The sequence below is a fragment of the Triturus cristatus genome, chromosome 8, assembly GCF_964204655.1.
Source record: "Triturus cristatus chromosome 8, aTriCri1.1, whole genome shotgun sequence".
Taxonomy (NCBI): Eukaryota; Metazoa; Chordata; class Amphibia; order Caudata; family Salamandridae; genus Triturus; species Triturus cristatus.
This window is the reverse complement of record NC_140591.1, coordinates 469,928,612-470,216,969: the sequence shown is the minus strand read 5'-3', so window position 1 is coordinate 470,216,969 and position 288,358 is coordinate 469,928,612. Positions and strand designations below refer to the sequence as shown.

The window sequence follows — 288,358 nt, the reverse complement described above, 5'->3', positions numbered from 1 at the left end:
TGAATTGTAAATTTAATGTGTTCACCGAGAGACCATGGATGAAATTATTCAGAGCACTTTGTGGACCATCCCATGTTAGAAATGGGGTTTCTGGTTGGCTAGGGCATGCGCCAAAGCCAGGCAGAAACCACCACTCTAGTCAGGGCAAGGAAGTTACACGCCAAAGATAACCCCTGCTCACCCCCTTGGTAGCTTGGCACGAGCAGTCAGGCTTATCCCTGAGGCGATGTGTAAAGCGTTTGCGCGCGCACCCAGCAACAACACCCAAGGCCCACCACAAAGGAAACTCCACACAAGGTATTATATAAAAATAAACTTTGTATTATATCAAAACACATTAGATAAAAACACACACTTTACAATGTGCCAACAGGCACGGGCAGAATTTACAAGGGATTATATATACAGGGGACAGGGCCATATGGACCACTGTCAGGAATTAGCACTTAGAATATAGCACAAATCACCAATAGTAAATGTAAAACATAACACAAAGTAACTGTAGAGCACAACCAGTAACTACTGGCGCAATAATGACCTCAGCGTCATCACACTAGCATCAGGTATAAAACCTATCCTGCATCTATCACAGGGGCATAAATCACATTATGCAATTCTCATTAGTCTAACGCATTAGACCTAACCACCTAAGTATACCTACACTAGGGGCGTATATCGCACAGGGAAGTACATTCTCCCCACCATCAACCTAAGCAGGTAAAACAACCTCCTAGGCAGAACTAACCACATTTAGAGGTATAAGACACAGGGTGCGCAAAACATGCTATATACAGTACATTTCCTAGCACCAAAATCACATCAGAGTCCAGGTTGCGCCAGAACCTAAACGTAGCAGCTGCCCACTACTTGCTGGGCAGCTGGGGACAAGCACAGGGCCTAAACGGTGCAGCTGGCACTAAGTGCTGCGCAGCTGTGGTAGGCAAATCAGGCATGGGCTCTCAATGGCCCTTCAAATGATGTCACAGACGTTGGAGCCACCTAGGCTCTAGAACAACATGTCCCCCTAGCGTTGGAGCCACCTAGGCTCAAAGAACAAACTGGCACCCGTGCTAGAGCCACTCAGGGCTCTGACTAACAATATTGGCCGGCGTTGGAGTCCCCTATGGACTCAAAATACAGAATGCCCGCCTCGTTGGAGCCATCTGGCTCTAGAAACAATCGTGCCCACAACTACAGTGGCCCGCTACGGCGGCGCCACTGGCAACACTGGGCCCCCTCTGGGGCTCTAAGCATACTGATGCCCAGGTCGTTGTAGCGGCCCGCTGCACACACGGGGCCGTTCTGACTCGGTGCCTTGCACCAACACCAAGCTTGCTCCCTTGGGGGAGCGCGAGCACTGTGCAGCCCTGTCCCCTGCCCAGCCCTTACTTACCGGGCTCCGGCGCAGGGGACTCTTCTTCTTGTGGGCGGCAGCACTTCTCCGGCAGCGCGGGCCTTCCCTCGCAGACGGGAGCCTCGCGCTGCTCTCCTACTTCACTCGGGGTTCCTCTCCCGAAAGTGGCGGCACTTCTCCTTCCGTCCCGCAGCCCTGCCCACAACCAGGTTGGCCGCGGGCTGGGGGATGATTTTTAAATGCAGCTCGGGCCGCGGCGGTGATTTTCTTTTGTAAGAGGGGTAGGCTCCCTCCAAATTCAAGATACAAGGCGGGGTGGCACCCGCCGGACACGGCCAATCGTGGGATGGACTCCCGCCGCACATAGCAGATCGCGGGGTGGGCACCCGCCATTCCCAAATAAAGATGAAGTGAGGTGGGCTCTCGCTAGGAGCACAATCGCGGGGTGGGCACCCGCCATTTAGAAACCAGATGAAGCGGGGTGGGCTCCCGCTCGACAAGGCAAATGCGGGGGAATCCCTACGCTGGGGATTCCCTCCCTCTAAGGTGACGTGCAGCCCAGTGCTGCGACGATCCAGCGCTCCTCAAAGAAATAAAGCACCATAGCGCTCCCAGGGCGCAAAAACGGCTGCATGAAGTCTCTGTAAAGGCACAAAGAAATGGAGCAAAAAGCTCCCAGCAAAGAGGTCTTTAGAAAGTAAGGGGCAATAGCAAAAAGAATAGTCCCAGAAGTCCTTCAGCGTCCAGGGCATCCAGGGGCTGGGCAGGGCCCAGGGAGGCAAGCCTTCCCCTGGGCCCCAGCAGCAGCACGCCCCTGGTAGATTCGAGTTAGAACAAGAACATTTTGTAAGGGGACACAGCCCCTTTTTATACACCAAATCCCTTTGTTCTGGGTTCAGGGTGGGAGGGAAAACCAGTCGCAGCTGGCTGGGGAGCACCCTTGATGTGCTCAGCCCCTCACTCTATTCACTGGCAGGGCTAGGGTCGTCAGTCGCACCACAGGGGGCGGCGCCAGCATTGTGTGGGGAAAACCCTGCCCTATTCAGGACCCAGGTGTACTCCTCCCACCCATCTAGCTGCTGATCTCCCCATTCACCACTGGGTGACTCATCCTGACTCTGGGGAATCCCTAGCCCGTCACATGACCTCAACCAGCCAATCATGCGACAAGGCACACATTTTACACTGCACACCGAAGTGCCCACTTCTAGAAGTGCCACTTCCATACTAGGTACATGCACGCCGCACACATCATCGCGCAGCATTCAATCACACGAGTCCGCACATACCAAACTCGGGCCTGTACACCCCACGCATCAGGAACTACTAGGGACACATACATTCCCCATGCATTCCTATGGGAGGGCAGGCCTATCTCACCACAGGATCTCAGAGCGCGCACGCACTTTACCCTGGGACACAGGGAAAGTGCGCAGAAACCAAAAATCACCACACCAAGTCACCAATAAAAAGCAAAAAGTTCAGGGGTGAACCTGCCAGAAGGGCCAAGTCCAACACAACCCCCTTCCAGCCAAAACGCAGGGCAGACCAATCACCACCGTGATAGACTTCCCTGCTTGGGGCGATAGAACACGGACGCAGGCCCGCACTGCAGGGACACTCTCCGGTTCTACGCCATTCTCAATCAACATGGTTCCATCTGAAAAAAAAACAACCGAAAAGAACTCAGGCCCAACTAGGCTACCCCACTGGTACTACCTAGTTGTCCACGGCCAGGACCAGGCCCTAGGCCACCCAGATACCACTGGTCCTTGCCAAACCCAGAGTGGGGGGTAGTAACCCCTGGCGTACAAGCCATTCTCCACTCTCCCTCTCAGTGTAGTTCCCAACTATCACTGATCCTTCAACCTAGGGTCCGCACCCTCAGGCTGACCAGAGGTCACGGGCAAGAATGCCCCACCCTACCTCTACTTCTGGGGTTCCGCACCCTCCCAGGGAAGCACCCACCAGAACACAACTCTCCCACCAGTTCAGGACCTCTCTCCACCAACTGGTCTACCACCTGGGATCCAAGTTCGCCGGCTGCACCGGGGTCAGAGGCTAGGCCGCCCTCCCTCTGCACCCCCTTCCAGAGTTCCGCACCCTCCCAACTGGAGTGGTACCCCTAGAAGGCAAACCGGCCAGGACACTGACTACAGTCGTCCTTACGTCCAGATCCGGAAACACCGGCTATTGGCTCCCCAACTGAGGGACGTACCCTTTGGTCAGATGCCTGGCGGACCAGGACTTCCTAAGGGTGACACATACCTAGCGTGTCGTGTGACAGTCTGCCTGGCGCAGAGCTCACGACCTCCTGTCCCTCTGACAGTGCGTGAAGATGCCCCAGCAACCTGGCGCAGAGCTCACGACCTCCTGTCCCTCTGACAGTGCGTGAAGATGCCACAGCAACCTGGCGCAGAGCTCACGACCTCCTGTCCCTCCGACAGTGCGTGAAGATGCCCCAGGACAGAAGTGGCGTCACCATGGTCACTCATTGGTGGCTCAGCCCATCTGGCCGGCCCCCTGACCCACTGGTTCCCACTGGGGACCTCTCCTCCTCTCACCCCTCACAACTGTTCCCCACCTGCTATCAGGGGGGTATCACCTCACAATTGCCCGGAGAACCAGGACTTCCTGGGAGTACATATACCCTCCCGAGGGTGACACATACCTAGCGTGTCGTGTGACAGTCTGCCTGGCGCAGAGCACACGACCTCCTGTCCCTCTGACAGTGCGTGAAGATGCCCCAGGACAGAAGTGGCGACACCACGGTCACTCAGTGGCGACTCAGCCCTCTTGGCTGGTCCCTGACCTACTGGTTCCCATTGGGGAATCCCTCCCCCTCTCACCCCTCACTCTGGACTTCCGCACCCTCCCAACTGGAGCGGTACCGCCAGACACCAGGACTACTGGAGCTCTGATTACAGATGCTCCACGTCCTCTAGACACTGGGAGATCCTCCTCAAATGACCTATTGGTACAGCCTAGGCACCCGACCTGATGTTCCCTAAAGAAACCATCCAGGCCCTGACACTGGGTTTCGGGCACCTGGAGACACGCAGTCCCACCCACTCCTTCTCCACAGAGACAGGCCGTGAGCCCCTACACAGAGACCTAGCTGGGCTACTCTGAACCTCTTCCACCACGCTGGGCTGGAAGACACCTCAGCCACTACTTTTGGAATCACTCCCCAATGCAAGTTCCCTATCCCAGAGAACTCACACCCAATCAACCAGCAAGCTCCTTATTTCAGAGAACTCACACCATTCATCCACATACACACACCCCCCAGACTAGTAAGACAGTTTCTACCGCCCCTGATTTCTCAACCTGACCACCACGTGACACAGGTACTATCACTCTGGGAACTGGGAATGGGACATTCACATTCATCCAGCGCATTACACATTCATCCCCAAACCCCTCCCAAGACTGGTAAGACAGTTTCTACCGCCCCTGATTTCTCAACCTGACCACCACGTGACACAGGTACCACTACCCCGGGAACTGGGAATGGGAATACATGCACAGGACACACATCTGCTGCCACCACTGGATCCCACCCTCTGGTGAATCCAGAAAACACAATGCACTAAGGGGGATGATCTACCCTCCCGAGCTAGGGACACCTAACTCACAGTGCACAAGAACACATTTCCAAAGAAATGACAATTAAAAACAAACTTAGAACAATAATCCCTATACCATGTGATTTATCTAAATGCAGAGTTTTGTGGTGCAGCCAGTTGCCGCTGCGGTACAGCGCAAACGCAAGTCCAAATCCCACCGCTGATCACCAATGTTAGAAATGGGGTTTCTGGTTGGCTAGGGCTTGCGCCAAAGCCAGGCAGAAACCACCACTCTAGTCAGGGCAAGGAAGTTACACGCCAAAGATAACCCCTGCTCACCCCCTTGGTAGCTTGGCACGAGCAGTCAGGCTTATCCCTGAGGCGATGTGTAAAGCGTTTGCGCGTGCACCCAGCAACAACACCCAAGGCCCACCACAAAGGAAACTCCACACAAGGTATTATATAAAAATAACCTTTGTATTATATCAAAACACATTAGATAAAACCACACACTTTACAATGTGCCAACAGGCACGGGCAGAATTTACAAGGGATTATATATACAGGGGACAGGGCCATATGGACCACTGTCAGGAATTAGCACTTAGAATATAGCACAAATCACCAATAGTAAATGTAGAGCACAACCAGTAACTACTGGCGCAATAATGACCTCAGCGTCATCACACTAGCATCAGGTATAAAACCTATCCTGCATCTATCACAGGGGCATAAATCACATTATGCAATTCTCATTAGTCTAACGCATTAGACCTAACCACCTAAGTATACCTACACTAGGGGCGTATATCGCACAGGGAAGTACATTCTCCCCACCATCAACCTAAGCAGGTAAAACAACCTCCTAGGCAGAACTAACCACATTTAGAGGTATAAGACACAGGGTGCGCAAAACACGCTATATACAGTACATTTCCTAGCACCAAAATCACATCAGAGTCCAGGTTGCGCCAGAATCTAAACGTAGCAGCTGCCCACTACTTGCTGGGCAGCTGGGGACAAGCACAGGGCCTAAACGGTGCAGCTGGCACTAAGTGCTGCGCAGCTGTGGTAGGCAAATCAGGCATGGGCTCTCAATGGCCCTTCAAATGATGTCACAGACGTTGGAGCCACCTAGGCTCTAGAACAACATGTCCCCCTAGCGTTGGAGCCACCTAGGCTCAAAGAACAAACTGGCACCCGTGCTAGAGCCACTCAGGGCTCTGACTAACAATATTGGCCGGCGTTGGAGTCCCCTATGGACTCTAAATACAGAATGCCTGCCTCGTTGGAGCCATCTGGCTCTAGAAACAATCGTGCCCACAACTACAGTGGCCCGCTACGGCGGCGCCACTGGCAACACTGGCCCCCCTCTGGGGCTCTAAGCATACTGATGCCCAGGTCGTTGGAGCGGCCCGCTGCACACACGGGGCCGCTCTGACTCGGTGCCTTGCACCAACACCAAGCTTGCTCCCTTGGGGGAGCGCGAGCACTGTGCAGCCCTGTCCCCTGCCCAGCCCTTACTTACCGGGCTCCGGCGCAGGGGACTCTTCTTCTTGTGGGCGGCAGCACTTCTCCGGCGGCGCGGGCCTTCCCTCACAGACGGGAGCCTCGCGCTGCTCTCCTACTTTACCCGGGCTTCCTCTCCCGGAAGTGGCGGCACTTCTCCTTCCGTCCCGCAGCCCCGCCCACAACCAGGCGGGCCGCGGGATGATTTTTAAATGCAGCTCGGGCCGCGGCGGTGATTTTCTTTTGTAAGAGGGGTAGGCTCCCTCCAAATTCAAGATACAAGGCGGGGTGGCACCCGCCGGACACGGCCAATCGCGGGGTGGACTCCCGCCGCACATAGCAGATCGCGGGGTGGGCACCCGCCATTCCCAAATAAAGATGAAGCGAGGTGGGCTCTCGCTAGGAGCACAATCGCGGGGTGGGCACCCGCCATTTAGAAACCAGATGAAGCGGGGTGGGCTCCCGCTCGACAAGGCAAATGCGGGGGAATCCCTACGCTGGGGATTCCCTCCCTCTAAGGTGACGTGCAGCCCAGTGCTGCGACGATCCAGCGCTCCTCAAAGAAATAAAGCACCATAGCGCTCCCAGGGCGCAAAAACGGCTGCATGAAGTCTCTGTAAAGGCACAAAGAAATGGAGCAAAAAGCTCCCAGCAAAGAGGTCTTTAGAAAGTAAGGGGCAATAGCAAAAAGAATAGTCCCAGAAGTCCTCCAGCGTCCAGGGCATCCAGGGGCTGGGCAGGGCCCAGGGAGGCAAGCCTTCCCCTGGGCCCCAGCAGCAGCACGCCCCTGGTAGATTCGAGTTAGAACAAGAACATTTTGTAAGGGGACACAGCCCCTTTTTATACACCAAATCCCTTTGTTCTGGGTGAGGGGTGAGGGGGAAAACCAGTCGCAGCTGGCTGGGGAGCACCCTTGATGTGCTCAGCCCCTCACTCTATTCACTGGCAGGGCTAGGGTCGTCAGTCGCACCACAGGGGGCGGCGCCAGCATTGTGTGGGGAAAACCCTGCCCTATTCAGGACCCAGGTGTACTCCTCCCACCCATCTAGCTGCTGATCTCCCCATTCACCACTGGGTGACTCATCCTGACTCTGGGGAATCCCTAGCCCGTCACATGACCTCAACCAGCCAATCATGCGACAAGGCACACATTTTACACTGCACAACGAAGTGCCCACTTCTAGAAGTGGCACTTCCATACTAGGTACATGCACGCCGCACACATCATCGCGCAGCATTCAATCACACGTGTCCGCACATACCAAACTCGGGCCTGCACACCCCACGCATCAGGAACTACTAGGGACACATACATTCCCCATGCATTCCTATGGGAGGGCAGGCCTATCTCACCACAGGCACTCAGAGCGCGCACGCACTTTACCCTGGGACACAGGGAAAGTGCGCAGAAACCAAAAATCACCACACCAAGTCTCCAATAAAAAGCAAAAAGTTCAGGGGTGAACCTGCCAGAAGGGCCAAGTCCAACATCCCATATTAGAAAAATGTCATCTATGTATCGGGTCCACATCATGATGTTATGCATATACTGTATGTTACCATCGTGCCACAGGTGTTCCGCCTCCCACCACCCCATGAAAAGACAGTCGTACGATGGAGCGAAGCAACTCCCCATCGCAGTACCAGTGTATTGCTCATACCAATCATCCTCAAATAAAAAACAATTGTTATACAAGCAAAATTGTAACATGCGCAACAAAATTCCAGTATGATCGTACATAGTGGTCGGCCTGTCTCTGAAATGATATTTACACGCTTGTATGCCCAAGTCATGTTCAATGCATGTATATAATGCAACCACATCAATTGTTATTATGTTAGGTGTTAATTGTGTTAATTGTAACATGCTTTTTAATTCTGAAGAACATTATATTTATTGGTTGGTCTAATCATGGAAATATAATATTGTGTTTTTATTGTGCTATTATTATTTGTTTTAATTTAAAATGCTTATTAAGCATTTTAATTCAATTGTAATATTTTTCATTACAAAACCCGATTCACAGAACTAACTTAAGATAAAATCCTAAACTTACTACCATTTTGGTATTCACAGAAGGCACTTACTCATTTCGGTATTCACAGAAGTTAGGAGTCCTAACTTTAGGACTCCTAAATGCCTTCTGTGAATACCGAAAGTCTTAAAATTAGGATTTTTCTCAGTTTAGTAGTAGTATAGTTAGGACTCCTAACTTTAGGACTCCTAAATGCCTTCTGTGAATACCGAAAGTCTTAAAATTAGGATTTTTCTCAATTTAGTTGTCCTAAATTTAGGACTCCTAACTTTAGGACTCCTAAATGCCTTCTGTGAATACCGAAAGCCTTAAAATTAGGATTTTTCTCAGTTTAGTAGTAGTATAGTTAGGACTCCTAACTTTAGGACTCCTAAATGCCTTCTGTGAATACCAAAAGTCTTAAAATTAGGATTTTTCTCAATTTAGTAGTCCTAAGTTTAGACTTTCGGTATTCACAGAAGGCATTTAGGAGTCCTAAAGTTAGGACTCCTAACTTCTGTGAATACCGAAATGAGTAAGTGCCTTCTGTGAATACCACAATGAGTAAGTGCCTTCTGTGAATACCAAAATGGTAGTAAGTTTAGGATTTTGTCTTAAGTTAGTTCTGTGAATCGGGCCCCTGGGATTTAAATATTTATATCTGTTGTTATTTATTGTAGATCTTAAAATATTGCATTTGTTTTAAATGAACTACTCTCTCTTACTGTTGCACAGACTGGAGTGGAAAAAGTACATTTGTATCCTCCCCTATCCAACGCTTTCTCTACTGTTGCATTGACTGGAGTGGGACATTTTTACCCCAATGCGATCCAACACTTTCCCTACTGTGCATTTAACATTATATTATTTTTATTTACTAACAGCACATTTGTAGTGAGATATTTTTTAAATTGTATTTACTTGTTTATGTGTAATTAAATTGGTTTTCTTTAGAATGTTTTACAGTTTATTTGTTACAGTTTGAAATGTGTTGTATACATATATATATATATATATATATATATATATGTATATATATATATATATATATATATATATATAGCCTCTACACGAGCATTGCCCATGAAGATGGGTTAAGAGCAATGAGACACTTCCTCAATTCGAGACCGATCAACCTCTACCAGCATACCAATATGTTGTTGGAGATGTGTAGATTGTGTCTCAATAATAATCATTTTCTATTCGGAGGAGACACCTTCAAACAGTTGAAGGGCACAGCTATGGGCACCTGTTTCGCCCCCAGCTATGCTAATTTTCATATGGGCTGGTGGGAGGAACAGGTGCTCAGAGTTGAATATAGTAGTGAATGGAGGGATCATGTCGTCAAATGGATCCGATTCATTGATGATTTATTCATCATATGGAATGGATCCAGAGAATCAGCCCAACACTTCATTGACCGTATCAATGTAAACAACCTAAATTTGAAATTCACAGAACAAATAAGTACAGAGAGTGTGACTTACCTCGATTTGGAAGTATATATCGCACAACAATCAATCCAAACATGCACATACAGAAAAACTACCGCCGGCAATTCAATTTTGCACGCGGCTAGTTTTCATCCCACCAAACTAAAGATGAGTATCCCGTATGCGGAGAACCTAAGAATGAAACGCAATTGTAGTGAAGAGAATGCCCTGAGCAAAGCACAGGGGGCACTCACGCAAAGGTTCTTACAAAGAGGATACAAATTGGAAACACTAAATCAAGCAAAAGCAAAAGTAGATGGTTTGGAGAGAGTTGCGTTATTAAAACCTGATAAAAAGAAAATCGAAGAAAAAAAGAAACACACCCAGAGTGAAATCCGCATGATAACAGGATTCAGTGCATACCAGACTCGGGTGAGAGACAGTCTAAGTAGACACTGGTACCTGGTCAAACAGGATCCGATTCTACAGGGGACGATATCCAGAAGGCCCTTAATGACATTTAATCGGGCCAAGTCTATGAGAGATGATTTATTCAAGACTAATCTGGAGGTTAAGAGAGGAGGTGGGTGGCTGAAAGTAAGTCCGGGCTTTCACAAATGTTTTAAATGTAAGGCCTGTAAACACGGAAAAAATACGCAACAGGTAGCCTCACCTCTCCTAAACAGCCCCTGGAAATTGAGGAAACCTTTGAACTGTAAAAGTGAGTTTGTTGTTTACATTCTTAAATGTTCTTGCCCTAAGATGTATGTGGGAAGTACTATTCACATGGTTCATGTACGTATCCTACAACATCTTAGGGCAATTGGAAATAATGATAAAAACTATGTGGTAGCACGTCATATGAATGAATTCCACAAAGGTAACACCAGTGAACTAGTGTACTTTGCTATTGATCAGATCCCCATGGAACAAAGAGGAGGAGATAGAGAAAGAAAATTGCGGAAATTGGAGTCTAAATATATACTGATGTTTAATACGAAAAGTCCAAATGGTTTGAATGTTGAAGAGGATCTCCATGTACATTTGATTTAGCAGTATCCATCAAGAGTGAGTGCAGCTCCTCTTTTTAGTTTAAATTTTATAGATTTTAAATTGTCATAGGGTCACAGACGAATAAGACAAATTCCTTTAAAAACATCATTTAAAACTAGCTGGTGGTATTAGGATAATTTTTTCGTATGTAGTAATGATAAGAAAGGACATACCCAACAAGTGATTTATAGACTGTTTTAAGGTTGAGTACTGTAATGCATTTGCACTTTATTAGAGTTGCACTTTACTGGAATTGCGGTTTTGTACACAGTAGGCATTAGCACTTTACTTGAAACGAATATGCACTAGTATTTTTTAATAAATTTTAATATTTATATTACTTATTGTTAAGAAGACAGTTCAATGTAAATAAGGGTATGTACTATGAAATGATCATCCTACATTATTTCTTTTTTTCTTTTGTCTTTCTGATTTTTGTTCACAATAAGGTTTGAACAGTGGATTGACAGAAAATAGTTACTACGCTATACCCAATGAATACAACAATTGATGATCAACTGATGATAATGATGGGGCACTTGCCCAGGAATTTTGCATCAAGTTTTAAAATTACCACTGTTCCCTTGAAATATATGATTTTTAAATATATTACTGTGTAATGCTATACAAACTTGTTTAAGGCTTTTATGCTTGAGAATCACTTACTCCCGGTATCCTCTATGAGAACAATTGTTTTTTTTAATATAACTGTAATATTTTTATATTATGGGTTTTGAAATCCTTAAATGACAAAGAATTTTGGGATTTTAATATATTAAGAGAGGAGGGAGTGTGGCACTATGCTACGATCAATAACACTGTGTTAAAAAGTATTGTGTTAAAAGCCACAGCATTACGAGAAAAGTAACGTGAGTCTGTTTTCAGTGGTTATTTTGGAAGTGGCCATGTGACTCTGTGACGTGTATTTAAATGAAATTGTTTCGTAATGTTAATTTGTGTGAGCAAGGCAGTTGTGCCGAAACGCGTTGCTAAAAGAAGAATAAACCATAGCCGGATGGCTAACAGCAACTCCTGTGTCGGTGTCCGATTTTATGAAGATCGGGTTTGGTTGTGATATATATATATATATATATATATATATATATATATATATATATATATATATATATATTCACTGAAAAAACCATGGGTTTCACACACGTTATAGTTAGGAATTAGCATTTAAAAAACCTTGCAAATTCACTGAAAAAACCATAGGTTTCACACACGTTATAGTTAGCTGGACATTTCACTAGTAAAAAACCCTAGAAATTGCCCCGTTATAGTTAGTTCAGCTAACTATAACTCGCGCGCCCGCAATGCACTACTGATGACGTCACATATTACATCACTCATGACATGGTCAGTGACATCACTCATGACATCACTGATGACATCTCAAATGACATCACTGATGACATCATCCAGTGAATGTGTGTTTTTCTGAAAATTAAATATGTTTAATATATGTATATCTCAAGGTCGATGGAAGAATAAATGAGTATATAAGTGTCTAAATTGATGATTTGTTTTTGAAAAATTGATTGTATTACTGACTGATTAAGTGTATCTTTTTGAATACATGGCTAAGTGAGTAATGTTTAAATGTGTAAATACCTGTATCAGTCTCTCACTTTGTGTATAAGTGGCTGCATGGGTTGGTGAGTAGCTACATGAGTGTCTATATAGGTTATTAGTTGGTTTTTTGAGTATCAGTATGAGTGTCTGAGTGTCTTCATGGTGCGGTGGGGGGTATTACGTAGTGCATAGATGCATGAATGAGTGACTCACTGTTTGTATGTGTTGAAGACAGCATGTGTGCAGGACTGTATGTGTGGATGAGTGTGTGCATGGGTGTGTTAGTGAGTGAATGACTGTCTCAATAGTGTCTTCATAAGTAACTACATATGTTTTAAACTAGTATATGTGACTATTGGTGTTTATAAGTGAGTATATGTGAGAGTGAGAGATTGGAAGAGTTCCTGTATGAATAAGTATGTGTTTCTATAAGTGATTGTTTAAAAGACTAAGTATGTGTAAGTTTCTGTAAAAGTAAGTGTGGTGGTGTGTGTATAACTGTATATGCAAGTAAATGGATGTTTGATTCTTTATTAGCATGAGTGACTATGTGTGACTAACTCTATGGATGAGTGGCATTGTGTTACAGGATGTTTAGGTGTATGAGTACATATGATGTGTGAGTACATGTATGAGTGACTGTATAGGACTGTTGGTGGATGAGTGGATGTGTATGCGGATCTTAGAATTACTGAATAGGTTGTTGTAACTGGTATTGGTATGTCCATTTTTTTGAAAATTTCAGTCTCTTTTTTTGAATGTTTGTATCAAAGGTTATATTAGGGTGAGAGGAGGTCTACCACTCTGTCATAAGGATAATGTCATCAGTGATGTCATTTGAGATGTCATCAGTGATGTCATGAGTGATGTCACTGACCATGTCATGAGTGATGTAATATGTGACGTCATCAGTAGTGCATTGCGGGCGCGCGAGTTATAGTTAGCTGAACTAACTATAACGGGGCAATTTCTAGGGTTTTTTACGAGTGAAATGTCCAGCTAACTATAACGTGTGTGAAACCTATGGTTTTTTCAGTGAATTTGCAAGGTTTTTTAAATGCTAATTCCTAACTATAACGTGTGTGAAACCCATGGTTTTTTCAGTGAATTTGCAAGGTTTTTTAAATGCTAATTCCTAACTATAACGTGTGTGAAACCCATGGTTTTTTCAGTGAATTTGCAAGGTTTTTTAAATGCAAATTTTTTTTTTTTTCTTCTTTTTTTTTTAACATATTTTTATTTTAATTTTCTATCCTTTTTTAAAGACTATGGTTAAATTTTTAAAATTCTATAATATGTTTTTTTTAATATATTTTATAAAATAAACATGTAAAATTTATTTGCAATACATTTTTTCCTTTTTTTTATTTTTTTTTTAGTACGCGTACCGTAAGCTCACGGTAAGCGTACGGTTTACGCAACGTCCGTAATTTATCTACGCTGTTTGCGTATATTTACGCAATTTGCGTACTCTGCTTGGGACGTGTACGCGTGTACGCTACACGCGCACGTTACGCGGAAGTGTCGGGGAGTGACTGTTAAGCGCATGCGCGCAAGCGCGTGTCTTTTTTACGCGCATGCGTACTTTTTCCGTAAGCGTACCGTAAGCGTACCGTAAGCGTACGGTAGGTCATGTGATCATGAAACACAACTTTTGATTGGTTGAAACTACTTTCAGTTCTAGAACTCTCCTACACCAAACCCATTCCCCTCATTTCTGCTTGTGATCCCTTAGGAGAAGGAGCTGGGTTGTCTTTGTGATACGATGGCAGAACAGCAGAGCCCTTCTGAGAGTGAGGCTAGCACTAGCAGCACTACCTTGAGGCAGAGAGCGAGGAAACAAAAGACCTCTTATGTATGGGAATATTTTACTTTTCCTGAAGGCCAGCAAAAGGTAAATGCACCCTTAGTAACTTGTAAGCTGTGTAAGCGTGTACTTTCAAGAGGTAATCCTGACAGGAAGTATTCCTTTGGGAATCATACCATGATGAGACACCTCAAGGATGTACACAGAAGGACACATGCTCGACTTACTGGAGGTAACCCTTCAGTAAGTCAACCAAGCACATCCACAGCAGCTCAGCCTGGACCATCATCTGCAGGGCCGAGTCCTTCTTCTGCAGGTCAGGTGAGCCCTTCATCTGTGGGGGGAGCATCTCCTTTTGCTGGCCCTCTGGAAATTAACCCTCGATTTCTGAGGGTTGATATTCGATGCGCCTCTTGTCATGATCTAATTTGTCATAGGGAGACCAGTGTTTCCCTAGTGAACAACAAAATAGATCAGCACACTTGTCGCAGAGACTAATTTTCCCAATCTTTCTTTCCTCTGTCCCTGCATGAACACAACGGCTCTTTTAAGAGCCAACCTTATCTTTCATCTTTTTTTTATATATGTTTTTAAAAACTTTTTTACATTTTTTTTTTACCGTACGCGTACGGTGCGCGTAATTTTTTTTTTTTTTTTTAAAAACACTAAAAATCAATTATCACATTACAAGGCCCTTGAGAGACTACAATTAAAAACTGAAAATGTGATTGTAGAGAAGTAGAAAAAAAGGAACCATGATACTATTGACTTACCATACCCGCTCAAAAAAATATTTATTCATTTGTTTTTTTTAAAAATTGCTTTAAAAATGGTTCTAGGTTTTGAAAATTTTCATTATCAATCTGAAAAAAAAGAAAAAAGTATTAATATTTTTTAAAACATTTTATAATACAGTACACATATTTACATATTTATCAAAAAATAATTTTTGCCTTATTTTTGCTGTTTTCAGAATATATTGCATTTCACTATAAATTGTGAAAGCAATTGCATTCATCATTTAACAGCGGGCAAAAAAAAAATAACAATCTCAAAGATTGTATTAAAAAAGCCCAGAATCTCTTTTAACTTAAACTTAACAATATAGAAATGCATAATATTCTAAAAAATATCATCTAATATCAATACTTATTTCTTTAAAATACCGTCTGATATTTTTGTTTCAGAAGTATAATCACAATATTATATCTCAAATAACTCCACAATACATCTGGTTCCATTTTCTTTAGGCCAAATAGTAATTTTAAAATTCTTTTTTGATTAAATTTCCAATGGTAATCTAATAAAATTCTAAAGTTTTATTTGTACAGATCTCACCGATTCTCTGTAACATATTGGTTCCTGAAAGATTTATTAATAATTTATTAAGTCCACAATAGAATTGGTTACCTTTCCGCATGGCCAAATAGTAATTTAAAAAATCTTTTTTGAAAAAATTTCCAATGGCACTCCAATAACATTCCAAAATTTAAATTGTGCAGATGTTACCGATTTTCTCTAAATGTTTGGTTTTCGAAAGTTTCATTAAAAATTAAAAAAGTCCACATTACAATTGGTTATCTTTCCATTAGGCCAAATGATAATTTAAAAAATCTTTATTTTTGAAAATTCCAATGATAATCCAATAAAATAGTAAAATTGTTTCGTCCAGATCTTGCCAAGTCTCTCTAAAATTTAGGTTTCACGAAGATTAGATAGGAATTTGCTAAATCAAAAGGCAAACGTTGCTTAAAAACCAATTGGGAATCATTACACAGTGTCCAGCCTTTTTCACATTTAAGATAAACTGTGTAATGTCCAGAAGTAACAGTAGGTCCTTCATGGAAAATTATTGCAACAGTTACAAAGGTTTTTCCTGAAATTGATAATTGCTGTCCTGTAAACTTCTTTATTAAAGTATCCAATTTTGAACCATCAGCTCTACATCGTTGCATCATTAAAATTACATACTGTCCGTATTCCTTTAAAATTAACGTTGAAAACATGTCAGATTGACACTCACCGCATTGCATGCTATGATTAGCATCTTTAACTAATTTAGCAAAAGTGACTGTTTTACTCTCTGGCAATGTCAAATAAATAAACCTTTCATTATCAACATTAGAGCCACATATATTATAACAGTTTTCACAACTATGTTCCCATTTATAAGAGAGACCAAATAAATTATCAATTGCAACTTCTTCTTCTTCCAGTACCTGAAGAAAAAACATCAAAAATTCGTGTGCGTCTTGCTGTTCATTTTGAGAAAACTGTGTTCGTCCTGAACATACATCTAAAAGTTTTCTAATTTCAGTAGCACTTTCTATTTTAGTTTTATCAATACTCAGCTTTTCAAAAAGGAGACTCAGCTCAGAACAGAATCTTTTTCCCTGATTTACTATTATCTGCTCTTGCAAACTTTCCAGATAAAATGCAACATTCAGCACTACATTAGCGTAGCAGTTGACACCAGAGCTATTTTCAAAATGACATCCTACAACCTGTTCTTCTTTTTCCTTACTCTTTTTGCTTGCAATTACATCACTCCTCCTTTTTTTCCTCCTCTCTACATCTTCATTACAGATATTCTCATTTCTCCTTTTACGAGAAACTACACGTTTCTCCAACACAGGATACTGACCTAAATGAGGAGCATAGGTTCTTCTTAATCTATTATACTCCTTTACACAATTTGTATCAGCACTAACTTTTGAGTCATCAAAGTCTATCATGAATAAACCTGATAATGTTTTCACTCGTGACAAAGCAACATATGCCATACCTTCTTTGAACACAGTTGAACCAATGTTCACAAATGCACAATCTACAGTCAATCCTTGAGACTTGTGAATAGTTACAGCATATGCTAGCGAAAACGGAAACTGCTTCCTACGTACATATAAGTCTTTCACAAGCATGAAACGAACTGTACAACGACAAATGTCTTTAACTTCTTCTATCTGATCAAATTTTATTTTTAAACATTCAATTCTATCTTTTTTCTGATAATTAATAAAACCCACAACTCTTCCCATAGCTCCATTAACTAAACCCTTTTCAACATCCAAATTTCTCCTTAAAAATACTCTACAGTTCATGCAAACATATAGATTTTTTTCTAATCCAGCTGTTTTTGAAATGTTCTTCTCTAGTGAATCCAATTGATTTTTTAGTGTGCCTGTTAATGTGACAGTAATTCTTCCATCCTCAATTTTGTCCACTGCTTCCAATTTCCTGATCTCTTCCTTTTCCAATTTCAAAAGCTCCTCATTGAATATTGAGCATTCACGTAGAGTTGGCATTAAGCAGATGACACTTTTGTTTTCTGCAATGTTCTTGTATATCTTCTCTGCAACTATTTCTTCCTTTGGAAATAAATTATGTAGCAGCCGACTCTGTAATGCTTTTTTGCCAACTTCAGTGAGTAGTCCAATTCTGATATCTTTCAGAATACTTCCATATTCTTCATCGCTTGCTTGCCTCATATTAGTAGTAAGTTCCTTGTACTCAAAGAAGGACCAAATATTTGTATTTCCGATGCTTCCCAATGACTTCTTCGTGTCTTCATGTGTGACAGTATTAAACACTGGTTGTCCTTTAACTGGAGTAAGTTGCAAAAGATCTCCAAAAACTATGACGTGTTTTCCACCAAATAACATGTCATAGTCTGTCTTCAGAATTTGCTGCATTCTTAAATGCACAAAGGCAAGCATTAAGTTTGAAACCATGCTCACCTCATCAATAATGAGAACTTGCATCTTCTTCAATACTCTTGAAACTTCCAAGGATGCTTCTCCAGTTAGCTTGTTGTATTGTATTTTGTTCTCATGCTCCACTGGTAACATTAGCAAACGATGTAAAGTGATTCCTTTTATGTTATATGCTGCTAACCCAGTTGGAGCAGTAACCACACAAGACAAAGTAGAATCCGTTTTTTGCTGTAGGTAGCTTCTGATGACTTTAATTAGGAAACTTTTTCCAGTTCCAGCTTGTCCGCTTACATACATCCTGATTGGATGAAATGATGTGCATGAGCACTCTTTTTTTTCATGTAGAAATCCGTGATCAATTTTGTTTCTGATCTCTTCATAAATTTGTTGCTGCTCTTCGTTCAGTTGTCTTTCCAAATTTTGTAAGTCTATAAATTCTTCTTGAGCTTGATTCATAGCCGTTTCCACTTCATTCATGGCTATTGATGCTTCATTTTCAACGATTGGTTGTCCTAGGGGATCTTGACTGAGTGTTTCTGAACTTTGGCTGTCCTGAGAACTGTCTCTAGCTATTTCTGCTGCAATTGTAGTTTCCTGTTCAATTTCTTCATTTAACATTTGCAGATAACTTGAGAATGTACTGCATTGTATGCTGTCTTTGCAAGCATTAAAAGAATCTTCATAGCTTTGAAATTCTCCCAGTAGTTCATCCTCTGTACGCCATGGTTTAAACAGCTGTAAAAGAGCCAAGTAGTAAAATTCCTTCTTGTCAGTAGTGTCGCAACTCAGCTTCCTGTGATTTATCAAACTTCCTTTTGTTTGCTTCACCAAACATCCTTCCTCACCAATGACTTTATATTTTCCATTGTTGATGTCTTCTGCGGCTTTCCGTGAATAAATGTAGTTCTGCAGCACTTCATAGAGACACATGTTCTCCAGATGTTGACTTCTCTTGGGATAATATGTGTCCAACATGTTTGATTTCAAAATATCTGTACTTTCTGGGTCATTCTCGGCCAAATATTCAATTTCTCCAACAGATTTCAGTACCCGATTTCTCATTGCTGCAAGGCCTAAACTTGCCCAAATTATTCTTCTTGATTTCGAGTAGAGACTTGCAGAAGATAACCTATCTGAACATTCGTAGGATCCAATTTCTCGATGCGATAACATCTTCAAACTGAAACTGTACAGCTTCTTACTGACAGTCTTCTCGTGAGAAATCTCTTCCCACATTTCCTTCAATTCTGTTTTTTCTGATTTCGTAATGTAAGACGTTACATATCGAGCAACAGCAATGGAATTGTCAGCTACATACTGTATATCCATGTTAGCGTTCCACATGGATAAAATGACTGGGTTGTAGTCATTTATATTTTTTGATTCTTCTTTTCTTTTTAGGTTGTAGGTATTCTTAGGTGATTTTCTTGTGATAGTATGTCTCACAGCTGACATAAAACTGTTTACTCTTCCATTTGAAAGAACAGGTTTAGGAAATCCAAATCGACATTTAGTGTAGTATTTATCTTTGCTCTTGTATTTCCGTCGACAGTATTTTCCACACCGATGACTTTGGAAACGTAAAACTTGCTCCTTTAACTTTTTCTCTTCTGTGCTTTTTGGTATAGCACATGTTGCATATTCTTCAATGAAAGATAACACTGCTTCATCAGTATCTGTTCCAAACTTTGGGGCATCCTTGATCCACAACAGCATATGAATATGAGGAGCACCTCTTGCCTGGTACTCTTTTCTCCAAAAGAAATCTACTACTTCTCCAAGAGGTGGATTTTTTATTGCAGATGAAGGACATCATAGCCTCAAATCTATGATTGAAATATCTGCAAACATTAACCGGATCCAATGAGCACAGTTCTCCAGCTGTCTTGTATTCGATGTTTTTAATGTTTGAATTTGCCTCTCGTAGAAAATCCAGTAAATCATCCCAAGCGTACTCAGCACAGCTTAGGGTAACGAACCATGTTGGTGTTCCTAAATTCCGTAACATGCATTTTAATTCACCATGGCGTCGGTACCAATATTCATTTGTCCCACGCTGACAAGCCATCAGATTGATCAGTTGTGTTTCCAAATGATCATCTCGGTGCTGCACTTTCTCCATAAAATCCTTAGCAGACACATTTTGTAAATGTACTCCACTTTTTAAAATGTGATTTACTGCATAAGACAGTGCAGACAAATCACTTTCAAATAAAAGATGGAACAAATAAGGAATACTTTGTCGAAATCTGGGATCTTCAGCATATAGTCTTGTAGTCCGATATTCAGAAGCTGGAATCTGTTCCGGACGTTCATCGTATCGTCCTCCTTTTCCTTTAGGAAACAGCTGGGGAAAACATCGAGCTTCCAAGCTCTCCTCCCATACACTCACGGGAGTTCCTTTTGCTTTCTTCATCTGAAGGAGATCAATATTGTCTCCCATAACTTCTTTTGAATGAAGAGGATGTACGCTAAAATGTTCATAAATTTCTTCTTCCTTTGACTTGTCCACTTTTTCAATTTGTCCAGTTGGCGTTTCTGTGTCTTCTTGTAAATCTTCTTCTTCTTCTTCTTCTATATAAATTGATTCATACCATTTGTTATTCCTTTTCAAATACAAATTTGCTCTTTGTACTTTCCGCACATCTACCAGCTCCTGCCAAATCTTCTTATTCTTTGTAGGTACACCATTAACCAGAATAATTAATGGTTCAGTTTCCAAAGTATCCACATCAATAGTTTCCATATTTTTTTTCAAATCCAAGGGCAAATACACCACTCTACCTTTTAAACCTCTCAGTAAATCTGAAGGAGGTAATTTACCAGTTTTGGGCTCCATACGTACTATGGTCTGGAACGGATGAACACATTGAATGAGTATAGACTCATATGTATTTAATTCAGAAAGTTCAGCAGGAATAGCATCCAATTCTAAATTATTATGTACAGCTCTGGTCGGCATTCTATTTTCCTCTAACTTGTTGTAACAGTATTTACAAATACGCTGATCTTCACCCAAATCAAAACAATTTTCAAGAAATATATATGTGGCAAAATCCTTCCACTTATAATTATCTTCATTTTCACTCTTTCTGTAGAGATCAACATTCCTAGTTTGTTTTCTATAATGAGTTCTGCGGCAACAAATACAAGTAAAATTTGGTCTTTCATTAGAGATTATTGCAAATTTTGTTATGTGATCATTAAATGTGTTACTTACAGAGGGTTCTACATTCTCTTCCACTTCTTCCTCATTTACTGTGTCCTTCTCTGCACTGTTTTGTTCAGGACCAAAGTAACAAAACTGAATTTCATCAACAACCTTCTCTACATCTGATACCGTTCCTCAGAACAGAGCCCTATTCAATTCATTTAACTTTATTGCTGGACTTTTAGCAAAATACAACCGTCTCACAAACTTTCTCATTTCAGTATGATGAACAGCCAGCATCCTAAAATGATGGAAAACACTATTACACACTTTTCTAGATAGACAAGCCAGAGAATGACCCTGCAAGCCAGTATTCTCTCTCACTCTGCATGGATCCAGACTTTGAAGCACCTTAATCTTCTGTTTTATACTTTTTTTTACTATATTCTCTTAGAAACTCACGAAATTTGTCAATAGATTCCTGACGCACAGTGCAAATACTACTACAATTCCAAGTGTACACTGGGGCTTTAGGACGTCTCCCCATAGCCTCATCCGCCATCACTTGTACCTCATCTCTTGGAACCATTATCTCTTTCTCCATTATGCAACCATTTTTCACTTCGTAAGCACGACCTCTGGTGTCAACTGCATGCAGCAAACTTTTACTTTGAAAATAGCTCTCTTCATTAGAAAAAGGTTCACTACTTGAACTATGCATCCACTTTCCTAAAAACACTTTACAAAAGTTTGTTCTGTTCACTACTCTTTTCCTTTTGCTATGTGATTTCAGTACATTAACCATTTTGTCTAATGTACGCATCCTATTCAAAATTAAAATGAATAGTTTCCTTTTTAATTCTAATGCCTTTGCTGCAATGGCTTCAATTTCTTTTTTTCTTTTATAAAACTTAGCCTTTTGCTTATATTTCTTCACATCCTTTATCAAATTGGACATAACTCTTCTCTGAAACATTTTTCTACGTATCTCTTTAAACGCTGTTTTTCTGTTTATGTAAATCTTTTCAGTTGCAGAAGGTATATTTGCATTAACTAAATTCTCAATTTTTTCCTGTCCTTTTCTTTTCAAAACATTCTTTCCAGTACAGACATTTTGTACATTTTTCCTTTTTTTGAATATGTTTTTTAGAAATTGTTTTGTCTGCTTACCAGAAGATTTTTTCTTTTTCCCAACATGAGCATCTTCTACTAACTTTGGTCCTCCAGTTGTCTTCAAATATAGGTTTTTTTTGTGGGTTTTTTTAACTCTGGATTTTGTAGGCATCTTAAATTTTGTTCACTGCTCTTCAGCAATACCTGAAAAAAACTAAAAAAAAAATCCTTTATTTTATTTAAATATATTACTACATTTCTTTTCACAATAGTCACAAAACGAAATTTCTTTGCCAATTTGAAAACACACTTACTGCTCTTTTTTTTTGGCAAGTGATAATCACTTTTACAGACTGACACATTATGAATCCACTTTTCAGATTTTTTAAAAAGCCCATGTCCAGACTGCTTTTTCAGACCACCACCATGTGTATCCTGGGTGACTGCCTACACTCCAGCAAGGGCAACCAGCCTTAGTGATGCTGAATGTATTTCCATTACAGACTGAAACCTCAAACCCTACTCGCTTGTAAATACTGTGCATGATTATACATGGAAAGCAGCTGGGTGTGTGCTAAGAGTCTGCTTCTGCACCAAAAAATGGCTCCCCCTTTTTCCTACTAATGCAACTGTGAAATCACCAGAGCAAAACGCAATAAATCTCTGCCTGTAATTCCTATTTGCACACAGAGTCATGTTTTCACATTAGTCACAAAACGAAATTTCTTTGCCAATTTGAAAGCACACTTACTGCTCTTTTTTTTGGCAAGTGATAATCACTTTTACAGACTGACACATTATGAATCCACTTTTCAGATTTTTTAAAAAGCCCATGTCCAGACTGCTTTTTCAGACCACCACCATGTGTATCCTGGGTGACTGCCTACACTCCAGCAAGGGCAACCAGCCTTAGTGATGCTGAATGTATTTCCATTACAGACTGAAACCTCAAACCCCACTCGCTTGTAAATACTGTGCATGATTATACATGGAAAGCAGCTGGGTGTGTGCTAAGAGTCTGCTTCTGCACCAAAAAATCGCTCCCCCTTTTTCCTACTAATGCAACTGTGAAATCACCAGAGCAAAACGCAATAAATCTCTGCCTGTAATTCCTATTTGCACACAGAGTCATGTTTTCACATTAGTCACAAAACGAAATTTCTTTGCCAATTTGAAAGCACACTTACTGCTCTTTTTTTTTGGCAAGTGATAATCACTTTTACAGACTGACACATTATGAATCCACTTTTCAGATTTTTTAAAAAGCCCATGTCCAGACTGCTTTTTCAGACCACCACCATGTGTATCCTGGGTGACTGCCTACACTCCAGCAAGGGCAACCAGCCTTAGTGATGCTGAATGTATTTGCATTACAGACTGAAACCTCAAACCCCACTCGCTTGTAAATACTGTGCATGATTATACATGGAAAGCAGCTGGGTGTGTGCTAAGAGTCTGCTTCTGCACCAAAAAATGGCTCCCCCTTTTTCCTACTAATGCAACTGTGAAATCACCAGAGCAAAACGCAATAAATCTCTGCCTGTAATTCCTATTTGCACACAGAGTCATGTTTTCACATTAGTCACAAAACGAAATTTCTTTGCCAATTTGAAAGCACACTTACTGCTCTTTTTTTTTGGCAAGTGATAATCACTTTTACAGACTGACACATTATGAATCCACTTTTCAGATTTTTTAAAAAGCCCATGTCCAGACTGCTTTTTCAGACCACCACCATGTGTATCCTGGGTGACTGCCTACACTCCAGCAAGGGCAACCAGCCTTAGTGATGCTGAATGTATTTCCATTACAGACTGAAACCTCAAACCCCACTCGCTTGTAAATACTGTGCATGATTATACATGGAAAGCAGCTGGGTGTGTGCTAAGAGTCTGCTTCTGCACCAAAAAATGGCTCCCCCTTTTTCCTACTAATGCAACTGTGAAATCACCAGAGCAAAACGCAATAAATCTCTGCCTGTAATTCCTATTTGCACACAGAGTCATGTTTTCACATTAGTCACAAAACGAAATTTCTTTGCCAATTTGAAAGCACACTTACTGCTCTTTTTTTTTGGCAAGTGATAATCACTTTTACAGACTGACACATTATGAATCCACTTTTCAGATTTTTTAAAAAGCCCATGTCCAGACTGCTTTTTCAGACCACCACCATGTGTATCCTGGGTGACTGCCTACACTCCAGCAAGGGCAACCAGCCTTAGTGATGCTGAATGTATTTCCATTACAGACTGAAACCTCAAACCCCACTCGCTTGTAAATACTGTGCATGATTATACATGGAAAGCAGCTGGGTGTGTGCTAAGAGTCTGCTTCTGCACCAAAAAATCGCTCCCCCTTTTTCCTACTAATGCAACTGTGAAATCACCAGAGCAAAACACAATAAATCTCTGCCTGTAATTCCTATTTGCACACAGAGTCATGTTTTCACATTAGTCACAAAACGAAATTTCTTTGCCAATTTGAAAGCACACTTACTGCTCTTATTTTTTGGCAAGTGATAATCACTTTTACAGACTGACACATTATGAATCCACTTTTCTGATTTTTTAAAAAGCCCATGTCCAGACTGCTTTTTCAGACCACCACCATGTGTATCCTGGGTGACTGCCTACACTCCAGCAAGGGCAACCAGCCTTAGTGATGCTGAATGTATTTCCATTACAGACTGAAACCTCAAACCCCACTCGCTTGTAAATACTGTGCATGATTATACATGGAAAGCAGCTGGGTGTGTGCTAAGAGTCTGCTTCTGCACCAAAAAATCGCTCCCCCTTTTTCCAACTAATGCAACTGTGAAATCACCAGAGCAAAACACAATAAATCTCTGCCTGTAATTCCTATTTGCACACAGAGTCATGTTTTCACATTAGTCACAAAACGAAATTTCTTTGCCAATTTGAAAGCACACTTACTGCTCTTTTTTTTTGGCAAGTGATAATCACTTTTACAGACTGACACATTATGAATCCACTTTTCTGATTTTTTAAAAAGCCCATGTCCAGACTGCTTTTTCAGACCACCACCATGTGTATCCTGGGTGACTGCCTACACTCCAGCAAGGGCAACCAGCCTTAGTGATGCTGAATGTATTTGCATTACAGACTGAAACCTCAAACCCCACTCGCTTGTAAATACTGTGCATGGTTATACATGGAAAGCAGCTGGGTGTGTGCTAAGAGTCTGCTTCTGCACCAAAAAATGGCTCCCCTTTTTTCCTACTAATGCAACTGTGAAATCACCAGAGCAAAACGCAATAAATCTGTGCCTGTAATTCCTATTTGCACACAGAGTCATGTTTTCACATTAGTCACAAAACAACATTTCTTTGCCAATTTGAAAGCACACTTACTGCTCTTTTTTTTTGGCAAGTGATAATCACTTTTACAGACTGACACATTATGAATCCACTTTTCAGATTTTTTAAAAAGCCCATGTCCAGACTGCTTTTTCAGACCACCACCATGTGTATCCTGGGTGACTGCCTACACTCCAGCAAGGGCAACCAGCCTTAGTGATGCTGAATGTATTTGCATTACAGACTGAAACCTCAAACCCCACTCGCTTGTAAATACTGTGCATGATTCTACATGGAAAGCAGCTGGGTGTGTGCTAAGAGTCTGCTTCTGCACCAAAAAATCGCTCCCCCTTTTTCCTACTAATGCAACTGTGAAATCACCAGAGCAAAACGCAATAAATCTCTGCCTGTAATTCCTATTTGCACACAGAGTCATGTTTTCACATTAGTCACAAAACGAAATTTCTTTGCCAATTTGAAAGCACACTTACTGCTCTTTTTTATTGGCAAGTGATAATCACTTTTACAGACTGACACATTATGAATCCACTTTTCAGATTTTTTAAAAAGCCCATGTCCAGACTGCTTTTTCAGACCACCACCATGTGTATCCTGGGTGACTGCCTACACTCCAGCAAGGGCAACCAGCCTTAGTGATGCTGAATGTATTTCCATTACAGACTGAAACCTCAAACCCCACTCGCTTGTAAATACTGTGCATGATTATTCATGGAAAGCAGCTGGGTGTGTGCTAAGAGTCTGCTTCTGCACCAAAAAATCGCTCCCCCTTTTTCCTACTAATGCAACTGTGAAATCACCAGAGCAAAACGCAATAAATCTCTGCCTGTAATTCCTATTTGCACACAGAGTCATGTTTTCACATTAGTCACAAAACGAAATTTCTTTGCCAATTTGAAAGCACACTTACTGCTCTTTTTTTTTTGGCAAGTGATAATCACTTTTACAGACTGACACATTATGAATCCACTTTTCAGATTTTTTAAAAAGCCCATGTCCAGACTGCTTTTTCAGACCACCACCATGTGTATCCTGGGTGACTGCCTACACTCCAGCAAGGGCAACCAGCCTTAGTGATGCTGAATGTATTTGCATTACAGACTGAAACCTCAAACCCCACTCGCTTGTAAATACTGTGCATGATTATACATGGAAAGCAGCTGGGTGTGTGCTAAGAGTCTGCTTCTGCACCAAAAAATGGCTCCCCCTTTTTCCTACTAATGCAACTGTGAAATCACCAGAGCAAAACGCAATAAATCTCTGCCTGTAATTCCTATTTGCACACAGTCATGTTTTCACATTAGTCAAAAAACGAAATTTCTTTGCCAATTTGAAAGCACACTTACTGCTCTTTTTTTTTGGCAAGTGATAACCACTTTTACAGACTGACACATTATGAATCCACTTTTCAGATTTTTTAAAAAGCCCATGTCCAGACTGCTTTTTCAGACCACCACCATGTGTATCCTGGGTGACTGCCTACACTCCAGCAAGGGCAACCAGCCTTAGTGATGCTGAATGTATTTCCATTACAGACTGAAACCTCAAACCCCACTCGCTTGTAAATACTGTGCATGATTATACATGGAAGGCAGCTGGGTGTGTGCTAAGAGTCTGCTTCTGCACCAAAAAATGGCTCCCCCTTTTTCCTACTAATGCAACTGTGAAATCACCAGAGCAAAACGCAATAAATCTCTGCCTGTAATTCCTATTTGCACACAGAGTCATGTTTTCACATTAGTCACAAAACGAAATTTCTTTGCCAATTTGAAAGCACACTTACTGCTCTTTTTTTTTGGCAAGTGATAATCACTTTTACAGACTGACACATTATGAATCCACTTTTCAGATTTTTTAAAAAGCCCATGTCCAGACTGCTTTTTCAGACCACCACCATGTGTATCCTGGGTGACTGCCTACACTCCAGCAAGGGCAACCAGCCTTAGTGATGCTGAATGTATTTCCATTACAGACTGAAACCTCAAACCCCACTCGCTTGTAAATACTGTGCATGATTATACATGGAAAGCAGCTGGGTGTGTGCTAAGAGTCTGCTTCTGCACCAAAAAATCGCTCCCCCTTTTTCCTACTAATGCAACTGTGAAATCACCAGAGCAAAACACAATAAATCTCTGCCTGTAATTCCTATTTGCACACAGAGTCATGTTTTCACATTAGTCACAAAACGAAATTTCTTTGCCAATTTGAAAGCACACTTACTGCTCTTATTTTTTGGCAAGTGATAATCACTTTTACAGACTGACACATTATGAATCCACTTTTCTGATTTTTTAAAAAGCCCATGTCCAGACTGCTTTTTCAGACCACCACCATGTGTATCCTGGGTGACTGCCTACACTCCAGCAAGGGCAACCAGCCTTAGTGATGCTGAATGTATTTGCATTACAGACTGAAACCTCAAACCCCACTCGCTTGTAAATACTGTGCATGATTATACATGGAAAGCAGCTGGGTGTTTGCTAAGAGTCTGCTTCTGCACCAAAAAATGGCTCCCCTTTTTTCCTACTAATGCAACTGTGAAATCACCAGAGCAAAACGCAATAAATCTGTGCCTGTAATTCCTATTTGCACACAGAGTCATGTTTTCACATTAGTCACAAAACAAAATTTCTTTGCCAATTTGAAAGCACACTTACTGCTCTTTTTTTTGGCAAGTGATAATCACTTTTACAGACTGACACATTATGAATCCACTTTTCAGATTTTTTAAAAAGCCCATGTCCAGACTGCTTTTTCAGACCACCACCATGTGTATCCTGGGTGACTGCCTACACTCCAGCAAGGGCAACCAGCCTTAGTGATGCTGAATGTATTTGCATTACAGACTGAAACCTCAAACCCCACTCGCTTGTAAATACTGTGCATGATTATACATGGAAAGCAGCTGGGTGTGTGCTAAGAGTCTGCTTCTGCACCAAAAAATCGCTCCCCCTTTTTTCTACTAATGCAAGTGTGAAATCACCAGAGCAATACGCAATAAATCTCTGCCTGTAATTCCTATTTGCACACAGAGTCATGTTTTCACATTAGTCACAAAACGAAATTTATTTGCCAATTTGAAAGCACACTTACTGCTCTTTTTTTTTGGCAAGTGATAATCACTTTTACAGACTGACACATTATGAATCCACTTTTCAGATTTTTTAAAAAGCCCATGTCCAGACTGCTTTTTCAGACCACCACCATGTGTATCCTGGGTGACTGCCTACACTCCAGCAAGGGCACACGACCTTAGTGATGCTGAATGTATTTGCATTACAGACTGAAACCTCAAACCCCACTCGCTTGTAAATACTCTGCATGATTATACATGGGAAGCAGCTGGGTGTGTGCTAAGAGTCTGCTTCTGCACCAAAAAATGGCTCCCTTTTTTTCCTACTAATGCAACTGTGAAATCACCAGAGCAAAACGCAATAAATCTCTGCCTATATTTCCCAACATGTGTAACCTGGGTGACTGCCTACATTCCAGCAAGGGCAACCAGCCTTAGTGATGCTGAATGTATTTGCATTACTGAGTCCAACCTCAAACCCTTAAACTATTCTTTTTTTATACCAATACACCTTAATTTATCGTGAAAACATAGTCCATATTATTTTACATGTTCCTCACATTTAAATTTCTCCCAAAACCGAAAATAATAAACACAACTTCAACAAAAAGAATTACATTTCTATTATTCATTTCTTAATTTACCATATACATCTCCTCTCAAACTCTAAACTCACCTTTAAAATTAGTTAGTTGTGAAAGAAATGTGGCACTCAAACAGCAGATTATCAGAGCCAGGATCTCTGTTCTCTACACCTCTCTCCTCTCAGCAGAACCAGATAATGGCAAAGTTTCCCTCTATTTTTCCACACATATACATGTAAGTTTCAAATCTCAGTGCTTCCCCCTTTTTTTCAAATGTAATCACACATTTCTATTGGTTGAAAACCAACCCTTTTCCAAAAGTACCCTTCCCCCAACTTGACTTCTGCCTAGTACCCTTCCCCCAACTTGACTTCTGCCTGCTACCATAGCAACAGCTCATGGAACACTGCTGTGTGGAGTTAGGTCAGAAGTTCGCCAAACAATGTTTCAATTCCACAGAGCAAGAGTGCTTGACTTTTCAAACCTTACAGCAAATCCATAGTACTGTTCTTTGGTAACACATTTTTCTGTACCAATACAAAACATGCTTCTATAAATTTACACATACAGCCTAGTTTTTAGTGTAGAATGGTATGAAACAGCCAATCAGTTCTTTTTTTTATAAAAAAATATGTATGCCTCCATTTCCAAACTGTCTTTCATTTCTTTTTACCATTCTACTGAATTACACCTCCTGAGTGCATCCAGATCTCCTTTGAAGATGTTCACAGTGTGGATTGTAGGACACAGCTATGTCTTCTGGAGTGAAAAGTTTGCAGAGAAAACAGGTATGGTGAGAGACCTTGCTTTGCCAAATGTAGACATTAAATGGATTGGTCAGAGAGGGTTAAAGTGGCACCAATTGATGCCATTGGTGAAATCCTTCATGCAAATCCAACACCCTGACCTCATAATAGTGCACTGTGGTGGCAATGACCTAGGCACTTTGACTGGGGTAGGTCTGGAAATGCTTATGAAGGACACCTTTGCATAACTGTTTTCACTTTTCCCTAAAACTGCCTTTGTGTTTTCCAACATATGCCAAAGGCAAAAATGGAACTGGTCCAATCATTTTTGTCCGCAGATTGACAAAGCAAGAAAGCACGTCAACAAATCTGTTTCTGCTTTCCTCCGTGACTATGGTATGGGTTCCATTTACCACAACAACTTGCGTTACGACATGCAAGACATTTATAGAGGAGATGGTGTGCACTTCAATGATGAAGGGAACAGAGTCTTCCTCTTGAACCTTAGACTCTGCATCGGTACTTACTTGTAGGTACCACTAAAAAATAACTTCATAAACACAACGGCTCTTTTTAGAGCCCCCTAATATCTAAACTCTTAAATCTGCATTTCATTTCTTTTATTTATTTATTTTTGTTACCGTACGCTTACCGTACGCGTACCCCGTGATTTTTTTTAAAATCAATAAATGTTTTCTTTGTACTTTTCTGTCCTTCTTTGACCCCCTCACAAATGTAAGGGGGTCTGTAACTCTCCTCCTTGCCCCCTTTTCTTGTTATCACTCTTTTTTTTCTGAGTGAAACACACGAAATGGCGGCCGCCGCTTCCTGGTTTCGACCGATTCGAATGTTTACTAAGATCTAAGAGCCAATCAGAATCGCGCTCGCGCACGCCACCGTACGCGTACGGTAAGCGTACCGTAAGCGTACCGTAAGCTGGCTCAGATATATATATTGATTTAAAGGCTATTTTCTCAAAATCTACTGAACAGATTTACACCAAACCTACAAAAGGCACTTCCTTGACCTGAGGACTACCTCTCTGCCAAATTTCTAGTAATTCTGTTCAGCCGTTCGGGCTGTAGCCCTGTCTAAAGGTCCTATGGAAAAATGCATGGGAAAAACGCGTTTTGGGACCCCCCTTTTATCTCAGCCCCCTCTTGACGAATCCCCCCGAGACTTTCAGGGTAGGAGCGGAGCGTAGCGCCCCACCTATTTTGAGAAATTCGCGAGGATTCGTCGACCGGCGCCAAAGTTATTCAAAATAGAATGTTGCGGATTTCCTATGGAAACGTGGTCCTAACTATAACTACCTACTGGCGACGTCCAGTAGGTAATATATATATATATATATATATATATATAGCAGTCAACCTTTCCTCAAACGATCCGCTCAATCCTGGATCAAGAAGGGGACGGACTCCGATAAGTTGTACCCAATTTAGTTTATTTTTTGTTTGTGCGCTCTGCCGCCATGACGCGTTTCGGGCTCAGCAGCCCTTGATCACATGACGAACCCCTTGTGTGAATCCCTTTTAAAGTGACAGTGCTTAATTTTTTGCCGTTGACATAGAAGAAAGATTTTACCATGATGTAGATGCTTTTAACATGATAGCTCTAGTCACATGTAATTGTGAAATACAATAATACATTTGTTCCTCATTGCTATATAATTTATACAGTAATGTAGTATGCTGTAATCTAATGTGAGGCTTGAGCTGTTGGCTCATATACCACTCAGTCTATTCGTGAATGTATAAATACATAAATAAATAAATAAACTGCACATATAAAAACAGAGCAATACAAATGGTAAAAAACATGTTAAAAGCAAAGTTTGTTAAAACCAAATTTCATTTTAAGCAATTGCTAAGCAGCATGGTAATATTCTAAGTGTGCAAAATGGCAAGTAAAGTGCAAAGTTGTGCAAAATAGTGCAATGGAATCAACTGTGCATTTATTCAATTGTTTTTGGAGAATTTTTTTTCCCTTTCTGTAAAACGTGATTCGTAGAGATAAAATGTAGGTCAAGGGAAAAGATAAAAACGGGGAAAAGAGGAGAAGAGAGAAATGTGGCGGAAGGGAAATTACAAATATATTTAAAAATATCTGTATTGTGTGTGGATAACATTATCTTTCAGTGGAGAGCCCTGGACCTTGAAATCTAATTGGTTCAAGTTATTTTTATTGTTTCTCAGTTAACTATAGATTTCTTACAGCCACGTATAGAGATCTTCCGTGGTGTTGAGCCCGTGTGGGCTTTTACTGTCCAGTTCCAATATGTATTTGGTCTCCAATTTTCTGAGGAGAGCCTCACGATCACCGCCTCTTCTAAGAGGTAGGACGCAGTCAATTGCAAAATATTTAAGGAATTGTATGTTGCTTGCGTGACAATCCCTGAAATGTCGGGCCACCGGATATGAGGTGTCTATATTGGTAATTGCACGTAGGTGTTGGAGAATTCTCTTGTGGACCTGCAGCTTTGTGGATCCCACATACTGCAGTCCACATGAGCACTCCAACACATAAATGGCAAATTCCGTTTTGCAAGACATGTTTTTGGTGATCATGTGTGGTTTTTCCTCAAAAGGAGTGATGAATGATGATTTGTTTATTGCGTGTTTACAAGCTTTACAGGTTGGGCACTTAAAAAAACCCTTACGTTTAGTTAGCCAGTTTGTTATGGATTTAGTTTCTGGACTGCTATTAACCAAGAAATCACTAGTGGATGGTGCCCTTCTGAAAGTGATGGTTGGGTTGGAAGGGATAATCTCAGTCAATTGTGCATCTAGGTGTAGCAAATACCAGTTGTTTCTAATGATTTTGCTGAGGCTGTCTTTTTGTTTGTTATATGTTAGGATTAGTCTTATCTCATCTGTTTTGTTCATGTCAGTCTGACTGCTCATGGATTTAGTTTTACTGTTGGAAGGTTTGAATAGTAAATCCTCCCTGCTCATGGACCTAGTCTTTTGTATAGCCTCCTCAATAGTTTTTTTGCTATATCCTCTTTGTATGAATCTGTTTTTGCTTTCTTGTTGAGCAATTGCTAGGTCATTTTCGGTGCTGCAGATTCTTCTAATCCTAAGCATCTCACCATATGGGATGCTGTGAATAGTGTGTTTGGGGTGAAAGCTTGAGGAATGTAGCGTGGTGTTACCTGCAGTGGGTTTGCGGTACAGTTTTGTTTGAAGCTGGTTATTGGCTACATATACCTTCACATCTAAAAAACAAACCTCTGTAGTGTCAATTGTACTAGTAAAATGCAAATTGAGATTATTATCATTGATGTCATCTATAAACCTCAGAGCTTCACTTTCACTCCCAACCCAAATTATAAAAAGATCATCAATGTAACGCATCCATTTTATCACATGATTAGTCATTGTTGTAGCATGTGTCGTTTTTAAAAACAGTCTCTTCCCAATAGCCCATGTGGAGGCAAGCATAACTTGGTGAAAAGCTAGCCCCCATGGCTACTCCTCGTAGTTGCTCGTAGATTTGTTGATTAAACATGAAAAAGTTATTGTTTAAACAAAAATGGATAAGGCTGATCAACATTTTGTTGTGCTGATGGAATTGGATCAGTCTATTTGATAAGAAATATTCCACCGCTCTCAGTCCATCTTTATGATTGATAGAAGTGTAGAGGTTAGCGACGTCCAGAGTTATTAGAAGATAATTGTCATTCCACTGGAAATTGTATATTTGCCTGAGGAAATCAGAGGTATCCTGGACGTATGATGGTAGTGCTTGGACTAGATGGAATGAGTCTATGTAGATGGATACGTTTTCAAGTAGACTTTGCTTGGCCGATATTATAGGCCGTCCTGGTGGATTTTGGATGTCTTTATGTATTTTTGGTATGAAATAGATTACCGGCATAATGGGATGATCTTTTTTCATAAATTTGTATTCGTCTTGGTTGAGAAGGCCAATACTTTTCCACGCTAAAAATTGTGTGAAGAGTTCATTTTGCGCCTGTGTTGTTGCTTGTTTATTGCTAATCCTGTAACATAATCTGTCGTTTAATTGATTCATAGCTTCATCAGTGTATTGTTGCAGGGGCCATAGTACCACGTTTCCACCCTTGTCTGAGTTGCGGATGACCACTTTGTCTTGTTCCTTCAATTTTTTGATTAATTGATTGTATTTTTGTTGTTGAAAGGAATATTTATTTTTTGTACATGCCGTCTTGTACTTCAGTTTTTTTATTTCCGCAACCACTGTTTCACTGAATGTATCAATGTTGTCTCTAGGTAGGATTGGCACAAACTTGGATTTAGGTTTGAAGTTGGTTTTGGGCCTCTGATCTGTATTCAAGTGTTGTTGTGCCAAGATAGATTGGGAGGAGGGGGACAGGGTGCACTCTGGTACGTTGTTTTCTAAGTCCTGTAATACACCTAGAGTGTGAACATCGGATATGGCTAATTGGATGGTTTCCCCAGGTTGGTTTGTTTTCATGGAGATATCCGGTTCTTTACTCGGCTTGAGAGCATGAAATCTGCGGAGCTTGAGCTTCCGTATGAAATGATAGATATCAGCTCTGGTTTGTGCATAGTCGAAATTAGTTTCGGGACAGAAGGAAAGTCCTAATGCAAGGAGTTGTTCTTCTGCTTTGTCTAGATTGACATTAGCTAGATTGATGATGGTATTTGGTGCTTGGAATTGAAGATCAGTTACCGCCGCCAATTCCTTTTCTGGGTTTTGTTGAATCTCCCTTTGTTTTTTCCTTCTTCGTTTCCTTCTTTCATTTCTTTTGGAATTTCTTTTTTGGTTCCTGTCGTTTGGTTTCTTGGGCGCAGGGTTTGGCGCCGCTCGTCCCGTAAAAAATGGAGTTCATCGACTAGCGTATGTTTGGAGTTGGTTGTGCCTCCTGTCGCTCCCCTGTTGGATTCGATATCAGATTCGCTGTCGATCGCTGAGCTGAGGTCTGAGACTGAAGACGTTGTCTGGATATGGCTAGGTCCCGCCATGTCAGACGGGATAGGCGGCTTGTTATTTTTTGATGAGGCTTTGATTGCATCATACTTGCGTGCGAAGGTGAAAATCTGTCCACGCTCATAGTCTTGTTTGTCCCTTTGGAATTTGAAGCTCTTTCTTTGTATAATTATGTCTTCCTCTTTTTTTAATCTGCTCATCATTTCGTCGCGCCATTTGTTTTTAGTTTCTCCAGTTTCCATGGCTGCAATTTGTATATTCAATTGTTCTATTTCTGATACCAACTCCAGTCTGTCTATATGGGCATATTTGATTAGTACTTTCATTAGCTCACTTGATGCTGCCAGATTGCACTCGGCCCACTCCTTGAGCATGGCTGGATTGGGCTTCTCGTAACTGGGAGCCAAGAAGATCCGGAGCCCACGTGGGACTCTGTTAACTTCCAGGTAACTTGTGAGGGATTTGTGCTCCCACCATTTGGCTTGTTCAGCTTTCATCTTTTTTTCTAGTATTTTATATAAATCTTTGAGATTATTTTTACTTTTGCTTGTTTCTTTGTTATCATTCCTTTTCGGGGATTGTGTGGACGCTCTTTCCACAAAAATACCTTCCGCGATTTCCTCTCTTCCTCTTAAGACGTCGGCCGACATCGTTAGCGCTGTACTCATGAGTGCGTGTTTTGAAAACAGATAATCTGTATACGCTTGGGTTATGCCTCCCACCCGTCAATAAAGGCCGCTCGTACCTTGTGGATATGCCGCAGTCGCTCACCTCGCCCTCCGACTCGGGAGTTCACCGTTGCAGTCCACGTTTGGTTTCAGCTTCCGTGCCTGTTGTGACCGGGGGTAACTTCAACACTCTCCTCCAGGAGAATCAATCACTTCCGGGCCGAGACCCGGAACTCAGCTTCAAGTCAAAGTACCACAACCGGGAGGGGGTCCGTCGGTAACCAGGGAAGCCGTTTCCTGGTAAATACAGCAGTCAACCTTTCCTCAAACGATCCGCTCAATCCTGGATCAAGAAGGGGACGGACTCCGATAAGTTGTACCCAATTTAGTTTATTTTTTGTTTGTGCGCTCTGCCGCCATGACGCGTTTCGGGCTCAGCAGCCCTTGATCACATGACGAACCCCTCGTGTGAATCCCTTTTAAAGTGACAGTGCTTAATTTTTTGCCGTTGACATAGAAGAAAGATTTTACCATGATGTAGATGCTTTTAACATGATAGCTCTAGTCACATGTAATTGTGAAATACAATAATACATTTGTTCCTCATTGCTATATAATTTATACAGTAATGTAGTATGCTGTAATCTAATGTGAGGCTTGAGCTGTTGGCTCATATACCACTCAGTCTATTTGTGAATGTATAAATACATAAATAAATAAATAAACTGCACATATAAAAACAGAGCAATACAAATGGTAAAAAACATGTTAAGAGCAAAGTTTGTTAAAAACAAATTTCATTTTAAGCAATTGCTAAGCAGCATGGTAATATTCTAAGTGTGCAAAATGGCAAGTAAAGTGCAAAGTTGTGCAAAATAGTGCAATGGAATCACCTGTGCATTTATTCAATTGTTTTTGGAGAATTTTTATATATATATATATATTATCTACTGGCGGTCGCCAGTAGATAGTTATAGTTAGGACCTATTTTCCATAGGAAATCCGCAACATTCTATTTGGAATAACATTGACGCCGATTGAAGAATCTTCGTCAAATTTTCCAAACTTTTGTCCAGCTCCGCTCCGCTCTTACCCTGAAAGTTTTGCGGTGATTTGTCAAGCGGGGGCTGAGAAAAAAGGGGGGTCCCAAAACGTGTTTTCCCCATGCAATTTCCCGTAGGACCTGTTGTCGCAGCTACAGCCCGAACTGCTGAACGGAATTACACCAAATTTGGCAAAGAGGTAGTCCTCATTTCAGGCTCGTGCCTTTTGCTTAAATGGTGTAAATCCGTTCAGTAGTTCCTGAGAAAATTACAGTTAAATGTACATATATATCTATGGCCGAGGAGGATCCGCGGACCCTCCCCGCACCCAGCGCGCACCCTGCCGTGCACGAGCTGAATGCTAATTGGCTGTCAACACTCCAGATCAGGAAGTGTTGGCAGCCATCTTGTGCCTCAGTAGAACCGAGGCACAAGAAACCTAAAAAAAACATCGGCGAGATTCGCGCACCCAGCGCGAATTTTGGCCGAAAATAAAATAAAAATTCAGCGCGGTGCCAAATCCCAGGGGAATAATGTTAAAAAAAAGTGTGGGGGGGACCCTCGGGGGGGACCCTCCCACACTGCCCCGGGGACCGCCAGCACCCGGGGCTCCAAGATTGAATATGCAGGGGGCTCACTGCCCCCCCGCAGCCCTGGGGACGGCCACCCCTGGGGCTTCATTATAAATGGGTGAGGGGGCTCAAAGGCCCTCCCAAGCCCTGGGGACCGCCACCCCCGGGGCTTTAATTTAATGTATGCGGGGGGCTCATGTGCCCCGCAGCCCCGGGGACCGTTACCCCCCGGGGCATGTTTGTTTAGAAAAAAAAAAAAGTGTGGGGGGGCTCGAGCCCCCCCCACATGCCCCGGGGACCGCTACCTCCCCGGGGCACTAATTATTTAAAATAGGGGGTCCGTTACGGACTGCCACCCCCCGGGGCTTCATTATAAATGGGTGAGGGGGCTCAAATGCCCCCCAAGCCCCGGGGACCGCCACCCCCGGGGCTTTAATTTAATGTATGCGGGGGGCTCATGGCGCCCCGCAGCCCCGGGGACCGCCACCCCGGGGCTTAAAATTAAGTGGGAGGGGGGCCGCACGGCCCCCCTCCTGGAGCCAAAGATGGCCCTGGGGACCACCACCCCCCCAGGGCCGGCTCCTGCAGTGTCCTGGGGTGCCCACCCCCGCGACACTGCTGTTTGCCATTGCAAACTGCTTTGCTTCATTGAAGCGAGAGCAGGGAAACCTGCTCTCGCTTCAATGAAGCAAAGACGATTGCTTTTCCACATGGGGAGCATGTGGAAAAGCAATGCCGGCTCCCGCAGGAAGCGGGCAGCCGGCTGGGACCGTGGGGGGATTGGGACCCCCCCATGGTCCCCAACGAGATGGCCAGGCCCCGGGGGATGGGGTCCCCGGGCCAGTAGTGGCCCAGGAGGGGGGCCATGCGGCCCCCCTCCTAAAAATAAATAATTTAAAAAATGACCCCATCCCCCGGGGCCAAAAGGGGACACAGGAGGGGGGCAAGGCAGCCCCCCTCCAAAAAAAAAAAAAAAGCCCATGCCCCGGGGGATGGGGTCCCCGGGGCAAATTATGGCCTCGGGAGGGGGGCCACGTGGCCCCCTTCCTGATTTTTTTTTATTTTAATAAAAAAATACAAAATGGGGGCAGGCCCTGGGGGATGGGGTCCCCAGGGCCAAAAAATAAGAAAAAGAAGCATTACTAAAAAAACGGGATCGGGGAGGAGGCCATGCCCCCTCCTTTCATCACTCTGCAAACGCGCCTCCTGGCGCGTTTGCAGAGGGGGAACGTATTCCCCTTCAATACTGGGGGTCCCTGGAGGCCAACTAGCCAACCAGGAACCTCCAGTATGCACCAGGGGGCTGTGTTGCAGAGAGGTGTAATGAGGCCACGCCCCTTTTTACACCTCTCTGCAACGCAGCTCCCTGGTGCTTACTGGAGGTACCTGATGGGCTAGGGGACCTCAGGATTCAAGGAGACTTAATCTCCCAATTTAAAACGTGCCACGGGGCGCGTTTGCACAGTGGTGAACGTAGGGGGCGGGGCCTGAGGTGATACTGTGCAAACACGCCCTGTGGCGCGTTTTAAGTTGGGGAATTCATTCCTCTTCAATCCAGAGGTCACCTAGGGCACAACTAGCCCACCAGGTACCTCCACTAAGCGCCACGGAGCTGCGTTGCAGAGTGCTGTATAAAGGGGTGTGGCCTTGAGTAAAAAAGTTTTTACTCAACGGTTTACAGGAGATGTCCAAGGACTGAATCTAGGATCCAGTCCTGTGGTTAGAAAAGTAATCCATAAAGTAACTAATTGCATTTAACTAGAAATTCACATTGAGCTTAATGTTGCTTTGTGTTTGAAATTGTGTTGCCCATTGCAACAACTGTAATTACTGTACTTAAAAGTCTGTTGCCTATTTGCCAAGTATTTAACCTAAAGTAATTCATTCTGAGAAAGTATGTTTTGTATTGTAATGTATAATGTAATTAAAAAAATATCTAAAAATAAATAGTTAAAAAAATGGAGTAAATCAGTATAAAAAAATCAGTATAACAATTAATACATTAAAAATTGTCATTTACAAAACCTTTGAAATTCACTGAAAAAAACATAGGTTTCAGGCCTGATATAGTTAGGAATTTGCATTTAAAAAACCTTTGAAATTCACTGAAAATAACAAAGGTTTCAGGGGCGTTATAGTTAAGAATTGGCATTTAAAAAACCTTAGAAATTCACTGAAAAAAACATAGGTTTCAGGGGCGTTATAGTTAACTGGACATTTCCCTCGTACAAAACCCTAGAAATTCCCCGGTTATAGTTAGTTCAGCTAACTATGACTCGCGCCCCCGCAATGCACTGCTGATGATGTCACATATTACATCACTCATGACATGGTCAGTGACATCACTGATGACATCACTGATTGAAGCTAGCCTGGCTGATGAGAGGTGATACCCCGAAACCAGGATGCTTGGTTCTGGTCCAGGGAGGACGTAGCCTGGCAGTTCAGGCTTAACTGTTTCCATGAGGAGCATGGTGTAGATTGATTTGCATATAGCTGGGTCCAATCTGGGGTGGCATAGTGAGAAAAAGACCAATGGATTAAACCCAGATCTCCTGAACATGGGTGAGCGGTTGAAATGATTCAGCACTCTGTCCAACATCTGTTGTGTTTGGTACGTTCATCATAAGTGGCCAAGGGTATGCCCAGAAGTGGGTCCCCTGCTCGCTGGGCCACTGGAGTCAAGCTAGTCTGGCTGATGAGCAGTTATACCCCGAAACTGGTCCCAGGATGCTTGTTACTGGCCTTGGGAGGACCTGGCCTGCCAGTTAGGGCTGGACTGTTCCCATGAGGAGCAGGGTCAAGACTGATTTGCATATGGCTGGGTCCAAACTGGGGTGGCACAGTGAGCAAAAGAATCATGGATTAAACCCAGATCTCCCGACTGGAGGTGAATGGTTGAAAAGTGTCTGCACTCTGTCCATGATCTTGATTTGGTTGAACTATATTCCAAAGATAAATCATCTCACCTGGATAAGTGCTACACCATCACAGTGGGGATGAGCTGGCTAAACAGAAGAAGGCACCACAACAAAGCAAAATCATTGTGGAGATTTTATACGGCATAAAACATGCTGTAGAGGTTTTGTTAATGGAGAAGAAGATGGTGTTACAGCCTGAGCTGAAGGCACCTGAGGCGATGCGGCATGTCTGTAGAAATTTGTGAGCCCAAACAGCCTCATAAAATGGATGACTTCTGAGATGAAAGATGGCAAAGGCAAGCAAGAGCACCTGTCATCAAGAGGCCAGCAGTACCCAAAGGAAGACATGAAGGCAAAGCATCAATAGCCATTGACATCTGGAGGTTAGATGCAATAATTAGAGGCCATGTGGGACACAGCTGGATGACGTCAGTGACATGCATATCAGTATAACCTGGTGCCCTAGAATTTATGTGCCACCTTCTTTGGAGCAGCAGCATGCATCTGACTCATTGGTATTTGAGTGCCGTCATCTTTGAGAAGTTGAAGGGAAATAGAAAATTAATTGCTTGCATCCCATGAGTGGGTGGAGAGAGACTAAGGGCCTTATTACGAGTCTGGCGATCCAGTCTGATGGCATATTATGAGTTGGACAGATTGGCTGTGCGATGACCACGGCTGGACTGCCAGACTACAACTGACCGCTGTGGTCGCGGTCGGGGAAAGACAGCCTCCATTGGACGGTACAGATGTAACACACTGCCATCCATATTATGAGTTGACTTCCCAATGAACCGACTGCAGCAGTCGGACCACCGCCTACAGGTCGGCGGAAGCACAAGATTTTGGGTGCATACTCACCCCTTTCCAGTTCTTCCAAACAGGATCTTCTTCACCCCAAGGAATACAACCACGTCCTCGGCGAAATACAGGTAAGTGCTTTGCTAACATGTACCCATTACCGGAACTGCCCATATATGGATCGGACTACTGCAATGGATAAGTGGTATTTTTCCACATATATCTTGCATATGTGTGCATTCCACACACGTGCAGTCAGAATGTACGCACAAGCATTAATATATATGGAAATACATTGTACACCACCACAAGACTGCCACAGCCACACCGCCAGCCCTTTGGGAAACTCATAATAAGTTGCTTGGTAGGCCACAGACGCAGCGTTCTCCCAGCAGACGCGGTCCTCCAGTGGTCGGATCACTGAACTCGTAATAAGGCCTTAAGTATTACATATTCTGTGAGCAGAGAGAAAATAAATAATACACACAGTGAAGCAAGTTGAGAGTAGGCTTGAGGAAAATGTTTATTACGCCAGCATAATTTATGCAATTTGAAGAATTCTATATTGTGCTTGATCCTTGAAATTCTTACAATTATGCCACAATGGCTTTTCATGTAATTAAGCGCCATCTGCAGTAAAGATTTACCGCACACAAACCACAGAATACAAGGAGCTGTTTTTCATGATGCTTTTGCTTTTTGCAGTATTTTTTGTAGCTTGAAGCACATCCTTGAGTCAATAATAGGCGGAAAGATGCATTTTGCACTAAAATATAGCGCTAAATGATGAATTCGCATTTCACACAATTTCACATAATTTCGCTGAAATTCCTTATAGTTACACAAAAGAAAATCACACAAATTTTGCACACTCCTATTTGAGAGTCATACTTTGTGACAGACAAACCTTATTTTAAGCCTGTTTCATATAATGTGTTCAGTAACAAGCACATATATGATAACATTGTGGGTCATGTAAGAAGTTGTTCAGTGTAACATGCCTATATTTGTTGCCCAGTATGTTGAATGAATACATTCTCTCATTATCATAAAAACAATCATAAAAGAAAAGCACATCAACTTCTGCATACAATCCATGATACATAAATACACCAAAGTAGGTAAAAACCGTTAAAAAGATAATTATAAGATAGATGATTATAAAAAGTTGACTAAAACCAGTAAGCGGCGGCCTGGGAGGTGCCAGTGCTGGTTGGTAAGGCCTGCTGGGCTGTTTGGGGGGAGACTGCCTCCTCTTAACTCCGGTGGTAGTGCAAGGACTGGCCCTCCTGGGGACGCGGCATGGAGGACTGTACGGCCAGGGGCCCTTTGCGATGCGTGGGCCAATGCCTGTCTCTGGCTGTCACTCTTACCCGCCTGAGCCCTCCACCTACGTTTGGGCATTCTACCTGATTGCTCATTTGAGGCCAGCTGGCCCGTTGCAGGACTGTGTGGGGAGAACAGAGGCAGCTAGAAAGTGGAGGATCGCTCACTTCACAGCTGCACTGGTGCCAGGTGTGGGCCTGCACTGCCTCCCCGTGGTGCTACCCACATGTGCAGACTGGGACACCACCAGTGAGGTTCTCAAGCTGGTTTGGACTGATGGCACTCAGATTGCAGTATATCTATCCACTGTCTGATACATAAAGCTATTCACTTCAATAGCCCCGTTTACCTGGCAAAAATACTTGAGCTCCAGTTCCAGATGAAACTTAAGAAGCTCCAATACCCTACTACTGAAACCACCTAAATTCAACAACAAAAAAACCTTACAATCGCACCTTCCCAAGGCTGGCTCCAAGAATTTGGAATGCCTTTCCGACAGAGATCAGAGCAAACCCCTTGACTGCTTCATTAAAAAAACAGGTCAAATGGCTACTTTTGGAAGAACTTCATCAGCAATAGCCTCTATTTTTTTTAATACAAACTTTATTGAGGTTTACAGGCTTGTACAGACATACAGTATGTGAAGTTTCGTATTTACCTCTATGTCATTTGCTAGACACTTCCCTCTCGTGCTTGACAATCATTTTTACTTTATGTGTTGAAATGTATGCTTGATAATCATTTTCACTTTGTGTTTTGAAATTTGTGCTTGATAATAATTTTTACTGGGGGTTTGAAATTTATTTTGTCATTCTTTGGACGTAGTGCAATGCTAAAACTGCACAGCCCTGTCTAGGTTTTTTAAATGCCAATTGCTTTTACCTGTTTATTCACTTGCTACTCGTCTTCCCCTAGCACCCACATTTATTTTTCTGTTTCAGGTTCCTCTTATGTTGCCTTAATGTATTGTACTTATACTGTTTCTTCACGTCAATGTTAGTCTTCCTCTTTGTACAGCGCTCTGATACCCGTCTGGGTCTTGTTCGCGATTTATAAAACTTTTCAAATAAATAAATAATCCATGTACACTGGGGGTGAGGCTGTACTAGCTGCCAGGAGATGCAGATACTGAACCACTGTATGTTTCCAGACATTGGAGGAGGTTCTTTATGGTCTGATCTTTAGCCTGCTCCTCTCTCCCCCACTTACACCCTTGCCTTGGGCCCACCTTCCATGGGGTACAGCCTATGTTTTGCCACTGCTGGTGAGGGTCCAAATATGGTAGCACCCACATCTATCTGGTGCATTCCTGGGATGCTGGTGTACCTGGCCCCTGCAGGCCCTTGCGTCTAGACCTATGGGATGTACCCACAGATCCAGTTAGGACCCACTGGGGCCACTCCGCAGGAGGATTCTAACACATCTTCCTTGGTGCAGAGCATGGATACAGCCGGAGGCCTTGCACAGGGGGACAAACTGAATGCCATCCTGGCCATGATCCTATCCTCTGGAGATGCCCTAGAAACCAATATTGATTCTGTGATGGCAGGTCTTGTCCTGCTCCGGGGCACACAGTTGAGGTAAAGGGGGCAGATCTAGTCTCTGTCACCAAGGGGCATGCCTCCGTGATATCTGATATGTATGGACAGATTTGGACTCTGGAGGCCAGAATGGAGGCTAAAGAGGGTAGGGCATGCCACAATCAAGTTTTTGGCCTCCTTGAACTCATTGAAGGGGACTCAGTGATTTGACTGGCTACAGGAGAGGGTCACCACTGAGACCGTGTCAACGTTGTATATGCTGAAGGGAGCCCACATGGTCCTGGTACGGCCTCCCACTCTGGGTGAACTGCCCGACAAGTAGTGGCTTGACTATTTCATTTTCAGATCACGATTATATCCTTCCACAACAGGCCCCTACCACTTTGAAAATACCAGCATCTCCATTTACCCGGATTTTACTGTCACCATCTACTGTCTCATGGCCTCCGGTAGCAGCCAGAAGAAGGTCCGGGGTACCAACGGAGAAAGCGGGGTCTCACGTCCTGAGCTGTCGCCAGGTGAGGTGAGGTATCCACATGTGAAATTTCGGGTGATGACAACAAATCTTGTAGACCTTTCCATAATATGGGATATCACAGGTGTTTGTAGGTGTTCTAATTGTACTATTGTGTATTATTTTTATCACATCATATTTGCAGTAGCAATAGTCATCTAGGTCCTGAAGAAGGCCGTGATCAATGACTGATCATCATGGCCGAAACATGTAGACCCTCTGTATAGACCAGAGTGCTCGATACATTTTTCAGATCGCGCTTGCACTGTTTTTTAATATTGACATCAAGAGATAACTATTATAATATCCTTTTTCTCCTGGCAGCCAATTTTAACTTTACTTTTTCACAATATTTTTTGCACTGCAATCCGCGTCACATATATACGGATTTTAGGAGATCCAACATTCTGATCTATCAAAACATCCCTGAGCTCCTCCCTCACAGTGAGGGGGTTGCAGCCCTTGGTTGCACTAGGATTTGCAACCAAGAGGAGATCCCAGATGATGAAGCATGCCACCTTGCTGGGTGATGGGATTCCGTCCTCTTGAGTAGGACCTCTTCCATTGTTTCAGTAGGAGTGTTTTACTTGTACAGTTAGTGCTTTGGATCTCCTTTTGGAGAGTCTGTCAGACCCGCGGACTTTGTTGTTTGATATATCATTTTTTTGCAATCAAGAAGAGGCTGCGAGACCTTGCTATCCCCTATGTATTGCTCCTACCTGTCAGGCTTCGTGTGGAATCCAACGATCACTCATTATTTTTCAACACTCCGATGGCAGCATGGAAATGGCCCAATGCCTGCAATGCTCTGGTTTGGAGAGCCACTGGGAGGACCCCTTGTACCACAGCATCACAAATGTCCCTGCTCCAGGAGGCAGCAAACAACGTGGCCAACTCAACACCAGGTGCAAGTAGACAGAGACTGGGCCCTGGCTCCTACTGCACTGATGGGCTGCACTGGGAAAACCATAGTGTGTCAAACTCCTCTGGAGATGACACTGGTTATCGTACGGGCATCGTTCCTGGCTCTGACTCCACCACCCCCTACCCTAGGTTGCCCCCAATAGGTGGATGACAGTATCTAGCAGCAGTATTTGTTTCCAGCCCACGCTGCCACAGCAGAATCATTGCTGTGGGGACTGCCTGAAGGAGGCACTTCATTACTTTTGTGACATGCAACTGTTCTGTACAACCCCTTCTTCTTTTCTGCACCCCAGATGCAGGAGCTTGAGAACAGAGTATGGATGATGAAAGGTTTTAACCCCCCTCCGTGACCTTGAGTGCTAATCATTTAAGGTATCACTGGAGGAGCGTATATGCTATGGTTTTTCCTTGTTTGGATGGAGTGCTCTAGCATGACTGTCCTGGGGGGGGAGTTGTTAGAGTTTGTTCTTGTTAATTCTACCCCATTAATGGGAAATTGTTGATAATTACTGCTTAGTTCCTACTGGGGGGGCTGACATGTTCTTTGATCTTGCTGCTCCTTCTGGTGGGGGAGCTGGGTGGGCAACAATGGGAGAGGGATCTCCCACTGACACTCAGACACAGAAAGGTACAAATGTAGCTTAAAAGACTGAAGATATGAATAGCCTTTCTCCAAGAGACGCACATGATGAAAGATGAGTGCCAGGTGTTACAAGAACGCAGGAGGTGGAAAATGTATGCTACAGCATACTCTGCATTCGCTAGAGGGGGGTTGATGTGGATATTGTCCAGTACCCCAGTTCTCACACAGATAGACGTTGTAGATCCTGAGGTCCACTATATGCTATTAGCAGGGAAATTGGATGGTGAGGACATAGCGTTGACAAATATCTATGCCCAAAATACAGGGCAGCCAACCTTTCTGGCCTCCCTGAACCCTCACATTATCCGAATCGATCAGTAGCCGCTATTACTGGGAGGGGACTTCAATTGTGTGGCTGACTCCGGCCTTGATAGATCACTTTCCTGATTGTCCACATATTCGATCCTTAAAATGGCTCATCTGCTTTGTAAATGGCTTCATGATTATTTTTTTTTCTACACTTGGTGGGCTCACAGCCCTAGGAGCAGGGACTATCCCTTTTGCGTGGGCTTTCATGTGGTATTGGTCTGCCTCAACACTTTTCTATGCACCACAGACATCCACGCAAAGACTAGAATGACCAAGTACCTTGCAAAGAAATGCTCATACCATAATCTGTTGCTGATATCCCTTGACTGGGCGATCACCAGGGACTACCTTAACTAGGATTTTCCTAAGTATTTTATAGTCTATGTTCAGTATAGAGAGTGGTCTGTACAATATCGCCAGCTACCCAACCCTATCCTTCTTAAGCAATGGCACTAGCAGGGCCTCTTTCATCTAGGGGGGAGGCACCCCACTTGGGACCAAGGTTTCCGTATATGTTGCACAAAATTCCAGGGGCTGGTTGTCTGTTACCTGTACCCTAGCCATGGCCAAGGCCTTAATCACCCCCTAACCTCCTGCACTGTGATCTTGCCTCCCAGGGAGGTAGCCACCACCGATAGTGGACTTGACTATTATACTTTTCCCTGACCTTCTAAGTCAAAACTGCAGACTATATTTCTGCATCCTACAGGGTTGAATGTGGCACATAACATGATTGTCCAGTGTGGCCGGTTCATTTCACAATGGCTATAAAACTACTGGCCCTGCAGGTTTACACTGGACAGTATTGTCAAGGTTTGTGGATTGATGGTTACCACCTCTATGCATCCCTCTATGCGGACAATTTGTTGATATATCTTAGAGGGAAACACTCAGATGTCGAGGGAACCTGTCGTTCCCTGGAGGACTAGGGTTGTTTATCAGATCTCAGGGTAAACTGGTATAAAACAAATGTAGACACAACTGCCCCACCATCAGAGGTGGGCTCTGCTTTCCGGTGGGAACGACACACCTTTCAGTATTTGAGTGTTCATATTTACCACACAGTGGCTGATTTTCTTGAGGGCAACCTATAGTTAGCATTGACGTCCCTTCACTCCTCTGTCATTATATTGCTGACTCTACCTTTATTTGTGGGGGGCAGGGTTGCGCTATCACAGATGGTTTTTCTTCCCCGTGTCCTATTTTATTTTGCAGCCCTTCTGATTTGGCTTCTGAAATCCATCTTTTGTGAGATGATGACCTCTTACTCCATCTTACATGGGTGTCGTGCCGACTGAGACTTTATTTTCCCTCAGACAGTGTAGGTATGGCAGTTCCAGACCTGAAACTTTACTACCTTGCGGCCCAACTCAAAAGAACAGCCTATTGGAGTCACTGCAGATGAGAGGGCATGTCACCTGGGGCACCATTTATCCCAAGCTGCATCTCTCTATTGTCCATACTGTTTGACCGAAGGGCTTGTGGGCACGACGATTGTCCCAAGTCTTTATTGGATACTCTACTGTTAACTTGGACGAGGACATCCCTACATGAAGGGCCTTTCCTTGACATTGTTCAATGACCTCATTAATGACATCTAAAATGACGTCCTTGATGGCAACACTGATGACATCACTGATGACATAATTTAAGGAGTGTGACAGTTTGCTCTACAGTTCAGAAACTGAAAGGTATTTAGCAAGCTACATCTAGAGCACTCTATCTTTAGCTTTTGTAATGCTAAGAAGTATAACCTTCTTTACAATGCTTGCCCTCCAAAAGAGGCTTGCTTTTAATAAGCGTGGGGGTTCTCCTTATAGAGTTGACCACAGGACAAAATATGTGCATAATACAGCCTTTACTGCGTAACATGGTGTGATAGTCTGTAGGTAATGTTTTTTCAGTGAAGAATTGTGCACAGGGAGACAGTTGCACATAGTAACTACTTGGCGTATTAATATTCCTTGGTTGGCAGGAGGGAGCTGTCTATGAAGAGGTGTGCTTTGAGGGGATGGTATCTCTGCTCCGGGTGAACACAGTACATAGTAGGAATTTGAGCACCTAATGGGGATGGGGCTTAGGTGTCTGAAGGAAGTGAGCTGCCCATGAAGGGTTTAACACAGAGTAAAAGCAGTGTGAAGCAGGAGATTTGGCCACTAATGGGACTTGAGTGTCTGGAGATAGCTGACTCTCTGTGAAAGTTTGGGTACATTGAAATGGGTGTGTGTGATAGGGGCTTGCCTACCTAATGGGGCTTGTGTATCTAGAGGAAGTGTACTACAGTCGCATTATCTGATTTAAGCACATATGGTCATGTAATGTATGCTGCGGTGAACCTTACAGGTGTAAGGGTAGAGACTTGAGCACGCCTCTAGGCAAAATCAATTGCTGCGATGTGACGCGAATAAGTCATCAAAAAGTAGTAAATTAAATATTCTGATTTTTAATTCTGATTTTTGATTAAATTAGTGAGAAGGATCATATTTCATCATATGAATTCAGAATATAATTCAATGAATAATTTCAAATGGTAGCAATGCAATCACAGGTGTCGAAATATATTCCATTCATGATTTCAAAGGAAACACCCCAATGCTTTTCGAGCCATGGGCTCTTCTTCAGGGGGCATGAATCTAAAAAGAAACAGAGATGGAAGTAATGTAACAAGGAGCTCAAAATAGAATGCATCTAGGTCTAGAATAGTTTGCAAGGTGATGGAATGTGACCGTCGAAAGTAAGGAGGCCAGAGGAACTAAGAAAGAGGTCGAAGGAATATGTGCAAAAAATAGAGAAAAGGAAAAGCCAAGAAATCTGTGTAAAAACAGCGCGATGACGAACAGAGACAAAGCGGTGTGGGGACGGATAGAAATGACTTCGGAAAAGCTGTGTAAAAGCCAAAGAACTAATGTGAAACGTGCTAGATAAAGCCACTGTCAAAAGAAAGAACCCCCGAGTGAATGATACTAACGCTCGGCGTAATAAGGAATGTGATGGGTAAAAAAGAGTGCGAAATATGCAAACACATACATACCAAGTGCCAAAACACAGTTGTTATCAAAGATCTGCGTGCGTGCAAATTATCGTTAAAAAAGATGCCAGTTGTGAGCAAAATCGAAAGAAATAAAGGAAGTCTAAGGAGGCTTACCGTGAACGAGATGTAGAAGAACATGGACAAACGCCGTGAAAATCATTGCAGAGAGTAGTGGGTAACCTGGTGAAGCGTGAGCATGCGTAAAATAAACATTTAAAAGAACGTTTAAAAGAAGTAATAGAAAGAGGATTGTAAGTGTTGAAACGTGTAAGTCCACACGTAAATAAAGTTACAAGAAAAGCTACGTGAACGGATGTGGAGAAAACAATAAAGTGAACAAAAAAACTGGTGAAACAAAGTGAAACAGGTACTTTGGAAAAAAGTGCTTTTAAATAGATGTAAAAGAAAGGGAGGTGGAGAATGAAGACCAGGGAGAGAACAAGCACAGGGGTACCTAGCATAGGCTTGAGGGTTCATAGGAAACTACTGTATTCAAGTCTCTAATTGAGTCCCATAGGATGGAGTGAGTTCAACTTGTGCATCCAATATCATTCTCGAAATTTTCTGGGGTCTTTACCTTCAATTCTCTTGACAACCTCCAGTATGAGAAACCGAATTTGACTGACGTTATGGGCTGCATTCACATAGTGAGCCGCTACACATGATTTTAAATTTTTAGTCCGAATGTTACTACGATGTTCCGTTAAACGAACCTTCATTTTCCTCTCAGTTTTCCCCACATAGGGCAAGTGGTGCCCGGCATAATACCGTTACAGTTACCACAGTTATGGCATGGGATTTCATCAGAAAGTCGGTGGTGTCTTGGATGTAGCTAGGCATGCTAGTAACACAATCTTGCAAATGTTTGTCTATGTAAGTGCCAATCGGCTCATGGATAGAGTTGCGGGTGCTCACAATGGGTCTGAATGGGGGCCTGGAAGCATGTTTATGAATTTTTGGGACCATATACAAGTAGGGGATTTGCGGGTAATCTTTGAGAAGGTATGTTTTGTCTCTTTCTGTAATGGTACCCAACTAGACAGCATGGTCAATGAAGGTTTGTAGAACACTTTTGAATTCCTTGGTGGGATCAGTATCGATTTCCATGTAAAGGTTAGGGTCTTGAAGATGAGCGGTCATGCTGTTATTGTAGAAAGTTGTGTCAAGGATGACCAGAGCGCCACCCTTGTCCGCTTTACTAATGGTGATATCCTCATTTGAAGCTAATTGCGCTAGGGCTTGTCTTTCGTGTTTAGACAAATTTGACTTGTGGTGCTGGCGTTTTTGAAAAATGGTGTGGAGGTCCTTTTGGACAAGGACTTCAAAGGTGTCCAGAATTTTGTGACTTACTGGTGCAAGAAAGAAACGTATGGGTCTTAAGTCCATGAGTGTGCCAGAATCTTCTCTAGTTTGTGATTCACATATATTGGTGAAGAAATGCTTGAGCCTCAGGGATCGCATAAATTTGTAAAAACAAACTTGCGTATCTAATTCTTTGCCGATGTAGGTAGGAACGAAGGAGATGCCCTTTTGTAACACTTTGGTTTGAGCGGTGCTGATGTTTGTTTGAGAAAAGTTAATAACTAAGTTCTGTGGCTCCATGTCGATTTTGCCACTGGTTGATGTGAGTCTGTTGAACTTAGTCCTCCTGGATCGCCGATTTGGCCGGTGCCTTGTCCTAAAAAAGGAGCAGACGTAGAAGAGGTAGCTGTGGTTGGATGTGTAAATGCAGATGTACTTGGTTGGCTTTCCGTATATATCGGGGAGGTTGACGCTGGTTTTCCCGTGAGGGCCTGGATCGAGAAGAGTCATCTGATGAAGAGGTTTCCCCCTCTGTGGATCTATTAAAGTGAAGGCGTTGTTGTCTTCTGGCAGCGTAAATTTCGTCCCAATTGTAAACTTCGCCAAGTTTATAATCCACAGTGTCTCTTTTAAACTTTCTGAGTTTTCTTTCGTTGATCTCTTTGTGTATTTGTCAAGTTGGACATTAATATCTTCTAATGTGTTATTCAACTTTTCAATGGTTAGCTTGCCACTTAGTTCTTGCTTTAGTTGGGTGACTTCATGATTCATTTCTTCAAGCATTTTGGAAAGTTCTTCGACGATAAGGAGAATAAGATCGAGGGAACATTTATTTAAAATTCCATACCATTTTTCAGTGAACCTTGAATTGTTTTTCCATAATATAGATTTTAATGGAATGCGCAGTCCCCTAGGAATTCTTTGGACTTTATGGTAACGAATGAGGGTGCTGGGGTGCAGCCGCTGGTGGATCTCTCTCTTGGCTGCAAATAAGAACTGTCGGATGTTTGATTGCACGGATCCTGTGCTAGACGAGATGCATTCGGGTTCTTGAATGAGGGAGTATATGCGATTAGTATCCTCAGTTGTGAATTCAAAGGTATCGGCCTTGTTGCCTGTCAGATTGGCAATGTCAGAGTATGACATGGTGTCTATGTGTGTGCAATGCGGTAAGGGCAGAATGGAACTTAAAACAAAGGGAAAGAGACCGCTGCACTCCGAATTGAACTGTGCAGGTATGCTGGGTAAACAGTTACTCGTGGTTTCACATTAGTTCTTTGGCGTTTACACAGCTTTTCCGAAGTCATTTCTATCCGTCCCCACACCGCTTTGTCTCTGTTCGTCATCGCGCTGTTTTTACACAGATTTCTTGGCCTTTCCTTTTCTCTATTTTTTGCACATATTCCTTCGACCACTTTCTTAGTTCCTCTGGCCTCCATACTTTCGACGGTCACATTCCATCACCTTGCACACTATTCTAGATCTAGATGCATTCTATTTCGGGCTCCTTGTTACATTACTTCCATCTCTGTTTCTTTTTAGATTCATGCCCCCCTGAAGAAGAGCCCATGGCTCGAAATGCATTGGGGTGTTTCCTTTGAAATCATGAATGGAATATATTTCAACACCTGTCATTGCATTGCTACCATTTGAAATTATTCATTGAATGGAATTCTGAATTCATATGATGAAATATGATCCTTCTCACTGATTGAATCAAAAATCAGAATTAAAAATCAGAATATTTAATTTACTACTTTTTGATGACTTATTCGCGTCACATCGCAGCAATTGATTTTGCCTAGAGGCGTGCTCAAGTCACTACCCTTAAACCTGTAAGGTTCACCGCAGCTTATTCGATTTGCGCCTCACTGGACAGGAGGTGATCACCTTGAGCACCCTAACCACGAGTAACTCTTTACCCAGCATACCTACACAGTCCAATTCGGAGTGCAGCGGTCTCTTTCCCTTCATGCAATTTATGCGCCATCTATTACTTATTTAAATATTTCAAAGGCTGTACTGATTTTTTGAGTAAATTGAACAGAAGTATGTTGCTAGGTGTCATCGGTGATATCAACAATGATGTCAATAATTATGTCATTTGAGATGTCATCAGTGATGTCATCAATAATGACATTGAACATGTCATGAGTAATGTAATATGTGGGATGATAAGCAGTGTATAGCGGGGCACAAATTATAGTTAGCTCAGTGAAACGTAACTGGAAAACTCACATTTTTTTTGTTGATCAAAATTGTATGTTTAAACTGACATTTTCGCCTAACTTCCGAAACATTTTTAAAATGAATTTCTAAGGGTTTTTGTAATGAAAAGTAAGATAATCATACCAGATTTCAGTATAAAGTTGTTCTAACTGTTTTTTAAGTTAATTTCTATGTTTTATTTTAATTCATCATAGGAAATTATTACCAGATCTAAACATAATGTTATTTATTTGTACAGTGAACTTCTTATTTTGTTATTACTACAAAGTTAGATATTAAAACCATACCTACCTTTATGTACTAGGGCCTTGGCTGTGTAACAAAGCTTGAGTATGTAGAGAGAGCAGCTTCCCAGCAAAGACCATTGTACAGGGCAAAGTCTGTACTTAGTAAGTTTGGTGAGGCTGTAGCAAGAGTCTCACAGGAGTGTGGCACCCCACCCAAAAATGTGTTTTTCTTACTTTCACCCCTGGTGGGTTCCTTTGTGAACACCCCCCAAAAAAAGGCTACTGTTCAAGGTATCCCTGCCCCCTTCCAAAGGTTTTATCAAAAATTTTCAGGACTTGGCGACCAAGTACCTGAGTTCTGTAATGGTGTACACAACATTTTTCATCACATTGCAGCAACAAATCTGATTAGTCGAGTCCTGTTGGACCAACGAATCAGAAAGCCCATTTTGCTGCTTTTTCACTCAAGAGTCTCACTGGACCCTGTAAGGAGTCCCACAGCAAAATATATCTTTTAATACTCAATCTTAATCTATCACAAATGGTTCAACAGAATTACACCACATCACAAAAACTGACACTGAGTAAAGATCTATATTACTGCCAAATGTAGTGTAATTCTGTTTAGCCGTGTTGCCTGTAACCTTATTAAAAATGAAACATGGAAATTGCATGTTTAAATGCCTTTTTTTCTTGGCCCCCGCTTGACATATCCCCTGGAAACTACCTGGAAGGATCTGTGGTGAATGAATTTTGTTGGGGTGTTTCATGGAGATTTGACAAACAGAGCTAAAGTTACGGACCAAAAAAACTCCAATGGAAAGTCTGACCTAACCATAACTACACAGTTGTCACTGCCTTATATTAAATAAGTATGTAAAGGTCAAGAGAGGTGCCATGCATATGGCTTTTATGGACCTCTCCTCAGCCTTTGATCTAGTGGACCAAGATGAACTGTGGAGATTATTGGTCGAGCTGGGGTTGAGCCCCCCTTTTAATGCTTTTGAGAAGGTTACATCAAGAACATGAGGGTTCGTTTTATACAGGATAGGGATTTGACATCTCCTATTTCAGTTTCTCGTGGGGTCAGACAAGGTTGTAGTCTGGCCCTCTTTTTATTTAGTATTAATTCACTAGATGCATTTTTAAAGTCCCTAACCACTGATACTCCCAAAATGGGCGACAGTTCGGCTCTCGTACTCCTTATACAGATGATGTAGTGCTTTTATCGCACCACTAACGGGCTGTATGTCTTGCTGGATGGGTTGAATACCTTTATGGGTGATCTGAAGCTCAAGGTCAACCATAAGAAATCTTGTTTTCTGATTAGTGGCCCCAAAAACACCCGCTCTAGGAATTCTTTTGTAGGAGGTATGCAATAATGAAAACATCAACTTTTAGCTATCTGGGAAATTTATTTCGAATCTGACCTGGGATAGACTTGTAAATCAGAGGTGACAACTTACTGAAGCAGCTTGCAAGGCACTCTACAGATGTGCTAAAAAATTGGGACATAAACCCCAGAAAGAATTAGTGATGTTATATAAAAGTGTCTGTCAGTGGCTACTCATGGAGCGGGAGTTTGGAGCTATGCCCCAGTGTCGTCTTTACTGACAGTAGAGAACACATTTCTGTCCAAACTTTTAGGACTCCCAAGATCCATTACAAGCCTGATCACAAATATTGAAATTGGACTAGGCTTCTTGGAATATTTGGTGAGGCTAGCTCCTATCATGCTATGGGTCAAAATATGGTTGACTCCGGATTTGAAATTCACACACGATATTGTAGAAGACTGTTTAAAACAGAGCAATGCACACACTATTCCATGCTTAGAATTACCAAGGTGCATATTAAGTTGAAGTTCTTAGAACGCAAGGAAAAGCTAAGAATGGAGAAAGCTATTGACATGATCACAGTCCAACAAACAGTATATAGCGTTTTCCGTGTGCACTGGCATGGAGCCCTAACTTTTGTCTCCAATACAGATTTTACTTTTCACGTTTTCATATGATTATGATTCATCATCATAGGGGCGTTCCTGATTCCAGATTTGTGGTTCACCTCCTTGCTGCCTTGTCATTGTGACAGGATTTCCTGGGAAACTCCAAAGCACTTTATATTATTCTGCCCACTTTACACAGTATATAGATCCCGATTCCTGCAGTCAATCCTCAAAGAAAGGTCTTTTAACACGCATCTTGAAGGCTTGACTTTCTTGCAGGCTTAGCGTCCCCATTGATCTGTTTCGCTGTTTTAAATGTTATTATTCAAGCTCTGAACCTGAGAAAAAGGTACCCATCATGAAGCTAAATTGGCGTCGTGCGGTCACATGATTTGCTTTGATCTGATATTTAATTGTACTTTTTCTGTCCTTTTATTATATATTACTGAGTTGGAGAAACATATGTTTTATCAATTTAAACTGATTATGTGAGATTTTATGATTTTATCTGATATTTCATAGTACATCTTATGTTTTTGTACTCTGCTGTACATAAATTGCCTTTTTTTCCTGAGCTTTTATGGTCGTATATCCGAGCAAATAAAATATTATTATTGATATTGACTGCCACTGTGTTAAATGTATCTATCTATCTATCTATCTATCTATCTATCTATCTATCTATCTATCTATCTATCTATCTATCTATCTATCTATCTATCTATCTATCTATCTATCTATCTATCTATCTATCTATCTATCTATCTATCTATCTATCTATCTATCTATCTATCTATCTATCTATCTATCTATCTATCTATATGTATATATGTATATATATGTGTGTGTTTGTGTGTGCAAAATACTTTAATGAGCAAAAGTTTACATTATGTTACATTAATATTTTTATAATGTAAGCGTTCTCTAGATTTAGGGAATGTCCCTCTGGGCGCGACTTAAGGAGGATCACTTGAAGGTGAATTTCATGTAGGCTGTTACCGATGTGAAGAAAATCTTTGAACCGTTGTAAAGAAAGTTCAATGGATCATTTATTCATTCATATAGCGATGAAATTATATTCATTTCAATCAATTATCAGTTTTCTATTTTTGATTTTCATGTTTGACTATAATTATTTCAAACATCCCAATGCATTTTGGACTCTTACTGAGTCCTTTATCAGGGGACATCTAAACAAAAATGGAAATATATGTATATTTAACGAGGGTCCACAACCTTTAAAGAAACAGGTGTTACACATTGTTAAGTAAAAAAATACATCAACATGAATTGAGTGGTAGATTATTAGGCAAATGCAAAAAGAATCTTGTGTGTTTTGCTGTTCGCCCTATGTGGGAAGGGTATGCCCAGACGTGGGTCCCGTGCTCACTACGCCACTGGAGTCAAGCTATCCTGGCTGAAGAGGGGTGAAACCCCGAAACCGGTCCTAGGATGCTTGATTTTGGTCCAGGGAAGACATGGTTTGGCAGTTCGGGCTGGACTGTTCACATGAGGCACAGGGTCAAGACTGATTTCCATATGGCCATGCCTGAACTGGGGTGGCTTGGTGAGCAAAATGACGATGGATTAAACCCAGATCTGTGACTGGGGGTGAATGTTTTGCCAATGTGCAGCATTCCGTTCATCATCTTGTGTAGATTATTAGGCAAGCAATTTCAAATCTGATTACTTTCATATAATAAACAAGGCGTTTTTTTATGAAAGAGCTATTTCTTACCTCCCGTGCGAACAATATTACACGGAACTGGCGTCCGTCCGGTTGTTAGATTGTGGTTTTTGTCACACGCTAAATGTGAAGTGTACGCTGGGAGTGACGAAGTTACATAAAGTGATATATTGAGTTACCAAATCTTCACATTTAGAGTGTGACAAAAACCACAATCTAACAACCGGACGAACGCCAGTTCCGTGTAATATTGTTCGCACAGGAGGTAAGAAATAGCTCTTTCATAAAAAAACACCTCACACCCGTCGAATCACCTTTTAACTACACGGGGATTGCCACTATGCTTTATCGATAAAATGTTAATACGGAAAACTTTTTTTATGCACCGTTCGATTACGACTTTTAATTAACCACCCACAAGCTTATATTTTCCACACCCCGAGCACAATTTCTTTAATTTAAGCATCGAACCGTCTTCAATACAGCGACGGTCACTATGACTCACAGATTTTAAGTTAAACATAGCGTCTTTCTGCCGCGCAGCCTGATCATGACTTTCCATAAACACTCACAGCCTTGTTTTTAATATTCCTACACCCCGAACACAAATCTTTCCACTAAGCATGGAATCGTCTTTAGCGCTTTTGAACACAACATGTTTGAAGTTACCGCTTTAAATTTTAACACTTAAACGAGGTTCTATCTTGACAGCACTGAACCCGTGCATGTTTATTATAAGATAGTAATCAGATTTGAAATTGCTTGCCTAATAATCTAGCACTCAATTCATGTTGATGTATTTTTTTACTTAACAATGCGTAACACCTGTTTCTTTAAAGGTTGTGGACCCTCGTTAAATATACATATATTTCCATTTTTGTTTAGATCTTACATGATGAAGGACTCAGTAAGAGTCCGAAATGTATTCGGATGTTTGAAATAATTATAGTCAAACATGAAAATCAAGAATAGAAAACTGCGAATTGATTGAAATGAATATAATTTCATCGCTATATGAATGAATAAATGATCAATTGAACTTTATTTACAACGTTTCAAAGATTTTCTTCATATCAGTAACAACCTACGTGAAATTCACCTTCAAGTGATCGTCCTTAAGTCGCACCCAGAGGGACATTCTCTAAATCTAGAGAACGCTTCCATTATAGTCATTTCCTAAACACTCCCTGATCAGAGAGTGAAACCTCCGTGGCACACTACAACTTCTTTCAAACTTTTTAAATAACCACATTGCAGTGCGTGTTCAATCTCCTTCACATTAATATTTTTAACATTGATTAAACAAATGAGGTATGAATCATACCAAATCAGTGGAACCCTCTATGTGCCAGCACCTAGGCTGCTATCCCTTCTATATATCAATCCCTATATTCTTGCTAGGGTTAAGTGTGCACACTGAATCGCACCCACTGAAACAATGCCAGTCCAAACGGACCTAACAAACTTAGTTCAAAAGCACAGGTGCACCACACTTTAAGAAAAAAAAAGGTGGAAGGGAAGGAAATAATGTAATTCATTCCCAACGTGAATATAATTTTGAAAAAGTCATTTTTTATTTACAACACTTATAATTCATCTCTTTCTTTTTTTTAAAAAACACAGTGAAGTGTAAATACAATCTGTTCTTGGAAATACAGCCGACGCGTTTCGTCCTTGAAGCGGACTTCTTCAGGGCTGTTAGGACACAAACATATAAATATACATAAGCATACATAAAAAACAATCTATACAAAATATACAAATATATATATACAACCCACACCTATGTGTGCTACAAACTACTCTGGTGATTATTTTCTGTAACTTTCCGTTATTTAGTTTTTTTCTTCTTTTTTGTTTCTCTAATTGCGAAATCATCAACATATTTCAACTACCATTATGGTATTATTCCCAAACATTCAAAAATACATTCCATGTAGAACACTTTGTCTTATTACAACTTATACAGCGCTGTATTGTTGTATCTAAAAGAGTTGAGACATATGAAAAGATACTGTGATCTGAACATGGACAGGGGGACGGGAGAGGAAATCCAAACTTCACATTTCCCAAACCAACGAGGGAGAGTACAGACAGATAATGTCACAAATCTTATCGTCGATGCCAAAACAACAGGTAAGTAAATAGTCACAGTTGCTAACATGTCCGAATCTTGGATCATATGCAATACCCGATCAATCTTATGCTATATAGCCAAAGGCGTAACGGCATGGACAACCAATACCCACCATATATTAGGTTGAACTGGACCTTAAGTCCTAAACTGCACTGAAAGGAACACTGGTGGTGCAAGGGTAACCGTGGTTGGAATCCCCAAGTTCTTTATTAGAACATCTATTATCTAGAATTAAACAAAAAGATATGATAGAAAGAAACATATATTTCGAGAAACAGTGTATGTCTATAATATTACATATAAATCCCAAAGTTGTATACTTACAAATGGGAAATAAAATTCTTTCTTATACAGTCACTATGTGGTGTGAACGAGGGATGATCGTGTTGTTCTTTCCAGAGTTTGGGATTTATATGTTCCTTTCAGTGCAGTTTAGGACTTAAGGTCCAGTTCAACCTAATATATGGTGGGTATTGGTTGTCCATGCCGTTACGCCTTTGGCTATATAGCATAAGATTGATCGGGTATTGCATATGATCCAAGATTCGGACATGTTAGCAACTGTGACTATTTACTTACCTGTTGTTTTGGCATCGACGATAAGATTTGTGACATTATCTGTCTGTACTCTCCCTCGTTGGTTTGGGAAATGTGAAGTTTGGATTTCCTCTCCCGTCCCCCTGTCCATGTTCAGATCACAGTATCTTTTCATATGTCTCAACTCTTTTAGATACAACAATACAGCGCTGTATAAGTTGTAATAAGACAAAGTGTTCTACATGGAATGTATTTTTGAATGTTTGGGAATAATACCATAATGGTAGTTGAAATATGTTGATGATTTCGCAATTAGAGAAACAAAAAAGAAGAAAAAAACTAAATAACGGAAAGTTACAGAAAATAATCACCAGAGTAGTTTGTAGCACACATAGGTGTGGGTTGTATATATATATTTGTATATTTTGTATAGATTGTTTTTTATGTATGCTTATGTATATTTATATGTTTGTGTCCTAACAGCCCTGAAGAAGTCCGCTTCAAGGACGAAACGCGTCGGCTGTATTTCCAAGAACAGATTGTATTTACACTTCACTGTGTTTTTTAAAAAAAAGAAAGAGATGAATTATAAGTGTTGTAAATAAAAAATGACTTTTTCAAAATTATATTCACGTTGGGAATGAATTACATTATTTCCTTCCCTTCCACCTTTTTTTTTCTTAAAGTGTGGTGCACCTGTGCTTTTGAACTAACTATTTTTAACATTGACTCTATATAGTGATAATTTACAATACCACTAAATAATGTATAATAATTTTAGCAAATAAAATTACTTACCAACTGGACGAGCAACCTTAATATCAAGATGGTGCAGCATTGCTTCCTTTTGTAAAATGACACTGGCCAGCAATGCTGAACCTGCTGCACAATCCAGTCATTTTTGGCCTCTCCTGCAAGGCACAATCAGACAATCTCCCTTTGTTGCTTCCTCTCAACAGATGAATATCAATGCCCCATTCAGGCTCCCACAGCAAGTATTTTAGGAAGGTAGTGCAATGCCAACCATAGCAATCCCCCAATAGCCTTGGCATCCATATTTCCTTTACGAGCAGACATACTTATTACTATTACTATCTAAAATCTATCTATACAATAATTAGACAGACAAAACTAACAAAAAGACACACAATACACCACATTACAAATGAAAACTTACAAAACAAGATCCAAAAGGTAATTTGACAGCTATAAAGACACACAAATACGACAAAAAGACAAATAAAACCATGCTTCCAACACAGCACAAATGTCACTCTCCACAAGCAACTTACAATTACACTAAAGAGAAAGTGAAAGTAACATGGGATAACATGCAGAAACATTTTCTGGTAATATCACACATAACAATAGATATGTGAGAATTTGTTAGAAATTGTTATGCATCTCTACGCAAAAGAGTTTAAAAATTAGGCAAATGTAGTATAGCTCATTTTTTAAATTTATTGTGACAAATTTTAAACTATTAAAAATGTTTACATTACTTTTAAAAATGAAATGTAGCAAATATAGTGAATAAAGGGCACAAAAATTAGTAATTATTTGCAATGTGTCATTATGTGAACTATACATAAAATAATTTTAAATTTAATGAGTGATGGTTTGTGATTTTTAAACAAATGTAATAATCCTTTAAGAAAACCCTATAACTTTAAATGTACATTACATTTTAACTTGAGTATTGTTCAAAAATATAATTTGTTAGAAGATATATAATTATTATTTTAAATAAAATAAATATATACTGTGCATTTTGTTACATGCAATAAAACCCAGAACAAGAGCTAGAGAATACATTGTTTGATCTACAACAGAGTTGATAAAACCAGGGTGATACCACTCCTCCAACAAACCTCAATGCTCAGATTTGTAAACATTTAATGCTTTGTTCAAATGTTATCCTTTTAATACTTTGACTCCGCACAAGGGTAATGTGTCTTTTATCCAACTCTTAGTAGTGTTTTATGCATAGCACAGCACAAAGCTTTAAATCCAATATGTACACTAATTACCTTAAGCAGAATAGACGCAACAGAATGTAAAATAAATGACAATTGCAGTGACTTCATTGTGAAAGAATACAATCTCGACTCAAAATGACTTCACATGGTAATAAACAAAACAATAGCCCTGTGTGGGCTAACTCCGGGAATATGGGTATCTTAAAAAAAAATATAATTAGTTAGCAACAAAGAATGAATATGTGTGTGCATTAGAAGTGTTCATTAGAAGTTATATATTTATAATTTTAAATTAAATAAATATATACTACGCATTATTGAAGCTAGGGTGTTCTAGGAAAATGACATCAATATTGTAATATTTGCATATGCTTAAGAAATGCAAGACAAATTTCCATTTTCAATATAAATATATCAATTACTTATGCAAAATAATATATTAATTACACTATAACACATTTTTAGAACATTGATTTTAAATAAAGAATGAAAAAATTATATTTCATACATTTTATATTTAGTAGAAATGATATAAAAACGCGATATATATTATTTCAAAAAATGACTTTCTGGGTATTAACATATATGTTATACAAATGTATAATTGGTAGTTTGTAACTATTATTCTAAAATAAATCAATTAGGAAGCCTAACAAATAATTAACAAAAATAATGTTACACATTTAGTCAAATGTTCAAACACGAGGGCAGATACCATAGAAGTGCCTGACCTCTCTATATAATTTTTTTTGCATGCAATAAAACCCAGAACAAGATAATACATTTTTGATCTACAAAACAGTTGATAAAAACAGGGTGATACCACTCCTCCAACAAAACTGAGAGCTCAGATTTATAAACATTTAATGCTTTGTTCAAATGTTATTCTTTTTATATGTTGACTACGCAGAAGGGTAATGTGTCTTTCATACAACTCTTATTAGTAAATAGAGAATTATGCATAGCACAGCACAGAGCATTAAATCCTATGTGTACACTAATTCCCCTAAGCAGAATAGACGCAACAGAATGTAAAATAAATGACAATTGCAGTTACTTCATTATGAAAGAGCACTGTCTTGACTCAAAATTACTTCACATGGTAATAAACAGTACACCAGCCCTGAGTGGGCTAGCTCCGGGAATATGGGTATCTTTAAAATATTATAATTAGTCAGCAACAAAGAGTGATTATGTGTGAGCAGTATGAATTTGGTTTTTCTCCCAGTGTGTGGCCTGATTACCGTTGGAGGGACACACGTTCTGCTAGCTTTGTAGTGGTTGAGGACTACTGCTGTTACCGGGTGAGTAGCACAAGTGCATTTGTGGCTCCAGATTGATTTCATACTTAGGGTCTCATTATGTTGTTCGTTGAAGTTGCCTCTGACCTACACCGTTGAGGTCTTGGGAACGGCTGACCTCCGGTCGGCGGTCCCAACACCACATTTACAATGCGACCGCACATGGTGCGGTCACATATTCACATTTGTCTATAGGAGCTTGTGCTGCGGCCGTAAACCGCCCGTAGAACAAGCTCTCATAGACAAATGGGAGGATGCAGGGATTAGCAGAGAGCCTCCTCTCCCCCCAACCAGAGGCTGCAAGGTGAAGGGGGCCCTACTAGAAGCCCCCAATGTCGCTTTCCAACAGGCTGTCCATGTCAGAAAGCCCGACATGGAAAGCCTGGCAGAGACCGACATCATAATCCCTAAGGATTACGGGCTGATCTCTGACTGGCCGACAGTCTTCTTGAGCCAATTAGGATACTGCCAGAATGACCGGCTGGTTTCACTTCTGACCACCTAGATTGTAATCAGGCAGTCGGAAATGAAACCGTAGATGTCGATGGGAAAGCCGCCGACCACCAGTCAGAGGATTTCTTTGTTTTAGGGGGGGAGACATCGCAGGGGTCCGCACATCCGAAGTGCAATGGATGACCCTCCCCCTGGGAGAACCACCTTCATGATCATGGTGTCTCCCTCCCCTGCTAGGTAAGTATCAGTCAGAGGATTTCTAACCAACATCAAAATGGGCCCCTTAGTAGTCAATGAAGATGCCTGTGTCATGTGAATGTTGTCTACTGGACTACTTGTAACAATTTGCACTGCTGTGTGCTCACCTCAGCCTTAGCCTCTATCACGACACATGTATGGTGGATACTACATGAATATTTGAGTGCATGGTGCCAAAATGTGCCTGTGCTCAGGTTTGTACATTATATGAATACCTACACGCATATTTATGTGCAGCAATAAGGATGCATGAGTGTGTGCAAATGCTGCCATGCATAAGGGCCTGCGTTTTCCTTACTCAGGTCTTTAGTTGAGGGACAAATGGAGGTAGATGAGCAGAATAGATTTCTCTATGGCTGCATTCCACAGAAATTGGTTGGCACACACCGTAGGAAAAAAGCGCATAGCTCTTCAACACTCCTCAAAATGAATCTTGGATTATGAAAGGGATGATTTTTCAAAGAATGCTTCAAACATCTCAGGAAGGAGATGTGACTGAAAAGGTAATCATATAGAGTATGAACAGAGTAATTTTTAAAATGTTGATGTACAGCTCAGTGAGACTGACATCCAGGTGTGAGCCTCTAGTCACTCATATGACCTGTGTTATGCTTTGTCTGACTTTGATAGTATCCTGCTGTGACACACTAGTCTCTGGAGTAAAAGTGCAACTGAGGTTTATAGCCTTCAATGTTGGGAAGGAAATTAAAAACATAACAAAAACAGACAAATTTCCAAAAATGTATGTGTTGAAACGGCTTATAACAAGGGGCTGATAGAAATATAAAAATAGTAAATCAAAAGGTATATAAGTGCTTTCAGAAGCTGAAAACAAGTTCAGCATGTTGTGACCATGGCTGGGAGGTAAAGGTGTGACAATCGCACCTGCTTTTTGCAAGGACAGCACACAGGATAATCATGATATCCTGATTGAGGGAGAGGAGTTGGCCTAATGGCTAGGGCGGTTGACCTGGAATCTGGGGAACTGGGTTCAAGTCTCAGCAATGACGCTGAACATCCTGTGATTCTGGACAAATCACTTTATCTTCCCATGCCTAACAAAAATGAATGTGTCCTCATGTAATGCAACTGGTGCTATGTACAGCGCTCTGATAACCGATTTGGGTCAAGTTTGCGCTAGATAAAACTCTGTAAAATAAAAACATTTAAAAAAATTAAAATAAAGAAAATGATAACTTGCATGGCATCTGTTGCAACACCTTATGCATGACCCAATAACAAATAACTATTTCAGGAGAATGAGATTGCCTGGATGAAGCAAAGTCCTATGTGTATTATATCAAGTGGATCCTGGGTGCAGAGTGTTAGATTGAGGTAAATCATGATTACAAAAGCAATTCGACAGTCTGCCCATTTATGTAATCCCAATCACCCTTGCCAGGTGTGTGCCATGTTGCAGAGTTATGGCTGTCAACCTGGTGATTTACTATAACAAAAAGAAGACCCATGACCTGTGCATAGCAGTAACCAGAATAAGTAGTTGCCCTGTGTGTGATTTTACATGCCCCTAAATTTTTGAAGGGGCCTGAGGATTACAGTAAGTGTTGTTAGCTTGAGCCAGTACAGACATGACAAAGGAGTGCAGCCTGTCCAGTGAAGGATGAGCAAATATTCAAGTATCCCAATCCAGGAGTAACCAAGATCTGCTGGCAGAGATCAAGAGAGACTTATTTCATGACCAGAGGAGCACCAGGGGTGCCTGCTGCCTGAACTGCAGCAGCCATACACCTGTTCACTGCTGGGCAGCAGACTCACACACATTAAGTTGAATAGGCAATTGTATTGTGAGCAGACACACACACATCCTCATTAACACTGACTTGTGAATAAGGATTTCATTAAATACATATGAACAACCAGAATGGGATAAGGCTGAAAATGTATTTCTTAAACACAATATTATTTCTTATGTAGATGTGTGATGCATAACTTAGTACACATAGCAAGAAGGAATACATTCAATGTTTAGCATGAGGTGAAAGAAACACCTTCAGGAACATAATGTATACTGAACACAACACAGGGGCTCTTGAACACAGCTCTAGAGTGTCTACATTGGCACTGGAAAACAACAAATGTAGCATTGCATAGACACCATCACTATACACCATATGTTTGTATAGAAGGTCTGTTTCATATCTGTATGTTTGCCACAGATCAAAAAAACACAACAGCTACTGTTTTGGTGGCCTACAGGGCTACATTGGTTTCAAGATATTCTGCCAATCCGCACCAAAATTTAGTAATAGCATATTCCCTTATGAGAAATTCTAACATTACATTAATAATTACAAGTACTGTACACATTATCTTGGTTAAATGAGCACCATTATCATGAGAGACAAATCATAAAAGTAGGTGTTGGTAGGCAAAAATGGTATTTTAGGAGAAATTACTTTGACAATTCCTTGAGAGTGGGAAATGACTCCAGGTCAATGATGTCAAGCATTACATTGCAAATAGCAAACAATAACATTTCGATCACATGTACCGTTTTGCTGTATATTACTGTCATACAACACCAACTTTCCATGTCTACACATATGCACATTGATATTCCATGCATTTCCAATATTGTGAGAAGCATAGGCTCATATATAAACCATTGCCATCAAAAGCATATGTATTCTGTTTTTATTCATCGTGTACATGTAAGACCTATACGGGCCCCATATGTCTTTGGGTCTACACCTTTTTGGGATTAGGGCATTATAAATATCTGATTGTGTGGAGAAAAAGGTCAGGTCTGTATACCATTCAGATAACTTAGGAAGTGGGCCGTGTATCCAGCTCATAGCTATTCTACGTTTCACTAGTAAAAGTTCTATTGCCGCCAGTTTACATCTTGACTTCTGAATTTCCCTATCATAATCCAGGAGTGCGACCAGAGGGGTTTCAGGGATAGGGAGCTCCAACATTTGCGTCAGCGCTATGAATACCTCCTTCCAAAACTCGCGTTTTCTGGTGCACTCCCAGGACAGATGTATGAAATCCGCACCACTGGACCTGCATCTAGGGCATCTGTCATCCCTATTTATGTAGTCGGGAAGGAGAGTAGTATGCTCTGTGAAGATATTTGTAGTGTATTAGCCTGAGGCATCCATTTTGTGATATGGACCAAGTGTTCGCAAAGCAAATTGCCCACTGTGCTTCTGTGATCTCTATTCCTAGCTCTGCTTACCAATCAGCTTGTGATTTATGCAATATAGGGATAGCACTGGCCCTGTTAAAGGTGTAAAGCGCAGTTATCCCATACTTGGGGAAGTTGGCCGTCGTCAGATATGTTAGTGCTTTCATCTCCAATGGTTCTGCCATGTCATCCCCAAATACAGCGCAAAGAGCCCGCCGAGCTCTGTGAAAGTGGTAAGCGTCTAGTGTCGTTGGGTGTGGTGTCTGGACCAGTATGTGCTCCCATGTCTTCACCACCCTACCATGAAAGAGTTTCCCATGCGCTCAATTTTTAGCTTGTGAGGGGATTTTAGCACCCCTTTGTCGTCGCACAGGGGGAACCAGTCACACCTTTCTATTGGCCACATAGGTGAGTATATGAGTGTGAGGCACTGGGATAGCTCTCCAACCACTCCCCGGTGCTTCTCACTTTGTCACTTAGGGGCATCCGACGCGAAGTATTTAATTGCCGTTTCCCGCAATATTCATTATTGGACCCAGTTTTCCATAACGAGCTAGGAGCAGCAATCAACAAGTTTTTCACTACTAATGTAGGCAGTGTCCCCCAGATGAGCACTATATGGGAAACATTTAAGGTCTATATTAGAGGTATGGCTATTGCGAAACAAGCAGGTGCGCTTAAGTCAATCAGAACGCAACTGACAAAGGCGGAAGTTAATCTAAAATCCCTTGAGAGGCAATTTGTAGAAACGAGCGATATAAAAGTACTAGTACAAATTAGGGCACAAGTGGTCAAATTCAACAACTTGGCGGCAGATGAGGTCAAACACTTAGGGAAATGGGCCATAGCAACATCCACCTGATGTCTTTGTAAGTAGGCTACTACTTTACGTATTTTCCTTTGATTATTTAAGCCCCTCACGTTATTATATAGGATATTATCTCTGGTGCTGCGTTCTGCTTGCATTGTATTTGCTTTTTAACAATATTCAGAATATATGCGCTACATGACTTTGTGCTTGAACAGTACATTTCGCACACATTGAAACCTGTTTTGCTTGCTGACGCATTAACGTCTGACGCATTAACGTGGTTCCCACCTACCCCCACCGATGCAACAGCCTGGTTTGTGAAGCCTGGCTAGGCTTAACTTCTTGCATCCCACCCTGCCAACAATAATAAACATTACTCCCCAGTGTGTCTTACACCTTAGGGGCATCGGTTGCCCAACTAACTGTACCCAAAGATGGCCTCTGTCCGCCTTAAGTTTACTGTACAATCCAGATCAACATTTCACTAACTTCTATGATTTCTGTAACTTGTTGCAGTCTTCTAACAATATAAACTTTATCCTTGTACCTTCTTATTATCCCACCTCCATTCCCCATATATTGCCTGTCTGCCATTCTGATACAGATAAAAAATGTATTTATTTGAATTATATCACCAGGTATGTCGCTGCAAATCACACAGATAGTCTGGAAGAGTTCTGCTACAGGCAACTGGTTATTCTGTGGTTTCTTGCACAGCAATGTCCCCCTCGGCTGATTTCTGCGACGGGTTTCTTTTGCATTCCTTATCTAGCTTCTTCAGTTCTTGTTGTAGCACTTGCAGGTCGGAGTAGATCTTATTCTTCCCATTGAAAGTCACTCGTAACTTGGCTGAGTATAACATTGCATAGTCAAGTTGTAGTTATCTGAGTTTCCTTTTCGCAGGTGCAAATTGACTACGTGCCTCTTGCACCTGTGGTGTGAAATCAGGATAAAGGGCCAGCTCGGAGCGTTGATTTTGTTGTACGTGCAACTCCCTGACGCGAGATGTCTGTATCACGTAGGTAGGAGTTGCATTACAGCACATTGTACAAGTACAACTGCATCATTCTACATCATGGGTGTGTTGCTGTCATGTCATGGTGCACTGTATTGTAAATATAGCACATCCATCAGGCAATAAATCAATGTAATGCAGTGCAATGATTTCTAACGCAATGCCACACTGCGTGAGCAATAGTAATCCTAGGTCCAAGTGAGTAGACGTGGGGGCAGACCAATAAAAACTTTCTAAGACAGCACTTCCTGGCAGAATTAATCAATCTTGTGCATTTTTTCCATCTAAATTTCGGACCAAGGCCTATGAGATCAGCTCCTACCGACTGAGAGGAATCCTGATACAACACTTGACTGACGGGGAGGATGACATCATTACCTTGGGCAGCAAGACACTCACTCCTTCTGAGCTGCAGAGCAATGCCATTCACAGATTAATAATGAAGCAGTTGTATTTTTGGAGGGTACATACTATTCCATCTATAGCTGTAGGTCACTGTTTACCTTTGGCAATAGATCTCAATCTCCTGATCCTGAAATTTAACTGTTCAGCACTGCATCAATCACCAATCATTTAAAGGATAAAGAATTCAAAGTAAATTGTATACTAGGACAGGCGATCCTCATTCCTTCCAATTAGAAACTCCCAAGGCATGAGCGCGTCAACAGCCCAAGCTTATCTCACTGGGGTGTCCCTGCCATGCCAAGAACAGTCACTCTGGATGAAAAGTTGGAAGTTTCCATTGTTGTCTTATGTATTCAATTGACAAAGAAAGCAATTGCACAAACAACTTGGCCAGGTCAATCCTTTTAGTGAATGGCCAATACACAAAGTAGGTGGCCACCACCACAAAACGCGTTGGTAATGTGGCCTTTAAACGCATCACCTTCACACAGGAGTTGCTACTCGGAAACAATAGGCTTCTTGGCCCTTTGGGCACTATCATAGGCATTATAGAACTTGCCCACATTGATTATTAAGTTATGGTGAAGAAATAGGTCATACTCTCAAAGAAGGGGAAGATCCCCAGAAAGGAGAACATGGTGGGGTCATTGATAAAACCAAGGCTTTACTGCTCTGCAATTTACCCTTCGAAAAACTCAGCCTGATGTTGAATTCACTGACCATGATAGAGTGGAGTTGCAAATGTTTCTTCCTGAACAGTGGGCAATACATTCTGGTGAGAGGCTTTTTGTGGTCATCATAGCCAGAGGTGGATTTACTATTTATTTTTACAGAGTATTATATAGCGCAAAGCTATTCTTCAGAACTGCAGAATTAGTGATTTCGATTTTAGAGTAGATATTGGTGAACACGAGGAAGTACAGAAAATGGCCTGGCAGTTCAATTGAAGAACCCAGAAATTAGCACAGAAATCTGGGCAGCAAACACATACAGCTGTGTGTTGCACTGAGAAAGTCAACATTGAAGTTGTGGATGATTCTCTGAGCGAGTTTGATTGGCTTTCCTCTTCCCCTACTCTTATGCCAACTCTGCAAAATGCATGTTTCACCCGTTCCATATATTTTATTTTCTCAGTTATATTCAGTTATATTCCAGATGTATAAAGACCCGTTTGTAAAAAGTGGATCCAAATCGTATGCAAACTTTTTCCAAACAGACTGATTTTGTGAAACCCCCTATGTACGAATAGGTGCCGTCTCAAAATCACTTTCTCAGGTGGTTACAGGATAACCTGCATAATTAAAAATAATTAGGTAAATTGCAATTTGCAGCCTCTTTTGATTGTTTCGAAATACAGGGATGGTGACCAGCAAGGGTCAGCAGACCGTCTTCCTTGTGTTTGCATTCCGAAATTGTGTGTTTTATTTTTAAAGCAGCCTGTGTTCCTTAAAGAAACTGGTGTTGCTTTAAAACATAAAAAAAGTTTTCCGTTTAGGAAAACATCAGAAGGGGCAGGCAGGTGTCCCCTGGACCATTGCTTACTCCCTACAAGGCTTTCACTAAAAGTCCCTAAGGTGAAGGGTCCCAAGGGGCACTCTCAACCAGACAACAGCATGGTTCCAGAGGGAGTGGGGTGACACATTTTTTATGTTGCTAACAAACACGATGTATGATGCCATCTACAATTCTACACTGCCTAGAATATTTGATCAATGTGGCTAAATATGTTTGGTCCCTTGTGTCACTGAGGAACGAAGTGGGCTGGGGACGAGAGATGGATGAGGGATGCAGCTACAGCACTGTTGTATTCATTGTACTAGCCGTACCAGAAACAGCTTTTATTGAAAATGTAAAATGTGTCTGTTGATTCTGTGACGATGACTCTGTACTCTTCAGTGAACGAGGTTGCTCATATTTATCTTTAGAAATCTCGTGAAAAAATGGAAAATAAAGTTTTTTTTAAAAAAGGGTCTCAAGGGGCCTCCTTCCATTCTTCCAATCAGTTACTACCTGTTTGAGGTCTCAGTAACTATCCAATAATTTGTAAACGCAATTTAGGTTTCCAAACTTTGATAGGCTGCACACCGAATCGCAATTTAGAAGGAACACCCCTTCCAAATTGCGATTGGGTAGGCGTCACAAAACTCACACAGTGATTTTCAGGCACATGCATCAAGCTAGGATTTTGCGAGTCCTTAATTGCAAATATTAAGGATTCGCAATTAAGGAGTCGCAACATCCTATGCATGTAGGAATCGCTATAATAATAGCGATTCCTACACATACCTTATTTGCGACTCGCAAATAGCGACTCGCAAATAAGGAATAGCTTCCCATTCATTCCTATGGGACTACAGGCCCATAGGAATGAATGGGAAATTACTAGCGCAATTTGCGAGTACCAATTGGTACTCGCAAATTGCTCATTCAATTTCAAGGGTGCAAGGGTGTCAAAAGGACACCCAGTTGCACCCCTGAAATTGATCCGTGCACAAATGTTGCGCACACACATGTCCCAAGGACATGAGTATGTGCAACCTACAACTTTGAAAAATGCACTCTAGTGCATTTTTCAAAGTTTTTGCAAATTACCATGAAGTTCAACTTCATGGTAATTTGCGCCCCCTAGTAGTGAATTCGCTACTTCAAATTGGTTCTTGCATTGCATTTAAGGAATCACAAAATGCGATTCCTTAAATGTAATTGCAATTTGAGAACTTGCAATTAATTGCGGATTCTCATATTGTGAGTGCCTTGACCCTTGATGCATCTCAAAAGCTAATTTTGCGATCGCAAATGGCCGATTTTTGCGAATTGCACCTTTTGCGATCGCAAAAAGCTTTGATGCATATGCCAGTTTATGAATTGCAGGATTTGCCATCGCAAACTCCAGCCTGACTTTGCATGATATTAGTATTTTCTGCAGTTATTGTTAGTATTTAGCAAATTGTCAATTTTATTCATCATCCTTCACATCCGATGGTTTGCTTCAAATATCGTAACACGATTTTGCCATGATCTGTGCTCTGCATCCACAGGACTCACACCGGTGAATGCGCTACATAAAGACTTGATTCGTTAGTGAGATTTTCCAAAACTCTATACTCCGGATGTAATCCTCTAACTCGCTGGTATAGTTAAATAACGTTTATTGATTGACACCTTAAAGCATTCAGCGACAAGCAATTTAATGCAGGAGTGAACATTTCAACAGTGAATTCTTTTGGCGAACCTGCATTTGCAGCAAGACTTGATTCTGTCGTACTCGATTATTAGACTGCTGCAAACGGTCTTTTTATGCAACTGACTGTACATCCTGAAGATGGTCTGACGGACAATTACTCCACAACAGACCGAAACGTCGACTCTCTCATCTGTTTCCTAAACATTCATTGTATTGAAGTAACTGTTTTCTCATTTATGATTTGCAGGTAGATTTGTACATCCTGTTTCATGGTGTTGTGTTATATTAATTATATCTGATTGTACCCTCATGAATTTTATCTATATAAAAAAAGCTTCTATTTCTTTGAAAAAAGATATTCCCTTGTCTTTGATACCATCTTTTCATTCATTGAGTGCTTAAAATTTGAAGTATGTATAGATTGTTCAAGGGTTCAGACCAATAGGAAGTGAACATCCAAGTAATTACGTGTATATTACACCAGCGTAAGAATTTTTTAACACAATCCCTGTAGGCACTTTTTACTTATAATTGCTTTGATTGCCCAAGCCTCCAAGGGTATATTGGGTTTCCCCACTTCCTTATTCTCTTATCATGATCTGTGCCCTGCAAGTAATTTTTCGTGCTCTGCAGTTGTACGAGCATCCAGGGGAAAAAAAGACTGAGGATGCACAGGGAGTGTTGGCACTGCTTGAAGGGAGGCTTTGCATCCTTAAAGGACACATTAGGAAAGTCACCTCTGTACAGTAAAGGAAACTACAGAATACCCAGAACCATCATGAGGTTTGCAAATGCTGTAGCCATTTTTAAATTATTGCGAATAAGTTCCTTGTGGGACAGGGCATCCTTGCAATGCATGTGAGATACAGTGTTGGTGCATCCTGGGTCTTGCTACAAGACTTCAAAGAAACTCTTGAAGATTGTATGCAAACATTGTTGGAAAACAACAGATGTCTGAATTGCAAGCAGAGAAGTTTTGTTAGGACTCTAACTGTATTTGTGGAGAAGGCACACTCTGTTGGTCTATTTCAGAGCTACCCATAAAGGACCATATGAGTATAAATATATTTTCTCTACACAGCTTGTTTACTTACATGACGGTAGGAAGGATCTTCGTTACTATCAAAGACTTTGATATTTTTCTCATGATGCACATATTGTATTGAGTGAGGAATATAGGTTAGTGATGTGATTATTTGGTATCCATTTTAATATTATTACTCCGATTAATGATGTTTATTGCAGTCAGAAAGTGTGTTTGCACAGAAGAAAAGGTACCTACATTATCATTGAAAAAAGTGAGATAATTCTGAACCCTTATAATATTAGTTTCAATGATAATATTTAAGCTTTAGTTTTCAGGAATTTCATAGTTCCAATACAACACAGAGAATCAGAAACAGATATTATGAAATATTAGATGCTGCAACATGTTGATAAGATACTAACGTTTTCTTTACATCCACTATGACCCAGTAGAAGCCCCTGTCCAGATGACTGACAAGTCAGAATGGAAATATCCAGTTTCTCTCTTTCCACTCTTACCCAATTCTCCTTTCTCTGGGTCTGCTGCTATCCAAAATATTCTTCTCATTTGTGGATTTGGAGGTAGGGAAAAAATGTATCGCTACCGTTGGGTCCAGACTGCAAGGTTTGGGCTTTCTGACACATTTAGATGGTTCACGTAGCATATCAATAACTTTACAAACACAGTTTTGCAATGACAATGTGTACATCATGCTTGTTTCAGAATACTTGGCCTAATTCACAAAGATTGGTATATAGATAGATGTGATTAATGTAATGTAATGTAATGAGATTTATAAAGCGCGTTGGCTACCCGTAGGCCTCCCAGCGCTGCGGACAGACAGGCAGAGAGCAGAGGCAAGAGAGAGGCTTAAAACAACCAGGTTTTCAGTAACCTGCGAAAGGATAGAAGATTGGATTCCTTACGTAGTTGGAGTGGGAGGGCATTCCAGCCAATGGCACCATTATATGAAAAGGAGCGGCCACCACATCTGGACCTTCTTATTCTGGGTTGAAAGGCAAGGAAGGATCCGGCTGACCGAAGATCTTTCTCCGGAGGTACCCGTGCCTTACTCATGAAGTCTAGGAGTAAATCAGGAGAACTCCGATCATACTCCTGAAATGCAGGAGTACTACAAGCCTAAGTCACAACAAACTCTTTGTGATTCTGGCCGTCCGTGTCCACCTCCATACTTAAACGTCTATCCTTGAGCCATTCAGCTTTTTTAGATGTTATTTTTAAAGTATTCTTCACTGAACTAATGTCAACAGTGAAACACAAACAAATTAACTAAGACAAAACACAATGGGAAGAAAGTGTAAAGATGTATATAGTGGAAACAGTCATTTCAAAGATTGATAATAATTACTATTCACAAACTCAGTTGACCCTTGATTGGACACTTTATATTCTTGTGACAGAGTCAACCCTGTAGTGATATCCCTATCTGCTAGTCTACAGCACGTTGTCGTCTGTCCTCTCATATTCCTGGACATAGACTATGGCAATTTTATATCATTTTTGGGATGTTGCAAAGCTGCATCCCATGGAAGATGCCCACTGGACTTCTTTTGCAAAATGTAAACATCTAAAGGTTCCTCTGTGTTTGGGTTACCATCTACCTCAAGAGGTAATGAGAAACAATAGAGGGAATGCACAATAGAGAGTGACTGTGATTAAAAGAATGTGTTTTCTCAAGAGGTGGTCATGAAAGAAAGAAGCGCAGAGCTCCTCTAGATGGTCATGGAATTCCTTAGTGACATGCAATATCCCCGTAATGCCTGGCAGGGGCTACTTTATTTTCTATGTGCTGAAGTTTTATTACAAAAGATTACTAATGCCCAGTACTTAAATGCGAGCCTGTGGTTTCTGGTTGGGGCTACCTGCACTTATATTTGGGGATCCGCACTTATTTTTCTGCATTTGACATTACCCTATAGCAAGAATTGGAAATCACACAAAGCGGAAAGACGAAGGAAGAGAAAGATGGGAACATGTCACAAAGGGAGTAAAGATGGAAAAATGTCACAAAGGGAGTAAGCAGGAGCCTGCAAGAGTGAGTGTCTGCTAGGGAATTAACGAGGCCTGAGGCGAATAGAAGAATACACAATGCAGGTTTGGTACCCGGTGAGCCGGCGTTTATTGGCAATGGCCAGAGACATCTGAGATGAGCTTTGGGAACCGGCACTCATTCATTTACAATTTAAGCATTCCTAATGCCCATTTAAGTTCTCAGCGGATGTAAAGTTGCTTTGTTGTCATCAAACACAATGCATCAGTGAGATTATGGGTGAATTAAAATGAATTCACTGCTTCTGACGTAGGATCCAGATTGATCCTTAACAACAAAGCCACTTAGACTTTTGGGTCACCTTCTTTTAGTGGCACCAATGTGACCATTGATCTTTTTCACTGAATAGAGAAGTGACCAGTCATTGCCTTTGTACAAATGCAACATACACAATTTTTCACCAGCTCACCAACTACAATACAACAAAACCGTATAACTTCCTTTCATAATACCCTGGATGTGCATTGCCTATTTCCTGCCCATGTAATGAGGTGTGCATCTGTTAAACAATGATATTGTTTACAAAAAACTCTACACAAAGAAGAGGTTTCAGTCAGATGTTCGAACGAAATTATGAGCTCATATTCCTATTTTTCAAAAGTAGTTGGGCTAGAGTAGCATTATATTTAACTGAAACCTCTAAATTCTGTTTGCTCATGGTTGTTGGCAGGGAACGTCGCTTTTAGCATTTGGCAGCCAAGTTTTATATTGAAGAGTTATAGTTCTCCTTGGATTTACTTGATACACAATCTCCAAGCCCGTGCTGATTCATGGGGCATCTGGACATGTACTTAACGTATGTCATGATTTTATAGATACTGCGCGTTGTTTTGTATGACTGATATTTCAGGCTGAGTAACGAAGCGTTTTTTTGAACAAAAAGAGCCCATTTGGAGTTTTTGTTTCATGTTTAAAAAAGTTCTCATTTAATACGTGTTTTACTTTGCATGCTAAAGGGAGGGCACGAGAATAACTTTTTAGTGCGGCTTTTTAGTGCACCATATTTACAGATTCAGACATGACATAATGTAAAGAAAGCTGCTCACAGAAACCACTGTGATGCGTGCCTCCTCGCAGCAATATGTATCAGATGAAATCTTTAAAACCACAATTCTGCTTCAGAAAAGACTCGCCGTGGTCTACCCTTAGCCATAAAAAGAGATTTTGTGAAAGTTGTCAGAGAACAGTAATCCAGCTGCCCCTCCCCCAACCCACTCGCAAACTTACTCTGAATCAAAACTGCGAAAGTAGCGCATGAATTTTTGCACCAGAATGAGAAAAGGTAATTTAACGCCTTCGTTTGTTAATTGCAGGCCCTAAAAGGCCGTTGAGACACGTGGAAGGTATACATGATGTTCATTTCCGCCACATGTGAACGTTTCAGAACACCAGTGAAATCACGGCCTTCGTCATGCAGAGTAGTCACTCTCAATGTCTGCATAAGGGTTTGTTATGTTATGTTCATATGTATAGCGTACTAATCACCCGAGAGAGTATCCAGGTGCTTGGGCAGGTGTGTAGGTGTGTGGTCCCCAGGTGCTTATATGAAGAGCCAGGTCTTCAGCTTCTTGCGGAACCCATGAGTGAGGCGGGGGCTCTGATGTGTTGAGGGAGGTCCTTCAATGTCTTGGGTGTGGTAGGAGAATGAGTGACTTCCAGTTTTGCTTTGGCGGAGGCCGGGTGTGCGCTGCGGCATTTAAAAAACCAAATGCAAGCTATATCACTCTGCTTCAGTCTGTGCATTGCAAACAATGCATGGCATTGCATTTATGCACTGCAGCTCATTTTGGCGCACTAGACTGCACTCATGTTGCACTGAAGCCACTAAGACTGAGAAGTTATTGTGCAATGGCCACTACTATCATTCCATCATTCTGCAAGCGATCTGCATGATCACGGGGGACATCCTGCGAGTATATCGCAATTTTACTGTTGAAATTCTTGACAGATATATGTTTCAAAAGTCAGCAATTGCTCCACTAAACATGGCGACTTGCAGCTACATGATTAGTATTATTATAAATGAGCATTTATCTTGTAGGAAAAGTATGTGACCCCCATTAACAAAACTTGGTTATGATGACCAGCATCAGACTCAGACCTGCCAGCTCAAGGTGATACTGTGTGGCACAATAATAAGATATCTCAAAAAAGAGTGAGGGTCACAGGGATCTAATTTCAAGACTCGAACAGTTTCACAATCCCCAAATCACAGTATTATAATACAAAACAGAAACTGTGAGTCTATTACTACCTATGACCTAAACACTATTACCAAAAAGATGCTCAGTCGAGTCAGGCTGCTAGTGTATATATATCAGTATATGTATGTATGTATATATGCATATACAGAAAGAGGAGTCCCATCACCCACACAAGGTGGCTCGCTTCATCATCTGGGAACCCAGAACTTGACAGAGAACCGTCCTCTACTTCAATTATGTAGATATTGGTTCAATGTACGTCCCAGATGCATATAAAAATGTGTTGTTTTTATAATGAAGGAGACAAACTTAAGTCATAATTCAGGGTGATGTTTGCAGTGCAAGTGATAAGTGCTAGTGATAAGTGCTATTTAAAATTGACTACCAGGGCACAAAAGTAGTTTATTAGAGCGCTGCCTTGATGCCAAAAGATAAAAACAGTGCTGTAACAGTCTAAACAAATAACTGTCATGGAAAAATGGTCTACATGTTTCAGCTAACGGATATTTCTATCCAAGATCTAGTCAGGACCAAAAAGAAGCTACTGCAAAATTAGTGTTGTTGTGCAAATCTAACAAAGAAAACAGTAACGATACAACCTGAACCCTGCTGTTGGTCCAGGGAGATCTGTAGAGAACAGTTTTGATTGGTTTACCTAAGAAATGAAAGCAGAACAAACTCATAGAAAAAGCAGAGCCAATAGTATAGTGTCATTATTAGGTCACAGCCTGCATATAAATAAATATCTATTATGTGGATACTCTGTACGTATCTTGACACCTCAAAGTATGTCATATCAAATTAGTGTAAAGATTCTGGGCACTTACCCAATTCGTTGTGGGTATGCGCCTCGCCTCACCTGGCAACTGCTCAGGTTAGTGAGGCACCGCTCTGGAATATAATACAAGTGTACAACATTACAAAACCTCAAAGATGGTTAGTGCGATGTCAACCACTTGATTCACAACACGTACATTAAAACCATGGCCAAAACGTTCACTGGAGCCCCCATGGTAAAGAATTTGCAATATGCGAGCTATCTGTATTTTGATCTCGCGATGTAAATACGAGATTAATGAATGTCGCGTTTTAAAAGCCTTGAAAGACAACCTTTAGTCATTAAGGTCAAACTCATGAGAGTCATACCCATAGACTCACATCAAAGAAAGAAGTCCAAAAGTGGTTGCTGATTATATTAAAGCAACACGCATATATAAAATACAGGTTTGAAGCTTATTACTAGTAAAGCGCAACCATGGACATTTGATTTATACCACCTCCTCACGTAAATCACTCAGTTCAACAGAAAAACGGGGAGAAAGAAAGAAAGAAAAGGAACCGCTCTCACCTCTCCGTCGGTACCCCTCTCTGATGCTGAGCTCGAAGGGGAGGTAACCGGCGTCAATGGAGCTCCATAATTAAGTAAGTTACGAAAGCGTAATACTTGAGGTTTTAAGAGGCCGATGTCCATTGATGGGTGTGAAGAGTAAAACACTCCAGGACATTGACAGCAGCCTCAGCAACCTCTTTTTTTGCGGTGGGAGGAGGTCAATGGAGGCAGGGGACTGGGCAAAAGGGCCTCTGACACAGTTCTATTCCCTCTCATCCAAGGCCACAGCCCCTTCTAATGCAGAAAAATTTATTTTTCAAGTTGCCAGGTCTGCACTGGCTTATAGGGCAATCTGGCAGTGCCTGAAGGGCTAGTCTGACAGGTCAGTGTATTGACAGTTGCTTTGGCTGTTTGTGGGGCTGCTTTGTGATCTAGTGGGCAGGAGTTTACTGTTGATTGCTCTGTTATTACCACAAACCTGTGCTTAATTTGAGCCAGTGGTTTCGAGTGTTGGCATCAGCACTTAATTCACGATATTCAGCAATATTGTCAGTCTAGCACATGGTGGCACTGTCTGTCTAATTTCAAAATGAGTACAGCAACATTGTTTAAAAATTAAAATTCCCTCCCACAACATTCTTATAGCTTTGGGTAGCCTGGAATAGTCTGAATTGCCACACTTATAGGGGTGTGACGGTTAGTAGTTGTGTTAGTACTGTTATTGACAGCAGTGACAGGGGCAATGGGTGGTGTAAGTTGCAGTGGCCTGCTTAGAAGGGCTCTGGCACTTATAACAAATCAAGTACTGCAACAATCATTGCATGCGGGAAACACAAATGCATGCAGTTTTGCATATATTACAAAACACATACGCACTTGTTTTTGCACATTTGCAACTTCTGATTCACGTATGTACTACAAGAGCGTTAAGATATCTGGGTATGCAAGGTAGAAGGCTTGTGAATTTTCAAAATATATATAACATCTTTCTTCGTTTAATCTTTTCCATGTGGTCCCTCCCCAATACCACCTCAGCAGTGTATTACCACTAAAACTCAAAACAGAACTAGCAGAGGGTGCCGATGAATGGTTATACAGATATCACAGGCAGTGGGTGACAAAGCTAGACAAGTCTTACAAGCTCCCAGAACAATGCTCATATGACAACACAACATTATATCAATCTAGATGATAAAATGTCTCCATAGGAGTCATGATATTATCACAACAACAACTAAGATTCTTCTGGTACCAAGGAACCAATATTGTCCAAAATTGTAGCATGCATTGATGTTCAAATATGAGCTCTAAATATGTTTTAGAAATGCAAACATTTCTTGAAAACATCAGCTTGCTATCTTCTGACAATACAGTCATTTCACCATTAAACATGACATTTTAATTATGGATGCATACATTTAATTCCCCTCAACAGAAGCTTGTCAATTCCATGGAAACAGATTTCATTTTGTTGCAAAATAACTGATTTAAATTTTTAGAAAATTCATTTTTGGTCCCTAAAGATCAACTTCTCATTTTCAATAAACTGTTGCCGTGGACATGTTCTGCCTTTTATGTTCATTCATCATCATCAAGTACCAGGCAGGGCCATTACATGGCAAGATTATCACATTCTGACCGGGATACACACAATTCAGGGTTGGAAACAAGAAATTAACAACGGTCGCTTTTATGCCAGGGGCAGTTAGAATTTTATTTTGGACAGCCGCCGTATAGCAAAGACAGACACTACCATGCCACATATTGTCAAAATGTTACAAGAATGCCTCAATATGGCAATGAAGTCCCAATCTAAAGCTTGAGAAAGTCAACTTGTTGACATCAATGCCCAGACATAGGGTAATGAAGAGCAACTATATATGGGTTAAGAATCATGACCCTGAAAATGCCTGCAATTTGTCCTGTATAGTTCATCAGGTCAGGGTTATGCAGCATGTTCCCAAGAATTCCCACAGTTTGTCATGGTTGGCCGTTATACTATGTTTAAGCAGCGTGCTCTTGAAGATGGCCACAATTTGGCATGGATTGGGCAAATTAGGCACATGTTTGCTACGCCACCATCAACCAATCCCACACATACGTGACACAAAAGTGCACCCACCCATGCAAATACAAGATCAATTAGTCTCTGTTAGAAATGAAGTTTCTGGTTGGCTAGGGCATGCGCCTAAGCCAGGCAGAAACCACCATTCTAGTCAGGGCAAGAGAGTTACTCACCGAAGATAACCCCTGCCCAGCCCCTTGGTAGCTTGGCAGAGCAGTCGGGCTTATCCCAGAGGCAATGTGTAACGCGTTTCAGCAACACACACACACAGCAGCGACACACTAGGCACACCACAAAAGAAACTCCACACAAGGTTATATCCAAAATATCCTTTTTATTACTCATAAAACACATTAGAATGTAATCACATATATGCACTGTCCCACGTGGCTCTTGGTATGATTTTACAGGGATTATATACACTACAGGGCCAACCGGGCCACTGTCATAACCATCATAATGTACAGTTAGTGAAAAAAACCAGTAGCTACTGGTACCATTGCACTCAGAACGAATGCATTAGACATGAACATCATAGCATGGCATAATATAGCACATTATGCGGGACATAATCAGCAGTCATGCACTCCGAGCTAAATACCATCAATGCCCACCATCAATGAAATCACCATAGTGATGCGTAGGGTTCAACCCTTGGCAATGTACCCCTACACCCTAATCCCATCAGGGCATAACATATGCACATTAGGCAACTTCCAGTAACTGGCAACGTACCCTTACATCAGGGCACCACATATGCAAATTAGGCAACTTCCAGTATTCGCAGGCACCAAAGTACGTGTACCTCAGGGCATAACACAGCCCATTGCTCGTGATACAATGATTTTCCCCACACACAACGTGGAGCACTGAGGCCTCCGACCGAGGTCTCACCCTGACCGAACACTTAGGTCCGGTGTAGCTCCTCCGCGACAATTTCCAAATCCTGGGCCTCTACTGGGCTTGCACTGGAAATGCAGGGAAACTAGAAATGCCCCCAACACCTGGTAAGGGTGCAGCTGCCCGCGACCATGCAGCACTGCTGCACAATGCTAGAATTGCGGGGCCCTTCACCACCGTGGCCCAGTTTTAACCACAAGGAAGCTCAGCCCCACTCACCACTCCTTGTGGGCTGAGCGAGGTAGGTTGCAGCTGCCTGCTGCAACCGGCGACCAGCGATCCTGCTTCGACCCACCCACGACCAGGCGTAGCCTGTGCCTGACTTCCAGCCGCTTTGCTGATTACCTCTGGTGCCCGCTTCCTGTATCCACGTGGTACCGGCCCGTATGGAAGACACTCGCTGCTGGCCACACATGGAGTGAAGTCTCCATCGTCTCTCGCTCCTTTTAGCTTGGAGTTTCCAGGCAGTGGGCCCCACCCACACAAAGACTTGGGGACTACGCGGGGCTCTCCTTGTCCTCACGAGAGCCCCACCCACAACCAGGCCCAGCTTTGACCTGACTTCCAGCCTCTCCTGCGGCTCTCTTAATGGCTCGACAGGGCCCTGGCACCGGCAGAGTTGGAGCCCACTTCTCAGGCTCCTAGAAACAGAATTTGTCAGCGCCCTCCATGTTAAGCCTCAAGGAGAGGAGAGTGCCCACCACACTTGACAGGGGGGGCGCTGAGACGCACACCAGCTGCTCCCTCTCCTCCACGATAATGTTAGCCTCCCAAAGGGATCAAGCGCTCACCTAGCGCTACAACCTCAAAGTCACAAGGGGTTGAGCTGGGTCAATGCAGGACAGTTCACAGGGCCTTCTAGCAGAGGAGAAGTCCTTCATGCAGTTTCTCCTGGTGCCCAGCAGTCCTTTTCGTCCTGGTCAAGTAAGCACCACAGCTCAACAGACATGGGGTCACAGCCCCAATATTTATAGTGCAACATATCTTTGTTCTTTCCCCTTTGCACAGGGCTCTGTGCCCAGTCCAAACCAGCTCTGGGCGGTACTTACATACATATTTTCACTTGCACAAACACCTTTATTGTTAGTGTAGGCTCTGGACCCAAACACAACAAAGGGGGGCGGAGCCAGCAATGTGGAAGGCAGGTACAGTCCTATCCCGGTTCAGGTGCTACTCCTCCCACCACTCCAAATGTAGATCAGCCTATTTAGCCTAGCGCTAACTCACCCAGCCCCTCTGGAGCCACTGCACCTCCCCAGCCCCTGTCATCCAGAAGCCAGACATGCAATACACAACAGGCAGGCACAAAGACAAATAGCACACAGAAATGCCCACTTCTAAAAGTGGCATTTCTAAAATAGTGATAATAAATCTGTGAAAACTATTATGCAGCATTTATTGCCACTATTCCAAACATACCAAACTTGATCACGCCACCCCTCTCCTATTAGGAATTATCACTGAAACACATATCAGGGAATCCCCAATGCATTCCTATGCGAGGGCAGCCTCACAGCAGTGAGAAACCAAATAGGCTGTTTGTCACTACCAGGACATGCCACACATTTAAGGCACATGTACTACTCTTTACCTACACCGCCCCCTGCCCATGGGGCTAGCTAGGGCTTACCTTAGGGGTGACTGATATGTAGTAAAAGGGGAGTCACAGACGTGGCAACCAATTTATGTGCCACGTCACAGCGTCAGTACATTGTGCGTGCAGGCCCTGCACTGACAGAGGCCTGAGACAGGTGTGAAAGGCTACTTTGGTGGGTGGCACAGACAGCGCTGCAAGCCCACCAGTAGCATTTCATTTACTGGCCCTTGGTATCAGAGATACCACTGTACAAGGGACTGATAGGTAAATTAAATACGTCAAACAGGTGTAGATCAATCTTACCAAGTTTACCATAGAGAGCACATGCACTTAAACACTGAACAGCAGTGATGAAGTGACCAGAGTCCTAAAACCACCAACGACAGGTCAGAAAAAATACCGAAGGAAGGCAAAAGGTTCAGGGATGACCTTGCAAAAAGGGCCAAGTCCAACAGTCTCACTTCCAATGCATGCTCATTCACTCACTTGGGTGTTCAACATCTGCCCATACACATGCAACCCATCCACATTATTTACATGCTGGAAGTTGGTGGTCATTTCAGGTAGCTGACCTGTGGCTCCATATTTCCTTTGGGTTCTTCCAAGCTCAAAGTTCAGGTCATGGATCCAAGGAAAGCAGCTGGTGAGGGTAGGAGTTAAGCAAAGCGACCAAATTCCAGCCACCCGGTATTATGAGGCCTTATCATGACATGGGAAAGCTCTGCATCTCTTGAGCAATGGAGAGCACTAGAGCCTGCATGAGGAAGTCAGAACAGCCAGGGTTTCAGGAAAGAGAAAGTAGAAATGGGAGTGACTGTTGCTATAAAGGCCATATCTATCACTATGGAGGCCTGAGAACACAGAATCTTGAGAAAGGAGAGAATGGTGTTAGAGACTCTGCCATCAAATGAACTTTGCCACCTTCCCACAAACTGGAGCACTTCAAACCAGGTGGAAAAAGGTGGCGTTAGCTGTAAGATATGGACCATGGGCTTGCCAACGGCTTCCAGTATGGCTCAACAGCCCCACACTCAACCAATATTCAAAATGTTGAGTCCTGAAGATGAGGAGCTTGTGTGGAGCTCAGGTATAGGTACCAAAGGTGCCCTTACTGGTTCCCTAAAGATGCACAGTAGGTCTCCCAGCTTTGGGCAAAGATAAGTGTAGGGGTTTGAAATCAATAACAGACAGCCCTTTTGGTGTTGAATTAACAATGTAGTGAGAAATTACATTATTTACTAAATAATAATGGGCTGTCCATCAAATTTTAGAACTTGGCCACTGGTTTACATGTACCTACCTCCAAGATGTTAGTTTGTCGTTTCTAGAATGAGACCTGGGCTTTTGGGTAATATCATTTGCAAGCCCTTAATAGTGTTCTGGCAGTTCTCAGACCCAAATCCTGAACCTGCTCTGCTAATACATTCCGCCACTGGAGCACAATCAGGTTACAGAAATCAAGAAGCACAATGCTGTTGAACGTACCTAGAAGGCTGTTGCTATGGAACACAGGTTACTACTTATATAACTACAGACAGTACCATGACAGCCTTTCCAAATTAGTCCAAATGCGTATGGGACAGTAAGCTATAGTTTTATTTTACAGGCAAATTGATCATGCCATGAATGCCTCCTGCACCACATTTATTGAGGCTATTCTTTACCTGGAGTCAAGGCTTGCTAACGAACAGCGGGCACTAATTTCCCTATCCTTCTGGACAGCAACAATAGAAAAGTCTGATGCCTCCTCCACACCACTCTTACCAACACCATACACCCCAGCCATAGAAACCACCCATCCTCAATTCATTACTCAGTCAAACATGATGACATGACAAGTAGAAGATGGTCTTTAAAAGCCACAATGTTTGAACTGTGCCAAAATGACTGCTTCTGAGTCCTGAAGACACCAGTCGCCATACCTCTCAATTTTATTAAATCTCCAATCTGAGAGAGATTGAGGGATTTTGTAAGAAGATCCCACTAAAATTACCTTGAAGTTTATGGAAAGCGTACAGTGGAGATGGTCCAATTTATGTCACTTGAAGACGTTTTGATGTTCTGGAGGGAAAGATGATCCCTTGGATACTGATGCTCTCCAGCATTGGATTAGTTGATAGATATGCATGTTGTAGCATAGATATCATGTGATTCCTCATTGATAATACTCCCACAATGCCATTCAAAATCAACATGCATATGAATTGATACACATTTATATTGTGCTGTTGGTGTGCAGGTAGTTTGCTGTCAGCAAATCACAACCAACTGCATGTAAAATTGAAGTAAATGAAGTAAATGAAACTCATTGAAAGTCAATGCATCCTGCTGCATGTGATACAAATGTGATTGGTCTGGGCATGTCCCACCAACAATTCTCTCTGAATTGGAGTAAGCCATGACTACCTTACATTTCAGTTTGTAGAACTAAGTCAGGAGGTCTAATTCCTTCAACCTTGACCAAGGGTGATGTTTTTACTAGAACTTCCTCACATCTCAGCACTTTGTGTTGGTGAACCTCCTTGCAGTGCACTTCTGCCTCATGCTTGTCATGTGACACAAATGCTCATTGGTAGAGTCATATACCTGAGGGAAATTGAAGAGCACATCTTCACCTACAATTTCAACTTCTTCTACCATGATGGTGGGAGCCTCCGACTGTCTCTACTCAGTCAAGTTTAGTCCATGGATTGTCACTCACAGCAGGATGGATATCAATTATTCCTACTGTCCCAGCTGTTTTACCTCCTCTGTTCATCTGTATAGCATAGGAAGCATATTTTATACTTTTGTGTTGTTTTTTTAAAGTTAACCTTGTTACGCTAAGTAAGAATATATGTACGATGCGTACATGTAAAGCCAACCAGAAAACACATCACAATGCTGTTAATGAATGAGATATTGGTAAGGCTATGGAGAAATAGAATTAGGAACGCTTCAGTTCTACATGGAAAGTGCAAATAGCAAATTAATATTAAACACTATTCAGAATATTACAGCACTTGGTTACCCGTGTAAATCTATGTATTTTACCATTGCATGTTTGACACAAAGAAAAAAAACATTGATACGAACATGTCAAAACATGCTGACTAGTAATACCCCAGAAGCATGAACAACATATTACAACTTGAACAGGTAATTTAAAAGTAAGATGTTCTGAAAGGTTTGGAAGTCAAAATGGGGCATACCTATCTATACGTCACAAGGACATAGCTAAGCATGACTTAAAAGAGATAAATAAAAAAACACAAGAACACACATGCAACTGATAACACAGAAGATCAGTTATTTAGTGTGTGGTTGTTCCTAAGGGCGGTAACAAGCATTCTTTCGCTTTGTAGAGTTCTACCATAACATGAGCGACAATGGTGATCTGGGTATAAATGATACGCTAATGTTTGAAATCACTTGTAATCATTGACTTAACATTGCCGATCAATGTGGAAAGACCTCTAACAGTGGGTACGGAGCTTAATAATGAGTGTTCAAGACAGTTCTTGACATGCAGCATCTGATTCATGCACCTTGCCACAGCTTGTCTAGAGAGCCTTAGAAACTGTTAAATCTGGCTACCCACTCTCCAACCATATTGCCTCCGCTATTCAGACACTGTTTAATCTAACAGTTGAAAGAGGCACTATCTCCTCTGAGTTGAAGTCTGCGCAAGACCTACCCATTCTAAAAAAAAGGTAATTTGGATCCTAATAATCTATCTATCAATATATATCCTTATTACCCCTTCTGGCAAACCTTTTAGAAGGCTTAATTAGCAAACAATTAACAGCCTATCTTGAGGAGAACTAGGTTCTAAATCTGTCGCAGTCTGAGATTAAGACCTTGAAATACTACAGAGATGGCACTTCTGGCTGTCATTGATTCTCCAAGACTCTCGCTTGATGAGGGGGTTCCATCTATGTTAGTGCTGCTGGACTTGCACGCAGCTTTTGACACAGCATCTCACCCAAGGCTGTTACAGAGACTTCTAGAAATAGCTATTAATGGGACAGCTTTTAAATGGATCCAAAACATTTTGGGGGAGAGTGCTGGAGTGGGGTCTTCTTTAAAAATTGTATACCCTCTCCATTTTGCATGTTTTCATTAATAAGAATAATTAATTAATAGTAATTGTACTAATTGTTTGCTGTGTGAATTGACCAACATTACTAATATAAGAAATACACGTGGGAAATTGCATTTGGATGGCCTAATTAATATGTAAACTAATTTTCGTACGCATATTAATGATAGACAATTAGAAATTGTATGATTATATGTTGCTTTTGTGATGTATTTGTAATTCGTGCTTTATTAATGTGAATATAATCCGCATTAAGTGTTGCTTCTGCTAGATAAATACACACACATAAAAGGTTTAGTGAGGGAATAACATTGTATTAGTCATTTCCATGTAATCATTATGGTTTTGTGTTTCTTTGCTTAGGTTGACCATTTGGTGGCCACAAAATGGCTGACATCCCTATCAGACGAATTGACTTCATTTGTGAACGTCTCTGGGTGAAGTGCGCATGCGTCACCATCAGCAGCAGTGGCCTCTGGACGACCCTGACTCAACTGTGCCATTCAAGGTTGCTCCGGGCTACAAGCCAGTTGCTCTGAAAGAAACAATAAAAGATACATCTCCGAAGAAAATATGAACTATATCTAAAGACACATTTTCCGTATGGGAAAGCTGTGGAACCAGTTTAAACGGACCAATTAGAAGCATTTCAAATATCATTTGTTACTCTTTGGAATGTAATTTTACTATAAAAATGGTAGAATAGAGAGGTTGAAGAGCGAGACCCTTCAGAAGATTTTCGATTTCCTGACGTTATGCTGACGGAGAGGACGGTGACACTGCAGGACAGCTGTTTCCTAAGACTCTGATAGTATGAACTGATGACCAAGATTTTGACTTAGAAGACGACTTTTAGCCAGAATAGGTAAATATGATGGTTTATTGCTTGATTAAACCAGAGACTCAATTTTCAATTATTTAGATAAAATTTAAGATTTATTACAAAAACTGTGTTGGGTCATTATTATGGAAAATGTATTTATGTAAATAAGTTATAGATTTAATTATCACTTCAACCTGCAGCTAGCTGATCCATGCCCTATTCATGGGGGGAGTGCTAAAAGGTGAAGTTTAGGCCGTTATAAATAGGGATATATGAGTACTTCCTTCCATTACAGCGAGTGGAACAATCGCCTCCTTGGAAACAGGTTATTAGAAGGATGAATGTTGGTGTTATGGGCCCCACCAGCGAATGTAGTGATTGAGTGTGATCTATGATCTGTGACGAAGGGAGGGATTTTGCATTCCGCGCTGCATCAGTTTTTCTTGGTAGCAGAGATATGGTTAGCTACTGTTTTGGTTTTAGTGATCATTGCTTGTAAATAGCTTATTGATTATTGATTGGTATTGATTTATATACTAACAATATATGTCGAGTTACGTTGAGTTATATGTTGTTAGCACGGCTTCTGGGATGTAGGAAGTTGGAAGTTTGTAACAGTTCCGTAGCAGAGCAGAGGTAAGCGCTGCTCTCGGGAAAGACGGAATTGTTGTTGCCCTGTAGGTACACAGGGGAAAACGTGTGACAAGTGAAGTTGCACGGCGCATTGTCTGGGTTCGATTCGGCAGCATCGTCGTGTGTTACCATTAGAAATATTCTCTGTGTGGGAGAAGTGTGTATGATAGCGAAGGTTACCTGTGAAATTTTGGTCTTTAAGTACCAGGAAACCAATTGGCATACCGATAACGCTTATCACTGAAAAGGTAGCAGGTGTTCTCTGAGCTTGTTAGAAGGACAAAGTAGAGGGAAGCGCTGCTTTGTTAACGTGTGTCATAATTCTGTAGTAGGACAGACTGTTCGCTGTTCTCGGGAAAGACAGGATTCTGTGCGTATGTACTACATTTTCTTGTGTGAACGAGTGTGAATGTAAAGGCATTCGGGTTGATTGCGAAACTCTAGGTTTATTTCTCAGGAGCATTGGGTCTCCAACTATGTGTCTTAAATGCTAGAGAAACAATTAGCTAATGCTTGTTAGAAGGGTAAGGTAGAGGGATGTGCTACTTTATCAACGGAAGTAACGATTCTGTAGTAGGGCAGAGGTAAGCGCTGCTCTCGGGAAAGACGGAATTCGCGTGAGAAAGGTCTATTGCTATTCTTTGGTTAGCAAAGCGGACAATGGAGATGTTTTAGTGTTGTTACTAATGGAATTGTAAAAGTTGCAATAAGAGTTCACGGAGCGGACTTGTAAAGGAGGGGTAGACAGGAGCAGAGCTGCCGCAGCAGCTGCTGACGTTAGAACGACCGCGCTGGGATTGGACAGTGGGTCAGAAGTGTAAAACGCTCCGGATTGGTGCGTTAGTGTAAAGCCACGCTAGGATTGGAGAAGTACAGGGTGACGTAAACGCTCCCCATTGGTGCGTTAATGTAAGTCGCACTGGGATTAGAGAACTGTGACAGTGACGTAGACGCTCTAGATTGGTGCGTTAGCGTGAAGTCGCGCTGTAAGTGGACAGAATAGCGGTACAGTTGTAAAAGACTAGCGATACACAGAAACCAAGAAAATGTATTACCAGCCACCAGATAGGGAAAAGAAAACCTGGTTTGGTAAAGTTAAAAAGTGGTTCAAGAAAGATAAACAGGTCAAAACTAGGGAAGGACAGTCAATTCCTCCACCGAAAACTCCTGCATCATTCATGATTGCAAAATATGGATATCATACTTGTATTTGGGTAGATAATTGGGTAAAATATACCAAGGACGATGGAGTCCTGGCATTTCCAGAACATGGTTCCTTTAATTTAGCTGTTTTAAGGAACCTACGGGAAAAGATGATGGGCCCGATTCACAGAACTAACTTAAGACAAAATCCTAAACTTACTACTTTTGGTATTCACAGAAGTTAGGATTTTGTCTTAAGTTTGTCTTAAGTTTGTCTTAAGTCTGTCTTAAGTCTGTCTTAAGTTTGTCTTAAGTTTGTCTTAAGTTTGTCTTAAGTCTGTCTTAAGTCTGTCTTAAGTTTGTCTTAAGTCTGTCTTAAGTTTGTCTTAAGTCAAACTTAGGACAAAATCCTAACTTCTGTGAATACCATAAGTAGTAAGTTTAGGATTTTGTCTTAAGTTAGTTCTGTGAATCGGCCCCGATGTATCTAGAACCAAGGCCTAGACCGACGCAGTTTGAGGCATTGACAGAGTGGGAAGACGAAGTGCATGAGCGAGAAAAGCAAAGAAATGGTAGAAGTTACAGATATTTGTTTGGCAGGTCATATGGACATGAAACGCATGATGATCGAATGAAAAGATGGAGGAATGCAAGTATGACTGAGGGTATGTTTCCTGTAAGAGCGGTAGGAGAGAATGAAGGAAGAAAATGTATAGAAAAAAGGAATAATGTGGAATCAAGAGGTTATGGAGCAAATGAATCAGATGATGATGTATTGGATGATGTGTTTTATAAAAATCCACCACCGTACCCACCAGAACCAGAAATGTTGACACCAAATGCCCCAATGAGAGAAACATTACGAATTATCAAGACTGAGACTATGTCACCAGATTTAGAAAAGAGAAACTCCACTAGAGAAGCAGAAAAGAGGTCAGAGAATAGAATTAATAGTGAAGATTCAGCGGAATTGGCCAAAACAACTCTAGAATTGACAGAGAAAATAAGAGAATTAACTAAGAATCTAGAAGCTGTAACAGTTCCAATGACCATAGGTCCTGTAATGCCCATTTTTGAGAAGCAAAAGGATAGTGAACATTGTTTGACAGTACCATACCGGAAAAATAATTTGGTTGAATGTCAAGGGCGGAGTCAAATTGAGAATCCATGGGGACCGACCATAAATATGTTTGAACCAAATGTTTCAAATAATCCCTTTATAAATCAGAATTATGCTGAAAAAAGTAGAACGACAGTAGAATCATTGTTGGAACCCCAGAGAAATCCAGAGCAGAGTAGTGTAGAAAATCCGGTAGGACCTTCTGTGGAAGAAATGAGTGAATGGTTAAGAGGGTTACAGAGACAAGATAAAGAATCCCAGTCAATAGATGTGGCTAAATTACGAATGGTATTGGAAGAATTAATTGTAGGGACTATTCCCGTAGAAAAATTGAAAATTTATCATGATGAGGAGCTGTTATTCCTATGCAAAAGTGTGACATGGAGAGCGAAGAATCTGCATGAAAGACTAGGAGAAGTTGCGAATGAAATGGGAATAGATATTGATAAGGTAAAAGCCTTACAGAAACCCTATCGAGTTGATTTTACTGAAAAAGACCTTGAAAATCTGAACACCACAGGACAGATAGGTCAGATTAAGGACATAATCATTTTATTGAGAAAATGGGGAGACGTGGATAAATGGAGAAGTAAATGGTATAGAAAACGTAATGATGCCTCAGAAAGGACAGTTTCGGCATTCCCTGTTAGAGAGAAAGAGAAGGTGGTGACTGAATATCCCATGAGGGAGATCCCAGGAGGAGGATATGTACACATCCCATGGCCAAGACAGGACATTTTGTCATTTACGAATGATTTCCCTCAACTACGCGAAAAGCCCGTCGAGTGGTACCGGCAGGTAGACAGATTTGTAAAATTGTCGTAAGTACTGTGGATAGATTTGAATTGTCTATTTGATATAATAGTACCAGAAGATTTGTGGACAGAGTGCAAGTTGATGATTAACTGGCCAACTCAAGAGTACCCTAGGGATCCTAAGACAGGAGCTCCAGACCCTGAGGTAATGAAAAAGTATGAACAGGTTATGGTATTTTTGAAAAACAAAGTGCCCCCTGAAGAGACAGATTGGGTAAAAAGTGATCGAACACATCAGGAAGGTAAAGATTCAGTACATGCATACTATGAGAGACTAATACAAGCCTTTAAGCAGTTTAGTGGAGATGAGAATTTGAGTGATAAGGATTTGAGTCATTACGTATACAGATTTGGATATGGTTTACGCCCAGAAATTGGTGACATGATAAAACAGCATATGGTTGATTGGCAGAATAAGAAAATAGATGAAGTATTGAGACATGCTAAATATTTCAGTGACGAAATTGAGGCCAAACAGCGAAAATTAAAAGAGAAGGCAATGTGGGCACAAGTAAAGGTAGCTGAAAGGCAGGAAGCTCAGTTGGTCGAACAAGCAAATAACCCAGAAACTAGACCGAGATTTGGCCCAGGAAAAGGGAAAGGTAATATAGAAGAAGCTAAAAAGAAGTTCCCATGCCATAATTGCGGTAGGTTAGGGCATTGGAAATCCGAGTGTAAATTTCCTCCAAGTACTAATAATGAAAGTGCATCCTTGAATCCGCAGGTGCAGAATGAGGTGAGTGGTCAACTGCAGCAACAGCAGCAGGTGGTTACCTCACAGAATCAGGTGCCAAAACCACCTTTCCCGCAGAGCAGAAACACTCAGAAGTATAGTAATGAATCGGGATTCTACAATGAAGAACAGGTAAATAAACCGCCCCGCGCTCGCGCTGCTTCACAGTATTGGCTGCAACGCGATGAGAGTGACTCAGAGGAAAGCTATTGACGGTGCCGAAAGGAGGAAGAAGAGTGCGTACTTGGCGCAACTCTAGAAGTAGACCAGACAGGACCATTTGTAGATGGGAAGGTTAATGATGAAAATATTACTTTCCTAGTGGACACTGGTGCTACTCAATCAACTGTAAGATCAGCAGAAGTTAAGAATCTTCCTCTTTCGGATGAAACAATCCAAGTGGTTGGTGTGTCCAACAGACAGATAAAGACATTCCTGACAGAACCAGTGAAAGTTAGTATAGGGAAATTTTCAGAGATGCACCGCTTTGTCGTGTGTGACACCAGTCCAGTGAATTTATTAGGTAGGGACCTGTTGTGCAAAATGAATTGCACTATATTCTGTACTCCAGATGGAATAGCTTTTGAAACCCCAGATGAGGATGTGCTGTATAAAATGACTATAGCTAACAGAGAAAATGAGGTAACTGAGACTTATGCAATATTCAACCCTGATGAACTACCTAAAGAACTAAAGCAGTCAGTGAAGGCAGAAGTGTGGGATTTTACTGGAGAAGATGTAGGGTTAATGAGAAACGTAGATCCAGTCAAAATAACTGTGAAGGAAGGAATAAGCTATCCAAATGTTCCACAGTACAGATTGACACCTGAGATAATTGAAGGAGTAACTCTAATAATTGAGAAAATGATTAAGCAAGGAATTCTACGAGAAATAATGAGTAGTCCTTGTAATTCACCGATAATGGGAATGAAAAAGCCTAATGGGAAATTCAGGATAGTGCAAGATTTGAGAAAGGTAAACAAAATTGTGGTATCATGCTGTCCCATTGTGCCAAACCCAACAGTAATTCTGTACCAGATTCCCCATGATGCGAAATGGTATACAGTGATTGATTTATGCCATGCTTTCTTTTCTATCCCATTGCATCATGACAGTCAGCAAATTTTTGCATTTCGTTTTGGAGAGCGGATTTTGGCATGGTGCCGAATCCCACAGGGGTTTACAGAGAGTCCCTCAATATTCAATCAATTGTTGAAGAAATCTTTGGAAAGTCTGCAAATGCCTGAAAGTTCAGTACTAGTGCAATATATTGACAACCTTTTGGTGGCGTCGAAAACGCGTGAAGCTTGTGAAGTAGAGACAATAGCACTACTGAATCATTTGGCAGACGGAGGGTTAAAAGTGTCACCAGCAAAATTGCAGTATTGTAAGAAAGAAGTACAGTATTTGGGACATAAGATTGAGAAAGGACTGAGAAAAATAACAATAGACAGAATCAGAATTATAAAATGAATGAGAGCCCCCATGACCCAAAGAGAGGTGAGAATGTTTCTGGGAATGGTGGGTGTTAGAAATGGGATTTCTGGTTGGCTAGGGCTTGCGCCAAAGCCAGGCAGAAACCACCACTCTAGTCAGGGCAAGGAAGGTACACGCCAAAGATAACCCCTGCTCACCCCCTTGGTAGCTTGGCACGAGCAGTCAGGCTTATCTCTGAGGCGATGTGTAAAGTGTTTGCGCGCGCACCCAGCAACAACACCCAAGGCCCACCACAAAGGAAACTCCACACAAGGTATTATATAAAAATAGCCTTTGTATTATACCAAAACACATTAGATAAAAACACACACTTTACAATGTGCCAACAGGCACGGGCAGAATTTACAAGGGATTATATATACAGGGAACAGGGCCACATGGACCACTGTCAGGAATTAGCACTTGGTAGAAATTAGCACTTAGAACATAAGAATAATACTTTAGAACATAGCACATACAATCACTGTAGCACTAAAAATAGAACATGTAGCACACAACCAGTAACTACTGGTAACAGGTAAGTACCACCTACGCAACCCTAACCACCTTAGGAAAATATCCCGCAGGGAACCAGGACCTCACTAGGACCACCTGTACTAGGAGAAAACAACCACCTAAGTATCACAATACCTGTAGGGGTAAAAGCACATTACACATGACGCATAAAAACATTCAGAGGTGTAAACACAAGGCACATGACGCATAAAACACATTCAGAGGTGCAGGTTAAGAACAAATAGCGCAAAACTCACATTAGCCACCACCTGTGGCAGTCCCTAGGCCAACTGGCCTTGTCGGGGCTAGGACGTCCGGCGTCCAACAAAGTCAGGGGCAAGACTGCGCAGGAGGCGCAGTCCAAAACTCAGAGTCAGGGCAAGACTGCGCACGCAGTCAGGGCAAAGTGTCACGGGCCCCAACCTAAACGTTGCAGCTGCCCACTAAGTGCTGGGCAGCTGTGGAAAATGAGCGTGGGCACCACTGTGCCTTTTAAATCAAATGTCCCGCCCTGGAACCACCTAGGCTCTCTCTGGGAGAGAATTATGCCGCACGTCGGAGCCTCACTGGGCTCTGAGAAAGCAATGCCCCATAAACAGCATGGGAGCCTCGTGGGCTCTAGATCATGAATATGGCCCAAAGTAACGTTGGAGCGGCCCGCTGCCTTCCGGGGCCGCTCTGATCACGAACCAAATGCCCCCGTTACGTTGGAGCCTTCACGGGGCTCTGAATAATGAGCACTAACGTGGGGGCGGCCCACTGCCTTCCGGGGCCGCCCGATACTTGTGATGCCCCGGTGCCTTGTGCAGGCACAACAGAAATGCCCCCGCATCAGGAGCCTCTCGGGGCTCCAATCTCCACTGTCCCCGGGTATGCGGGAGCGGTCCCTGCACGGTGGGACCGCTCAGTCTCTCTTCACACCAGCCCCAGTCCCGCCGAGCTCCGGTATTTCACCCGGGCCCCCTCCTGACTCACCGGGACTTCTGCAGGCACTCGGGGAGGTGGGGTGGGCTCCCGTCCTCTTCCGTCTTCCTCTTGGTCCTGGCGCGGACTCCTTGCGGCCAGTGCAGGAGCGCGGGGTAGGCTCCCGTCGCTTCCTGCTTCTAAGTCCCGCCCACGTCTTCTCCACAGCTGCCTGGCTTCCTGTTCCACCCGGCCGCTGCGCTGACTTCAATCCGGCGGCAATGAGGGGTAGGCTCCCTCGTAACCAGGAATACACGGCGGGGTGGGCACCCGCCGTGGAACAACCACAAATAAGCGGGATGGGCACCCGCGCCAACCCAGCAAAATAGCAGGGAATCCCTACGTCGGGGTTTCCTCGCTGGCAATTGCAGCTCTGCGCTGTTGGCCACAAACGAAGCGCTACTAGCGCTATAAGTGAAACAAAAGCGCTTCCAGGCGCTTAGAGGAGCAAACAAAGCGTTCCCAGCGCCCAGGGGAGAATACAAATGTCCAACAAAGTTCAGGAAGGTAGGGAGGGGGCAAGGCTGGGCCAGGGGCCAGCTCACTGGGCCCTCCAGGCAGGAAGGCAGTCCAAAGTGGCGGTTCCTCCTGGCCTTCAGCAGCAGCAGCCCCCCTCAGGATCCTGGAAGAGAACAGAGAACAACTTCTGTGGGGACACAGCCCCATTTTTATACAGTAAAACCCTTTGTTCTTGGTTCAGGGTGAGGGGGAAAACCAGTCGCAGCTGGTTGGGGAGCACCCTTGATGTGCTCAGCCCCTCACTCTATTCACTGGCAGGGCTAGGGTCGTCAGTCGCACCACAGGGGGCGGAGCTAGCATTGTGTGGGGAAAGCCCTGCCCTATTCAGGACCCATGTGTACTCCTCCCACCCATCTAGCTGCTGACCTCCCTATTCACCACCGGATGACTCCTCCTGACTCTGGGGAATCCCTAGCCCGTCACATGACCTCAGCCAGCCAATCACGCGACAGGCAGTCATTTCACACTGCACACAGAAGTGCCCACTTCTAGAAGTGGCACTTCCATACTAGGTACATGCACGCCGCACACATCATCGCGCAGCATTTAATCACACGAGTCCGTACATACCAAACTCGCACCTGCACTCCCCACGCATCAGGAACTACCAGAGACACATACATTCCCCATGCATTCCTATGGGAGGGCAGGCCTATCTCACCACATGCACTCAGAGTGCGCACGCACTTTACCCTGGGACACAGGGAAAGTGCGCAGAAACCAAAAACCACTATCAACAAGTCACCAATAAAAGCAAAAAAGTTTAGGGGTGAACCTGCCAGAAGGGCCAAGTCCAACAGTGGGGTACTGCCGTCAGTGGATTAGCAATTTCTCCCCGATTGCAAAACCCTTGGTACGACTAACAAGGAGTGATGTAAAAGATCCCCTTGAATTGAACAAGGAAGAATTGGCAGCATTCAAACAATTGAAAGAAGGTTTGTGTGAAGCTCCAGCACTGGGCATGCCTGATTATGAGAAAGAGTTTGAGTTGTATTGCAGTGAGAGAAATGGATGTGCACTCTCTGTGTTAATCCAGCAGCATGGAAGGTTGAGGAGACCAATTGCATATTTTTCATCAATGCTTGACCCAGTGGCTGCAGCTTTACCTGGGTGTTTGAAAGCAGTGGCTGCAACATGTCGAAGTTTGGAGCAGAGTGAAGGTATTGTGATGGGATATCCGTTGAAAGTGTTTGTACCTCATGATGTGGCGATTCTTTTGACAAGGAGTCGTACTCAGTATATGACACATAGTCGGCTGACTAAGTATGACAAGGTCATATTAGGTGCAACAAATGTGAGCCTTGCGAGATGTGTGAATGTGAATCCGGCAACTTTGTTACCTGATGCTGAGAATGTGGAAGTGAGAGATGAAGTAGATCATGATTGTTTGGACGTGCTTGAGTACTGCACAAAGCCAAGACCAGATATAAAAGATGTACCTTTGCCAGAAAGTGATTTTGTGTTGTTCGTTGATGGGTCATGTTTGAGAACAGATGAAAGAGTGCTAAGCGCAGCATATGCAGTATGCACGGTTGCAGCAGTGATGGAAGCATCTTATTTGAAAGGAGTGAGGTCAGCCCAAGTAGCTGAACTTGTTGCTTTGACCAAAGCATGCAAAATTGGGAAAAGTGTGAGAGTGACTGTGATAACTGACAGCCGGTATGGCTTTGGGGTTGTCCATGATTTTGGCCAGCTTTGGCTACAAAGAGGTTTCCTGACCTCAAGTGGAACCCCTATTAATAATGCTGAAGTGGTTGGAAAATTGATTGAGGCAATACAGCTGCCTAAACAATTGGCTGTGGTGAAATGTGCTGCCCATAGTCAAGGTAGTGATTACATCACTACTTGAAACAGGTATGCGAACGATATGGCACAGTATTGTGCACGGAATCAGAATTCGGTCAATCGGGCCAAGGAAAGAGAAATGACTTCTTGCTCAGTAATGTTTACTAACACTGTGGGAACTTGGGAAGAAGTGAGACAATTACAGGAAGAGTCAGGGGATGAGGAGATGAAACAGTGGATAAAAGCAGGGTGTGCACCAAGAGAAAAGGACCGTGTGTGGGTCTATCGAGATGGAAGACCAGTGATGCCTGATAGCATGATGTCTACCAAGGCACGGATGTATCATGGCCAGGGACACATAGGGAGAGACGCCATGATTATGTCTTTTAAGCAGACCTGGTACAATTCAAAATTCAGACTTGTAGCAGAAAGCCTATGTCAGAGATGCCTAATATGTCAGCAATACAATCCTGGGAGAAAGACAGTGGTGAGTCTAGGAACCATAGGCCGAGAAGGAGGGCCTTTTACCAGAATGCAGGTTGACTTCATTGAAAGGCCTCCATGTAACAGACTGAGGTATGTTCTGGTTATAGTTTGCCTATTCTCCAGGTGGGTGGAAGCATTTCCAACAAGATGAAATGATGGGATGACAGTGGCAAAGCTACTTTTGAGAGAATTCATCCCCAGGTTTGGGTTCCCAGTGAGTCTTGAATCAGACAGAGGAGGACATTTTCATAACGAGATTGTAAAATTGATTTGTGAAGCATTGAATGTACAACAGAAACGACATTGTTCCTACCGACCAGAGGCTTCTGGTGTGGTTGAACAGATAAATGGTACAATCAAAAACAGAATTGGGAAAATGTGTTTAGCCACTGGTATGAAATGGCCTGATGTCTTGCCTCTAGTTTTAATGACAATTCGAGTGATACCAGACAGAACCACAGGGTTAAGTCCTCATGCGATAGTCATGGGATGAGCGATGAGGCATGTGTACATTCCAGTCAACAAGCTGATGACAATAACTGATGACATGGTGTTGGAATACTGTAAAGGTCTGGCTGACGCAGTTCATTCTGTGTTTCATCAGGTTGGAGCGGATGCCACCACTCTTGAAAGGAAGCCAGCCCATGATCTGAGCCCAGGAGACTGGATAAGGATAAAAGTCCACAGAAGAAGAAATTGTTTGGTTCCAAGGTGGGGAAAAACAAGACAAGTCATTCTGACCACAACAACAGCTGTGAAGTGTGCTGGAGTGAAAACCTGGATCCATGCCAGCCATACTTTGAGGATACCAAATCCAGTTGACAGCAAAGGAAAAGAGTACTATGACGAATCATAGTCAAGTACTGAATCAGATAACGAAGAGCCAAAAACACAAGAAAATCCTGAAAGGGGGGAAAAAGAATCTGATCAAATATTAGTCCTCAGAAGTATCTCTCTGAGAAGACGATTGCAGATTTCTGATATCAGTTCAGATTCTGAAGACGAACAAGGGAGACAAGGTCCCAGAAAAGAGCACAGAAAGAAAAAAGGAAAAGACAACGAAGAAGCAGTAAAAGATATTCGAGAGAAGGAAGTTTCAGATAAAAGACCAAAAGAAATTCCACCTGAAATAATAGATCAAAGTGAAGAAGGGACAGGTACAGAGAGAGAGGGACAGATTGCGGAAGACCCCCGAGGAGGTGTAGGGAACTGCAACATCTAGCTAGGTGAAGGGACAAGTAGCCAGCAGGAAGATTGCGTGTCGGAGACCCGAGGAGGGACAGAAGTAGGGAAAACAAAACAAGTGGTGGAAAAAGAAGTTGTTGAAAAGAAAAAGCAAGTTGAAACAGAATCTGAAGAGAGTGAAAATGAGATACCGGAAGGTCGAGCTCTGAGAAAAAGGGCTTGGAGAAAAGAAAAGAATAATAAAGAAAGTAAACAGAAAAGAGTTAAAAAGGACGAAGTGTTGCCAAACAAAATAAAGAGATTGAGATATCGGCTGAAACGAGTGAAATCACCAAGGGCAGATCAGGTGAATGAAGTGACAAGCCAGGAAAAAGCAAAAGAAGAAGAGACTAATCAAGATAAGGAGAAGGGAAAAAGAACAAGGAAACCTAACCAGAAGTATAAGTCACCAGAATGGACGTACGTGGCTCTGCCTGAAACGGAAGAAGAGGCAGATAGTCAAGAAAATCCAGAGGAGGCTGTACTGAAAGTGGTTGAAGAGGAAGAAGAAGCAGGAATCCTGAGAGTTATCTTATCCGACATCGGAGAAGAAGAAACAGAAGATCAGGAAATTCTGTACTTGGATGAACAGAAAGAAGTGAAAAACGATGAAATGCCAAACTGAGAAAGATTAGAAGACTACTGATGAAGAAATAACAATTGAGTCAAACAGTAGATACTGGTAGAACCAAGTAGGGCCTTAGAGCCTAAGATTAGAAAACTAGTTGTGGAGTAAAAGAGGCTAAGTCAAAAGACACACTCCAAATTAACAAAGATGGCTAACATAGATAGTAGCAAAAGTAGAAGTACATTCATGAAGAGATGGTGTAAAATGGGTTGTTGTTGTACAGGATTATTAATGCTTCTATGGAGCATACTTGCTCTTTTGATTTCTTTTAAGGTTACTATAGATACACTAGAAGGACACACTGAAAACATTACTAACATAAAGAAGGTTCAAAAGGTAGTTCCAACTAGAATAGATAATAATTATTTACATAAAGATAGGTCTATTAATGATTTTTCAAATAATGTGTTTTCAAAGTTATTGAATGAATATGTAAAGACCATGGACGTAAGGGACTGCTACGTATGCATGCAGTTACCTGCATCTGTGTCAGAGGGAGTGACTTATCATCACCTTCCAGCAACGTATGGAATAGCATGTAGTGTGATAGCTAGCTTATTTTACGAGACAGGTAAATTAGAATATTATTTTTCAGATGTTGATAACATTTTTGCGCAAGTGCCTGCTAATAAAAAACTAAACAAAGTAAGACCTGCTAAGGTGAATTTTTCTTAGAAACTAAGGAGCTAACATTAGAGTATATATTTAAAAATAATTTGACATGCAGTTTGAAGAAAGAAGAAAAGACATTCCTAGACATGGTCGAGGAAAGGAGATTGAAAATGAGAAGAAAGGCATCTGAAGGAAAAGGGGAGAAAACAGTCTGGGATGTAGAAATGGAAAAACATATGAAGGGAGAGTCTAATCCAACTTTGGCTTTAGATTGGCCACAGAAAGGGAAACTGTGTATAAGAAGGAATCAAACGGCGTATGACAATTATTTTGTAGGGAATAGTGAGTGCCATGATACATACTGAATCATGGGTGGATGGGGATTTAAAGGTGGAAGAGATCCAGTTTTCCCTGGACTTTATTTTATCTGTGGGAACAGGGCATACTATCGTTTGCCAGACCATTGGTATGCACATGTTACGTAGGCCTGGTTTTTCCAAAAATCTTTCACATGGACAGAGGTAAAGATGGTGTACATAGTTTAGGTAATCATTTAGTACGTAGTAATAGAGAATCTTGGGCAGAAATTGTAGGTGACATTTTTGGAGCATTGATACCAGCAGTGGGAATATCTCTGAATGCAAACAATATTAGAAGATTATCAACTGTAGTGGATCGCTTGTCAACAAGCACCGCTGGAGGATTCTTATTGGTTAATACTGAAATGGTTGCCATGCGTGCTATGGTAATGCAAAATCGACTTGCCCTTGATATCTTATTGGCAAAAGAGGGTGGAGTCTGTGGAATGCTGAAAGTTCAACATTGTTGCACTTACATTCCAGACGAAAGCAAAGATCTGAAAGTTTACATTAAAAATATTACTGAATTGCATGACGAAATTGTACCACTGGAGGTTGAAGGTGTTTGGGAAAAGATTGGGAAGAAAATAGCTGCTATTAAAAACTTCTTAGTAAAAATAGGTAGTACATTTATAGGTAAAATATTATTTCCATTAACATGTGTGATTTTCGTGTTATTAATATTAAGATTAGGATGTATGTGTTGTAAAAATAAGAAAACAAAGAATAAAATAAAAAGAGAAAAACTAAAAAGAAAAATAAAGGATCCAGATAGAGACTTAACGGAGATAACTTTAGAAGAATGGAAAGAAAGTTTGTATAAAAAGGCAAAAAGAGATGAAGAAGAAACTGAATTATAATTAAGAGCAAGAATACATTTCAATTTTCCGTAAAAGGGTGAATAAATTTAGTGTTGTTGTGGTGATAAAATCACCAAAGGGGGGATTGCTGGAGTGGGGTTTTCTTTAAAAATTGTATACCCTCTCCATTTTGCATGTTTTCATTAATAAGAATAATTAATTAATAGTAATTGTACTAATTGTACTAACGGTTTGCTGTGTGAATTGACCAACATTACTAATATAAGAAATACACATGGGAAATTGCATTTGCATGGCCTAATTAATACGTAAACTAATTTTCGTACGCATATTAATGATAGACAATTAGAAATTGTATGATTATATGTTGCTTTCGTGATGTATTTGTAATTCGTGCTTTATTAATGTGAATATAATCCGCATTAAGTGTTGCTTCTGCTAGATAAATACACACACATAAAGGGTTTAGTGAGGGAATAACATTTTATTAGTCATTTCCATGTATTAATTATGGTTTTGTGTTTCTTTGCTTAAGTTGACCATTTGGTGGCCACAAAATGGCTGACATCCCTATCAGACGAATTGACTTCATTTGTGAACGTCTCTGGGTGAAGTGTGCATGCGTCACCATCAGCAGCAGAGGCCTCTGGACGACCCTAACTCAACTGTGCCACTCAAGGTTGCTCCGGGCTACCAGCCAGTTGCTCTGAAAGAAACAATAAAAGATACATCTCCGAAGAAAATATGAACTATATCTAAAGACACATTTTCCGTATGGGAAAGCTGTGGAACCAGTTTAAACGGACCAATTAGAAGCATTTAAAATATCATTCACTCTTTGGAATGTAATTTTACTATAAAAATGGTAGAATAGAGAGGTTGGAGAGCGAGACCCTTCAGAAGATTTTCGATTTCCTGACGTTATGCTGACGGAGAGGACGGTGACACTGCAGGACAGCTGTTTCCTAAGACTCTGATAGTATGAACTGATGACCAAGATTTTGACTTAGAGGACGACTTTTAGCCAGAATAGGTAAATATGATGGTCTATTGTTTGATTAAACCAGAGACTCAATTTTCAATTATTTAGATAAAATTTAAGATTTATTACAAAAACTGTGTTGGGTCATTATTATGGAAAATGTATTTATGTAAATAAGTTATAGATTTCGTTATCACTTCAACTTGCAGCTAGCTGATCCATGGCCTATTCATGGGAGGAGTGCTAAAAGGTGAAGTTTAGGCCGTTATAAATAGGGATATATGAGTACTTCCTTCCATTACAGCGAGTGGAACAATCGCCTCCTTGGAAACAGGTTGTTAGAAGGATGAATGTTGGTGTTATGGGCCCCACCAGTGAATGTAGTGATTGAGTGTGATCTATAATCTGTGATGAAGGGAGGGATTTTGCATTCCACGCTGCATCAAGAGAACCCAAACCAATGCTCTTGGACTTTTTACTTCCCGCAAGATGTGGCTTGACAAGGGGGTGCCACAGGGCTTATGTTTAAGCCATAAATTGTTCAATATATATGCGTCCCCCTTGCTAAGATTGTACAGCCATTTGGCTTTGAAATAATATCTTACGTTGATGACACTCAGCTGATTTTTACTTTTGATAAAGATCTGGCTAAAACTAAAGATCGTTTTGCAAATGGAATGTTAGCCATTTCAAGTTGGATGACAACCAACTGCTTACAGCTGAATGTTGATACTAGGGGTGGGCGGAATTTGCGTAATTGCGTTACGCAAATCTCCGCGAAACGGTAAAAAATCTCCGCGAACACGCAGAAATTCCGCGAACACGCGGAATTGCTTGTTCGCGATGCTTTTTTCCTGTTCACAATTGCTGTTTGCGTGCTCGGGGAGAAATATCTCGCGAACACGCATTTTTAGAGCGTGAACAAGCAAAAATTTCGCGAAATCGCGGAAAGCTGACTGTTGCGCAATTTCGCGTTCTCCGCGGAACGCGAAATTACGCAAATTACGCAAATTCCGCGAGCGGAACGGAATTTGCCGCCCAGGCCTAGTTGATACTACAGAGATTATGATGTTTGGCAAGGCAATGTCTTTTTGATCTGATGAGTGGTGGCCCTTGCAATTGGGCGCAGTTGCAATTCCTAGCCAGACAAAAATCTTGGCATAAAAACTGACCAAGTACTATCTATGAAAGAACAGATCCTGGCTGCTACTGGTCTTTGCTTTCATACTATGCGCCCACTACAAAGAACCTTCCCCTATCTTCCTATCTCTGCTAGAAGAACATTAGTCCAGGCCCTTGTAGTTAGTAGACTGGGCTAAGGTAATGTGTTACTGGCTACAGCAAATGAGACTCTTATGGCAAAATTACAAGTAATGCAAAACACCCCGCCCAGGCTTGTTATTAACCTTCCATCAGGGGCTCCTTCAGCACATCGTTGAAAGCCTTACATTGGCTACAGGCAAGGCAGAGACATATTTTTAAAATCTGCTGCAATACTTATAACACTTTAAGGGGTAGAGAGTGCTCTATACTGGAGCTGCTTTCCACCTAAACCTGAGAACTACCCAGAGTTCTCTGCTTCTTTTTTGGCATAATTTATGTGTTACTCTATGCCTGAAGGGGTTTTGTTATAACTTATACTGGGTGCTCCCTTGTGTCTGGACAAAGCTATATCTCTCTGAAGAGCTCTAATGGGAGCGAAAGAGGTGTCAGGGGTTGCTTTTATTCATTTCAGGTTGGCTTGGATGATATTTTACCAATCCAAAGCTCTAATACTGTGCCTGGAGTTGTAAAAGGTTTTGCCAATTTACAGCTTGGCATGAATAGCACTGTTCTTATCCTATGCTTAAAGACTTTGCTGTAGAAATGGCAAAAGACTTTGTCCCTTTCTATCTCAGCATGGATGGAACTGTGCTAATCCTACACTTGAAGACTTTTAAGGTTAGCAAATTTAGAGTGTTGCCAGTGTTGAGAGTACTCTATCCTGGAGCTGCTTTCCACCTAAACTTGAGAACTACCCAGAGTTCTATGCTTTTTTTTATTTTGCATAATTTATGCATCACTCTATGCCTGAAATGGTTTTGTTTCGATATATATATATATATATATATACACACATATATATATACATATATGTATATATATATATATATATATATGCAAACAACAACACCGCCCCACTCCGTTGCTCTCTGCAGTGCGGGTGCGCCAATTGCGCGGGCGATAGCGCAATTAATTCCTGCCAAACACCACGTCTCTAGAAAGAACGTGTGGCGCACTCGGGCTCAATCCAAAGAAATTACCTTTATTCGTTCTTCTCCGTGAAGACTAACACACGCGTTCCGGGACCCTGCCCTTCGTCAGTGTTAGTTAGTCAAGTTCAAAACACACATTTAAATAACAAATACAATCATTGGTCAATCGGACTAGCGAGTAACATCGACAAAGGACTTCACAGTTGGTTAACCACAATTCATCGTAACCACAGCGGCCATATTTGAATTGCTGCACAAACATGTAAATCATGCATTGTACCTCTTAACACGTCATTGGATCACAATTAGCAACAATGTGTACACAATGTCATGCCGATAATTATCTAAAAAATTAATTTAAACATGTGCAATTCATGTTCTAAGTTTTCAAAGAAAGTATTCGAGTGACCAACCAATGACATGATAACTATGTCTGAGGCTAAAAGCATCTTGCTCCCAAAAGCTTGGAATGTACAATTGCGCCCTCCAATGGGCGTAGCCACAGCTCAAATGCTCGTGGTACAGACCTAATTAATTAACTACCGGTCCTGTCGATGGTACTGTATCAAACTCAATGTTAAGAAAAGAGAAGGACGAAAAGATAAGGGGCATTCACTTAAACTATGCAAAGTATGTACAAAAATACATCAGTAATTCAAAGAACGCAAAATTGAGCCCTCCAATGGGCATACTCAATAAAGACAATCAATAAACAAACAGGTAATGGGAGGAGAACACTCAGTTTACAGGCATTTCTCAATGACACGATAATGCTATACAGAAGGATGGAAACTGAAAATTGTGCAAGGAAAACTCAGCCAATGAAGGACCATAATTCTTCCTCCATGTTAAGGCCCCCAGGGGTGCGAGTCTGTAATTCAATGATGAAACGCGCCTCTAACTGGCGTAGCTCCCTTACTCTATCTCCTCCTCTCTCAGTAATGGGGACCTGGTCCAAACAAAAATAGCTAAGTTTATCACTACGGGATTCATGCTTGTCTGCAAAGTGCCTGGCTACAGGTTATGCTGTGTCATGGTTCGTGATTGCCCGTGTGTGCTCCAAAACACGTTTCTTGGCAGGGTGAATCGTACTCCCAATGTATTGGAGACCACAGGGCAAACCAGGCAGTAAACAACAAAACTGGTATTACAGTTGAGGAATTTATTAATACTGCGTGTTCCTATTCTGCCTGGAACACTGTATTCTTTCACTTTTTTGCTGTTTTTACAAGCCTTGCAAGAGGCACATGGATAGAAACCTAACGGAGTGTTTTTGGGAACCTTATCAGTAAAGTGGCTACGTACCAACAAGTCTTTTAATGACTTGCTTTTACGATAAGTCACCTCAGGCTTACAAGATGTATCTTGACCAATGATGTTATCGGTCTGTAGTATACTCCAATTCTTTTCTACTAGTTTTCTTATAACCCCAGCCTTGGTTGAGTAGCCCAAAATAAGACGGGGACCACCCGGATCATCTTTTGCTTGGTTCAATTTGGGTTGTTCCATACCAAGGAGGGAGTATCTCTCAATAGATTGCACCTTAAGGGCCGTTTCGCTCAGAAGAGTGTCGGTGTAACCTCTTTGTCTAAACCTTCTGAGCGATTCACTTGCTGCCTGGGTGTAATCTATGGGGAGTGTGCAATTCCTTTTAAGACGCAACAACTCCCCATACGGAATGCTGTTAATGAGAGACCGTGGATGTTGACTAGTAAAATGTAAGACTGAATTCCCTGCGGTGGGTTTGCGGTAGAGCTTGGTGCAAATTCTCCCATCTGCTACAAATACTGACAGGTCAAGGAAGGGTACCTCAGTCTTGCTCATCAAGCTGGTGAAATGAAGATTCAAAGAATTAGTATTAAGGATATTGATGTATTCTATAGCTTCATCAGGAGTACCCTTCCACACGATGAACAAGTCATCAATGTAGCGTGCCCATAGGGCAATTTTGTCAACCCATGCCTCATTGCCCTCCGACCAGGCCACGTGCTTCTCCCACCAGCCCACGAACAAGTTCGCGTAGCTGGGGGCGAAGCACGTGCCCATCGCGGTACCTTGGGTCTGCAGGTACAGCTGCCCACCAAACAGAAAAATATTGTTGTGCAGACAGAATTCAGCAAATTCAAAAAGCATAGTGTTGTGCATCTGATATTTCAGGGGTCTTGCTTTAAGAAAATATTGGAGTGCCCCTAAACCGTCAGTGTGTGCAATACAAGTGTATAAACTGGTTATGTCCATAGTGATAAGCACAAAGTCCGGTTCCCACTGTATTTCCTGAATGCGTTTAATGAAATCTGTGGTATCCTGGATGTAAGAACTTAAATCCTTGACCAGAGGGAACAAGAAATGATCGTCTAGAGACGTGGTGTTTGGCAGAAATATATATATATATATATATATATATATATATAATATATATATATATATATATATAATTATGAAAATAATAAAGCATAAAATGGAAATACAAAATTAAATGTATTGTTTCACGTTACATAATAGCTGTATTATAAGTTCAAAGCATAAAATTAATTTATAAAATAATACATTAAATTAAGGTGCCGATTCCGATCCTGTAAAACCCGGGTACAAATGGTCGTACGGAGCGTTTTCTCCGTCCGACTCGTACCCGGGAAAAACAACTTACAAACTCGCAAGTACGATTCGCACAGAAATACCATTTCCGTACGAGTCTTACAAAAGACCGACCGGCAAAAAAATACATACAAATCTGATTCTGGACGGCACATACGCGACGTCCGGACGGAGTCAGGCAGCGTTTTACGGACCAGCAAGTACGATTCATGCCTACGTCACTCCGCACGTAGCATTTTTTACGGGAGCCAAAAACTGCCGGGAAATTGAGGACGACGCGAAGAAGGAGCATCGGTATGCGACGGACAGCGATGGACCCCAACCTACGCGTCATCCCGGCCCTCATAGCCTACGACCTCGTGTTCAGAAACCGACGCAGACGCCGCATATTAATTACCTCCATGGTCTGGTCACTTCGGGGGGCGTGTCCACCAATCCCACGTCCCGCCACAACGGAAGTGGACGTGGACGCGTACCCGTCACCACCACAATGGTGTTACGGGACGTACCCATGCCCCTCAGAGCGTGGGTACGGTCCGTACCACCATTGCAGTGGTGATGTAGGGGTATGCGTGTACGGACCGTACCCATGCCCCCAGAGCGTGGGTACGGTCCGTACACGCGTACCCCTACATCACCACTACAATGGTGGTACGGACCGTACCCACACCCCCCAGAGCGGGGGTACGGGCCGTACCACGCGTACCCCTACGCCACCGCCACAATGGTGGTACGGCCCGTACCCACGCCCCCCAGAGCGTGGGTACGGGCCGTACCACGCATACCCCTACGTCACCGCCACAATGGTGGTACGGCCTGTACCCACGCCCCCAGAGCGTGGGTACCGGCCGTACCACTCATACCCCTACGTCACCGCCACTATGGTGGTATGGCCCGTACCCACGCCCCCAGAGCATGGGTACGGCCCGTACTATGCGTACCCCTACGGCACCGCCACAATGGTGGTACGGCCCGTACCCACACCCCCAGAGCATGGGTACGGGCCCTACCACGCGTACCCCTACGGCACCGCCACAATGGAGGTACGGCCCATACCCACGCCCCCCAGAGCGTGGGTACGGGCCGTACCACGCATACCCCTACGTCACTGCCACTATGGTGGTACGGCCCGTACCCACTCCCCCAGAGCATGGGTACGGGCCGTACCATGCGTACCCCTACGGCACCGCCACAATGGTGGTACGGCCCGTACCCATGCCCCCAGAGCATGGGTACGGGCCGTACAACGCGTACCCCTACAGCCCCATTACATGATGGATACAAGGCGTACACACGCCACGGATGTAGGTGTACGGCTTGGTGCAGCACATCAGCTGTAAATTGGGGGTGGTGTATGCCAAGGACAGCAGTGTACCACAGCAAGGGCGCAAGTGGGTGGGTGGGTGGGTGCAGAGGAATACCAGCAGTGGACAGGGACATGTGAGGGGTGGGTGCCCATCACTCCCAGCAGTGGACAGAGACATGGGGGTGGGTGCAGAGGACTCCCAGCAGTGGACAGAGACATGGGGTGGGTGCAGAGGACTCCCAGCAGTGGACCGAGACATGGGGTGGGTGCAGAGGAATACCAGCAGTAGACAGGGACATGTGAGGGGTGGGTGCCCATCACTCCCAGCAGTGGAAAGAGACATGGGGGTGGGTGCAGAGGACTCCCAGCAGAGGGCAGAGACATGGGGGTGGGTGCAGAAGTCTCCCGGCAGTGGACAGAGACATGGGGGTGGGTGCAGAGAAATACCAGCAGTGGACACAGACATGGGGGTGGGTGCAGAGGACTCCCAGCAGTGGACAGAGACATGGGGGGTGTACATCATTATCAGATGACCACAACTCCATGGGTGTATGTACGCATCCCTAACTTTGGACAATGATGATAGTGCCATAACAACACATCACTGACAGCAGTGTTCCACTTCCAGGAGGATGGATGTCTTTCCCCCACTGCATGACACACCACATGTGGGTGTGAGGACAAATAACACATGCATACCTACCCCTGGCAGATGCAGCACAATACACACACTGAGATCATGCCACAAGACTGTATAGTCATGTCACTGCCTAATATACTAAGAGAGCCAAAGAGAACACACACTGTCACGCACATCCCAGGACTGATAGGAATGTTCAGGTGCTGGGCCAGCCACCAAGATGTTGTCTGTCATGGAAGGAATAGGGTGGAGTTCCCACAGATACAATGCCCAAAATTGTGAGTCAGGTGTTCAACTACCCAGCAGAACAAGTACCATATGTGTACTAGGCTGGGATTACACACATGCATTGTGCGGAAAAGGGAAAATTTCTCCATGAAGGCAAGGCAAAATACTCTATACACAAGTACAGTGAGTACCAAGGGTGGCACAGACGATGCAGCCGGAGACATTGCTGAGCAGGCGTGGCCAGAGTTGAAGGGATCCATCAACAACAAAGGAAATGTAGACACAGGGCAACACAACAATTGTGCAACCCTCTGCAGGGGAGATGTCAGGTGCCACAGAGGAAGGCACACTCCTAGGGACAATGTCTCCAAACACAAAGAGCAGACACGACCAAAGATTCTTTGCAGAGACCTTGTGAGGGCACGCAGATACCAGGTTCCACCCCATGAGATGCAGACTACAACATGTCCATGAAACATAACACATTCCCACAACCCCAACTCCTGGAGCCTCAGCATCAACATCAATACATGAAATGCAAGACTTTTCAAAACGGAAAACAAAATGCTTTATTCAGCATGAAAAAATAAGATGTAGTAAAGAACACTATGTACAAAGGCCAATGGCCAGTCCAGATATGAAGTCCTTGGGGGGGACACATGGCCACGCGTCTCCCCTAGCTTGCCTGCACATTCTAAACCTCTGGTTCAGCGACTGGGGGGGGCATCATGTGGGGAAGGACCAGGCACCGCAGGGACAGGAGGGGGAAGGGTAGGTGTGGTGAGGGCAGGGACGGACGACTCCACCACAGGGGGTGGGGCAGCACCAAAGGTGGAGGTGAGCTCGGCGCTGCACACTTCTGCCAGTTCTTCAAGCGTCTCCCCTGCACCCGGAGAAACAACAGGCCCCAAGGAGGGGGGAGTCGGGGGGATGGGTTGCAGCCCTACTGGGGGAGGTGGTGGACAGGCTGGGGGACTTAACTCCCCTACCCGTGGAGTGCCTTGACCATTTCCGGCCAGGTGAACTAGTGGGGCTGAGGTCCAGCCCAGCAAAGTAGGCCTCCTTCTCCGAATCTGGGGCTGGGGCAGGGGAGCCAAGGGGAGTGACATCGGAGGGACTGGGGAGTGAGTCATGTGGATGAGGACTGTGGCTGCGTGCCTGCCTGTGTGCCCCATACCCAGTGGGTGTGCCTGCTTCCCCCTGAGTGTGCGTGTCAGGAGGTGTGCGCTTGCCCTTACGTGGTGGTGTGCTGCTTGTGTCTGGTCGGGTGCGTGTGTGTGGATGTCTTGGTGTGCTTGGCATGGGTGTGGGACTTGTGGATGGGGCAGGGGTAGGGGGGGAGGCAGCGCTGCATGTGACTCACTACTGCCGTCAGTGACGAGTCCAGGGACCTCAGCAACATCCGTTGGTCAGACATCGCTGATGACATGCCCTCCATGTACGACACCATCTGGATCAGCAGTCTGGTGTGGTCATGGAGAACAGTCAGGATCGATGTCTGCCCAACTTGCAACTTGTCCACAGACTCGGCAGTGAGGGCAGCAGGGGGGACAGGGGCAGGGGGTGCGGTGCCTGGCACGAAGGAGACACAGTGTGGCCTAGCACGGACAGAAGGGACCCGAGCAAGTGGGAGGGCGGTGATGGTAATGGAGGGGGCGGCGAGAGATGTACTGCTGCTTTCAGCTGTGGGAGCAGCCTCCGCCCCCTCTGGGAGCTCATCCTCGGACCCGTCTGCCTCGTAGTCAGTGTTGGTACTGGGCAGGTCCTCCGCCTCACTCCCCTCGCCCTCCGTGCCACTAGATTCCACCTACTCCTCAGCAGTGGTGGCACCACTGCTCGATCCCTCCTCAACGTCCGTGCTGGTGTCTCCCTCGGTGTCCTCCGATGATGGTGTTGGCAAGGTGAAGAGACAGGAAAAAATCAGTCACCTGTATAAATCTGACACATGAGTCCAAACAAAATAGGCAACAGTGCATATCAGGAAAGGCATAATGAGTAACATCTAGGATACTCCCCACATATGTAAGCCCTGCACTCACGAGTTGGTTGACCCACCATGCCACTTGGAAACAATGAAAATTAGGACACAACAGCAAATAACTTGAAATCACAAGATCATGAGGAGCTAGAGTCTGGGATCAGTTGAGCACAGCAAGACTATGAAGGCATGCCACCTCTTGTTCACTATGAACCAAACAGTATTGTCGCACCCAAGGCCAAATACCACGTGCCAATGCAGAAGGTGTCCCCACACTCAGAGACCTGTGAGTACTTTTGACACCCCAAAGAAATACATTGTGACTCCTGGAGAATCACAACCCTTTGCACAATGGACATGTCTAGCATGTGTGAATGTGGCACTCTGTGAACACAACACATATGTGTCTGTATAGCAGAAGTCACACAAGGAGCTGCACACCAAACTACATGTACACAGTCATTGTCTGAGCTGCCAGACTCATTCAAATCAGCCACTGTTAGGCAGAAATGGCGTATCAGTAAGTACATATACATGGCACCACGGTGGTCTGGATGACTTGATTCTCATAAGTTGGTATCAGCAACAACCAAGGACTAACCCAAATGCTACCACACTGTGGGAACATGTATATGTATGAACTCCAAACAAGTTTTGTTCAAACTGTGCCTTACTTTAAAATGTGCCAGCGTGTCCCTGGAAAGTGTAAAGGTGGTGTCTTGTGCACTTCCCTGGGAGACATCTGTCATGCAGGCACATCATTGTCCTTCACAACAAAACAACAAGGTCAAGCATATGAAACATTGAGACATGTTGACAGGTGTAGTGAGTGCCAATGGACATTTTCTCTGAGTAACAACTTGAATAATGTCATTTGTCACATGGCTATCCGTCACCTGATCACACAGTTGGCTACACATATGACCTACTGACTGTCATCTGGAGTGGAACACATGTCCACACCCAGGACAATGCATAAGCTAATGGGCCTGCAATTGTTTAGCAAAAAGGCCTAGCTGTACTGTGGGTTCCCCCTCATGGCAAGCCAGAATGTACCCACAGATGTCAGCACACAAAGTCACAACTGTGTAGCATCTGAACCACACACAGGTGCCAAAAATGTACAAGCAGAATACATGATTGTCAAAAACTGACACAGTGTATGAAGCACGAACATTAAGCACTGGCCAACATCACGGGGGCACTGCGCGATGACTTTCTGTACTGCGATTCATCACACACAAGTCAGAACTGGCAATGAAACATCAGGGTTGAACATGTACGCCCCTCCCGCACACACCCACCCATACCTGAGTCAATGTGACTGATATCGATCAAGAAGTGACACCTCTTATTCAGGGTTACAATTACTGTGCTTGAAAACTAGCTTCATTAACACGACATCACCTTGTAGAGCTGCCAAAACATATTGGTCACAAACAAACATCAACAGATTGTTGTGAATAGCCACACAGGCACTGCCCAGTGTGAGTATGCACAAGCAAACTGGTGTATCCCTGTCCAGTGGACAAATGTATCACACATGTGAAAAATACTACCTAGGCCAGGGAACAATGCTACAGAGGCAGAGCCATGCTGAACCCACAGTGAATGTGCACAGTGTTGGATGACACACATGAGTAGGAGGGCAGGCTGTGTCAGGGGACTGTAGTGGGCACACTGCTCCATGGTCCTGGAATGAGCTGACTGTTACAGGAGCAACCGTACCGGCACTATGCATATATCCCACTCATGCACATCATGTCTGAGGCCACAACATTGGTAATGCATGCTGCAAGTCTGTTCATTTGAACCCTCACACTCCTATGTTGAGACTCAGCATCAGTGCCAACAATTATGCACCCCCAAATGACTGAACAGGACAGGGCACAGGCAGATCACCCCCACACATGATGCTGAAAGCAGTGTGCACCTTGATAAACTGGCAGCCTAGATGACCATGTGCAATAGTGATAACACACAGACCAGGTAACACATGTCAAGGAGGGGAAGGGAGGAAGAACAGCACACGTTGACTTGGGGGAACAGGATTTGCACTGCACATATATAGCCTGGCAGTGTATCCAGGCAACTGAGCAGCTACAAAAGCTGGCGACACACAACAAACACACATGTACCTACCCCCTTCCTGCTGCTGTAACTCCTGTATCCGCCTATCCAGGTCAGGGAAGACCACCGCCAGGACACGCTTCATCTGGTGGATCAGGCGCCGGCGCCCGCCATGCTTGCGAGGAGCCTCCTCCTTCAGCATGACCCGGGCGATCATCCGGGTCCAGCACCGGATGTCCTGCCATCTCTTCCTCACTTGTGGCAGGCGCCGACTGCAACCCTCCACCAATTGCACGGCCTTGACGGCATCCTTCCAGATTTTCCCTTGTGGTAGGCGGTTACCTGTGTGGATGACAAAGTGGGACAACATCACTACACCTGCACCATGTCACAGAGACACACATTTGAACATCTTTGATTTGTTGAACAGGGCATAGTATGCTGGCAAGTAATAGCACCTTAGTCATAGGGACTTTTTCCACTGGGGACGCACCAATGCACTACATGGCATAGTAAGTACACAGGTGACATGAGGGGTGCAAAACAATCCCTGATCATGGCACACACTGTGCATCCCAAGCAACACAAGGCTGATGGACAGCACCGCAAAGCAGTCACATGCCCCAGGCCACTGACGAAACCTCAGCAGAGTACACAGACACACACAGGCACACATCAATCACCTGCCATTGGCAACAGCGGATGCAAACCTCACTCTGCATATGTGCGACTTGCCAGGGGGGGGTCACAGGTGTGGGGCTAGCTCAGCAAGTCAGACACACAGCACGGCTTACTTCACACATCAGATGGATTGAGCAGTTGCCTCCTCCATGCAGCTGTGGTGCAACACTCCACATAGACACTCACCCACATGACAAGAAACATTCACACACATCAATGTCCAGGGGGCGTACACATCATTTGGACACTCTCACCACTCTCACCACAGCTCCACTCAACTCTCACACACATCTGTGGGTGCAGTCACCTGTCACACTGAGGTGACCACTGAATCACCGCAGGACAATAGAACAAGAATGCCCAAGAGGATTAGGCTGGCTGAATGTGCCATGCACTATGCAGTGAATGTCACAGTAAGCACAATGCAAGTGAGGAGTGAACACATGAACTACATCAAGCCCTGCATTAGAGACATAAGCCATCCACCCCCCCCCCCCCTGGGACCCACTCCAACCAACATTGCATGTCTGTCACACCTAGCCACAATGCCAGAAGTGACAGACACAATAAAGGTGCACAGGCAAAGGTATTGGAGTCAGCACTCACCTGCTCCCCTGGTCGACCATACAGCATGGGGTACCGTGGGAGGATCACATCCAGCAGGGCCTTGTTCTCCTCCTGGGTGAAAGGCTGGGCCCTCTCCACAGTCCTTGACATGGAGCCAGAGGGAGACAATACAGCAGCAGTGGTATCGACTTACATGTTGTGCAGGCAAGTGCCCTCTCATGGGTTCTGCCTGCCTTATATCTGCCTTGCTGGCCTATTTCATTTACAGGAGTACAGAGTGATTGGTCAGACTCATTTGCATCCTACGTTTCCTCCAATCCCTTTAAACATACACCAGTGACAGCCTTTGCATCTTTCGATTTTGCAGCATCATGTCAAGTCAACAACCACTTTGCAACAATGTATAATGTGGCCAACTGCTTTTTCCAGACCACATGATGTTAAATTTTGAACTTGAAACTCGTTATCCATGACAACCAGCATGCATTTAGGCCCTAATACTTGTCCCTCATGTGTCCCCATTGTAATTCTTAAATCCCCACACAGGTATGGCGCGTTTCACACGTACCCCTAGGGCACCATCACTACAGTGATACGGGCCGTACTCATGCGTGTACGTGCCGTACACGCGTGAGTACGTGCCTATCACTATAGTTGGGGGTACCGTAGGCCCTAGTGATACGGCACGTACTCACGCGTGTACGGCCCGTACACGCGTGAGTACGTGCCTATCACTATAGTTGGGGGTACCGTAGGCCCTAGTGATACGGCACGTACTCACGCGTGTACGGCCCGTACACGCGTGAGTACGTGCCTATCACTACAGTTGGGGGTACCTAGGCCCTAGTGATACGGCACGTACTCACGCGTGTACGGGCCGTACACGCGTGAGTACGTGGCTATCACTATAGTTGGGGGTACCGTAGGCCCTAGTGATACGGCATGTACTCACGCGTGTACGGCCCGTACATGTGTGAGTACGTGCCTATTACTATAGTTGGGGGTACCGTAGGGCCTAGTGATACGGCACGTACTCACGCGTGTACGGCCTGTACACGCGTGAGTACGTGCCTATCACTATAGTTGGGGGTACCATAGGGCTTAGTGATACAGCACGTACTCACGCGTGTATGGCCCGTACACGCGTGAGTACGTGCCTATCACTATAGTTGGGGGTACCGTAGGCCCTAGTGATATGGCACGTACTCACGCGTGTACGGCCCGTACACACGTGAGTACGTGCCGTACACGCGTGAGTACGTGCCGTATCACTCGGACCTACAGTAACACAACTATAGTGAAAGGCACGTACTCACGCATGTACGGCAGGTACTCACGCGTGAGTACGGGCCGTACACACGCCCTCAGAGCGTGTGTACTGCGTTTTACAGCTTACACTGGTGATAGGAGGTGCACACAAAAGGAATGGAGGTGTCAGACTCGCACAAGGCTGGACATCAAGTCATTGTCAGTGCAGTTCTTCATGTGCAGGGCCTAGGTGTGTCAGGCAGTGATGTGGCACATGTCTCCTCATGTTGTGGCACAATAGATGTGTGATGAGCTGTTTACACATGTCATGTGTGATGGGGCACTACGTGGCACACTTCCCCTTCACACTTTGCACATGTGTGCATGTAGGACACACGTGTCAAGCACTGCATCACTGGTATGGCACAGTCAGCAACACCCTCAACTGTCCCCTGATGCCAGGTACACGGATAATTACACCTGACATGTGATTACCAGCGTGCCACGATGTGACTATGTCATGTGTGTGTCATGTGTCCCCATGAGCTTTCCGTTGGTGTTCCGTCAACTCCATCTGCTGTTGCAGCATCCAACATGTGTCTGTGTGCATATATGCATGACACACATATACGCACACCATGCCACATGTGGACTCACACGTTACATGTGGCATGATGGTTTGAAGATGACTTCCTGACATGAGGCAATATCTGCGTTCTCTCAATGTCTGTGTCATCAGTTAATGACATGTATCCCTTCATGGAAATGTGTGTTATCTGTCCTTTTTCAGATGACATGTGACCTGTGCGTCTAGACTCCCGCCAGCTGTCTGTATGAGATGACATCCTTCAAATGCTGATATGTGGATGTCTGTCACTCATGTAATGTGTCTGGCTTGTCACTTACACTGGCCCACAGCTATTTTAATGGCATGTCACGTCAACATTGCCATGCAACTATTGTGGCTGGCTCTTCATAGGATTATCACCTGGCTGGCCTACGTGTCCTGGATGTATTGCACAGCCCAGACTCTGTATTAAGCAGATGTGTATTAGCTGTTGAACATGTGCTCACCTCAGTGACATTGGTGTGGTAATGTACTCACTCTTTGTTATTCCTTCCAAATCTCTGCAGGGCACCGCCTCTCCCCAGACGACTGCCAGACCTGGATGCCATGCGTGAACATGACTGCATACGCAGATACCGCTTCTCGCAAGAGTTGATAGAGGACTTGACCCGCCGGCTTGCACCACACCTCCAACCACAACACAGGTATCCTACAGCTCTGACCCCCAAGATGAAGGTGATGGCAGCCCTACATTTTTTTGCCACCGGCACGTTTCAATTGACCATAGCTGATGTTGGTGGCATGTCCCAGACAATGTTCAGCCGTGTCCTGCATGATGTTTTAGAAGCCATGTTGGTGCACCTGGATGAATTCATCCATTTTCCCACTCGTGAGCAGTTGACAGGTGTCAAGGGTGAGTTCTATGCCCGGGGAGGGATGCCTCATGTAATTGGGGCCATTGATGGGACACATGTGGCTTTGGTACCACCACAGGCGCAGGAGGTAGCCTATAGAAACAGAAAACATTACCACTCCATTAATGCCCTTGTGGTGTGTCTTGCTAACATGCTGATTTCCCATGTCTGTTCCCGTTTTCCAGGGTCCGCACACGATGCATACATCATGAGGCGTAGCAGGGTGCCAGAAATGATGCTGCCGCTGCACGCGGAACGAGCATGTCTTGTTGGTGGGTATACTCTGTTAGTCCTGTGTTTAGCGCTATCTTTGTATCTTACGGCATCTCCTGACCCACTTCTTCACATGATGTTTCCATGTAGGGGACTCTGGCTATCCCAACATGCCATGGCTGATGACGCCTCTCCGCAACCCCAGAACAGCCGCAGAACACCGGTACAACGACACCCATGGGCAGACGAGGCGTGTGATTGAGAGGATGTTTGGACTCCTGAAGAGCAGATTCCGGTGCCTCCACAAGACCGGCGGCACCCTCCCATATGCCCCGGTGAAGGTCTGCAAAATCTTCATTGTGCGCTGCATGCTGCACAATATGGCAGTGTAGAAGGCCGTGCCACTCATCCTTGATCCGGATGAGCAGGATCATCCACCCGTGGAGGATGAAGGGCTCGGGCATGGGGTAAGTGAGGATGAGGATGAGGATGAGGACATCCGGAGTCAGCTTATCCGCAACTTCTTCTCATGATGGTGAGTCACTGTGTCTGAGTGTGCACGCTTTGAGCCTTGTGTGGCATGTGTTGCAATGTGTGTGTCCAGCTGACTGTGTGCTAAGTGACTTGGAGGTGTGTTCTGATGTGTCATTCAAGTGATGATGTCATTCCACACATTTTAGCTGGGACTCTAAATTTATTAAGAGCATGGTCACAACATCATTTCTGTAGAGTACAAGTACATGTCTGCGGATTACTAGCTCTTCGCAGACTTGTTGTGTGTCTGTCCTCCCCAGGTTCTTGCGGCTGTCGTCTGCTCATGTCATCCTTGCCCTCCTGCTATTCCTCATGAGTATTGCAACATGTGCTGGATCAGAGTTACATGCACAGACATGGTGAAAAGTCATTTGGGGTAAGGAGTGCAGCAAGGCATTTTGTGGGTGGTACGTGTTTGTGATATATGGGGACTGCTTCTGTGCATGTTGTGTTACCATTCATACATGTCGACTCACCATGGGCCACATGACCTATTGCATGGCTCCCATGAATTGATAGTCACCCTTCCTGACAGTCATCTGTAATGGTTTGTGGATTCTGATGAAGGCATCAATGTGTGTATAACGTCCCTCAGGAACATACGGGATGCTAATGGTGGACATAGTGTGGGACATCCCCATATGAGGCTCAATGGGGAATTGCAGACTCTCTGTGTGCAGCAAGGGGTGTTAGGATCAACCCCTTCACTTGTGTGCCAGCTCAGTAGGATTTACCACATCTGTGTGTTGAAGGGGGTGTCCAGTGTAGGTCACACATGGTCAGCCAAATGACCTGTTAGTCTGTTCCAATTGATGCATTTCCCTTAGTGTGAGGCTGAGTAATAAAGGTGTTCGTCACACTCCAAGGTGCCTCATCTCTGTCAATGCAGGTCTCTTGCCACTTTGCATGCGGCATATCTGGCATAGTTGTGGAAGATTATGCATAGGAGTCCATGTGTAGTTTAGCAACATGCATGCAGTTGCTCATGGATTAGGCTCCCTATTGGGCATGAAGTACATGGTTGTGTATGTTTTTGGGCATGTTGGTCCACATGGGCCATCAACAGCTGCTGAGGGTGTGTCTCCTGTGCGCAGGTCGGCCTTCAGTTTCCTGATCCAGTGTCATGCTTCTTTGGTCATTGTGCATGCATTGTCTCTGGGTGTGCCATGTGACACTGGACACTCCTTACTTTACACACGCGCCTGTTGCAGTTGTCCTTCTGACATCCTAGTCTTTGTGTGCCAATTCTGGCATTTTGCAAGGAGATGCCGCCTGCTGCTGCGGCCCCTGCAGCAAGGGCCCACAGAGTATCCAGATTTGACAACACACACGCCTCCAAGATGCTCCTCACTTCCTCCCTCCACTCATTCATTTGGCTGTCCTCAGCTTGTCTATGCCACTGTTGCCGCAACGCGGTGCCAAAGGCTGGACCATCAGCACATGCAAGGTGCACATTGCACCACCATCCTGTCCTTGCATAACCCACATCACACTACAGTCTGATGTAGCAGCCACACTCCGAGCTATGTCCATCCGCACATCTAACGCCTGCTGTCAGACATACCCTGGGCACACACACGACACCTTTGCATGCTGAGTGTGCAACTCCAACTGCCTACACTGCGCTGCCCCGCCTTCCAGGCCCTGTCACACCAACCAGGTCATGTCCCTAATACTCCCCACCTGCTCTGTAGCCCAGCAAGGGCATGGGAGTGGGACTCAAGGCTTCAGCATGTAGTATGGAGTCATCGTCTGGGACATGGCACAGGTATCATCTCTCAGCATGTCAATCTACAGAGTGTCCAGGACCCCCCTCTCCACCATCACATGCACACAGCACCTCATCATCAGCTCGTATGTCATTGACAGCCAGGTGCTCCTCACCCTCAACAAAGACACAGACATTGGCAGTTCCATCATTCAAGTATGCATGAGATCCATTGATGAATGGCTGAACACGAGCAACCTGAGGCTGGACTTGTACAGGACTGAGGTGATCATCTGAGGATTGTCCCCTTCAAGTGCTTGTGTCCCACCCGCCAGAACCCTGCACAAGCACCCAGTGGCCACACACACAAGATGGTGTGCATCATGTTTGGCTCGCTCATATTTGCCATGCTAGTCCACAGCATCTGTACCTCATGCTGCAACGTCCTCTGCATTATGCACATGATCCACAGATAGATCCACTCCAAGAAAAGACAGACCATCCCCCAGGTCCATGACAACATCCGTGTCAAATACTGCCCTGCCCTCTACGGAGCAAGTACATCCAAACTCCCAGGAAACTTGTCCACATCCAGGGTGCATCTGCACACCTCAGCTTCAACACCCTACGCCCCAGCCACCTCACCGTCCACCATAGATAGCTGCAATGGATCACTGTCTGCTGCAGGATGACCTCCACACTCCCCACCCACACTCAGGAGGCAGACCACAACCACAACCCCGACCCCAAACCAACCTTGTACGTCTCTCATCCTAGATCCCTGTGGGCCATCTCCGTGCATCCAACCTTGCCCTGGCCGCCGTTCTTCACATCCACCGTACTCCAGCATACAGGACATTGTTCTCCCACCTGGCCACACATACCTGGGACTCCCTCCCCGAGAATCTCCACATGAGCCATGACCTCTACGCCTTGATGATAATCTCCCAAATAGGTCTGTCCGCACAGTTTAGCAAGCCCCCCCTCAGCAGCCAGAGGCCATCACAGGTGAGTGTTGTGCTCCATGCCTACATTGAATGATACCTTGTGACCCATGTGTGTCCTGTACCAGACTCTGATCCCAGGGTATGGATGGCTGGAGTTAGTTCAACACTCAGGCATAGTTTGACATTTCCACACACATATGTCGTTGAATAATGCAAAATGATAGGAATGTCTCATGACCAAAGTAATATATTTATTTGCGGTGGGGTACGTGTATTGGTAGATGAAATTAGGTGCTCTACCGGGGGAATAGAATCCAAAGTTCACAGGGGGAGATGGTATCCTTGGCATTGGAAGTCATCAGAGTCTAGGGCACAGTGTTGGTCATCATTGGTCAGACTGTGACCAGCAAGTCCATGTGGCAGAGAATGTCATTGGATGAGGTGCTGCTGTTGCGCCAGAGGGCCAGGTGCCAGGCCAGGTGACCTGGGAGATGTGGATGGTCCGCTGACTCTCACGGTCTTTTCCGTGGACGACCCACCTTCCTCCGGGGACCCTCAGATGTAGGCCTTGACGATGCTTGGGACGCTCCGTCAGACGAATCCTCCTCCTCCTCCTCCTCCTCCCTCCTGTGTCTGGTGCTGGTCTACGCCTGGTGGCACAGGGAGGGTTGCCCATGCTTTGGGTGATCTGACGGAGTGATTGGCTCATGTCCCTGTGCACCACCAGGAGCTCAGCCAGTCTTGCCTCCATCCGTCCTTGGTGTTGTTGATGACTGGCATGATGCTCGACCTGCAGGTTCTTTATCTCATCGAGGGTCCCCTGCATCTCTGAGAGTCTCGACACGACCTGGTTGATGCCTCTGGTGACACGCCAGTATGAGTCCAGGATGTTGCGTATGTGTGACATACCGGTGTCCTGAGCTGGCTGGTCAGGTTCGCGCCTCCGCCTGCCTCCACTCCCACCACCCCTGACCACTTGCACCTGGCCTGCCCTTGTGGGCACATCGGGTCTACGGGACCCCTGAGGGATGGCATTCGCAGGGTTGCCTGCCTCCTCCTGGGTGCCCGGAGAACCTTGTCCCTCCTGGTCAGGCTGGCTCTGTTGTTCAGTGCAAGCAGGGCTCCTGGGTGTGTCCTGGGATGTGGCAGAAATGGGGGTGGTGGTTGGCACAGATGTACCTGACGCAGTTGCTGCAGTGGCTTGGGCACCAGAGGGTCCAGGTTGGTCGGGGTCATCCACAGAGTGGTGAGAGTCATCGATGCCAGTGGGATCATCTTCACGCGGTGCCTGGGACTGTGATTCTTCCCCCCCAGTGTTGGGGGGAGATCGACGACGTTGCCCTGTGTGTGAGAGAGAGACAATGTTAATGGTGTTTCATGTGACATCTATGTTTCACACATATTCAAGTTGACACAGTTCCTCCAGGTAGTTGGATGTGCCTAGAATTCCTCTCAATGTCCACTTGGAGATGGGTATCTTGCGGGGGACAGATTGGGATGTTCTCCTGAGTGTTTGACCTGTAGATTGTTGTCTATGATGCTTATTTGGCTATGGATTGGTCTTGTTGTGTCACATGTCCATTGTGGGAGTGTGTGAATCCATTGCCTGCCCCGGGGGTGTGTGCTTGTGTTAGGGGGGGTTGTGACCGGGCCTGCTGTTGTGTGTAGTGTGAGTTGTCAATTGGTCTCCCAGGTGATGTGTCTGTGCCCTCATGGTGCATGCTGGCATGACAGTGAGTGTGAGTTCCTGTGCTAGATAACTGTGCTTGTGGAGTTGGTGTTTGAGTGTACAGTGGTCCCAGGAGGGCCTTGTGCTGCATACAGCAGGGCCAAGTGTCAGCTACCTTGTCAGTACCTTGCCAGTCCCTGTGCATTGTGCATGGGTATGTACCTATGCCATATGGGCTGAGGGCATTGGTGTCTGCGTCTCATTTTCACAATTTGTTGTGTGGGGCCCACCCTCCCAGCCTCCCGGACATCCAGTCTTGTGTTTGTGGTTGTTGTAGCCTTGGACATGGCCTTGCCTTGATTTGTGAAGGGTGCATGGAGACATTAGCGGCATGAGCGTGGTTTTTGAGTGTGGTTGTGTGCGGTGAGCGCTTGGGGGAAGTTGCGTGCATTTGGTGTATATGTGGTGTGGACCCCATTGCCCCCATGTTACGTAAGTTGTTTGTGTACTCACCAGGCTCTGCGACTCCTTCGACTCCGTGTACTCCCACTGGCGGTAGCAGGGCCATCACCTTCTCCTCCCAGGGATGGTAGTGTACGGGTCTGCGGGGCGGCTCACCTCCAGTGATGTTACTCTGGGCATATTCTTCGTTCATTTTCCTCTTGACCGCCCTGCGCAGATCGTACCACCTGGCTTGGCATTCATGCCTGGTCCTTCGGATGGGCGCAACAGCATTCACCTTATCGACAATCCTCTGCCACATGGCAGATTTTTCAGCTATGCTGGTCTTTCTGACCAATGTTCCAAACAGCTGTGGCTCGACTCTGATGACTTCGTTGACAAGGAGGTCCAGCTCCGCCGTTGTGAACTTTGGATTCTTGTCTGTGGGCATGGTGTGGGGTGTGGGTGTGGGTGTGGATGGTTTTGGGTGTGTGGGTGTGAATGTGACGGTGTGTGTGTGAATGTGAATAGGGGGATGTTTGTGAAGGAGGTTGTGTGAAGGTGTGTGAGTGAAGGTGTAGTGAAGGTATGAGTAATGTGGAGTTGTTTCTCTGTGGGGTCTGGCAGCAGTGGGTCTGTTGCAAAGGCTCAAGGGTTGTGTGTGTGGGCCCTTTTTATTGGTCCATTTTTGGGTGTGACTGTGTTTGAATTTTGGTGGGTGTGTTATAAGAGGTGGTTGTGATTTAGGGCCTCTGTTTGCCTGTTTGGATGTGCCAGGTCAGTCATTGAGATGTATTTTGTAATGTAGACGTGTTTTGTGGTGTTGTGCGAGTCGAATTGACCCTCCTTGTGCTGTTTTACAGTGTCCTGGTTCTGTAAGAGTCTTTTTCGCGTAGGTACGATCCGTACATACGTGATGCTGGGTGAGGGTGCTGGGGTACGGTGTTGGAGTGCGGCGCGTACATGCGGTGGGGGTACGGTGCGTACACATGCAGCCCTGGGGTACGGCGAGTACATGCGGAGGTACGGCGCGTACATAGGGGTGTAAGGCGTGTACATGCGGTGGGGGTACGGTGCGTACACGTGCGGGCCTGGGGTACGGCGCGTACATGCGGAGGTACGGCGCGTACATGGAGGGGGGGTAAGGCGCGTACATGGGGGGGTACAGCGCGTACAGGTGCAGGCCTGGGGTACGGCACGTGCATGCGGAGGTACAGCGCGTACATGCGGGGGTAAGGGGCGTACATGGGGGAAGGCACGTACATGGGGGTACGCCGCGTACAGGTGCGGGGCTGGGGTACAGTGCGGACAGGGGGGGTAAGGCACATACATGGGGGGTACGGCATGTACATGGGGGGTACGGCACGTACAGTTGCGGGGCTGGGGTACAGTGCAGACAGGGTGGTGTACGGTGCTGACATATTTGGGGGTGGGGGGGCTGTACGGCTCGTACACGGGCATAAGTTTACCCGTGTACATGTGTGCTACTGCGTTGGCTCCGTACGGGCCATTTTACATGCGATTGTGTATTCGGATGGACGGTCGGGATCGTACTTGCGCGCTCGGACTTGTGTTTTACGATTTGCACGTAACAATGTCCGGCTCACTCTCGTACACTTTTCCCGACGATATTCGGACGTAAACACTTTCCGACGCACTCTCGTACACTTTTCCCGACGCTATTTGTAGTTATTTTTCACGTACGAATCGTACTTGGCCGTTTGTGCGGTACTTGTACGACTCGTAGGTAAAAAAATACGGATACGGGTCGTACGCAAATTATTTTTAACGGATCGGAATCGGCACCTAAATGTTAAAATGAAATCTGTTAAAAAATAAAAAATGCATTTGAAAATACTTCCGCTGTTTTGCCCTAAAGTTCCAACAAACACACAACAAATCAACTTAATAACCAAAAATATAATGTTATAAATTATTCAAAAATACATTTATAGAATTATTTATTAAAGACAAATCTTAAAGTTAATATAATTAATATCCACATTATTAAAAATGACTAAATAATTAGCATAGTCAAACCAATAACCAATTAACAAGAAAAAAAGTATTCTTATACCATTCGAAAAATCTGTTAAATAAATAAAAAAATTATTTACAATTAAAATTTAAATTATTTCTCACCTTAGTCCTCTACAAACCCAACAACCCACCAAAAAAAGAAATCACAAAAAATTTAAAAAACATAAAAATTACCATCAAATCAGAAGGAAAACAGCACTAAAAATAACTAAGCATACTAAACGTGAAAATAATAACAACTTGTAACACCAAAACTAACAAAACTCAACAAAATACTTTAAAAAACATATTATATACAACTACATTGAAAAAAACGATATTAAAAAACAAAAAAGGTGATACAACATTTTTGACTTGCTGTACATTTACTGATATTTTGTTCAAATACCTTAGACATTCTGGTGCCGATTACGATCCTGTAAAAACCGGGTACGAACCGTCGGACGGAGCATATTCTCCGTCCGACGCGTACCCGGTCGGAACAATACACAAACATGGAAGTACGATTCGCACGGAAATACCATTTCCGTACGATTCGTACAAAACACCCACCGACGAAAATATACATACAAATGTGATCCGGGAAAGCGCCGACGTGACGTCGGGACGCACGCAGCCAGCCTTTCACTAACCAGGAATTACGATTCGCACCGACGTCATCCCGCACTGAGAATATTTTCCGGCAGCCAAAAACTGCCGGGAAATCAGGACGACGCGAACAAGGAGTACCTGCACGCGAGGGACAGACATGGACCCGAACCTACGTGTCATCCCGGCCCTCATAGCAGTCGACCTCCTCTACAGGTTCCGCCGCAGACGCCGCAGAAGGTCAGAACAACAAAGGGAGGTGGGAAAGGGGGGGGGCAGGAGCAGGGGCAGGCCACAAAACCCCCACCCAAGTCACACAGCACACATGCCCTGGACATACCTGACCCCCAGGCCCTGGTCACTACGAGGGGGTGTGGGCGTGTCCAGCAAAGCCAGCGTCCGCCACAACGGAAGTGGTTGACGACGTGAACCGGTAACACAACAATACAGGTACGTCCCGTACCCACGCCTTAAGAGCGTGGGTACGAGTCGTACCACGCCCACACCTACGTCACCCCAACAATGGCGGGACGGCTCATACCCACGTGGCAAAGGCCTGGGTACGGCCCGCACAAGCATTCTACAGGGTGGGTACAGAAATGTACGGACCGTACCCCCACCTGCGTATGCATGGAGCGTACCCCCACCCGCGTATGCATGGAGCATACCCCCCATCCCAACAGTGTACGTACGGACCGTACCTCCACCCCCGTATGCATGGAGCGTATCCCCACCCGCGTATGCATGGAGCGTACCCCCCACCCCACCAGTGTACGTACGGACCGTACCCCCACCCCCGTATGCATGGAGCATACCCCCACCCCAACAGTGTATGTATGGAGCGTACCCCCACCTGTGTATGAATGAAGCGTACCCCCCACCCCACCAGTGAATGTACGGAGCGTACCCCCACCCGCGTATGCATGGAGCGTACACCCCACCCCACCAGTGTACGTACGGACCGTACCCCCACCCCCGTATGCATGGAGCGTACCCCCACCCGCGTATGCATGGAGCGTACCCCCCACCCCACCAGTGAATGTACGGAGCGTACCCCCACCTGCGTATGCATGGAGCGTACCCCCACCCACGCATGCATGGAGCGTACCCCCCACCCCACCAGTGTACGTACGGACCGTACCCCCACCCCCGTATGCATGGAGCGTACCCCCACCCCAACAGTGTATGTACGGAGCGTACCCCCACCCGTGTATGAATGGAGCGTACCCCCACCCCACCAGTGAATGTACGGAGCATACCCCCACCCGCGTATGCATGGAGCGTACCCCCCACCCCACCAGTGTACGTACGGACCGTACCCCCTCCCCTGTATGCATGGAGCGTACCCCCACCCCAACAGTGTATGTACGGAGCGTAACCCCACCCGTGTATGAATGGAGCGTACCCCCACCCCACCAGTGAATGTACGGAGCGTACCCCCACCCGCTTATGCATGGAGCGTACCCCCCACCCCACCAGTGTACGTAGAGACCGTACCCCCACCCCCGTATGCATGGAGCGTACTCCCACCCCAACAGTGTATGTACGGAGCGTACCCCCACCCGTGTATGAATGGAGCGTACCCCCCACCCCACCAGTGAATGTACGGACCGTACCCCCACCCCCGTATGCATGGAGCGTACCCCCACCCCAACAGTGTATGTACGGAGCGTACCCCCACCCGCGTATGCATGGAGCGAACCCACACCCGTGTATGTCCTAAGCGTACATATCCTGACATAGGAGGGTTGGGTGCAGAGTCCTCCCAGCAGTGCCCGGACATGAGAGGGGTGTGTGCAGAGTCCTCCCAGCAGTGCCCAGACACAGGAGGGGTGGGTGCCTAACACTCCCAGCAGTGCCCCTGCAAAGAAAAGGGTGGAGTACCCACAGAACCAATGCCCACAAATGTCAGTCAGGTGCACAAAGATCCTGCAGTACATGTACCACATGTGTGCGAGGCTGGGAGTATACACATGCATAGCGCCGAAAAGAAAACATGTCGACATGAAGTCATGTCAACAGTCTACATACACAAGTACAGTGACCACCAAGGACGCCACGAATGATGCAGGTGGAGACATCGCGCAGCATGCATGGCCAAAGTCTAACGAGTCCGTCACACACCCAGCCAATGTAGACACAGCTCAGCACCACATTTTGGAATGACCCTGCAGGGAAGATGTCAGGTTGCACAGAGGAAGGAACACACCTTGGGACGATGTCACCATGCAGTGACTGCTTACATGAACAAAGTTATGTAGCCAACAGCTTGTGATGGCACACAGATACCAGGGTCCACCCTATGACCAGCACAAGACTACAATTCCCACACACCCAACACATTACCACCACCCAAAATAATGGAGCAGGTCCACCAACAGCAATACCAGATAGACAGTAGTGTACTAAGGAAAAAGAAATTGCTTTATTCAGCATCCAAAAATCTGTTTGTCCCTTGAAAGTTCAAAATTTACAATGCCCATAGGGCAATCCATAGTTCAAATCCAGGTGGGGGACACAGTGGGATGCGTGTCCCCTAGCTTGCCTGCACAGTCAGACTCCTTGGTCTTCCAGAGGGGGGGGGCATCATGTGGGGGGGAAGGACCAGGCACCGCAGGGACATGAGGGCGAAGGGTAGGCGTCGTGGGTGAAGGGACGGAGGACTCCACCACAGGGGGTGGGGCAGCGCCAAAGGCGGAGGTCAGGATGGCGCTGCACACCTTAGCAAGGTCCTCCAGCGACTCCCCTGCACCCGAAGGAACCACAGCCCCAAGGAGGGGGGGGGTCGGAGGGATGGGTCGCAGCGCCACTGGGGGAGGGTGTGGACAGGGGGGGGACTCAACTCCCCTGCCGGTGTCCTGCCTCCACCGCTTGCGGGGTGGTGCCACACTGGGGCTGATGGACAGACTGGGCAGGACTGACCCTGTATCCGACTTTTGGCCAGGAGAGCTGAGGGGAGGGGATTTGGAGGGAGTGGATTTTGTGGAATGCGGACTCCCACTCTGGCTGCGTGTCTTACGTTTTCCCCCCGACCCAGTGGGTGTGCCTACTTCACCCTGTGTGTGCGTGCCAGGAGGTGTGCGTTTGACCTTCCCTGCTGGTGTGGTGCCTGTGTCTGTTGTGGTGGGTGCATGTTGACGTCTGGGTGTACATGGGACAGGCATGGGAGTGGGAAGTGTGGATGGGGCAGGGGTAGGGGGTTCGACGAAGCGCTGCAGGAGACCCACTGCTGCAGTCAGTGTCGAGTCAATGGACCTCAGCAAGTTGCATTGGTCAGCCTGCGATGAGAAAATGCCCTCCAAGTATGCCTCCATGTTGTTCAGCACTTGGCTGTGGCCATGGAGGACATTAAGCATCGCAGCCTGGCCAACCTGCAACTGCCGCTGGATGTCCACAGACTCGGCATTGGCGGCAGCAGTGGAGACAGGGGCAGGGGGTGCGGTGCCTGGCAGGAAGGAGACATGTGGTGACCGGGCACGCTGGGAAGGGACCAGAGCAAGTGGGAGGTGGCTGATGGCAATGGAGGGGGCGGGGAGAGATGTTTTGCCACCGTCAGCTGGTGGTGCAGCCTCCGCCCACTCGGAGAGCTCAGCCTCGGACCCGTCAGCTTCATATTCTGTGGTGGCAGTGGACAGGTCCTCCACCTCACTCCCCTCCGCCTCAGTTCCACTCGATGTGCCAGCCAAGATGTCACTGCTGGCACTGGTGCCCGGTCCCTCCGCTCGGTCTGCGCTGATGTCTCCATCCGTATCCCCCGACGATGCTGTGGGCAAGGTGAAGAGACAGGAATTAATCATACACCTGTATACATATGTCACATGAGTCCAATCTACATAGGTTACAGTGCATAGCCTGAAAAGAAAGATGAGTAAAATCTACAATACAAGGTACATATGTAGGCCCTGCAACACACAGTTGGTTAACCCACCATGCCACTGAGAAACTATGGAGAGCATGACACTATTGCAAATAACATGAAATGGATTTGGACAGAGGAGCCAGGCCCTGGGGACAATCCAGCACTGCATCTGCACCATACAGCGTTGCAGAAAATAGGGATGAGCAGGGACCATATTCATGAACATGAGGCACATGCTGCATAGGTAATACTGAAAACATGCCCACCATGACTGGCTCACTGCACCTTGAGTGTATGTCCAGACAAACATCACACACTGGCCAGACCTAGCAAGGAGGTTTCAGGTTTTGACATGTAGGCTTTGCCCGCACCAACCGCCCCCTACATGAGACAATTTGTTGAGACACAGGAAGCACTTACATCTCTTAGTCTGGGTGAAATACACATGGGCTGGAAAAATGCAAGATTGGACACAAAATACCCAAGGTGCGCCTGTCCAAATAATCATGTACAAATGGCCATCATCAGATGATTGTAACAAGACACACAACCACTGGCCACCGTGAGTATGACCATGGAAAATCAGGTCAGGCTGTACAGTGGACACTTGTACTACATGTAACGTCAATATACATGGTGCCAGGGGACAATGGCACAGAGCACAACCTATGCTGTAGACACTGAGAGTGTCCACATTTATCCAATGGATGGTTACAGTTCCTACAGAGTGGAGGGGGAGATTACAGCCAACAGATAACCTGTAAATAGTGGGGAATGTCTCCATAGGTCAAGTGAGTGTGCAAAGTAAGGAAGGAGTACTCCTTAATGTGGTATCTAGTGCCCTCACACACCCTTGCGGATGTATAGCATCATCATTGGGCAAGGTTGCTCCTCGTGGGGGTGGCGCTGCAGTTCCTCACAGGCCCTTGGTTAGGGGCTCTCTGGCGGAATTCTTTTAAGGAGTTGCCACATTTGTGAGTAAGGGTGTGTGGGTAGGGAAGTGCTAGTGAGTGCTTGTTTAAAATGAGACAGGGACCTAAAAATATTTAATCAAAAAGGTCCCTGGTACAGGCTAAAAAGTTCACGGGGATGGAGATGCACAGTAGTGCTGCTATGAGAGGGGAAACAAGACCAAATAGAGTCCCACTACTCTCAACCCGTGTTGTGTATTAACAAAAGTGAATGTGAAGAAGGTCTACATGTTTCGCGCTGTTAGATGGTCCCTATTGGATCCAGGAGCGCTTCGTCAGGACCAAAGAATGGATGAAAAATAGGGTTCGGGAAAAGACAGCCCGTAATCCTATATGTTACCTGGGTCAGGTTTGCTTGACAATAAATGTCCAGAATCCGTTTTTATACGTAAATCCTGTTCACAGCCCTCTCCTTGTCGATGATGAGCTCCGTCAGCGTATGCCGCGGAGTAAGGTGCAGAAGTTGCCTTACGTTGCGGGGAGACCTACCCGTGCCGCTGCACAGCCGGTAACATTGGTCGGGAAGCTCCGGTCTTGTTAAGTAGTATTGCCTGGATGTGTAAAGGAGCCAGGCCCTGGGGACAATCCAGCACTGCATCTGCACCACACAGCGTTGCAGAAGATAGGGATGAGCAGGGACCATATCCATGAACATGAGGCACATGCTGCATAGGTAATACTGAAAACATGCCCACCATGACTGGCTCACTGCACCTTGAGTGTATGTCCAGACAAACATCACACACTGGCCAGACCTAGCAAGGAGATTTCAGGTTTTGACATGTAGGCTTTGCCCGCACCAACCGCCCCCTACATGAGACAGTTTGTTGAGACACAGGAAGCACTTACATCTCTTAGTCTGGGTGAAATACACATGGGCTGGAAAAATGTAAGATTGGACACAAAATACCCAAGGTGCGCCTGTCCAAATAATCATGTACAAATGGCCATCATCAGATGATTGTAACAAGACACACAGCCACTGGCCACCGTGAGTATGACCATGGAAAATCAGGTCAGGCTGTACAGTGGACACTTGTACTACATGTAACGTCAATATACATGGTGCCAGGGGACAATGGCACAGAGCACAACCTATGCTGTAGACACTGAGAGTGTCCACATTTTGTGATGACACACATGAGACCTAGGAAAATATGCCCCAGGGGACAGTAGTGGCCACACAACTCCATGGTCCTGAATGGGAATGACTGCAACACACGCCACCATCCCTGCACTATGCGTATCGCACACTCATGCACATCATGTAACAGGCCACAACATAGGACATGCGTGCTGTAAGGCATGACACTTGAGAGACTAACTCCCATGTCTGGACTCAGCATCAGTGCCAACTGACATGGAACCCACAAGTACTGAACTGGACAGGGCACAGGCAAGGTCCCAAAACCTGTTACACACCACCACCACACATGAAGCTACAGGCATTGTTCACGTGGATAAACTGCCAGCCTAGATAACCTTGTGAAGGAGTGACTACACACAGACCAGGGAACACATTGCAAGGAGGGGAAGGGAGGCAGGAGAGCACCGCTATACTGTGGGTGACAGGATCTGCACAGCACCTTTGAACCCTAGCAGTGTATCCATGCAACTGCGCGATTACAAATGCTGGTGACACACAACAAACACACATGTACCTACCCCCTTCCTGCTGCTGCTTCTCCTGTAAGCGCCTGTCCAAGTCTGGAAAGACCACCGCCAGCACACGCTTGTGGATGTGGGTCAGACGGCGGCGCCCACGGTTCTTATGGGTCTCAGGTGAGTCCCCCAGCAGGACCCGTGCGATCCTCCGTGTCCAGCACCGGATATCCTGCCAGCGTTTTCTCACCTGGGCCAGGCGCCGCTTGCGACCCTCCGTCCTCCTCACGGCACTGACGGCGTTCATCCAGATCTGCTTCTTGGCAGAGGCGCCTACCTGTGAGGATGAACAAGTGACACTACATCAATACACCTGGCACATGTCACAGAGACACATATTAGATCAAATTTGCTGGTTACAACCAGGCATAGTATGCAGCCAACGCATTGCACCTTTGTCATAGGGACATTATCCTCTGGCGAAGGGCAAAAGCAGTACGTGCCATTGAAAGTACACAGGTGGAATGAGGGCAACGACACAATCAATGATCCAGGCTCACACTGTGCATCACAAGCTACACCAGGATTATGTACAGCACCTCAAAGCAGTCACATGCCACAGGCCACTGACGCTACCTCAGCAGAGTACACAGACACACACAGGCACAGGACATTCACCTGCGATTGCCAAACGGAGCTACGAACCTCACTCTGCACATGTGCCACTAGACGGGGGGGCTCACAGGTGTGGGGCTGGCTCTGCACGTCAGACACACAGCACTGCTCCCTGCTCACATCACAAGGGCAGGGTATATCCATCCCTCATGCAGCTTGGGTGCTACACTCCACATATGCACCCACCCACATGACAGGGAACTTACGCACACACCGATGTCCAGGGTACGAACACATCATGTGGACACTCTCAGCACAGGTACACAGAACTAACACACATCTGTGGGTACAGTCACCTGTCACACTGGCCTGACCACATAATCACATGAGGACTGTAGAGGCAACATTCCCAGGAGGAGAAGACAGGCAGAATGTGGCATGCCCCATGCAGTGATTGTCACAGTAAACACAATGCAAGTGAGGACGGCAGACATGCACCACAGCATGCTCTGGCTGGGAGACATCAGGCATTCCCCCCCCGGGACCCCCCTACAGTACATTGCATGTGTGTCACACCTGGACACAATGCCAGAAGTCACAGTCACAAAAAAGGGAGACAGTCTGTGCTAGTGGACTCTGCACTCACCTGATACCCTGGTCGCCCATACAGCAGGGGGTACTGTGGGAGGATCACATCCAGCAATGCCAGGTTCTCCTCCGGGGTGAAAGGCTGGGCCCTCTCCACATACCTTGACATGGTTCCAGGGAATCACGAGCAGCAGCTGGGTCGTAGAATCCAAAGATGTGCAGGCAAGTGCTCTCTCATGGGACCTGGCTGCCTTATATCTGCCTTGCTGGCCTGTTTCATGCACAGGAGTACAGAGTGATTGGTCACTCACATTTGCATCCTATGTTTCCTCCAATCACTTTAAACCTAGCACAGTTAGTGGGTTTTTATTTTATTTTTTTCTTGGGCATGATGTCAACTCCACAAACACTTTGCAACAAAGTAGATTCATTCAAACCGACTTCTGCTGTGCACCTGCAGAAAAAAATTTATACTTTAAACTTGGTCTCCATGACAACCAGCATGCATGTAGGCCTTAATACTTGTCCCTCATGTGTCCCCTATGTAATTTGGAGATTCACACACAGGTACGGTGCGTTCCGGGGCCCTAGGGCACCCCAAATGCATAGCAACGGCCCGTACAGGCGTCTGTACGGTCTGTATCACTATGGGTACGCATACGCGAGCACACCCATAGTGATAGTGAGCTTACGCGCATGTGTACGGTCCGTATCACTATGGGTGTGCTCGCGTATGCATACCCATAGTGATACGGACCGTACACACGCGCGTAAGCTCACTATCACTATGGGTGTGCTCGCGTATGCGTACCCATAGTGATACGGAACGTACACACGCGCGTACGCTCACTATCACTATGGGTGTGCTCGCATATGCGTACCCATAGTGATACGGACCGTACACACGCGCGTAAGCTCACTATCACTATGGGTGTGCTCGCGTATGCGTACCCATAGTGATACGGACCGTACACACGCGCGTAAGCTCACTATCACTATGGGTGTGCTCGCGTATGCGTACCCATAGTGATACGGACCGTACACACACGCGTAAGCTCACTATCACTATGGGTGTGCTCGCGTATGCGTACCCATAGTGATACAGAACGCACACACACGCGTACGCTCACTATCACTATGGGTAGGCCTACGCCAGCACTCCCATTGTGATAGGGAACGTACACAGGCCCTCGGAGCGAATGTACGGTGCCCTTCACACATCACAGTGGTGACAGGCAGCACACAGAAAGGAATGGAGCTGACATACTTGTCCATGGATGGACATCAAGGCATTGTCTGGGCAGTACTACATGTGTGGGTCACAGGTGTGAAAGGCTGTGATGTGGCACATTACTCCTGAGTTGTGAATGTAATAGATGTATGATGAGATGTGTACAGATGTTATGTGTGACGGTGCAATATGTGCCACACATGCCCTTAACTCCTTTGACATGTGTGCATGTCGTACTGCACACTTGGGATGAGCGTCACTGGCATGGCACAGTCAACAACACACGCAAGTGTCCCCTGATGCCCACTACAGGGGTTACTACACCAGACATGTGACTACCCACGGTGCACTATGTGTCTATGTCATGTATGTGTGGTGTGTTCACATTAGCTGTTGGTGTTCCCTCAAAAGCATCTGCTGTTGCAGCAACCAACATGTGTGTGTGTGTAGATGGCCATGGCACACTGTTACGCACACCAGGCCACATGTGGTATCGGATGTAAGGTGTGTATGTAGGCATGGGACACGGAGTAGCGTAACAAGGACCTGTCTGCATCCTCTCAATGTATGTGTGGTGAGTCATGACATGTACACCTTAATGGCAAGGTGTGTGGGCTGTCCTAGTGTAATGTCATGTGACCTGTGGCTTGAGTGTTCCGCTACCTGTCTCTGCAATCGACATCCTACTTCTGCTGATGTGTTGATGTATGTCACTCCTGTGTTGCGTCTGGCTGTTCACTTACACTGGGACACAGCTAGTCCCATGCCATGGGATGTGGAGGTTCACAATCTCCGTGTGTAGCTGGGTCTTGGTAGGAGTGTCACCTGGCAGCCATACGTGTCCAGGGCATGTAGCACATACCTGACTCCCTATGTGGCATATGTGTATTGACAGATTAACATGTGCTCAGTGCATATAAATAGTTGTTGTAGTGCACTCACTCTTCCTTGTCACTTCCAAATTACTGCAGAGCGCCGCCTCTTCCCCGACCAATTCCGGACTTGGCTGACATGCGGGAGAATGACTGTATACGCTGCTACCGCTTCCCACAACCGTTGATTGAGGAGTTGACGGCAAGGCTGGCACCACACCTGCAACCGCTGCACAGGTATCCTACGGCACTGACACCCAAGCTGAAGGTAATGACAGCCCTACATTTCTTGCCACGGGTACCTTTCAATATACCATAGCTCATGTTGGTGGCATGTCCCAAAGCATGTTCAGCCGTGTGCTGCATGATTTCTTAGAGGCCATGTTGCTTCACCTGGAGGAGTTCATCCATTTCCCAACTCCTGAACAGTTGACTGGGGTCAAGCGTGGATTCTATGCCCTGGGAGGGATGCCCCATGTCATTGGGTCCATAGATGGGACACGTGTGGCTTTGGTACCACCACAGGCACGGGAGGTAGCGTACAGGATTCGCAAACACTACCACTCCATCAATGCCCTTGTGGTGTGTCTGTCCAACATGGTGATTTCACATTTCTGTGCCCGTTTTCCAGGATCAGCACACGATACCTACATCATGAGGCGTAGCAGGGTGCCTGAAATGATGACGCAGCTGCGCAACGAACGGGCATGTGTTGTTGGTGGGTACACTCTGTCTGACCTGTATTTTGCGTATACTTCCTGCCCGACTGCTTCTCCTGTCCTACTTTTGACCATGTGTTTTCCGTGTAGGGGACGCTGGCTATCCCAACATGGCATGGCTGATCACACCTCTCCGCAACCCCAGCACGCCGGCCCAGCTCCGCTACAACAACGCCCATGGCCGGACAAGGCGAGTGATAGAGAGGACATTTGGCCTCCTGAAGAGCCGATTCAGGTGCCTACACAAGACCGGCGGCGCCCTCCCATATGCCCTGGCGAAGGTCTGAAAAATCTTCATGGTCTGCTGCATGCTGCACAACATGGCAGTTGAGAAAGCTGTGCCACTCATCCTGGATCAAGATGATCAGGACCATCCACCCGTGGAGGACGAAGGGCTTGGCAATGGGGCTAGTGATGTGGAGGATGTGGAGCCGCAAGAGGACATCCGGAGTCGGCTCATACGCGACTTCTTTGCCTAGTGGTGAGTACCAGTGTCTGAGTGTGCACGCTTTGGTCCCCGTGTGGCATGTGTTGCGATGTGTGTGTCCATCTGCATGTATGCCACGTGAGTCAGAGGTGTGTGTGGATGTGTCACTCGAGTGATGGTGCCAGTGATGAGTGCATTTCCACAGTCATAATTGTGACCTAGCATGTTGTCATCCTTACATGTGTTGAGTACATGCACATGCAAGTGGCTGTGCTTTTTGTGGCTGACTTCTTGTGTGTCTCTCATCCCCAGGTACTTGCGCATGCCGTCTGCTGGTTGCATTGTTGTGGCACTGCTATTCCTCATGGACACGTCATCGTGTGCTGACTCAGCGTTACACGCACGGACAAGTTTGGAAGTCTCCATAGGGTAAGGGATGCTTTAGGGGTGTCTTGGGTGTGGCAGTTGTTTACGATATGTGCACACTGCCCCTGTCGATGTTTGGTTCCTCTGCAGATATGTCGCATCACCATGGGACACATGACATGTAGCTGGATACACATGAATAGATGGTCAGACTTGTAGACAGTCATCTGTGATGGGATAGTGGATTGTGATGATGGCATCAATGTGTGTAACACTGCCCTCGGACACATACGGTTTGCATTGGCTTGACATGGTGTGTGACTTCCACATCAGAGGATCAATGGTGTATGGCAGCCTCTCCGTGAGCAGCAGGGGGTGTTTAGCTGTTACCCGACACTTGTGTGCCAGTTCTATGGCTATCACGCATTTGTGCTGCAGAAGGGGGGTTCCAGTGTTTGACCCACATGTTACTCCACATGACCTGTGTATGTGTACTCCGAGTTGCCTCTGCCTTCTGGAATACATGACTAATAAAGGTGTCCCTATGCCTCCAAGGTGCCTCTTCTCAGTCAATGCTGGTGTGTTGCCACGGTGCATACGGCATGTCTGGCATGGTTTTCCGTGATAGTGGCTATGTGTCTATGTGTAGAGTAGCAAAATGCAAGCTGTTTGTGTGGGATTGGACTCTGTATTGTGCATGATGTCCACGACTGTGTGGGTATTGTGACATGTGCCATCCCCATGCATCCAACGTTGGCCAGGCCACCATTCTCTGCATCCACCTGACTCAAGCTTGCAGGCCATGGTTCTGCCACCTGTCTACACATACCTGGGTGCCCCCCAGGACACTCCACATGATACCTGACCTCTGCGCATGACTGTTGCTGTACTCAATATGTCTGTCGGCACGGTTGTGCGGCCACCCCCTCAGCTGGTTGGGCCCATCACGGGTGTGTATGGTGCTCCATGTCTGTCTTGCCTAATACATTGTGACCCATGTGTGTCCTGTGCCAGACTCAGGCCCCAGGGTATGGATGGTTGAAGTCATATGAGAACTCGGGCATGGTTAGACTTTACAAGACACATGTAATGTAATAATGCAAAAAGTAGGCATCATCTCTTGATTGTGACAGTTTTTATTTGTGTAGGGGTACGTGTGGGGGGGGGGATGACAAGAGGGGCTTTCCGGGTGTGTAGAATCCAAAGTTCACTGGGGGAGTTGGTATCCTTGCCATTGGAAATCATCAGAGTCCATGCCACAGTCTTTTTCAACATTGGTCAGACAGTGACCAGCAAGTCCATGTGGCAGAGATTGTCATTTGCTGATGTGCTGCTGTTGGGCCAGTGGGCCAGGTGCCAGGCCAGGTGTCCTGGGAGATGGTGCTGTTGCGCTGACCCTCACGGTCTTTTCCGTGGACGACCCACCCTCCTGCTGGAACCCTCAGAAGCAGGCCGTGACGATGTTTGGGATGCTCCGTCGGATGTATCCTCCTTCTCCTGATCCCTCCCTGTGGGTGGTGATGTTCTTCGCCTGGTGACACAGGGTGGGTTGCCCATGTTGTCGGCTATCCGACGGAGTGAACGGTCTATTCCCGTGAACAACGTCACGAGCTCAGCCTGTCTGTCCTCCATCCGTCCTTGGTGTCGCTGTAGACAGGCATGTTGCTCCGCATGATGCTGGGCCTGCTGGGTCTTGATCTCCTCGAGGGTCCCCTTCATCTCGTTGAGGGTGGACACAACCTGGCTCATGCCCATGGTATCCTGCCGGTATGTGTTCAGGATGTTTCTCACATGGGAATATACCGGCTCCGCAGCCAACTGGTCAGGCTCGCGCCTCCGCCATCCTCCACTCCCACCACCCCTGCCCACTTGCGCCTGGCCTGCCCTTGTGGGCACATCGGGTCTCCGGGACCCCTGAGGGGTGGCATTTGCGTTGTCGCCTGCCTCCTCCTGGGTGCCCGGTACACCGTGTCCCTCCTGGTCAGACTGGCTGCGTTGTGGTGGTGGGGCAGGGATCCTGGGTGTCTCCTGGGATGTGGCAGGAGTGGGGGTGGTGGTTGGCCCAGTTGTACCTGACGCAGGTGCTGCAGGTGGTTGGACACCAGAGGGGCCAGGTTGGTCGGGGTCGTCCACAGAGTGGTGAGAGTCGTCGCTGCCGGTGGGATCATCCTCCTGCAGAGCCAGGTCCTGTGAGTCTTCCCCCCCAGTGTTGGGGGTGATCCACGACGTTGACCTGTGTGTGAGAGAGACAATGTTATTTTTGTTCCATGCAACATCCATGTTTCATTCCTTTCAAGGTTGGCACATTTCCTCTGGGTATTTGGATATGTCTTGCATTCCACTCACAGTGCACTTGTGCACGGGTATGTCCCTTGGCTACAACTTTTGAGACTTTACCTATGTGTGACACAGTCTTACTTGCTGCGTTAATTGTGACTGCAGTCAGCAGTGGAGTGAGCAGGTGTGGCGAGCCATGCATTGGCGCCTTCCGTGTTGCACTGTACGTGGGCAAATGGAGTTGTTCCACACAATTATATGAAGCACGTAGCTGGCGTTGTGCTTGTGCACAGGTTGACACATGGCCCAGTGTTTTGCCATGGAGGAGAGAGGGGGATTCAGCCACTGGCCACCCTTGTCTACATGCACGCTGTCCACCTGCTGACGGGCAGACATTCCCACGCCACCCAGGGGTGAATTGGTCTCCCTGTGTCTCCCTTTCTCCCTCCCTCTCTGTCCCCCTCTCCCTCCCTCCCTGTGTCAGCCTCCTCCCTCTATCCGTCTCCCTGTGTCTCCCTCCCTCTCTGTCCCCCTCTCCCTCCCTCCCTGTGTCATCCTCCTCCCTCTGTCCGTCTCCCTGTGTCTCCCTCCCTCTCTGTCCCCCTCTTTCTCCCTCCCTGTGTCATCCTCCTCCCTCTGTCCATCTCCCTGTGTCTCCCGCCCTCTCTGTCCCCCTCTTCCTCCCTCTGTGTGTCAGCCTCCTCCCTCTGTCTGTCTCCCTGTGTCTCCCTCCCTCTCTGTCCCCCTCTCCCTCCCTCCCTGTGTCATCCTCCTCCCTCTGTCCGTCTCCCTGTGTCTCCCTCCCTCTCTGTCCCCCTCTTCCTCCCTCTGTGTGTCAGCCTCCTCCCTCTGTCCGTCTCCCTGTGTCTCCCTCCCTCTCTGTCCCCCTCTCCCTCCCTCCCTGTGTCATCCTCCTCCCTCTGTCCGTCTCCCTGTGTCTCCCTCCCTCTCTGTCCCCCTCTTCCTCCCTCTGTGTGTCACCCTCTGTCACCTCAGACCAGCTCCCTATGCACACAGAGTTTGCAGGTCTTTGAATGGCCCTTGGCTTGTTCATGTGAGTTTGTTTCTGATCTCCAGGCACCCATTGGGTGTGGTGTCTGTGTCTGCGCTGCTGCTGTGGTGGTGTGTGCTGCCACTCATTCACAGTGTTGGCTGTTCATTAGCTGCTGTCATGTGCAAAAAGTGCCTTCACCCCCATGTCTTCATGCAGGCGTCCGCCATTTGCAGGCAAGTCTTTCCTGTGTGGGGACACGCTGTTTGTCTGGCTGTGACCTAGGCCCTATGGGCTGAGGGCATAGTTGTTTGCTTCTGAGTTGCACTATGTGATTTTGAGGCCCACACTCCCGCCATCCGGGTTATCGTGTCTTGTGTTGGTGTTTTCTGTGGCCTGTGACTTGGCATTGTCTAGCTGGGTGCATGGGGTATGGTGGCGCTAGTGGCATGTGCGTGTTTATGGAGTGTGGTTGAGTCATGCCATGGCTTTGGGGTGGTTGCGTGCATGATTGTGAGTTTGGTTGTGGATGACGTTCCCCCCATGTGAGGTGAGTTGTTTGTGTACTCACCAGGCTCTCGGAGTCCTTCTACTCCCTCCACTGCCACCACCGGCAGTATGGCCATCACCCTCTCCTCCCAGGGATGGTATTGTACGCATCTGCGGGGCGGCCCTCCTCCAGTGATGTTGGCCTGGTTGTGGTCCTCGGTCATTTTGGCTCGGACCCTCCTCCGCAGATCGTACCACCTGGCTTGGCATTCATGCCTGGTCCTTCTGGTGGCCGCAACAGCATTCACAGCATCGACAATCGTCTGCAACATGGCTGTTTTTTCGGAAATGCTGGTCTGTCTGACCAATGTTCCAAAGAGGTGTGGCTCGACTCTGAGGATTTCGTCGACAAGGACCTCCAACTCTTGGCTAGTGAACTTTGGATTCTTGTTAGTGGGCATGGTGAGGGGTGTGGGTGTGGATGGTTGTGGGGGGTGTGGGTGTGGATGGTTGTGGGTGTGTGGGTGTGTGGGTGTGGTTGTGCAGGTGTGTGTGTGAATGTGATGAGGGGGTGTTTGTGAAGGTGGTTGTGTGAAGGTGTGCAAGTGTAAGGTGTAGTAAAGGTTCAAGTATGGTGCTGTGGGTTGTCTGTGGGGTCTGGCAGCAGTGAGTCTGTTGCAAAGGCTCATGGTTTGTGTCTGTGGGCCCTTTTTATTGGTCCATTGGTGGGTGTGGCTGTATTTGAACTTTGGGTGGGTGTGTTATAAGGAGTGGTTGTGTTTTGGGCCTCTGTTTGGGAGTTTGGCAGTTGCAGGTCAGTGAATGTGGTGTATTTGTGCTTGTTGGACATGTTTTGTGGCTTTGTGCTATTCGAATGGAGTCTTCTTGTGTTGTTTTGCCTTGTCCTGGTTGTGTACGTGTGTTTTTAGCGTGTGTACGGTGTGGACATCGGCCATTTTGTTGGACAGTGCTGTCCTTGTCTCTGGCTTTGTACGACTCGTACATGCGTGATGTTGGGTGAAGGTGCTGGTGTTGGGGCCTGGGGTGCGCTCCGTACTTAGACTGTTGGTGTCGGGGTACGCTCAATACATACGCGGGTGGGGGTACGGGCCGTACATACAAGGTTGGGGTCGGGGTTCGCTCAATGCAGATGCTGGTGGGGGTACGGGCCGTACGTACGGGGTGTACATACACGGGTGGGGGTTCGACTCGTACGTACACGGGTGTACATACACAGGTGGGGGTGCGACTCGTACGTACACTGGTGTACATACACAGGTGGGGGTACGACTCGTACGTACAATGGTGTACATACACAGGTGGGGGTACGACTCGTACGTACATGGGTGTACATGCACGGGTGGGGGTACGACTCGTACGTACACGGGTGTACATGCACAGGTGGGGGTACGACTCGTACGTACATGGGTGTACATACACGGGTGGGGGTACGACTCGTACGTACACTGGTGTACATACACAGGTGGGGGTACGACTCGTACATACACTGGTGTACATACACAGGTGCGGGTACGACTCGTACGTACACGGGTGTACATGCACGGGTGGGGGTACGACTCGTACGTACACGGGTGTACATGCACGGGTGGGGGTACGACTCGTACGTACACGGGTGTACATACACGGGTGGAGGTTCGACTCGTACGTACACGGGTGTACATGCACGGGTGGGGGTACGACTCGTACATACGAGGCCTGGGGGGGGTTGGGCGCGTACATACGGGGCCTGGGGGAGTGTTGGGCGCGTTTGCGGGCACATGTCTCCATGGTTGCTATGGGAGTTCGGTGCGGCCGGTGTTTTTTCCATCCGGTTGTAACATCGGACGCACGGGATGGATCGGACTTTACTTTTCACATTTCTACGGTACATCGTCCGAGGATGTGTCGGACACATTTTCTGACCCGAGGACGTGTGGGGAATTATTCCCAATGCGATTCGTATGGACTTTTTCCCATGCGAATCGTACTTGGCAGTTTGTACGGCACTTGTACGATTCGTACTGTAAAAAGACCGGATACGAGTCGTACGGTGAATTTTTTTGCAGGATCGTAATCGGCACCAGTGTGTAGACCTGCAACCAAGAAGAAGGGATGTCTTTGAAACGCGTTAGCCAAGAGGACTGAAACTTCAGTTACCAACGTGCAATGCGAAATGGATTTAAATTAAGGGGCACACCGGAAGCCTAATTGTAATTTAATGAGCACGCAGGGTCCTGGGGTCATGAACAGAATTTCCAACTGCTCACTTTGGCTCCGAAGAAGAAGAAGGGATGTCTTGGAAACGCGTTAGCCAAGAGGACTGAAACACGGGATTAGAAGCTGCCTGTCATGTGTAAATAAAGGATGTTTCCTTACCTGTAACGGAGTGCGGCTTCATTTGCTGAAGTAATGTTTAGGACATGTTACGCAGCGACTTCAGGCCGTGGAAGCAACGCACCCCCCTCAGACATCAAAACATGGGGCCACTCGAGGTGAAAATTCACATTGAAATCGGTGCTGCAGGTGTTTTCAAGTTAGCCAGGCAGAGTCCGATCCAGAGGCTCAATGTGGGTTGCTTAAACTGTCCTTGCATTACAGTGAGCATTGGAACCCACCGGAGGGTAAAAGTTATGCATAATTAACGACTTCAGTTACCAGTGTGCAAGGCGAAATGTATTTAAATTAAGGGGCACACCGGAGGCCTAATTGTAATTTAATGAGCACGCAGGGTCCTGGGGTCACGCACAGAATTTCCAACTGCTCACTTTGGCTCTGAAGAAGAAGGGATGTCTAGAAGCTGCCTGTAATGTGTAAATAAAGGATGTTTCCTTACCTGCAACGGAATGCGGCTTCATTTGCTGAAGTAATGTTTGTAACATATATATATATATATATATATATTCACTGAAAAAACCATAGGTTTCACACACGTTATAGTTAGGAATTAGCATTTAAAAAACCTTGCTAATTCACTGAAAAAAACATAGGTTTCACACATGTTATAGTTAGCTGGACATTTTACTGATAAAAAACCAATGAAATTCCCCCGTTATAGTTACTGTAGGCAACTATAACTCACGCGACCGCAATCCTCTGCTGATGCTAATACTGTATTTAGACACTTATTTGCCCATGTCTTCTTCCATTAAATTTTAGCTATACATATATTACAAATATTTTTTTTTCATAAAGACACATATGTCATCAGCAGAGGATTACGGTCGCGTGAGTTATAGTTGCCTACAGTAACTATAACGGGGGAATTTCATTGGTTTTTTATCAGTAAAATGTCCAGCTAACTATAACATGTGTGAAACCTATGGTTTTTTCAGTGAATTAGCAAGGTTTTTTAAATGCTAATTCCTAACTATAACGTGTGTGAAACCTATGGTTTTTTCAGTGAATTTGTACGGTTTTTTAAATGCTAATTTATTTATGTATTATTTTTTGTATATTTATTTTACAATAAACTACGTATTAAAAATTATTATTATTTTTTTTTTTGGTTTTCACCCTGCGAATTTTTTTTTTTTTTTTGTAAAAAAAAAATTTTTTTTTGTGTTTTTCAGGGTGCGCGCACTGTGCGCGCACCCCCGCGATTTTTAAAAAAAAAAATTTTTTTTTTTGCCTTCGGGGTCCTTCAGGGACCCCCTGACAAAGGCTAGGGGGTCAGGAACTCTCTACCCTGCCCCCTTTTCACGTTCGCCACCTTCCTTTTTCACTCTCGCACTGAAAACAAACAAAATGGCGGCCGACACTTCCTGATTTCGACCGATTCGAACGTTGACTAACATGTAACCACCAATCAGAATTACGCTCGCGCACGTTAGGGTGCTCGCACGGTGCTCGCACGGTGCGCGCACCCTGTGCGCATATATATATATATATGCTTTTAAATGCTATTTTCTCCGGAAATACTGAACAGATTTACACCAGACCTGCAAAAGGCACTTCCTTGACCTTATGACTACCTCTCTGCCAAATTTTGAGTAATTCTGTTCAGCCGTTCGGGCTGTAGCTCGTTCTAAAGGTCCTATGGAAAAATGCATGGGAAAAACGCGTTTTGGGACCCCCCTTTTATCTCAGCCCCCGCTTGACGGATCCCCCCGAGACTTTCAGGGTAGGAGCGGAGCGTAGCGCCCCACCTATTTTGAGAAATTCGCGAGGATTCGTCGACCGGCGCCAAAGTTATTCAAAATAGAATGTTGAGGTTTTCCTATGGAAACGTGGTCCTAACTATAACTACCTACTGGCGACCGCCAGTAGGTAATATATATATATATATATATATATATATATATATATATATATATATATATATATATATATATATATATATATATATTATCTACTGGCGGTCGCCAGTAGATAGTTATAGTTAGGACCGTGTTTCCATAGGAAATTCGCAACATTCTATTTGGAATAACTTTGGTGCCGGTTGAAGAATCCTCGTGAAATTTTCAAAATAGGTGGTGCGCTCCGCTCCGCTCCGACCCTGAAAGTCTCGGGGGGATTCGTGAAACGGGGGCTGAGAAAAAAGGGGGGTCCCAAAACGCGTTTTCCCCATGCAATTTTCCATAGGGACCTTTAGTCCAAGGTACAGCCCGAACGGCTGAACAGAATTACTTGAAATTTGGCAGAGAGGTAGTCCTCAGCTCAGGGAAGTGCCTTTTGCAGGTCTGGTGTCAATCTGTTCAGTAGTTCCTGAGAAAATCAAAAGTAAAATCATATATATATGTGGGCGGAGCCTAACCACACATCTCATCCTGAGATCTGATTGGCTGTCAGCACTTCATCCAAGAAGTGTTGGCAGCCATCTTGGGACCAATATACATGATAGCACCTCATTAAAAAGCATTGCAGTTAATAGAAGGTTTTAAGACTTTAGTTACATTATAAATCATTTGTTGATGGTACCATACTCATTTTAGGAACTGTGGTATTTTCTAAGGTGATTTCACCATGTGAAAAAGCCTTCTGCTGGGATATCATGATTGAGAGAAAAATATTTTCTCATGCTTTTCCCACAGAGGTTTGGAAGGTGATCTATAAGCTAAACTGAGAGCTTATTTTCTGTAAATTCACATTATCTTTCTCAGTCATGTGAGAATGAAGTCTGACATTCTCAGTAAAACATGTACATCCAACAAGGGCAGAGACTGTCAGTTGATTCCTTTGTGTTCTACTGCAGCTTCCCAGAGTGTTCCAAAGAACAACTAGAGCGCTAACAGTCCTACTTATGATAAACGTATGGCACACCTGAAGCCATCTTGCTTGGATTAAAGTGGTAACTCTTAAAACATTTAATTTAAAAAGGAACAAAATGAGGGGGTTCATTTTTCCATAACAAGTATGATTAGTGCTGCAGAAAGAAAAACTAGGGCACATTTTGACTTCTGAAATCCTCTTTTATTTCATTAAAAAATTCTGACATGCAGACTGAAACATGCACTTTCAATACCAGCAGCAGTTTTCCCTGGTGAGCAGTAGCTTTACTACAGTGATCTAATGAGCAAAAAGAGTGCTAACATTCTGAATTTATGGCAAATATGTGACACATCTGAATGCCTTCTTGATGGAATCAAAGTAAAAAACTGAAAGTATTTCCTACTGAGGAGACTGCAGTAAATGAGGAAATTAGGAAACTTCATAACAAATAAGTCTCCCAAGATGGCCACCAGAGACAAAAGAGCCCAAATGTAGCCCAAATATCACCCAGATGTAGCCCAAGTATAGCCCAATGACAGAATGTCCCAGAGTGTTCTTAAACACAACTAGAGCGCTTACTGTCTTCATTATGACAAAAGTATGGCACACCTGAAGCCATCGTGATTGGAATAAACTGGTAACACTTAAAACATTTAATTTAAAAAGGAACACAATGAGGGGGTTCATTTTGCCATAGAAATTATGATTAATGCTGAAGAAAGAAAATGAGGGCACATTTTGAGTGACTTCTCAAATCCTCTTCTATTTCATTAAAAAATTCTGACATGCAGACTGAAACATGCACTTTTAATACCAGAAGCAGACTTCCATGGTGAACAGTAGTTTTACTACAGTGATCTAATGAGCAACTAGAGTGCTAACTTTCAGAATTTATGGCAAATGTGTGACATATCTGAATACCTTCATGGTGGAATCAAAGTAAAAAACTGAAAGCATTTCCTACTGAGGAGACTGCAGTACATGAGGAAATTAGGAAACTTCATAACAAATAAATCTCCCAAGATGGCCACCGGAGACAAAAGAGCCCAAATGTAGCCCAAAATCACCCAGATGTAGCCCAAATATAGCCCAATGACAGAAGTGTGCAAAACACATTATTTTGTGTTTTTGCAGTGTTATATAGTGCAGACTTGTCAGGTATTGGAGTGCTTTACATGAGCATTGGTTACATCACAAAAGAACAAATTCATTTTGGTTGTAGACATGGGGAGACTAAGTGATTTGACCAGAATCACAGAATGTCGAGCTGAAGCAGAAACTCCAACCTGGTTCCCCAGTTGCAAAGTCTGCAGCTCTGGAAGTAACACCACCTCCTCTCCTCTAAGTGCAACATTTAATCAAGTGGTCAACTGGATAAAAAAACATAAAGATAACAAATAATTTAAAAGTGCTTTGTCGCTATTTGAATATATGTCCTTATTTTAGTCTTTTAGAGCACTAACCATAATTTTGATGCCAATAAGACCCTCTCATATATGTAATTTCTAAAGGAAATGCTCTAGGTATTACAGTTTTGATTACATCAAGATGACGTCAGGCGTTCCACACTTTTGTAATAAATATAGAATGTTAGCAATCTAGTTGTTCATTAGGATACTGTTGAGAGGCAGAGGCCAGGGGCACGGACTCTGAAAATTGAAGGCCGGTAGGAGGGTGCAAAGGCAACAATTTAACCACACTGAGCAGGCAGGCAGGGCCGTGGCAGCACAACAGACTATGGAGGGCAGTGGAAAGGGGGGCAGGGGCAACAAACCAACAATACAGGACTTGCAAGAGAGGCTGTGGCAATGTAATAGACCAGTGTGGACAGAAGGAAGAGGCAATGGTAGTACAACCATACATGCCAACAGACCCGATTCAGCCAGGAAACGTCCAATGTTTTTAAGCTCAAATGGGCTTTATTTGATCTGTCTCCTGTCTACAATCTCCTCTTTTTCAATGTAACTCAAAGGGGAAAATCATTACCCCAGTTTTTTTTCAAAACCTCCCTCTTACCAAGTTCAAAATGTTCGCAAGTATGGTACATTGGATCATGGAAGGAAATGGGGTAGGGACATGGACTTGGATAACAGAGGACAGGAGGGACATGGAGAGGTGCACCAAACTGACCCTGCAGGGCAGGCATCAGGGTTTGCAGCAGCACAATACACCACACAGGGCATGCGGGACGGGAGTGCAGCACAACAATCCATAGAAAGCAAGAGGGAGGGGACAGGACCATGCACAGGTACAACAGAGAACAGAGGGGCAAGAGGTAATGGTAGCTAGCTGACCATAATGGACAGACAGGAGAGAAAGCTGCAGCATAACAGACCATAAAGGGCAGGAGGGACGGATCAGGGGCATTACAATGGAACAGACAAGCCAGGAGGGAGGGAGTAGGGGTCTGCACATGTAAACAGAGGGCTGGGGCCAAGGGGGCAGGGCAGGAGCAGCAAGATAGCCATGGAGGTCAGGCAGGATGGGCACTAGAAGCAAGACACACCATGAAGAGCAACAGTGAGACTGTGATGGCATACACACAGACCATGGAGGGAAGGTGGGAGGGGGTCAGGGGCAGCTAACTGACCACACAGGGAAGGTGGGAGGGGCCATGGCAGCACAGAAGACCATGCATGGCAAGTGGGAGGGTTAGTGGCAGCACAATGGCTATGATGGGCAAGAAGGAGGGTGCAGGGGCATGCACAAAGGACGATGGAGGATAGAAGGGAGGGTCAGGACCTGTGCACAGACAAGAAAGTTCAGGGGAAGGGGCCTCACAACAGACCGCACGGGGCAGGCAGGAGGAGCAGTTGCAGCACAACAGACCAGGGAGGGCAGAAGGGTGTGGCAGTACAATGGACTATGTAGGACAGGAGGAAGAGGATAGGGGCATGGCATGTGGACAGGCAGGGTGGAGGTGGCAGGGACAGATTACAGTCATCTGACAATGCTAGGCAGGTGGGAGGGGAGTGGCAGCTCAACAGAACACTCAGTGTAGATAGGAGTGGCAGGTCCATGGAACATGGTGGGCAAAAAGGATGGAGCAGGGGCATGCACAAAGACATTGGAGGGCAGGGGGAAGGAGAATAGGGGCAGCAAGCTAAGCACAGAGTTTAAGCAGGAGGTCAATGATGGGGCATAGAATTGGGCAATGGAGGGCAGGAGGAGGGGACTGGTACATCATACTAAATTGAGGGCAGTGGCAGCACATCAGACCATGCATGGCAGGAGGGAGGAGGCTAGTCCATGGATTCACACAACAGAGGATAGGGAGGAGGGGGATGGGGCAGCAAGCTAACTGTTCAGAGAAGGCGGGTATTAGGAACTTTATTGTTTTTAAAACGTGTGTCTGTGCGAACTTCTTAAAATATGAACAAGTATGCAGCATAATCTCACTTTTATTCAGGAAGAAGAGGACGTTTGTGACTGTGACTCCGGGCTCACTTGGCAGAAACACCCACTGACCCTCCACCCCCTATCGCAAAATGTAATGCCCGTGAAAAGGGTAGGTGAACACAGTGCTATATAGAAGAGAGTCCTGAGAGCACGATTGAAAATGAAAACTAGATATAGTGTATGGTATAAACTATGCACCAAAAAGTGTGATATAAGATGAACCGAACCGGGCGTGAAATATAATATGCAATACATTGTGTGCAATGACAGATTCATTGGAGAGCGCGAGATAGCACAGGCACTAGCGCGTGCTATGCGATTTGCGCCTTGGAGTGTAATATGCACAGGGCAGTGTTGTGTAACCTAACTAGTCTCTAAAGTTGTAATATAAAATATGTGCTGGGGAGTGTAACGTTGCATATGCACTGTGACAAAGATATGGATCCCAGATTGTAATATGTATGGCATACCACTGTGCGTTATAACATAGGCATCGAGGAAGGCACGTTAGATGGGGCAATATAACCCGTGCGAAGACAAGTGTGGCATGACATATTCAAGGGGTGGTGTTACAGTGCACATGGGCTAGAGAGTGTCATAGCATATGCACTAGCTGGTGGAATACAACACAGAGGTGTGTGGCACTCGGCAGGCAATGGTGGGTGTAACACAGCATTGGGCTCTGCCAGGAGCGCGCTGTGACTCTCAAGTGATGTTCGTCCCCTTTCCAGAGAGTAAAATAAAAAGTATTACACATTCGGCAGTGGATGTGTGTTTTATTAACCGTGAGGGGGGTTTCTTACATAGTTTTGGTCGAATTTTTGTCGAATCCCCTTTGAATGGCTTGGTGTGCGTGTGTATTAAATGTGCCCGTCAATAGCTACCCATGTTTGTATAAATAAACGACAAGGGTGTCTACCGAGATTAGGCACGGTAGGGCATCAGACATGTCAGAGCTTCACTAGTGGTGTAAATACATTCCACGTGGATTCATTGTATGCATAGTCGCCTTTTAATGAATATCACTCAAATCGTCATGGTGAGAGGTACGTACGGTTTGTCCAGCATGTCCTAGGTGTGTCTATAAATATATATTTTTTAAAAATAATAAAAAACAGTGGCCGGCCCTGGGGATTGGGGTCAAAAAAATATAATTAGGAGACAGGCCCTGGGGGATGGGGTCATCAGGGCCAATAAATTAGAATAAGAAGGGGAATCACACAGCCCCCCTTCTTAAAAAATTAAAAGAAATAAAAGACTGGCATCGTGCCGGAGGCCACGCCCCCTCCTTGCAGCACTCTGCAAACGCGCCCCCTGGCGAGTTGTAAGTTGGGGAATTAATTCCTCTTTAATACTGAAGGTCCCTGAGGGCCAACTAGCCCAACAGGCATCTCCAGTATGCGCCAGGGAGCTGCGCTGCAGACAGGTGTTCTGAGGCCAAGCCCCTTTTTACACCTCTCTGCAACGCAGCTCTGTGGCGCTTACTGGAGGTACCTAGTGGTCTAGTTTGACCCTAGGGACCCTTAGGATTCAAGGGGACTTAATCTCTCAACTTAGAACAGCCACAGGGCGCGTTTACACAGTGGTGAAGGGAGGGGACGGGGCCTGAGGTGACGTGTGCAAACACGCACTATGGCACGTTTTAAATTGGGGATATAATTTCCCTTCAATACTGAGGGCCCCTGGGGGCTAACTAGCCCACCAAGGGCTTCCAGTAAGCGCCACTGAGCTGCATTGCAGAGAGGTGGTCCAGGCTGTGCCACTTTTTACACCTCTCTGCAACGCAGCTCTGTGGCACTTACAGGAGGTACCTAGTGGGCTAGTTGGACCCTAGGGACCCTCAGGATTCAAATGAACTTAATCTCCTAACTAAAAACGGACACAGGGCGTGTTTACACAGTGGTGAAGGGAGGGGACGGGGCCTGAGTTAACGTGTGCAAAAACGCCCTGTGGCCTGTTTTAAGAGGTAGTTTTAATTAGGGGTGGGCGGAATTTGCGTAATCGCGTTACGCAAATCTCCGCGAAACGGTAAAAAATCTCCGCGAACACGCAGAAATTCCGCGAACACGCGGAATTGCTTGTTCGCGATACTTTTTTCCTGTTCGCGATCGCTGTTTGCGTGCTCGGGGGGAAATATCTCGCGAACACGCATATTGAGAACGCGAACAAGCAAAAAATTTCGCAAAGTCGCGGAACGCAGATTTTTGGGCAATTTCGCGTTCTCCGCGGAATGCGAAATTACCCAAATTTCGCAAATTCCGCGAACGGAACGGAATTTACCGCCCAGGCCTAGTTTTAATCCCCCTGCCCTATTATATACTAGGGGCTTACAGAGGAGGTCATGCTAATCACAGGGGGACCCCAATGCATAATGTTCCCTAGTGTATGTAGGTGTTGTCACTGTATTCTAAGTGTCTTTTAACATAGCACTGGCTCTAGGACTGGTTAGTCAGACTCAGTTACCACCAGTATCCGTCTGAAAAAGTTGAGGGTACAGGATGATTTTCCAACAAGGATTCTTTCTGCTCTTCTTTTTGTTCTTTCTGCACGTTATCCTTCTTCCTGCACTTTTCTTCGTCTTTGAGGACTTCTGTTGCTTCTTTCTGCACTTCTTTTTTTTCTTTCTGTGCATTTTTTCTTCTTTCTTCACATGTCCTATCTCTGTAGGAATAGTTAGAAATTAGCATTTAAAAAACCTTTGAAATTCACAGAAAAAACCATAGGTTTAAGGTACGTTACAGTTAGGAATTAGCATTTAAAAAACCTCAGAAATTCACTGAAAAAACCATAGGTTTCAGTTGTGTTATAGTTAGCTGGACTTTTCACTTGTACAAAACCATTGAAATTCCCCCGTTATAGTTAGTTCAGCTAACTATAACTCGCGCGCCCGCAATGCACTGCTGATGACGTCACATATTACATCACTCATGACATGGTCAGTGACATCACTCATGACATCACTGATGACATCTCAAATGACATCACTGATGACACCATCCAGTGAATGTGTGTTTTTGTGAAAATTAAATATGTTTTATATATGTATATCTCAAGGTCGATGAAAGAATAAATGGGTATATTACTGTCTAAATGGATGATTTCTTATTGAAAAATTGATTGTGTAACTGACTGATTAAGTGTATCATAGTGAATACATGGCTTAGTGAGTAATGTTTAAATATATAAATATCTGTATCAGTCTCTCACTTTGTGTATAAGTGGCTGCATGGGTTGGTGAGTATCTACATGGGTGTCTATATAGGATATTAGTTGGTTTTTTGAGTATCAGTCTGAATGTCTGCATGGTTCGGTGGGGGGTATTACGTAGTGCATAGGTGCATGAATGATTGACTCACTGTTTGTATGTGTTGATCAGAGCATGTGTGCAGGACTGCATGGGTGGATGAGTGTGTGTATGGGTGTGTTAGTGAGTGAATGACTGTCTCAATAGTGTCTTTATGAGTAACTACATATGTTTTAAACTAGTATATGTGACTATTGGTGTAAATAAGTGAGTATATGTGAGAGTGAGACATTGGAAGAGTTCCTGTATGAATAAGTATGTGTTTCTATAAGTGATTGTTTAAAAGACTAAGTATGTGTAAGTTTCCGTAGAAGTAAGTGTGGTGGTGTGTGAATAACTGTATATGCAAGTAAATGTATATTTTATTCTTTATTAGCATGGGTGACTATGTGTGTGAGTAGCTCTATGGATAAGTGGCATTGTGTAACAGGATGTATAGGTGTATGAGTACATATGATAAGTGAGTACATGTATGAGTGACTGTATTGAACTGTTGGTGAATGAATGGATGTGTATGTGGATCTTAGAATTACTGAAGAGGTTGTTGTAACTGTTATTGGTATGTCCATTCTTTTGTAAATTTTAGTCTCTATTTTTGTATGTGTGTATCAAAGGTTATATTAGGGTGAGAGGAGGTCTGCCACTCTATCACAAGGATGATGTCATCAGTGATGTCATTTGAGATGTCATCAGTGATGTCATGAGTGATGTTACTGACCATGTCATGAGTGATGTAATATGTGACGTCATCAGCAGTGCATTGCGGGCGCGCGAGTTATAGTTAGCTGAACTAACTATAACGGGGCAATTTCAATGGTTTTTTACGAGTAAAATGTCCAGCTAACTATAACATGTGTGAAACCTATGGTTTTTTTCACTGAATTTCTAAGGTTTTTTAAATGCTAATTCCTAACTATAACGTGTGTGAAACCTATGGTTTTTTCACTGAATTTCTAAGGTTTTTTAAATGCTAAGTCCTAACTATAACGTGTGTGAAACCCATGGTTTTTTCAGTGAATTTGCAAGGTTTTTTAAATGCAAATTTTTTTTTTTTCTTCTATTTTTTCTAACATATTTTTATTTTAATTGTCTTACCTTTTATAAAGACTATGATTAAATTTTTAAAATTCTTTAATATGTTTTTTTAAATATATTTTTTAAAATAAACATGTAAAATTTATTTGCAGTACTTTTTTTTATTTATTTTTTATTTTTTTAGTACGCGTACCGTAAGCTCACGGTAAGCGTACGGTTCACGCAACGTCCGTAATTTTTCTACGCTGCTTGCGTATAGTTACGCAATTTGCGTAGCCGCGCGTACTCCGCGTGGGACGCGTACGCGTGTACGCTACACGCGCACGTTACGCGGAAGTGTCGGGGAGTGACTGTTATGCGCATGCGCGCAAGCACGCGTCTTTTTTACGCGCATGCGCACTTTTGCCGTAAGCGTACCGTAAGCCTACCGTAAGCGTACGGTAGGTCATGTGATCATGAAACACAACTTTTGATTGGTTGAAACTACTTTCAGTTCTAGAACTCTCCTACACCACACCCATTCCCCTCATTTCTGCTTGTGATCCCTTAGGAGAAGGAGCTGGGTTGTCTTTGTGATACGATGGCAGAACAGCAGAGCTCTTCTGAGAGTGAGGCTAGCACTAGCAGCACTGTCTTGAGGCAGAGAGCGAGGAAACAAAAGCCCTCTTATGTATGGGATTATTTTACTTTTCCTGAAGGCCAGCAAAAGGTGAATGCACCCTTAGTAACTTGCAAGCTGTGTAAGCGTGTACTTTCTAGAGGTAATCCTGACAGGAAGTATTCCTTTGGGAATCACACCATGAAGAGACACCTCCAGGATGTACACAGAAGGACACATGGTCATCTTTTTGGAGGTAACTCTTCAGAAAGACAAGCAAGTACATCCACAGCAGCTCAGCCTGGACCATCATCTGCAGAGCTGACTCCTTCTTCTGCAGGTCAGGTGAGCCCTTCATCTGTGGGGGGAGCATCTCCTTTTGCTGGCCCTCTGGAAATGAACCCTCGATTTCGAAGGGTTGATATTCGATGCACCTTTTGTCAAGATTTAATTTGCCATAGGGAGACCAGTGTTTCCCTAGTGAACAACAAAATAGATCAGCACATTTGTCGCTTTGAATAATTTTCCCATGCTTTCTTTCCTCTGTCCCTGCATGAACACAACGGTTCTTTTAAGAGCCAACCTTATCTTTCATCTTTTTTTTACATATGTTTTTAAAAACTTTTTTTTATTTTTTTTTACCGTGCGCGTACGGTGCGCGTACTTTTTTTTTTTTTTTTTTTTAAAACACTAAAAATCAATTATCACATTACAAGGTCCTTGAGAGACTACAATTATTATTATTGACTTACCATACTCACTCAAAAAAATATTTATTCATTTGTTTTTAAAAAAAATAGCTTTAAAAATGGTTCTAGTTTTCGAAAATTTTCTATATCAATCTGAAAAAAAAGAAAAAAGTATTAATATTTTTAAAACATTTTATAATACAGTACACATATTTACATTTTTTTCCCAAAAATATTTTTGCCTTATTTTTGCTGGGTGGCTGCCTACATTCCAGCAAGGGTAACCAGCCTTAGTGATGCTGAATGTATTTGCATTACAGACTGAAACCTGAAAACCCCACTCGCTTGTAAATACTGTGCATGATTATACATGGCAAGCAGATGGGTGTGTGCTAAGAGTCTGCTTCTTCCCCCAAAAAATCGCTCCCCCTTTCCATCTAATGCAACTGTGAAATCACCAGAGCAATACGCAATAAATCTCTGCCTATAATTCCTCTTTGCACACAGAGTCATGTTTTCACATTAGTCACAAAACGAAATTTCTTTGCCAATTTGAAAGCACACTTACTGCTCTTTTTTTTGGGCAAGTGAAAATCACTTTTACAGACTGACACATTATGAAACCACTTTTTTGATTTTCTTAAATGCACATGTCCAAACTGCTTTTTCAGACCACCACCATGTGTAACCTGGGTGGCTGCCTACATTCCAGCAAGGGCAACCAGCCTTAGTGATGCTGAATGTATTTGCATTACTGAGTCCAACCTCAAACCCTTAAACTATTCTTTTTTTTTCCAGTACACCTTAATTTATTGTGAAAACATAGTCCATATTATTTTACATGTTCCTCACATTTAAATTTCTCCCAAAACAGAAAATGATAAACGCAACTTCAACAAAAAGAATTTCCATTTCTATTATTCATTTCTTAAGTTACCACATACATCCCCTCTCAAACTCATAACTCACCTTTAAATTTAGTTAGTTGTGAAAGAAATGTGGCACTCAAACAGCAGATTATCAGAGCCAGGATCTCTGTTGTGTTCACCTCTCTCCTCTCAGCAGAACCAGATAATGGCAAACTTTCCCTCTATTTTTCCACACATATACATGTAAGTTTCAAATCTCAGTGCTTCCCCCTTTTTTTCAAATGTAATCACACATTTCTATTGGTTGAACACCAACCCTTTTCCAAAAGTACCCTGCCCCCAACTTGACTTCTGCCTAGTACCCTTCCCCCAACTTGACTTCTGCCTGCTACCATAGCAACAGCTCATGGAACACTGCTGTGTGGAGTTAGGTCAGAAGTTCGCCACACAATGTTTCAATTCCACAGAGCAAGAGTGCTTGACTTTTCAAACCTAACAGCAAATCCATAGTACTGTTCTTTGGTTACACATTTTTTTGTACCAATACAAAACATGCTTCTATTAATTTACACATACAGCCTAGTTTTTATTCTAGAATGGTATGAAACAGCCAATCAGTTCTTTTTGTTTTGAAAAAAATATGTATGCCTCCATTTCCAAACTGTCTTTCTTTTCATATTGCCATTCTACTGAAAGACACCTCCTGAGTGCATCCAGTTCTCCTTTGAAGATGTTCACAGTGTGGATTGTAGGGCACAGCTATGTCTTCTGGAGTGAAAAGTTTGCAGAGAAAACAGATATGGTGAGAGACCTTGCTTTGCCAAATGTAGACATTAAATGGATTGGTCAGAGAGGGTTAAAGTGGCACCAATTGATGCCATTGGTGAAATCCTTCATGCAAATCCAACACCCTGACCTCATAATAGTGCACTGTGGTGGCAATGACCTAGGCACTTTGACTGGGGTAGGTCTGGAAATGCTTATGAAGGACACCTTTGCACAACTGTTTTCACTTTTCCCTAAAACTGCCTTTGTGTTTTCCAACATATGCCAAAGGCAAAAATGGAACTGGTCAAATCATTTCTGTCCGCAGATTGACAAAGCAAGAAAGCACGTCAACAAATCTGTTTCTGCTTTCCTCCGTGACTATGGTATGGGTGCCATTTACCACAACAACTTGCGTTATGACATGCAAGACATTTATAGAGGAGATGGTGTGCACTTCAATGATGAAGGGAACAGAGTCTTCCTCTTGAACCTTAGACTCTGCATCGGTACTTACTTGTAGGAACCACTAAAAAAATGACTTCATAAACACAACAGCTCTTTTTAGAGCTCCCTAATATCTAAACTCTTAATTCTGCATTTCATTTTTTTTTTTTTTTTTTTTTTTACCGTACGCTTACCGTACGCGTACCCCGTGATTTTTTTAAAAATCAATAAATGTTTTTTTTGTACTTTTCTGTCCTTCTTTGACCCCCTTACAAACGTTAGGGGGTCTGTAACTCTCCTCATTGCCCCCTTTTCTTGTTTTCACTCTTTTTTTTCAGTGTGAAATACACAAAATGGCGGCCGCCGCTTCCTGGTTTCGGCCGATTCGAATGTTTACTAAGATCTAAGAGCCAATCAGAATCGCGCTCGCGCACGCACCGTACGCTTACGGTAAGCGTACGGTAAGCGTACCGTAAGCGGGCTCAGATATATATATTTATTTAAAGGCTATTTTCTCAGAATCTACTGAACAGATTTACACCAAACCTACAAAAGGCACTTCCTTGACCTAGGGACTACCTCTCTGCCAAATTTCGAGTAATTCTGTTCAGCCGTTCGGGCTGTAGCTCGTTCTAAAGGTCCTATGGAAAAATGCATGGGAAAAACGCGTTTTGGGACCCCCCTTTTATCTCAGCCCCCGCTTGACGAATCCCCCCGAGACTTTCAGGGTAGGAGCGGAGCGTAGTGCCCCACCTATTTTGAGAAATTCGCGAGGATTCGTCGACCGGCGCCAAAGTTATTCAAAATAGAATGTTGCGGATTTCCTATGGAAAAGGGGTCCTAACTATAACTACCTACTGGCGACCGCCAGTAGGTAATATATATATATATATATATATATATATATATATATATATATATATATATATATATATATATATATATATATATATATATATATATATATATATATATATATATATATATATGTAATTAGGAAAATAATAAAGCATAAAATCGAAATACAAAATAAAATGTATTGTTTCACGTTGCATAATGGCTGTATTATAAGTTCAAAGCATGAAATTAACTTATACAATTATACATTAAATTAAATATTAAAATTAAATCTGTTAAAAAAAAATACATTTGAAAATACTTCCACTGTTTTGCCCTAAAGTTTCAACAAACACACAACAAATCAACTTAATAACCAATATAATGTTATAAATTATTCAAAAATACGTTTACAGAATTATTTATTAAAGAAAAATCTTAAAGTTAATATAATTAATAGCCACATTATTAAAAATGATTAAATAATTAGCATAGTCAAACCAATAACCAATTAACAAGAAAAAAAGTATTCTTATACCATTCGAAAAATCTGTTAAATAAATAAAACAATTATTTACAATTAAAATTTAAATTATTTCTCACCTTAGTTCTCTACAAACCCAACAACCCACCAAAAGAAGAAATCACAAAAAATTAAAAAAACATAAAAATTACCATCAAATCAGAAAGAAAACAGCACTAAAAATAACTAAGCATACTAAACGTGACAATAATAACAACTAGTAACACCAAAACTAATAAAACTCAACAAAATACTTTAAAAAACATATTATATACAACTACATTGAAAAAACAATATTAAAAAACATAAAAGGTGATACAACATTTTGACTCGCAGCAAGTTTACTGATATTTTGTTCAAATACCTTAGACATTCTGCGTAGACCTGCAACCATGTCCCATAATTATACTTTGTATTGGTTGATAAGTTTTAAAGAACTTTTAAATTTAAACTCAAGAAGGTAGCCTAATAGTATACATATTTTTTGTATAGCTTTTCAATAAAATCAGTCACAGTATGTATCAATATAAGATAATGATAAGTTAAAAACTATTCTAAAAGATAAACCATAGGTTATTCTCTAGCATTTGCTAGATATGTGGAAATACTGTTAAACAATTATGTTCAGCATGCAATAACACCATTTGAATGTCACTAGAAGCTGTAAAGAGTGACATTTTACCAGTTCTTATACATGTTGCTCTAAAAGACAATTGTAAGTATTTTTCCTGAATTCGTAAAAGTTCAGGGCACAAATAAATTACGAGCTCTAAAATCTCATTTGTTTTGTTGTTACCTGAAGTTGTTCAGCTAAACTAAACCAGAATAATTAGTATACATAATTAACTAAATTGAAGTTAATATTTCTTTATATTTGCCTCAAGGTTTAAATACATACCGATCTGCGGAGCTTTGAGAGGGTTTCTGGCCTGAAAGTCAACCCTGATCAGTTGTTGGTCTTCTCGCTGGCTGGGCTGGTGGATAGACCAAGGAAACTGCTCCCGTCACTGGAGTTAATGTTCGAAATGAACAAGTTCTGATATCTGGGCATACAAGTGGCCTACAAGCAGGATAAACAATATGAATATAGCATGGGGAGGGTACTTATGGACCTGGGGGGATTGTTGACATTCTGGAATAAGCTCCCACTCTCCGTAGCTGGCCAAGTGGCTCTTACAATAATAGTTGTCCGTAGGTGTTTGTACCCCTTGCAAAACGCGCTGTGCAAGAGACCGTGGAGCACTTTCAAAAGCCTAGATAGTATTCTCATAGTGCTGGGGTGGGCGGGCAAGTGCAATAGAGTAGGGCTTCAAGTTCTAAATCTAAACCTAGGTGAGTTGGGACTCCCGGACCTCGTGCTCTAATACCTTGAAGGGCAGCTATAACATTGTGCACAAAGGGAAAAAACTGGGAAAGAACACTGCATGCAGGGTCCCGGGACAGAAAACTTATCAGTGAGTTTAATGGGAGGCCCGCAGCTTTACGCATCGAGCCACATGTCTTATGTATCGTTTTGAGGATGTGGGAGTGTGCAATTAGGGTGGTGCTGCGTAAACCCTCTTTCTCCCAGCAGTTGCAGCTCTGGTGCTGGGGTCCTTCATGTACATTGGAAAGCATATGTCCATGGCAAGATGGAGAGAGGGAGGGTGCGAAATGCTGGGAAATCTTTATCCAGGAAACCACTGCATTATCTTTCAGGAGTCTCAGGTGTGCTTTGCTGTTGGTCCAGGGCAGTTGCTCCAATTTGCCAAATTGACAAAAATGGCCAGTAAGATCTGTACAGGATTTCCAGATTTTCCACAAGGGTTGCATACACCTGAGTCAGTTTTGAATATGGGCTGTCCTCAACATCTGTTATCCTGGCTGTATGCTACTTGCTAACAAGATAGGCAAAGAATGGTCTTCCTCAAAGAGTAAAATGTTTATGGCAGTTGTTGAAATAAAATAAAAAAGACTGTGAAGGAAGAGTCCCTATTCAGAGATCCAAGTTGAGCCGTTTGTTTCATTTATACTTATGGCATTCATGATATTGATAAACATAGGCTGTAAATATAGTTGATTTAATTTTTTCATCACTAAGTTGTTTCAGCGTATCTTACGATCAGAAGAAATGATGTACTTTTTCTGTGCTAAATGATTAGCATTATTGTAAAGCAGTTTACCAGCCAGAGATAAATATGTTGAGGATTGTAGTCACCCTCTTTTCTCATAAAGATTTCGAATTTGTCAAAGTCTTGGAAATCTCCTGCAAGAGTCTAAAGTCGATAGTTGAGCTTGCACTGTTTGACATAAATGCTGAGCTAGCAGGACACTCTTGGATAGCGCTACCATTTAATATTCTTATTCCCAAGTTATTAAAAAAGGTATAGATTGTTTTCCTTGTAATTTAAGGATGATTAACATTAATCTGTACTGGGGGAATATTGCAGTGAAGATCAAGCAAACAATTATGTTAACAGTAATTTGCGTTGGTAGCAAGCACATAATCTCCTTTTATTAGTATTTTTAGATGAGAATTAGAGTCAGTGATATGCAAAGGTTTATTTAGAGTGGAGGTAATTATTGTAGTTTTCTAAGTATTGGTGTAAAGTAGACATTTACAATTTTTAGAGGTGTCTCTAGAAAGTGAGCCAATAATGTTTCTACTATGGTTCCTTCCAAATCTATTTAGTTACTTATTAAAGCCACCACTTGGGCGCCCTTTTGAAGTTTGTTGCAGGCAGTTCGAGGTTGGTATTGTTGTTTTAAGTGTAGTTTGAAGTCCACCATGATTCATAAAGGCAGATAATGTTAGACTTATTTGGAGAGTTTCCTAACTCAAAAATTTTTCAATAGCAGCTATGTTCCAAGAATAGATCAACATGTTTTGTCTCTGTGTGGTAGTGCTTGGAATTGTGGGTTTAGGAGCAAGGTTGTTCTCCTCCTTCAGTTGTGTAAGGTTGACCAATGATTATTAAAGTTCAGTTGAGTACTTACTCTTTTTCTATTAAAGACATGGAGTACAAATTTTTGTTGTTGTCATTTTGAAACATTACTTTTAAGTTATCAGTTTCATTCGGCATCAAATTGTCTGGTCCTTTAAACTGGTGTTTTGCTTCTCTAAGATTGTCCTAGGAGGTATGGGTTGAGTGTGTGCTTCCACGTCTTAATAGCAAGATGTATTTTTGAATGGGTATTGATTGAATATATATCCCCCAATCAGCTGGTGTCTGATGCCTAGAGTGGATCTTGTTTAGCCATTCAGAACTAGACTATGCTATACGAATCAGTTTTTTATTTTGTTAATTGCTGCAATAAAGTCTATGCTTAAAAGATCTTGTGTATTGAGATGACTAATTCTGGCTATTGTCCAAGTATTTTCTAGCATTTGCTGACAATTTAAACAATTATTTACACCTTCTGATTGATAGGTCGGTAGAAGGTAGAGCTGAAAAGTTATTTTTACCTAGTTTAAAGTTTGGTGGTTCTAATTGAACAGTCAATGTTGTAAATGGCTTGTATCTTTTTTATTGATAACCTTTACACAGTCATTTGGGTATCAATGAATCTGTTGTTGTATAATGATAAGGATTCAGATTCTAAATTGATGAGTCATCCAAACCTTGAGTAAATTCATGCCTATGAGGCTATAATGTTTACGTAATTTTTTGCTGGATATGGGTATCAGCAGGAGCTGAAGGTCTAGTTGTCTGATTCAGGTCTTTAATCTATGTTAGAGATTTAGCAATATTATTAAGACCTTCGACAACTTTCTTCTTTAGGTTTTCTATAATTGACTGAAAACATAGATGATGAGATTTTACCCCTTCAGATTTGGGAATGGTTCATTCAAAGTTTTCAAAGTGTTTGATGTTGGTGCTATATCATTATTGGGTTTTAGGTACTGTTGTTAGTTTTGTTGCAAGTTGAATTATTGAGTCACTACATTGCGAAGACTGCTCAATTAGTGCTGATCACTGGTGTTTTGCATTGTTTTCATTTGGTTCTTCACCTTTTTTGCTCTTTTGTCTCCTGATGAAAAATAGAAAATGTAGCTATTTTTTCTATTGTTTCTGCATAAATTCTTGTTGATTTTCTTATTTAATTCACTCATTTTCTTCAATCTTTTACTTTTACTTAAGAATGTTGAAAATGGTACTTAACTGGGACTTCGTGGGGGATAAAGTTAGGATCATTGGTTCTCATATCATGGGGAGTTTTGGTTATTATCTTCCCTAGTTCTTCTTCATTGATTTCTAAACTGCCTTGTTGGTTATCAGCTGCTGAACATCATGTATTTTGGTTAACAGCATTCAACTCAAAATCTGGTTTCTAAATATCAGTCAAACGATGCGTTGAATGAGATGTTTACCGTGTTTGCTGCAACGTGAGTATTGAAATAGAGTTTACTTACAGGAGCAGCTGGATGAATATTGTCATCTTGATTTACTGGCAGAAGAAATTTTTCTGCAGATAGATTGACAGGTGTGCTGGTAATTGAGATGGTTGTGGTATTTATTGAGCCATTTTTGATTCTCCTATTAGGTGTCCTATTTTTATTGGAAGCAACCAAATCAAATCAAATACATCAGACATCCTCAGGTTACTTGAAATGTTGTCGATGAATAAGGTAAGCAAATTCTAAAGACAGTTTTATTTGCATGTGTTTTCTAAAATCATACTTAAGTCACAGGCCAATGCAGTAAAAATAGTTGATTGCTTCTTCATATGACCAGCTTTACTTATTAATGCCTCTGATATTTTTGTCACTATAGTGGTGATTGCTCCTATGACTGTTAACACTGTATACTGCAGTGGGGTTTCATCAAAATGTTTATTGGCATTTTCATCTATTTTTCAAAGAAAGGTTACAAATTATTAGCGTGATCTATGGTACTGATGTTTCAGCTCTAGGCTACTTTCAAGAGGGTGAATTACTGGAAATAATATTATCCAGCTCAGTGAAATATACTGGCTTACGCGGGGGGAGCGGCATGCTAAACTGTTGCCAGCCGGCCCAAAGTTGTGGTAGTCGAACAGCCATCTGTGAAGAAGGGGTGGGTCCGGCTGAGCTTAGGTCAGGCCAAGCTAGTCAGTGACTGTGCCAGGAAGGCGAGTAAGGGACATGCCCGCCTATCTTCTGCCAAACGCCTCTGTAAAGTCCACCCAGTGCAATCCCTTTCCCCAGGAGCTGGACAAGTTTGGACGGCAAACCAGGTTAAATGCCAGAGTTCTGGGCATTGCCATTGATGAGATGTTCCAGTTCTTTCTGAAAGATTCAGATTCCAGTTGCAGGAGGCAAACGGGTGGCATACTTCACAAAGCAGGGAGACGATCAGTTGGTTGACGTTTTGTAGGGATTTTCTGGATCGTCATTTGTTGAAAACTTTATGGTTCTGTTTTGGCTAGGATTCTGGCAAAGAAAGAGAAAGGCGATTGGGGACAGCAGGTCTTTTAGGCCTTCACCGGCCCGGATTGGTGTAAAGGGTACTAATGTCATAGGGCAGAGGATGTGTTTGCTGTAATGTTTACTGTAACATGATTTGTTCATGTTCATTTACTCCATTTTTTTACTGCCTTACTTTAGATTCATCCTTGTGTATTATATTTGATGAGTCATGGCCATATTAAGAATTGGACTCTGACACTGACCCAAACGAAGGAGTAATATGATCCGGAGTCATTACGTGAGCGATGGTAGTGATTGTTTTTCCACATGTAGTATGTTAGTCTTGGCTGGGTCTTTCCATTTTGGGATGTGTTTATGGATCTAAGCATTTAATAATTGATTGCTCTTTAAGTTACATGTGTTATTGGTTATTGATCCCACTTTCTGCAATCAGGTCTGCATCCTCACTCTCGGTCGGACAGTTGGCATTACCCTGCTATCTAGTGTGAACACTCCTAGATTATAGGTGATTGTTGGACTTGTCCCGTTCTACAGAGTCATCCCCAGACCTTTTGCATTCACCCTCCTCTTTTCTAAAACCGTTTTTGTTGGCTGTTAAGACTCTGCTCACTTTATCAGTGCAAACCAATGCTAAATGTAACATTTCATTTGCTTGTATGTCCCTAGTAATTTGGTACTGTATGCACCCAGGGCTTGTAAATTAAATGCTATTAATAGGCCTGTAGTGCTAATTATGCCTTCTACGTAAGTAGCCCTTTGAAACATGTTTCAGGCCTGCCAGTACAGCCTGAGTATGCATTTTAAAACTGTTATTTTGACCTGACGAAAAAAACCTTTTGCCAGGCCTAAACCTCCTTTTTTAATACATACACATCCCTGCTCCCGTTCCCAGTGAAAGTCATCAGGAAAGCCATCAACAGCCAACTCGCCACATTCATCGAAGAGCACGACATTCTCAACTCCTCCAAATCCGGCTCAGAAAAAAACACAGTACGGAAACCGCCCTCCTCGCCACAACAGACAACATCCGCACCCTACTGGACAAAGGAGAAACAGTAGCCCTCATCCTCCTCAACCTCTCAGCGGTGTTCAACACAGTCTCTCACCGCACCCTAATATGCAGACTCCTAGACGCAGGGATCCAGGACAAGGCCGTAGAATGGATCCGCTCCGTTCTCTCCGGCAGAACGCAGCGGGTCAGACTCCCTCCTTATCTCTCAGACCCTATACCGACCACCTGCGGAGTCCCTCAGGGGTCCTCCCTCAGCCCTACGCTCTTCAACATATACATGGCTCCCCTCGCACCGATCGTCAGAACCTACAGACTTGTGTCATATGCAGACGACACCCACCTCATCCTCTCCCTATCCAACGAACCCAAACCCGCCAGACACAACTTTCGAGAAGGCATGGAAGCCATCACCAAATGGATGAAAAACAGCTGCCTACAACTAAACACCTGCAAAAACAACAGTTGATGGACAGAATGCTGAACAATGTCATACATTCACCCCAGTACAGAGATCTCGGCCTAAATCCATAGTTTTTTTGCTCACCATGCCGTTCCAGTTTGAACCCAGCCATATGCAAATCAGTCTTAATCTTGTGCCTCATGGGAACTGTCCAGCCCGAGCTGCCAAGCCAGGTCCTCCCTGGACTAGAAACAAGCATCCTAGGACCGGTTTCGGGGTTTCACCCCTCTTCAGCCAGGATAGCTTGATTCCAGTGGCATGGAGAGCACGGGACCCATGTCTCGGCATAGCCTTCCCACTCGGGGTGATAAATGCAAAAACAACAGTTGATGGACAGAATGCAGAACTATGTCATACATTCACCCCAGTACAGAGATCTGGGCCTAAATCCATCGTTTTTTTGCTCACCATTCCATTCCAACTAAACACCAGCAAGACAGAAGTACTCATCATGGCCCCAAACCCCGACGCCTGGAATGACACCTGGTGGCCCCCCGCTCTCGGAAACCCACCCACCCCCATGAACCACGCACGCAACCTGGGACTCATCCTGGACTCCGAGCTCAAAATGGAGCGCCAGATCAACTCAGTCTTGTCCTCCCTCCACCTCCTACGTAAGACTTTCAAATGGATCCCCCTCGAACACAGAAAGACCATCACTCACGCCCTGGTCACCAGCAGACTCGACTACGGCAACGCACTTTACGCGGGAATAAACCGTAACCTCACCCGCAAGCTACAGAACATCCAGAACGCCGCTGCAAGACTGGTCCTGAACCTGCCAAGACACTGCCACATGTCCCAGCACCTGTGCACACTCCACTGGCTACCCATCGAGGCCAGAGTCACCTTCAAGATGCTCACCCACGCACACAAGGCCATACACTACACCGTACCAGCATACCTGAACTGCTGACTCAAATTCCACGCACACCAAAGGACCCTACGATCAGCTCAGCTCTCCTATGCCGGGGTCCCCCGCACCAGAAAGACCAGATCGGGAGGCCGCTCCTTCTCCTTCATCGCGGCCAGAGCCTGGAACACCCTTCTGCTCCACCTCCGACAGACAACATCGCTTCCCATCTTCGCAAGAAACCTCAAAACCTGGTTCTTCGACAGCCCCCTCCTTAATGGACTGGAACCTGCACCCCCCCTACCCTCAGCATCTTGAGACCCTTACATGTGAGCAGTCGCGCTTAACAAACGCCTGATTGATTTATATGTCATTTCTAGGGTAGGCCCTAAATTGCCCACAGGGTAGGGGTGCAGTGCATTAAAAAAATTGGATATAGTTACTTTAAGGTTTCACATGCCCTGGTAGTAGAACACTCCTAACTTCATTTTCACTATTGTTAGGCCTACCTCCCCCATAGGATAACATTGGGTTATTGCTATAATAAGTGATATCTGGCATCACCCAGGAGCAAATAGGAGTGTCCAGTCTGGTCTATAAAGAAATGTAATGAAAAACTGTCTTTAATGGTAAAGCTGGATTTTAGGTCATAATCCTGAAAATGACACTTCAGAAAGTTTTAAGGAACATGGGTCCCTAAACATTAGATAAAGAAGTAATATTCTAGGAACATAAATAATACCCAGGAAATGCCCAATCAACAGCTAAATCTATATTTTATGATTATATCAAGAGTAAAACCTGATTTATAAGAGTGGTTACAACAGCAGAGTGAACTTGAACATGTATCAAAGTAATCCACAGGCAAAAGAACAGATAGCAACATGAAGACTTTACAGAATCAAAGGCACATTTTCATAAAACACAGCACAACTGTACCCGTAAATAAATTGTTCATAATCCAGTGGGACAGAGTGATTAAGTCAATGGCATTTTGATCAACTGAAATTTGGGATCATCATCAGGACAACACATTGTTTGCCTGGATGCATAAATCAATGTAAGAAAAAGAAAATCAAACTAAGTACCTGTAAAAAAAAAAACAGTAAGGGGGAGGTGAAGGACATGAGGCAAGAGAGAAAGAGAGAGAAGAAAAGAGAAAAATAATAATGAATAAAAAGGTTATATCAATCTGAGGAGTAGTGAAAGGTCCATGCAAAAAATAAATGCTCAGACACATGTCCGATCTCACCTAACATGCCTATCAGTGTGATATCTCCGGGTGTGGGGCAGCCACATGCAATACTGCACCATGACCAATCACGTGCGTCCTCTGCATTACTGTGATTCTAGCAATCACCCTGCCGGTGTCGACACATTTAATATGAAGGTTCACAAACTATGGTGATACTCAGGGCGTAAAAAGCAAACCAACCAATGCCGACTTGGTATTGTCCCAAATCTTCCTCGGTAATTTCAACCTTCACTGGTCTAACCCCAATGACCACGCTGTTACTTGCCTTAAATCATTCTTAAGTGATCAAGAGTTGATTCAACATTGTGACCGGCCAACTCATAATAAAGGAGAAATTCTAGATCTCATCATCTCTAAAAGTCAGACCATCACACTGGATACCATTACCCCCTGCAATTGGTCCAACCACCACTGCATCCTGTTTTATATTAACAGGGAGTTGTCTATAAGGATGGCTCATCCATTGAAATCAAAGATCTGGAAAAGGGACCTCAGATCTATCAATTCAGATCAACTGGCAGCCCAATGTAAATCTGCCCTCTCCTCCAAAGCTGACTTGATTGAGGTTCAGTTACTCACTGACTTTTACAACTCTACCATCTCTAACATCATGGATGACATTGCACCACTCCAACAAATAAATGCCTCAACAAAAATATCCAAACCGTTGTTCAATGACAACTTAAACTCGGGTAGTTGAATGATCCTGGAGATCCAAACCCTCCTCGGACCAACTAAAACTCCTTAGAGATGTTAGGAGCTCCTACAACAAATAAATCAAGAGCGCTAAGGCAGATTACTTCAGATACCAACTTGATCAAGCCGTAACCGCCCCAAGAAACTTTTTGAACTGGTTAAACAGCAATCAGTGGTAGCTACAAACCACTCTGATTCTGGAGGCAGCCCACCCTCATGCGACAAACTGGGTGCTTTCTTCTCTGAGAAATCAAGAAACATCAACATTGAACTCGCTTCTAAGAAGGCTGTACTGCCATCCTCTGGGTCCGCACCACCTCCTGACCTATTAGAGAAGCTCAAACCTATCAGCTTGAAGACCAAGAAAAATGCATCATGGGGCACTTTTACTCCCTCCAGTAAAAAAGACATCAACAAGATTCTTCAGAGTATCAACCCATTAAATCACTTCAGTGACCCGTTGCCTCCTTCCATCTTCAAAGAAATCAAGAATGTCCTCATCCTCACCTGGACTAAGATTGTAAATGCTTCATTGTCTCAAGGCACAATCCCAGGCAGCCCAAAAGCAGCTCAGGTATAACATATTTTTTTTAAAACTAATGCAGATAGGGCTGACTTTAACAACTTCCGCCCTATCTCCAAAATCCCCAACCTAGCCAAACTCCTAGAAAAATGCGTCCAATCCCAACTATACACATAGAGAATTTCCATCTCCTAGACCAGCATCAATCTGACTTTCAGAGTGGACATAGCACTGAATCCTGCCTCCTAATCCTCCTTGACCTTTCCTCCGCCTTCGACACGGTCAAGCACGACAACCTGCTATCCATTCAGAAGAACAGGATGGCCTCCTCTGGTCTGGGGTTACAATGGTTCTCGTCCTTCCTCCACCACAGGTCATAAAGAGTCAAGGCAAACTATTCCCTCTCCCAGCCCTCTCCAGTACTCATGGGAGTCCCCCAAGAGTCCACCCTATCTCCTATCCTCTTCAACCTGTTCTTGGAACCATTAGCTAATACACTAAATTCCACAAAAATTCTCTTCCATATGTAGGCGGACGATACGCAACTTTATTTGAAAATCTCCTCCCCGGATATCATCATCTCACTCAACACGACCCTAACGTCTACTCAAAACTGGTTAACCGAGAACCACCTCCTACTCAACACCTCCAATCCAGAATTCCTTCTCATATCTCCTCCGAACCACATCCTCAAGGTAGACCTCTGGTTGAATCACCTTACTGCCTTCAACTGCTCCCCCCCATCATAGACTCAGCCAAATCTCTCGGAATCACACTGGACAAGCATCTGAACATGAAAAATCATATCAGCAAAGTGTGTAAGGGAGCTAATCACTTGATGAGGATATTCAGAAATATCAAACCATTCCTTCCAAAAACTGATTTCAAGCAGGTGATCCAAGCACTTGTGTTGCCAAGACTAGACTATGGCAGCGCTACGCTCTGTGGTCTCCCCAAATATACCTTGGCTCCACTAATGGCATCACTGAACACGGCGACTAGACTGGTTACATGCACCAAAAGAAATGCACACATATCCCCATTACTAGAATCCCTGAAATGGTTGCTCTACGAAGCTCATATTCAACTAAAGATTGCTTGTCTGGCGCACAAAGTCCTCCACCTCAAAACCACCAGTTATCTAGCGCAAAAGTTTGAATTATCTGGTGGTGGTAGACCCTCAAGAAGTGCTAACACTTTCCTCTTGAAACCACACATCTTTAGCAAAAAGAGAACCTGCCACCGAGCCTTCTCTGGCGCTGCCCCGAAGATCTGGAACTCTCTTCCACCGGAAGTACGCAGAATCTCCTCCACGGTTGCTTTCAAATTGAAAGACAAAAGATTACTTATGAACAAGTTCTTACCTGAAATGGGTTAGGATCATCTGCTCTAAGTCACAGAGCCTACAACCGTTAGACCTTCATTGGATGCTTCTCTCATTTACCTCGTCATTTGACCCCCTCCTAGCCTGCTATGTACCAGTTATTGTATTATTTGCCTTTGAACCCTTTGTCCTTACTGCCATCCTTTTGTGAAGCGCTCTGATATCCTTCGGGATCTTGTTCGCGCTATATAAACTTTATAAATGAATTAATTAATAAATAAACCATGTGGATCAAGAATAAACAACTAGATTGTAATGCCAAACTGGCGTAGCACTCCTTCCAAGTATGATCCTCTTTAATGGTAATGTAATGGGGAATCTGGAGAAAGAATTGTCGGAAATTTACGACTAAGTAAAACCGCCATAAAGGTCAGGCATCCTAGAAGAAAATAAATCTACATACCTATGACCATTGTATGTAAAGTAGACTAAATGGCAAGAAGAATTACCAGACCCCAAAATCGTGGCCTGGTGCAACCCAGTATATCCGAAATAGCTTGGTAAATGAGGTCCGGTGGCTCTCTATAGAAAGTTGAACAATGCGTCAAAATAAATTAAATATGTCTGTGTAATTCAAGTTAGAAGATATACCATAAAAAGAAAACACACTACTCAACTGAAGGCCTACACTTATTTATTACTTTTATTTATTATTATTTTGAAAGTTTTTTTTTTATAGCGTGAACATGACCTTTGCGGGTATAAGAGCGCTTTACAAACTCACAGAGAGCAGAGCAATAATAACCATGATAACATATTCGAGCAGAAATACAAGATAAGTTAGTGCCAAAGGGTAAGATTTACAATGTGCAGAGAGCAGCTGAGATAAATTAGTAGAAAAGCAAAAATATCAGAGTCAGGAAAACTGCTTGATCAGGCAATGTCGAGGGTAAAGTCAGAACTGATAAGTCAAAAACCCTAAAGTAGCAGGTTGGAAGTAGGCGTGAGTGTGATTGAAGAATCGGGATGGATATCTTAGGAGCTAGGGAAGAAATGTGTTCATAAGCAGTACATTTACTTTTTTTTAAGGACACGGTTTAAGGACTCATTCTGACTTCAGGGGGCAAAGAGTTCCATATTTTCGGGGTAATCCCAGAGAAGGTTTGAATGTAAGCATTCAGAAATATCAAGCTTCTGAGCAAGATACCAAGGGGCTTTGAAGAGGAGGGCTTTATGTGTCATGCAGGCAATTTTTTGCTGGATTCTTGCTTTGTAAGCAAGCCAGTTAGGGGATTTCAGATCGGGGTGATTTGGTTGTTTCTTTTTGAGCCGGCGATGAGCCTTGCTGCAAAGTGGAGCGAGGCCCCTAGAGGAGCCAGTTTGGATATGGGCAATCCAGAGAGGGTTGCAGTTCCATAGTCTAACCTTGGAATCACTGGGGCTTGCACTGCATGTTTGAAGTTGTTGGGGGAGGAAGGATTTTAATATTCTTAGAATGTTCCTTTGGTGATTAGCTTCTTTGGTGGAGGCACTGATGTGCTTATGCATTTTGAGGTTCTTGTTGAGGGTTAAATATGTATACAGAGTAAATTCATTAACAAAACTAATACTTAAAGAAAAATACCAAACATAATTCAAAAAAGCAATTTTGGTGTTCAGAGGACTGTACAGCAGATGTATGTTTATATACAGTAATCTCAGTACCTAGCTTCCGCATAATAGTTGCATGTAGTGCCTTTCACTGTACAGAAACAGTTGAGGCAGCTCTCGCATATATCTAGCTGATTTCCGATATTGTAATAGTTTCCATCAACAACGTAACAACTACACTGATGTGTATAGCTCCTTGCTGTTCTCTTCAATTTACGTTTTGTCTGTGGGACAGTTAGGGTAGCAGCCTTCTAAGCCTGGTAAATTGTGGAAGCCCTGTCCACTAGGGTTGTGGCATGTCTCTCATGCATGGGGCTCCACAAGGCTTTTAGTGCCAGTCACACCCTTCATATCTTTGGTTGTAGTAATCACAAAATAGAGGCCACAGTTCAGGTGTTCTTCAGTGAATACAAGCCTTATTGCAGCCCTCAGCATAAGCAGCAACCACAGTGCAGAAGCAGTCACAGTCTCTACCAGTGTTGCAGGTACATGTGGGACTTGCACAGGCATCATAATAATGAATTGCGTCCACCTGAGAGGGAATGGCAGCAAACACATCACTGATAATGATTCCACAGCCTTTCAGGGCTGCAGGATCCGGCTTAGGGTTGATGAGGCATGTATCTGGGACATTGTTTGCATCTGGGCAGTTTGGAGAAATCTTCTAGCTGTTTCTGAATACCAATGCAGTTCCCCCAGTGACCTGGCTCATGGTGCTGAAGCCATTGTTTTTGTCATCAGCATAGTTCACACAGAGACCACAAACTTTGTCCTTGTAATCACTGGTCAGTTTGATGGTAATTCTGGTTTTCTTGTCTCAAAAAAGAATCAACCCAGTGCCAACGTCAATCACCAGAAAGATGACATGCTCTCATGCATTGTATGGTACCTGTTCAATTTTACACACAGCCACTTTGCAGTGGTTTCCACTTCAAATCAGGAGGCAGCTCCCAACATATACTTTAATGGATTTAGAGCAGGTGGTCCCAAGAGTGCCACAGGGAACATTTTCAGTAATCACTCGAAAAATTCCAATGGAGTCACAAAAGTCCTGAGCCAATTTATTACCATTATAAACATAATGCCTGTTGTCAAAAGTGATGTAGTGCCCTTCTCTGTACAGGACACATGTTCCTAGTACTTCTTTTTGTGTGCAGTTCCACTTTCCTCTACTACATTTGCAAGTGTTGCAGCCTACAGTGATGCTTTCCCCTCTTTGGTAAGAAATTCAGTTTCTAGTACATGTACACTCAAGTTCCTTTATGCTATCTCCTTGATCATTCATCACCAGATCTGCAGGTTACATGCACCCAGAGATGCAATGCACGCTGTCACACATCACATCCAAGTTATGGCATTTGTTATGACATTCGATCCTGGTATGCCTTCAGGAGCACTGGAACAGTTGAAGTAGAACTTGGGTGCTGTGCAATCTGGTGGACGTTTCTCATTGAAGTGAATCTTCCCCATACCTATAATAGTAAATATTAAACATTAATGAAAACATCCCCAGAAAACCAGGTCATAACCCAATGCGACAAAGTAATAAAAAATGTGCAGGGGGTCAGGGCCAGTTAGCTCTATAAGACGGATTAAAGATAAATGACAACCAAGTGCGTAAAAATCAGGTTTCACTCTAGATACAATAATAACATTTTGTTTTAGCTGTTGGTTGGATTTTTCCTGGGCATTATTTATGTTCCCAGAAAATCACTTCTTTATCTAATGTTTAGGGAGCCATGTTCCTTAAAACACATGCTACCTTTGGTCCTCAGATCTTTGGGTCTCCCTTGTGTTTGTGCAACTACTTTTATAAAATTGGCATTTTCTTCTCTTAATCATTAGTGCCTTAAAACTGTATCCTGATTTTTGTTGGTTTGGCCTCAAATTGTTTTATTACATATTACTCTATTTGTCTAAAATGGTGTGGGATTGTTCTTGTGTTATATTTCCACTTCATTGATGTTTGTAGTGCTGCATAAATTCTTTACACATTGTCTCTAAGTTAAGCCTGACTGTTGTTGTGCCAACTTACCAGAGGGTTAAGCATAGGCTAATTTGGGGTTTGCTTGTGTTTCATCCTGAGAAGATTTGTGGTTGCTGCTTGAGATGGGTTTGACCACCCTCAACCAGTGACCCAGTTTCCAACAGTAATGAATAATGTCAAACAACAGAGTAGTCTTGGCCACTTTTTACACCTATTTTTAAACGTCTTTAACGGTTTAATAGTTACGACTTCAGTGTGACACAGTTAATTAGAAAATTTGCTAGCCCACTTAGTTCACTTGGTTCACTAAAGTAGAATGTTAATTCCATCCAGTACAACTTAATTAACCACCTTGTTAGAGAATGGACGGTCAATTGAATAGAATAAGTCAATGACTAGGTAAATGGTTCTAAGGGTCGGTGTATCAACAGGCATATATTAAGTTCTGTTTATCAAGCTGTATACTGAAATATGGTCTCAATGTCCATAAGTTTGAATTTGACTCACCTTACCTCGTTGCACTATGCTGCCTTCTTAACCCCGTTATGTCATGGTTGTTCTACACAAGTAACACATGGGTAATACACTCATATAAATGCATGGCACCAAAAGTAAGGCATCGATTGTGGTGTCCGAATTGATCCTATACTGAAGACCCCAAAATGAGCTACAATAGAGTCCTCAATGGAGACCCGAAGAACTAGTGTTCAGGCAGACAGAGAGCGACGTGCTGCATGCCCCTCCCTCCTCGTCACCACGACAAGGGGGTACAGTTGAACGACCTGTGTACCGAACACTTCTTGGGATGAGTCAAATAGGGACAAAACTTGGCAGGACAGGATGCACCTGACTTTCCTGTCTCTATACCTGTGTGCCTCCTGAGAGCCTCATGTGAGACTCCCAGCTCCTTGTTCCTTGCTCCTTACTCCTTGCTCTGTCTCATTTGTTTCTTGTGAAATGACAGCAGGACACAGCATCTAACGACTGAGGTTCTGGAAGAACTGGATGAAGCAAGATGAGCGAGAGGTAGTGAGATGCCTAGCGATTTCTGATACAAGGGAAGGTATGAGCACAGCCCAACCAAACCAGACAAGCATTACAGAACTTGAAGACTACAGAAGAACCTAGTGATAATTGACCAATCTATATTGCCTTTTCTCTTTTTGCATCACCACCAGATATTTGTGTTCTTCCCATAATAGTTGAGTACCTTTGGGAATTAGACACAATGCATTCAACTCTCTTGTTCCAATTTTAAACATTATTACCTATAACAGAGTATGTGTATACAGAGGATAAGCATGCCTTGAATAGCACATTTTTAAATAAGGTAGAGCCTGTATAGAAGAACCAAAACTTTAACCCGAGTTTGGCTCCTTGAAGTCACCATGGGTTGCTCGATGAGACATATCAATCAAAGAAGAATAAATTGAGATAAAACAAAACTTAGTAAACCAGTCATCTGGCTTTGTGACACATTCTGATCTCAATTTGCTAAAGGAAAACAGTATTTTACCTACATTAGGAAAAACATAAATGTTATCGTTGTGGGGCATAATGAACAAAGGATTTGAACCTGATGATACAAGGACATTTTGAATGTTGGTGAATTAGGGTTGCTCTGGGATTGTTACCTCATTAACTTGTGCTGTACCTGAAGATGTTTCGGGTCTCCACTTAGTGAATTTGTATGGTCACTCAAGTGGGTACACATTTGACATACGCTATACGGTTGATTATAGTGTTATTGATTATGTTACTTACCAGAACATGAAAGATGTATTATTGTTCATGCATTTAAGTAAAGCAATTTTGGTTTTATTGAGCATTGGAATGTCCCGAACACACTTAAAAACATTCAGGCCTAATTGAATGTAAAAGAAGGGCTTGGAGTTATTTAGTAAGGGAACCCTCCAGTGCCCTGGAGTTATATTCTTTGGAAGAGGATTATGTTTTTCCCTATAAGGATTAGCTTTCAGCCTGTGGATAAGATTTGAGGATAGAGGGGCCCGATTCACAGAATTAACTTAAAACTAAATCCTAAACTTACTACTTTGTGGTATTCACAGAATGCACTTACTACTTTTGGTATTCACAGACTGCACTTACTACTTTTTGTATTCACAGAATGGATTTACGACTACTAACTCTACGTCCACACTCGGGCCGGAAATTCCGGCCCGGAGGCAGAGCTTCCGGCCCGGAGGCGGGGCTTCCGGGCCGGAGGCGGAGCTTCCGGCCTGGAGGTGGGGATTCTGGCCGGTGGCGGAGATTTAGCCATGGCCGAAATCTCCGGCCCGGAAGCCCCGCCTCCGGGCCAGAAGCTCCGCCTCCGGGCCAGAAGCTCCGCCTCCGGGCCGGAATTTCGGGCCCGAGTGCGGACGTAAAGTTAGTAGTCGTAAATCCATTCTGTGAGTACCAAAAGTAGTAAGTGCAGTCTGTGAATACCAAAAGTAGTAAGTGCATTCTGTGAATACCACAAAGTAGTAAGTTTAGGATTTAGTCTTAAGTTAATTCTGTGAATCGGGCCCGAGGTGTTTACATTTTTGTTAGAGATTCAAACTTTGTATTCTATTCCCAACTGGCTTCTCTGATCGCTGGAAATGAAAGTAAATGTATATATACTGCAAACTGTAAATTTACTCGCTGTAATATTTTAATGGATAGCCCTATGTTTTTATCTTTGTAGTTGTAATTTTTAAAATCTTTATTAAATAAGATATCGTCTTGTTTTTCTGCTATGAAGCTTTTAGTGGAAATCACTTTCTGGATGTGGCTGGCAGCCTTGGAATCTTTTAATCGGAATGCCAAAATTCACATAATTTCCTTTCGTACAGTTGCAAAAACATTCAAGAAAACTTTGCAAAATTATGCGAAACACAGGTCCATTATTTAGAGCTATGTTTTAGGCCAAAATTCATCCTCATGTCTACATTTTACGTGAGGACCCATTTTGCTCATTGAACAAAAAAAGTGCGAGAAACAATGCCTGGAGGAACAGCTGGTCTTGTTCTAGTCATTTGCATTGTTCCCGAGTGTTCAGTGCAAACGTTTGCCGGGAACAGTGTGTAATTATGCAACATGGTGTCATTTCAGGAATTGCACATACTGTAGGATGGATTAAGCCACGCCCTATTTACAACACTAAGTTAGCATAACCAGGCTAATTATTAGCAAGCCAGCTTGTCGTTTCTGCTGCGCTGCACACGACACTGTTGTTATGTGTTATTCATTTTAGAAATGCTGACTCGACTTTGCCTTACAGGATAACAAACTGTTGTTTCACATTTTTAACAGTGAAATGTGCCCTTGGTCTGTACATCATGTAAACAACGAGTCTGGGTCACTAGAAGGTACAGAGTGTTGTGATTAGATTGATCGTACCACTTTTTAGACATATCATACATGCAGCTGCCAATATCTGAAGGACAAGCGTCTTTAATATTGCAGAACAGTTTGGTTTTACATTCATTCGAACAGAAGAGCTGATGCATGAGAGAGCTAGCTGATCCTTTGATGTGATTCTACTAAGCTGATTTATACGGTATGGGGTCCCCCTGTTAGCCTAAGAGACCTTCTATTAGTCTAATAATAATGTATTAGATTCTAGAGAAAGGAGTGTGGCTGTATACCACTGTCATTATTAGTATGATTGCTCCTTTCATTTTATATGGTATTGTAACAATGTTTATGGTTCTGATCTGTATCATTTGTCTGCTAGTGTTAGCCAAAGTACTGCATCTTAGGACGCGAGGTTTATAAAATAAACTCTTTTAACTTTACCGTGTCTGTATTATTCTGTTGTGGACTGACAAATAGATACGAACAGGTATTTCGGATTCCCACCACTCCTGAGAAATATCTAAGTCGCTTGTTCTGGTTTGTCTATACATTGGGACCGCCTAGCTAGATCTAGGCTAACGAATGGGATACTAAGCTATTTGGATAAGGGGTTCTTGGTTCTGAGGGGAGTTTCTGGTACACCACAATTCTCTGAGGTCCTGGTCTCCTGCGCATAGTTCTGTGCATAAGCAGAATCCCTGCAACATGGCGCACCTAACGTTTGGTCTTATGATCTGAGACGCCTTAGTAGTGCTTGTTTAGGGTTCAGTGACTAAATATCGAGGGACAAAATATCGACTATACAAAAAATCGACACTAAAATATCAAGGGACAGAATATCGACTCCCTATCTACAAACAGGTAAGTACTAAAATATCGATTCCAAAATATAGACTGTCAAAATATAGTTAGCCAAAATATCGAATTTTTTAAATGTATTAAAAATAATGTAAAATTAATTAAATATTAAAAAAACAAAAAACATACATAATATAATATAAAATAGCTTTAAATGTAAACATAATATAAGTAATTTAAAAAATGAGATTTTGTTGGATACTGAGAGCGTAAAAATTACTATTCCCACTCCAGTGAGTGCAACAGTAGGGAAAGCGTTGGATAGCGTAGAGGTAAAAATTACTATTCCCACTCCAGAGAGTGCAACACTAGGGAAAGCGTTGGATAGCGCAGGGGTAAAAATTACTATTCCCACTCCAGTGAGTGCAACAGTAGGGAAAGTGTTGGATAGTGTAGGGGTAAAAATTACTATTCCCACTCCAGTGAGTGCAACAGTAGGGAAAACGTTGGATAGCGTAGGGGTAAAAATTACTATTCCAACTCCAAACAATGCAACAGTAGGGAAAGCGTTGGATAGCGTAGAGTTAAAAACGTATTATTCCCACTCCAGAGAGTGCAACAGTAGGGAAAGCGTTGGATAGCGGGAGGGTAACAATTACTATTCCCACTCCAGAGAGTGCAACACTAGGGAAAGCGTTGGATAGCGCAGGGGTAAAAATTACTATTCCCACTCCAGTGAGTGCAACAGTAGGGAAAGCGTTGGATAGTGGGAGGGTAACAATTACTATTCCCACTCCAGAGAGTGCAACAGTAGGGAAAGTGTTGGATAGCGGGAGGGTAACAATTACTATTCCCACTGCAGAGAGTGCAACAGCAGGGAAAGGGTTGGATAGCGTAGGGGTAAAAATTACTATTCCCACTCCAGAGAGGGCAACAGTAGGGAAAGCGTTGGATAGCGTAGGTGTAAAAATTACTATTCCCACTCCAGTGAGTGCAACAGTAGGGAAAAAGTTTGATAGCGTAGGGGTAAAAATTACTATTCCAACTCCAAACAGTGCAACAGTAGGGAAAGCGTTGGATAGCGTAGAGGTAAAAATTACTATTCCCACTCCAGAGAGTGCAAAAGTAGGGAAAGTAATGATTTAAATTAAATATAAGATGACATTAATTATCAATACTGATAAAAAGTTAATTAAAAATAATTACCAATTAATAACAATTAATTACCATTTAAAAATATTACTTATCAATTGACCAAAATGTATTACCAATTAATAATAATTAATTACCAATTACAAAATAATTATCAATTATCAATACATATAAATTAAAAAATTAATATTTACTTTATTACAATTAATTTACTTCCCACCAAATTCCCCTACAAACCCACAACCCACTCTCATTTATAAAAAATACAATTCACATTATCAATTAATCAATTAATAAAAATATTTTTGCAAATAATAAAAAAAATTGCAATTCATACAAATTATTTACCCATTAATACAAATGTATTACCAATTAAAAATTAATTATCAATTAATTATCAATACACATAAATAAAAAATTAATTATTTACTTTATTACAATTAATTTACTTCCCACCCAATTCCCCTACAAACCCACAACCCGCTCCTATTAATAACAAATACAATTAACATAATTATCAATTAATCAAATAATATAAATTAATTACCAATTAATAAAAATAAATTACCAATTAATAATTAATTATCAATTAATTAATTATCAAAACATATTAATATAATTAGCATTTAATTAACCATAATTAAATTACTTCCCACCCTATTCCCCTATAAACCCAAAACCCGCTACAGAATTAAATTACGCAATAATTAAATTACATAACATTCATTTGTTTAAATAAATTAAACATACATTACAACAATAATACATCATTTTAACACATATACTACCATACATAACACACAAAAAAAATCGATATTATGGTAATCTATATTTTAAAAATAGATATTATGGTATTCGATATTTTTAAGGTCTATATTTTGGTAATCGATATTTTGTACCCCAATTTCGATACTCTGACCTATCTATATTTTGTAGAGTTGATATTCTGTCCACTCTATATTTTAACTTCGATATTCTGGGCAGTCGATATTTTGGAATCGATATTTTGGGTGTTTACCCTTGTTTAGTCCACAACTACCCTCACTCTCATTTCCGGAGAACGGGAGTGACGGTTTAGCCTACCTAGGGTTTTGACTAAAGGTTCTTTCAAGCTTGATAATTAAAAAGGTTACAAACTTTTGAGCCCAAGTGCTACTGTAAATATCGTTGTTGCTCTTTAGTGTGTCCTTATGGCGGTCAATATTCCCGCTCATAGTAGGGTTCCTCTGCGCACTCATTTGAGGGCTTATGGGGTACCTGATGACGGGATGGCCGTGGTCTTTGTGGTAAGTGCTGATGCCACCTACCCTTATGAGTTGTTTTACTCTTGGGTGACCTTTGAGGAGGTGGATACAAACGATAAATTGTTCCACGAATATACAGCCACGCCCGTGCCTGCGGTTTATGCCCCATATAGGACGCTAGAAATACCTATTTATGCTTGGCAGCATACAATTTGGTTTAATGGCGCCCTCCCCCATGAGGCCGTACCGGCGAGAATGGGCCCGTTGTCCATTGCAGGGGCCACTTGGTCGGTACTGGCCGGATATACACCAAACCCCCGCTACCTAATGGTGGGAGTGGGTGAATTACGAACGCTACACACAGCCCTGATTACGGTCCATAGGGCTTTAGTGCAGTATGTGTCACGCACAGTGCAGGTGGGAGCACCTGCGGTTGCTGGGCACAGGGCTGACCACCTTCACGCGGTGGTGATAAGCCCTGTTATGGTTAATGCGGTTGTCGGCAAGCACCCCCTAAGTAAGGATGAATTTCCTTACTGGCTTGCGGAAAATTTTATCAATTGGAAGCCGTGTTTCCAAACACTACTCCTGTGGATAAACACAGGATACTCAACATTACTTTGCCAAAGGACCTGGTCCCTGATATTATTGATTGTGACAATTGGGGCAAAGTCTTTGCTGCGACCTATTCGAAGTGCTACAGCACTCCGTCTATGTCTGTACTACCCTCCGTCATCAAGAAAGTCCAAGACAATCATTGCGCGGAGGCAGCTATTGAGTTAGGACTGAGGCTTGTCGACAGTTTCGATGTGGTTTGTTCCATGGTAATGGGCAACCTCAAAGGAGATGCCATGCAGTTCCAAGTTGGTAATTTGCTGGAACTTGTGGATGCAGCCGACAGACCCAGGGAGTTCGCAAAAATTATTGCAAAAGCCTATAGGATAGTTGGACGTAGTGCCTTAGGCGTGAAACCCACCATCAAAATTACTAATGTAGTACAGCAAACTAAGGTGAGTCTACAAAAGACGAAAAGCCCAACTTTCCGAAACAAAGTTGGCGAGCCAAAAAACAAGAAAAACAGCACCAGAAACAGGTTTCTCGTTCTGCCTCACTCGTACAGTCGTATAGTGAACGCACTTATGATTTGCGCGATCGTACTCGTATTAAGTCACCTGATAGGTTTCAGGTTTCTGAACAACGCTCTCCTCGTTCTTCACAGGACACATCAATTTCTCATACTGGTGGTGGAGAGCGTGGGAGAGGACGGGGAACTCAAGGTCGAGACCAGCCCCGCCAGACTGACGGTAAAGGCAAGCAGGAAGACGCTGCCAGACAACGTCCACCGTTTCAGAAAAAGAAAGTTGCTGCAATCTCAGCGAGGAATGCCTCAGATGGTACGGACACAGCTTCGGAACCTGACATGGGCACTAACGCTGCTAGACAGCGCGGCGGAAGTTACAGTAGTGCGGCAAGCATTGCGTCCATTTCTGGAGGCGATAGCAACTGACATTTATGTGACAGTTGAAACTGCTGATACTCACGTAGCTCCCCCAGAAAGATTATTTGAAATAGTCCTTAATATTGAGGGTGACATACAACGCAAAATTAAAGTGGTTTTTTGGGATAATCTTACGACCACCTATGATATTCTTTTGGCGGAGAAAGATTGGCCTCCGGCTTTCATTTTGGACGCTCCAAGGGGAGAGGAAGTCATTCTTCCTCCCTTTGGGCACGCATGAGTCTAATAGGTTAGCCGGGGAGTGGGCACAGGTGCTTGCACCTGCGTTGTATCGTAATCAGGTTGGCTGGGATAAATGTTCTCCCAACCATGAGATTCCATTGCGGTCCGATCCCCAGCCTCAACCCCAATACCCCATGCGTCGCGAGGCAAGATCTCACGTCACGTCCATCCTTGAACAATTGGAATATCAAGGAGTGATTGAGACATGTGTGTCACCCATGAATAATCCTTTATTCACTGTGACAAAGCCTGACGGGTCGTACCGCCTAGTTTTGGATTACCGGCACTTAAACTCGCACTGCCGGACGTGTGCGGTACAAAATACTCATAGTTCGGCTCTTGTCGATAGTCTTGTGAGAAAACGTTTCAAAACCACGCTCGACTTATCCAATGGCTTTTATTGCCATAACCTGGCCCCTCATAGTTATGAGTGGACGGCATTTACATCGGGTGGAAAACAAAAATTGTTCAAGAGGCTCCCGATGGGCTATAAAAACAGCCCTGGAGTTTTTTCTGCTCGCGTGGTCTCTCTCTTGGAGATGGTAGACCCGGAGGCATACTCGTATGTTGATGGCATCTATCTGACTGACGACGAGTTGCTTCCACACCTAGCTCGTGTGGATAACATAGTGACTATGTTTGCAGACTTCGGTTACAAGTTTAACTTTAAGAAGTCCCACATTGCTGAATTCACAGTGCTATTCTTGGGGTACGAACTCAATAATGAGGGTCGAGGCTTGGCACCGCACTTCCTTGAGAAATGCGCACGCCTTCGTATCCCTACGACACTGAAAAAACTACAATCATTGCTGGGCTTTCTGAATTTCGGTCGTTCCTACATTCCTGATTATGCCCAGCGTATCAAGCCTTGATACAACCAACTTTTCCCAAATCTTGCTGGCTGCCTGAGCATTCATCTGCATTGTATTCTTTGCAGACTGATCTTTTTACTGCTAAATATTTCAAAACTTGTGATAATCACACCAACCTGGTCATTAGAATTGTTCCAGGCGTGGAGGGTTTCACGTACTTAACATTCAATGAGGGCGATACAGTCCCCATTGCTTACAAGTCTCATCTGTACACTTCGGCTGAGCTGCGATTTTCCACTGTTGAAAAAGTCTTGACAGCAGTTCAGATGGCGATCCTGAAAGAACGAGCGCTATCACAAGGAAAGCGCATGCTAGTGGTAACACCGTTTCCTGCTCTCGAAGCAGTCACTAAAGCTAGTGTAACGAATTCCAAGGCTTTGCATCCAAGGTGGATACAATGGGCGACCTCCTTAGCTTCACCTGACGTCGAATACATCTTTGACGCGGCGTTGCAGGCTCAGGAGAGTTTGGAGTATGAATTTGTTCTTCCTGCTTCTCTGTCAATGCGCCCCATCGAGGAATACCATTGTGTCATATACACTGACGGGTCGGAGCAACCCGCAACTGGATCAAAGTACGCTTATTCAGCGGCTTGCGCAATTGTAGTCAGTACTTTCGTAAATGGAGAGTTCCAATCTGATGCAGTGCATACGCAGTCATTGGGTGATTGTACCGCACAGTTGGCGGAGCTTCATGCTCTGGTGCTTGCACTTAAGTTTGCTGATCACAGGGTCACTACTCTTATAGTGAGTGATTCTTACTATTGTGTTCAATCTTACAACGCCAATTTGCTTTTTTGGATTATGAATGGTTTTCGTGATTCCAAAGGTGGCACAGTGAAGCATAAAACGCTTTGGGCTCGGGTGGCAGAACTTAAAGGGAGTCTGCCACTTGTGAATGTAATTCACACTCTTGGTCACCAACGAGTTGGTGTCCATGCTGTCGATAACAGTTTGGCTGACGAGGCAGCAAAAACCACAGTGGCGACATATTTAGTAGCAGCAGTTACAAGATCAAAATCTAAGATTGATGCTGACATCTTGGCAGCTATTGCTGCTTCTGAGACTGGGACAAACTTCCCCAGAGGTTTCCCTTCTCGATACCATTATCACTTAAGTCCTGATAACGTCCCGTTAGTGAGGATTAACGACGTTGGAGATAGATTGATTCCCAACGCGGACTGCAGACCAGCTTTGATAACGGCTGCCCACGAAGGTGTTGCGTCTGCGCATGCTGGAGTATCGGCAACTGTGTCTCTTTTGCAGCAACGTTACTGGTGGTACGGTTTGTATAAACAAGCGCGGGCTTATGTAATTCATTGTGACATTTGCCAACAGATTAAACCTTCTTCTGTTGCGCGTCCACCTCCAACGCAGCTGCATATATCTAATCAACCACTTGCGTGTGTTTATTTAGATCACTGCGGTCCTTTTACCTCTGATACTGCGTACAAGTACATCTTGGTTGCAGTGGATTCGTGCACACGTTTTCTGTGGGTGTGGCCACAAAGGAGTGCTGATGCCAGGACTGTCATCAAAGAATTGCGTGTCTTTATAGGGAGTTTTGCATGTGGTACCCTTCACTCTGATCAGGGCACGGCGTTCGCCTCTAAGGCGTACAAAGAAGCAATGAGAAGTTTGGGGGTCCAAGTCAAATTTTCGTCTCCATACCGGCCTGAGGGCAATAGTGTTGTGGAACGAATGAACCGTGACCTAAAGCAATCGTTGACAGCCAAGGTATTAGGTACAGGCCGGAACTGGCTTGCCCACTTGTATGACGTGCAACGTGCACTTAATAACCTCCCTAGAAGGTCTCTGGGTGGGAGGACCCCGTACATGATGCTCTTTGGAGTGAGAATGTTTGTTCCAGACCTTGATGGTCTAGACATGGCGGCGGCTGCCGCGCCTTTTGACCTAGATGACCACTGTGCTGTATTGCAGAATCTACAAGAATCCAGAGACACTCTAGAAAAGGAACACGTGCCCTCTACATCTGAAGAAGCGCTCCAGATTCCGGTAGTCGGCTGGCTACCTCGAGTCGATGACCTGGTCCGTGAGAAGGTGGAGAACAAGAAGGAGTTTGGCCCCTCTTATCGTGCACCAGTCCCGGTGCTTGGAGTACTGGGTACACGTACAGTTGTTTTACCCCCACTTCCTGGTCGCAAGGATAACAGGTACATTTCAATTGAGAATGTCAAGCTACACAGGGTGGCCGATTCTCCATAGTATGCTGAGAAACTCTGTCATCGTGTCTGAGGTTTCCATTGAGATGCTCACAGTTACTGATCCGCCTGTGCCACCTACTGCTAGTGGTTTGCCTGATGATCCTGAGTATGCTTATCCTACAGAAGTCCCTTTGCCCCTATTACATACAACAACACTTACCCAGTCCCATTCTTCCTTTGAAACTGAATCATTGACTTCCACTGCCCCTTACAAAATTTCTATATTTTTTGCCTGGTTCAAGAGACATTTTTTGGTTGCACCTTGGACTTACATCTGGCTGGTGCTGATTTGTATTTTTTTATTCATGACAATTGGCTTTGTGGTAGTGATTTTTAGACTTATCAATGGACACTACCTGAATGAACGTTCTACAATTCGATTAATTGATGGAACTTTGGCCCCCCATTCCTCATCACACATCATGAAAAGAGACCAGACTTTTGTGAACATCACCGCCTGGCCTGTACGTGATGGGATTGCTTGGGATGCAGTGAACTTTCAAATTCATGGTCCCACCGAAGTTATTAAAGTGCCAACTGTTTTTCGTGTTTCTATGGGTGATGTAGTTAAACAAAACATCCAATCAGATGATTGGGATGTACAAGCAATAGAAGCACTGTTTTCTGATTTAAAATATTATGCTGCATTTGATGCTGAAGATCTGTATTTAAATACTGCAAACTACGATGAACAATTTTGTTTTCAACATTATGGCACACATTTCCTACACAGAGCAAATACATTTCGAAATTTTGTTAATTTCACTCAATGGGAACATTGTCCTGTCCCTGTGCCTGGCAGCTCTGCCACTTTATTGAAAAAAATCACATACTTTTCGGAGTGTGTCGAACCCTGCTTCTTTTTATTTTAAGGTGGCGGTAGAACCCGCTTCTAAGGTTAGATTGACACACACCAAATTATTATATTCCAAATCCTTTATGGACGAATTGGCTATTGGAGGTTACGACCTATGGAAAGCTACTATCGATCTTAAATCGGTTTGGGGAACTAAACCGTGGCAGGTACAAGGAACAGAAGCTTTGCATCGTGCCTGTCTTATCCCAAACCATATATTATTTTTGAATTCGTCTATTTTCCAGACCACCTGTTTTGGATTGGCTATATCTAAAAAATTAATTTCCCCCTCGATCCCGGATCTGGGTGCTTATCCTGGTTGGGAGAATCACTCAGATCTGTCCCTTACTATGTTGCAGTCGCTTGTTTCCAACGGCACCTTCAATATTCCAACATTGAATCCTGAAGTTTGTTGGTTTGGCAAACAAGCTCAGATTCCTGTCAACGTCGGTTTCTGGATTTGGCTCCAGGGTATACACAACTTAGGGTTGACCCTCGTTTTACATCTTCACACACAGTGACCACCTACTCTGTAGGTAAGTTATGTCAGTCATGGCTGCAACGTTCCACGTTAGCTTCATTTATCACGATTAAATGACAAAATAGATTTGAATGATTTTATTAAGGGTCCTGCAAGTGGCAGGTCCAAAAGATGGGTTTATGCTATTTACAATGAAATTTGGAAATTGTCGCAAATTGAAGCTGCTTCTAGATTACGGGCTATTGACCAGGCCAATATGGAAAAAGTATTGGCTGTGATAGATAATAGTATTAATACTTTGTCTTCTAGAATTTATACATTAGATAATATTGTTTCTTCTGTCGTAGACATTGTGCAAGATGATGTATCTGTGTTGTATCATGGCCAAAATCAGTTACGTTCAATTATGAAGTTTGCATGGACATTGCAAACGTTAAAGACAAGGAAAGTCCCTTGGGATTACATGAATATTTCATCGTTGTTCCTTCCTTTTAATTTGACAGCAAAACAGCAGTTCATGTCCATGAAAGACGCAACTTACGCATTGCTGCACATTGAGAAATTAGAACCTTTACCTTTCTCTGTTGCTGAATTAAATTCAGCCGTGTGGTTTATACACGGATTGGTCACGTTACCTTTTAGCCTGTTTAATTTAGTTCGTGCATGAAGCATTATGCCATTGGCAGATATGAACAACTTGGTGATGCATTCCTGCACGAAGTTTGGTCACTTCCGTTCACTTACAGATGCGTAAGGGATGGCAAGGAGGTTTACTTAAAAGGTGAAGAATGCACTTCCGCTCCTGATCATTCCGTGGTTTGTAGACATATACAATTACATGGCGCTTGCAATATACACGCTCCTAATTTGGCTTGTGTTCTAAAAGGGATTCCAATGCCAATTATAACGTCTTCTTTTAAGCTGCTTGCCAACGGTAGTTATTTGCTTTTAAATAGTGAAGCTTGCTGTGGGATGCTAATGGGTATTCCTTACATAGTCACTGTTTCACAAAAAGGGGTTTGCTGTAAGAACGTCCTTTTCCCACCCCCGCAAGGCCGACTCGATATATCTATCTGGCCGGCGATTCCAACCTTGAACGCAGAGTTCAATAGGATGAGCAGAATAAGGGCTCTTTTGTCTAAAAGGGAAGTTGCGTTGACTTCGTCCCGTGAAACATTTCTTCTTAATGTGGCAAACACACGCACTGAGGTACAAGCTCTTTTAAATACTGACCTCCCCCTCCATTTTGGAACTTTGATTCAAACTATCTTTAATGCTTCATCTACGACTGGCCTTGTTCATTTTTTTAAAATTGTGGGCTCGGGCCTCGTGACATCTTTCCAAACGGTTTTTGGTGTGATACCCGCATTTTTACATTCTATTTTTTCGAGTGTCTTCGGAGGGTTTCCCTTGCTCCTCGCTCTTGTGGCTGGGATCCTCTTGTTAATCTGTGCACTTCGTTATGGCTGCACACCAGGAGTTGCAAGACAACATGCTCCGCCTTCTCCATCTTCGTAGCCGGATGCTTGAATACTACGGCACTTTACCTCTGGCGATCTTAAGCGTCAAATATGGATTGTCCTTCCGGTTTCCCTTTTTTACGTGTGTGCAGCCTGTCTTTCATTGCCTAGATTGTCCCTTCCAGTGGGCTCTGGACTTGTGCCTGACAACCTTGGCGTCACCTGACCCGGATTTTGATGAACTAATGTGTCCCTTAGTGGCTCATGATTTCGATTGTTCTGGTGTTGGGTTTATGGCTTTGGGTGGTACGCAAGGAGTCCTTGGGAACTGGGATATCGGAGAGGCAGCTATTGAATTCCTTGAAAGGAGTTATATCGAGGATGCTGACAATTGTCCTATTATGGTGCTGGATGCTCCAATAATTGATGAACACGTATGTTCCTTTCCCTTGCTAAATTGGATGGCAAATACTTTTGCGGAACGCTCCAATGATTTCCTCTTGGAAGCTGTTGCAACTTACGGTGCACATACCTTTATGGATTGACATTGTCAAGACAAGGTGCATCAGGGCTGTTAATTTTTCATCGAAATTTTTTACTGAATATTTTAACATAGTTTTTTCTTTTTAAAGATTTTTTTTTTTTTTTTTCATTCTCGGACGTTACACTTACCTTATATGGACTTATTGTTCATGCCCTTGGTTCCGTTCTATATCACTTGAACTCTGCGTTCTTGATAAGTGTACCCCTATTGGTTAGTGCTCCGATCATGGGGGGGTGTAGGATGGATTAAGCCACGCCCTATTTACAACACTAAGTTAGCATAACCAAGCTAATTATTAGCAAGCCAGCTTGTCGTTTCTGCTGCGCTGCACACAACACTTTTGTTATGTGTTATTCATTTTAGAAATGCTGACTCGACTTTGCCTTACAGGATAACAAACTGTTGTTTCACATTCTTAACAGTGAAATGTGCCCTTGGTCTGTACATCATGTAAAGAACGAGTCTGGGTCACTAGAAGGTACAGAGTGTTGTGATTAGATTGATCATACCACTTTTTAGACATATCATACATGCAGCTGCCAATATCTGAAGGACAAGCGTCTTTAATATTGCAGAACAGTTTGGTTTTACATTCATTCGAACAGAAGAGTTGATGCATGAGAGAGCTAGCTGATCCTTTGATGTGATTCTACTAAGCTGATCTATACGGTATGGGGTCCCCCCTGTTAGCCTAAGAGACCTTCTATTAGTCTAATAATAATGTATTAGATTCTAGAGAAAGGAGTGTGGTTGTATACCACTGTCATTATTAGTATGATTGCTCCTTTCATTTTATATGGTATTGTAACAATGTTTATGGTTCTGATCTGTATCATTTGTCTGCTAGTGTTAGCCAAAGTACTGCATCTTAGGACGCGAGGTTTATAAAATAAACTCTTTTAACTTTACCGTGTCTGTATTATTCTGTTGTGGACTGACAAAGAGATACGAACAGGTATTTCGGATTCCCACCACTCCTGAGAAATATCTAAGTCGCTTATTCTGGTTTGTCTATACATTGGGACCGCCTAGCTAGATCTAGGCTAACGAATGGGATACTAAGCTAGTCGGATAAGGGGTTCTTGGTTCTGAGGGGAGTTTCTGGTACACCACAATTCTCTGAGGTCCTGGTCTCCTGCGCATAGTTCTGTGCATAAGCAGAATCCATGCAACAATACCAAGCATAACACAAAATTCCTAAAATTACACGAATTACGCTAGCATAATTTACATTTTGGCCAGGTCTAGTTTTTAGTTTCTTTAAAAATGTGTATTTTTAATTCATGAATTGTGCATACTATGAGAGTGCTTTGCAAATTCTCTGATGGTGATTGTTTGAAAGAAATCAGATGAGTGTCTAAATACATTTAAATTTGACCGACTAAAGCGTGATGTTATCATTCACAATTATTGATCAGCATGGTCATGTAGTGTCTTTCAGGATGTGTGTCATGTTTCAATATTTTTGTTGTGTTGTGGTCTGGCTTTTAAAATTAGTATTATTTATTGAAGTTGCTGACACAATGGTAGCAAGTAATGTTTTGTCACTTCACCTGTCCATTTGATTAGTTTGTGGCTATATTTGATATAGTGCATTTCCTCCTGGGCCCGTCTTTATTTTCCTCTCGCCCACTCTTTTTGGAGAAACCATTTTCAATTTTTGAGCATCAACCCTTGGAAACACCCACATGTACACTCTGGCAGTAAGTGATCGTGCTGAAGTAGATTTACATCTGTGTGGAAGTTTCTTAATCAGGTCTGTGAAATTGAAAATGTTACACTTTGCATACCTAATACCACACTTAGGGGGTGATTACGATGTCAGGTGGACCGATGCGGAAACAGGACTGACCGACCTCAGGTCAGCGGTCCTGGCCACCTAATCACAATGCGACCGAACACTGTTCAGTTGCATACTCCCATTCCCCTATGGGAGCTTGTGTTATGGCTGCAAAGCGGGTGTAACATAAGCTCCCATAGAGGAATGGAAGTCTGTGTTCATCCGTGCACCGTGTAGCAGGCACATCAAGGTGCCTGCCACACAGTGCAGGGATGAAGAGGGGGGCCAACCAGAGGCCACAGAGGCGAGGGGGCCCTGATAGGGAACCCCATACTCGCTCTCTGACAGGCATTCCATGTCAGAAAGCCCGACATGGAAAGTCTGTCGTAGACCGAGTATCGTAATCCCAAAGGCGGAAAGGCCGCCCTTTGGGATTACGGGCCGGCCTCCGACTGGCCGACGGGCTCCTTTTTAATGTCTGACCGCCAGTATTGTAATGCAGTGCTTGGAAATTTAACTGAGATGCGGCCTGGAAAGGATCCGACCGATGGTTGGAGCCTTTCCGGGCCGCATCATAATAAGGCCCCTAATGTTCCTAATGGGAAGTTGTTGCTTAGTGCAGTGGTTCTTAACCTTTTGAACGTGGGAACTTTTCTACATTCAATTGAGGCCAGCCATCATTAATACTATATTGTCCTCCAACAAATCCGACTAAGGATGCCAACTTAATTTTTAGCCTACAATTTAGATTCTTTCACATTTACAGTACGTTTTAAAATTTCTAGTTTTACATTTTGCTTCTTTATTTATATACACTTCAATAATCTGTTAGCATTTTACATTTTCTAAGCAGTTGCGTACCACAGAGGTCCCCAGACCACAGGTTAAAAACTACTGGTTTAGTGAAGTGAGCTCCCGTAGCTTTATTTATGACCATTACTGTACAGCAGATAAGACCTAGTTAGGAGAATACCAATGTTTCTTGCAAATTGAAGAAGGATATATTCTACCTATAGAATTGATAGAATCTATATGTTTAATAGAAAGATAATATTAGGAGAGATTTATTTTGAATGCCCTTTACAAATGGTATGTCTGCTGAATATATTTCTACTCCTTGTAATATTAAACAGTGGATGTAATGCAGCTCCCTTAATATTTTTCATGTTTTTTTTACACTTGTGGTACTAGTCATCATCTATCTATATTGTGCTTCATTTGCTATAGGTATTGGTTTGCCTTACTGAGCACCAACATACTTCGAATGCACACAATGTGCCAGGAATTATCATCATTATGCCAGGGTCCGCATCATCATAGGTGACTTTGAGACTGTGGAGAACTTACTATAAGATTGTGTTCATCCAGGACAATACGTTTCCCGGGAATCCTTGAACTTTCACGTTGTTTGGAGACTGCAGAGACTATCTTGGAGCACTGGGTATAGCTTCTCCTATGTTGCACAACCTCTTTGCAACGGAATTGTTCTACAATGTTGCTATACCCAGGATCTTGAGCTTACGTTCATGTACTTTTTAAAAGAACTCAGCTTTCATGATTAACCACTCAAGCATAACTTTTGAATTCAGAGAAGTATTTCTTTGTGTTAGAGGGAACAAATATTGACCTATTTCCTGACCAGAGACTGTTTTCAAGAAGTCTGGGGTATTTCTCATGAAGGAACAGGAAATAGGATTGTTCAAACATTTTTCCAATATTCTTGATTTATTTATATAATTATGTGCAAAGTAAATAAAGCGCCCATCATTGCTAGAAACAGCAATCATAGAATACAGATGAATGTTATTTGCTGTACTTCTGCATAATAATGCCATTTAGAAACCAATCCTATAATTTCCACAGGGCTATCAATAATGAAGTAGAAGGAAGTTATCTTATCAGCTGAGTTATAGTGTTGTAAAACATTTATGAAGAGCTGAATCTTGTTATGTTTCAGTCCCAGACATATCAGTTTAACTTCAAGAACGCAGAGAAATAGTTATATATAGATATGCCTAAGTCATATGTTATCTAATGTTATGGCTGGGTGTTCTGCCTTAATGATACACTATTAAAGCTATATCATTTGTTCTTAGATAGCCACCTTGCCCTGCAGCCTTCAGAGTGATGAGCAAGAGTGGTGATACCTAGTGTGTCTACTTTCTCCCTTTTATATTCCCCTTTCGCTGTTTCTAATGTTAGCCTACATATTCATACTTTGTGTGGTTGATTATGGAGGCAGTGATCGTAATAAGATTTTATCACTCCTGTTGGAGAAATTGTACAAGGTTAGTGCTGTGAGATAGTTGTACCTCATGAGCACAAGGGAAACTCTTTCTCACACACAAACAAACATGCAAAGAAACACAGTCATGAGAAAAAAGCCAAATACACATACACATGCATATGTATAAAAACATACACATGCACATTCATACCATTGAATCTAGTTTCCTTGCAAGGATTTGTGGATTGTGGTTCAATCCTGAAATAAGATGAAACGTGATGGGAAAGCCCAATCTCAAACTTCAACACTCACTAAGTGTGAACATAATAATTTGTTTTTCAGTCAAAAACATCAATTTAGAGATATTGTGGGGCCTTCTCTAATAGAGTAGTAATTCTGGAGTGAAAATCAATGGAACAACTGCAATGTGAAAAAATCAGAGGCACTGCATACTCATGGTCCAAACTTGCTGCTTGAGCATGAGTAGATTTCTATTAAACCAAGGGATAGCTAGCATGCCATCTCTGGTGTGTGCACTGCAATGTGAATAAATACCCTGAAATGCTAACCTCTGTAGTCAGAGGTCTACCACTTTACCACAATCTTTTAGAACATAGCTTAGCATGTGTCCTTAGCCTGATTTTGTGAGGTTCAGGATTATTACAAGGAGGAGAGAAGAGTTTGAACTAGTACCAATGTAATCATTTAGGGCCTTTTTAGAGAAAGCAGATTTCAATGAGTAGTTATGGGCTTACTCCTTGTAGGTTTGGAACAAAGCTAACAGACATTTCTCAGAGAATAGTGTGTTTAAAATATTTAAACACCACCAAACTTCATTAATGCCAAGATATCAAACAATGCTATTCAATTCCAATGTAATGATAAGGAGAAAGATTTAACAATGCCAAAAAGTGCTAAGAAGCACCAAAGTGTCAATACTAGTTTTTTACCATGAGTGATTGGGAAAAAGGGACTTTTACAGGCAGGATAGGGTGGAGTGTAGGCGGGATAAGCTTAACCGGTTGCCCCAGTCAACAATCTAACCTCCTTACTTAGGGGCTGATTACGATGGCGGTCGTAGGGACCTCCGCAGTGCTGTCGGTGGCGGAAAACGTCCATTTCATTATTCCTGAGGCGGTCCTCACGACCCCCATATTACACTGGGCAAAGAGCCCTTTTTCCATCCATCGTGGTGTTTCCGGATCCACCAGAAATATCGTTCCGCAACGGTGCCGGAGGGAGCCAATAGAGAAAGCCTGCGTTGCAGAATTACATTCCGACCACCGATCAGATCACTATGCGTGAAACAGCCCATCAGAACGCTGTGGAAAAACCAGCTCATCAGAGATGACGGAAGCACAACTGCGTAGATAGTCTAAGACACCTCTACACATTCCTCGCCATCATGGATTCTGCTCTACAAGCCCTGCCGCTGCTGTACCTGATTCACTACCAGCTGATAACACGCCGAAGTGATCAACACCACAGGTAAGTTCAAAACATACCCCTGCATACACCCCCTGTACAACAACACACAACTATCACGCTGAAATATGTGTCCTGTCTACATCAGACACCCTGGTGGAGACAGGAACATATACCATAGTCAAAGTACCCATGTCTTGCACGTAGGTAAATTGTCACCTCTACATCGGGCACCCATCTCCATTCAAATAATGGTATCTAGCCCAGTCGTGGCGGTCACGTTACCGCAGCCGTGAAGAAGCGGTAACACTTGCCCGCAATGTTGGAGGAGTCCAACACATTGTCTAAGGCAAGCAACATATTTATTACAACCTCCACTCTACAAATTTTCAAAAAGAGTCACCATTCAGCACAACATATCTGCAGCAAGAAGTTATGTTCAGGGACACTGTCTATAGTGACATCTCATTAGGATTATCAGCAATTTTCAAGCAACAGGAGTGAAAGATTAGGCAAGAGTCCCTTCAAAAGCACAATAGTCATCATTGCAGCCAAATACGGTTCAGTCCACATACAATGTGGAACAGAGGAGGGCAGAGCAACCAGGTTGTGTATGTTATGTTATATTGCATTTGTAAAGCGCGCAGATACTCAAGAGTGTCCCGGCGCTGAGCGCAACTGGGGAACCCATCCTGGCTTTCCCTGTGAGATGATCCCTACTGGGAATCTCCAAGGTGAAGACAAGCATCCCCGGCGCTAATGGGGCCGTAAGTGGAGTTTAAGCAAGCTATTGCCCAGAGTTGCTGAGTGGGATCCATGATTAGAGTAGGCACCGAGAGAATTATCGTGTCCGCTGACCTTGGCCCAAGACCCTGCCGCGTCGGGAATCGAACCGTGGTCCCGGGCCGACTTCTGCTTACGGGTCTGCCACCTCTAACCAGTGAGCCACACCAATCCACCGAGCCACACCAATCCACATGAGCCACACCAATCCACTTGTGTATATCACAGCAGTCCAACAAGGTGTTGGATGAGTCAGAGAGCCAAGGTATATGATATATGATTTGAGACACCACTGCCACCTAATCACAGTTCAGCACACACCCCAAGCAGACATTGGTCGGCTCATCACATACAACAGCAGACCATACCACATAATGACAGCCCATGCCATGCAACACAGTACAAACTTTCTGACTCAAACAGCAAACTCAAAGTAAGCACCAGTGTGCATTTGACTGACTTGTGTACTGCTGCACTAAATGACACCATGTGAGTATGTCCTGTACATCACCAACACTGACTACACTGCCACTTCACAGAACACCTCTACACCATAACTCCACCTCAACAAAGGTAGCACCAACTACAAAGTATTGAATGAATGCCAAAGTGTCAGGAAGAGTCCATCTTGACAGCAGTAAACTCTGACCTTAGACTCATGACAACCCTCCTTTGAGACTTACACTGCTGCATATGTCACATGGACACATATTCTGAAGCGATGAAGTGCTACTAAGCCCCGTGTACTAATGTTGTTTTGTACACATGCAGAACCTCTGCACTCGCCACTGAGGCTACTTAGAAGCCATTGCATCACACTAGAGACATCACAGAGGTCCTGTCTTGCTCTGGGCTGGGATTAATGTAGTCACTCATGTGCAAAGTCACACTTAGCACAATACTTACCCCCAACGTGCTGCAGTTGGGCCCGCAAGTGTCCATCCAGCTCTGGCTGTGTGACTGCCAGGATGCGGGCCATTAGTGGGGTCATGGTCCTGCATGCCAACCTGCCACTTCGAGGGACCAGCACCAGCGTCATTTCTGCGATGTTTTTGCTGAGGCGGCAGATGTTATCCCACCTCTTGTGGCAGTGTGAATGGTGTCGTTTGAGACCCCAGGATCACACCTTGTGGGCAATGGCCTTCCATATGGCCTTACGCTAATAGAACTTGTGCTGTAGGCATGGGAGGCAAAAAGAGGGATATTTTTAACACTGTGTTGTGTGCCACTGTGTGCCAGTCCATGAGCATGTAAACAAATAGCACACAGATACATCAATAGACAGCATAGACCATGTCACATTGTACACATGGAGCAAGCCATCTTATTACAATGTAAACATCTATGATGATGGAAACACTACCTGCCCATCTCATACACATGCTGAGTGCCAGTACAGAAATCAAGGTGAAACTGGGCCTCATCTGTGATGCACTATGTGAGTGAGCATGACATACGATACACTGTAAATGATCTGTAGCGGTCAGACTCACTGTGTCTTACACTACACACCCCTTAATGTCCTTGAACATTACATAGCTACAAGGAGGTCACAATTAGGTACCTGAAATAAAATTCTCCCACTATTATCAGTCTTATCACAAGGTGTGGTGTAGTAACCACGCTCACAGTGGTTTGTAGGTAATAACTTGTTTTATTCATAAGTATATCTTCATTGCTGTACAGTAACCTCCAGCTTCTCCAACTGACTGTCTTCCCTAGAACTTCCCTGTGATGCCATTCCATTACATCACCAAGTTCTACAATGGAGGTAAGAGATTTCCACACATCTCCCCCTTACAAGGAAATCCATCACAATTGATAAAGTAAGCATTATTAAAAGATAATGAACAATATCATACTTGACATAACATTTGTGCAGAACTATAAATAAACAATGGAGAGATTAAGAAATCACCACAATAGAAATTGACAAGAAAACAGACAGCAATTTATTCAGGCGAATTTGGAATATTAACCTTACACAGGTTACCCAAACTCCACTCTCTTCCATCATCCAATGTAACCACAAATTCCGTCACTTTAACCACTCTGTGTGGCTTAGAAAATTTGCTCTCTACTTTCTTAACAAATCCCATTCTTTTAACCGCAACCCAATCACCACATTTCATTCCAACAATCTTCACTCCCTTCCTCCTATCATAACTTCCCTTGTTGCATTCATGAGATTCTTCAACTCTTGCTGCAATCCGTTCACGATCCACCCAGACCTGATCTTTCTTTTGCAACCACAAAGGGGACTCCTTGGTTGCAGGCTCTCTACCTTTCAGAGCCACAAATGGTGAAACTCCAGTAACAGAATTCGGAGTTACTCTACGGGCCCACATCATTTTGACTAGTTCTTCCTTCCACAATTATCCATTAGCCAAGGATGATTGTCCACAATAATACGATTGACCCTCTCAACCAATCTGTTTGCCTGTGGCATAAATTGTGCCACCCATCATGCTTGATACCTAATCCTGTAAGAAACCTCACCATAATAGTAGAAACTAATTGTACCCCGTTGGCGATGACTGAAGTCTTAGGTAGCCCTTCCTCCAAGAACAACTCTTTTAGAAACTCAATCACCTCCACAGATGTAATGTGTTCCACAGGCCTGACTGTAAACCATCTACTATGGTAGTCTACCAAAACAATTAAAAATATGTTCCTGACACCTAATCTTTCAATGGGACCCATAAAATCCATAGCCAACTTCTCCCAAGGTCGATCAGGAACCTTCACACATCCCAGGGGAGGTTGACGGATCACTCTACACTTATCACTGTTGCTACATGCCTGACAACTGACAATCTCTAACAATCTCTTCCACCTCTCTATCCATTTCAGGCCATCAAAAACACTGCCTCAATCTCCTCTTACACATGCTTCTGCCCAAGTGTCCTTCGTGTACAAGCTTAATCAGTCTCCCCCTCAACGTTCATGGTGGAACAATACGGTTGCACCTCAAGACCTTATCCACTTGAATACTCAACTGATCTTTCACCTTAACATACTGTTTCAACTCTTCACTTAAGACTGAAATATTTTGCCAACCACTGTGTATTGCTTCTTTAAGTTCCATGTACTCTCCATCCGCACTCAATGCTTCACTCCACTCTTCCAGTTTTAAAGCCAACTCTCCATCAACAAGAGTAGACAAAGAGTCCACCTCGATCATAAAGGAAATATCTTCTTCTTCTTCATCACTGGCATACGTGACAAGCAGTCAGCTATGACATTCCTTTTACCTCTGAAAAATCAATCTAAAAATTCAAATCCATCAAAGACAACAACCATCGAGATATGCGCGGAGTCACACTCCATTCAAGACCCTTACCACCTTTAAAAATATGCAACAATGGCTTGTGAATGAAAGGCAAGCCCCATAGATAAAATCTAAAATGATTCATTGCCCAACAACAAGCCAGGGCTTCCTTTTCGATAGCAGAATATGATCTCTCTGCACCCTGTAGACGACGCGATGCATAACCAATCACTCTCTCCTCATCATCAACTCTCTGGGTCAACACAGCACCCAACCCCACCTTACTCACATCAGTTGTCAACATAGCTTTCCTTTTAACATCAAAGTGACCTAAAGTAGGTGCACAAACCAGTGACGCCTTATCATCTTTGAATGCTGATTCACATGCAGAATCCCCCTCAAACAGTACTCTCTTCTTTAACAGCACTCTCAAAGGTTCAACAGTATCAGAAAAATTGGATACAAACTTAGAACAATACTCGGCAACACCAAGAAATTATTTCAATAACTCCTCGTCGATAGGTTGAGGGGCATCAACAATTGCCTTTATAATACTTCTTTTTGGTCTAATTTCATTGGCGGATATCTCGTGACCAAGATAATTCACCTGTTCCTTTCTCGGTTGACATTTCTCCTTTTTTATAGTTAATCCATGTTCAGCAATTCTTCTCAGCACCTCAAACAACAATTCATCATGATCATTAAAGGACCTAGCCACCACCATAATGACGTCCTGGAAACACAAGTCCCCTTGCATCCCCTGAGATATATCTTGCATAATCCTCTGGAACACCGCAGAGGCTGAAGCCAATCCAAATGGCATTCGACAATAGCAGAAAAACCCCAGCGGTGTGACAAAGGAAGTCAGGGGCCGTGATTCCTGATACAGATTCACCTGGTGGTAGGCCGCAGACATGTCTAAAACACTGAAGATTTTTCCACCCCCATCACACTTAACATTTCCGCTATATTGGGGAGTGGTTGACGATCGACCCATATATTCGTGTTTAAATCCCTCAAATCTATACAGAGATGAATCTTGTTGCCCTCCTTGGGAGCAACGACAATTGGAGCGAGTCATTCAGAGGATTCGATGGGCTCAATAATCTTACACTCCAACAATTTGTCAAGCTCCTTCTGAAGTGGCTCTCTCATTAACAATGGTATAGGTCTAACCTTATGCACCACTGGAACAGCATTTTTCTTCAAAATGATGCGGTGAGTGAATTTCTTCAGCATTCCCAAATCATCAGTAAAGACATGCGGAAATGAAAGCATCAACTTCTTTCCGCATTTCGAATCAACATCTAATACAGGCAGCTGACACTCTTGCATAGTTTCTACTACCATCGCTGGTTCTTTACCATTGGGATCAAGGATAATGTTAAGGTCTTTTTGATGACACCATCCCAAAAGATTAGATCTGTCTTCCGTTATATACACCTTATACCATGTACACTATTATTTTGAAAAATATATCCATCCATTCCATCCCCACAATGTTAATTCTCTTCCCACCATAACCCACCGCTTTTATATCAGGTTGCTGCAATTTCTTCATGTCTTTTTTTTAGATCCTTCTCATAAATATCCGTAGATATTAGAGTGAGTAGACTACTTGAATCTACCAATACTTTGATTTGAGTATTGCCAAAGGTAATATCACAATGGGGTTTTTCATTTTTCCTACACTCTCCATTTGTATACTTCTATTCTCATTGATGAGTACCATGTGACTATTGTTAGACATACCACATTCCTCAACAGCATAATTTCTTCTTGAACCTCTCCAAGATTCTCTATTGCTTTTACACTTGGATTTTGTATCTTAAACCTGCACATCTTAGCTAAATGTCCCTTCTTTCCACAAGACCTACATATCATGTTCCTTGCCCCACATGCAAATCTAGAAGCAATGTTACCAATGCAACACATGATCTTTCTTTTCTCAATTACATTGGGTGCATTCTTTGTATTGGATGCACAGGGTTCTTCTACTTTAGTAGACTTTTTTCATTTTAACTTCTTGTACGTCAAGCGCAACAACGTCTTTTTATGGAGATTTTACAGTTAATTTCCCTATGTCAATCTCCTTCATCCAGACAGCAGTGTGTTCCATGCTCCTGGCGATCTGCACTGCTTCGTCCAATGTAGGATCCAAGGAGAAAAGTCTTTCTTTGACTTTCTTGTCTCTGGGACATCTCACAATTTGATCGCGAATCAAAGATTCCATTAGACCATGAAATTTGCACATTACTGCCATACCACGCAATGTCACAACATAGTTCATAATATCTGCATCATGAGCTTGTGTTCGACAAAAACAATTGTGCCTTTCAAAAACTACATTAAGTTTGGGTGTAAAATACTTCTCCAGCATTTGCAACGACATGTCATACACATTTACAGGTTAACCATTACCAACTCCCAAAGACATTTCAGGAAGATAATCATATATTCTTCTTCCTTCCGTCCCTAAATGTTGAGCAATATTGCTTGCCTTCTCAACGGTCCATATTTGTCCCCACCGATAGCTAACATATAGGTGTTAAAAATATTTTTTCACCTTTTCCAAGGGATGCTTGGTTCTCCAGAAAGAGGCAAAAAAACAAGGTGGAGCAGCCATGCTCTGTTCCGTCATACCTGCAATAAGAAGATAAAAACAACAAACTACCACAACTAATCAAAAAAATAATCTATAACAATGAACCAAAATAACAATTCAAACTAATAATTTAAAATAATTATTCAAAATAATAACACTTCAGATGTAATCCTCCTTTAATTGTGGTAATTTTGGTTCCCTAATGCAGAATAATCTTCACACAGACTGACAAGTCCTCTTTTTGTGCAGACAGTTGAGAAATGTAAGGAAAATCACATGTTCCGGAAACTGCGTGTTCACGTCACACGTTATAATGACGCCCTGTAGACGAACAGAACTTCTGTAGTGAATAGGACAAGAATGCACGTTATTCTCCAGTAGGATCTTTGTTATCTTTGCTTGTAATACTTCACATGCTCAATGTGCGTGGTCACACCTTTAAATTCCGCGTTATCACAGCATTTCAATCGTGCATACACTGCTCCCCAAAGAGTGGAGACAGTTTTCAGCTTGCGCGTACACTGCTCCTTAAAGACTGGAGACAGTTTCAACTCGGGCATACACTCGCGCTGTCAGCCGCATGAGCATATTGTATACTTCCTCGTGCACACACTTGCTGTCTCGCGTATACACTCGCGCCGTCAGCACAATGCAATGACCGCATGCACATTCTATGAGACTCGAGCTCACAACCAATGGTACATCCACAACGACGTATGTTGAGATAACATATATAAAATGCCCCAAGACATGTCGGTTTACTTTGAATAAATTAGGAAACGCTGGTGAAATGAATGTGCTGCACGCTGCTTTTTTCCTTTTTTTTTTTAAATGTTCACAACAACGCTATTCCAGTAGGAAAAGAGTCTATATATCCAGATTTTGTCAAGAGAAAGTTGTAAAATTAATATGTTTTTCCTGGGCATTTAATTTATCGCACAAACAAATTGAAATAGCTGTAACTCACGGTTCCATAGGTCAAAATTCATTAGCAGGACTTCTCACTGAGCTGCTTTATCAGGGGTGGAGGTCACTCAGTATTCTGCCCCCTGTGCAGATCGATCGTCATCAAAAACTGTAGTAACCACGCTCACTGTGGTTTGTAGGTAATAACTTTTTTATTCATAAGTACATCTTCATTGTTTACATTAACCTCCAGCTTCTCCAACTGACTGTCTTCCCTAGAACTTCCCTCTGATGCCATTCCATTACATTACCAAGTTCTACAATGGATAAAAGAGATTTCCACACAAGGCCTGTCCTGTGTACTCCTCAGGCAGCTAATTACTGCTTCATAAATAGAAGGTGGACCACCACCTGTGTATCGGCCTTTCCCAGAGCTGGAGACAATGAAGGATACCGACATCATTAAGAAATTCACTCTGAATCGCCTTACCCTTCTAGAGCTATGTGCTCAGTTGGAGCCTAATTTGAGGCCTCACAGAACATATCGAACAGCTTTGACACCAACAGTTAAGGCGATGGCCGCCCTGCATTTCTTTGCCACTGGGTCGTTTCATTACACAGTGGCCTTCGCAGGTGGGATTTCTCAACCTATGTTCAGCATGGTGTTGCGTGATGCCCTGTCCGCATTGTTGACCCACAAGGACAGCTACATTCTCTTTATAATGAGACATGAATTGGCAGATGCGATGGGGGAATATTATGACCTTGGTCACATACCTAATATTGTTGGAGCCATTGACTGCACACACATTGGCCTTGTTCCACCTCAGGCACGTGAGCACATCTACTGTAACAGGAAGCATCACCATTCAATAAATGTGCAAGTGGTATGCCAAGCGGATCTGATTATCTCCCACGCATGTGCCAAATTTCCGGGTTCAGCACATGACTTCTACATACTGCGTAACAGCATCATCCCACAATTGATGGAAAATCTGCATCCGGAGCGTGCGTGGCTTGTTGGTGAGTGAGCTGTGTCAAGTAGTGTGCTGTATGTGTGACATGCTGGTCTCCTCAAATCTTTCTATTACAAACTTGGTTTGTATTTCTCACAACTAGGTGACTATGTGTATCCCAACGGCCTTGGTTGCTGAGCCAACTGAGGAGGTGTGTCAGATCATAGTCGCATGCTGCATGCTCTATAACCTGGCCTTGCACAAATACATCCCCCTGATTCTGGACGATGATGATCACCCGATGCAAATCCATACATGCCCAGTGACGATGATAATAGTGATGAGGAAGGTCTTGACCTGCGTCAACAGCTCATCGGCAACTGCTTCCTTCGAGCGTAATTTACCATTGAGCAACTATGACTGTGTCTGTTTGCTCTGCTGTTAGTGCCGAAGCATAGATGATGTGTTGGGATGCTGGTTGTTGTGCAGACACTGCTAAGGGCTAATGTGTGTGGCACAGTGTTTTTATTTCCACTTACCTCATGTCTATGTTGATGGTGTTGGTCAGTGTTATATGGGATAAATATTGTACGGTGTTGACTAGTGGTGTGTTGTAGCTGTATTTCCATCATATAACAACTCAATGTCATTTTCTTGTGTCTTTCTAGGTTCCTCCGCCCCATCAATGTCTCGTCACAATCAAAGCTTGTGGCACATTGGAATCAGAGTTTACACTGTATATGCTGTGATAGACATGGAACTGACAGAAAGGCATAGGTGTGTAAATTGTGTTTATTTTCTATGAGAATGTGTTAAATTTAAAGTGAATGAAACGTTAGTTGTGCATACTGAGTGTATAAGTTGTCAGTGATGGTAACAGAGACAAATAGAGTAATCACCACAATAATTGAATTAAACAGTCCAAAAACTACTGCTATCAACATGGCAATGTGGGATTGGATAATCAACAAAGTCAATGTTCAGTGCAACACTGGTGACATCATGGCTGGCTCAGAGACTTGGCTTTGGTTGATGCTTTGCCACGTGATCCTCCTGTGGTGTTTCTCGGAGGTCCCCTCTTGCGTTTGGCAGGGGGTATCTGCTGCAGGCTCAGAGGTGTCTGAGGAGTCATTGTCCTGCAGCTCACCCCTCTCTGTGGCCACAGCTGAGGTGAGGGGAGTATCAGCAGGCTGGCCACTAGAGGGCAGGTGATCCGTCATTTGAGCAGCATGTATATCCCTCAGAACACCCACAAGCTGGCCTATGAGATCCACAAGTTGTCCGATTCGTGTGTTCATGGACCACTGGAGCAGGCGGAGCTCACGCAGTTCCTCTACAACCTGGCCCATCTGTCCCTGGTTCTGCTGGTATCCACCAAGGACTCCTGCGACAGTGGCCAGGGCTTCGGTCTCAGTGTTCTCATGTGATTGTCCCCCAGTTGCCTTCCCACCTGCCCTGATGACACAGATCTGTGGCGTTGGCTGTACATGCACCCGCACACTGTCGCCGGAATCCTGGGCTTGGGTGGTGGTGTTGGTAACCACTGAGCCAGGGACAGTGTTGCAGGCAGCGGTGGTGATGGTGGAGGTGTCTGCAGCACAGGCAGTTGTAGCAGGTATCAGCGTAGTTGTTGTCACTGCTGTGTTGATAGTTGTGGTGGTAGGGACAATGAGGCCCTGAGACCGAGAGCGCCCCAGCAGTCCTGAGGAGCCAGGTTGTTGCTCCTCTTCGAGAAATGCAGAGAATCAACATCAGAGAGTTCATGTTCCGGGGGAGGGAGGGGAGACTGGCTCTGCTGGTTGGTGGTGTTCTCGCCAGCTGTTGATTGTGAATCTCCTGTTGAACAAAGGTTAGATTGTCAGGTAAGTACACTGTACAACCTTGGTGAACCCAGTTTTGGATGTTTTAGTTGATACGCCAATTTTCTTTACATTGCAATCACTTGTTATTGGTAAAAGATCATCAGCATCATGACATGATGTAGAGGTACATACATTACTTGTTATTAGTGTGACATGTAAATAACAACCATTTGACATGTACAGATAGTGTGTTTACAAGGACATGCCATCATCTACCAACGTTGTGCATATCCACTTTGGTTTCTGTTGGGATATTGTAGACTTATCTGAGAATCTGTTTCCGCTATGCCAAAACTTCCTAATTTCAGTTGGTCATTTTTGTTTGGAATCATGTGGTTTTGTTTGTTTAACAGAATATCCATGCATGTGTTGTGTTCATATGAGCCTTCATGCTTTGAAACAATGGGATTTACACATTGCATTGTGTGCTTTGCATGATTAGGCCCTGAATTTATTTGCATGGGACTTTGTTATTCAAAGTGTGTTTTATGTGACATTTACATGGGCTTAGCTGTGTGTGCACTAGATGTGACATATGGATCTGTAAAGAGTTGGCTAACAGGTGAGGGATGTGGTGGTCATATGGCTCCATGCACTTTGAGAAGGATGACAGGGTGCATGCAGTGACTACCTACCTTTTAGGTGGCACTGTGGAGGGAGATGGCTGCCACATGGTTCTGGGTGGGGGGAGTGTTCCATCCTGCTCAGCTGTGAGGCAAGGGTGCCCAATGGGAGTTGTAGTGCTGGCTGCCTGTGCATACCTCCCCCTCCCTGTTGAGAGGGCTACCTACCTATAAGCTGAAGTATAGCAATGAAATGGCTTCCATATGGTTCTGGGTGGGGAGAGTGATCCATCCTGCTCAGTTGTGAGGCAAGGGTGCCTGGTAGGAGTTGTAGTGCTGGCTGCCTGTGCATACGCCCCTCCCTGTTGAGAAGCCTACCTACCTGTAAGCAGAAGCATAGCAAATAAATGGCCACCACATGGCTCTTGGGTGGGGGGAGTGTTCCATCCTGCCCAGCTGTTAGGCAAGGGGCCAGGTGGGAGTTGTAGTGCTGGCTGCCTATGCACACCCCCTCCCTGTTGAGAAGGCTTTCTCCCTGTGAAGTGGAGCAGAGGAAGGTAATAGGTTACACATGGCTCTTGGTTGGGGGAGAGTTCCATCCTGCTCAGCTGTGAGGCAAGGGTGCCTGGTGGGAGTTGTAGTGCTGGCTGCATGTGCACCCCCCTCCCTGTTGAGAAGGCTACCTCCCTGTGAAGTGGAGCAGAGGGAGGTAATAGGTTACAGAAGACTCTTGGGTGGGGGAGTCCTCAGCTGTGAAGCAAGGGGGCCTGGTGGGATTTGTAGTGCTGGCTGGCTGTGCACACAACCCCTCCCTGTTAAGAAGGCTACCTACCTGAAAGCTGAAGCATAGCAATGAAATGGCTGCCGTGTGGCTCTTTGGTGGGGGATGTGTCCCATCCTGCTCAGCTCAGCTGTGAGGCAAGGGTGCCTAGTGGGAGTTGTAGTGTTGGCTACCTGTACACATCCCCCATGGACATATTGCTAGATACCTTTGAGGTGAATCAGAGGAAGGAAATGGTAGATATGTGAGACATGTGTTGGGAAGAGTGTGTTGTACATAAGTGAGTTTAGGTGTGGAAAGCGTAGCTTTATAGGTGTGCAAGACAGTACATGACAGTGTGATGGGATACATTTGTTGGTACTTACCAGTCTACACTCCCCTAGCTATTCCTGTGAGACAATCTGGATGCAGGATGGCAAGCACCTTCTCCTCCCATTCAATGAATGTTAGTGGTGGAATGGGAGGGCCACCGCCACTCCTCTGAGCTGCCTCATGGTTCCTGTTGGCACAGTATTCACCCTGGTCTTTAGGTCATGCCAAATATTCTTGATGTCACACAGTGTGCACACAGTGGTCCCTATTGCAATGACTTTGTTGACTATCCTTTCCCACATTTGATTTTTTTCTGACTAGTGGGGTCTGTTGGACCATGCTTCCAAACAAATGTGGTTCTACTCTAATTCTCTCGTCTACCATCACTGACAACTCATTGTCTGTGAATTTAGGAATTTTTTTCTGTGACATGGTGTATGATGTGCAAATAAGTGACAAGTGCATGTAGGAAGGTGGTGGTGGAGATGTGTGAGGTGTGTGTTGGAAGTGTTGTTGTGATGGTGTGTTGTGTGATGATGTGCCTCTCCTTTCAGCTGTGGTGTATAGCCCTTCACTGCTGGAGTTGTGCAAAGGATGCTGGTCAGGGAAGTGGTTGGTTTTATACTCAGCTATGTGGGTGTGTAAAAATGAGGACTGCCTGTCAGGTGTATTTTCCATGTTGACCAGGGATTTCATTGGTTCTCAATACCTTGGGGCATGTCAGATGTGTTTGAGGGCAGCGGAGAGAACAGGAACACTGTTGGGTAGTTGCATTCGACCGTCATTCATCTTTTTGCGCAACGGCGGGGGCCGTAACGCAATAATAATGCCGCCAGCTGCACCATTTCATCATAATTTTACTTGTGGTCATCCCACGTGAGGATTGGCCTTTTTAATGCATTCCACAGCTTTTCCATCCACCGCAGTCAGAATTTCTGTTTTTCCGGACCTGGCGGTCAGATTTTACATTCATCGTATCGTAATGTCACCACCGGTTTTGCCGCAGACCATGCAGGCGTTTTTTTTCCTGAAGCACAGCAGTCGGAGGGCATTCCCATCTGCCATCATAATGAAACCCTTAGTTCTTAGAGTGGCAGTTGAAACCTCCAGTTCAGCAAGGCTGGACACTCTGCCCAGTGTTGGATCTACAAGGCTGGATATATTGGAGTTATAGCACTGCTGACACCTCTGGTTTGGCAACAAAGCTCTAATCAGACTAGCTGTAAATTATAGTCACTGAAAATGCAACTCTACTCTGTCAGGGTGTGTATGAATGAGTGTGTAAATGTATTACTGAACAGATAAATGTGTTGATGGGTATGCCTGTGTATGTATCAGTGAGTCCCTGAATGTTTCAGTGTGTGAATGAGTAAGTGGATGAATATATGCATGAATGCGTTTTAAATGTAAGTCAATAATAAACTAAAACCTTCACTTCCAGTGCTTCCTCTTTAACCACACTTACAGTTCTGTGAAAACCACACCCAAAACAGTCACTTTCATCCTGTGGAACATTTTACGTTAAGGAGTGGAAAAAACCACTGCCGGATATGTGAAATGTAAACTCTGTAGGCACCAGCTTTACAGAGGTATCCTTAATGTGGTAGCACATCAATAGCAACCATGAACATAAATATTTAGGAATCCTAAAGCAGAATTCGACATCTTCTACCCATGTAAGAGGATTGTCATCTACGGCTAACCAACCTTTTGCAAATATCACCAATGCAACAACTTGTCCAGAGTTTAAAGACATGTTTGTTCAGTGTTCTAAATACTAAGAACTAGTTTTGAAAGAAAACAATGACCTTATCACCATATTGGAGAAGGTAAAGGACACCGTTGTTAATTCCTTTTTGTTTGCTTTGTTTTGTTGTAAAAGCAGGAGGACATGTGCTAATCCTATACTTGTTAATAAAACTTTAAGTTCCTCAAGTGACAGAGAAGCAGGAAGATGTACCATCAGTCAACCATAACTGAAAATTAATACTTGATTGACCAGCAGTGAAGTTTAAATAGTGGTTGTTGCAAGGCGTCATTTGAAAATATGAGGACATTATTTTCTTGTTTAAGAAACAGAAAAGTATCTTTTGTAAATTTTTCTCCTTTTATCTTACTATAAAGGTAAACTTATGGTTAGGTACCCACATTACTGCAGTAAATAAATCCTTGGATCTGTGATAAAAGAGAGAAAAAATAAAGAACATGTAATGTTATACAGTATACATTTACATAATAAAGTTTAAGATTCTGCAATATAGTTTTGTTAACAAAGAAACATCACAGAGTTGCAAATCTCTAAAGCAATTAAACATGTATCTAGAACATTTCATTTTTAGGTTTTTGTTGTTCTCAGGTTTTATACAGGTACACGTTAAACGATGTATTGTGTGAAGTTTCATCATTGAACAACAGGGAAAAAACTATTGTATGGATTGTAGAAAAAAACAGATTTTCACAGTATAACTGTAACTATATCACGCTATGCATGCACTCAATACAAACAGGTACAAATTCATTTAACTTTTACCTACTCAATTGCTATAAATAAACATATATAAAAAACATAATATGATATTCAACTAGTCAATTTATGAAAAATAGATTTAACATATATCCAAATGTAAAAGCCCATTTTGAGAACATTACCCTTACTAGGCCAAATTATGTCTTAAAGACTTACAATCCAGTACAAACACAGTAAACCACTTTTTAAAGAGAAATCCTTCTCAGAACTTTGGTTGCAAAAACAAAAGGTATGAATTTAGAAGTTTGAAAGGCAATTTATGTTTAAATGCCAGGTTAATGTAATTACATTCCGTCCATCCACTTAGAGCTTTTATGTACACAGTGTAGTGTTATGAAGTTATAGGTACTCCTTAATAAAAAAATGATAGCTAGTGTTGTGTACATTCTTCCAGAAATTTACATTTGTCCAGCTTTAAAGTTTAAAATTTCTGTTTCTATTTTTGATCCATCTACTCTACATCATTGAAGCATCAATATAACCTATTTACTACTTCAGTGTATCCGTACCATAGACATACAATCAGTTCTACAATTTGGGCAGGTCATGTTCTGGTTTGTATTTCCTGTTTTTTCCTGTAATGTTAAATAGATTAAACTCCACATAATTAATATTACATTTGTAACTTAGACCAACTAACTATTCAATGTTCTATGTTTAATAACCATAATAAACTGTTGGGGGTCTTTTTGAGACTTCTGAAAAATTAGTACAGATCCACTGATTGCATTTAATGTATGTCATATTCCTGAGCAGAATGTAGTACAGTCCTATTAATACGTAACCACTGCAGCTAACAATATAGTTTTGAACAGAACCTGCTGTCTCATTTACGCTCAATTACATTTACTAGATGTTGCAAATGAAAGGCTATATTCAGAACTACATTAGCATAGCAGTTGATTTGTATTTTCCAACTGAAACCCTATGGTTTCTCCTTCATTTTGCTGTTTTTTCTTCTACTTATCATCATCAATTGCTTAGTAAGGTTCCATTTAGGACAGATTGTCTGTTTCTCATAAATGGGATGCTGTCCTAAGTGAGGAGCATATACGCTTCTCAACAGATTATGCTCTCTAACACAACCAGTATCAGCACAAACTTTGTTTTAATCAAAATCAACTACAAACAAATCGATAAAGTTCTAACTCGTGACAATGGAATGTATGTCATACCTTCTTTGAAGTGATTATCAACAAGAGAGGGAGTGAAGAGGTCACAAAGTGGTGGAGTCGCCCTCCTCTGTGTATCCCAAGTAACCAAAAAGAATCCACCCTAGTTTTACAGAATCATATTATCCTTCCTAGGTCTGTTCTACACCTGAAGGAAACTACTTGTCCCCTAAGGATATATGGGGGAATACATTGAGGTTAGGGTGGCATGCTAATAAGTTGCACAAAATTTCTGCTACATTGATTAGGCAGACCACATTATTGTTTCCTGTCTAGAGTGGTGAAGGGGTCATCCTTGTTGGTCTTGACGAGAAGCCAGGGGGATGGCTTCAAAACATGTAGACTAAGGAGTTAGTAGACCATCATAGCATACATCCCCCGCTCCCCATTTTTTAACAACACCAGCTAGCAGGAGTATTAAATTTAGCCAGGTATTTGTAATCACTTTTCATCTCACTGTGACCCCTCCACTCCCACATTACACATAGTATCACTCACTTCTAAGTGCTCCCATGTCCCCGTCGGTTGTAGCACACCCCGTCCTGCAGCGGTGCGGGAAGAACCAGATGATAAAGCATGCCACCAAGGGACCATCTGGTGGGTGAGGGTTATTTTAACAAAACATTGTGTTCCCCCAAATATCCTTAGGGGACACGTGGTTTCCTACAAGTGTAGAACAGACATGGGAAGGATAATATGATACCTTCTTTGAAACCACTACTACCAATATTAATAAAAGCTGCATCTAAACTTAAACCCTGAGGTTTTTGTGTAGTTACAGCATATGCTAGAGAGATTGGAAACTGGTGCCACCTCAGAAATCCGTCTTTGACAAGTAAAAACCATACAATGAACCAGCCAATCTGTTTCACACCATCAATCAGATCAAATTTCACAGCTACATAATTAACTTCATTTCTATTTGGAAAATTAATAAAAATCAATTACTTAAACCAATGCTCCATTTACTAAGCCATCCTCAGCATTTAAATTTTACCGCAAAATTACTCTACAATTTCTACAAACACGTAAACACTTTTCTAATCCAGCAGTCCTAGAAACAGCAGTATTGTTCGTCCCTGGTACTCCATTATGACAATAGCTGTTAGTTTCAAAATTTCTTTTTTTTCCAGTTACAGTAAATCTTCATTTAAATTACTGCACTCTTGAAGTGTAGGCATTTAACACGGTATTAATTTTTCATCTTCAATAAAACTGAACATGAGCTGTGCTGGTGTTTTCTTACAGGAGAATAATTTTTTGATAAGTCGATTGTGTAAGGTACTCTTACTTTCCTTGGTTAGAACTCCAGCTCTAATGTCCTTTATAATATTTCCATATACCTCATCGGATGCTTGACACATATTTTTCAACAGTTCCTTCTATTGGTAATTCAGGCATATATTTAGATTTCCAATTCTTCCTAGTGAATTACATGTGTGTTCATGGACAACAGTCTTGAAAACAAGTTCTCCTTTTAGAGGAGTTAGCTGCAGGAGGTCACTCACCAAATACAATTAAATGTTTTTCTCCAAAGAGAACATCATACTCTGTTCTTAAAATGTGTTGCATTTGTAGGTGAATAAAAACAAGCATTAAGCTTGAGACCATGCTTACCTCCTCAATAATTAAAAGCTTCCTTTTCTTCAACAACTCTTGCTACCTTATAACATGCTTCACCAGATAACTTTTGGTAATCTAGTTTATTGTCAAGTTCCACAGGTATAATTAGTCATTGATGTAGAGTAATTCCTTTAATATTGTGGGCAGATAATCCTGTTGGTGTTGTCAGTACACATGAGAAATGTGATTGTGTTATTCCCTGTAGGTAAGCAGTTAGCACTTTAATTGAAAAGCTGTTCCCAGTGCCAGCTTGACCACTAATGTAACCAGAATTGGTTTAAAGGAAGAGCAACTGCATCCTTTCTTGTTGTGGCCAATTCAATGTTCTACTTTCTTTTTACTTCTATATAAATGTCTTTCTGTTTTTTGTTGTGTTGTGCAACTAACCTAACTGTTCCAGATCTTCAGTTTCCTCTCTAGCTTGTTCGATTGCAGTTTCCACCTCATTCATTGCTATTGCAGCTTCAATTTGAATAATATGTGCCCGAGAGAATGTTGACTAAATAGTGCAGAACTTTGACTGCTTTGAGAACTATTCCTAGCTACCGCTGCAACAATTGCTTCATTTTGTTGAATCTCATCACTTAACATGTGCATATAATTTTGGAAGACTTAAAACGGTATTTTACAGCAATACATGAATCTTCATCGCATCATAGCCTTCAAGTTATTCAGATTCTGCACTCCAGGGTTTAAAAAGTTGAAGAAGTGCCAAATAGAAAAGCTCTATTTTCTCTTGAATTTAGCAACTAAATTCCCTGTGGTTTATGGGATTTCCATTTGTATGTTTCACTAAACAACCATCACATCTGATAAAAGCAAATTTGCCTTATTCTATGTTTGTTTTTTACATTGTGTCTGTATCTGTAGTACTGAAGACATACAGGCACATATTTGACATCTTGAGTAGTATGGATCCAACATGTTTGTTTTTGGTATGTCTCTACTTTCAGGGTTAAACTCTGCTGGAAAATGAATTTCTAGGAAAAGGCTTTAACACTCCATTTTGTGTACTTATAAGGTTAAAACTTACCCAAACTATTCCCCTAGGCTTGAAGTACAAACTTGCCAGGCTCAACCTGTCCGAGCATTCAAAAGAACCAATCTCCCTATGCCACAACATTTTATTTATTTATTTATTCGTTTTCAGTAGCGCACAGCTACCATCTTGGGGTTTGCCACCGCTTAATCGATAGGTAGACTCTTCTACCTATCACATTAGCTGAGATAAACCATGTGTTTAGTTGTTTATGAAAAATCATTAATAAGGAACAACCTCTCAGAGATTCTGAAAGGACGTTCCACAACTACGCAAAAGATCGGCATCAATTTCAATTTCAATAAGCTTCATTCGATTATTAAAAAATAGTCATAAAAGCACAAATAAAACGCAGCACATTCCTTATACAGCTGTTAACAGTAAATTATTCACATAATTATAATCACATAAGTATAGATTTTCTGCAGGTTAAAACGTTCTTTACAAACACTAAAATTAATTCGGCAATATAATCTTTATCTAATAGTTGTAAAAAGAGTAAAGCGGGCGGCATTGTCTTAGACCACATTGCCTTAATAAGGGGAGAATCCATCTCTTCCTGTACAAAGAGTAACATTTACAGAAGAATAGAACATGGATAGTTGATTGAATTGATACATTATCGCATGGACAACGCTCTTGACCAATCATTCTGCATCGGGAACTAAATCAGTCTATAAACAATTCCCAATCTAAAACGTATCAGCAGATATCTATTAAAATCCCCTGGGGTGCGCTTTATATAGGGTTGGATTTTAAATGTGGTCAGAGTAAGGTGGTGTGCCTGAACAGTTACTTTATTCATCTCACTTTTCCTTCTCATTTCTTCCATGTAATATAAGCATCTATCTTTTTAAATCTTTCCTTTGTACTAGGCAAACACTTGTAGGATCTAAAAAATATTCAGGATAACCTAGGCTAAACATAAAATTTCTGACATACTCAAGCCATCTAATGTGTTTCGCCCCGTCCAACCTGCAGCTATCTTCTAAAATCTGTCTATTTAACAACGTCTCTTCAGAGGTCCAAATGCTGTGCCACAGCAGGACTGGCTGAATTTTGCAAATATCCGTTATATAGGGCATACCTAATTCAGAGTGGCAGATAAAAGTGGAGGTACTCTCGGGAACCGACAGCAGATACCTAAGGAACCTGTTCTCCACAAGTTGCAGGGGTTTTACATCCTCGTATCCCCAGATGCCTGCACCATATTTTGCAGTGCCAATACACTTAGCCTTGTATATTAGCAGAAGTTCCTCTGGGGCCCGCTTTTCCAACTTTCTTCTGAAATTAATTAAGGCAGCTGTTGCTTTTGAGAACAGTAGCCTCCTAGCCTTGATCGCCTGGGTCCAAGACCCTCGTCTAACGAATAAAATTCCAAGATAGGAAAAGGTGTCAGTGCAATCAATTTGTTTAATACCCAAAAACAGCTGCCTGCACTTCCTGCTTCCAGTCCCGCATTTCATCACAAAGATCTTAGGTATATTCACATTTAAGCCTAAGTTTGACATAAAATTTACAAAACTACACACTAGTTTCTGAATACCCCTTGGAGTTCGGGCCATTAGGACTGCGTCATCAGCATACATTAGCGCTGGTATTGGGTGTTACCTATTAAAGGTAGGTCCTGGCTCTCATTTTCCAATGTTCTTCCTAAATCATTTATGTATAACGTGAAGAGAAATGGAGCCAGGACGCACCCCTGCCTCACTCCTCTCATCACCTCTAAGTGTTCAGAACATTCCTCCCCTCCCCAAACCGGACCCTTGCTATTGCCCCTGCATAAAACTGCCTTAAAAATAATACTACAGACACATCCACCCCCATGTTTATTAAAATTCGCAACAGTTTTTCGTGTATTATGCAATCGAATGCCGCAGTTCAATCGACAAAAATTAAAAAAAGACTGCCCCCTTTAGCCTTGGTATATTTGCCTAACAATATATTTAAATTCAGACCTTGCTCCACTGTGCCTAACCCCTTACGGAAACGAAACTGTAAATCACTAATAATAGAGAGAGATCTTCCGCCCAATCTTGCAATCTAGTTAGCAGCACTCTCCCGATAACTTTAACCGTGGAGTCAAGCAAGGATATGGGCCTACAGCATGCTGGATTGGACCGGTCCCCCTTTTAAAAGATCCGGACCAATATAGATTCAAACCATGATGGAAAAAGTCAGGTCCTACTCCTTGCATTTATTACTTGTGTTAATGATGGGCGCCATAATTCGATGTTATATTTAAAAAGATCTTCCGGGATGCCGTCAGGACCCGGGGCCTTCCCACCCTTGCTTGACATTATTGCCCTATTAACCTCGCCCGAGATCAAAATTTAAATTGGGTTTTTTGATTAACTGAGAATTGCCTGGCGGTACCTCAACTACGCCTTCTGGGCTTAAAGCCGGAAGAGGGTTGCCATATAACTTTGCATAATGTTCCACCCATTCAACCTCTGGAATGGCTATCTCAATCTTTGCCCCATCTCCATTAACTAAGAAGGGATTATTTACTGCCTTCCAAAAGGCCAAAGAGTCTCTCACCTGAGAAGCTGAATGTAGTGCTTGCCAGGTTTCATCTTTTAGCGCCCACTTCCTTAATTTTAACATCCTGTTATACTCCCGTCTAGCTTCTCTAATCTCATCACGATTTTTAACTGTTTTATGTAGGGAATTTTTCAGTCTGGTATAGGCTTTAGTACACCTAGTATCAAACCATCCCTTTTTTTATCCTGCAATTGTAGATCCTTTTTAATAGCCTCAGCTATTCACGAAAAGCCCGCTATAATCTCATTATGAGTGGATTCTTCATTTAGACAAGCCATAAATGCTTCATTACAACTTGTAATAAGTTTCTTTGTAAATTTCTCCAGATCAACATTATCCTATTTCAGGGCGTAACCATTTTGCCTAGTCAAATTTATGTTCCCAACAGTTCGGCTAGATTGATCTCTCCTGCTCATTATGTCACTTTTCATCACAACTGTCATACTCTGGGCAAAATGATCGCTCACTGAAATGTCATGGGTGCTAAAATCTGTAATTCTTGTAGCGAATCTGGAGGAAGCTAAAATAAAATCTATGGTAGAGAGTATACCCCGTCCATTAAAAGTAGGATTAAATGGGACTGAGGTCAAGCACAAGCTATTTGCAAAACCCAGATCTACTTCAAACATAACTTCATTCAAAATATCCCCAAATGAACTATATGCAAAATGTTGAAAAGACACATTCTTATCACTAGTAATCCCGCAGAGCCCAGTATCGGCATACTTACAAATAGTGCAATTAAAATCGCCACCCTGACCAAATCTTTATCTAATGAGGCCTGAACATTTTGTACGGTAGCACTTATCGACCTCAATATGCCCTCGAGTCTATCGTGTGGGGCATTATTATAGAAATTTACTAACACCAAACTCAATGATTTATCAATATCAAATAACAAAACCTGGAAATATGAATCACCGCCAATCATCCTAATTTTTGTCAAGTTCAGGTGGTTTGATACAAAAGTGATAAGGCTCCCCTTGGCTCTGCTGTGTGTCGATGCAGTAGCCGGTGTATGATATGTCCTAAATCTGTTTATATGAACCGGATCCTCAGCCCAGGTCTCCTGTACGCTAACTATTTCAAATTTCTTCACAAAATCACACCTTAGTTGATATACCTGCTATATTCCAAAACAGAAACTGGCAGTTATGTATCCTGTTTGCTCCTGGGTCTTTTGCTAGTGATCCCAAATTAGGAACTATCGGTAAGGACTGCAAAAAGTCAGGAGTCTCTGACCTAGTATGTATAATTGATATAGTAGGGCTCGCACAACTCGCTATCGAAAAGACAGGGGGTTCAATGTCAAAGACCTCTCCATTGATGGGGGCGGCCTTTATTTTCACTGGCTCTACGTTGGGGATCAAATTATGTTCTTCCCCAGTCGTATTCGTTTCAATTTTGGCTGTGACATCGACCACATGTGTCTGCTGGTTTGTTTGTTCTTGAGTCCCTTTGGAACAAATCTCAATAACATATATCATAATGTGAACACAAAAGGGAAAACACTTTAAAAAAAAACCCAAGCAAAAGGGTTAAATTCAATTCTAACATAGAAACTAAACAAAATGTTGTTAAAAATATTTCTTTAATTAAAATTGCATAAAAATCAATGGTTATACACAAAGGCAATTGTCTCTTAATACATACACTCTGTTCGAAAGTATAGCAAAATCTTAACAAAAACATCAATATATAAAAACAGAAGAGAAAACACGATTATAGACTCCTATCGTTAGTCTTTGTCTGTACATATCATCTACAACAGTGAATTCATTGTCTGTTTTAAACTTCTATTTGTACAATGACACGACCATATTCCAATAGAGATTATGTAGTTAAAGTTGCGTCGATGCGTTTCGATGGATTTTTCCAATTATTTCCATCTTTTTTAAGACAAATGGTAAAATAAAGTTTTCTCAATATATTATTTCCTGATTCTGTATGGTCCTGCATAAGAATAAATATATAAACAGTATCATGAATCTGTCTTAGTTATATCTAAATTTCAACATATTCAGCCCTCGCATACTTGATACCCCTCGCCACATTTACAATTCATGACACAAACATCCTTCTGTAGTTGCAAACATATATGAACTCGTTCAATGGCTCCTTTAATTATTATAACTTGTTCGAAGGATCCTTATACACATATTAATTGCCATATTCTATTACACTTGTTAATTTGTACTCATATCTCTTAGCTCCCTACTTTATGGGTATCTGTTTTGGGCGTAACCCCCACCTTACTCTGTACCTTAACTACTATGTCCAATAACATTAAGCCCTTAAGTGCATATATTTATGGGTTTCTATATCTCCCAAACTTCACTTTTGCCTTTTCCCCTATAATTTTGTGTAGCTTGCCTTTTCATTGATACTCCTCATTTATTACCTTGTATTTTCGATTTTGATCGTATTTTATTTTCAGAATCGTATGATATCTTCAATTTTGTTCAGATAAGAACAATTTATAAAAAACGGAGCTGTCACCTATTTAAAACCTGAGAAAAAAGAAATACACTTTATTAACTAATGTCTTCTAATAGATAAAAACTATATTATTGGAAGGCATAGCTGTCTTTGTACCTTATTGTTTGTATTACGTAAATATTATTTGGTATCAGGGCCTGTTTTTGTATTGGTAGTTCCACTTTACAAGGTGTCCAAATGTTGCCCCCTGTGGGAAAATAATACATAAAATAAGCATAGAGGGTCTCAATCCCTAAACAAATGTTCTTTTTATTTGACATCATTTAAAGGAAATAGTATCATACCTTGAGATATTTGGAGGTAAATCAACTATCGGAGCTCCGTTTTACAAGCGACCCGAGGGACAAATGGATGGTTCGCCTCCCTGATGTTCTGTTTAAATAACGTGCCAAATATAAACGTGGCATTCCCTATATCCCTTCACATTTCGAAATTGAAGAATGTTTAACCTTAATGGTATTCATTGTATTATTTTCACAAAGACTTTTACGGCGGTATCTAGGCTGCCACGTGAACGTGCATCGGCACTCATTCCACATATTACCAGCCACTAAAAGTAAGTTCAAGTGTAGTTGTCCTTTCTTATATTCTCTAAGTAATTATCTTTACGCAACAGCCATAATTATATATAACCTCCCTAAGTATAGAAAAAATCACTATTGACTTTAGTGGTAAAAAATGTCTTTGTAATATCTTAATGTGGTGCGCGCCTGTTATTCTATGCGATCACCAGCATGCCTTACTTTACTCACCGATTTAAAATGCAGCCTGGGTCCTGCACATTCTTCACTATCGTGGCGTTTTCTCGACAACTACGACGTCTGTTATTTAGAGTTTAAATGAGGGCATACTCTCTCCTCATTGGTTGTCTCTAAATTAATCACAGTCTCATAAACGTCTTGTGCTGACACTGCCTGTATTGCACTGGTAGTAAAACACAGCCGGGATACACAATCAATGACGACCTCTAAGAACTATCGTTTTTTTTCACAAACGGTTATAACAGCATTCATTTTTACCGGTTTTGTTTGTTCTTGAGACAGTCAGTCCACATCTTCTAGATTGGGGAGATTATCAAACCTGTTGTGGACTGGAATATTATACAGATAATTGTAGTTGTCTGGTTGTTGGTCGTGAAGATCTAGAGGGCCAATGTTAATCTGTGGTCGGTAAAAGTAGCCCAGCGGAAGAATGTTAATATCAGTTCTTGTAAGGGCCTGATTTCCTGCCCTATGCAGGTTCATTTGTACAAATGGCGGTGTTGAGAATGACAGTACTACGCAATCGCCACTTAATTTCTTCAGGCCTCTCCCTATCCAGTTTGTCCTTCTTGCCATTTTAAACTCGGCAAACAACCTTTCAGTTTGACCTATTTTCGAGCCCAACCAGCATAAAGATTTATTCCTTAAAAAATCCCATGTCTCTTCCAACCCAGTAGACTATCTGGGTACATTTGCTAAAATTATCTTATACAGTGTGGCAGCTGGGGGTAAGTCTAATGTAATCAGAGAGGGGAGATCTTCTTGATTTGGCCCGGTAGCTTGAGCTCTTATGCGTCTTCCATCCAGATTTATTAGTGGTTGCGGCCCAACATTTTTCCTCACCAAAGTAGAATTTGGAGGGTCATCATGAGAATGGTGAGCATTAATTCACTTTGGCGATGTCAATGAAGTTGTATTGACGCAATTAGGCACGCCACCTGACCGGGCAGAATTCACGGTGTGAACTTTCTTCTTGGTTACATCCCTTTTATTTAAGCACTTACTCAAACTTGATTCCCCACTGCTACATTGTATCTCTGCAATTTTTTCCTCCGTTTCTGACCTGCTGTTTTTCGTACTGATAGTAAGGCTATTTATAGCAGTGTCCATTTGTTCCAATTTTTTCCATAGTATTGTACATTTATTTTCAATCAAATCATTAATCTGAGCTAGCGTCGTTCCTACTACAACGCTCTCGGCAGTAACATGAGTAGCAGTTGAAGCGTCCACGGTGCTTTCATGATTTAACATGGGGTGGCAAGGAACCAGATCAGTCTGAGTGCCAACCGAAATTGTTTTCATTGTATCCAGTGACTTAGCATTTTTAAACTGGTTTTCAAAATGGGATCCCTTTGTGTTCTTGGGTTTTTGTGCACCCGTACCCCGCTTACGTTTAGCTGGTAGCTCTTGCATTTTTCTTGCAACAGAGGATTTACAGCCCCGTGCTCTAGTGATAGTTCTGGGTACTTCTGGAGTCATAGATAGTGGATGTTCCACAACTATCACAGGATTTATTGGAACATTTAGAGGCATTGTAGGTAACGATCTTTGTATAGGAGCCTCCAAATCAGGGCCAGAGAAACCCAACGAGGACCGTCTATGAAAGTTCTCTGGGTCCAAAGAGAGACGACGTTCTGTTCTTTCAATTTCTTGGCACAAACTGCCTCTGCCCTGACTAAGAATGCATCCAATGTTCCCACAACTCCCTTTTGCTTGTTCATTATTGTGCCTTAAGGCACTGGACCTAGCAAAAGCAAACTCAAAAACAAACCCCCCACAAGTGAGCGCGAATGTTGTGCGACAGTACCTGCACGCTACTGCTTGTTTCCACATCAATGTCCGGGTATCCAGATGTTAAGGGGGAAGCCCAGCCCAGCCTCCTCTGGGCTCTGACGGGCGCAGACGGGCCCGCGTCCAGTTTTGAAGCGCCTCTAGGCGCTTTCTGCTGACGCTGCACTGGGCGCCGGTGGAGCAGGTCAGTGTGGTTTCTGTGGTCCTCCTTGGACCAATGGCAGCAGGAAAATCACGGAAGCTGGAAGAAGCGGGACCCGCGCTGTGGGATCCCGCGTCCGGTTTTGAAGCGCCTTCAGGCGCTATCTGCTGACGCTGCACTGGGCGGCGGTGGAGCAGGTCAGTGTGGTTTCTGTGGTCCTCCTTGGACCAATGGCAGCAGGAAAATGATGGAAGCTGGAAGAAGCGGGACCCGCGCTGAGGGATTCCGCGTCCGGTTTTGAAGCGCCTCCAGGTGCTATCTGCTGATGCTGCACTGGGCGCCGGTGGAGCAGGGCAGTGTGGTTTCTGTGGTCCTCCTTGGACAAATGGCAGCAGGAAAATCACAGAAGCTGGAAGAAGCGGGACCCGCGCTGCGGGATCCCGCGTCTGGTTTTGAAGCGCCTCCAGGTGCTATCTGCTGATGCTGCACTGGGCGCCGGTGGAGCAGGGCAGTGTGGTTTCTGTGGTCCTCCTTGGACCAATGGCAGCAGGAAAATCACGGAAGCTGGATTAAGCAGGATCGGCCTCTAATTTGGGTACTTTTAACTCTTGGAATTTCACAAAGGGAAAGACCACTAGAGTGCAAAGAGCATGCCAGATAATAAGGTCTGACAAGATCACAAAGATATCTAGGGCCAGCCTCTGATCTTTTTGTGCACCCGTACCCCGCTTACGTTTAGCTGGTAGCTCTTGCATTTTTCTTGCAACAGAGGATTTACAGCCCCGTGCTCTAGTGATAGTTCTGGGTACTTCTGGAGTCATAGATAGTGGATGAACCACAACTATCACAGGATTTATTGGAACATTTAGAGGCATTGTAGGTAACGATCTTTGTATAGGAGCCTCCAAATCAGGGCCAGAGAAACCCAACGAGGACCGTCTATGAAAGTTCTCTGGGTCCAAAGAGAGACGACGTTCTGTTCTTTCAATTTCTTGGCACAAACTGCCTCTGCCCTGACTAAGAATGCATCCAATGTTCCCACAACTCCCTTTTGCTTGTTCATTATTTTGCCTTAAGGCACTGGACCTAGCAAAAGCAAACTCAAAAACAAACCCCCCACAAGTGAGCGCGAATGTTGTGCGACAGTACCTGCACGCTACTGCTTGTTTCCACACCAATGTCCGGGAATCCATATGTTAAGGGGGAGGCCCAGCCTCCTCTGGGCTCTGACGGGCGCAGACGGGCCCGCGTCTAGTTTTGAAGCGCCTCCAGGCGCTATCTGCTGACGCTGCACTGGGCGCCGGTGGAGCAGGTCAGTGTGGTTTCTGTGGTCCTCCTTGGACCAATGGCAGCAGGAAAATCACGGAAGGTGGAAGAAGCGGGACCCGCGCGGTGGGATCCCGCGTCCGGTTTTGAAGCGCCTCCAGGTGCTATCTGCTGACGCTGCACTGGGCGCCGGTGGAGCAGGGCAGTGTGGTTTCTGTGGTCCTCCTTGGACAAATGGCAGCAGGAAAATCACAGAAGCTGGAAGAAGCGGGACCCGCGCTGCGGGATCCCGCGTCTGGTTTTGAAGCGCCTCTAGGTGCTATCTGCTGATGCTGCACTGGGCGCCGGTGGAGCAGGGCAGTGTGGTTTCTGTGGTCCTACTTGGACCAATGGCAGCAGGAAAATCACGGAAGCTGGATTAAGCAGGATCGGCCTCTAATTTGGGTACTTTTAACTCTTGGAAGTTCACAAGGGGAAAGACCACTAGAGTACAAAGAGCATGCCAGATAATAAGGTCTGACAAGATCACAAAGATATCTAGGGCCAGCCTCTGATCTTTTTTTGTAGACATAGAACAGGGTTTTGAAGTGAATTCTTTTCTGCACCTTGAGCCAATGGATTTCGCAAAGGAGATGCGAGGTTGAAGTGCTTTTTAGGAGTCTGCATATCACTCTGGCTGCCAAATTCTGGACCAATTGTAACAGTCTAATGGAAACCTTATCAGCCTCCAGATAAAGCACGTTACCGTAGTCAAGTTTTGACATAATAAGTGCCTGAATTACCGTTCTCTGGGCGGAAAAGGCAACAGCCAGAGAACCTCCCGCAACCATTTCATAACAGTGAAACAGTTGGCCGCCATTCGTGGTCTTATGGAAAGCTCATTGTCCAACAGAAATCTAAGGTTCTTAATCTTGGTTGCTGGTTCTGGACGGGACTCAGGGTTGCCAGCCAATGTTGGGGACCCCGCAACGATGCATCCTTTCCCACCACCAGTACCTCAGACTTATCTCCATTTAAGTTTAGTGAATAGCTGTTCATCCACCTCGTGACTGCGCCCAAACATGCATTCAATGCCTCCAAGTTATAATTCGGCACAGACGACAAAGAAAAGATGATCTGCATGTCATCAGCATATGAATATGTGAACCCACAGCTTTCCTCTAAGTCGACCAATGGCCACACATAGATGTTAAATAGTGCTGAACATAGGGCGAGGCCTTGGGGAGCTCCTGCAGTAGGGGTGTGACGCTTGAAGGAGGTATTGGACGAGATCACCTGGAATTAACGCTCCTTTAAAAAGGATGTCCTCCACAGCAGGGCTGCACTTTAGATTCCCAAAGCCGCCAGTCTCACCAAAAGTATCTCATGGGACTCAACATTGAACTCTGCACTATGGTCAAGAAGAATCAGCGCATCCATCTCACCCTTATCCAGGAACCGTCTTAGATGTTCTGTGCCTCCTAGAAGGATGGATTTGGTACTGGGTCCCTTTCTATATCCTGATTGTGAAGGGTGTAGAGATCCTGGGCCTCAATGAAACGGTAACGTTGATTATTAACATGCTTCTCCAAGACCTTGGCCATAATCAGAAGCATTGAGACTGGTCTGCAGTTGCCTCAATTGTTGGGGTCTAGGTTGGATGTCTTTAGGAGCGGCTAAACCAAGACATGTTTCCAATATTCAACTGTATTTTTTGTTCTGATGCGTTTCATGATGGTACATCTAATTTGGAAGAGTTGTTCTGTTATCAACATTATGGTCATTATTATCTGTACAAAGCGAGTGCACCTCGTGAGGTATTTAACTTTACACAGTAGGAATATTGCCCTACTCCACCAAGGCTCAAGGTTCAAAAGCATCTGCATAGAAGTTTGATTATTTTTCTGGTTATGAAACACCTGACCCACCCTTATTTTATTGTAGGCTTGCACCATCACCTGCAAAGAAAAATATGTTAACTGACTCTAAGCTGATATATTCTGCTTTCTCTCTTTCCCAACTCTCTGTACAAGGTTATGACTTTTTGAGCGACACAGTAGAGGTAAAATCTGTCTGGGGGACTAAATTTGCAGGTTCAGGGAACTTATTCAGGGCCTGCTTAATACCACAGAAGATGATTTTCCTGAACAAAACTGTGCAACAGACTTAGGGCCTACTTACGCTGTTGTTTGGACGAGAGCCCGACCAGCATCGTAGTTGAAATAGACCCCCCAGCAAGGAGTCAGTGGTTCCACTTCCACAATTAGGATGCAACCACCTTCACGGCAGTGACAAAGTGTATATTTTTTATTGAGGCCTGTGTTACTGGTTGCAGCACCAGCCTCAATAAAAATATACACTTGTAAAACTTCCTTGCACTGTGTGACAGGCACCATGACGTGCCTGCCACACAGTGCAGGGATGTTTAGGGGGGGCACTACAGGTGCCCCCTAGGCCTCAGAGTGGAGGCTGCAGGGGGACGGGACCCTGCTAGGAGCCCCATAAGTCACTTTCCGACCGCCTTTCCATGTCAAAAAGGCCGACATGGAAAGGCTGTGAGAAACGGACATCATAATCCAGACGGCAGTGCCTGGGCATTTGGGGATTATCAGTCGTTCCGACGCTCCGACGGGCTGTTGGAAGTGCAGCAAAATCCCACTGCGGGTTTGCCTCTGACCGCCGGTATTGTAATAAACACTAGCTGTCAGATGGCTTTCCACCCGACATCGTAATTGGGTCCTATGTGTCTTGCCCTCATCAAGATAAAAGACTTGAACAAACCGATTCATATGATTTGACAACTGGCAGCAAATAACACCATACGATGACCAAACTATTGATACTATGCTCCGTACGAGTAGATATAACTCATCAGATCCCAATTGGAAGGGATGATTAGTGTGGCCACTAGACACTAGCAAATGTCAGGATAGATTCCTGGGCAACATCAAGGTATTTTCAGCAAATAAGGCCTGACATGAGATATGTGCAGAATGAACATTCATGGGTGGTAACTACACACAGATGTTGTGCCTTGATTGGCTGAAATTGGCTGAAAATCTTGACACCCTTCCAGGTAAAACAGCACTTGTTCCTTTGATCTGATTACCTGGATGATCTGGATTTACAAGACGTTTTAGTGGGTCCTTGGAAACCACGTCAAAAGCGCTTCCTTTACACTATCTATAACGAGATATTGAAAATATCTCAACAAGAAGCTACTGAAAGGCTGCATGAGATTTATAGGGCTAACTTAGAACAAGCTCTGGCAGTGGTGGACAATGGTATGACTACCTTATCATCTAAAATGTATTCCCTGGGATTCATTGTCTCATCCACAATAGATGTGCTTCAGACCCTGCTTAGAATGATTATATTGTTGAGCTGGACATTACAAATATTATGTTCTGGTCACATGCCACAGTGACACATTAACGTCACAAACCTGTTTTCACCTTACCATCTTTTGTAAGAACAGATAACTATGACACAGAAAGATGCTGCTAAATACACAATGTTACACTAAGAAGGTAGACAGATTAGCATCCTCGAATTGGATAATCCATTGGTACATTACACTGCCAATCTCCACTTTTCACTTTCTGTACTGTCTACAACACCATCAAGTGGGCAGATAAGAAGCTTTAGGTGAAGGGTTCATACATGAACATTGGGAACTTACTTTCACTTTCCGGTGCAGTAATATGGAGACTGGAGTTTTTCTTAGCGGTTTGGACTGCAAGAATACTTTAAGTGGGGTCCTAGTGTGCAAGGACATTTCTTTGCATGTCACATGTGATGCATCTGTGGCGAATCTTTCTTGCCACTTAAAAAGATGTCAGGCGGCTGTGGTATGTCCGACTTTCAGACTGCTTTCAAATGGGAGTTACCTGATGTTCAATGATCAGGGTTGCTACGGAATGATGCCAGGGGTTGCCTATGCGTTGACTGTATCCTCCATTGTAATATGTAGCACACAAGTCCTGTTTCCTCCTATCCATGTAGTTAAGGAGGAATCTCTGTGTCCTTCAGTTAATCTTACCAGTGTGCGCTTTGATGCCCTGAGCAAACTGAAAGCTTTATTGTTTCAGAGAGATGTGGCCTTAACTTTGGCCAAGGGGACGGTTTATCTTCAGGCGCCACGTTCCTCTACGGAGACACTTCACTGTACTAATTTCCCACTACATTCTGGGGTGCTGGTCCATCATATTTTTAATATGCCTAATACTACTGGAATTGTAGAGTTTTTCAAGAGCAAAGACTCTGGGTTGGTCAGCACTTTCCAGACTGTGTTCGGATTTAGTTCATCCTTCATCCAATCCGTCCTCACATCTTTGGAGTTCATCCGCTGGCCCTGATCCTAGTTGCATGGCTACTGCTTTTAATATTTTTTCTGCACAATCGATCACCCAGTTCGGGAACAACTGGAGCTGGCACTGCCTCACGTTCTGCAGTGCCATGAATGCATGGTACATTTCTTTGGCACGCCTGTACTTCAAGAACTGGATGAGCATTGGTTTCTGTCTTTCCGGCCTGTATGGCTTAATTACGTACAGCCTTTGTTCCGCTAAGTCTTGTGCACTTATGAGTGTGCCCTGGAACTGTGCTTGGGATCGCAGTTCGTTGAACCTTGGACCATATACGTGCTGGTGGACCCACTGAAGTCCATCTGAACAGCTGTCCCCTGTGAAAACCTCTGCTCCTGGATGCGCTCTATGAGCTTCCCTGGGTTGCCTCTGCACCTAGGGGCTTGGACCCAAACATCTTCAAACTGAATCTGTACAACTTTTTGTTAGATTCTTTTCTGCACTAATCTCTTGACACATCTTGGTCTTCTCTGATTTTTTAATGTATGAAGTGACATATTGAGCGACAGCAATGGAGTCGTATGCAACAAATTGGCGTGGATGGCACTGTGCTAATTCTATGCTTAAAAACGTTGATAGAAAAGCAGGCATTTGATGCAGTGTCGCTAGTGTTGTAGGGTGCGCTATACAGGAGGTGCTCTCCACCTAAACTTAGGAACTACCCAGAATTCTCTGCTTCTTTTTGGCAACAAATTGTATGTTAATATTTGCATTCCACATTTTCAGATTGACTGCGTTTTAATCATTAATGTATTTTCTACGCCTCTGTTCTTCTCAGATTGTATGTGCTTTCCGGTGACTTTCATGTTCCTGTATGTCTCACTGCAGACACAAAGCTGCTCACTCTTCATTGTAAAACAACAGCTCATGGGAATACAAAAGAACATCTTGTGTCAACTTTTCCTTTAGATCTGTATCTTTTACAGCAGTATTTCCCACATCTATGTGTTTGAAACCGCAGAACTTGTTGTCTCATTCCTTTGTCAGTAGTGTGTTTCGGGATGGCGCACATCACATACTGTCCTATGAAAGAGAACACACACTCATCACTCTCTGTTCCAAATTTTGGAGCATCTTTTATCTATAACAGCATGTGAATATGAGGACCATCTCTTGCTTGGTACTCTAGGCCCACAAAAATCTGTTATTTCATCAAGTGGAGGATTACTTTTTTTACAGATGAAAGACAGCATGTCGTGAAATCTGTGATTAAAATATCTGTGAACATTAGCAGGATCCAAAGAACAAAGTTCTCCTGCTGTCTTTACATTAATGTCCTGAATATATGAGTTTGCCTCTCTCAAAATTCAAACAAATCATTCTATGCATATTCAGCACAACTAATTTCAACAAACCAAGTAGGTTTCTCAACATGCATTTGAGTTGTCCGTGACTATGATACCAATACTCATTTGTTCCCAGTTGGCATGACATCAAATTCATTAAGGTATACTCCAAGTTTTCATCTTTTTCTTGAAATGTATCAACAAATGTGCTCCTGTCTTTAATATGTGATTCACAGCATACGAAAGTACAGACACATCGCTTTCAAACAGAAGATGAAATATATATGGAATGCACTGATGACATTTTGGATCCCCTGAGTATAATCGTGTTGTGCGGTATTCAGCTGCTGGTATCTGTACAGGGTGGTCATCATATTGTCCATCTACTCCAGTGGGAAACAGTTGCGGAAAACAACAAGGCTCTAAGTGTTTCTCCAAGACAATTCAATACCTTCACTAATGACTTCTTTAGAAACAGAAGGTGGATGCTATAGTGTTCATAAATTTCTTTTGATCTAGATCGAGCCACTTTTTCAATCTGTCCTCATGATGGTAAGGCATTATCTTGTATGCAAATTTCATGTTCAGCAACATCAACATTTTTATAGTAAATATTATTTTCAACAAGGTATAATGTTGCTTTTTTAACTTTATTAACATCTACTAACTCTTGCCTAATTTTTTCTATTCTTTGTTGGAAACCCATTTACTAAAATGATAAGTGGTTCTTCTATGTTTCTATCTACTCCTACAGTTTCAATATTCTTCCTAAAATCTAAATGTAAATATAGTACTCTTCCTTATACTTGTCTCTGGAGCCCAGTTTGAGGTAATGGCTCTATACGAACTATTACTTGAAAAGCATGTATGTGCTGTACAAGAATTGATTCATGAACTTTGAATGCTATAAGCTCCTGTGGAATGGATACCAATTCTAAAATGTTATGTATGCTTCTAGCTGGCATTCTATTATTCTCTAATTTATCATATCAGTACTTACAAATACTCTGCGCTGTAAACAACTCAAATCTCTCCTCAGCAAATAAATATGCATTATATTTTTGCCACTTATAATTTTTATCTCCTTCAACTTTAGAGTACACAACAACATTCTGAGTTGGAGGTTTTCAGTGAGTGCGTCAACAACAAATACAAACACAATTTGGTCTTTCTGAGGAAACTGTGTTACACTTTGCAATGTCTTGAGCAAAGTTTTCAGTTGTAATTTCTGTATATTGTTCCTCTACACCTGCAGCTACCATCTCTTCATTTCCCCTAAACTCTTTTTCTGGACCAAACAACCGAAACTGAATATCTTCAGAAATGTTTTCTACCTCTGCTAATGTCCCATGCAATAAACATCTATTCATCTCTCCTAAACATAAAGCAGGAGATTTTACATAGTAAAGTCTTCTAACCAAAGTTTCTATTTTGGAGTGGTAAACAGCTAACATCCTAAAATGATGAAACTTGCTTCTACAAACTTTCTATAACAGACTTGCCAGGGAATGCCCCTGTAAATTACTACATTTCCTAACTTTGAATGGATCTAATCCTTGCAAAATGTAAATGTTCTTTTTCAAACTTCTTCATTGAATGTCACGTCCGAAATTCTGTAATAAATCATTTGATTCCTGATGAATCCTACAAATACTACTACAATTCTGTTTGCATACTGGGGCCTGTCAATGCCTTTCCTGCACCTCTTCAACTATTACTTCCTCTACGTTCCTAGGAGCCATCTCCTCTTTAGCAACAGGACTACCATAATTTACTTCATAGCAACAACCACTTAAATTAACAGCATGCACTAGTGTATTCTGTTGTAAATAACTTTCCTTATTGAATTAAGGTTCTATACTAGAAGTATGCTTCCATTCACCTTTAAAAAGTTTGCAAAAATTAGTTCTCTGAATAAGCATATTTCTAGCACTTCTTTTCTTCATACACAACACTGTTTTCTCTAGTGTCCTCATTCTATTTAATATTCATATAAATACCTTCTTCTTCAAAGCAAATGCTTTCTCTATTTAAGCACTCAATATGCTGCTTTTGCTTAAATGGATCACTTCGCCATTTATTTTTGTGTGTGCACATTTTGTATTACCCCAGTGTGAAACATTTTAGCTCTTAGCGCCTTAAACTATTTCTGTCTCTGTGAAAAACTCTCTGGTTTCTTAGATCATTTTCTACTTTGAGAAGCACATACTACTTTGTTTTTTCCACTTGATGCACAAATTCCATTTTTAGCTAAGACTGTACTTTCATTCTGCATTTTATGACATATTTGTCTGAGAAACTGCTTAGTACTCTTACCAGCTTCTCTGCACATTCTCCACCTTATTTTTCGTGTCCATCTCACTGTGAACTTGATAATACTGTTTCCTCTGTTTCTTTCTTTTTTGTGTTTTGTCAGGCATTGTAGATCTACTTTTTCACAACTGTATATCTGGAAAAGTAATAAACAGTACATTAAAGTCTAGATTAAATCTTGCAATTATTGATTCACCAATGAACTAGTTTATTTACAAAATAATGGAACATTTTAGCAGAGACTGTGAGAGTCTCTAAATAGGTATGTAAATGGGTATAACAGTATCTATATAAATAAATAAGTGAGAGGGTGTGAGAGTATCTCTATAGGTATATAAATGGTTTTCACAGTGTCTGTGAGGTTCTGAGAGTCTATGAATGGATATGCGAGAGGGTATGAGAATCTGTGTATGGGTATGTAAATGGATAAGGGACAGGGATGTGGAATTCCTATAGCCCGACGACCGGGACATATTTTTTGGGGTCAAGAGCAGCAGGTTTTCATGTGTATTTTGTCCTTGGGACAAATAGGCCCAACCCCCTGCAGCACAAACCCTTTGGCTGCCAGTTAGCAGTACCACAATACGGATTAGGGAAGGGCACTGTCTGCAGTTAAGGTAATATTTTTGTCCATATGTTAATGCTGTTCAAACTTGTATCTATGGTTCATTAATTTAAAGCCTTTATTATTAGGGTGAGCGCTCTAAGTAAATGTTGTGAGCTCTGACTGCACTACTGACAGTGGTTCCAGTACAAAATGTCTACACACTTTTTCAAAGTTTAGCAATATCAGGCTATGTATATTGCTCCCACATTGCTCTCTGCTTGTATCTACAAATTTGCAGAAGCTTGAAAGCAAAATTGATGATTCTTTGCTTTCAAAACAAATTGTTCATAAAAAAATGAAAGCAGGCAGTAATATTTGCATAGTGGACAAAAAACATGCATAATAATAAAAACTAAAATCGGGGATCGACCAGCCCCCCTTTTCTCTAGGAAGGGTCATCAAACGTCCAGATCACCTAGGTTTACCAGGAGCCCACAGAGAGTGCCTGTAAATATTGTAACTGGGCCTGCGTAACTTCCAAGGGGGAGTGATTTAAAAAAATACCGAACTTTAGGGAATATGTTCATTTTTAAAATATTGCCTCTGCCCACAAGTGTGAGATGTAAGCGCCCCCACCTTTTTAAGGATCCTTTAACACTGGTCATTATAGCGACCCAGTTGGCTTCAACCAAATCTTTCATAGATACTCAGATTTTAATCCCAAATATGCGACCTCCCTAACTACCCTTAGATCCACGGTCATAATGTTATTTGTACATAATATTTGTGTTTTTGTTATGTTCAGCTGTTAGCCAGATATCTGTCCAAACTCTTGTGCTAAACGTTCCACCTCCAATATAGCCATGGCCGGATCTGCCGTTGTAATAGCAAGATCATCCACATATGCGAAAACTGAATAGTGATTCTCCCGCACATCAAATGGTTTAATCAAAGCACTTTTCTCCAACATATTAACAAAAGGGTTAATGTACAAGGCAAAAAGCAAAGGGGAGCAAGGACACCCCTGTCGTGTCCCTCTAATAATATTGACTGGTTCTGATACCATCCCCATTGAACATATCCTAGCAACCGGTGACTTATATAATACTTGTAGAGCCTGAATAAAACCTTGACCATATCCCGCCCGATACAGAATGTCCCATAAGTACTCCCAGGCTACACAGTCAAAAGCTTTCTCAGCGTCTAGCAATATTAACCCCAATCCCTTCCACCTGGGCAATATCTAATAAGGTCACCACTTTATTCACATGTGCCACCGTCCCTCGACCAGGGATAAAGCCGTGTTGATGAAGGGAAACCAGCGGCGTAATAACCTTTGCCAACCAATTTGCCAAAATTTTGGCATAGATTTTTCCATCACAATTGACTAAAGAAATCAGTCGGTAAGATCCCGGAAGTTCTGATGATTTCCCCTTCTTCTTGAATACCACAACAGTGGCCTCATCCCAAGTCTTAGGTGCCTGACCCTTTTGTGCAGCCCGCATGATTTCCAGCATCTCATTCTTAATATCACAAAAAAAGAAATCCTATAGACCTCCTCTGGTAGTTAGTCGGGTCCTGCAGATTTGCCACTCGCTAAATTGTTGGTAGAGAAGAAGTAAGGAATGTGACAGAGGCTCCGTCAATTTATCAAATGCTTCTAGGAACGGAAGTTAAAAATTGTCTCTTTAAAGACGTGGATGGTAGTTACTATAAGAGGACACGCTTCAAAGTTATAAGTGCTGTTTTAAAAGTCTGGAAAGTGATTCGGAAAAAAAATCTTTGGAGGGGATAACATATTATACACCCACAAATGCTTTAAAAATGCTTCCACCGATCTTTGGGGATCAAGTAGCCAGAAGCTGGAGAAGTAAGGGTATATCTCAAATTGCTGAATTTTATGAGGCTGGAGGGCTCTTTCCCACTTTTCTGGATTTTGCAAAGGAATATAATTTACCTAGGATGCATTTTTTTAAGTTTCTCCAAGTAAGGGACTTTTTGGGTAGGAAAAAACAAGCTTTAGTACCGCATCAACTTATTGAAGCTGTTAGGAGACAGGAGAAAATTGGGGTCTTGTATAAAATGTTATTAATCTCTAGGGGGATGACTTGGAGAAGCATAACCTCAAATGGGCTAATATTCTGGGAGAACATGAAATCTCCTTAGAGAAAGCTATTGCTATGTCTGGGGAAACGCTGCTGTCTGAAATACTTAAAGGCCAATTTTTCAAAACTGCCTTTAATTTATATTATACGCTGGCAAAATTGTTGAAATTGGGGGGGAGACAAGATGTTATGTTATGTTATCCTCCATTTATAGCACGCACAGCTACTCGGAAGTGTCCCGGCGCGGAGGCCAAATGGAAGAGGGAGGGCTGGAGAGACCAGACTGGGAGCTTACTTAAACAGCAATGTTTTCACGTGTTTTTTTAACAGTCTGAGGTCGCCGGTGTTCCGCAGTTCAAAGGGCAGGGCATTCCAGGCCACGGCTGCTCTGACAGAGAGGGAGCTGCCTCCCATTCTAGCCAGGCGATACCTGGGAACCAGGGCAAGGCATTGGCCAGTAGAACATAGCTGTCGGGGCGGCACATAAAACGTGAGCCGACTTCTAAGATACTGACGTCTTACCATGGACCAACGTGAGAGCCTTAAACAGTATGCGTTGGCCGACCGGAAGCCAGTGCAGATCCCGAAGAAGCTGGCTCGCACTGGACCTTCCCGGATTACCCAGTAAGGCTATGGCTGCCGCATTCTGGACACTCTGCAGTATTCTTAACTGATATGCCGGTAGACCGATGTATAAGGCATTAGCCTAGTCCAGGCGTGAGAGAATGAGGGCACGGGTCACCATTTCTTTAGCCATTGTAGGCAAAAGTGGAAGAAACTTTTTAAGGGGTTTCAGTGTGCCAAAGCACACACCGGCCAGCCTGTTGATCTGGGGCAAAAATCTCAATTCCTCACTGAACCGTACCCCCAATTTTTTTCCTGGGCTCCCCGTAGATTTAGGCAAGGGGTAGCCCACCGCCCAGATGTCTCCTCTAAATTGGGGGGGGGGGAGGATCCGTAAAGAAGCACCTCTGATTTTTCTTCATTACATTTTATTTGGGCCTGGGCTAGCCACTTAAACACTCCCACCAAACAATTTTGGCAATCACTGGGGAGAGATCAGTTTTCTTCCACGTGAAGAGGAGCTGGGTATCATTAGCATAAGCTATGATCTTGGCACCCAGCTCCTCGGCCAAATAGATAAGGGGTGTCATATAAACATTGAACAAAAGAGGGCTCAATGTTGAGCCCTGAGGAACCCTGTAGACAGGCTTCGCAGGGATGAGGCGAAGGGCGACAGCCACACTTGCTGCATTTTATTGGCTAAAAAAGATTTAATCCATTCCCACACCTGGCCAGAGATGCCAATATGATACAACGGTGCCAAAAGTTGGCGATGTGGCACGGTGTCAAATGCGGCAGAGAGGTCTAGGAGAACCAGAGCCGATCTGCCGCCAGCATCCAGGCACTCTCTATAAGCCTCCGACACCTCCACTAGGGTCGTTTCAGTGCTATGGTAGGCCCTAAAGCCCAACTGGGCAAGGTGGACAGCGCCAGAGCTCTCAACAAACTCCGAGAGCTGTTTATGCACAGCCTTTTCACACACTTTAGCTACCGCCGGAAGAAGTGAAATTGGGCGGTAACTAGCCGGGGTAACAGGGTTGAGTGAGGGCTTTTTCAACAAAGTTTAGCCTGTTTCAACTCAGGAGGGACAGTGGCATCCATGAGGGACAAATTGACAATTAACAAAGATGGTAAATGTTTTCGGTGTGGGAGTGATAATATTCTTGTAGTGAATTGGCTCTTTATATCAGCCATGTTGAAAACTTTCTAACCAGTCTTACTAATGTATCTATTAAAATTACTCCAGCGATGATGTTATTAGGAATTGGGCAGGATTTGGAGGCTGGGAAATCTATGTTTAAATATTGTTATTTATTGTTTATGGCTATGGCTGTTGCTCATCTATGTATTGCTACTTCCTGATTGCAGCCTGAATCTCCTGTTTTTGAAATGTGACGAGCTAGAATGTACAGTATTTTTTATTTAGAATTTAGTTTATATTCAGCAAAAGGTTTAAGGAAACAAAAAACTGGTATTTTTATCTGGGGGGTGTTTTATGAGCATATGAATGCTTGAAGTGTGATGTAATTTTGTGATACTGTGGATCAATAAAATAAATAATATTTCAAAAAAAATTAAAAAATGAAAGCAGGAAAAAACATTTCGCTCAACTACTGTAAAATTTCAGGTACCATTTCTTTGCCGCATCATTTAGTAACATGTAGTGATGTATGCTAGTATTTTCCAAAAATATTCATAATGGAAAATCAATATACCCAGTTTCAAAAAGATTATGGGAAACAAAAGTAAACAAGCATTGGCAAAGCTAGTAGGTCTGAAATTGGTGATCAGCTTTTTAGTTTTGTCAATGTGTGAATTGTTTTGGCATGGTTCTCGTAAAACCTTATTGGTGTGGGAGCTTGTCACTATTATAACAAACATTGGCAAAATAAAAAAAAAAGTTTTTGGTCTCAAAAAGCACACACTGCCACAGTAGTTACTGGTACTGAACAAAACAACTTTGTGTGCCGATATGCTCCTTGTGAAAGAGCAGAATGCTGTCACTCACAGTGAAGCCAGCAGATACAGGGAGAGACAGAATTTTAATGAACACAAAAGGTCATGGTCAACGCCAGATCAAATTAGGATCCCAATAATTAAAGAAAGTCTAAAAAGTGCACCCATGGTATATGTCCTTGCATTATGTGCAGCTATATGGCTTTCGTGAATTCCTAAGAATTTACATAAGTAGGAAAAGAAATAGTACTCTTAGAAAATATTTGTGAACTGCGTTTTAGCATGAGCAAATGTGCATGTGTAGATTTGCTCATGCGAAAATCTGAGTGTTTGCAAGTTCACTTTCCCTCCAACCACTTTTTTCCCAACTCTGGAAGAAGGTTTACGTCTGCCATTGTAAGGAGTATATTTCCAACATTTCTCAGTATGGGAAAAGATTAGAGAAGAGTTGTTGAAAGCCATTAAAACATGCAGGTTAGTAGGTTTGCACTGACTTAAAGGGGCATTCTAACCCTGGAACTATTGCTTACCACTACCTTCAGCACCAGTATGTACAACTAGGGAAACATGGCAACATAAGGGTAGTGCAGGTATTCAAACACTACTATGGTATGAGCCCTGGCATAATCAGAGAGGCTATATAAGAGCTCTTATATAATGAGATTGCTGCCATAATTTGTTGTCGCACTACATTGCACCAAAGGGACAAGTGGATTTTGTTACAGGACAAGTAGATTTATGAAACAACCTGCCCCATGGACAAGTAGATATCTTGATAAATTCCACACCCTTGAAAGGTCTCTATGTGAGTATATCAGAGTGTGTGAGACTCTCTGTATGGCTATGTGAATGGTTGTCATAAATATCTGTGTGGCTATGTGCGAGAGTGTGAAAGTCTATTTATGGGTATGTGACAGGGTGTGTGAATATCTGTATGGATATGTGAATGGGTATGAGAGTGTCTACATGGTTATGTAATAGGATATGAGACTTTATATGCATATGCGAGAGGCTGTGACAGTCTGCATATTGGTATGTGAATAAGTTTCAGGCTGTCTGTTTGCATATGTGGATAGGAAGAAAGGAGGCCAGAATAGGTATATGACAAGCATTGACAGTCTACGTATGCATATGTAAGAGGGTAACACAGTCTCTTTATGGGCATGTGATGGGATGTCAGAATCTCTGTATCAGAATGTGAATGCATACAACAGTGTCTGCATGGATATGTGAGCAGGTTTAAGAGTGTCTATATGAGTGTGTCAATGGATTTTGCACTGTCTATATACGTATGTGAATGGAAATAAAAGAGGTGTCAATGTATATGTGAAGGGTGTGAGAGACTCTCAATGGGTATGTGAATGGGTATAATTTATAGTGCTTGTATGGGTATGTAACAAGGTCTGACAGTCTATGTATGGTTATGTGAGAGGGTGTGAGAGTCTGTCTATGGGTATCTAAATGTATATAATGGTGTCTACATGGGTATATGAGAGTGTGTGAAAGTCTCAGTATGGGTATGTGAAAGGTTATCACACTATCTGTGTGAGGTTGTGAAAGGGTGTGAAGGTATATGTATTATTATGGGACAAAGTATGAAAGTCTCTCCATGGGTATGTAAGAGGATGTCGAGGGGCCAGGTGTACGACCCTATTTTGCATGCGCAAATGGGTTTGCGACCCGTTTGCACATGCAAAATGTCACAGGGCCATGTACAATTCCTAAATAGCGAGTCGCAATTTATTTGCGACTCGCTATTTGGGAATTGTGAGTCGCTATTAGGAAGGGGCGATCCCTTCCTAATAGCAACCCCAAAGCCATGTAGTTTCGCAACCGCAATTGCGTTCGCAAAAAACTTGCAGATTACCACCCTCTACAAGAGGATGGTAATGCACTCGCAAAAGGGAAGGGGGCCCCAGGGGATCTCTTCCCCTTTGCAAATGCAGGGGAAAATATTTTTTAGAGGCAGTCAGTGGTCCCAGGGACCACTGCCTGCCCTTAAAAAATTTAACAAACACGTTTCATTTTTTTTTTTTCTAAATGAATGCCATTTTCTTTTAAGGAAAGCGGGCTGCATTTAAAAAAAAACTGCTTTATGGAAAAGCAGTCCCAGACATGGTGGTCTGCTAAGCCCAGTGACCACCATCCCTGGGAGGGCCAGCCCTTCCCAATGGGGTCGCAAATTGCGAGTGGCTCATTAATATTCATGAGCCTCACATTTTGCAACCTTATTGGGAATCGCAATCAGTGTCTCTGACACTGCAGTACATTGTAAATTGCGCCTCGCAATTTGTAACTCGCAATCGAGGGCAAATTCTGAGGTGCAATTTACAAGGGTCGTACATCTGGCCCAAGGTCACTGTATCAATATGTGAATGGGTATTACAGTATCTGCACTGGGAAGTGAGAGGGTGTACGAGTCTCTCTATGAGTATGTGAGTCACAGTCTGTATGAGTATATGAATCAGAATAAAGGAGGTCTGTATGAGTATGTGAAAGGGTATCAGAGTCTGAGTATATGTGTATGAATGTCTATAAGAGTGTATGTATGAATATGTTGAAGAGGTGATAGTATCTCTATAGGTATGTGAATCGTTGTGACAGTGTCTGTATAGATAAGTGAGAGGTTCTGACAGTATATGAATGGGAGGGTGTGAGAGTATGTGCATAGGTATGTAAATGTATACAAGTCTCTACATGGGTATATGAGAGTGTGTAGCAGGGTGTGTAAATCTCTGTATGGATTTCTGAATGGGTATAAGGGTGTCTGCACGAGTATGTGAGAGGATGTAAGAATCTCTATATGGGTATGTGAAAGAGTGTGAGAGTCTCTGCAAGCGTATGTGGATAGGTGTGAGACTGTCTGTATGCATATGTGGGTAGGAAAAAAGATCTCAACACGTACGTGACAAGCTGTGACAGTCTATATATGAGTATGTAACAGGGTGTGACAATCTCTCTATGGGTATGTGACAGGATGTCAAAGGCTGTGTATCAGTATGTGAATGGCTATAAAGTGCCTGTATGATATCTAAGAGGGTGTAAGAGTGTTTGTGTGAGTATTGTAATAGATATTATACTCTCTGTATAAGTATGTCAATTGAATAAAATAATACTCAATGGGTATGTGTAAGGGTGTGAGAACCTATGTATAGGTATGAAAATGGATATAAGGGACTCTAGGTATGTAAAATGGATATAAGGGACTCTACATGGGTATGTCAGAGTGTGTGAGAGTCTCCGTATGGCTATGTGATTGGCTGTCACACAATCCGTATGGGTATGTGAGAGGGTGTGAAAGCCTATGTATGTGTTTGTGACAGAGTGTATGAACCTCTGTATGGATATGTCAATGGGTATCTGGGGTATCAATCAATAAATCAATCATGACATTTGTAAAGCGCACTACATACCTGTGAGGGTCTCAAGGTGCTGGGGGTTGGGGGATGCCACTACTGCTCGAAGAGCCAGGTCTTGAGGAGTCTTCTGAAGGTCAGTAGGTCTTGGGTCTGCCATAGGTGGACGGGGAGGGTGTTCCAGGTACCGGCGAGGTGGGAGAACGATCTGCCGCCGGAGGTCACTCTTCGGATGTGCGGGACTGTGGCGAGGGTGAGGTCGGCGGAGCGGAGCTGGCGGGTGGAGGTGTAGAAGCTGAGTCGTCTGTTGAGGTACGCTGGTCCGGTGTTGTGGAGTGCTTTGTGTGTGTGGGTGAGGAGCTTGAAGGTTATCCTTTTGTTGACGGGGAGCCAGTGCAGGTCTCTCAGGTGGGGTGTGATGTGGCTATGGCAAGGGATGTCAAGGATCAGGCGTGCAGAGGCGTTCTGGATGAGTTGTTCCCGTCTCAGGAGTTTGGCCGAGGCTCCTGCATAGAGGGCGTTTCCGTAGTCCAGTCTGCTGCTGATGAGGGCCTGGGTGACCGTTCTTCTCGTTTCGGTGGGGATCCACTTGTAGATCCTGCGAAGCATGCAGAGGGTGTTGAAGCATGAGGAAGAGACGGCGTTGACCTGTTTAGTCATGGAGAAGGTGGAGTTGAGTATGACCCCTAGGTTGCGTGCGTGGTCGGTGGGTGTTGGGGTTTGTTCCCAGTGCAGTCGGCCACCAGGAGTCGTCCCAGGCTGAGGGGGTGGATCCGAGGATGAGGACCTTCGTCTTGTCCGAATTCAGCTTCAGGCGGCTATTCCTCATCCATTCGGCGACGGCCTTCATTCCTTCGTGGAGGTTGGTTTTGGCGGTGTGGGGGTCTTTGGTGAGGGTGAGGATCAGCTGGGTGTCGTCTGCATAGGAGATGATGTTGATGTTGTGGAGTCGGGCGACGTGGGTGAGTGGTGCCATGTAGATGTTGAACAGCGTTGGGCTGAGGGATGAGCCCTAGGGTATGCCGCAGGTGATCTTGATGGCTTCGGAGCGGAAGGGGGAAGGCGTACGCTCTGTGTTCTGCCGGAGAGGAAGGAGGTGGTCCAGTCCAGGGCCTTCTCTTGGATCCTGGCGTCGTGGAGGCGTGTTCGTAGTGTGTGGTGGCAGACCGTGTCGAAGGCGGCTGACTGGTCTAGAAGGATGAGGACCGCTGTTTCTCCGTTATCTAGCAAGGTCCTGATGTCATCGGTGGCGGCAATGAGGGCAGTTTTGCTGCTGTGGTTGCTGCGGAAGCCGGACTGGGAAGAGTCCAGGATGCAGGTAGTGGGTCACTTGTTGTATCTACATACGTATGTGAGAGCATGTAAGAGTCTCTATATGGGTATGTGAAGGGGTGTGACAATCTATGTATGGGTATGTGAATGAGCATAAGGATGTCTACATGGGTATGTGTGGGGATGTGAGAGTCTGTAAGGGTATGTGGAAGGGTGTGACTGTCTGTATGGGTATGTAAATGTGTGTCAGATTGTCTGTATGGGTATGTAGACGGAAATAAAGGAGGTCTGAATGGGTTTGTGAGGGGGTGTGATAGTGCATGTATGGGTATGTGAGAGGGTGTGAGAGTCTCTCTATGGATATATGAGAGGAGGTCAGAGTCTCTGTATCAATATGAGAATGGGTATAATGGTGTCTGTATAAGAGTGTGAAGGAGAATAAAGGAGGACTGTATTCGTTTGGGAAAGGATGCACACATCAACTTCCTTCTGACTATGTAAATGTATGCATTGCTGTACCTTTTGATATGTTACTATATGCATAGTTATATCATAATGTGCAAAAAGTATATGTATTTAACTAAACCTTGCTCTCTTACCAAAAGCATTAGTGTGAACCAGCTCGCCTTAATCTACATATCTGTATATATGTTATTGCATAACTGTATACATAATGAAATACATTAATATCCCCCTCCATACATTAGCATTTCACTTCTTGTGTCACTCCCTACATTAGTGTATACCTCTGTTTTGTTTTTCTTCACCAGTTTTTATTTATAGTTCATGATTAATACACTTTACTTTATTTTCATCTTCTACTCACTTTGAACATTTCCTTTTACTATTCTTAAACATACTACTCACTTGCATCCACCTTACTCACACTCAGTCCTACTGTATCAACTTTTTTATGCTGCAGCTTAATACACATACCTGTTAAATGTGATTGCTGGTGAGTAGTTTTCTTTCTCAGTATCAGCCTGTCAAACTTGTCTCAAGAAACCAAACAAAATCTGAGCAGAAGAATGGTAAACCACTCTCATACAAGGCAACCAGTAAAGGCAACCTATTCAATTTTCCTTTCAAGGTTACAGAGACTGCAAACAAATAGAAACAGTGCTTCCATTTTATTTAATTTCCTTACCAATCATACAACGAATTTTAATGGTCACATTTCTTAACCCTTTGTTTAACTCCTCTAAAGAGAACCGAATTAGGTAGTGAGTGTGGATGGGTTCCACAGATTTACGAAGTGATCCGAGGATCTCAGTGCGGCCCCCTGTGTAACCTCATGGAGAATCAGCAGATCTGCTCAGCAAACCAAGATATTTTTAAACACTGCCACTTACACACCACTTCCAACAAATCCCTAAATTTACACCTAAACAAATCATATTCACTATTTCTTTTATAAACAATATCTACTCACATTGACATTCTAGCCTTTTCTTCTTCCCTCCCCATAATCATGTAGCTCAGTTTTCATGGTGACCAACAATGTAGCATTCTCTGTTAGCTGTAGGTCAGAAGTTCACAACTGTGTAGACAGCAGCATGCTAACTTCCAAAGCAAATTTCGCAGGTGTGGTTGAGTGTATAAAATTACAGACATACTCCTCATAACCAATCATACATGTTCTGTTTTTTAAAGTATTGCACAACCTAGTTTTAATCACCACCTTACTTACACAATCCAATCAAATTTGATGTGTTAAACTTTATTTACTAGAGTAATTTTTAACTGACTTCATTTTGAAAATTGCCTCATTCAGCAGCAGACTTCACCTGTGTGCTACTCCCTCATCCTTCAAAATGGTTAGAGTGTGGATTGTGGGTCATAGTTTTGTGTTCTGGGCGAGAGAGTTTGCTAGAAACAGAGGTATTAACAGAGACCTAGGTTTGGTTAATGTGGATATTAATTGGTTTGGCCAGAGAGCGTTAAAGTGGCATCAATTGTTTTAATTGGTTAAAAGCGTTATGGAGAACCAACATCCAGACCTCATGATTGTGCACTGTGGTGGCAATGACCTGGGGTAGGACTGGAAATCCTAATGAAGAATACCTTTGAACAATTAATGCAACTTTTCCCTTACACCATCTTGGTGTTTTCTAACATATGCCTGAGGCAAAAATGAAACTGGTCTTCTGAATTTTGTCCACAGAAAGATAAAGCCAGGAAACATATTAATTAAACTGTTTCAGCATTCCTCAGAGACCATAACATGGGCTCTGTCTACAATAATAATGTGCGCTTCAACATGCAGGGAATATACAGCAGTGATGGTGTTCACTTCACAGATGAAGACAACAGAGTTTTTCTTAACAACTTGATACTCTGCATTTGCTGGCTCGTATATGTTATCATTACATACATTTAATGACTACAACAGCTCTTCTTAGAGCCACCCTATGTCCCAAACAGTTGTTATTTTTAACGGTAAATTCTCTTATTAAATAAATTAATCGACTCTGCAGATCTCTTGCGGATCCACAAACCAAAATCACACATTCAATGCAAAAGAGCGTATTTAATATTTCTAGTAAAGGGTTCTTAATGCACAGTTAGTATAACATAGTCTAAATGGATATCATTTTAGGTGCATAAGTGAGTTTGTCAATGGGTGTATCAGTATCTTTCTCGTGTGTAAATGGGTGTGACAATGTCTCTAGAGGTATGTAAATGGTTGTGGCAGTATCTCTATCAGTATGTGAAGGGGTGTAACAAAAGCTGCATGGGGTTCTGAATGGGTGTAACAGTGTCTGTATGGGTTTGTCAATGGGTGTGACAGTCATTGTTTAGTTTTGTGAATGAATGTATGCATGGCTTTGTGAATGGAAGTCACATTGTCTGTATGGGTTTGTAAATGTGTGTGTTAGTGGCTTTATGGGTATCTGAATGGGTGTGACAGTGCCTATATGGGTTTGTGAATGGGTGTGACATAGTCTGTATGGGTTTGTGAAAGGGTGTAACAGTGTAGTCTCTATCAGTATGTGACTGCCTGTGACAGTGTCTATTTGGGTATGTATATGGGTGTTACAGTGTCTGCATTGGCTTATAAATAGGTGTGACAATGTCTGTATAGGTTTGTGAATGGATGTGACAATGTCTGTATGGGTTAGTGAATGGGTGTGACAGTGTGTCTAGCAGTATGTGAATGGATGTGAGAGTCTCTGTTTGGGTATGCCAATGGGTGTGACATTCTGCAAATGCACCTCCTGGTGCACTTCTGCTGGTGGAAGAAGTCCACTTTAGTCCTGAGGCCCTCAGGAGGCAAGGGGACGTCATCCCCCACCAGTAGTGCACCGAGAGGCACGTTTGCAGGGTAGTGCAGAAAGGGAGCGTGACCTCTGACCACCTCTCAGCAATCCCACTATGTGGGACTTACTGGAGGTAACAGGAGGTCTTGTTGGCCCATTAAGGACCGGTGGCAGCCAAATGGGCTTAATCCCCCAACCAGCAGCACACCAGGGGGCATATGTATGAAACTAAATTTTAGTCGCAAACGCTGCGAATCGCAAAAAACAGCGTTTGCGACTAAAATTTAGCAATTTCATAGGTATGACACACATTCCCAGTGCAAAATAAGAAATCGCTAAATTAGCGATTTCTCTGGCTGCGAAACTCCAAAATTGCGATAAAGCTTGCGATTTCTTAAATTGCGATATTCTCAATTTGCGAAAATCGCAAAAAGGATATCGCAAAATAAGTAATCGCAAGCAAATGTATGAAAACTCGCTAATTGCAAAATCACGAAATTCGCTAATTAAGAAATCGCAATTAACACCAAGTGCATGCAGGTGGTAAACAGGTGCAAGGTACTTAAACCACCCCACAATGCAACAGAACCTTCCACAATGGCAGCACTGTTTGTGATAGCCAGGAGGCTGCGTATTCGGGCTCTTGCACAGAGGAGAATGAGACAGGAACGTATATTCAGGCTGCGCATCACTCTGTTCCAGCACACTGAAGAGGACATCCATGACAAGTACAGGCTGCACCCACAGACCCTATTGGACCTGATTGAGGAGCAGAAACCCTATTTGGAACACCCTACACGCAGGACACAAACAATTCCCACACATGTGCAGGTCCTGTGCTCCCTGCACCTCCTGGCGTCAGGGAGTTTTCAAGGGGTCATAGCGGAAGTTGGTGGGGTGTCACAGAGTGCACTTTCGCGCTTTTTCCATGCCTTCCTCGATGCAATGCTACAGCGGCTAGCACATGTTATGTTATGTTAACGTAATTTGTATAGCGCGCGATTACCACAAGAGGTGTCCTGGCGCTGTCCACTACTCCATTAGCCTTGCTCCAGAATTATTTGACAAACAGCCAAGTCTTCAATGCTTTCCTAAATTGAAATAAATTTTCCATGCAACGCATGTGAGAAGGCAGACCGTTCCACAACCTTGCCGCACCGTATGAAAAGCTGCGGCCACCCCAGTTAACTTTCTTTGTTGGGGGGACCTTGATCAGATTAGCATCAGACAATCGGAGGTGTCGGGCAGGGTTATACCTTCTAAACCTGTTAATCAGGAAGTCTGAGCCTTCTCCGTGTAGGGCCTTAAAGACCAAACAAAGTGACTTGAACTGGACCCTACACTTAATAGGAAGCCAGTGTAGGTCTCGAATGGCCTTAGATATATGAGCAGATTTAGAGAGGCCAGTTAGGAGTCTGGCAGCGGCATTCTGCAGCAGCTGTAGTCTGTGCAGCAGACCTTCCTGAATGTTGAGGTATAGACTGTTACAGTAATCCAATCTTGATGTTATCAGGGCCACTACAACAGTCTGTCGATGCTCCTGAGGAAGAAGGAACAAAATCTTCCTCAACATTCTCAGGATGTAACTAGTTTTGGAGGTTACCGTCTTGCCCTGTAATGTCATGGATAGTTTGGCATCCAATACCATTCCAAGGTTCCTGACTTGATTTACCGGAGTGGGAAGTGCCCCCAGTTCCTGCGGCCACCATGTTGGGGTCCAAAAATTAGGGTTATTCCCAAATAGCATCACCTCGGTTTTGTTAAAATTTAACCTGAGGCAATTGTTTGCCATCCATCGAGCTACATCTGACATACAGGACTGAAAATTCTGGTCCACCCCAAGTTCATGGCCGGGTAGAAGAGACACGACAATTTGCGTATCATCCGCATAGGAGGTTACGCTAAAGCCGTGATTTCTGATAATGGGCGCTAGGGAGGAAACATAAATATTGAACAATGTGGGACTCATCGAGGATCCCTGTGGAACCCCACAGGGCAGTGAAAAAGGTTGAGAAGCAGAGTTTTCCAAAGAAACTATTTGGCTCTGATCGGAAAGAAAGGAGTTTAATAGGTCCCATGCCTTTTGCTGAATTCCACTTTTCCTGAGTTGGTCCATTAACAGGCCATGGTGGACCATGTCGAAAGCAGCGGATAGGTCCAAAAGCATCAAAGCTGCCTTTCCACCCCGATCCACCGTGAACCTGATCTGATCTGTAGCCTCGATCAGCGCGGATTCGGTGCTATGTCCCTCCCGAAATCCGTGCTGCGAAGGATCCAGAAGTGAAGTGTCCTTGACAAAGGTTGTAAGTTGATGGTTTAGCACCCTTTCAAGTTGTTTAGCCGGAAATGGGAGGCGCGAAATTGGGCGGAAATTATTTGGATCGGAAGGGTCCAAACTAGGTTTTTTCAACAAGGGGAGGATAGACGCCTTTTTCTAGACTCCTGGAAATACCCCTCCATCGAACATACCGTTGAAAATTGCTGTAAGATGATTGGCAATCGGTACTGGTGCCAGTTTGATGATTTTAAGCGGGCAGGGGTCGAGAGGGGATCCGGATTTGACTTTAACTATCAACTCCAAGGTGTCCTGGAAGGTGAGATGTCTAAATTCCTTAAGGACAAAAGGTGGCGGAGATTCACAGGGCTTAGTCCCACCCTCCTGGTTCCTCTGAATCGGGCCACTGAGACTGGTGAAGATGGTATTCACTTTGTTCTGAAAGAACAAAGCTAGCTTTTCACATAATTCGGTGCTGGCCGGTACTGAGGCTGGTTCTACTAGAGACATTTTATTAATAGTGGCGAAAATCTCTTTCGTAGGATTTTTCGCTGCTGTAAACTGAGCGGCAAAGTGCTTTTGTTTGGCTTCCCTTAGCATACGTTTGTATTTGGCCAAGTTTGCCAGATATACCTGTTTTTCTCCTTCCGTATATGTCTTCCTCCAATTGCGTTCTGATCTCTTGCATACGCATTTTTAAGATTTCAATTCAGTCACATCACATATACTTCCCCACCACCCAACAGGCATTACAGCAAACAAAACTTGACTTCTACCAGATTGCACGTTCCCCCACGTAATTGGCTGCATCGGTGGGACCCATGTGGCCATCACACCCCCATCAGCAACTGAATATGTCTACAGAAACCGTAAATGCTACCATTCCCTCAATATACAGATTGTGTGCAACGCAAAGTATATCATCAATGACATTGTACCCAAATACCCTGGCAGTACACATGACTCTTTCATCTTTAGACACAGTGGAATACACAGACGTCTGAGTGCTGGAGAGTTTGGGAAGGGATACCTGCTAGGTAAATACATGGCACACATCCATACATCCACTACATCACTGGAGGGTGGGGACAGGGACTTACCTATTGTGTGTATCCCTGCAGGTGACAGTGCCTATGCAGTGCGGGACTTCATCCTGACCCCGTATCTGGATCCAGCCAATGCAAGTGAGAGGAGATACAACAGGGCACACAGATCTACACGCTGCGTCATTGAGCGTACGTTTGGAATTCTAAAGAGCCGATTCCGGTGCCTGCATAAAAGTGGAGGCGCACTGCAATACAGCCCTGAGACCTGCTGTAAAATCGTGGCAAGCTGTGCAATGCTCCATAACATGGCTATGAGGAAAGGCACCACAATTGATGTGACCGATACAGACACATCGGATGACGATTGCCCTGCTCCCCCTGGCAGACCAGCATCAGGAGTCGGGGCAGCTGCTGGACGCCAGAGACGGACTGAGATCACACAAAACTACTTCTAGGTGAGTAATGATGACATGAGACAAAAAATGATTCTAATGTGTGCTGTGTTTATTCACATTTCAAAATCATTAAGTGTTGCTGTACCCAGCACATGTTATGCACACAGTGCAGGTACGGCACAAGTAACTGTGCAATCTGCATTGTTGGGTTACATCACCCTTTTTTGCTAAATTGTCACTGGACAGTTCACCTCCTTCGGTGACGCATTGGTTCTGTTTGGCATCCAGGCTGAGTGCCCTCTGTGGTGTTCCTGGGTCCTGCACCCTGTCTGGAACTGTGCCGTCTTGCTCCAGGCAATGTAGGAGTGATGCTGCTCCTACTGGAGGTTTCCTCACTCTCGCCAGAGGCCATGAGAGCGGTGCCACCTGAGCTGGCTGTCTGCATCTGCTCCACTGCACTGGTTACCTGTGCTAGGCCTCTTGCTATGTCCTGACAGCAGTGCGACATTTCCACCTGCATGGTGATGCTTTTACGTGTCAGGTTGCTGGTGGTGGTGCAGAGGTGGTTCACGGCCTTAGTATACGTGTGCAGTCGTGCATTGGCACGTCGGGCAGCCCTGTCACTGGCGTCTTGGTTGTGCCTCAGAGTGTCACAGAGGTCACGTATGGCCCCTGCCATGGCCATGATGCCCTCCCCCATGTTTCGCTGATTTCTGTTGAGACTGCATAGCTGCCTATTTTTTTGAGCGCAATGATTTACATTGCAGGCGCTGTACCTGCAGCATGCTGTGTTCCAGCCCAGAAAATATGGTGTCCTCCGCTTCAGTGGCAGTGCTGCTCCTGGGCCTTGTCCTGCGTCTTTCCAGGGATGGAATGCTCGGCCTTGGTGTGTCCTGACTCGGCATGTGTGACACACCCTGACTCCCCTCTCTTCTGTCACTGTCCTCCCCTGTGGCCTGTATGTCATCCTCAAATGGAGGCAGTGGGGGCACATGTGTGCGCTTCCTGCGCAGGATTGGTGTGTGCTCCGTATGATCACTGGAGTGCCCTTCGTCATGATGCTCCTCAAGATGTTCTGGCTCCTCTCCCTCTGCACTGTCATCACATGCCCTGGATTGTGCTGTGGATGTAAAGGGGACTACATGAGTTTGTGTCTATGTCTGCAATTTGCACTCAATAAAGTTTCTACAGTTTGTCTTGGCTAACTTCTGACCCTGTATCATTCACTTATCCCCAACCCACATGTTGCATTAGATTTCCTATGTCTCATGGACACACTGTCAGACATATTACTACAAGTTCCATGATGCATTGCTGGGTGTGCTGCAAGACTCAGACTGGAATAACATTTTTGGTGTATATTTTGCGCATTTGGGGAAGAGTGCATGGGATGGGGATCAGTGCAGATTGATTTGGCATGCATCTTACCTTGGCTGCTGGATGCAGGGTCGGAGCTGTCAATGTCAGCCACACCACCGACGCTCTCAGGCAGGAGAGTGGACTCAACAAGCTCCTCGTGGAGTGTTGGCTGTGCTGCTGTGGATGGTCCTCCCCGGTCTTGTTTGCATCCTTTAGTCTGGCCACCACCCTCTCCTTCGACCTCTGCCGCATATCGTACCATCGCTTGCGCAATTCCTCGATAGTGCGATTCGTCACACCCACAGCATTCACCTTCTGTTGAATCTCCAGCCAGATTTTGCGTTTCCTCGCTTCTGGGACTCGCAGTGCCTTTTTCCCAAATAGGAGCTCATGGCTGCAAACCATCTCCTCTATGAGGACCTCCTGCTCCTTGTCAGAGAACTTGTGCTGTCTCTTTCTCTTCTCTGCCTCCTTGCCCTCATGTTGCTTGTGGGACTCCATTTGGGTTTGTTCTCTCCTGGGATGCCTCCTCACACTCTCCAAACAGCCTCTGGGTGTGGCTCAGGTAAGCAGGTGCAGGAAATCACTCCCACTTCCTGGTTGTGATGTCATCAGGCTGCACCTGTATTACAGATTCCCGTTTTTTTGCGATTTCTTAATTTGTGAATTTCACAATTAAGGAATCGTAAATGATGTTTCTGAGACTTTTTTGCGATTATTAAGAAATCGCTAATCATTTGCGATTTTTTTTTTACATACCGATTTGCGAATCTTAAATTGCAAATCGCAAAATATCGCAATTTGAGATTCGCAAAATGGGACTTTCATACATATGCCCCCAGATGAGTTGCCAGGCTTTTTTCTCTTTTTTTCCTAAGGGAAGGGCAGCTGGATAGCCCCCCTTTCTTGGGCTGATTTCAGCCCCAAGAACCCCATCCCCCAATGCAAGGCATTTTAAGACCGGGATAGTAGGCCAAGTGGACCCCATTCCCAGGGGGCCAGGCCTCTCTTTTTTTTAAATAATGGAAGAGGGCCACGTGGTTCCCCTTCCCTGCACCAATTTTGGCCTCACAGATCCCATCCCCCAAAGCCTGCCCTTTATTTTATTTTTTTACATGGGAGTGGGGCCCCCTCTCAAGGCCAATTTCGCCTCAGTACTGGGTGCCCAGGTCCCACTCAGGGCACCTAGTTATTTCAGGTTGGGGACGGGGGGAGCCTGAAGGCCTCTGCAGTCCCTGCCGGCTCCCCTCCTCCTTGGGGAGTAGGCATTGCTTTGAGACCCAGGGAGCTGCAAACATGCAGCTCTCTGGATGTCAAATCAATGTGTCTGTTTCCCTGCTCACCTTGACAATGGGCAGGTTAACAGACACATGCTCCGCTTTCAGCAAGAGAGAGCATTTTCTGCCCTCGCTTGCTGAAAGTGGAGCACTATTTGCTATGGTGGCTTGGTGGGAGAAGACACAGCAAACTGTAATGTCCCGGAGGTGGGCAGTCCCCAGGGCCATCTAGGGCTCTGAGGGACCCCCCTCCTTTCTTCTTGTAGGGCCTGCCACGGTAAGGTGGCAGTCCCCGGTGCTGAGACCGACCTGTGGCCTCCTCCCATTTTAGGGTTTGGTTCCCAGGGAGGTGGTGGTCCCTGGGGCCCAGGGGGGATCCGTGAGGCCCCTCCAAGCCAAATATAAAAAGCCCAGGGAGGTGGGTGTCCCTGGGGCAGGAGGGTTTGTGAGGCCCCCCATATTATTGTAAGTAGCCCAGTGGTGGTGGTGGTCTCTGGGGTTTAATAAGCCCCAGGAGGGGGGCCCATGCACCCCCTCCTATATTTATGATATGCCCCCAGGACCTGGCCCACCTAGGGGTTATTTAAAAGCAAGCATGGGTGCCGCATAATGTGATGACGCAGCAATTTCATTTTATTTTTTAAATGCTTTAATGCCATGGTGGAGTCCCAGGCTTGACCATGGCTTTTTTTGGAGGTACTCGGTGAAGACGAGTTCCAAGATGGCTCTCAACACTTTCTGGTTGAAGTGTTGGCAGCCAATCAGAAAGGTGCATTTCCCTGCATGAGCTCATCTTTTCTCGAGAAGGCTTCGTGACCAAAGATATCACTTTTTCTTCTTAAATTTCTCAGCACCTACTGAACAAAGTTGCACCAGATAGCAAAAAGCACAATCTGCGTACAAGACCTACTTTTCTACCAAATTTGGTGTAATTCTATTCAGTGGTTCGGGCTGTAGTCATTTTGACAGGTTCCTATGGGAATTAACATTGCAAATGCACACTTTTTTATCCCATTTTTCTCAGTCCCTGCTTCATGAATCACCCCAGAACTTTCCACGTGTAACAAGAATCGCCTGAGCACTTTTTTGAGAACATTGCGTGAAGATTCGTCCAACGGCGTTAAAGTTATAGGCAAGTCAAAAAGAAATTCTTATGGAAACATGGTCCTAACTATAACTACCTGGCGCCTCCCACCACATGCCCTCCTTGACGAAGCCTTTAAAGAGGAGTTACGGACAGATATCACTGAATATTTCGAGTTGAATACAGGTTCGGTAGACACTGAGGCTTCACTCTGGGAACCATTTAAAGTTATCATTAGGGGTCAATGAATCGGGAGTGTTCGAAGGCCATAAGAGGCACGATTGCCTCCTTGGAGGCTAGTATAAAGGAGCTTGAGGAGAGGTTTTATTCCACTGGTGACCCGGACATTATTGGCCTGTTGAAGGCCAAGCTGCTCAACTTTTCAGAAGAAGCGCAGCGTGAGGTTAAGTTCCTTGGAAAATATGCAGAGGCGAGAAGATAAGGAGAGGGGGATAGGACGGGACGCACGTTGGCTGGTATGATCAGGCCGCCTAGATCCACAACGTTTATTCACGAAATGCATACCGCACCAGATACCGCGGTCAGGGGTCAGGAGGAAATTTTAAACACGTTCCCCACTTTCTATTCCCACCTTTACACTACCACTCAGGATGCCTGCCCCGAGGGGATGCAGTCCTTCATGGACTCGATTGCATTAGTCTGGTTCAATAACAACCACAGAGAATATGTGGATCTCCCGTTAACCAATGAGGATGTCGCCCAGGTTATAAAGAGCCTACCACTTGACAAGGCCCCCGGCCCCGTCTACCCAAAACCATGAGGGATGCCATAATCATCACTTTGCTAGAGCCCGGGAAGCCAGAAACGGAGGTGGATTCCTATAGACCACTTTCATTGATAACTGTGGATGTTAAAATCTTAGCTAAGTTGATTGCTAATCGGCTACAACCACTGCTACCTATGGTAGCGCTTCCTGACCAGTCAGGGTTTATCCCGGGGAGGTCGACCTCTCACAATATGCAAATCATCTTTTCAACTTTGCACTATTTACACCCAGAAGTTCATGTTGCAGTAGTTTTTTTAGACGCCACCAAGGCTTTTGATACACTTGAGTGGCCATATTTGTTTGCCATATTGGGTCATATGGGATTCAGCCCGCTTTTCATTAGTAGAATTCAGCTACTATATACACTACCCAGCGCCTGGATCAGGGTGACCCCTGAGTTTTTACCATCCCCCTTAAATCCCTGCGCCCAAGGATCATTTTATGAACCTCTTGTTATAATTGAGTTACTCTTATTCCTAAAATACTGCCCTGGCCCCCGCTTTAAAGTCCAACCCATACTGCCAAACCAAGAGTTCAGACATTGTGGACATAAAGATATCTAACATGTTTGCTTGTATGGCAGATCCACCCAACATTTGGTCACAGATCAGTTTAAATCAGGATTGTGTCCAGTAAGAGTCACTAGATGGCAGTCTTTGCCTGATTACAAATTAACTCTGTTTCTATGAACAGTAGAGAATGTACTACAGCTACAGAGGAAAGTATACATCTTATTGTAGCACTTACATAGCCCTTGGTGCCCCTATGTCCGCACCGAAGTCCACTTTCACAGGCCTAAATCCTATACCGCGGAGGAGTGCATATTTTTTTATTGTAATCCTGTGCTGAAGCATTTTGGTGTTGTGCGTTAGTGACCAGAAACGTACTCTGTTCTTGTGGTGCGTCCCCTTACAGTGTGCGCAATTAAGAGGTGTGAAAGAGGTATATTCATCCTAATCAAATCATTATCACTCAGGGTATTTAAGCTTGCTCGATAGTTTAAAATAGTCTATACCTAATTCTGGTGCTCTCAACCTGCCTCTCAATCTTGGTTCTATCTCACAATTGAACCTTCTTTAAAAGGACGCAATCCCTTCACCTACACAGTTATGGCATGCATTATTATACAGACTGTCCTTCCCAGCAACAAGTATCGCTCAGTCAGCTGATCTCATCTGTTGCATTATTTCTAGGTCGAGCCTTGGCAGCGCTGCACTGTTATGCAGGTATGCTGTATTCAGTATAGACTTGAAGCTCCGCCCACTCTCCGTCCATATTTTTTATTGGCTTATGTCATTGTCCTTTATAAATGCTGCTTCTGATTTGTTAATTGGTTTGTTAGTTCCTCCTTAGTACCACCTTGTCTTCATTTGTAACCTCCCATGAGGACTGGCCCTTTTACTTCTGTTGTTACACTGTATGTCTTATTTAGTCTATAAGCACTATTTTCTTTAATGAATTCCTCCTACTGCAGGCAGCACATGCTTTCCTGAAACATTCAGCGCACCATGCGTGCTTTCTCCTTCCAAGAATCCCGGGACAACGGCGGCAGCTTCTTTGAAATGAAATACGTCTAGCATTTACAAGAGTTTGGGCTATTGGCACTGTAAATGATAATGCCTTTTATTTATGTGTTAATTATCAAAACAGATAAATAAAAGGCATTGTCATTCACAATGCCAATAGCTTAAACTCTCGCAAATGTGAGACCTATTGCATTGCAAATGCTTGTTTGATTTGGTATGGGTTTTTCAGAAAGCACATTAATAACTGGTTTTATTTTAAAGAATTTTTTGAGTTGGCACAACATTGTCGCATTTACTGTGGAGAATCTGTGATCAGCAAATGTATTTCACATACTGAAAGATACACATGAAGGTATAATGTAAATCAGAGCCACCCAAGAAGCCAACATTTTTTTCATTTTTTTGACAAATTATTATATTTTAGATTATTTAAATCCGTGACGACGACGCAATGATCGACATCACGTCGCAAAACAAAAGCAGAAATTCAACGACCACCACCACATTCAAAAATTTTAACTTAAAAAATTCATTCTAACTATTACAATCCACTCATTACTAACCACATCACTGCTTTAAAAACATATTTGTACTCATATTTTTTTTAGTAACTTTTTTGGAAACTGTTTGAACCCTACTTCCCGTTTTCAAGATTACACTGGGAGTCGCGATGACTCCGGTAACTGCGCCGATCGTTCCTTTTTTAGGAGGTGCAAAACACATATATGCACACATTTTGCAGTATAGTGGACGCTAGTGGTTTATTACTGCACTGTTTAAAGTCATATTTTTGTAGGGAGTTTGCATAAATACAACCATTGAAACTGATTTTCTGTTTTTGTGGTGACACCCGGCATCGCGATGAAATTGGTAGCCCCGATCACAGCGAATACGTCAAAGAATGACAAAACTAATGCACTCAATAGCCGCCACCACATTCAAAATGTATAACTCTAAAATTAATTATTACCAACACACTAAACACATTATTATCTAAACAACTGTATAATAGCATGTACAACTTGCTTAATATCTCTATATCACAGTGTATAACTTTTTCAGTGTAATCTATGACTACATGCATTACTGTATCATAATGGGCTATATGTATCAACACATTTCCCCATAGACACAGAATGGGCAAAACCCTTTGATACATCTGGCCCTTAGTCTCTCATTTACTGTATAAGTGTTTGAGGGGATCTGTGAGACGATGCATCAGTCTATCAATACTTCTGTAACAAAATGGGTGACTGCCTCCGTACATCTATGAGTGGGTGCATCAGTGTCACAATGGGTCTGTGATAGGCTGTGTAAGTCTCTCACTCAATCTGTGAGTAGGTGCATGAGCGCCTTTGTGCATTTGTAAGTATAAGACTATCTGACTGAATCTGTGAGTGGATACATGAAGTCTAAGGGGTGTCTGAATGTGTGAGTCAGTGTGTGTATGAGTGTCTGAGTGGATCTGAGTGATTGCATAAGTCTCTCAGTGGGTCTATGCCTGGCAGCATGAGTTTCTGAGTTGTTTTGTCACTGGGTGTGTGGGTCTGTGAAAGCAACTATGCGTGGGTACATGAGTCTCTGAGTATATAAATAACTGGGTGCATACGTCTCTGAGTGGGTCTATGAGTGGCTGTGTGAGTGACTGTATGGGTGTCTGAGTGGGCCTGTGATTGGATATATGATTGTCTGAGTGGATCTGTGAGTGGCTGTATGAGTGTCTCAAAGGGTCTGTGAGTGAGTGAGTGAATGAGTGCATGCATCAGTGTCTGAGTGGGTTTGTCACGGGGAGGGCGAGTGTTGAGGGGTCTGTGAGTGGATACATTAGCTGTGACTGGGTGAGTCAGTGGGTGCGTTTATATCTGAGTAAGTCCGTGAATGGGTGTGTGAGTCTCTCAGTGTATGACTGAGTGGCTGAGTGCATAAGTCTCTAAGAGGGATAAGTCTCTAAGAGAGGCTGTGACTGAGTGTGGGAGTGACTCTATGGGTGTGTGAGTAGGTAAATGTCTGAGTGGATCTGTAAGTATGAATGTTTCAGTGGGTCTGTGAGTATATACATGAGTGTGTGAGTGGGTCTGTAGATGAGTGTGCGAGTCTCTGAGTGGGTCTGTACATGGGTGCATGACTCTCCAAGTGAGTCTGTAAGTGGGAGCATGAGTGTCTGAGTGGGGCTGTGAGTGGGTACATGACTGCCCAGGTGGGTCTGTGAGTAGGTGTAAGATTCTCTAAGTGGGTATGAGACTGTGCGCATGAGTGTAGGAGTAGATTGCTAAGTAGGTGCATGAGTCTCTGAGTGGGTCTGTACATGGGTGTATCACTCTCCAAGTGAGTCTTTAAGTGGGTGCATCAGTACCTGAATGGGTATGTGAGTGGGTGCATGAGTATCTGAGTCGGAATGTGACTGAATGTATAAGTATATGAGTGGGTATGTGAATGGGTGTATAAGTGTCTGAGTGGGTTTGTGAGTGCATACATGAGTGTGTGACAGTGAGCGGCGAATGTGTACAAATATATATTTTATTATATAGTTTCACCAATATCCAGGAAGTCATTGCAATAGTAGTGATGTCCCCGTGATGGTACACGGAGGGGCCGCACTGGCGGTCGTGTCATCATTGCGAATTTCGCGATTGATGAAAAAAATACATTTTGGACACATAACTTGTGTCACTAACCCACCCATTTTTCAAACAATGGGTTAGAGAATCTCCACCCTGACCCCTTATGTGAGCTTTCACACAAATGTTTAGCCCTGGGAACCATTACCTGATGATAAAATGGTGGCCGCAACTTTTTGTTCAGGTTGCATCCAGCCAATCAGAGCATTCCCGTTCGTGCACGCATGCTCGTTCATTGCAGAACTGTCACAAAATATCAGAGGCCAGAGATACATCTATAAATTTCGGCTTACATTTCTCAAAAACTACTGAACGGATGTGCGCCAAATAACAAAAAGCAAAATCTGAGTAACTTCATCTACATTTATGCCCAATTAGGTTTAATTCCATCCAATGGTTCGGGCTGTAGGCTCGACAGCTCGTACTATGGGAATTAGCATTACAAAAGCACCTTTTTTTGTGCCCCTTTTTCTCTGACCCCACTTCACGGATCACCCCTAAACTTTCCATGACAACCAGAACCCACTTTGACACTTTTTTTTTTAGAAAATTTCATGAAGATTGGCCAATGATGCTAAAGTTATAACCCATCCAAAAAATGCTTTTCCTATGGAAACTAGGGCCTAACTATACCTACCTACTGGCCATCCCCTGGGGCCCAAAAGGGTGAAAGGGAAGGGGGCGAGAGGATGTGTGTGTAGATCAATGAATCAGTGAGTGGGTATGTAAATACAGGTATGGCTCTGTGAATGGGGTTGTGTTGGAGTGGCAGATGCCTTGGATGATGTCATCACTGATGTCGTCAGTGATGTCTTTTGAGAAGTCATCAGTGATGTCACTGACCATGTCACAAGTGATGTAATATGTGAGTACATACACAGTGCATTGCGGGGACGTGAGTTATATTTAGCTCAGCTAATTATAACGGCTGAATTTCTCTGGTTTTGTATGAGTAAAATCTGATCCTAACTACAACGTCTCTGTAACCTTTGTTTTATTAGTGAATATATATTTTTTGGGGAGGAGTGCCTTTGTGTACGAGATACACTTGGTGAGACGTTTTATGATAACAGGATTTCCTCGGACCCTGTCTTGTGCACCACCGCAATTGTGTCCCGGAGGACTGAGGAAGTGGAGAGTGATATATATATATATATATATATATTCACTGAAAAAACCATAGGTTTCACACATGTTATAGTTAGCGGAAATTTTACTGATAAAAAACCAGTGAAATTGCCCCGTTATAGTTAGTGCTGGCAACTATAACTCACGCGACCGCAATCCTCTGCTGATGCTAATACTGTATTTAGACACTTATTTGCCCATGTCTTCTTCCATACATTTTTAGCTATACATATATTACAAATATTTTTTTTTATAAAGACACATATGTCATCAGCAGAAGATTGCGGTCGCGTGAGTTATAGTTGCCAGCACTAACTATAACGGGGCAATTTCACTGGTTTTTTATCAGTAAAATTTCCGCTAACTATAACATGTGTGAAACCTATGGTTTTTTCAGTGAATTTGCAAGGTTTTTTAAATGCTAATTCCTAACTATAACGTGTGTGAAACCTATGGTTTTTTCAGTGAATTTGTACGTTTTTTTAAATGCTAAGTTACTTTACGCCATTCGAGGCATGCGCGCCCACTTAACGCAGTTCGTTCCGTGCACGGTTTTTATCAACTTTAATAAGCCCTGTACATTTGGTGGCCTTCGGCCACCAAAAGCACAGGGGGTGGGGTAAGTGTGGATAGTGTTTTTTTTTTTTTTTACCGTACGGTAAGCGTACGGTAAGCGTACTCGGCGAAATTGCCGAAAAAAAAATACAACCGTTTTTGCCCTTGGGGGATGTTTGGGGACTCCCTCAACATGACTATGTGGGAGGGAGTTGTAAAAACAGCCCCGTAACATGTTTTTGGCCATCATGTTTGATAAACAACACTCAGTGCGAGAGACAAAATGGCGGACGCCGCTTCCTGGTTTCGGCCGATTCGAATGTTTACTAAGATCTAAGAGCCAATCAGAATCGCGCTCGCGCTCGCCACCGTACGCTTACGGTAAGCGTACGGTAAGCGTACCGTAAGCGGGCTCAGATATATATATTGATTTAAAGGCTATTTTCTCAGAATCTACTGAACAGATTTACACCAAACCTACAAAAGGCACTTTCTTGACCTAGGGACTACCTCTCTGCCAAATTTCTAGTAATTCTGTTCAGCCGTTCGGGCTGTAGCTCGTTCTAAAGGTCCTATGGAAAAATGCATGGGAAAAACGCGTTTTGGGACCCCCCTTTTATCTCAGCCCCCGCTTGACGAATCCCCCCGAAACTTTCAGGGTAGGAGCGGAGCGTAGCGCCCCACCTATTTTGAGAAATTCGCGAGGATTCATCGACCGGCGCCAAAGTTATTCAAAATAGAATGTTGAGGTTTTCCTATGGAAAAGGGGTCCTAACTATAACTACCTACTGGCGACCGCCAGTAGGTAATATATATATATATATATATATATATATATATATATATTTACATATATATATATATTCCCACAAAGAAATGCACCGCACTCCAGTGATCTTGAATAACAACTTTCCTTTTTAATAAAGCACAATCTCTACCACCACCATCACCGACGTTTCGACCAAGAAATGGTCTTTCTCACGGGCTACCTGAGTCCATCCTCACTTTCTTATTTTATAGTCTGGCCATGTTAGCCCATTATGAGGCATTATGGGACTTGTATTCCATTATAGATCACAAATGTCTCTGCCATTATTTCGGATCACTAGATTCTTATCATAGATGTTTCATTGTATTGTCATTATGCGGAAACATATTATAGTTCTCTTGTTCTGAGTTCATCTCATTTTGTGTAGTCACACATGATGTTAACCCCTTCGCCACGTGGCAAATTCTGCCGCGGTGCGATGGGGGTGGGGCTGGGCTTGGCACTCAGGTACCCTGGATGGCTCCAGGCCATCATAAATCACGGTGGGCATGTGCTCATGGCGGCTGGCAGCCGTCCGAACTCCGCCCACTAATTAATTCGCCCGCACACGTGGGGAATTAACCACGCGTGGGCATAGCGGCAACAGTCGGACGGCTCCCGGCCATCATGAGCACACGACTACCGTGACTCATGACGGCAGGGAGCCGTCCTGAGCATCCATGAGGTTAATTTTTGGTTTTAGATTTTATTTTAGAATTTGTGATTTTGGATTGGTCCCGTTTACTTTGATCATTATTCTGTATTAGCAATTTTTTATCCATGGTAATAGATGTTATCCCCCACTTCTCTGTGTTTATGGGTCTTTGTCAGCACGCATATCAGACAATTTTCTCACTTGTGTGGGTAATTTACAGTTGGTACCCATATGCGTTAATCTCGTTTTACAGAATGTCTTTCTCGGTAATCCGGTTTACTTTAAGCATGTAAACTATATATTTTGAAAGTTACTCCTAATTTATGGATCGTCCTCAAAGGTTGGTACTTTTATGTCACTCTTTAATGATGTCAGTTAATCTCATTTAACAGAATGTCATAGTATTTCTTAGTAATCCGGTTCACTTTAATCATGTAAAACTTTGTATTGAACGTTACTCCCAATTTCTGGATTGTCCTCTCAGGTTGGTACCTTTATTTCTTTTAGAATACATGCATGACATTCTTGGTTGATTCCTCGATGGATGATTTTGGGTTAGTACCCTACGGTACATGTTGATCCTAATTCTTGAGTTCTATCTTGATTATCCATAAGTACTTCTTATAGATGAATGTGTATCTCCTCGTCTCCATTAAGGCCATATGGGGCCTTAGTTTTAAATCTAATGATCAGACGTGACTCTAGTCTTCTCAGTTTCAGTGTCCGATTACCTCCCCTTTCAGTGACTGGGACTGTTGCAATTCCAAAGTATCGTATATCTTGCCAGTTGATTTATGTTGGGTATGCAGATGTTTTGCTATTGCACAATTCATGTCCCCATGTTGGATTGCTCTTAGGTGTTCGAGGATCCTTTTGCGCAGAGGGCAGATCGTACTCCCAATGTAGCGAAGGCCACATGTGCATCATATAGACGACATACGTAGTCTTGCATGTTATCTTTTCATTAATCATGAAAGTCTTTCCTCTGAAGTCCTTGATCATTTGAGTGCTTGTACCTATCTTGCACGCCTTGCAATTCTTGCAATGTGTGAAGCCCTTTTGTTTTTCCACCAGCCATGATGTTTGTTTCTTCATGGAGAAATGGCTATTCACCAATTTATCCCTTAGGGATGGCACTTTGCAAAATGTTATCATAGGTTTCGTTCCAATTTTTTGTCCAATTTCAAATCTTTCACCAGGACATTCCAGTATTTCTTCAAGATGTTAATGATTCTGTAGCTTTTCTTGTTATAGGTTAGGATTAGTCTCGTTGAATCCTCTGATTCCTTGGTTGCAATTCTGTCTTTGTCTACAAGTTTTTTTTCTCTTGGGATTTTCTTTGCCTTTTCCAAGCCTTCTTTTACATCTCTATATTTGTACCTTCTACTAATGAATCTCAGTTCTGTTTCTTTTAGATGTTTCTCTGCTACTTCTGTATCTGAGCAGTTTCTCTTCATCCTGATGAACTCCCCATAAGGGATGCTTTTTTTCAGTTTTGCTGGATGGAAGCTGGCACCGTGGAGTATACTGTTTGTGGCAGTTGGCTTCCGGTACATCTTTGTGTGATCTGCTCTTCATCAATGTACACCAATACATCCAGAAATTGGACTTGTATTTACTCATGTTATATGTGAATTTGAGTCCCATGCTGTTGTTGTTTAGGATCTCGAAATATGTTTTGAAATCTTCCATACTTCCGTTCCAAATAAGGAAAAGATTGTCTATGTCTCTTAACCATAGCTCGATTTAAGATGTGTATCTTTCATTCTCATATGAAAGATACACATCGATGTCTGACAAAAAGAGACGATTGTATTTACTATACAGCAATGTGTGCTTTTATGTGTGTGTCTTGTTTGTTTTTCTTTCAGAGTTTAGTGGCCTTTGGAAATCCCAGAAAGTCGCATCGGTAAAACCGTGAGTTATACTGCACATATACCTCCACTGTTTAGGGTACGCCTTAGTGAGCGTATACCGCCGTGGAGTGTCGGTCCTGATGAAAGCTTAGCATAATTGCACTGATAAACAGGAACATGTTGACCAATTTTTCACTCTTTAACTAAATTGTACGGGTCTGGTTAACTTAACCAGCCAGCGCACGTCTGTCTCACTTGATTTTAATGATTGCTGGTTTTTCGCCCTTAAAATCAATTTTGGATAAAACCATCCATCTTTTCATTCTGTACAACCCTTTGCACTCACACCCTTGCACAAAAAATCCTGCTCCGCTGTAATTCAGGCGTGGAAGCACACCAGGGAGGCATTCGGTCTCCCTGGTGGGAACCCGATGATGAAGCATGTCACCAACTATGTTGGTGAGTGAGGGTTCTTTGAAAAGAAGAGGTTTTTCCTTGTGTTGTTTTATTCCTGAGTACCTTTTTTTCTCCGGAATATTTCTGTCACTCTTTTGTTGGTTTCTAGTATATTTACGAGGGGGAATAAGAGTGACTATCCCTCCCTCTCTCTCTTGTTGTTAAATGCATATTCAGCAGCGCACAGCTGTGAGAGAAGCACCTGTTTTGTTTACTGCTCTTTGGAGTGAATCCCTCATCATTAGCATGGAAAACGTAGGCCTTTCATATTCAAATGAGGAGGTGGACGCCCTTCTGGCAGACCCTTCCTTTTTTCTGATCCCTCTATTGCTCAAACAATATCACAGACAACAGAGTGGGAAAAACTTACGGAACAAAAAAGAAGACGCATCCGTACCATCTTACACGGTACAATACTCACTGAGTATTTAAGGAACAATGTGGCACCAAATGGTCTTTGGGTGACGAATGCTCCACACATCTTTCTAGAGGATGCACTGTTCAGAAATGAATGGGCCCAGATCACGTGGCATTGCACCCGCGACTGGATGGTGCTCATAATAAAAACAGCCCTTCGTTTATCCGAAGCAATGTTGGTGGAAATTCAGCTTACGGGAACACATTTTAGAACTACACTTACTGGCTATAAAAAGAGGCTAGACAAACTAAATAAAGAAATTAATGAATACAAAGACACTCTGACACTGTCCAAAGCACAGAAGTTCCAAAACGACTTGAAGCAGTGGTCATATATTAACACCTACCCTTATGCCAATCCGGATTATACTCCCCCACCTAGGAACGATTACAGTACAGATGGTTCTAATGATGATGATTCCACCACTAGTGGGTCTAGTGGGGACAGTTAAAATCAAGACAGCGAGGGAGGGGTAGGAATAGAAGACAGTAATACCAACAACCATGGCAACCCTTCCCACAGATTGGGGGAGGCGGCTATCAAAACCCTTTTCAACCACCACATTTCCAGCAAATGATGGGTTGGAACCCCGCCTTTATGCCTCACCCCCAATTCCAACAAAATATGTACCGTCCTCCTTTGTTAGAGAGGGGTCGGAAAGGATGCTGCAAAAGAACAGGTACCAACCAGGTACATTGGCAACAAGAGTAAGCAGTAGGCAACAATACACGGAGCAAGGTCCGGGACCAGCGAGCGGGCCCGAGCAATCAGAGAGTTTGATTACCAACCTCTCTTCAGTGGTCCTGACCGAAGATGAAAAAGCCGTCCTAGAGAAGGGACTGGGCTTCATACCCACTGCACGTTTGGATCGCTTTAAACTTCATTGAGTTGTTTCGGAAATTGCAACTTAAAAGTTTCTTTGAGAAACAAACCATGGAAGGAACACATACCCCAGTGGGTGATACTGGATTGAGGTTAAAATCGACCTTTCCTCCTCCACCTCACACTGTACCACCGGAGATCATAGCCTTTGAACAGGCCGTCTTTAATGATGTTGAGACCTTCGAGGAGACAGCAGTCTTCAAGAATATGAAGGCGAGTGAATTCCAAGCACTTGAATCCCTACAGTCTTACACTACCATTGTTATAAAAGCCGCTGACAAGGGTGGTGGGATTGTTATTCAAGATGCAGGGGCTTATGACATGGAATGTAGATGCCTCCTGCATGGCCAGGGTAATTACACCCGCCTTACAACTGATCCTTCGCCCCAACTCCGAACTAACATTCTGGAACTAGTAACTGATGCCGAAACAAATGGTCACATCACGAAGCATGAGGCTGATTTTCTAACTACCACCAAGAGTATTATACCCTACTTCTATACATTGCCGAAGACGCATAACAATAGAATGCCTGCTATGGGTCGACCGATTGTGTCGGGCATCGGCTCTTTGCTTGAACCGCTGTCATGGTACTGTGACTTTTTTCTTAAACCCCTGATCCATGCAACCAGTACTCACATCAAGGACACCAAGAGCCTACTTTCCTTATTACAAGAAATCGAAATTCCCAATGAATCATCATTCTTGGTCTCACTGGACATAGAGAGCCTCTACACCTGTATTCTGCAAGATCACACGATCAGTGTCATTAAGGAAACACTGGAGATTTTGTCACACCTAAGGAATTTGTGGTTGCTTGCACCACACTAGCACTCAAGAAGAACTTTTTTGAATATAAGGGAGAACTCTACCTGCAGTCGACTTGCACTTCGATGGGCAGTACTTTTGCTCTGAGTGTGGCCGGACTTTAAGTGTACGATTTTGAGTGCAAGCACATCCTTTCGGCACGGAATCCTTATGCGTCCTATGTCACCTTTTGACAAAGGTACATAGATGACGTTCTCAATATCTGGCAAGGCACTGAGGATACTCTTTTGGATTTCTTTAGGTGGATCAATACGTGTGATCCTAACCTGAGGTTTACCTATTCTTACAATAAGGACGAGATGGTCTTTCTCGATGTTGTCATCAAGAAAGTTGGTAATCATCTGCAGACAAAGACGCATCACAAAACAACAGCCAAAAACAATCTGCTGCACTTTTCCAGCTTTCATCCTCGCCCGTTGTGGGAGAATCTCCCCTTCGGTCAATATCTACGGTTCAGACGCAACTGCAGTGAATTGATTGATTTTAGGTCACAGTCACGGGACCTGACTAATAAACCGCAGAAACGCGGCTATCCGGACAGAATACTCAAGAGGAGCTGTAAAAGGGCCAGAAACCAGCACAGAGAAGTCCTTTTGGAAGATATTCCCAAAAACAACACAGAGAATATACCACTCACATGCGTAACTACGTACAACATAGCTTCCAATGCTGTGAGTAGATCGATCAGAAAAAACTGGATAATACTGGAGAGTAACAATCATAAATGGGAGAAACCTCTTTTCTCTTATAAATGCGCCAGGAGTATTAGGGATTCCCTAGTACACACACGCCCAAAGAGTTCTGAGAGGGAAGAGAATCAGACGGCTCTGAATGCCTGGGGCCTTCCCCCAGTTACAGGACATTTCCCTTGTGGGGTTTGCAGTGTATGCCATTTGACTGTCGCCACAAAAATTCTAACACTGGAACCTGGGAAACAATGGTCACAAAGAGCCCACACTAACTGCAATTCCACCAATGTGGTATACCTGATTACCTTCCCTTGCGGGCTCAGGTATGTGGGCATGGCATCACGCAAGATTAAAGAACGAATATGCGAGCACCGCAGTAAAGTCAGGTGCCGCAAAAATTACACTAAACTTACTGATCATTTTTTGCAATCCAGCCATACCCCAAACGATCTTAGCTGGACCATTATTGAGCAACCAAAGTTAAGCCAAAATGCACAACATGTACTTTTCGAAAAGGAGCAGCGGTGGATTTATCGTTTGTCTACACACCGCACACGACTTAACGATAATATTCCATGGGGCTCAGTAAGTAAATGCTAACAGCAGCTGCCTTTCTGAACAGTGGTTTCCTGCATTTCATGTGTGACTTTCTTGTAACATAAACTTGATAAAGTCTACTGCCTCTGGGCCAACACATGATTGTGTAAACATGAACTCCATCATAGAAATAGATTTTTCTGAAATCTGCTAATTAACCGATACAGTTAGCCACCCTATTTGTAATAAAGTTTTCACATAACCATACTTAATTGCCGTTCTGAGCATGTTCCCAAAATTCAGAAAGTATGACTTTGTTTTCCTTTCAAATGGCTTGGTTGATAAATTGCACATTATGTGTGTATACACACAGCGCTTCACTTACTGAGTTAGTAAGTTTTTTCTTCTCAGCACTCATGACGTTAGTGACACTGCAACTGAACTTTAAAGATTATTATCAGTAGTGTTACCCACGAAAGAACAATAAAGTTGGATGTCACTAAAACCATACTGGCGCAGTCTAGTGTTTCTTCACCACGCTATCCAGATGTGTTGCGTTACATGCTTTCGCACTGGAGTCACATGATTCTAAACCGGCATTTCTACACTGGGCGGCCGTATCGTGGCAACATTCGGGCCACGGACAATCAACAATAAGTCGACAGTGGGACATTGCTAACCTTGAAGTAAGTACCGGGGAATTTTGAATAGCTCTACTTGGCAGTTAACTCTCGGGGACACCCGCTGTTTTAAATAACACTTTGTCTCTTCTACCTAGATTCTTTTTGGCTAAAAAAAAAAACACCCCGGACCCATGACGTGAAGCCAGTTTTCTCTTCAAGTAAGCCCCTAAGTTTTCCGTGCAACGTTTTGATTTTAAACGTACACTTTCTTTGATAGTGTTCAACCTGTAGCGCTAATACCGTCCTTTACAGCGCTATTGTTTTAATGTGAGGGTTTATCACTGAGCACTAGACTACTTAATGGTAGCTAAACAAAATGCATGAATTATGCATTATTCACTTTATTTAAAAGCGTTACACATGTTAGAGGTTTTTGCCTGTAACAGGGACCCCTCTGGTATGAATCAAATACGGAGTGGCTGTATCCTAGGTCACTGGTGCCAAAAACAGGGGCAATTGTGGTGTTATAATTTTGAACAACTGGTTGAATTACACCACATGATTATTAAGGAATATACACCTCGTGGATGTCTGACAAGAAGAGACCATTGTATTCACTATACAGCAATGTGTGCATTTATGTGTGTCTCTTGTTTGTTTTTCTTTCAGAGTTTAGTGGCCTTTGGAAATCCCAGAAGGTTGCATCCGTAAAACCGTGAATTTTACTGCACATATACCTTCACTGGTTAGGGTATGCCTTAGAGAGCGTATACCGCTGTGGAGTGTCGGTCCTGATGAAAGCTTAGCATAATTGCACTGATAGGCAGAAACATGTTGACCAATTTTTCACTCTTTTACTAAATCGGACGGGTCTGGTTAACTTAACCAGCCAGCGCACGTCTGTCTCACTTGATTTTAATGATTGATGGTTTTCCGCCATTAAAATCAATTTTGGAGAAAACCAGCCATCTTTTAATTCTGCACCACCCTTTGCACTCACACCCTTGCACAAAAAATCCTGCTCCGCAGTAATTCAGGCTTCGAAGCATACCAGGGAGGCATTTGGTCTCCCTGTGGGGACCCGATGATGAAGCATGTCACCAACTAGGTCGATGAGTGAGGGTTCTTTGAAAATAAAAGAAGAGGTTTTTCCTTGTGCTGTTTTATTCCTGAGTACCTTTTTTCTCCGGAATTTTTCTGTCACTCTTTTGTTGGTTTCTAGTATCTTTCATTTTCTTCATTCCATTCCACAAACTTCTCCCACCAACCCATCGTAAGGTTGGCATGGCTGGGTGAAAACGAAACGCCCATGGCGGTCCCGCACTTTTGGGTAAACACTTGATGATTAAACAGAAAGATGTTTTTTCTTAGCCATAGATCAATCATCTCCATTAGCATTTCAGTGTGTCTTAGTTCCTGGATGTTTCTTTGGCTTAGAAAGTAGCCCACAGCTTTCAGCCCAATCTCATGATCAATTGAGGTGTATAATGACACCACATCGATGGTTATTAATAAAAAGCCCTTCTGCCAGCCCATGTTGGTTAGTATTCGCAAAAAGTCCCCCATATCCTTGATATAGGAATTTAGGTCTTCCGGGTGGATTTATTAAGGTCTTTCGGCAGAAAGTATATTCGGCATTACTGGGCTGTCGTTGTATAGGAACTTGGCTTCCTCCTCATCCAGGAGTCCTTAATTTTTCCATGCCATGATTTTGGATTCCAAACTAAGTGTTAGTAAATTCAATGGATTTTTTGACAGTTTCATGTAGTTTTTTGGATCGTTCAATTGTTTCTTGGCTTCTTTTAGATAGTCCTCCGTGTTGAGTATCACCACGTTTCCGCCCTTGTCGGCCGGTTTGATTGTTATCTCTGCATTTGCCATTAATTTTTGTAGTGTAGTTCTGTCCTTTATGCTTACATTTTCTTTTCTTGATGTTACATTTTCAATTTTTTCAAGATCTGCAACTAATAGGTCATGGAATAGGTCAATCTTATTTCCAGGGCTTAGTGATGGACAGAATTTGGATTTTGGTTTTAGCCCGTAACTGATATGTTTGTCCGTCATGATGTTAAGATATTCCAGTACTTGGGATTCCGACATTTCATTATCAGGTAGATTCCTCATTAGATCATATGTTGTTTTTAAGTCCGGTATGTCATGTTTAGATTGGTGTTTGCTTGTGGGTCAAGCAAAGTAGGTCTTTTTGTCATTTCTATTCTAGAGAAGAATTTTGTTAGTTTAAGTTTTCTGATGTATTTGTAGAGATCAATTCTTGTCTCCACATGGTCATAGTGTTGCTCAGGGCAGAATGAAAGGCCTTTATTCAGAAAATGTTTCTCATTCATGTCTAATACATAATCTGACAGATTGATAATCAGATTATTGGAATCTGTAGTTGTTCCTCCTTTTTTCATTTTTTTGTTGTAGTTGTTGTTCTGTTCCAAAGAGGGTAACCCTTTGGTCTTTCCAGTTCCCCTTCACGTTTTCCTTCTTCGTTTGGACTGGTTGTTTGTTTCTTGCCTCTCCCTCTTCCCCGGCCTCTTCCTCTTTCCCTCGGTGTTCTTTGATCTATATAGATCAATTTCATCTCCTCTAAAAAAGTTGCACGTACTCCGACTCTTACTGTTCGCTCTTCTTCACTGAGGTCGGACTCTGATTCACTGACTGTCGCTGTTGTTTGGTCTGCTAGCGATAGTTTTCCCATGTGTAGTAGTCTTTTTAGCACATCAAATCTTTTTGCCAAATAAAACCCTCAGCGAAGAAGAGCAAACAGTAAGAGTCGGAGGACGTATGACGTATACCGGAAGCCAACTGCCACAAATAGTATACTCCACGGTGCCAGCTTTCATCCAGCAAAACTGAAAAAAAGCATCCCTTATTGGGAGTTCATCAGGATGAAGAGAAACTGCTTGAATACAGAAGTAGCAGAAAAATATCTAAAAGAAACAGAACAGAGATTCATAAGGAGAGGGTACAAATATAGAGATGTAAAAGAAGGCTTGGAAAAGGCAAAGAAAACCCCAAGAGAAAAAACACTGGCAAACAAAGACAGAATTGCAACCAAGGAATCAGAGGATACAACAAGACTAATCCTAACCTATAGCAAGGAAACATTAACATCTTGAAGAAATACTGGAATGTCCTCGTGAAAGATTTGACATTGGACAAAGAATTGGAACAAAACCTATGATAACATTTCGCAAAGTGCCATCCCTAAGGGATAAATTGGTGAAAAGCCATTTCTCCATGAAGAAACAAACATCATGGCTGATGGAAAAACAAAAGGGTTTCACACATTGCAACAAGTGCAAGTCGTGCAAGATAGGTAAAAGCACTCAAATGATCAAGGACTTCAGAGGAAAGACTTTCATGATTAATGAAAAGATAACATGCAAGACTACGTATGTCGTCTATATGATTGAGTGCACGTGTGGCATTCGCTACATTGGGAGTATGATCAGCCCTCTGCGCAAACGGAACCTCGAACACCTATGAGTAATCCAACATGGGGAAATGAATTATGCAATAGCAAAACATCAGCATACCCAACATAAAAGCAACTGGCAAGACATACGATACTTTGGAATTGCAACAGTCCCAGTCAATGAAAGGGGAGATAATCGGACACTGAAACTGAGAAGACTAGAGTCGTGTCTGATCATTAGATTTAAGACTAAGGCACCATATGGTCTTAATGGAGACGAGGAGCTACACATTCATCTATAAAAGTACTTATGGATAATGAAGATAGAACTCAAGAACTAGGATCAACATGTACCGTAGGGTACCAACCCAAAATCATCCATCGAGGAATCAACCAAGAATGTCATGCATGGAGAACATGGCGGCCGCATAGCACGCAGGTCGCAAGCTCTGGAGGCTCTTAGCTTTTAACTGATGTAGGGTTGATAACCATGTTTAGTTTTGCCTGATATTTATATCTAAACGCCGCGCATCTTACCTGGGGTGTTTTTTTTTTCTTCCCTCTTTGAGGAGAATAAAGTAGGATTAGAAAAACAGTTGCTACTAATGAGGAACCAACTATCAGTGAGCCTCCAAATTAGAATTAGAACAAGGTGGGATGCTAGCAAATTAGCACATTTTGAGTACGGAGAGGGAGTAGGTAAACTTCTAACCTGGAAAGTTAAGACTGATCGGAATAAGAACAGAATAAAGGAGATCAGGGAAGATCGATCTGGAAATATCTTGAGTAGTGAGATCGAGATCTAAGAGGCCTTTAAGGAGTTCTTTAATGAGCTATATATGGAACATAAGGAAGAAGTGGGAGCCACTGAGATAGAGGGCTGGTTGACGGAATCCACTCAACCCATAGATTTTAACCAACAAAATATTCTAAATCAAGATATCACTCAGGAGGAAGTGGTTAAAGCCATTCAAACCTGTAAAGGAGGTAAAGCGGCTGGGCCAGACGGCATACCAACGGAGGTGTACAAAATCTTAGCAGAGGTGCTATCCCCGCTACTGACATTATTGATGAGTGAGATACTGGGTCATGGAATGCAACTACCAAAATCATGGAACGAGAGGCCACAGTCACCCTTATTTTGAAACCGGGTAAAGATCCAACATTATGTGAGTCATATAGACCAATTTCTCTTTTAAATTCAGATTATAAATTGTTCACAAAAATCTTAGCCAATAGGTTAGCTGATATTGCAGGCGGTACAATCCATGAAGATCAGAGGGGTTTTGTGAAAGGGAGATATCTACCCAAGCGTACGTATGAGCTTATAGGGGCTATCGATTTTGCTACAACCTTTGATCCCCCATTAGCTATAACAACATTGGATGCTTCTAAAGCAGTTGATAAGGTGAGATGGTCTTATCTATTTTTTGTTCTAAAGAGATACAATTTGGGAGATAACTTTTGCAGAGCTATAAGGTTAATATATAAAGAGCCGGTAGCAAGAGTCCTGGTAAATGGAAAACTAACATCATATTTCAACATTCAAAGGGATACAAGACAGGGATGCCCTCTATCCCCCCTTTTGTTTAATTTTTATATGGAGCCCTTGGCCTTTAGAATTAGACATACAATCGGCAGTCCATCCTTTTATCAGGGAGATTGGGTCAGGAAAGTCGCATTATACGCAGATGACCTTATGGTATACTCATCTAATGTGGACGTTGCTTTACCAATAATCCTACGTATAGCAACAGAATTTGGAGAAGTGTCAGTTTACTCTGTAAATGAGCATAAGATGGAAGTGATGATATGGAATCAAGGAAGCAGTAATCTATTAATTAAAAAGGAGATGCAATATCTTGGGTTAAGGATAGTTCAGGATATCAACACAATTGCTGAAATCAACCTAAGGAGGGTGTTTAAAGAGATGGTTCAACTAATGAAGAACTGGGTACACCTCCCGCTAACAATCTTAGGGAGAGTTAGTTTGGTTAAGATGACTATCCTACCAAAGATAACTTTCATATTTGACTCCATACCTTTACATTTCGATAAAACCATGATATACAAAATACAGCAGGTAATAAATTCATTCATTTGGGCTAACAAAGGGGTTAGGATCGCATGGAAAAAACTGAGGAGGAGGAGGGGGGAGGGAGGCCTAACCTTGCCAGACATTCAATACTATGCATGGGCTTTGCAATTAAAAAATTCCAGAATGCTTACAAAGACACTGGACGGATCCAAAATAGGTCTAATGTACACAGCAATGTTAAAGAAGTGTAAAAAAGATATAGATGAATTCCTTTTTAAATTTGGTGATCCCAAATTTTTAAAGAAAGTTAAACTGAAGGTGCTACAGTCAATAGCATTCATGTGATATCACATTAGGCGCCTTTTGAAATTGGACTACTACTCCCACTTTGCCCCAATTTGGGTCTCACCAGGAACCCCAGAATGTCTTAAGGTCAAATTGGCGCTACCGTTTAAAGAAGCTGACTGTAGGGTCTGGGGAGACCTGACAAGAGAAGGTAATCTATTACCCTGGTATGATCTAAACGGGTTGTTGGAAGAGACTCTCTCACAGTTCAAATATTTACAATTAAAAATGTCATGCATGTATTCTAACAGACATAAAGGTACCAACCTGAGAGGACAATCCAGAAATTGGGAGTAATGTTCAATCCAAAGTTTTACATGCTTAAAGTGAACCGGATTACTAAGAAATACTTAGACATTCTGTAAAATGAGACTAACTGACATCAGTAAAGAATGTCAGGCATGTAATCTAGCTGACATAAAGGTACCAACCTTTGAGGACAATCCATAAATTAGGAGTAACGTTCAAAATATATAGTATCACTATATAGAAATAGAAAGACATTCTGTAAAAGAGATTAACGCATATGGGTACCAACCGTAAATTACCCACGCATGTTAGAACATTGTCTGATATGCGTGCTGACGAAGACCCATAAACACAGAGAATGGGGGATAACATCTATTATCATTGATAAAATTTGCTAATACGGAACAATGATCAAAGTAAACGGGACTAATCCGAAGTCACAAATTCCAAAATAAAATCTAAAAACAAAAATTAACATCATGTGTGACTACTGAGGACCAAAGAACTATAATATGTTTACGCATAATCACAATGATCCAGCGGCGCACCAATAGCAGATACTCCAATGCCATATATTCACCTGGGCCCATCAATGACTCATACACTCAAATTTCCTTGGTTAACCGCAGGAGTTTGTTATTGATCACTTGATCAATAAGTTCTTTCTATTTGGTCGATGAACCAAATTAGTTGGAACTAGTTGATGGTGATGATGCACATATCCTTTCTTGCAAATAAATAAATATTAATAATAATAGCAGACTCAAAGGGGGATATTCACAATAACGTGAGACAACTACCGCAAGAGTAGCGTAATGCAACTTTCAATATCGCAGCCCATCGTGGCAAAATAACCCCGTGTCAACTTGTAATTCACAACACGGCGGTACCATGCGATAGTCTGCCGGAAATGCGGATAATGTCCTCGATACAACCACCCTGACGGAGATAAAAACACAAGAAAACCTGCGATGAGCCCTTCCGCGATGAGGAAAGCAGGGATAAGCAGCACGAGGGCAGCAAACTCACGTGCAATGCGGGAACAAGCACAAGCACAGCATACAGAGAATGCCACTGAACAAAATACAGCTACAGCAGAGTACCACGGGTGCACCCTGGCCAACTGCAGAGGACAACTTGCACACCACAACATCCAAGCACCGTGGAAGGACAGAACCGACAGGCACACCGCATGAAAGAGACCAGTGGCAGACAAATCAGAGCTGCAGCAGCGACACACCCACCATGCAGCACACGAACATAAGCAGAAGTGCACCTCGACATTTGTAGCATCCCGGTACAAACAGCAACCCCTCCACAACTGAACACAGGACACAACTGGATCGGCAAATGTGCACAACCAGGCAAATCACTATGTAACCCCAGGGATATGTAACATGACTATGCACAATTCCAACCTGTAACCTGCAAATATGCTTTATTCACACATGCAGTGCAATTGGACATCTACTACTGTCCCATGAATGCCACGGACGGACACAATGTGACGTGCTCATGAGAAGTAGGTGTCAATGATGTAGTTCCTACTGGGCCATTTCTGCCGCAGCTGCAGTTGGATGTGGGCCACCTGCCCCATCACCATCATCATCATCCGGTACCTCTGGAACTGGGATATGGGGCCCTGGTGCGAACACGGATGTTGCGCAACACACAACATGCAACGATCATCTTGCACACGACGTCCGGGCTGTACAGGAGCTTCCCACCTGTGCAGTCCAGGCACCTGAAACGTGACTTCAACACGTCAAATGTGTGTTCAACGATGCCCATGGTGCTTATGTGGGCCTCATTGTACTGCCTCTGGATGGGTGTGTTCGGGTCCTGGAGGGGTGTCATCATCCAAGCGCAGAGTGCATATCCTTGATCACCTGTGACAGTGCAGGGAGAAAAGAGTCAATACTTGGTTTGGCAGGATGTGATGGCAGGCCCACTAATCCAGTGACACCTGTGCTGGCTGTGTGTGGGGTGAGTGTAAGCCAGCCCCCAGGGAGGAGCTGGTGCTGGCAACAACTCCAACAGTCATCAGGCACTCAAACATGCAATGTCAGAACCATAAAGGGGGATGACTCGAGTCGCACAGGGCCAGTGGCCCCGGAGGCACAGCGGCCGACAGGGGCCCACCACCCCAGGACGCTGACCTGAGGGAGAATGGGGCAGGGTCATGAGGGCAGAGCAGTGCCTCACATGTGTCAAGGCTGCATTACGCATCTCCACACGTCAAGCCGTTGTGTGGCTGTGATACCATGAAATGTCTTTTCGGTGCAGGGGTAGCCCAGGATGACCATGGAGTGATGTAGTCATGTCTGGTAGGTGGTTGTGTAGTCTGACATGTCGAATGTGGCTTGGTCACGCGTGCCTCCCCACAGATGTGCCTTGTGTGTTGGTGGCTGTGGGATGTGTGGTGTGTTGATTTGGTACTTACCAATGAGCAGTCCTGTTCCATATGTGCCATCCTGGAAGCGCTGGTTAATGATGGACTGTCGGAAGATGAAGGAATCGTGCACACTGCCTGGGTAGTTTGCGACAACATTGGTGAAGAGTACCCGATGGTCCACTATTGCCTGCACATTGATGGAATGCGCGTGCTTTCTGTTGTGGTAGTGGTGTGCAGTATCCGCAGGGGGTACAAGTGGAACATGTGTGCAGTCAATTGCCCCCAACACAGCCGGGAATCCGGCTATGGCGTAGAAGCCTTGCTTTGTCTCCAGCTGTTCCTGCGCAGTGTTGGGGAAGTGAAGGTACTGAGGTATGAAGCTGAGGATGGCATCCAGGACAGGTGTTTTGAACTTTGATAGGGCTCCTCCGGCTCTGGCAGTGGTTGGTTGGAATGTCCCAGAAGCCAACAGGTGCAGCACAGCCAGCAGCTTTGTCTGCGGAGGGATGTTGGTTCTCCGCTGTGTTGGGACCGTCAGCCTGTGGGCGATGTGGGTCATGATGCGGAGAATGGTTGTCCTTTTGAGCCTGTAGTGGGCAATAACTTCAGTGGGCGTTAGGTCTGTGAGGGTGGTGTGTTTTCGGTAGGTCCGCTGTCTTACTCTGCGCTGCCTCTGTGGTGGTCTGGGGGAGTGCGGGTCCAGGTGGTGGCGGTGGGTATTGTGGCCCTGTTGGGGCTTCGAGCTGCATGATGAGTAGCTCCATGGCGTTGTTTGTTCTTCGGGTATGGCTGTGTGCGGGGCTCCATTGCCTACTGCAGGGAGTCATCCGTCTTTACACCTGCTTGAGGCAGGTGTTAAATGCCTGCGGCCAATACGGCTTATCGCCTGTTTTTGGTTTGCTTCGCAGTTCTGTCAGTTCGTTGTGAAAGTGGTGTTGTTGTTTTTTCGCGTGTTTTTGCACGGGAATGCCTACTCTGCATCTCATTAGAGTTAGTTGGTGGTGTCTGCCGTGGTGTTTTTGGGGCAGTTATCGCGGGAATACTGGTGATGTCTGTAGTTTGCACCTGCTTGTGAATGGGGTGTTAAATCTTTCTCCACTTTTGTTGGGTTAGGATGGAGATAAATCAGAGATAAGTCCTTGTGAATATGCCCCAAAAAGTTTCAAAACCTTTATCTAAGTTTAAATGTGAGTGAACCATTCAAATACAACACGGACACCATCAATCATTTGGAAGGAAATATCACTCAATTCATATATTCTTGCAATTTAAATAGTTTGACTTTGCTTAGAAAGGAGAGGATAGGGACAGCAGTACATCAAGATCAATTTATAGTTACCACAGATGGTTTGAAGACCAACCCTCTGGCCAAAGGGCTGGTAAGGGTCCCCTTTTAAAGATCAGGCGACAAAGTTTCAGGACAGGTATTAGGACTGGATAGTGGACCTCTCTAGAACCGACGACTCGCCGCACTCCTCTCTGACACTCTCTTCCTCCTCAAGAATCTTCCGCAATCCTCTATTAATTATTTGCTTAAGATAAGTAATTCTCTATTTGAATCTTCTTCAGCATCTCACAGCATCAGCATCATCAATGAGTCCAACAGCATCTCCCCTCTCAGCATTCTCTCTGGATCATGCACACTCATTTAACTGAACTACCTCAGTTCTACCTTTTGGGATTCATGTACCACCCCCTAAAGTTGCAATATCACAAAATTTTTATTTCTGTTTGTACAGGCAAGGGGCGTTTGGTCATCACACCATGATGGCATAGCACTTTCTTTGTTTCCAAAACCCACCCCTTTATTAATATTCATTTTATTTTATTCCCACCCAAGCTCATCCAAAGTGTAACATTTTTAATAATAAGGTTCATATGATCTCTTTCTATGCACACCAGACATCCACATTTCCCAGGGTTTAGCATGAGATCATCCTTCCAGGGGAAATAGAGGTCGCACATGCGTGAACGGTGTTCACTTCCGTACTTGAATTGTGTCAATAAGGCCCAGAATACAAACTATTAAAAGGTCAAAAGAAATAATATTAATTGAAGAAATAAATGGTTTCACTGTATACCAACTACATCTACTCTATTCCCCTTTATTTATTTAACACTTCCCTGCATTAGCTCTTAGTAAATAAAATGTTTACTAGATAGCAAAGCAGATGCAAGGCATTTGGGTCCTGAAGACGCCATGTTAGTGCATTCTGCTCATGCGCAGGATTTTCCCTCCAAAGCTTATTAGTCATCACGCTATGTAGATGCAGTTAAAGCATGCGCAGTAAGGTTTTCCCAGTTAGAGCCGTGCTTTTAGTTCGCTTTCCGTATTAATGGTTAGTAAATATGTAGGCAAGCTTCAGTATCTTATTCATGTGACTGTTTTGTGCAAAGATTAATCACAAAACAGAATTAATAAATTTATGTTAATAAATTAATAAGTTAAACAAGTGAATTGAGTCCGAACAAGTCTTGCAAAAAAACGAGTCCTTGCTCCATCAACAATACAATGAAACATCTATGATAAGGATCTAATGATCAGAAATAATGGCAGAGACATTTGTGATCTGTAATGGAATACAAGTCCCATAATGCCTCATAATGGGCTAACATGGCTAGACTATAGAATAAGAAAGTGAGGATGGACTCACATAACTGTGAGAAAGACCATTTCTTGGTCGAAACATCGGTGATGGTGGTGGTGGAGATTGTGCTTTATTAAAAAGGAAAGCTACTAATCAAGACTACTGGAGTGCGGTGCATTTCTTTGTGGGAATACTTTGTGCGAGGTACAGTCCGACCTCGACATCTGGCACCTGTTGTGTAAGAGAGCGCGTCGTTTATGGACTGTTTGTTGAAAGGAAATATATATATATAAATATATATACATATAGATATTCAGTTAAAAAACCATAGGTTTCACACATGTTATAGTTAGCTGGACATTTCACTCGTGAAAAACCATTGAAATTCCCCCGTTATAGTTAGTGCAGGCAACTATAACTCACGCGACCGCAATCCTCTGCTGATGATGTCAGATATTACATCACTGTATTTAGACACTTATTTACCCATGTCTTCTTCCATTAATTTTTAGCTATACATATATTACAAATATTTTTTTTTCAGAAAGACACATATGTCATCAGTGATGTAATATCTGACGTCATCAGCAGAGGATTGCGGTCGCGTGAGTTATAGTTGCCTGCACTAACTATAACGGGGGAATTTCAATGGTTTTTCACGAGTGAAATGTCCAGCTAACTATAACATGTGTGAAACCTATGGTTTTTTAAGTGAATTTGCAAGGTTTTTTAAATGCTAATTCCTAACTATAACGTGTGTGAAACCTATGGTTTTTTCAGTGAATTTGTACGTTTTTTTAAATGCTAAGTTATGTATTTTTTTTATTTTTTTTTTAAGGTTTTTCACCGTGCGCATACCGTACACGCACGGTGCGCTTCGCGCACCGTGCGCCCACGTTACGCAGTTCGCGGAATTTTTCAGTTTCTACCGTACGCGCACGCTACGCGTACTCCGCGATTTTTCGCAAAAAAATTAAAGGAAATTTTGGCCCTTGGGGGTCCTTCTGGGACCCCCTGACAAAGGCTAGGGGGTCAGGAACTGTCCACCATGCCCCCTTTTCACGTTCTCCACCTTTGTTTTTCACCCCCTCAGACTGCGAGAGACAAAATGGCGGCCGACACTTCCTGGTTTCGACCGGTTCGAATGTTTACTAAGATCTAACAACCAATCAGAATCGCGCTCGCGCACGGCAGCGTGCGCGTACGGTAAGTTTTACCGTACGCGCACGGAGCGCGCCTATAGATATATATATGCTTTTAAATGCTATTTTCTCAGGAAATACTGAACAGATTTACACCAGACCTGCAAAAGGCACATCCCTGACCTGAGGACTACCTCTCTGCCAAACTGCAAGTAATTCTGTTCAGCCGTTCGGGCTGTAGCTTGGACTAAAGGTCCTATGGAAAAATGCATGGGGAAAACGCGTTTTGGGACCCCCCCTTTTTCTCAGCCCCCGCTTGACGAATCCCCCCGAGACTTTCAGGGAAGGAGCGGAGCGGAGCGCCCCATCTATTTTGAAAATTTCGCGAGGATTCGTCAATCGGCGCCAAAGTTATTCCAAATAGAATGTTGCGGATTTCCTATGGAAACACGGTCCTAACTATAACTATCTACTGGCGACCGCCAGTAGATAAGAAATATATATATATATTCACTGAAAAAACCATAGGTTTTACAGACATTATAGTTTTATTATTATTATTATTATATATAAACTTATTAAGCGCACAGCTACCCGTAGGTTTCCCGGCGCTGGAGGCACAAAAAATGGCACGGGCCAGCAACAATGTCAAAGCAGGTTACAAGGAAAACAACCAGGTTTTAACTCCTTTGCGGAATTTAAGATAGCAAGTTTCCGTCCGCAAAGGGATGGGAAGCGAATTCCAAAGCGTGGGCGCCAGATAGGCAAAGGAGCGGCCACCAACTCTAGTACGCTTGAAACGGGGAACTGAGAATCTACACTGGGAGGAGGATCTGAGAGTACGGGAAGGACAATACTGATGGACTAGGGATTAGCATTTAAAAAACCTTATAAATTCACTGAAAAAACCATAGGTTTCAGGGACGTTATAGTTAGTTGGACATTTGACTCATATAAAACCAGAGAAATTCGCCTGTTATGGTTAGTTGAGCTAACTATAACTCGCATGCCCGCAATGCACTGCTGATGATGTCACATATTACATCACTCATGACATGGTCAGTGACATCACTCATGACATCACTGATGACATCTCAAATGACATCGCTGATGACATCACTGATGACATCATCCATGTGATAATCTGATGCACATACTGATGCCCTAATATAAACTTTGATACACCCATTCTAAAATGCAGACTACAATTTTTGAAACTATATACAGAACAATGCCATATACTACATACCACTCACTGTTTCCTAGGTCAACACACACATCCAGTCACTTATACATGTAGTTACTCATCAATACAGTAGTATAATATGCACTCAGACATCTATACATGCAGTCACACTCCACCGCTCAGCCATAGAGTTAGTCACACACCTAGTCAGTAATGCAAAGAATCAATCACATATCCATTTACTCATGTATACAGTTATACACACCAAGTCCGTTATTTATAGACACACCATATTACTTATTTATAGAGATACTGACACATATTTACTGTCTTATACAATTAGTGATACAAGCAGACACTCATGTATACACCGACTCTTCAAATAACTTACTCTCATTTAAAGTCATTTATATAGTCCAGCACTCAGATATAGTGCCTTAAAACATATGTAGTTAGTCACACATATATCACTGAGACATTCATCCAACACACCCATACACACAGTAACTCATCCATAGAACCCTTCCCAGATGCGCTTTTGAATCCATGCAACCAGTGAATCACACACTCAGACATCTATGCACAGAGTCATACACCCCCCCACCCACCCATACAGACACTCAGGGACACATATCAATAATCCATAGCGATACTCATGTAGCTATTCAGCAACCCATGCAGTTGCTTACACACCAACTGATAGACTAATACAGCCTTTCACACAGTGTAGTCACTAACCCATGCATCCAGTAAGACATGTTCAATCACTCACTTATACAGTCAGTCACGCACCTACTAAATAATCCCTTCAGGCACTTGTAATTCATTCTTCAATTCACCTTGGCATAGATATATATGAAAAATATTTAAACTTTATAGAAACATACATTCACTGGATGATGTCATCAGTGATGTCATTTGAGATGTTATCAGTGATGTCATCAGTGATGTCACTGACCATGTCATGAGTGATGTAATATGTGACATCATCAGCAGTGCACTGCGGACGCGCGAGTTATAGTTAGCTCAACTAACTATAACAGATGAATTTCTCTGGTTTTATGAGTCAAATGTCCAACTAACTATAACGACCCTGAAACCTATGTTTTTTTAAGTGAATATATATATATATATATATATTTACAGAGCTTGTAAGTTTGGAACCAACACTTACCACTATACCACACCCTTCAGTGACAGTCCTAAATATCTAAAGGAACACTATACATGCCGCACTGACCATGTGGTCTATGTATTGCAATGCACTTGCAAACTCCAATATGTTGGGAGTACAAAACTACAAGCTTACAACAGAATTTTGCAGCATTTACGTGCCATAGTCAACTCCGATCCCACGTACCCGGTAGCCAGACATTTTAAAGCTTACCACAACAACAATCTGAGCTGTCTGAGCTATTTTATTATAGACTCAGTACCTAAACAGAAGAGAGGGGTAATCGGGAAAAAGCTTTAAGACAATTGGAGTGCAAATATATATTGGAGTTAGATACGCGTATCCCAGGAGGCTTGAACAATGGGGAGGATTTGCACCATTTTTTATAAAATAGAGGACAGTCGTACTACATAGTAGGTCGCCATATATATCAGTCTAATTTGCAGATTTGGTTCTTTGTTTCTTTCTTCTCTGGTCCTTACACACTCGTATATGCACTAATATTTGATTGCGTCCTCATCTTTCATGAAGTAAAATGATAGGTGACTATGATATTGAAACATTCTCTCTGTACATCTTAGATTTTTGACTATATATTAAGGGTAATTAAGTAAATGAGCTTCCTCGGGGCTGACATGTATATATTATGTGTTTTTTGTAGTTGTCCTTTTATGTTATTTATGTGTGTCATCCATTGCGGTTTTATAAGACATTAAGTGGCTGAGTATAGTTTTTTTATCATTTATCCAGATGTAATTTTAGGGTAAATGCAGAGTATTGTGTTATGATTATCAATAGGTTTATAGTGAATGCTTTGCAAATTTTGCACATTATTTTGCGGATTTGTACATTGAGCTGTATTTGCACATTTTTATTATGAAGGTTGCTAGATTTGCACATTAATTTTGCAGATTTGTACATTTTGCTGTATTTGCACATAAATTACCATCTTTCTTATTTTGCACATAATTTGCGTAATTTGCACAGGATTGGTGAGGAATATCTTCCCATTTATGGGATTAATTGCTATCCATTACATCTGTTTTACTACATTGCAGTATTGGTACTTTATGCACATCTCCGTTACAGGTATAGCATAGAAATAAGTTCTAAGCATTAAACAAGTGACTTTGTCAACTGTACTCTTACCTGAATTGAAAACAAACAGATACACCTATTATTATACTGTATTTCCGGATATGTTGGACATACATACAAACGGGATTGGTCCCTACAATTGTATATGAGTGAGAACCTCGGCCGAGTGAAAGTATTTTATCTATGTCTATACGTAATGTGTCACACTATACCTTTAAAAGAATCACGTTCAGTTTGTGCTAACCATGTGACCAAGACCGCTGTGTCGGTCGAAACGCGTCAGAGCCGAATGAAGTTTGTGGAAAAATAAACCGAGCACTTTATTTTGCACCAGCATATTTGTGTCCGTGTCTTTTGGGAGCACCGGCTGGTGCTACGGAAGGAGGATTTGATGTATATGTATTATATATATATATATATATATATATATATATATATATATATATATATATATATATATAATCTACTGGCGGTCGCCAGTAGATAGTCATAGTTAGGACCGTGTTTCCATAGGAAATCCGCAACATTCTATTTGGAATAACTTTGGCGCCGATTGACGAATCCTCGCGAAATTTTCAAAATAGGTGGGGCGCTCCGCTCCGCTCCTTCCCTGAAAGTCTCGGGGTGATTCGTCAAGCGAGGGCTGAGAAAAAGGGGGGGTCCCAAAACGCGTTTTCCCCATGCATTTTTCCATAGGACCTTTAGTCCAAGCTACAGCCCGAACGGCTGAACAGAATTACTTGAAATTTGGCAGAGAGGTAGTCCTCAGGTCAGGGATGTGCCTTTTGCAGGTTTGGTGTAAATCTGTTCAGTATTTCCTGAGAAAATAGCATTTAAATCAATATATATATCTATAGGCGCGCTCTGTGCGCGTACGGTAAGCTTACCGTACGCGCACGCTGCCGTGCGCGAGCGCGATTCTGATTGGTTGTTAGATCTTAGTAAACATTCGAATCGGTCGAAACCAGGAAGTGTCGGCCGCCATTTTGTCTCTCGCAGTCTGAGGGGGTGAAAAATAAAGGTGGAGAACGTGAAAAGGGGGCATGGTGGACAGTTCCTGACCCCCTAGCCTTTGTCAGGGGGTCCCAGAAGGACCCCCAAGGGCCAAAATTTCCTTTAATTTTTTTACGAAAAATCGCGGAGTACGCGTAGCGTGCGCGTACGGTAGAAACGGAAAAATTCCGCGAAATGCGTAACGTGGGCGCACCGTGCGCGTACGGTACGCGCACGGTAAAAAACCTTAAACCTTAAAAAAAAAAAAAAAAACATAACTTAGCATTTAAAAAACCGTACAAATTCACTGAAAAAACCATAGGTTTCACACACGTTATAGTTAGGAATTAGCATTTAAAAAACCTTGCAAATTCACTTAAAAAACCATAGGTTTCACACATGTTATAGTTAGCTGGACATTTCACTCGTGAAAAACCATTGAAATTCCCCCGTTATAGTTAGTGCAGGCAACTATAACTCACGCGACCGCAATCCTCTGCTGATGACGTCAGATATTACATCACTGATGACATATGTGTCTTTCTGAAAAAAAAATATTTGTAATATATGTATAGCTAAAGATTAATGGAAGAAGACATGGGTAAATAAGTGTCTAAATACAGTGATGTAATATCTGACGTCATCAGCAGAGGATTGCGGTCGCGTGAGTTATAGTTGCCTGCACTAACTATAACAGGGGAATTTCAATGGTTTTTCACGAGTGAAATGTCCAGCTAACTATAACATGTGTGAAACCTATGGTTTTTTAAGTGAATTTTATATATATATACAGGTTGACATTTCATGTAATTTTACCTGTCTCGTCACCAATACTTGCTGTTTTTGTTGTTTATGTCTACTACGAGATTATCGTAGCAGGCTAATCACGTGTTCACGATCATACTGGCACTGTCACTTTAAAAGGTGTTATTTCTCTTAGACCACTGTCATGTGATCAAGGCTCAGGCGAGCCGAAACGCGTAATGGCGACAGAGGAATAAAAGATTTTTTGCACTACAAGTTTGGTCCGTTCCTTTCTCTTCAGGAGAGCCGCTAGTTCGGAAAAGCTACGGAGGAAAAACCGTGATATATATATATAAACCAGGCATCAAAATTATACATACAAATGATGCAAGAACCCGGAATCGGAAGGTCTTGCAAATACAAGATTTGAGACAATCGCAGATCTGACTGTTTGCAGCACCAGCAATTGGTATTCAGAGCTTTGGTAGCAGTTAATATAACACAAACCAGAGGTGAGCATGTGCAAGATCGGAGACCGAGTACAACACCAACAGCAATGTCTAAGCTAATCTGTGTGGCATTGCTGCCAATCTTTTTGCTTTTTTTCCTGGAGGTTTTATATGGCGCGAACACGACCCAAAGGTATCGGACATCAGAGCGTTTCATGAGCACCAGTTGGGTTACACAAGGACACTTCATTTTTGTTAGGAACAGGGAGATTAAGTGATTTGCCCACAAAAACTGAATGTTGAGCATCATCGCTGAGATTCGAACCTGGTAACCCAGATTTGAGATCCACCACCCTAGCCGTTAGGCCACATCTTTGTGTTGTCAAGTGTTAATGCTGTGGAAGCTGAAGTGCCCTCTAAGAATTTTTTTTTTTTTTTGCTAAAAGCAAAAATGATTTTTGTTCTCCAGAAGCACATAGTAGCCTCTGGCATTTTGGAAACTATACTGTATGTGAACGTGCTCTATGTGACAGGGAAGGATGTCATCACTCATAGCGAAGTTAGCTGACCACTTCCCCATGCTCTATGCTGGAGTGGGTGGAAAAAACATGTGAATGACAAAAACAGACCAACGAACAAAGAGGGCTAGCTGACGGTCCCTAGACAGAAGTATTTTAAGCATATCATTTTATTAAAATCAAACGGTCTTGGCAAATGCCAGACCTAAAATCATTAATCCTGTGGTGTGCAAGCCATTACACCGCCACATGCGGGATTCTAGCACCAAAAATCACTAACGCAGTAGGCAGGTGTGTAAATACAAGACACCAGGCCAACACAGGCCAAAGTCTAAGCAGCAGGAACCATCATGGTCACAGGCATGAACGCTCCACAAAGCAATGACACAGGCAATCATATACCCGGACCTGGCAACCAAGAACCACTGAGTGTGTTGAGTGAGCCGAGAAATGACAGAGCTTGAAACTACCCAGAGGAAGGAGCACCGGATTTGCCCTAAGGGGTTGGACCCGTTTTGATGGTTCAGCAACAGCAACTACTTTTTGGTGAATTCTCGTTTTTGTGCCTCAAAATTTACCATGGTACCGTTCTTACCTGTTACAGTTTTATGTGTCTCCATATAAACAGGTTATTACTTCTGTTCAGAACACTGAACGTGGAAAAGCCTAAAACCCATGGGATAAGTTTAGGGTGAGCTGTTGGCAGAGAGAGAATTTCGATATTCACCTGTGAGCAGAGGTAATGCCTGGATGACTGCTGGTCGGCAGCACAAGATGCTATATGTTGGCAAGCTACACGTACACTAGAGGGTAGCAAGCGAAGTGGGCAGTGTGAGAAATCAGGTACACAGTCATGAGCAGTCTGAAGCTGGATGCGCACTAGTGGGCAGTGCAAGAAGCTGGACCTGCACTGCTGAGAAGTGTGAGAAGATTCAGTAATGCTGGTGGGCAGTGGCAAAAGCTTAATCCGAGGGCCCACTGTGAGAACTTGATGAGCACAAGAGGGTAACAGAAGAAACTTCCTAAGTGATTTTCATGTGGCACCTTTCACTAACACCAAATGCAAGCCTTAAATCCATCCATTTGTCTGGACACTACTCTGTATGTAAGGCGAGCTACAGAATAAACTCACAGGTGATTGAGCAATCAACATAGGCACAGAAAGCATGACATAAAACACAGGGGTGCAGAGCTGACTAACGCTGAGCCATAAGGGGCAAACAAGACTGAGCAGGCAAGTGAGCAATTGTCCACCTACCCCCCCACCTCTCCACCCCCCCTCTGACCCCCATAGTAAAGCCAGCAGAGCATGCACCCACCACAACCTACCCGATCCTAAAGAACGTTTCTGGAGGCATAGGTTTCACCACGCCGATGCTGTGAAACAATGGGAGGGAGACGGTAACAAATGCGATAATTAACAGCATGGGAAGGAACGGCCGCATCAGCCTTAATGTAAAACTGCTACCTACTAAAGGCCGGGCAACCCAGGTAAAGCATAGCCAGAGGCTAAAGGGGCATTTGGTAGCCCTGGGCTAGGTGATGACTACAGCTATGTGCATACAGCACCTTGGGGCTGAGATAGATGCCAGTATTGGCGGGTGTGCGCTGCTATACTGTGTCGAGTGGAGGATTCCCGCAATGCTGAAAAACTGGCACAGTGGTCCTTTCCATGCAGATCTGGAGTCGCTGGTGTAGGGAATGCTTGTAGGGCCGGCATGGGGCTGTATGCCACACTAAAGCTTCCTGCAATCGGTCAACTGTACCTTTTTTAGGTGTCTTCAGTGGGCCTGCTGCTGCCACTTCTCTGCTGGAACTTGGCCTCACGCAGTGGTGCTGAGCGATACCCCCAACCTCCTCTTCCTTGCCAGGCCTCTCACATGTTGGGCGATCTTATGCAGGCCGCTCTGCTATGCTTCTAGCTTTCCGGCTGGTGTTGTCTTGTAGCTGGCACCAGGGTCGAATTGCTGGGTGTTACATTTGGTGGCAGGAGCACTCCTCCTCCCCCTGGTAATCGCAATCCGTGCCTCCTGCACTGTACTTCTCTCTGGGTTCACTCTGTGCCGAGCGGGCAGCCGGTCGCTTTGTGTGACTGCCTGCGAGGGCATCCCGGTCTTTGCAGACAACTCCAGCTGCAGGCTGCAACTCCCCGCCATCAAGACCTAGGCCTGATGCCTACAGGCCACCGGCCTGTAGCTACAGTACGGTGGCAGGGGGACGAGGGAAGGAACGCTCACCCACTGTCCCCCGGCTCTTCCGCAGCTTGCAATCCAACCGGCAAGGAGGACGCCCCTGCCTCAACGTCTACACTGCTCAAGGGTTACACAGATGGGTGCCACTCCCCGCAGCGGCTCCGGCGATCAGGAGCTACCGCAGGTTCCTCCTGCCGCCATTTTCTCTCGGTCCCACACCTTCAAGCTTCCGCTGCTTAGCTCTTGTATGATACACACATTTTTACTGATCATACAATGTGTATATGGACGTACACAGAGCATGAGCTAAGACATTCTGTTAACGGAAAACGTGTACATGTTCAGTGTGAATGTTGAAGAAACCCAGGTTCTTCATACCACCACCACCACGAATGCTGCTGCACTCGCACACCCCGCACACAGCCAGGCGGACTCTGCCTGACTTCCGGGTCGCCACAGGCAGTGCGGCGGCTCAGCTCATCCCAGGTGTTCTCTGCGGCAGGCTCACGCAGGGGGGCATGAACTGGCGGGGTAGGCTCCCGCTTCGGTTTTTAAAAGTATAAATAGGCGGGTTGGGCATCCGCCTATTAAATAAGCCAAAAATGCCGCTCTTTGTGGGGAGACTGGATGTATTTTCTCTCGATGCGAGGCACAAGATGGCTGCCAACAGTTCTTAGTTGGAACTGTTAGCAGCCAATTAGAGCCAAGCTTGTGCTCGGGGTTAGGCTCCGCCCACATATATACAGGTTTTTTCCCTTTAATATCTCAAAAACTACTGAATGGATTTACACCATTTAAATAAAGGATGCTTTCTGAAGCAAGCACTACCTTTTTGCCAAATTTGGTGTAATTCCATTCAGCAGTTCCAGCTGTAGCCGTGTCTAAAGTTTCCTATGGAAAATGCATTTTTCGACGACTTTTTAAAAAACTTCTCAGGAACTACTAAACGGATTTACACCATTTAACAAAAAGGGCTCTTTATGAACCGAGGGCTTCCTTTTTGCCAAATGTGGTGTAGCACCGCCTATTAAATAAGCCAAAAACGCGGCTCTTTGTGGGGAGACTGGATGTATTTTCTCTCGATGCGAGGCACAAGATGGCTGCCAACAGTTCCTGGTTGGAACTGTTGGCAGCCAATTAGAGCCAAGCTTGTGCTCTGGGTTAGGCTCCGCCCACATATACAAAGGTATTTTTCCTTTAATATCTCAAAAACTACTGAACGGATTTACACCATTTAAAAAAAGATGCTTTCTGAAGCAAGCACTACCTTTTTGCCAAATTTGGTGTACTTCCGTTCAGCAGTTTGGGTTGTAGCCGTGTCTAAAGTTTCCTATGGAAAATAACATGGAGAAAACCCGTTTTGAGACCCCCCTTTTTTCTTGGCCCCCGCTTGGCAAACCACCCAGAACCTTTCAAGATAGGAGCTGACCGGAGTGGGCCATAAGTTTTGAAAATTTCACGAAGATTCATCAACTGGCGCCAAAGTTATTGGTAAAACAAAAATTGAGTTTCCTATGGAAACTAGGTCCTAACTATAACTAGCTACCTAGGTAATATATATTTATATATTCTCTTAAAAAACCATAGGGTTCAGGTATGTTATAGTTAGGAATTAGCATTTAAAAAATCTTTGAAATTCACTGAAAAAACCATAGGTTTCAGGCACGTTACAGTTAGGAATTAGCTTTTAAAAAACCTTAGAAATTCACTGAAGAAAACATAGGTTTCAGGGCTGTTATAGTTAGCTGAACATTTCACACGTACAAAACCATTGAAATTCCTCCGTTATAGTTAGTTATACTAACTATAACTCGTGCGCCCGCAATCCACTGCTGATGATGTCACATATTACATCATTCATGACATGGTCAGTGACATCACTGATGACATCACTGATGACATCTCAAATGACATCACTGATGATATCATCCATGTGACAATCTGATTCCTAGGTCTACACAAACATCTAAACACTCATCTATAAATTGACTCATACACGATGGTACAAATCAATAGAACACTATCAAATGCACTTATACACCTATATCAACATTGACACACCAGCACACATCCTACTCACTTATACAGTCATCCTACTCACTTATGTAAACTATTGATCACACTTACATTTACTCAGCTACACACTTATACAAACACTACTTCATTTATTTATACAGATAGTAACTCGTACTTATAAAATCACTACTACAAGTATACAGTCATCCATACAGTCATTTACACAATCACTGACTCTTATGTATAATTTTTTATATACAACAACTGTCACATACACTGCCTTTTATTTTTTCTACTTCGTTCCACAAGTATCACTAAGAGATATATTTGCTCATCAACACAGTCATAAACATACCCACTCACCCAAATAACTGTTTCCACATGTTCTCTTAACCTCATATACCTAGTGAATCAACTATTCATACATCTTTGCACAGTCACACACCCCGCACCCAACCACACACACATTCACTGTCCCTTATAAATATTTACCTAACTAATCAATATCTAATATATACTTTATGTAGCTAGTAATCAACTGATGTAGCAGTTTACACAACTGACAGAGTGATACAGATATTCACACAGTTTAGTCACTAACTAATATATTTAGTAAGACACTATAAATTAGTTACTTAACCAGTCAATCACATTGATACTAAATCCTCCATCTAGATATTTATATATCCACACATTCTTCAATGCAGATTGCTATATATGTATAATACATATTTAAATATCGAACCAAACCACATTCAGTGGATGATGTCATAAGTGATGTCAACAGTGATGTCATTTGAGATGTCATCAGTGATGTCATCAGTGATGTCACTGACCATGTCATAAATGAAGTAATTTGTGACATCATCAGCAGTGGATTGCGGGCGTGCGAGTTATAGTTAGTAGAACTAACTATAACGGAGGAATTTCAATGGTTTTATATGAGTGAAAAGTCCGGCTAACTATAACAGCCCTGAAACCTATGGTTCTTTCAGTGAATATATATATATATATACATATCCAATCGAAGGTGCTCAAAGCTTGAAGACCCCACACACGACGTGTAAGTGAAACACTTTATTCTCTGGCAGGCAGCAGCAAATTCACAAATTGTCAACCCAGCGCATTTTCTGCCGGTAAATGCCATACGCGTTTCAGGAGTCATTCCCTTTTTCACTGGCTTCGGCAAATGGCGGAGAAAGCCTTTCACATTGTGCGCTCGCGATGATATTGACAAAGTCCCACCCCCTGTGGGCATGCGCCTTAGTGCATTCTGGTTATGGTGGTTTAATTCATTAAAATCCGTAATGGCAACAGGCTCTCGTTCTCCCTTAAGTGGTGACAAACCATTGGGTCGCTGTTGCAGGCAAAGAGTGGTCCGCTGCTTCGTTTCTGCCTGACAGAGAGGCCACGTCGTTCTTGTTGTGCACCTGATAGTGCAAGTGCACAGACCTGCTCTGTCGGCAGTGGGGAGTCCTCGTGACCGGAGCAGGCCACTATATATCCAATCGAAGGTGCTCAAAGCTTGAAGACCCCACACATGACGTGTAAGTGAAACACTTTATTCTCTGGCAGGCAGCAGCAAATTCACAAATTGTCAACCCAGCGCATTTTCTGCCGGTAAATGCCATA

General features: G+C 43.4%; 1 pseudogene; it reads right to left on the bottom strand.

Annotated features, from left to right (window-relative positions):
• Positions 1 to 67,976: 67,976 nt before the first annotated feature.
• LOC146802357 (mucin-2-like) lies at positions 67,977 to 195,787 on the bottom strand (annotated as a pseudogene).
• Positions 195,788 to 288,358: the final 92,571 nt, after the last annotated feature.